Source organism: Pongo abelii, chromosome 12 (assembly GCF_028885655.2).
Source record: "Pongo abelii isolate AG06213 chromosome 12, NHGRI_mPonAbe1-v2.0_pri, whole genome shotgun sequence".
In the NCBI taxonomy this organism is placed as follows: domain Eukaryota; kingdom Metazoa; phylum Chordata; class Mammalia; order Primates; family Hominidae; genus Pongo; species Pongo abelii.
The window spans coordinates 76,877,489-77,119,993 of record NC_071997.2 but is presented as its reverse complement, the minus strand read 5'-3'; the positions used below and the strand labels follow the sequence as shown (position 1 = coordinate 77,119,993).

General features: G+C 38.4%; 2 protein-coding genes, 3 non-coding genes and 1 pseudogene across 26 annotated transcripts; 2 read left to right on the top strand and 4 right to left on the bottom strand.

Annotated features, from left to right (window-relative positions):
- Positions 1-11,607: 11,607 nt before the first annotated feature.
- Positions 11,608-13,776, top strand: LOC100445518 (putative prolyl-tRNA synthetase associated domain-containing protein 1). The gene is made up of 2 exons (XM_002812020.6): positions 11,608-11,757; positions 13,307-13,776. Exons 1-2 carry the CDS (start codon positions 11,674-11,676, stop codon positions 13,739-13,741), a joined length of 519 nt encoding a protein of 172 aa, XP_002812066.2. The 5' UTR covers positions 11,608-11,673; the 3' UTR covers positions 13,742-13,776.
- Positions 13,777-17,360: 3,584 nt separating this feature from the next.
- Positions 17,361-149,192, bottom strand: CCDC88A (coiled-coil domain containing 88A). 22 transcript variants are annotated; one of them, XR_008522132.2, is made up of 35 exons: positions 148,100-149,110; positions 147,903-148,003; positions 118,154-118,262; positions 104,335-104,404; positions 101,966-102,024; positions 93,464-93,547; positions 91,812-91,952; positions 84,999-85,171; positions 78,897-78,978; positions 75,559-75,717; positions 73,755-73,901; positions 73,037-73,181; positions 68,877-69,061; positions 66,086-66,223; positions 63,536-64,606; positions 62,006-62,133; positions 57,739-57,880; positions 51,991-52,155; positions 48,255-48,416; positions 46,986-47,263; positions 46,628-46,771; positions 45,316-45,502; positions 41,824-41,969; positions 38,559-38,651; positions 38,206-38,420; positions 32,460-32,543; positions 31,268-31,468; positions 30,602-30,673; positions 29,235-29,315; positions 25,511-25,776; positions 25,199-25,305; positions 24,846-25,093; positions 20,937-21,036; positions 20,291-20,420; positions 17,361-17,632 (listed from the first exon to the last, which is right to left on the bottom strand). XR_008522132.2 is itself a non-coding variant. In XM_009237297.4 (34 exons), the coding sequence occupies exons 1-33, from the start codon at positions 148,160-148,162 to the stop codon at positions 20,972-20,974; spliced, it is 5,511 nt and encodes a 1,836-aa protein (XP_009235572.1). In that variant the 5' UTR covers positions 148,163-149,110; the 3' UTR covers positions 17,361-20,420; positions 20,937-20,971. The 22 variants fall into 22 exon arrangements, 20 of the variants coding, with proteins under 20 accessions (XP_009235572.1, XP_054403512.1, XP_009235573.1 ...); XR_008522131.2 differs by having other exon boundaries at positions 24,846-25,305; XM_009237297.4 differs by having other exon boundaries at positions 17,361-20,420.
- Positions 149,193-164,013: 14,821 nt separating this feature from the next.
- LOC100444792 (transcription factor BTF3-like) lies at positions 164,014-164,727 on the bottom strand (annotated as a pseudogene).
- A 9,107-nt stretch (positions 164,728-173,834) lies between these two features.
- LOC112132136 (U6 spliceosomal RNA) lies at positions 173,835-173,945 on the bottom strand. The gene has a single exon (XR_002913950.1). It is a non-coding gene; the product is annotated as a U6 spliceosomal RNA (small nuclear RNA).
- A 4,948-nt stretch (positions 173,946-178,893) lies between these two features.
- On the bottom strand, positions 178,894-178,997 carry LOC112132147 (U6 spliceosomal RNA). The gene has a single exon (XR_002913958.1). It is a non-coding gene; the product is annotated as a U6 spliceosomal RNA (small nuclear RNA).
- Positions 178,998-228,455: 49,458 nt separating this feature from the next.
- Positions 228,456-228,562, top strand: LOC112132144 (U6 spliceosomal RNA). The gene has a single exon (XR_002913956.1). It is a non-coding gene; the product is annotated as a U6 spliceosomal RNA (small nuclear RNA).
- Positions 228,563-242,505: the final 13,943 nt, after the last annotated feature.

The window sequence follows — 242,505 nt, the reverse complement described above, 5'->3', positions numbered from 1 at the left end:
CAAAGTGCTGGGATGACAGGCGTGAGCCACCGCTCCCAGACTGTTTTTTGTTTTTTTTGAGACAGTCTCACTCTGTCGCCCAAGCTGGAGCACAATGGCGCGATCTCGGCTCATTGCAACCAACCTCCGCCTCCTGGGTTCAAGTGATTCTCCCGCCTCAGCCTCCCGCCTAGCTGAGATTACAGGGGCACATCACCATGCCTCGCTAATTCACCATGTTGGCCAGGCTGGTCTCGAACTCCTGACCTCAGGTGACTGCCCACCTAAGCCTCCCAAAGTGCTGGGATTACAGGCATGAGCCACCACGCCCGGCTGCAATAAGCTTTTAATGGGTTGATAAACTGCTGATAAATAGTGCCTGGTTCATAGTGTGTGTTTGCTGTTGCGGTTATTACAGGCTGCCCCCAGAGCTTTCCCTCACCTTGCTTGGACATTATGTCTTTCAGCTGGTCGTTTTGACCACAACCATCACCACCTCCCAAATATAAATATTGTTTTATTATCTTGTCTTTTGGTAAAAGGAATTTGAGAAGAAAACAAAATCAATCAATTAATCTTTTGTCTTTAAGATCTACCACTCCCCTGGGTAATTGGTATGGTACAGAAGTTCATTACTCAAAAGCATACTTGCCATTGAGGGAAGACAGAGACCCTCTCAGATTGTTTTATACTCAGTACCTGTTTTAAGAAAAAAAAAAAGGAAGTGAAATCAAAGACAGGCAGTCCCGCGCCAGGCCCAAAACCAGGCCTGGGCCTGCCTGGCCTAAACCCAGTACTTAAAAATCAACTCATAACCTAGAAACCGATGTTATTCATAGATTCCAGACATTGTATAGAAGAACATTGTGAAACTCCCTGCCCTGTTCTGTTTCTGACCACCGGTGCATGCAGCCCGTCACGTACCCCTTGCTTGCTCAAATCAATCACGACCCTTTCATGTGAAATCTTTAGTGTTGTGAACCCTTAAAAGGGACAGAAATTGTGCACTCAGGGAGCTCAGATTTTAAGGCAGTGGCTTGCCAATTCTCCCACCTAAATAAAGCCCTTCCTTCTACAACTTGGTGTCTGAGAGGTTTTGTCTGCGGCTCGTCCTGCTACACCATCATCTTACCTCCTAACTCATGCCCCCATCCCAACCTACCAACCTCTTTTTTTTCACCACTTTCCCAATGCCTACTACAAAGGTGTGCAATCGGTGTTACTGAATGATTTAATACAAACTCCTCTCCTGGAAATTTTTTTTTTTTTTTTTTGAGATGGAGTCTCACTCTGTCACCCAGGCTGGAGTGAATTGGCACGATCTCAGCCCACTGCAACCTCCACCTCCCAGGTTCAAGCGATTCTCCTGCCTCAGCTTCCAGAGTAGCTGGGATTACAGGTGTCTGCCACCATGCCCGGCTAATTTTTTTGTATTTTTAGTACAATTGGCCTGGCCGATTTTGAACTCCTGACCTCAAGTGATCTGCCCGCCTCCGTCTCCCAAAGGGCTATGATTCCAGGTGTGAGCCACCGCGCTAGGCCTGGAAATTTTTTTTAACTGAACCTAACAGGCACAGCACTTGAAAACTATTGAAGTTTATTCCAATTGCTATCATTTTACCTACTACTCACAGATATCTACTGAAGTTTAATTTCTGTGAGAAGTAATTCTTTGCTGTCTTACTTGCCTTGCAAGGCAGTTGAGAAACAAGCAGAAATCAGTTGGTAAACCATCAAAGTAGTTGCCAGATCTTTTTTCCACAATATTAAGTTGAAAATAACCATATATGCATCTATATTCCTCTAATTTTCTAATCATTAAGATTTTCTAATCATGCTAATGTAGAAAAATCAAGCAATATACCAAAATATAGAAAGTAGCAAAAAAAAAAAAAAGGAGAGAATGAAAACAGTTAAAGGAACAGAGAAGCCAACCTGAAAGAGCTCCCAATGGCCAAACCTGGAAATATTTGAGCAGCAAAATAACAGTACTGGATTATAACCACAAGTATCAACTATGTATACATATGTTCATACTGACATAAATAAATAATTGAATAAATACATAGAGAAGGAACAAATCTTCCTTACAGAAGAATTCCAAATTTTATATATAATAAATATATTATTTATATATTTATATATATATAAATATATATTTATATATATTATATATATATTTATATATTATTTATATATAATATATAAATATATTATTTATATATATTATATATATATAAATATATATATATATATAAAACCTTCACTAGGAAGTGAAGATTAATTCCTCTCCACCTTAGTGTGGGCTGGACTTACTAACTTGCTTCCAAAGAATACAATATGGAGGCCGGGCATGGTGGCTCATGCCTGTAATCCCAGCACTTTGGGAGGCCAAGGCAGGTGGATCACGAGGTCAGGAGTTTGAGACCAGCCTGACCAACATGGTGAAACCCCGTCTCTACTAAAAATTAGCTGGGCATGGTGGCATGCACCTGTAAGCCCAGCTACTCGGGAGGCTGAGGCAGGAGAAACGCTTGAACCCGGGAGGCAGAGGTTGTGGTGAGGCAAGTGCCACTGCACTGCAGCCTGGGCGACAAAGCAAGACTCCGTCTCAGAAAAAAAAAAAAAGAACACAGTATGGAAAGGGGAAAATAGTAACTTTACAGCGGAGAAACCTGGCAGACAATGCATTAACCAAGTGATCAAGGTGAACATCACCTGCAATGTCGTGTTAATATCATGGACCCCCCCTGAAATGATGTGATGAGGACACTTTACCCCTGTAATAGCCTTTTCAAAAACCCACAACCCTACTTTAATCATGGGGAAAACATCAGAGAAACCCAAATTAAAGAGCCTTCTACAAAATACCTGACCAGTACTCTTCAAAACTGTCAAGGTTAGGAAAAGCAAGAAAGGACTCAGAAACTGTTACAGATCAGAAGAGACTAAGGAGACAACAACTCAATGCAATATGGTATCCTGGATAGAATCCTGTAACAGAAAAGCACATTAGTGGGAAAACTGGTGAAATCTGAATAATGTCTGTAGTTTAGTTAACAGTAATACCCTAATGTTAATTTTTTAATTTTCACAAGTGTATTATGATTAATGTAAGATGTTAACAAAATTGGGTAAAGGGCACTTGGGAACTCTCCACTATCTCAGCAACTTTTCTGTAATCTAAAATTATTCCAAAATTAAAAGGTTGATTGCTGGGTGCGGTGGCTCATGCCTGTAATCCCAACACTTTGGAAGGCCGAGGTGGGTGGATCACCTGAGGTCAGTTCAAGACCAACCTAACCAGCATGGAGAAACCCCATCTCTACTAAAAATACAAAATTAGCCGAGCATGGTGGCGCGCGCCTGTAATCCCAGCTACTCGGGAGGCTGAGGCAGGAGAATTGCTTGAACCTGGGAGGTGGAGGTTTCGGTCAGCTGAGATCGCGCCACTGCACTCCAGCCTGGGCAACAAGAGCGAAACTCCGTCTCAAACAAACAAACAAAAAAAGTTGACTTAAAAAAGAAAGAAAGGGCCAGGCGCAGTGGTTCACACCTGTAATACCAGCACTTTGGAAGGCTGAGGCCAAAGGATCACTTGAGGCCAGGAGTTTGAGACCTGGGCAACATGGCAAGACCCTTCTCTACAAAAAATAAAAAAATTAACCGGGCATGGTGATGCACACCTGCAGTCCTATGCTACTCTGGAGGCCAAGGTGGGAGGATCACTTGAACTCAGGATTCCGAGCTTACAATGAGCTATGATCATGCCACTGCACTCCAGCCTGAGTGACAGAGTGAGACCCTGACTCTAAAAGGAAGGAAGGAAGGGAGGGAGGGAGGAAGGAAGGAAAAAAAGATGGAGAGAGGGAGGGAGGGAAGGAAGGAAGGAGGGAGGGAGAGATGGAGAGAGGGAGGGAAGGAAGGAAAGAAAGAAAGAAAGATAGATATCCTAAAACACACATAAATATACATACAGATACAATGTATATTGGTGGCTCAAGCCTGTAATCCCAGCACTTTGTAAGGCTAAGGCAGGTGGATCACCTGAGGTCAGGAGTTCAAGACCAGCCTGGCCAACATGGTGAAACCCCCATCTCTACTAAAAATACAAAAATTAGCCAGGCGTGGTGGCGGCTGCCTATAATCCCAGCTACTCAGAAGGCTGAGGCAGGAGAATTGCTTGAACCCGGGAGGCAGAGGTTGCAGTGAACCGAGGTTGTGCCACTGCCCTCCAGCCTGGGCAATAGGAAAAGACTTTGTCTCAAATAATAATAATAATAATAAATATACATATGCATACAATTTTATATAAATGGGATTTATACAATACATGCTGCCTTTTGCCTTTTCAACAATATATAATGGAAATTGGCCAGGTGCAGTGGCTCATGCCTGTAATCCCATCACTCTGGGAGGCCAAGGCGGAAGGATCACTTGAGGCCAGGAGTTCAAGACTAGCCTGGCCAAAATGGCGAAACCCTGTCTCTACTAAAAATACAAAAATTAGCTGGGTGTGGTGGCATGTACCTGTAGTCCTAGCTACTTGGGAGGCTGAGGTGAGAGGATTGCCTGGGAGGCTGAGGTTGCAGTGAGCCGAGATCACGCCACTGCAATCCAGCCTGAGTGACAGAGGAGACCCTGTCTCACAAAACAACCAAAAAAATGTGTAAACTGTGTAACTTTGCAGATTATTGGTATTTATTCTAAGGAATACATGAAACAATTATGCATATATGTGTGTATATATATGTATGTGTGTGTGTGTGTGTATATATATATATATATATATTCACCTAGAGAGAGAAATACACTTATAGCCTTATTTGTAATTATATTGAAAATTTGGAAATAACTAACATTAGGTCATTGGACATTGGATATTTCCAAATTTGGAGTTGGATACGTAAATGGAATATTATACAGCCATTATAAGTAATAAAGTAGATCTGTTGACATGGATTCTTAGATGAAAACAGAAAAGCAGATTATAAAATATATAATTCTGTCTTGATCAGAAAAATTAGAAATAAATAGCATTACCAGCCTGAGCAACATAGGGAGACCCCCATCTCTACAAAAACTAAAAATATACAAAATTAGCTGAGTGCAGTGGTATGTGCCTGGAGTCTCATATACTTGGAAGGCTGAGGTGGGACAATTGCTTGAGGCCAGGAGGTCAAGGCTGCAGTAAGCTGTGATCATGCCACTGCACTCCACCCTGGGCAACACAGAGCAAGACCTTATCCCAAAACAAACAAAACAAAACAAAACAAAACAATCTTTTAGAAATAAACAGCATTAGAGTATATACATTATGTGTGCAATGTGAATATTTTTATATACCTGTGATTTAAATTTTTGTATCTTCATATGTGGTCTAATTTTTTTTAACAATCTATATATATGTTGTTAACTTGTCTTTATTTTTAAAGCGTAGTATTAAAACATTTATTTAAAGAAATAGGGGGCCGGGCGCGGTGACTCATGCCTGTAATCCCAGCACTTTGGGAGGCCGAGGCGGGCGGATCACGAGGTCAGGAGATCAAGACCATCCTGGCTAACACGGTGAAACCCCATCTCTACTAAAAATACAAAAATTAGCCAGGCGCAATGGCAGGCGCCTGTAATCCCAGCTACTCAGGAGGCTGAGGCAAGAGAATCACTTGAACCTGGGCAGCAGAGGTTGCAGTGAGCCGAGATTGCATCACTGCGCTACAGCCTGAGCGACAGAGTGAGACTGCGTCTCAAAAAAAAAAAAAAAAATGCATGCAACTTGTTAGAAAGGACACTATTTTATGTTTGGGAAAAATACTGAATATGAGTTTGTTTTTAATTGAACTAGCCCTTTTTGTTCTTAAAGCCAACACATTCCAAAATATATTTATTGACATTTACTCAAATCAGCATTTACCATCAATAGGTAAATCCATCCAGCAGGGATAGAGGAATAATATGTGATTTCTGATCTCAACTTAATATTTTTATTAAAATTTATGCAAATATATATCACTTGCAAGTTAATTAAGGCATTACAATCATAGGAAATTTCCCTTGGCCAGTAAGACTAAGACAGAAATTCCAAAGTAGTTCCCACAAACCTAATCCAGTTGAACCAATCACTGAAATGCATGACTTAAAATATCCGTAGTCCATACATGCAAAGTAGGAAAAATACCTCTGTTACAGTACTTTTGTATGGAAGTCAGTTTTCTTGGGTTGCTATGAGAACCACCTGCAGACCATGTAATAATATTGAATATATGGCCAAGTGTGGTGGCTCACACCTGTAATCCCAGCACTTTGGGAGGCCGAGGCGGGTGGATCACCTGAGGTCAGGAGTTTGAGACCAGCCTGACCAACATGGTGAAACCCCATCTCTACTAAATACAAAAAATTAGCCAGGCGTGGTGGCGGGCGCCTGTAATTCCAGCTTCCTGGGAGGCTGAGGCAGGAGAATCGCTTGAACCAGGGAGGTGGAGGTTGCAGTGAGCTGAGATTGTGCCACTGCACTCCGGCCTGGGTGACAAGACTCCGTCTCAAAAAAAAAAAAAACAAAAAATGAAAAACAAACAAACAAAAACCCCTAAATATGTAGCTGTATTCATTAATTTAGTAGTCTAGGTAGACCCAGAAAATTAAGTCTGATTTAAAGAATAACTCAGGGCAGGTCTTGCTCACCTGACCTACTTCTGCACGCTTCCTGAATTGCAGTAATTGTGGCTCTCAGGAGTTACACATTGGGAGTTTACCGCACAGCTTGGGCTCGGCTGTGTCTTCTGTAAACAGTGCTTGTCCAAAGTAAAGCTTCCTTATAACCACACAATTTTAAATGGGTGTTTTAAAGTGAACAAAAAAGAAAAAAACACAATCCTTCTCTGCTTAACCCAGTTGTCGTCTACTGTGTAGGTTTTGTTCACATTGCATGAAACCAGTGTTTTCCCAGGCTAGCAAGCAATGTGTTCATCCATTTTACGGTTTAATTAGAAAGAAATTATATTCCATATAACCGGCTAACTGGTTATTACCTTTTTTTTTTGAGACAGGTTTCACTTTTTCCTTTCTTCCTTCCTTCCTTCCTTGTTTCCTTCCCTCCCTCCCTTTTTCATTTCTTTTTTTTTTCTTTCTTTCCTTTTTATTTTTTGACAGAGTCTCCATCTGTCTCCCAGGCTGGAGTGTAGTGGTGTGATCTCAGCTCACTGCAACCTCTGCCTCCTGGCTTCAAGCGATTCTCCTGCCTCAGCCTCCCGAGTAGCTGGGACTACAGGCATGCACCACCACGCCCAGCTAATTTTTGTATTTTTAATGGAGACAGGATTTCACCATGTTGGCCAAGCTGGTCTCGAACTCCTGACCTCAGGTGATTCGCCCTCCTTGGCCTCCCAAAGTGTTGGGATTGCAGCCATGAGCCACCATGCCTGGCCTGCTATTTCTTCAGAGGGTGATCTCTGCTGCTGTTCTAATTTCATTCTTAGAAGGAAACATACTTAAAAAACTGAGCCTACCACACCTTAAAAACCAAAGTAAATTTTAAATAAGGAATTGAATATTGTTAAGAAAAAGAAAAGACTGAATATTCTATTGCTAGAGGTTAACTTTCTAAATTTAGATCAGAATAAAAAGAATGACATTTAGTTATGTAAAATTGGGTAACTTTTGTACATAAAACGGAACTAAAACCAACTATTTGAAGGATATATGACAAAAAGCTCATAATTTCATTATATGAAGAGCTTGTATAGGAAGGTAAAAACCATTGATATTCATTCAGTGGCTAAGTGAGCCAAGAGATGATGAACAAGCTAATTCACAAATGGGGAAATAAAATAATAAACATGGAAAGTGTCCAAGCCCTTCATAATCAGGGAAATGCACATTAAATGAGGTACATTAAATTTGTCTATTAAATTTGCAAATTAAAAAATATATATATTCTGCAAATTTGGGCAAAAATATAGTAAAATAGATTAATTCATACATTGCTAATTATACATTATAATAATTTTTGGAAAGCAACTTAGAATATCATGATTCATTAACAACAAGGATGTCCACCAATATGGAAATGGTTAAGAAAATTATTAGATGGGTGCAAAAGTAATCGCGGTTTTTGCCATTCAAAGTAATGGCTAATATCAGCAGGGCACGGTGGCTCTGGGCACTTTGGGAGGCCGAGGTGGGCAGATCACTTGAGGTAAGGAGTTCAAGACCAGCCTGGTCAACATGGTGAAACCCCATCTCTACTAAAAATACAAAAATTAGCCCGGCCTGGTGGTGTGCACCTGTAATCCCAGCTACTCAGGAGGCTGAGGCAGGAGAATCGCTTGAATCTGGGAGGCAGAGATCACGCCACCGTACTCTAGCCTGGGTGATCGAGAGCTACCCTGTCTCAAAACAAAAACAAAAACAAAACATAATGGCTAATATGATCCAGCAACACAATATATCTTTATTAAAGAAAGACACTGTGGCAACGGAGGAAAATGCTTATAAGTAATAAAAAGGCAGGACATAAAATTTAATATGTAGAAAGTTTCAACTATCTGAAAAATTCATTATGTATAGCCAAAATAACAAGAATAAAGGAAACAAGACTGGAAAGATACACCAAAATGGCAATAACATTGCTGTGGGGAAAAGAGAGATCAGATTGTTAATGTGTCTGTGTAGGAAGAAGTAGACATAGGAGACTCCATTTTGTTCTGTATTAAGAAAAATTCTTCTGCCTTGAGATGCTGTTAACCTATAACCTTACCCCCAACCCCGTGCTCTCTGAAACATGTGCTGTGTCAACTCAGGGTTAAATGGATTAAGGGCTGTGCAAGATGCGCACAGATGCTTGAAGGCAGCATGCTCGTTAAAAGTCATCACCACTCCCTAATCTTGAGTACCCAGGGACACGAACACTGCAGAAGGCCACAGGGACCTCTGCCTAGGAAAGCCAGGTATTGTCCAAGGTTTCTCCCCATGTGATAGTCTGAAGTATGGCCTCGTGGGAAGGGAAAGACCTGACCATCCCCCAGCCCGACACCCGTAAAGGGTCTGTGCTGAGGAGGATTAGTATAAGAGGAAGGAACGCCTCTTTGCAGTTGAGACAAGAGGAAGGCATCTGTCTCCTGCCTGTCCCTGGGCAATGGAATGTCTTGGTATAAAACCCGATTGTATGTTCCATCTACTGAGATAGGAGAAAACCGCCCTAGGGCTGGAGGTGGGACATGCGGGCAACAATACTGTTCTGTAAGGCATTGAGATGTTTATGTGTATGCATATCTAAAGCACAGCACTTAATTCTTTACCTTGTCTAGATGCAGAGACCTTTGTTCACGCGTTTATCTGCTGACCTTCTCTCCACTATTATCTTACGACCCTGACACATCCCCCTCTCCGAGAAACACCCAAGAATGATCAATAAATACTAAGGGAACTCAGAGGCCGGCGGTATCCTTCGTATGCTGAACGCTGGTCCCCTGGGCCCCCTTATTTCTTTCTCTATACTTTGTCACTGTGTCTTTTTCTTTTCCAAGTCTCTCGTTCCACCTAACGAGAAACACCCACAGGTGTGGAGGGGCAACCCACCCCTTCAATGGCATGAGCACCATGAGATTCTGAGTGATCTTTCCCCACTTTCCTGTTTTCCAAATCCTCTGTAATGTGATATGTTGCTTTTGTTGTTGATCTGAATTTAGCAGGCCATGGGAAGTGTGGCCTGTTGATTCTGTAATCAGAGATCAAATAATTAGATGGAGTTTTTGAAGAGAAACCATGATTTAATCATTAAAGAGGTAGGTTAAACTGAGACATTTTAAAATTGTGCTATCCAAGGCCAATTCTGGGTGAAACTGTGAGGTTGAGTTCGAATTCCTCCTCTTTGGTAGCTTCCTCAAGGGCTGCAGGTAAGGACTACGACATTTTACTGTGTCTTAAGAGGCTTCCTTCTCCAGCCGTTCAGTTTGCACCCCAGAAATGACCCATTCACACTAAGGTTAAATGTCCTGAGGTATATCTATGTGCTTGCTGGGATTCGAGCCTTAAACTAAATTCATAAATAAACTCCTAAGGTGGAATTCCAGGCCTCATTCAAGTGGGGAGTGTTTCCCAGGAGAGCTGTGTTTGAAATGCTTGTTCCCCGGTGCTGTAAAGCAATAGCACTTGAACATTAATTTATTTAGTAAGGCCATTTTTACTTCCTGCAGAAAGGGTACACTCGCCAGCAGTTTTGCCAGGAGAGTACACCCAACAAAGGAGACAGGGTCATTTATAACCTGACACGTCCTCCCTACTGCTTTGTCCGGTTTCCATTGGCTGGAATGGGACCTCACATTCTGTATTTGTCTCGATTGGCTAGCAACTTAGAACTTCTTAAAAGAGGCAAAGATAGAGGAGAACAAAGGAAGTAACTTATGGAATGCTGAGAAAGGTAAGAACACTTTTCAATAAGGAAGAGGAACAGGCTATGACCTAATGCTTGCTTGGACCAGTATAAGCATGCCAGGGCAAATATTTAGGCTAAATTGTGGGAGCTAAGAACATAAAGTACACTGATTTATTTATTATGGCTAGCAGATATTTAAAAATGTTAGCATGAGTATTTGAATAAATTTTGCTTTTAAGAGGTTACTATTTATTCCTAATTAGACGGGGAGGAAAGTCTGTGAAGAGGAATAGCTACTTTACTTTTTACAGCTGAAAACACCAAGATAGCTTAAAACTACCTGGAGGTAGTCAAACTACCTTGGAAAAAGGTGAGTCATAGTTGGCACAGTCAATTATTCTTAGATCAATAATAAGAACTGTCAGAAAAGGTAAAATGTAAAATTATAATTTACAATAAAAGTTGAAAAGCCTTAGAACAATATGGATCTGGGCCCCTTCCACACTCCCTAATCTGGGAGTTACTATGTGGGTTTGATTGACCATTGATTATTTGTTTATTTTTAGAGACACGGTCTCATTATGTTGCCCAGGCTGGTCTCAAACTATGGACTCTGAGCGATCCTCCTGACTCAGCCTCCCAAAGTGTTGGAATTACAGACGTGAGCCACCGTGCACCGCCTGCCCATCTGCGGTTTAAACAATACAAGCGGCGGGAAGCGGTGGTTCAGGCCTGTAACCCCAACACTTTGGGAGGCTGGAGGATCGCTTGAATCCAGGAGTTCGAGACCAGCCTGGGCAACAAGGCGAGACCCTGTCTCTACAAAAAGTACAAAAATTGGACGGGTGTGGTTGCTGGCGCCAGTAATCCCAGCTACTCGGGAGGCTGAGGCGGGAGAATCACTAGATCCCAGGAGGCGGAGGTTGCAGTGGGCCGCGATCGCGCCACTGCACTCCAGCCTGGGTGACAGAGCGAGGTTGCGTCTCGAAAAACAAAAAACTCCCAAACCCTCAACAGAAGATACGGTGATCTGGGAAACCTGAAGTGGGATCAGGAAGGGCTGTGAAATCGCAGGCGCCGCCCCGCAGCGAGGCGCCTGTTGAGAGCTCCCGCAGGCCTTCGCAAGCCGGAGCCCTCAGCGGACGACGTTCAGGAACTAGCGGGCAAGACGCTCAGACAGGGCGGACCCGCCTTCAGCAGGCACCAGCACTACGCTGCCGGCGTCGGCCGAGTTCCCTCTGGGCAGTTCCGCCTCAGGCTCCGGTCTGCGCAGTCGCGGGAGGCAGTGCAGTTTTTCCGCCCATCGCCACGACAGCGGCTGCATGGCGGGCGCGGATTTGCGGGCGGCGCTCGAGCGGCGACTCGGTGCCCTGGCCATCCACACTGAGGTCGTGGAGCACCCCGAGGTGAGGCCCCTAGAAGCGACCGCCGAGACAGGCCCAGCGGGGTGGGCTGTGCTTGCACGTCCGTCGGGCGAGGCCGCTGAGATCAGGTGTCCCCGGGTCAATGTACCGTGAGAACGTCGCTCCTGGAATATTTCTCCGGTCTCAAAACACGAAAGTGACCCTGCAGGGGCAGCAGAAGACTTCTGTCTTGGGACCATGAGGTTACTGCAAAGAAATCTTTCCTCTTGGGAGTGATTTGCTTACATTCCGTGTTGAGAACTAGCACAACATACGGAGGACTGTGCATCTTAAATCGGTCTGGGGTGCTGGGTCAGTTTGTCCACTTTTTGTGTAGATAAAATAAGCAAGTGGTTAATAGTGTGTTCACCATACATAGAGCAGGACACTGAGGTTCAGAGTGATATTTTTCTACTGTGGTCAGGGTTGATCACAAAGCATGCAGCATGGCAGAAACCACCACCACCCCTAAAGTGCTTACCAAAATTGACATGCCTGTATTTTCATAAATTGTAACATTTGTTGTGTTTTGATAGAAAGTCTTACATGCATTTATTTTATTTATTTATTTATTTATTTATTTATTTATTTGAGACGGAGTCGTTCTCTGTGGCCCAGGCGGGAGTGCAGTGGTGCGCTCGGCTCAATGCAACCTCTGCCTCCCCGGTTCAAGCGATTCTCCTGCCTTAGCCTCCCGAATATCTGGGACTACAAGCGACCGCCACCACGCCTGGCTAATTTTTGCATTTTTAGTAGAGACGGGATTTCGCCATGTTGGCCTGGCTGGTCTCGAACTCCTGACCTCAGGTGATTCTCCCACCTGGGCTTCCCAAAGTGCTAGGATTACAGGCGTGAGCCACCGCGCCCGGCCACTTGCAAATATTTCACAGAACCAATGTGTAACTTGAGTGGTGCAAGGACATGAAGTTTACCCAAGGCTTAACAGTTGATAATGGCTAAATATAGTGATCTTCAAAGAGTAGAGAAATATAAAGTTAGTATTCCTCACCTTCACAAATACAACATCAAAACCGTAATCATTTTCTGCGACTTTCCTCCCTCCCATATAGTCCTATATTCTCCCCCTTCTTTATGTGTGCGTATGCCAACTTTTCTGATGTTCTGTTAGTCTGGGTTCTTATTGCCTCCCCACTCACCTTCTTTGTGGTTACATATTTGTAGAATGGAGGTTGTCACATGGTCTGGACGTAACGGAATGCTAAAGAATAGGAGTCTAGAACTGCTGTAAACTTTCAGTAACCAAAAGCTTAAATTTAGAAATAAAAAGCTGCTGAGGAGTGAGGTCTTGGCGAGTACATTGGAATACAAAACTGGCCGGAGAAACTCCCTGAGGTCCTGAGATGAGGAAATGAGATGGCATGGGCTTATAAGTAATTATTTGGTAATGGGGTGAAGATGGGTCTTTAACAGTGAAATTCAGGGCGATAAGCACTCCCAAACCTTGCTGTTTTCACCCAGCAGGTAAAATAGGTATAAATGTGTGCATATGTAAGCATGCATATTACTTTAAAACTTATGTGATATTTTATAGGTATTTACAGTTGAAGAAATGATGCCTCATATCCAACATCTGAAAGGAGCACATAGTAAGAACTTATTTCTTAAAGACAAAAAGAAAAAGAATTATTGGCTGGTGACAGTTCTTCATGATAGACAAATTAATTTAAATGAGCTTGCCAAGCAGTTAGGTGTTGGGAGTGGAAATCTGCGATTTGCTGATGAAACAGCCATGCTAGAAAAACTAAAAGTTGGTCAAGGCTGTGCCACACCCTTGGCACTTTTCTGTGATGGTGGAGATGTGAAGTTTGTTCTGGATTCTGCTTTTCTCGAAGGTGGACATGAAAAGGTGTACTTTCATCCAATGACCAATGCTGCAACCATGGGATTGAGCCCTGAAGACTTTCTCACATTTGTGAAGATGACAGGACATGATCCCATAATACTAAATTTTGATAAAAACAACTAACTGGGCCAATGTTTAGAATAAATTTCTTTCTGAAAGCTGTTTTTCTTATTTGTAATTTATAAAAAGCATTGAAAGTGTAAGAATATTTGGTATCCTTAGTTTGGTGACTATCTAAACCACTTTAGGAGGAATATAGTATTTCATCTTAAAAGAGCTGTTTTTTTTTTGAGACGGAGTTTCGCTCTTGTCGCCCAGGCTGGGGTGCAGTGGTGTGATCTTGGCTCCCTGCAACCTCCGCCTCCTGGGTTCAAGCGATTCTCCTGCCCCAGCCTGTGAAGTAGTTGGGATTACAGGCACACACCACCACTCCCAGCTAACTTTGTAATTTTAGTAGAGATGGGGTTTCACCATATTGGCCAGGCTGGTTTCAAACTCCTGACCTCAGGTGATCCACCCGCCTCAGCCTCCCAAAGTGCTGGGATTACAGGCGTGAGCCACTGTGACTGGCCCTATAAAAGAGCTCTTTTTAAAAAGATGTATGGAGGTACTTTTAGTCAGCTCAGGGATTCAGTTTTCCATCTCCCATGACAACTATTTATTACAGGAATGCCTCCAACAATTAAAAATACTTCAAAGATTAACCAGCTTACATCTTTAGGGTGCTTATTGTACTTGAAAAAAGCAAGTTGCAAAACAGTATGTATAAAATTATGATAGTGTACATAATACAAGGAAAAAATCAAAAGGAATATAGGAATATATTGTTGAGGCCAGGTGCAGTGGCTCTCACCTGTAATCTCTGCTTTCGGAGGCTGAGGCAGGAGGATCAGTTGAGGCCAGGAGTTCCAGACCAGGCCGGGCAACAAAGTGAGAGAACCCCCCTCTCTACAAAAAACTGAAAAATAAGCCAAGTGTGGTGGTTCACACGTGTAGTCTTAGCATATTGGGAGGCTGGATCACTTGAGTCCAGGAATTCAAGGCTACAGTGAGCTATGATCACAGCACTGCACTGCAGCCTGGGTGACAGAGTGAGACTTTGTCTTTAAAAAAAAAAAAAAAGTGTTGATAGTGGCTATTTTTGAGAAATGGGGATTAAAGAATAACAACTCCCTAGCAAGATAATTAAAACAAACATGGAGGCAAAGGTAAACACTTTCCATTATTGGGGTTTGTTTACCAGTGATTTTTTTTTTCCCAGTGAAAAATAAGCTAATTAACTTTCTATGAAAATGTATCTTTACAAAATTTTAATCCAGAAAAACAGCTAGGGGGGGAATATGTTATGTCATAATCATTGTACTATTAAATTTACAGGTCAGGTACGGTGGTTCACGCCTGTAATACTAGCACTTTGGGAGGCCGAGGTGGGTGGATCACCTGAGGTCAAGAGTTCGAGACCAGCCTGGCCAACATGGTGAAACCCCGTCTCTACTTAAAATATAAAAATTAGCTGGGCATGGTGGTGTGTGCCTGTAGTCCCAGCTACTTGGGAGGCTGAGGCAGGAGAATCGCTTGAACCCAGGAGGCAGAGGGTGCAGTGAGCCGAGAATGCGCCACTGCACTCCAACCTGGGTGACAGAGTGAGACTCTTTTTCTTTTTTCTTTAAAAGAAAAAAAAAAGAGAGAAAAGTTAAATTTATAGGCTGGCCTGATGGTAGTGAGTTATCTCAACTGATTGTTCAGTCAGTTACAGATGGAACTCCTTGTTCCACTCTTTCCTCCCTTTCCACTACTACACTTGACTAGTCTTAACAAAATATTACATTAAAAAATGTAGTAATGGAATATACATTACGTTATTAAAAAGGATTTGAGGCCAGGTGTGGTGGCTTATGCCTGTAATCCTAGCACTTTGGGAGGCCAAGGGTGGGGGCAGATTGTTTGAGCCCAGGAGACTGGTTTGGGCAACATGGTGAAACCATGTCTCTACAAAACACATAAAAATAGCTGTGCACGATGGCATGCGCCTGTAGTCCCGGCTACTTGGGAGGCTGAAGTGGGAGGATTACCAGGAAGCCCAGGCTGCAGTGAGCAGTAATCCTGCCAGTACACTCCAGCCAGGGTGACAGGGTGAGACCCTGTCCCCCACCCCCCAAAAAAGGATTTGTTTAGTCTTTGTTCAGAGGTTAGAAATGTGAACATACGATTAGCCAGGCGTGGTGGCGCATCCCTGTGATCCCAGCTACTTGGGAGGCTAAGACAGGAGAACTGAAAGAAATGTGAACATACTCGTCCAAGTTTCTTCTGTCCTCCAGGCTATACTGAAGTTTTACTCATCCCCTTTCAGTTTTTTTTTTTTTTGAGTCAGAGTCTCTCTGTGTTGCCAGGCGGGAGTGCAATGGCATGATCTCAGCTCACTGCAACCTCCGCCTCCCGGGTTCAAGCGATTCTCCTGCCTCAGCCTCCTGAGTAGCTGGGACTACAGGCATGCACCGCCACACCCAGCTAATTTTTGTATTTTTAGTAGAGACAGGGTTTCACCATGCTGGCCAGGATAGTCTCGATCTCTTGAACGCGTGAACCGCCTGCCTCAGCCTCCCAAAGTGCTGGGGTTACAGGAGTGAGCCACCATGCCCGGCCTACTCATCCCCTTTCAGTTATGGCATCTGAGACAGTATAAAATTGCAGGAAAATCTGGAGTCATCTGTTATATAAAAGCTAGTTCAAAAACAGAGAAGTTGACATTTTTTAAACCTCACTTAAATGTAAACAAAATCCTTCATTAGTGGAGTGAGGATCTGATGTAGGCTATTCCTCTTCTTGTGGTCATGAAAATTCTAGTATTTCCTTCTAGTACAACCAAATGGGACTGTCTTTTGTTTCTGTTTTTGTTTTTTTCTGAAATGGGATATTCTTAAAGAACCACATTTTCCTAAGTTTGATCATTCAAAAAGCAGTTTCCATCTGGTAGAAATATTGTACTTAATTTGTACCAAGTTGTGTTACTAAAAGGCAATATAAAATAATGACTTTATTCTAAGGTTCCTCTTAGTTTTTACATACTCGGTATTCTATCTCTAACACAAAGCAGCTGTTTTAGGTTGCTTTGCATATGAAATGAAGGTCCTAATGAATACACAGAAATTAAGTACCTTAGGTATCTCGTCTAATTGCCCTCCCCACCTTATAGTGAAAACAGGCCCAGAAAAACTGACTTGCCCAAGGATGATGCCAGTTCCTTTGTCTCCCAAAGTCTAAGTGAAAATGAGAGATTCATTTGTGCAATCTATTAGATTACATTTAAACCTATTTTGGGACTGATAAAATTGACAGACGCTCTTTCTCTCCAAACCCCCAATACTTATCACAAAATGATATGACAGAATCAACTAAACAAGGTCATGGGTTATGTCTGACAATAGTTCTCTAGGGAAAACGGAAAGGAATAAAATAACACTTGGCTAAAATTATATCATTTTTAAATGATTACTAACCAGTTGTTACAAAAATCACCTCTTGGTTTTATTTCTTTTTATATTAGTTTGATACGTGAATGTTAGTCCAACTTAATTTTTGAAGGAGAAACAAAATGAAAAATGTTTTTTGAAAAACAAACAGTGGTGTCTCTTGTCATGAGTTGGATGCCTGTGACTGACATCAGGTATTGCCAAGTAATAAACATTTTGCCATTCAACTCTAAATCCCTTATTAGCATCAGTTTTAAAGGAAATGTTACAGCTTTTATATTATTTGATTTGGTATTTAATAACAGTTATAAGTACAATGGTAGACACTGAAAAAGAAAACCCTTAATAGAAAAGAAAAAGACAATGTAAAATCAGATTTTGTTGAAGGGTGTTATAAGTGCAACTTTATCCATATGCATTCCTTTTAAGGCATTTTCATTGTCCAAATATCTCAACATGTACATCAAGGTTTATATTATAAAATGGGCTCCTTTTGTATTCATTCAAGACTTAAAGCAAAAATACATCTCAGGACTAAGTGAAGCTGAAAAGAAAAACACAAAAATTCACCACTCACAAAAAGTAACTTAAAATACAAAAGTCATTTAGTATACATTATTACTCCCCATTGTAATTCCAGATTTGGTACAGTATCTTTTTCATTTCCTGACATAAACCATTAAGACAGCACAGGCTGTAGTACTTCATTGTGAGGTGGCTACAACTCTATAATATGCACAGTGATTTTAAAATAGGCTTTTTGCATGCCTTGCATGAAAGGTGCTACATACAAACCTGTTTTGTGAACTCTTTGGTAACCACCAATTTAAAAATTTGGATGAAAGCATTTCCACATGGACAGATCTGAAGCACATTATTGGAGCTCTGAGCCAAAGCTATTACCCTGTATATTGATTCTTCAGTTTCCTTGAGGGGTTAGGTGTTGATTTAGAATAGAGCCAGATAATTTAAAGCATGTCAGGCCCCGGTTAGGAAAATGAAAATGGCTCCGATTAGTTTCCAGTTGGCTTTATTATTGTTTGGCAGAAGTTGTTTAGGGGAGAAGAGTGGCTTCCTACAAAGTTTGCTTCTCAAGGTATACTGGAGAAAGTAAAATATTCATGTGGTTACTATTGTCTAGTCGTTTCTTGAAATGGTATGAAAAAAGTGTGATGAATATAATTGAGATTATTCATATTTTTGTAGTCTCAATGTGTTCCCTTGGTTGTCTCTTTAATTGTCCCTTCTCAGGGTCAGCCTACTCAGATTCAGTACTTTACATGTTGTTTTTAGCATTTTCTGCTTGAAGCACTAATGCACTTAACCCAGCATGTTCTGTATTTTAGGATATTAGTGTTCTGTAGAGGTCAAGCTGTGATGTCATTTGCCCTCATTGGGCTACCTCACCACTCATTAAATTTCAGCTTTTCAGTAATTGTTCTGGGATGTGTTCTAGTTGTGCAAATTAGATGCTAGCTAATATAAATCTAAGTTACCCACTAACTGTATTTAGCCATAACATAATTTCTATGTTTACTTTTATCCACCTAAAAATGAATGTACATTTTTTGACATGCAATTGTCTCTAGACTGCTCTGATACCTATTACCAATGTGCTACTTGAATCCAGGGAGTTATGACAGAGAGAGATGTTTCAAAGTCTACGGAAAAGGTTTTAGATATTTCTGTTGTGCATTATTTGTATGTTAGTAAGAATCCTTTATATTTCCATTTACATAGCACCTTTCATCCAAGATTTTCAAAATGATTTAATGTTAACAGCATTTGGTGGTAAAACCTAAGTTACCAGTGGCATTGAAGTACGTAAGTAAGTTCAAGTTTTCTAAGTTCCATTTCAATTTAAACATGCTCTCTTTTTTATTGATGGTCTTTTGGAAATTAGACTGTGAACGCAACATTGCTACTGGCCTACGAAAGAGAGAGAGAGAGAAAGAGAAAGAGAGAGAGAGAGACTTTTCTTATGGTTACTGGGTTAGTGATGAAACCCACAACTCATAAACCACACACTATGGAATACGGAATTATTCCAAAAAGTTCTTTAGAGCTGGTAATGAAAGCCTAAGAAGTACACGGTTAAAATTTTAAAAAGTCAGTATGTTTCTCATTTCAGACCTTGAAGATTACTCTGATATTGATGTTAAATAATGAATTTGCATTAGTGAGTATCAATGCATTTTTTGATTTCATAAGAAAATAAAACTGTGATATAAAATTGGAACTACTAAAAAAATTGATGTTTCCCTGGGTTAACTAAATCTATTTTTTTGTGCTTCTTCCAAATGTTTAAAGGTAACAAATGCATACAAATATTTCAAAAGTACCAATAACAGTTATCAACTTTAATGTAATATCATAAAGGAGAAAAAAATCATTAATAAATGATAGCCTTAATTATAAATGAGTTTCTGGCAAAATGCAGATCATAGTAAGTTATTTACATTATTTTTGCCATAAGAAAACTTCTTAAGCAACAGTCAGCTCTCAAGTTAAAAAAACGCATACGCATACATAACCCAATACCAAAGAAAAGAAATGAGTTAAAGCACAACAGCTTTATCTTGGGAATGCCATTTGCTGAAAAACCATCTTACTAAAAAAAGTTTCAGAAAAACACTCTTTACCATGGGTTAACTTATGAATGCTTAGTGTTGCTTAATGGGAAATATGGAAAGATTAATATCACTATAAATTTTTTATAACTCCTATTTCATTATGGATTTTTCAGATTTATCTTATAAACTGAATTTCTTTTGCATCAAAATAATTGGCTTTAAGAAAAAAAAAGTACCAACACATGCAGTCTGCTAACCAAATAAGGCTCTGACATGCCAAAACAATTTTCTCTGTATCTTGCTATATAGTACATTCCACAAAATACTACAGCATTTAATTTAGGTTTACACAACTAAATATAAATGGCTAGATTTTGGCTAACACTTAGCAGAAGCATTAAGCAAACATGGATAAATTCATAAAACAAATGATGAAAAAAGCAGATTGTTCTTGGAGTACTTCTTTAAACACTTAACCTTAAAACACCTGGTCCTTAGCGAGAGAACGTCCTTTATTCAGTAGATCTTAACAGTACAAGGTATAGTAAGTCCTAAAACCTTTAAAAAATTTTGGCAGTTGAATCCAGTAGTGCTCCTTGATTCAAGGAATGAAGGTTTGTATTTCTTGCCTGCTCTATTCACGAAGGACTGTTAAAAGTCTCCTTAAAGATTTTTAAAAATGATTCCTATAGTTGCTAGGTGTCTTGTTACTTCAGAAATAAAGGCTTCATACTGAGAAACTGAAGGACACTTTTCTCTCTGTATTTAGTTGGAAGGTAGAAAGAAGAAAGAAAATATAAGAAAAGCTTGAAGATAAGAGAGACACAAAATACAGAGCAGCCACTATAAGAACAGCATGCACCAGGTATTTCTATAAGAATGAGAATGACAGACAATCAGAGATAATTTTTGAGTGGCTCATCATAGAATAGGCATTTAGTTTACTCATTAATTTTCAAGAAAATTGTGGGGAAGTTGTATTCCTACCACAAAAGGCTTCAAACTAAAAAAGTAATTCCTAGAACATAATTCACTAGTAAAATTAAATTTAAAGTGAGAAAAAAACTTAAAAAAAAATACTTGTTCCTTGCTCTGACACGTAAAAACCTATGGCAGCCAACTAATCTTGCTTCACTAGTAAGTAGAACAGAAAGTCAATGAATTAAGCAAGCAATATTTACATCTGTTAATGCAATGTGCACTTGTTTCACACTTAATTTGGTTAGTTTGTATAAATGAGACTAATCTCATTTACATTTTAAGCAGGAAACTCACCACTTGGCCCACATGTCATGCAGTGGGTAATAGAATTAGGAGCTTTGTTGCTCCCTAGACCTGCTTTTTGAATTTCTGCTTTCTTGTACTTTGTCCACATCTGCAGGAGAAAAGCATTTCATGTTATTTAGTCAAAGATGAAACAAAATACAATTCAGAAGATAAGAAATACACTCTCACTGAGTAGGGCAAGGAGAAGGAATCTATAACTGTTTGGGAAAATTATTAATCTCATAGGCATCTCAATACTTAAAGATTTACTTTTATATTTTAAAGCTATAAGTAATATTCCTAGGAAAGCTATAATTTTTTAAAAAACTGTAACAATTACATTTCCCCCCCTCTTAGTGCCAGATAGCCTTACTATGTTTATTTACTAAATGGTCACCTACAGTCTTAAACATAATCTTGCATGTAGTAGCAAAATCATCTGGAATGAAGTATTTGTATTATTTACTAAGAAAACCAGGGCTTGATGCATATTTTATAGGCAAATAATGTTCCTCCTTACATTGGTTAAAGCTAAAATTGCTTTGGTCAAAGGGGATGCAGTGCATAAGAATATGTTTTAATTTCTAGAAAGCTAGGCCAGGAATACTGAAAGCTATCCAGCTTCATCATTTATAAAATTAGGGTACTGAATCTTCGAATAGTTTTACAAATAATCCTTTTGAAAACTGGAGGTGTCTTAGAGGAAATAAGTGCAGCTGCTCAATTGAGTCAGAGTTGTTTCACTTTTACTTTAAATGAAATTCGTTTTTTAAAATTTGGGGCATCTATGTAAGATTTCACTTATAGAAAGTATTGTTTTTTTCTTAAATGTTTGGGACACATTGGTTCCATATGATTTCTAAGGTATTTTCACCACTAACAATTTGATTCCAAATGCTATGAAAAAACGTTGATAAGAACTAGTGTTGTGGCCAGTCGCAGTGGCTCACGCCTGTAATCCCAGCACTTTGGGAAGCTGGTCAGGAGTTGGAGACTAGCTTGGCCAACATGGTGAAACACTGTCTCTACTAAAAATACAAAAATTTGCTGGGCGTGGTGGCATGCTCCTGTAATCCCAGCTGCTTGGGAGGCTGAGGCAGGAGAATCGCCTGAATCCAGGAGGCAGAGGTTTCAGTGAGATGATATCATGCCACTGTACTCCAGCCTAGGCCACCGAGTGAGATTCCATCTCAAAAAAAAAAAAAAAAAAAAAAAAAAAAGAACTAGTGGTGTTTTGGGGGAATTTTATGACTCCACAGCAGGTGATGATTTCTGAAGTCCACACTGTATTTTCCAACAGTCCTCAGGACACATGGACATGATACATATTTCTCTTACATGCACAGTGTATTTTTTTTTTGAAAACATGCTGCATATATACATATAGCTTTCTGGGTAGGAAATAGTTCTTTTCTGTAAGCCTAATTTTGTAAAATAATCACGTAATTTTAATATAATAGCATGTGATTTTTCAATGAATTTTGAATGAATAAATACAATATTTTAAAGTGTTATGGTCAGAATTATGATATCTAAAAAGTTGAAATAGCTGTGGAATAATCTTTGACTCAGTGTGGAAAAGAAATAACACTAATTATAACATTTGTGTCATATATTGCCCCTATTTAATCTCAGCTATGTTTACCATTAAGTTTTATTACTGGCCTATGAAAAAACAAAAGGGAAAATATTAGCACCAAATATATTTGAAATGTTAGGACTGACCGGGAAGTAACTGACAATAAAATAGAAGGATGCAAAAAGTATATTAGGTGGTACTAAAATATGACAATCCTCTGATGGTGTTCATTTGATTACCTGTACCAGAACCATTTTTTTTTTGTAATAGCTATCAGAAAAAAAGTGTGATTACAAAGGAGACAAATTTCATTAGGAAATATTCTCTACAGATTTTTTCTTTGGTCCAGTTAATAACAACTTAATACAACAACAACAAGTATAACATAATTTCATCCCCACATGGTCACATCTGAAGGCATTCCTTCCAGGTGCCAGGCTGAGTCATTATCAGTAATATATAGGCTAAATCCAAATGGCAAAAAACATTCCAGAGAGAATGCTAATGTGTATTTCTCTGGAAGTAAACGGATCAGGGTTATGGGTTTTTTTGTTTTTAGCCATCTAGGAGTTAGAGATTCAAATTTAGCTAATTTGCTTTAAAAGTGCTGTGAACACAAAAATAAAAGTTCTTTGCACTGGAGTCAAAGTTAACACATATTTTCTTACTTTTTTTTTTTTTAAGCTAAAGAGTATTCTTAGTTTTAAAATTTGTTCTACTAGAAACATACTTGTTTGTTTAAATGGTTACAAGTTCTAATTTTACATTTTAGTGTGATTATTCATTTAAAAAAATTCTGTTTTAAGGATATACATATATAATTTAATAATAGATTAATTATAGAAGTAACAATTTTTACTACTTTGTAAACTTGCTACCCCTTTTGATTAGAAGTAAAAATACAAATTTCCAACACAATGAGTATAATTTGGTTTATTTCTCTTTGACTCTATATAAAAAAAGAAGTGGAAAAACTATTGTATTAACTGATTTCAAGTATAGAAGCCATCTTGAAGAAAAGACAGTTACTTGAGCTCTTGTATTTATCAGATGATGAAAAGTGCAGAGAAGAAACAATAAATACAAATGTTCCTAGTCACTGTAAATCACATTTAAATTTGATGGGGTTTTCTAAGAATAACACTAAGTTTATAAGTATTAACAATCTTTTAAATCTGAAAAATGTTTTATAAATATGGGTATTAGTTAATATTTGTTATATAAAGTGTTGAATTATTAACTATTTCTTTAAAACAGGACAGATGGCCTAATTAAATGACAAAAGAAAACAACATCTTTTTACATTTTCCCTACTGATACTGTACATGTGCAAATAAAGTACACATTCTGGAAGAAAAAAAGGAGTGAGAGTCAGAGCAAGAGAGGGGTGGGAAGAGGAGGAAGGGAGGGAGGAAATGAACATTTTTTTCCAGAAGCAACAAAGCAAATATGACTTGGAAATGTCTTCTTGGTAAGAGAGCATGCAACTGTTTTCACATACTTCTGGATATCAAAGTAATAATCTTATCAGGCAACAAAAAATGTGAAGGAGGAGCATGTATGGTTAAGGTTTTTAAAAGCATGCAGAAAATGGACAAAGTAATTAATATTTCATGCAGGTTTTGGTGTGGTTACACATTCACATTAATATACATGCCATCATGTACAGCTGAACACTGTGCAACAATTTTAAATAAAAAATAAAAACCTAGCCAAATGATATTTTGTTAACAGCAACTTTTCAAATCATATTAGAGAAGCAGTGTATATCAAATAACATCAATATATTATATTGTGCAGTTTTGATCATATACAACCATATTCATACCAAACAGTTTGATTATCCTCAGAAACCAACAATGCAGCTTCTGTGTCATCAGGATAGAGGCATGCAGAAGTGACAAGATTGTTGCTATTTATAGAAAACTGTAGGTTACTGTTATTAGGGTTCTGATGATCAGAAAACTGTTCATTTTCTTTCTGTGCAGGTTTATCCAAAGAGGCAGAAGCCTGGTCACTTATTCTGATGACTGGCCTAGGAGGTAACCCACTTATGTTACTAACTAATTCTGTATTCAGGGATAAGAATGGCTGAGATGAATGGGCCACAGTAAATGGTCCTATGCTATCTTTTGCCAACATTCCGAATGCATCACTAGGCATCCTAATAGTGGCAAAAGTTTGGTTTAGAAAATGTGACCTTTCTGTTCTTGAGTTTCTAGCCTGGGCATATAGAGGCTCAGGCATGTCTAGAGCTAAATGATTTTGGGCACAAGAACCTATAGTATGTGTTGGGCTGTCAAATATATGAGAGGACCACTGGTGTAAATGGTACTCACTAGATGCTGCAGTGGTGTTGCTGTCAGCAGCAGCTGGTGGTGAATCAACTGATATAGGCAGTCTACTGTCCTTGGTCAAAAAATCATGGATGCTTGTCCTTCGTGTAGTTCCTTCAGCAGTTGAGATCACGCTGCTTGCACGAGGTAAAGTTGCATAAGGGTTACTATCTTTTGATTGTCGTGACAGAGAAGATTCTTTTACTAATTTTATCTTTCCTTGAGTGCCTGGTGTAGGTTTTCCTGCAGAACTAATGAAGTAGGTATCTTCAGTTTTTCGAGGACCAGGTCTCAAAAACTCAGGCTTAGTTGTCCGTCTATCATAGAAGTCCCCTGGGGTTTTTCCACTTACTGACCTGGCCAGACCGCAGCTAACTGGTTTGTCTTTTCCCAAAAAGTCAGAAGAGACAGACAAACTTTTCATTACTTCATCTAAAAGATTCTCTTGACTTGAGGACTTTATCTGTTTAAAAAAAAATTCAAAGCAGATTAGTGAATATAGTGCCATGTTTTTACTTTCCTGATTTAGCAGACTGTGCAATATAAAATTGTGGGTACCTCCTTAATACTCCTTAACTTAAAAAAAAAAAAAAAAGCTCTGAAGTTCAATTACAGAAATTTAACTTGTGGTGTTCATCTAAATTAAGGTCATCATAGATAAAACTAACCTGTATTGAGGTAAGCTTATTGCTTTCTTCCAAAAACTGTTGTAGAGTAACAACTTCACTTCCAGGGGAACCAGTTTTGATCTTGTGATGTCGACTCTCCAGTGTTTCAGATATTTTGTGCTGGAGCACTGGGCTTGATCTGGTCTGTCTTTTCAAGTACTGGATTGGACTGCTACCACTGCTGGACCAAGCCTCATGGTCATGAAGCAGGCTAAATTCTCCACTGCTGTGGCTTTGTGGCCTGCTTTGGTTATTAACTGCACCTGCTTTTGGAGTAAATGGGGTGTTGAGATTTCAATAATAGAATTGAGATTAATACTTTATGAGTAATAACATTTGTTGACTGTGTGCTAATTATATGAACAGCCAAATTTACTTTCAAGCTTTATTTAGAAATGCTTAGTAAACCATGTCAATCTTTTATCAGTCTAACAATTGTCTGCCATAGCCTGCTTCCTTATTTTGTCAAACTGACAACTATTGTAAGCTCCACAAGGGCAAAGACTTGCTTTTACTATCATACTCAGAGCCTAAACAGAGCCTCATACAAAGCATTCAATATATTTTTTGAGTAAATGAATGAATAAATAAATAAGTGAATAATATATTTTTAAAAATTCAGGTTCAAATAGTTATAAAATGCCTTGCAAGCTAGGCGCGGTGGCTCATGCCTATAATCCCAGCACTTTGGGAGGCCGAAGCAGGCGGATCACGAGGTCAGGAGTTGGAGACTAGCCTGGCCAATATGGAGAAACCCCGTCTCTACTAAAAATACAAAAAATTAGCCAGGCGTGGTGGTGCACGCCTGTAGTCCCAGCTACTCAGGAGGCTGAGGCAGAAGAATCGCTTGATCCTGGGGGGTGGAGGCTGCAGTGAGCAGAGATTGCACCACTGCACTCTGGCCTGAGACTCTATCTCAAAAATAAAAATAAATAAAATAAAATGCCTCACAATTTAGGATAAGAACATGATTAGACGAAATATATATATATTTAATATATATAATATATAATATATTTAATATATATAATATATATTATATATTTAATATATAATATATATTTAATATATTATATATATTAAATATATAATATATATTATATATTTAATATATATATTATATAATATATATGAAATATATATTATATATATTTCATATATATAATATATATAATATATATTTCATATATATAATATATATAATATATATATTAAATATATAATATATATTTTATATATGTGTATTTATATATATATATATTTATATACAAAAAAATATATATATGTGTGTGTATTTTTTTTTTTTTGAGATGGGGTCTCGCTGTGTCACCCAGGCTGGAATGCAGTGGCACAATCTCGGCTCACTACAACCTCCACCTCCTGGGTTCAAGTGATTCTCTTGCCACTGCCTCCCAAGTAGCTGGGATTACAGGCATGCGCCCCCATGCCAGGCTAATTTTTGTACTTTTAGTAGAGACGGGGTTTCACCATGTTGGCCAGGTTGGTCTCTAACTCCTGACCTCAGGTGATCTGCCCACCTGGCCTCCCAAAGTGCTGGGATTACAGGCGTGAGCCACCACACCTGGCTCATTAGGTGAATTTTATATTATTTCAGTATGTTAAGACCAAAAACTGTTCTAAATGCAGAAAATTCTATTTTAATTATTTGCTTATCTAAGAAGTCCTCATTACTACTTGAAGTCTTCTCTGTTCATCCTGCATGAATAACTTTAAACATTTAAAAAAATTTAAATAGCATACATTTAAGGAAAGTTAAATAAAGATATGAAACAATTACTTACAACATTTCAGTAAAAGTATAAAATCAAATATGTAGTGCTTTATTCTTTTTTAAATGTCTTGATCATCTTATTGTTCTTGCTGTCCACTGTTGATATGGTGCCTATATAACCTTAAAAGACTCAGTTGACATTAAGCAACTATATAAAATGCAAATTAGCTAGTTCTAGAATTAAACTCCCTCAAATCTATGGTGTTCCTTAAGAGTACTGATTTGTTTTGATCATGAACAAACTGTACATCAAAACAGAAAATGCAACTTTCCATTGTTTCCCAGTCACAGAGAGTAAAGTGGGCCACGAAAGAATTTGGCTCAAGTTATGTAACATTTTACAAAAGTAAGAGTTTCTTAAATTTTCAAATCAGAAAAAGAAAATCATATTTTCAGACTACATTTTTCTACTGGATGTAAAAACATTTTTAATTAAATAATTTATTTCTTTTAAGGCTAGTCAAATGAAGTAGTGGGAATGGGAAAGGAACAAAGAAATCTGAAAAACATGATAAAAATTAAAAAAAAAACCCCACCTCAAAATTAGGTATTTCAGATCACTGTAATAATGTCATAGCATTAATTGATAAAATAAAATTACAACTGAGACAAAATACTTTTATAATCCAAAAAGGAACAAAACAAATGCATTCCTTGTAACCTGACAATTCTGGATAACTATGTATCATAGTTACATGGAGAGTAACTATGATATATTGGTTAAATAATTCAGAGGCTGCATGAGGTGGCTCACTTGAGCTCAGGAGTTCGAGACAAGCCTGGGCAACATGTTAGAAACCCTGTCTCTAACAAAAATACAAAAAAACTAGCTGGGCATGGTGGCATGGGTCTCTGTAGTCCCAGTTACATGGGAGGCTGAGGTGGTAGGATCGCTTGAGTCTGGGAGGCAGAAGTTGCAGTGATTTGAGATAGTACCACTGCACTCTAAGCCTGGGTGACACAGCGAGAACCGGTCTCAAAAACAAAAAAACAAAAAAAAAACCTTCCAGGCCAGGCAAGGTGGCTCACACCTGTAATCCCAGCACTTTGGGAGGCCAAGGCAGGTGGATCACCTGAGGTCAGGAGTTCAAGACCAGCCTGGTTAACATGGTGAAACCCTGTCTCCACTAAAAATACAAAAAATTAGCTGGGTGTGGTGGTGGTTGGCACCTGCAGTTCCAGCTACTTGGGAGGCTAAGACAGGAGAATGGCTTGAACCTGGGAGCTGGAGGTTACAGTGAGCTGAGATCACACCACTGCACTCCAGCCTGGGCGACAGAGTGAGACTCCGTCTCAAAACAAACAAACAACTTCCAGAATCTGAGTAGGCAGTATATCTTTGAGGAAAAAGGTATCAGTCAAGGTTTCCAGACATTTACTTAAATACCTCACCTTGGAATGTACATTTAAAAATTAAGGAAAAAAATCTTGAAATAATTCCTTATATGAGCCAAATGCGTTCATATAGTTCTTGTTCAATATATATATACACAAATAGTTGTTTCTCAAATTAAACACAAAATCCTTCCCCTTATTTTGTGGATAAATTAAGCCAAACATATTTCTAAAATATGAGTAATGTGAGTTCAGTGTCCATGCGTCATAAGAAAATGAAGGACAATCATTTTCACGTCAAAGACAAAATGTCAGTAAAATAAGGACATATAGATAATTTTGAAGTATAAATATTACCATAAGACTTTTATCTGTGAAGATGAAAAACTGAAACTAAATAACTGTTCCTGTTTTTACATTTGTATACATTGAAATACATTTGTATTACAATGTGAAAAGTATAAAATGTTCCAAACAACTATGTTCCAAACATAGATGATTTGGATTTCATGCTTTACCCCAGAAACTTCATCCCATCTCCCACCTTTAAATACTGGAAATGGATAGAGCACATTAATAAATTTACCTACAGCATACCTTTGACTTCATGTAGTGAAGCATTATTATTGCTATTGCTAGTGGATGTTCTGCCACTATCAAGGCTGGCTGGTCTTGAAGCTAAATGAAAAAACCAGGAGACAGTGTGATAAAACTTCTAGCTGATGATGCTGATGAGCTTTTACATTCTGATTACAGAATGCTTTGAGGAAGCAATCATGCATACTTTCACAAGATGAGCATGCCCAGATTAGAAAGCAAATTTCCAGATAGTTCACTGAGACACTTTAGAACAGGACACTTCTGAAACAATAGTTGAGATTCAAAGAGGAGGATAAATTGCATATTTAGATTTGAAAATGAGTTCTAGATGGATATGCCAGGAGTGTTTTAGTTGAATAGAATGACATATCCCCCCCAGATCCCCCAAAATGCTATTGACTGGGTCATCTACAACAGATCAGACAAGGAACTCTGCACATTGCAGAGATGTCAAGAAGAGGAGGAATACAAGCATCTATACAGTTAATGTCCTGTATTCCTATCTGTAACAAGAGTAACAATTGTATAATTAACACTGCCCTATGCTAACTCTTAAAACCCTGTTTACATTAAAATTCCTTTAACATGTTATCCACTTATTGCCAATAGTTTGGTGAGATATGATTTTCCAGACAGAAATGGAAAAATCTGAAATACTCAACATTGCCCAAAAATTGGTTTCTTTTTGAGTCAGAGTCTCGCTCTGTCGCCCAGGCTGGAGTGCAATGGCACAATCTTGGCTCACTGCAACCTCCACCTCCTGGGTTCAAGCGATTCTCCTGCCTCAGCCTCCCAAGTAGCTGGGATTACAAGTGCCTGCCACCACACCCAGCTAACTTTTGTATTTTTAGTAGAGATGGGGTTTCTCCATGTTGGCCAGGCTGGTCTCGAACTCCTGACCTCAGGTGATCCGCACGCCGTGGCCTCCCAAAGTGCTGGGATTACAGGCGAGAGCCACTGTCCCCGGCCCAAAAGTTGGTTTCTTAAAGTTCATCCTTTAAAACAGATATTTTTAATATTTTAAACTAATATTTATTTTAAATTGGCATTTTAAACCAATGGTAAAATGCAACTCTTATAACTTTAATCTTATACAAAAATGGTAAGAAAATTACCTTTGAAGACTGTGCAGGCATACTTTATAAATGACCTTGGCTAAAACAGAGAACATTTAGATGAAGCAATTATCTTAAAAGAGGCAGAAGGGAGTATTAGGTTTGAAGAAATGGTAGAGGTAACTATGAGATGCAGGATAGAGAAAACATGCTTGCTGGCAATGCCGCATTCACCTATTAAATGCAAGAGTCCTAGCATTCCCATTCTGTATTTAATGTGTACTCTCTAAATAAAGTTCATTATCTTACCATGAACTCTTGATCCCGTACTAGAATCATCACTAACACCTTGTGGACTTATGTCTTCAAAGGATGTAGTATCTACATAAAATAGCAAAATGGATATAAAGATATTTTTGCAATAAAAAACCATTATAAAATTTTATTTACATAGAATATGGAAATTGTTTTTCAGTCATATATAATACAGATTGACTTAACATATTTCATAGACTCAACTAGAAACTGGAACTAGGAATAAGAAAAATGCCAACTCTCATTAGAGTTGACTTGCTTAGGGAAAACACCAAAAGCAATGAAACAATCTCCCCTCTGACCCTGCAAAGCCAAACAAGAGCCTGGGTTGTTGTAGGTAGTTCTGCTGGAAGTTGTAGTGCTTTTAGTTTTTAGAAAACTAGCATTGCCTTCTTTTATCACTCTTTACCTGGTTTACTTCTCGTTTTCTTGTTAATTCATTAGCTGTTTATTATGAAAGGAGGCCTGGAAAAGATTTTAGTTATTTGTATAACGTTTTAGATTTTTAAAATGATTTGAAAGTTCCTCCAAATCCAATACAGATCATGTTTTGATAATTATTTCAGGTTGCTGCTTTTTAAAAAGTACACAGGGAAAACTCAAATTAAAATTCTTGTTGCCAACAGTTACACCACAGTGCAAATAGCAGACGGCCTATACCTTTATTATTAACCAACTGCTTGGATCTGAAGCCTGCAGAAGAGTTGACAGTTGAAAAGTTGATGGCTGTAGTAGAGAAGGCCATAGCTCCCAATTCTTTTCTCCTTTTACCCGTTGAAATATCATCAGGAACCTCCAAATTCTCAGTACTACCTGTCCACTGTCCTGCTAGGACCATGGACTGCACCAGGTCATTCATGGCTGGGATGCAAATGAAAGCAAATGAATCAGCATGGTTAATGTACTTGTTCTTATTTCTATTTTGTAGTATAAATACTGTGGTTTTTGTCTATGAATTAATGCAAATGGACATAAAAAATTATAACCACATGGTCATTTAAATTATGACATGCATTCAGCTGAATGAAATGAGTAGGCCAAAGGCTGATAAATTTCAATAAATACTTTTATCCCACCTCCACCCCCTTTAAAAGACAGAGAAAGGAATTTTACTAAGTACGACTGCCATGCTATTGTGCAGCGATGTGCTAAAACTTTAATTAGCAGCCTTCACAACATGGTTTTGTGGTGACAAAAATGGAATGAATAAAGGTAAGATGGAGAGCAGTTCTTATATAGCATCATTATTGAAAATGAAAGTCCTTGGTCAGAGCAGGTTACTGAAGAAATTATTCATTTTATGACTCAATAAGTATACCATTCAATAAAAACCTGAAAGAGATGATATCCAAAGTGACAGACACTTAATGTGATTATGTAACTACCCATGCCACATAAAAAAAGAAAATCCAGAATATTATTATTTAAAGAATGACAAGCATTTTCAAGGGTTTTTGGCCATTTTATTTAATTAATCTGGTTCATTAAAGGAAATTAATTTCTAATGCTAAACATTTTGTTATATTCTTCTTAAGTAAACTTCTTTGGGAAAAATCTCTATGGCATATAAAATAAAGGGTTTTTTTTCTGCCAATTTTTAGAAAGCACTGGAAATTTATGAGTAAGTTACATGTATGACTAGAAATATGCACGTATATGTATCAGTGGACATATACATAATGCAAATTCAGTGCCACTTGAAAAAAAAAATTCTTCTAGCTCCTTATATTAGAGGAAGACTGACCTCTGCAAAATAAGGAAATTGGCACAGTCCAGAGAAAGGTTAGTGAAAAATTAGTAATGAAAGCCAGTGTAGTCAGTTGAAAGAAGCTGAACTGTCATAAAGTCTTACACATGGAACGACGGTAGCAGGCCTTCATTTTGTCTTTATCCTTCGGTCTGTTCCTCAAAAAGGGCAGTCTTTTCAGTGCAACCACTTTAATGTCAGAGCATGAGGAAAAACAGAAACAGGGAAATGAAAGAAAAAAGGGAGAAGAACAGATGGGAGTTAAATGTTGAAATTAAGGACAGAAATGAATGTTTGAGTTTTAGCTATGTATGCTATATTAAGGCTATTATTCTCATGCTGCTGAGTGATAATGAAATATGGAATATGTACTTTGATATTTTAAAATACTTGGAAAAGCACTGAAGACAATGATGAGGAACATATACTTTTTTTTTTTTTTTTTTTTTGAGACGGAGTTTTGCTCTTGTTGCCCAGGCTGGAGTGCAATGGCGCGATCTCGGCTCACCGCAACCTCTGCCTGCGATTCCCCTGCCTCAGCCTCCCTAGTAGCTGGAATTACAGGCATGTGCCAACATGCCTGGCTAATTTTGTATTTTTAGTAGAGACAGGGTTTCTCCATGTTGGTCAGGCTGGTCTTGAACTCCCGACCTCAGGTGATCCACCCACCTGGGCCTCCCAAAGTGCTGGGATTACAGGCGTGAGCCACCACGCCCGGCCTGAGGAACATATACTTTTAAAGCTTGGATTGGTTACAGTCCTATAAAAACAGGAACCGATTAGAATTATTTATGCAGGGATCAATTTTCCTAGTTAAGTTGTAAAGGTAAACCTTTAAAATGAAGGCTATTGGTGGTTCACAGAGTCTACATGATGAAAATGTACAAGGCTTTTGAAGTCTCTATTTTAACTATTTTAACTTTTTAAACATAAGTTAAAATATTTATTTTGGAAAACAAAAATAACTTAGGAAAATGCACATTCTACCACAGTATTTTATTAATATAAAGCAATAAAAATTAGGGTGCCCAGGGGATGTTTAAAACAGTCTTAAAAAACTTTAAGATTTCGAGGCATGGTAGCTTCTGCCTGTAATCCCAGCATTTTGGGAGGCCAAGGCAGGAGGATCGCTTGAGCCCAGGAGTTCAAGACCAGCCTGGGCAACAGAGCGAGAACCCAGCTCTACAAAAAATTAGCCATGTGGTGGTGAGCACCTGTAGTCCTAGCTATTCTGGAGGGTGAGGCAGGAGGATCGCATGAGCCCAGGAGTTCAAGGCTATAGTGAGCTATGATCACGCTACTGCACTCCAGCCTAGGTGACAGAAGGAGACCCTCTCTCAAAAACAAAGCAAAACAAAACAAAACTCAAAAAAACCTTTCATTAGTTTATTACACTTTAATAAAGAAAATAAATTCCTTCTTGGTTTAAACTGGATTCTGGCGCATTATTTAGCAGCACCACTGAAATAAAAATTCTTTTGACCAAAGTATTTCTAAAGATTAAATAAACAATCACATTAAGTTAATTTTACAAAAGATTGGTTGGGGGAAAGAGGGGAAAAAAAAGAGTATTTTGATAGTAGTAATAAGCACTAGCAATAAGCTCCGATAAACCTAAAAAATAAGGAGGTACCCCAAAGCAAGCAAAAATGAGAGAAAAGTATAACATTTTTAGATATTTTGAAGAGCTTTTTGAAGGGATTTGATTTTGTGAATAAAAGTTAGGATTATCACTAAAATACAGGAGTCATTAGGACAAAAAAACGTTCACTAGAGTCACTAACCATTCTTAAGCTACATTTTAGTAAGATTTAACTATAAAAATTATTGTATCTTTTTAGAAATGTAATTTAGGAATTAGGAAAAACAATTTGCATAAAGACCTAAAAACATATTATACACTATCTATTTAATAACTCATTCTTTCTCAGTGTTTGCTGTCATTGTGTAAATAATCACAGCTCTTTTGACAAACTAACAAGTATCATTCATTAGAGACAGTGCAATGGACATATAGCTCTTTAACTTGTTTGCTATTAGAAGCAGTCATGATTCATTTAAGCTTTTAGTTTGACCTATTTCTTTTCAAGCTTAGTAAACAGCTGTTTTCAATGATTAAAAAGAAATGAACTGAAAGCAATATAAAAATGGACACTTAGATAAAACAAAGCTGAGTGGTTGCAGCATGCACATGTTGTCTTGTTTACTTTTCTTTTTCTGTTTTTAATTTTTTTTCCAAGGACTGCTTTACTGACAGATACTCTTCCAAAATGGACAGGATAAAAGGAGTTTTATGTTTGTCAGGAAGAAATGATTCTTCTTATAGCAATGAGTTTGTATATATACAATGTTCATTTCCCAAAACATACTGAAATTAAGAGAACATTAGTATTTGTTGGGTTTGGGGTTTATTTTAAAAATTCTAAAACTGAACAACTGTAGGAAAGGAGAATATCACTTCCTTCTGATTCTTATTCTGGATGTTTCAGCAGAGAATATGAAATGATGACAGATTTATACCTAAACAGACAAGATGACTTCAAAAAAGAGTTTTGTGCCTCTCTTGTGTATGCTTATATCTGAATTGACATTTTTTTCCTTTAAAGCCAGGCACAGTGGTTCATGCCTGTAATCCCAGCACTTTGGGAGACCAAGGCAGGAGAATAGCTTGAGGCCAGGAGTTTGAGACCAGTCTGGGCATAATAAGTGAGACCCTGTCTCTAAAAAACAATTAAATCAAATAACAATTGTCAGTGCAGTGCTTTTTCCCTGTAGTCCCAGCTATTTGGGAGGATGACGCTGAAGCAGGAGGATCCCTTGAGTCCAGAAGTTCAAGACTGCGGTGAGCTATCATTACACCACTGCACTCCAGCTTGGGCAACAGAGTAAGACTCCATCTCTTCAAAAAAAAAAAAAAATCTTCCTTTAAAAAATACCTATTACCATTTCTTTCTTTTTTGTTTTTTTGAGATGGAGTCTCGCTCCTGTCGTGCAGGCTGGAGTGCAGTGGCGTGATCTCGGCTCACTGCAAGCTCTGCCTCCTGGGTTCATGCCATTCTCCTGCCTCAGCCTCCTGAGTAGCTGGGACTACAGGCACCCGCCACCACGCCCAGCTAATTTTTTGTATTTTTAGTAGAGACAGGGTTTCACCATGTTGGCCAGGATGGTCTCAATCTCTTGACCTCGTGATCTGCCCGCCTCAACCTCCCAAAGTGCTGGAATTACAAGCGTGAGCCACCGCGCCCAGCCCCATTTCTTATTTGGTAAGATGTCAGATATTTTATATCCAAAGATAACAGATAAAATTAAGTTATCTGCCATCTTTTAAAGAAAACTTGATGATCTCTCTAAAACAGTAACTACTCGGAGGATTTGTATAGATTTACTTGGTGGACAAAACCAGACAGCAAAAGACCCAGGGTAACAATAATTTTATGTGGGGATACAGAATTATAAAACTGCTTGAGACACACACACACACACACACATATATATATACACACACACATACATATACATATATGTGTGTATATGTACATATATACGTGTGTGTGTATATATAAGTGTGTATGACTTTTTTTGTTGCTTACCTATGGATTCTAGTTTTTAGGCTGCTATACTTGCATTCTGAAATATATCCCATAATTTTATTTTATTTTTTTGAGACGAAGTCTCGCTCTGTCACCTAGGCTGGAGTGCAGTGGTGCAATATTGGCTTACTGCAATCTTCACCTTCCAGGTTCAAGCGATTCTCCTGCCTCAGCCTCCTAAGTAGCTGGTGCATGCCACCACACTGGGCTAATTTTGGATTTTTAGTAGACACGAGGTTTCACCATGTTGGCCAGACTGGTCCTAAACTCCTGACCTCAAGTGATCTGCCCGCCTCAGCCTCCCAAAGTGCTGGGATTACAGGCATGAGCTACCGCGCCTGGCCTATAGCCCATAATTAATGCCTAATATCCTATACCCTAAAATACTATGTTTTCAGAGATAATTCACCTGAGCAAAAACACTGTGAATAGTTTTTTGAGTGCTTTGGGAGTTGCCCATTTGGAGAGTCTACCCCTGGGAGAAGCAGCAGCTGCTTTTACCTGCTATTTCAAAAGAATGGAATGTGTCTGTGTGTGTGTTCAATTAGTGACATTAGTGATAGTGTGAGAGGATTCAAAGTATCCTGTTCACATATTTTGTAAGAACTTTGATAGTAGTCAACTTCTTAGACATCTTTAAAAAAATTTTCTGATTTTCTTGGAATATACTTCCAAAGCTTTTACTTTGCTTTTACTGTTTAAGCATACTAGTAATGAAATTAAAAGGTTATAATTGTATAGAGCATATTGTAATGTGGTACTTCTAAATTTGTAATAAAAATTATATCATAAGTTTATAAACAAATGTGTATCTCTTCACCTACTTTTTTTTTTTTTGAGACAGAGTTTCACTCTTGTTGCCCAGGCTGGAGTGCAATGGCGCAATCTTAGCCTCAGCCTCTGCCTCCCAGGTTCAAATGATTCTCCTGCCTCAGCCTCCCAAGTAGCTGGGATTATAGGCATGCACCACAACGCCTGGCTAATTTTGTATTTTTAGTAGAGAAGGGGTTTCTCCATGTTGGTCAGGCTGGTCTCCAACTCCCAACCTCAGGTGATCTGCCCGCCTCGCCACCCAAAGTGCTGGGATTACAGGCGTGAGCCACAGTTCCCGGCCTAATTTTTTTAAAATAATAGAGACAGTGTGTCACTATGTTGCCCAGGCTGGTCTTGAACTCCTGGCCTCTTGTGATCCTCGTGCTTTGGCCTCCCAAAGTGCAGGGATTACATGCGTGAGCCACTGTAACTGGCCCCCACATCTCTATTTTATTTTGAGACGGAGTCTTGCTCTGTCACCCAGGCTGGAGTGCAGTGTGCAATCTTGACCCACTGAAAACCTTTACCTCCCAGGTTCAAGTGATTCTCCTGCTTCAACCTCCTGAGTAGCTGGGATTATAGGTGCACAACACTACAACGGGCTAATTTTGTATTTTTCTTTCTTTTTTTTTTTGAGACGGAGTTTCACTCTCGTTGCCCAGGCTGAAGTGCAATGGCGCAATCTCGGCCTCAGCCTCCTGAGTAGCTGGGATTACAGGCATAAGCCACCACGCCTGGATAATTTTGTATTTTTAGTAGAGACGGGGTTTCTCCATGTTGGTCAGGCTGGTCTCAAACTCCCAACCTCAGGTGATCCGCCCACCTCGGCCCCCTAAAGTGCTGGGATTACAGGTGTGAGCCACCGTGCCCGCCAGCACCTCTCTATTTTAGATCCTTTACCCAGCAATCTTTCAATAATTTTCTTAACCTTCTGTAATTTCTAAATCATTGAATAACACCCCTTCAAATTCATACCTATTTTTGCTTCCCCAAATGCAACTTTGTTCCAATGTGACACCATCAAAGTATATGAGCAGAAGCCTCATTACAGAATGCCTTATTATTCTCATTAAGTTATATATAATTATGAAAATGACATCTCATATTTCTCACTTGCTCCTTGCAACTGTCCTGTGAAGTATGAAGCAAAGGTAAAAGGCTTGCCCATATTAACAGAAATAGCAAATGGCAGAGGTATTCCAGCTCTTATTTCAACTTTCTTTCTGCAATATTTTACCCCTCTGGCCAAATGATAGTATATCTGTGTATGATTTACCTCAGAAAATTGTGTGGCTGTACACTAATGCAGTACACAATTAATTTTATGATATGAAATTAAAAAGAAATGCCATTCATCAGACTATTCCCCCAAAGGACTACTGAACTTTTAAAAAATCTTTAGAAAGGATTCTAAATCAATACTATGTTTAAAGAGTTTAAGCACTCACTGCTGCTTTTCTTGGTCCCCAAGGTCTGGCCATCTTCTAAAGAGTTTGAACCTACTGAAGAACTATCTTGACTGTCTTGATGAGGGAGCTGAAGAAATCCTTCACTGGAGTCTGAGCGGGTGGGTGTTAATGTTAGAGATTTCTGGCGTTCCCGATTAATATCTTTCTTAGACTTTATCAATTTTCTCATTTTTAGAGTAATCCAGTTGCCTCTCCTAACAGAATTTTAAAAATTGTTATCAGTTTAAAATTCAACATACAAATCCTTCACAAAAGTAGAAGTCATCACAATATTAGAAATAACCTAAGATTTTTTTTCAAAATAAGAATTCATAAAATTTGGTTAATGGTACCTTCTAGGAGGAGATGGGTCATAAAATTTGTATTGATCCATAATTTTCTCTTCTAGTTTCTCCTTCTGACGTCTTAATTCATTTAACTTATCACTATAAAAATAAAAATTACCTTTTAGGACAGGCATCATATTTTGTACAGCTATGAATATTAAATTGTGACTGTGATCTAATGTCTCCCCAAAACATAAAGAAATACAGATACCATGGTTGGCAACTAAGATTTTATCAGGTAGTTAACAATGGGAATTTTTCCTTTTTAAAAAATTTACAACATTTTTTTTTCCTTTTTGGAAGAAAGGTGACCTATTATAATTTATATCAGCAAAAAATAAAACCATTGTATAGTTTGCTTACAATTATAGATATAATGAATAATCCTGCAAACACATGTTCATGCAAATAGATATTTTTCTTTTCGGCAGAATTACTTAGGCTTGATTTACTTGTAGAGAATCATTTCCTGACTCCAGCAATGCATGAGTCATCGCATCCTAGTCTCATTTTTATATTTTCAGTAGTATTTACTATATAGAGAAACATCAAAGATCATCAAAGTATTGTCTCTAAGAAAACCCCACAATGCCAAAGAATACTATTTACTTCAGAAACATTAGTGATCATTTACAATGAGGAAGGCATGAGGCATATATGAAGATGAATAATAAATAGCTTTGTTTACAATATAGGAGAGAAGATACATCCATAAATTAATATAACAACATAATATTGTGTGTGTGTATATATATATAAAATGACTATATAATCCAAGGAAGTAGCAGTACCAAAATAAAATACTGTGCAAGTACAACAGGAAGGTAAATATATCCATCTTAGATCATGAAATAAAGCCCCATGAAGAAAAAGGCCATTATTAGATAGGCTGAAAAGGAAAGATAAGAATGCTAAATTACATGTTGGTGTAGTTGTAGGAAGTTAAAAAATGCTAACTTATGTTTAGCTTGAATGTTATAGGCTGAGAGGAAGTAGTGAGGGGGAGTTTTTGTTTTACATTCTGCTCAGTAGGAAATCAGAAGTATTGAAAGTTTCATTACAAAGTGGTAAGAAATCTTTGTTTAAAGTACTTTAACCAAATGATGGAATAGGATATATCGGAAAGAGTGGAGATAAGGCAGGGCGCGGTGGCTCAGGCCTGTAATTCCAGTGCTTTGGGAGGTGGAGGCAGGTGGATCACTTGAGCTCAGGAGTTTGAGAGCAGCCTGGCCAATGTGGCAAAACCCTGTTTTTACAAAAAATACAAAAATTAGCAGCGTGCCACAGCGTTTGCCTATAGTCCCAGCTACTTGGAAGGCTGAGGCAGGAGAATAGCCTGAACTCAGGAGTGGAGTTTGCAGTGAGCTGAGATTGTGCTACTGCACTCCAGCCTGGCTGACAGAGCAAGACTAAAAAAAAAAAAAAAAAAAAAAAAAAAGATAGGAGGTAAGAAAACATTCAGGAAGCTAATGGGGTAGTCTATTTGAGAGGGAAGGCTGAATTACAGTGGTGGAGACTAGGAAGAACTAACTTGAGAGATTCTGTAGAAGATGCCTTGTGAACAGATGTTGCCAACAGTTATACCACAGCATAAACAGCATACAGCCTACATTTAGTATTCACCCAACTGCTTGGATCTGAGGCCTGCAGAAGAGTTGACATTTGAAAAGTTGTTAACAAGGCCATAGTTCCCAGTTCGTTTTTCCTTTTACTTGTTGAAATATCATTAAGAACCTCCAAAATCTCAATACTACCTGTCCACTGCCATCCTGCTAGGACCATGTGACAGAGGCATTTAGCTAGAAATGTCTAACATGCAAGATGGATATTTGTAATTTAAATTCATTAAGTCAGAATAGATCATAATCTTTGGAAGTCAACTATCTAGACACAAGCACTTTCACCTGGAAATACATTAGTCACCAAGGGTCAGAATAGTAAGACAACAAAGCTTTGGATAATGCCTCTGCTTAAGGGACAGGAGACTCAAATGCCAAAAGTTTTATATATACTCAAAGCTTCTTAACCTAAAACAAGGCTTCTTTTGAAAGCAAGTAAAGGAATACATACCCCAGAAAGGACTAAAAGGACTAAAGGTGGAGCCCAAGCTGTCCAGCCACAAATGTGAAATTTCTTTGAGGTTTTACATTTACTTTGAAAGTTTACACAAATTCTGCCTTTGTTCCATGATACACCTGTGTATTAATAAAGAAATAATGTTCCCTGCCTGAAATTTTTTGGTAAGACTGGTGCTTCATAAAAATGTATGATGTATCCTGGTTTCACATGTGCCCTAGCTGTTTATGTACATCAAGTCTGAGAGGCACAGACATACTACTTCATGCATTCCTTGAATAATCTAGAAAGTATGTGTCATCTCTATTTTAGAGAAGAAGAAACTAATGATCAAAGAAATGACTTGTCTGTGGTCACATTGTGAGTGGATGAATTGGGACATGAATGAGGAGCTGTCTGATTTCAACATCTGTGCTAGTTCTGTTTTACTGTGGTTCTTCTCATTCGTGGGGCAAAGAGAAGAGATGTATTAAGATGAATCATCAGGTAGTAATACAAAGACTACCCACTGGGCTGCACAGGCCCAAATGTGAGTCTTAACAGATTGTTTAACTTTCTGGAGACACAACTTACCAATAATTAAGCCCTGTCAATTCTGTTTCACATGTCTTGATCTCAACTCCTTGGTATGGCATAGAACAACCTTTGTAAACTGGGTCCTGACTGTTTAGCCACTTCTCTATTGCACCCCTCCTTTCCTCAATTTTGCTCCAGAGAGAACAATTAATTTTTAAGTCCTATACCACACCACAACATACTTTCATCACACCTCCATGACTTTGTATTGCAGCTCTCCTGGGCTAGCATGCCTCCTCAAGCAAATTCCTATTGAACCTATAAGTCTCCACTCAAGTCTCATCTTTGGAAAGTTCACCTTGCCTCTCCCAGACTAAGATACTCCTGCCCCTATATGTGCTATATTTCTATGGCCTCCTACATATACTTCCATTATAGAATTAATGTATTTAAATGTTTATTTGTATTTCTCGCTTTATATTACTAATTCTTTAAGAGCAAGATTCATGTGTTTTCATGTTAGTATTTCTGATTATTAGGATAGTGCCTGGAATATAAGCACTCAAAAATATTTGTTGAAAATCAGTAAAAATTAGCATGAATTTTCTCTGCCACTGGGTATGGCAATGATAAAATCATGAGTAACATATTTCAGAGTGCAAAATTATTTGGTACCTACATGTACTGTCTTTGTTCAACATGAAAAAGATCCTTGCTTTCCATATTCTGCTCCAAAAGTGTTCTGTTCTGTAGCATTAATGTCTGAATTTGATCTAGTAGATGCCGATTTTCTTCTTCTAAATTTCCTTTAAGTTGGCTTAGCAACTGTTTAAACACAAACATTTTTAAAAAAAATCAACATTTACATTTAACATAAATCAACTGAAAAACATGAAGTACTACACAAAGATTTAAGTGTTCCACTGTTTGAACAATTAGATGATTGTACTTTTATCAGAGCGTGATTATTTTAGTGATGACACCTACAGCACTGGGTTACATGCTCTCTCTCTCTATATATGTATTTTCTTAATTTTCACAAACACTGGATCTAATATATAATATATTATCTAACTCCCCAAACACTGCTTTCTGTCTTTAAAACTGTTTAACTTATAGTATAGTCCAAAAGCTAGATTCAAATATCTAATATTTTATTTCTATGAAATGTTAGACAAGTTAGTTCTCAGATCTATGAAATGAGGATAGCTCCCACCCAACAAGGCTGTTGCAAGGATTAATTAGTATATGTAAAGTATCTAGTAGCATGTGTATAGCACACACTAAGTACTTAGTATGTCTCATAATTTCCCCATCTACTGTTTTCTTTTTTTTGAGACAGAGTTTCACTCTTGTTGCCCAGGCTGGAGTGCAATAGCACGATTTTGGCTCACTGCAACCTCCGCCTCCCAGTTTCAAGCTATTCTGTCTCAGCTTCCCGAGCAGCTGGGATTACAGGCATGCGCCATCACACCCAGCTAGTTTTGTATTTTTAGTAAAGATGTGGTTTCTCCATGTTGGTCATGCTGGTCTCGAACTCCCAACCTCAGGTGATCCTCCCACCTTGGCCTCCCAAAGTACTGGGATTACAGGCGTGAGCCACCGCGCCCAGCATCCATCCACTGTTTTCAAGAAACCTTAAAAGTCTGTGTGTAGTTTTTGTAGCTTGATCAAGGGAAATCGGGTAATTTAGTCAATAGTTGGTATTAACAGCTGGCATTACTAGTAGGTGGGCTGCCAGCAGCATTAGGCCTTTTCTACACAGTTAGTAGAAACTGGAAATATGCCTTAGCTAGGCCAGAGGTTCAAACAGAAGTTAGCAGAAGGCCCAAAGTAGTCATTCTAAAAATTTGGTATCCCTTGTAGAGTAGATTTGTGGGCCCCAGCATTCAAATTCAGCAGGTCTCGAGTACAGCCCAGAGATCTGTATTAAAAAAGCAAAAGCAAATAACACATACCCGCCCTGCCTACACCACCCCCCCGCCCAAAAAAAAAAATAAACATTTTGAAAAATTTCAAAAGGTAGAGAAAATCAGGGAGAATTATACTATAATCATAAACAACCATCTAGATCTGTAACTGTGAATATCATACTATGTTGGTTTTATTTATCTGTATGTTGTTAAATTGAAACATAACATGTGGTAGATTCATTAAAAAACTGAATGCATTTATTTTCTTCCCTGTACCTATGCCCTCTTTCAATGTGACTTCTCACTTTTCCCGTAAAGAAGTGGAATCTGTTTCCCTTATTCTTGAATTTGGAATGCTTTTGGCCAAGAGAAAGAGGTGGAAGTGATGGTGTAACAGTTCCAAGCCTAGGCCTCAAGTTGCCTGTGGACTTCCACTCAGACTCTCAGAGCCCTGCTGGAAGATGGAGAAACCACATGGAACAGAGAAGGGTTATCCTACCGAGGCCACCATAGACCAGCCAGCCCTCAGCGTACATGCCAGCTAATTACAGATGCAGGAGCAAACCCCTGGCCCATACATCATTGAGTAGATTAGCATAGATGCTCAGCAAACTCAGACTTATTAGGCAAAAAGAAATGTTTACTGTCCATTACCACTAAGGTTCTCTCGTTGTTAAAGAGCATTATCAGTGTCAACAGACAACTGATAAAGCATATATAAAGAAAAGAGAACAATTTTTTTTGTTTGTTTGTTAGATGGAGTTTCGCTCTTTCGCCCAGGCTAGAGGGAAGTGGCATGATCTTGGCTCACTGCAACCTCTGTCCTCCAAGTTCAAGCGATTCTCCTGCCTCAGCCTCCCGAGTAGCTGGGATTACAGGCATGTGCCACCACGCCTGGCTAATTTTTGTATATTTAGTAGAGACGGGTTTTCACCATGTTGGCCAGGTTGGTCTCGAACTCCTGACCTCAGGTGATCCACCCGCCTTGGCCTCCCAAAGTGCTGGGATTACAGGCGTGAGCCACCGTGCCTGGTCCAAGAACAAATTTTAAGTGTATATAGAGCTCAATGAATTATCACAAAGTAAACATATATGTTAAACTAGCACCTGGATCAAGAAACAGAACATTAATTATATTCCAGAAACACCTGTGCTATCTTCCAACAACTATCCCTTCCCACCAAGGTTAACTACTATCTCAACCTTTTATACTATAGATTAGTTTTTTCCACCTCCACTAAATCATGTCATTATGTGACTTAGCCCTCAGCCAATAATTAACATTTGACCCAAGTTGTGAGAATTAGCCAGGGATGCATAGATAGCTAGGGCCCTCTCTGGTCTCTCTTGAACAGTTTTCTGGACCACCAGTGACATGTGGGATCTTACGAAGACCCACTGAGGCTGACTCATTTCTTGAAAATCCTTTAATTTTTGACTGGTTTACTGGTCTGTTACTTGCCCCAACCAATATTTCAACCTCAGGCTATCTAAGAGCTGACCTTTTGACAGCTCTCCCAGGCATGGGGCTTTTCTATGCTCTGTTCCAAATCAAGTCAGTTTTCTCCAGTAGAAAAGTTGCTGGTTTTCACAGCTTGCCCTGTGCTCTGTCAAAACTACCAGGCATAGGAACCAGGGAAGGAGAAGAGGAATGGGAGGAGCCCCAAGATAAAATGCCTCAGACAACCACAGTTCCTTCCCAGGGTTGAATCGTTTTGCTTTAATAAATGCTTCTCAATTTGCTATATGCCCTTGTTGGGTTCTAAAGTCCTAACAAGGTTGTTTTTGACAGTTCTGTCCAATTTTATTGTTTCTTAAGGAGTTGATTTGCCACATTTCTCACTCTACCATTCTGGAGGTATACCATCCTACAATTTATTTAGACTTTTATAAATCATAGGTAGAATGAATTACTTTCTGAGCTTTGTTGGGTAATTAATTGTATGTTGTTTCCAACTAATTTTTCTATTGGTTTATAATTTCATGCCAGGTGTAAACATTTTTTCATTAAATGAATAACTGTACAATTTTCAAAGAATTTGGACACAAGTTTAAGCTAATAATTTTTAAAATATTGTAATTAATGATATGGGAAGTTGTTCTGAATTACATGTAAGTTTCAATGATCCTAGACCAAATTCTTTTAGATATATGCCACTAAATATATACTAGTATTGTCATTGTAATCTAGTCATTTATTCTTAGGCATGTCTTGGTGCCTAAATGAAGGAAACAGTGATTAAACTTTTTAAGCTCACCTCACACTGGTTATTCAGCTTGGTTGATGTAATATCCAATTGTTGGTATTGTTCCTTTAGCTTTGAAAATTCAGCTTCTAATCTTGTTTGTTCCAGTTTGGAATTATTCAGAAGACTTTTCAAATTTTTATGGTCAGTTTGTAAAACTTCAGTCTCTTTTAAAAGTTGACTATAGGTATGATTCAGCCTATAATTAGAAATCATAGAAATATAATTAGATTATCTTAATAGCTTTTGGTGTAATTTATACAATATGAAAGGACATAAATAACATTAAGGCATACTTAGAATAAAAGACTGTTTTACAAATTACTAAACTTATCAAAAATCAGTTTCTATTCTGTAAAAACTAGATTTTTTGAAATTCTGAGTACCTTTCATTTCAGTACATTTCAATAAAAATTATTGAAAATAATTTTTAATTTCCTTTTTTCATCCACCCATCTCCACACTGGGAAAAGAATTTTTCAGTCTTTAAATATGTTGAAGTATAGGTACTCAAAGTTTCAAGTATTAATAAGAAAGTATTGGCTGGTTATTGATGGTCCATGTCTGTAATCCCAGCATTTTGGGAGGTAGAAGCAGGAGGATCACTTGAGGCCAGGAGTTTGTGAGCAACCGTGGGGATCACAGGAGACCCTATTTCTACAAAAACTAAATATTAAAAGAAAAAAATTAAAAATTAGCTAGGCATGGTGGTGTGTGCCAGCAGTCCCAGCTACCTGAGGGGCTAAGGTGGGAGGATTGCTTAAGCATAGGAGTTTGAGGTTGCAGTAAGCTATGATCATGCTACTCTGAACTTCAGCTTGGGCAACAGAGTAAAATCCTCTCTCTCTCTCTCTCTTTTTTTTTTTTGGAGATGGAGTCTTACTCTGTTGCCCAGACTGGAGTGCAGTGGCGTGATCTCGACTCACTGCGACCTTCACCTCTCAGGTTTAAGCAATTCTCCTCTCTCACCTACCCAAGTAGCTGGGACTACAGGTGCACGCCACCAACCTGGCTAATTTTTGTAGTTTTAGTAGAGACAGGGTTTCACCATGTTGGTCAGGCTGGTCTCAAACTCCTGACCTCAGGTGATCTACCTGCCTCGGCCTCCCAAAGTGCTGGAATTACAGGTGTGAGCCACTGCACCCAGCCTATTCTATTTTTTAAAATTCCAAATTCAAACTATGCTTGGTACTACACAAAGGGGCGGTATATAGTTTGGATGTAAGAAATAATACATAATTTAAAAAATATATATATACACATATATATGTATATACTTTCTATATAAAATATATGTTTGTTATATATAATATATATTTATTACCTATCATTTTCACCACAAAGTTTCTTGTATTCTGCAGCTACTGTTTCATGGTTTTTATTTTCAAGCAGCATTTTTTCCTGTTCTACTTTGAGCATTTTTTCCAAATCTTCCAACTGTCCTTTCTGTTTTAATAACTGATTGTAACTAGGGGGAAAAAAGGCATTTGGTTTATAATATTTACAAAAAAGAAATTTTAGAAATGAAGGAAATGAGTAATGAGTATCATTTAAAACACATGTAAATTTATATAAATTTCTTATGTAAACTAACATTAGATGTGTTTAATATATAAAATTTATTATACTACTTGAAGAAAATTCATTTTAAATTCACAGTACAACAAAATACAATAAATTACCGGTCTTCAAGGTCTCTATGTTCCACCTCAAGATTTTTGTGGGCAGACTTCAGAGTTCCATGTTTAGAGATAAGAGATTCATACTCTGAAGCCTGACGTTCATGAAGAAGTTCCAGCTTTTCATGATCTTTGATCAGAGAATCATAGAGAGATTTTAGGTCTTCTCGCTCTTTGATTACAGATTCATTTTCATTTTCTAAGGAAGACTGCTGGATTAGGAGTTGGGCATTCTGGTTCATGAGTGAGGTACTTTGGGAATTAAGGGTGGAATTTTCAACCTATAAGAATACATATTGTTAGCAGACATAAGAAAAATAGTTCATGTTCTTTTTCAAAATACGAGATTACAATGTTAATTAAAGAAAGCTCTAAATGAATCACAGCAGACATATTTACATTATACTGGGAAGACATGGATTTTAGCTTCCCAAAGAATAAGGCTATCATTTAATTTTGATTTTTGGAAGTGTTATATACATATGTATGTGTGTATATATAGACATATATATGTATTGTATGTTTTGGGTTGAATTTATTTTAAATGAAGGTGATTAGCAACCATTTGTATTATAATATTACAAATGAAAATGTATAGAATTTGAAGTGCTAGCTTATCATTTCTAGAATTTGGTGACAGAAGTTGATAGAAGTGAAAAATTACTTTTAGAAATTTTTCAAGAGTCCAAATTAAATAAGTATTTTCTTTATCAAAGTGTTGATGTTAACCAAAATCTGTATCAAAGAAAAGGGTTACAGAAAGAAGAATTCTTTGATTCAGAGAGGGAACTTGTTTCTGCTCTTTAAGAGGTTTCAGAGTTGAACTTTTCCCCACTTGATTGTTCTGTCTGAAAAGACATTGGCGGTGTTAAGTGAAAGATGGATCCTTTGAACTTAGGAGAGGTCTAAAGACAAAATTCTCATGTTGTCCTGCTTTCCAGTAACTAAACTGACAAAAAAAGCTACACAAATGAAATAAGGAATAGTATGCTGCAATCATACTCTAAAGCAAGGGTTTCTACCTAATTTATTACAACCGACTTAATGAAATGGTAGAAAGACCATAAATATAATTTATCTTTATTTAGATGTATTGACTGAATTTATTAATATTTAAAATTAAAAATTGATGTGTGAAAGTTTGGCATGGCACTAAATAAAAATATTTTCATTTAAGTTCATTCACTAAGAAACAATGTTTCCATGTTTACCCTCCCTTAATAGCATAATTCAAGAGTTTGGTTGCATATTCCCAAAATATTATATTACAACCTGAAGCTTGGCATTCTGTGTTTGAAGAGTGGTATTCTGTTCTTGTAATGACACTGTCTGCCTCTGAAGTGCAAGAATCTGAGCCTGCAAATTATTGTTCTGTGTCTCAAGTTGCTTCAGTTGAGTTTTCAACGCTTGCTTCTCTGCTTGCAGTGTAGCATTCTTAAAAAACAAAAACAAAAACCAAACATATTAACAATAATGGCAACATCAAACATATTTCTATAATATACTGAATTTTATACAATGAGTATTTATTAGCATTATAATCCATAAAAACCCCAACAATCTTAAAAGAGAAAAAAAACCAAAACATTTCCCCCATCCCAAATTGTAAACAGACATTTATCAGAAAGAAGGCAATGATACTAAAACCTTAATATTGTGCCTGTGTCTTGTCTGCACTATAATATCCTAAAAATAAAATATCCCATTCTAAATATATTTATTAACACAAAAACTAGAAAGGAATTGTCAGTTGTATGGTTTTAATACTGCTTGAAGGTTCCCAGAATGCCCAGAATAAATGGGGCTGTGTCCAGCCATGGAGGTCTATCTTTTCTAATTTACCTAAAGGCAAATATATACCTAAGTGAGTGGTGGTCCCAGAGATAGTGCAAAACTAAGTATATTCCAAACACAAATATTTCAAAGGGAAGCAGAGAGATAGTGCAAAACTAAGTATATTCCAAACACAAATATTTCAAAGGGAAGCAGGTTTACAGGAACAATCTTAACCATTTGTTTACAATTTGCAGTCCACAACAGACCTAATGCAGATATTTTCTTATTTTTCCCACGATATAAAATACTAATTAAAACTCTATTTCAACTATAAGACTCCTGGAGCATTTTCAAACAAAACATACAATTTTCAGTTTTTCCAGTACATAAGGCCATATTTCAATTTTATAGCTAAACAAATGAGTTACTATGCGAATCAATGATTATTATATTTTAAAATACTTGTCATTAATATTTTCAGGATTATTTCCAAATTAAATTTCATAAAAAATCAGCAACAGCAAAGTATAAACAAAGAACCCTCCAGAAAACAGAAATAAAACTTTAATGTACAAAAGGTCATAATTGGTCTACCCTGCAGTATGCATAAAAAGTTAACAACTGAATCACAATAGATCACTCTTATCATATCTATATGTAAATATAACATTAATTTTATTGGCTTTATGTTATATACACTGCATGTCACTGTGTAAAAGGCAGGTCAGGATTTGACCCACATATTATACCATAAAATTGAAGCTGAGGAAACAAAATGCTTTAAAGATGGGTTATGAGTTTATACTTCTCTTTTGTTCATTTTTTCAAATAGAAAGGATGAAAAAATGTATACTAGAAAAAATAAAAAGGAATACTGACAGTACTGATATATTTATATACCATCTCAGCACAAAGAGGTGAACCATTTTTCACATATATATGTGAAATACTATCGTAGTTTAGCACTTTAGAAACTAAATTGTACAAGCTCTACCGATTATTCCAGGTATCTTTGGGAATAAAAAAAATTCCTATAGTCTATAATGAATAGAAGAGATAGCTGAGAGGGTATCTTAGAGCAGGAAAAAATTTACAATGGAAAAGAAATAAGTTAGCAAATATAATACTGGCAAACACACAAAAATTACCAGCCTATTATATGGATAACCGTCTTTATAACCCCATTATCTAAAATATGATATGAAGTAATTTTTTTCCAATGAGAATTTATAAAGGAAGTCTACAAGAAAAAAAGATTCACCTTACAGAACTTTATATGCCAGCTCCATTTTCTAAAATGTAATTATGAATCCAAGCAATATAGGTATATATCACTGATTAAAAATAGGCATTTATAAATGGCCAATATATGAAAGATGTGTAATACCTAACTCATAATTTTAAATGTGCACATGAAAATATTTTCTCCTATTGCTTTAAGAAAAGTTAAAGCACTAGGTACTATCCAATGTTAATATGGAAAGACAGGTATACTCTCTTAGTGGGACTGAAAATTGATGTGATTTTTAGGTTGGGTGTGGTGACTCACACCTGCAATCCCAGCACTTTGGGAGGCTGAGGAGAGCAGATCACTTGAGGCCAGGAGTTCGAGACCAGTCTGGGCAACATAGTGAGACCCCATCTCTACAAAAAATACAAAAATTCGCTGGGTGTGGTGGTGTGCACCTGTGCCCCCAGCTAGTTGGGAGGCTGAGGCAAGAGGATCACTTGAGCCTGGGAGGATGAGGCTTCAGTGAGCTATGATCTCGCCACTGCATTCCAGCCTGGGAGATGAGTGAGACCCTGTCTCAGAAAAGAAAAAAAAAAAAAAAAAGATAATTGATGGGATTTTTAAAGACTAGTAGAAAAAATCAATTAAATACACACACACACACACGTATATATCCTTTGGCCTTGCAATTTCACTGTCAGGAATTTAGCATTCTATGAACATGTTTAAAAATAACCTAAATGGGTCAGGCGCGGTGGTTCATGCCTGTAATCCCAGCACTTTGGGAGGCCAAGGTGGGCGGATCATGAGGTCAGGAGATCGAGACCATCCTGACTAACACGGTGAAAACTGTCTCTACTAAAAATACAAAAAATTAGCCAGGCATGGTGGCAGGCACCTGTAGTCCCAGCTACTCAGGAGGCTGAGGCAGGAGAATGGCGTGAACCTGGGTGGCGGAGCTGGTAGTGAGCCGAGATCACGCCACCGCACTCTAGCCTGGGCGACAAAGTGAGACTCTGTCTCAAAAAAAAAAAAAACAAAAACCTAAATGTCCAGAAATATGAGATTTATTTAAGTAAATTATGGTAACATTCACACTATGGAATAATAGGTAGTCATTAAACAAAATGAAATACACATACATCTGCTAAAATTGAGAGATCTCCAAGATCATATTAACTGAAAATGCAAATAGGAATTTTGTATAGCATGATCCCACAGGTATAATTTGTAAAAGAAATATACTTCTACATACAGATAAATGACAAAAAAATTTTCTAGGAAGATAAACTGTTTATAGTGATTCTTTTTGAATGAGAAAGTAGAAATCATGGTGTGGGGATTAATTTTTGGTTTTACTGCTTAGTTTTTAATTAAAGGTACTATTTTTGTGTTAAATTAAAAAAAAAACCACCACCACAACTATTTTACTTGTTATTGTGTAAGTTCCTTAAGTTTATTCATCTTTTGAAGGGTAAATATTTGTTGTTCAGTTTGTTTGCCTGTTGTTTACTGTCAAGTATATATTGAACTAATTTAGCAAATATTTGTTAAGTGTCTACTACCTACCAGGCACTGTTCTAGATAGTAAAGGCACGGTGGGAATAAAAAGAAAGACAAATTACCTGCTTTCATAAATGAATACAAAATTTAATTTCACTGTGAAAACTGCTATGAAAAAACTAAAGCAATGGAACAATAGTGAATAGTTTAAGTCAGGGATAACAACTTTACTGGGGGAAGGAGTCAGAGAAGACCTTCTGCAGGACATATGATATGCCACCCAAACACTGAGGGAAGCCAGTCATATGTTCCAGGCAGGAGAAGCAAAAAGAAACACCCCTGAGGTAGGAACAAATAGAAAAAGGACTATATGACTAGAATTTTCTTATTAAGTGCCATCAATTGTTGAAATGTTAGAAAATGTATCTAAGATAAATATATCCAGTGATCCTCTATTTCTTAAAAAAACTATTTCTACTAAAATTAAAAAATACTTACATTTCTTTCTACTTCAATTAATCTGTCTTTAACTTTCAGAAGTTCTCTAGTCGTTTCTTGACTTTCTCGCTCCCATTTGTTGTCTTCACCAGATATTGGAGGAGAGCTCTGTACCATCCTTTCCTCATCTTGTCTCTGTTTAAGAGCTTCATAATTTTTTTTCACCTAAAATTTTATTTAAAATATTTTAATGGGGAGAAAAAAATCACCACAGTTACATTTCTCTCAATTAATTTGACTCTGGGCTGATCTGGTGAATATGAGAGGCAATTTACTTTTAAATGTGATGAGTAATATGTATGATTTATGCTTTTTAAAATGCAAATCCTTTCCTCCTAGAAATATAAAACATACTCTGCTTATGTGCCAGAGTAATAGTAATGTCAAATCCTATCGTTTGTTGTGCAAATGCCCCTGGATTAAGAGTGGATATAGATATGTTGCTAATGACTAACAGTTCTTTTTACAGCCATCTATAACCAAGTTAGAAATTTCACAGAGATGTCTATGTAAAGCACAAAGATTTGACACTTTATTAATTTTAAGGATATATCGTATTCAGGATTTTTTAGTTCTGAGTTGGCTCTCTTAAAGTAGATTATAATCACACTAGAAAATCCTGGATAAGATATATCCGTGGATTGCTATTAACAACTTGCTCATCATAAATGACCAAATTTGCCAGATTTAACTTAATAACTCTTTCTCTTCAACTTAATATTATTCTTATCTTGAATTATTAAACTATCTTGAAGCACTAGTTTACCCTAGGAGATTCTTATAATAAACTTTAAGTTAATCCCAACCTTTGTATTAAGGCAAGGACAGAAATGTTTTATAGTTCAACATCTAATGTACAACTTAAGAAAGCCTATGACTCAACAATTACTATTGCTACCAATGAGTTAGAAAATAATGAGGTGAGACCAAAAAGATGCCAAGATAGAATGTAATGTCAAGTTTCACAAGAAATCTAATGGGTACCCTATGATCCTAGTTTCCGGGTTTTGTTTGTTTTGTTTTTACTTTTAACACACTAATAACAATAGATGAGTGGCATCATTTCTAGTTTCTATTTTACATGAATTTTCCACGAGGTCCTTATTCTAGGCTTAGAAAGGCTATAAACATATGCAGTTATTAAGAAGCGGCGCTGAGAATAAAACTCGAATCCTCTCATTTTATATTACTTTTTTGAGACACAGTCTCACTCTGTCACCCAGGCTGGAGTGCAGTGGTGCGATCTTGGCACCCTGCAACCTCCGCCACCCAGGTTCAAACCATTCTTCTGCCTCAGTCTCCCGAGTAGCTGGGATTACAGGTGTGTGCCACCATGCCTGGCTAAGTTTTGTATTTTTAGTAGAGACGAGGTTTCACCATGTTGCCCAGGCTGGTCTCGAACTCCTGACCTCAAGCTATCCACCCACCTTGGCCTCCCAAAGTGCTGAGATTACAGGCGTGAGCCACTGCGCCCGGCCGAAGGCTTCTAATTTTAAACCCATTGTTCTTTCAAGTAATTATTAAAAATGATTACTTTATGTATCATTAATCAAAATCTTTATATTCAGAGTCTAAAGATAAATCATTACAACAAAGTAATTTAGAGCTAATTAAAAAATTGTCAAAGTTTAATTAAAATTTAAAATATTGTGAATTATGTTATGAATTCAAATTTTCAAGTTCCCAAAGATAATGTCATCTTTAAAAACAGAGTTATAATTTGCATGAAGTTGCTAATGTACAGATTTTAAGTGTAATTCGGTAATTTTGAGAATGGCAAACACCTATATAACCCATATATCAACATGACAGAACACTTCCATCACTCTAGAAAGATCACTGCACCAGGCAACCACTGTTTTCATTTCTTTCACAAAAATTCTGCTTATACTAAAATTTCACACAAATACGATCACAGTATATATAATCTGTGTGTGTGTGTGTTTCTGAGTATATTTCTAAGCTTTATCCATGTGTTGAGTGCATCAGTAATTTTTTTCTTTTGGTCATTATATCCAGTTTTTTATGATGATGAATGAAGTTGTTATAAAAATTCATTTATCTATGTTTTCATTTTCCTCGAGTAAAGAGAAGTAGCATTATCACCTTTTCTTTTCTTTTCTTTTTTTTTTTTTTGAGATAGAGTCTCGCTGTGTCGCCCAGGCTGGAGTGCAGTGGTGCAATTTCAGCTCACCACAACCTCCACCTCCTGGGTTCAAGTGATTCTCATGGCTCAGCCTCCTGAGTAGCTGGGACCACAGGTGTGTGCCACTACGCCCAGCTAATTTTTGTATTTATAGTAGAGACAGCATTTCGCCATGTTGGCCAGGCTCGTCTTGAACTCCTGGCCTCAAGTGATCCACCTGCCTTAGCCTCCCAAAGTGCTGGGATTACAGGCATGAGCTACCATGCCTGGCCATGAGTCAGGACTTTTTGATATACTGCCACACTGCCGGCTAAATTAGTTATAACATCTTATATTTGCATCAGTATGCATGACAGTTCCAGTTGCTCCCAATTTTCACCAATATTTGATCAATATTTCCATATAAATTTTAGAATCATCGTTAATCTGCCTTTTGGGATTTTAATTGGGATTATGTTGAATCAAGAGATCAATCTGGGGAAGTCTGTCATTTTAACAATATTGAGTCTTCTAATTCATGAACATGGTTCTTATCTCCATTTACTGAGGTATTCCTTTGGTGTTTCTAGTAAAGAGTTCTTACACACATTTCCTTAAATTCATCCATAAGTATTTCATAATATTATAAATGGTGTTTTTTTACATTTCATTTTTCAATCTTTCATTGCTAATGTAGAGAAATAAAATAGATTTTTATATATTGACTTTTATCCTGTGACATTGATTAGTTCACCTTAGCTATAGAGATTTTTCTGTGAATTCCTCAGGGTTTTCTGTAAATATAGTCATGTCACAGGTGAAGAAAGACATTTTTACTTCTTCATTTCAAATCTGTATGCCTTTCATTTCTTCTTATCTTAGTATACCGGTTAGGATCACCAGTACAGCATTTAATAGAAACAGTGAGAGCCAAATCTTTGTATTCTTCCTGATTAAAGGGGGAAAGTGATTAGTCTATAGGCTGTTTATAGAAGCCCTTTATCTGGTAGATGAAGTTCTTTCTACTTATTCTCCAATTATTGAGAGATGAGTATTAAACTCTCTTACTGTAATTGTGGATTTTTCTCCATGTAGTTCTACAGATATTTGCTTCATGTATTTTGCAGCTCTGTTACTAGGTGTACCTCTGTTATTAGGTGCATAAACATTTAACCTTGTTATCTTTGTGCTGGAATGACCCCTTTATAATTATGCAATGAAATACTTAGCTCTGATGCTATTTACTGCACTAAAATTTACTTTGTCTAACATTAATATAGCCAATCTAGCAATTTTTTGATTAGTGCTGGAATGATATATCATTTTCCATCAAGATTTCTGATAGGTAGCATATAGATGGGTCTTATCTTTTTGTCTAATTTATTAATCTCTGTCTTTTAACTGGGGTGTTTAGACCTTTTATATCTAATATAGTTATTGCCATACTTTGGTTTAAAACTGCCATCTTACTATTTGTTTTCTATTTGTCCAATCTGTACTTTCTTCCCTGTTTCTTCTTTTTTTTTTGCCTTCTGGATATTTTTAAGAGACAGGATCTCATTATGTTGCCCAGGCTGGTCTCAAACCCCTGCGCTCAAGTGATCTTGCTGACCTCAGCCTTCCAAAGTGCTGGGATTACAGAGATGAGCCACTGTGCCTAGCCTGGATTTATTTTTTATGAGTCCATTTTATCTCCCTTTTTTGGTCATATTACCTATACCTCTTTGTCATACTAATTTAGTGGTTACTTTAACCCTTATACTATTCGTATTTAACTTTCACAGTCTACCTTAAAGTGAATACCTCTTCACATATAGTATTAAAAGTTTATAACAATATAAATTCAGTTCAATACATAGCAGGAAGCTAGTCCATAACAGTGATGTCCAAATAGCTGAAAGTGGAAGTCAATGATAGCTTTTTTTTGAGACAGGGTCTCACTCTGTCACCCAGACTGGAGTGCAGTGGCATGATGTCAGCTCACGGCAACCTCTGCCTCCTGGATTCAAGCGATTCTCCTGCCTTAGCCTCCTGGGTCGCTAGCTGGGATTACAGGTGCCCGCCACCACGCCTGGCTAATTTTTGTATTTTTAGTAGAGACACGGTTTCACCATGTTGACAAGGCTGGTTTTGAACTCCCAACCTAAAAAGATCTCCCTGCCTCGGCCTCCCAAAGTGCTGGGATTACAGGCATGAGCCACCGCACCCAGCCTAATGATGGCATTTTAAATATCTACTTGAAACACACGTATGCAACTCACACCCAAACCCACTAATTTTCTGGTTGAGTAGCTTCATGAAGTTGATTTTATCTGCAACTCAGTGATACTACTAATGGGGTAAAAAATTCAGGACAAAAAGCAGGTTAATGTGTTTTTTTTTGTTTTGTTTTGTTCTTAATAATCCCTTTAGTTAACTAGACAGTTCTAAAATTTATTCTCTGGCTCTGAGAATGTCTGGATGAAAAATAAGTAAAACTTATTCTGTAACAATGTATGTTCGATGGCAATGTCTGTGACAAATAGCAGGAATAATGGTGTCAGCAAATAGTGGAAAAAAATTGGAACATTCTATGTTACTAGATAATATTGCTTATTTAAAAAAATGACTATTTAGGAGAACTTTAAAGACCAATAGACAGCCCTATCTCTGAACTTCTCTGAGTACAGCAACTCTCATAATTGGTATGTGCACTGTGGGGATTGTAAATTCATACCTTTGGAGTTGCTGCAAGAGGTAATGACTGCTATCAGCATACGGATTCAAAGCCAGGAAAGCTCCTGCACGTACCCAATGTGAATCTCATCTTATACCAAAACCATCTGGTGGGAAGATGATTCTCAGACAACTACGTGAAGAGGATGGACTGACACTGCCCTGCTATCTATTTGTATTTCTTATAGTGTTCTGAGTAGAGTGATTCTAAATATAGCCTACAGTAATCTTATCAGTCTAAGTGTTTAGTTAACCTTGAGACCACTCCTGGTGGCACTGAAGAGATGATAAAAGGGTGAATAAACCAGAACATGACTCTACCAATCTACCATCTACTAGCCCTGTAGAATGAGAAAGTCCCTTATATTTTGATTTACTTCCTTAGGGAAAATAAACAGTTGCCTCTGCCTTGCTTACTTACTTCACTGAATACTTTCAAATATCACAACAAAACAGATCTAGAAAAGACCTCAAATTTATGAGATCAGGTGCTGTCTTATATAACACACATATGATTTTCCTCTAACTTGGTATCCTCACACTCATATTTTGCTTAGCAGAATTTCCCCTGGATCCTCGATAGGAAAGAGTGACAGACTGACATGTCAGTATCACAATGAGAGCTTTTCCCAATAAAATAAGCCTGCCTCTTCCTCATTCCACCCACACACTTCTGATATATCCCTAACAGCAGGCAGGATATTACACACATGAAATAGCACTGAATAAGCTATACCATATTCATATGACAGAGATCTGTTTAAGAATACTCTCAAGTTTATGAAAAAGGAAGAAATAGACTAAATATCAATAAAATGTTTATATTTTTATTTTCTACTTTATATTTTTCTGTCCAAATATTTATATAATAAATGATCCTTAAAATTCTTTCCAAGAAAATAACTTACTGTTTTAAGTTCTTGGCGCAATTGCTGGTTATAATTCGTGGATTCTTCTAATCGAGCTTCTAAAGCAGCAATTTTTTCTTCTTTTATTTCAAGAGACTTCTTAAGAGTGGATTCTAATTTTGATTCCAAAAGTTTATACCTACTATCCAAGTACAAAGTAATATAGTTCATCATTGGAGGTCAGAAAATTATTTTTAAAGATAATTTATGACCACAAATATTCATGCCATAAATGGGTCTTATAAAAGCCTTTTTGTTAAAGAGGCAAATGAAATTATCCTCTTCTTACTGCCCCATTCTCCCTTTAAAACTAATCCTGGTAATGAAGCAACGAAATCATTGAGTGAACAGAGCTCCAGATTATGGCTTAGATTATCAAAAGCAATAATTAATTCTCAAGGAATCCGGAAGACCAAAGTCCCAAGATATCCTTTTTATTAATGAAGACTTTTTTTTTTTTTTTTTGAGATGGAGTTTCACTCTTGTAGCCCAGGCTGGAGAGCAATGGCATGATCTTGGCTCACCACAACCTCCGCTTCCCGTGTTCAAGCGATTCTCCTGCCTCAGCCTCCCTAGTAGCTGGGATTACAGGCATGTGCCACCACGCCCAGCTAATTTTGTATTTTTAGTAGAGATGGGGTTTCACCATGTTGATCGGGCTTGTCTCGAACTCCCGACCTCAGGTGATCCGCCTACCTCGGTCTCCCAAAGTGCTGGGATTACAGACATGAGCCACCGCGCCCGGCAATGAAGACTCTTTATCTCAGGGTACAGAGCAGTTACAGTAAAAAAAATGACATACTTATGGCACAGGATACTCGTGACAGAGTGGCGAAAGGGTGATGGATGTGACTGTCAGTATTGCAATTATCTTTCTGAATGGTAGATAAATGAATAATTATTAATAAATACCTTTTTCACAAAAAGGATGGTGTATGAACACAATTCAGAGTGTATCATAAACCAATATTTATGATCCATTTCTTAAACCTGAAGACCCTGAAGACAAAACTAAATAAAAACCTAAAGTATGTATATGAGAGTTTCACCACATTCTTTTACTGGAATTAATTTTTACGTAAATATTTTCTTCTCAATCAGATTTTAATGTCATTGAATACAGAGAACAAATCTCATTCATTTTGGTATCGGCTCGAGTCAACAAACATTGAAAAATCATTTACTGCGTCTGATTTTGGGTATGTTGAATTGGTGACATCTGAGTTGCTTCTGGTCTATCCTGATAGAAACATACAGTAAACAGAGAAAAAAAAGGATCTCAGGTGAGATGATGTATGGGAATGCTCAGCATACAGAATGAATGGATAAGAGGCCTGAAAACATAATCCTGTAAACAACCATATTGAAAGAGAAGACAGAAGACATCAAAGAGGTATTAAAAGAGAAAAGACAAGAGTGATCACCTCTGTTTACAACTCTACCACTTTATTTATTTAGAGACAGAGTCTCACTCTGTTGCCCAGGCTGGAGTACAGTGGTATGATCTCAGCTCACTGCAATCTCTGCCTCTCAGGCTCAAGTGATTCTTGTTTCTTGGCCTCCTGAGTAGCTGGGATTACAGGTGTGCACCACCACGCCTGGCTAATTTTTTGTATTTGTAGTAGAGACAGGGTTTCACCATGATGGCCAGGCTGGTCTTGAACTCCTGACCTCAAGTGATCCGCCCGCCTCAGCCTCCCAAAGTGCTGGGATTACAGGCATGAGCCACCGTGCCCGGCCTACTAAATTTATTTTGTTGCTTTTAAATTTATCTACTTATACATTCAATTCCAAAACTAAACTATATATTCCTTGATGGCAAGAATAAGTATCTTAATAATAATTGTACCTTCAAATAAATTCAGAGAGAATAACATGAATTAGAAAGATGGGACAGTTAGGCCGGGCACGGTGGCTCATGTCTGTAATACTGGCACTTTCAGAGGCCAAGGTGGGTGGATCCTGGGGTCACGAGTTCAAGACCAGCCTGGCCAGTAAAAATACAAAATTAGCCAGGCATGGTGGTGCGTGCCTGTAATCCCAGCTACTTGGGAGGTTCAGGCAGGAGAATCACTTGAACCTCAGAGGCGGAGGTTGCAGTGAGCCGAGATTGTGCCACCGCACTCCAACCTGGGTGACAAGAGCAAAACTCCGACTCAAAAAAAAGAAAGATGGGAAACTTAGATTAATAAAGGAATTAGGGACATCATTTGAGACTGATATATGTAAATCCCAAGGTGGAGGGAATGGCACATTAAAGGAATTTATGTCTGTGAGCTTCTGGGTTTTTTTTGTGACATAAAGACTAACTTCCTGGCTGAGAAAGAAGCTAGTTTAGTAGTTCAAGCCACTTTCTATTTCCAAAAAGCTTTAGTTCAACATATACCCTTATCTACATGCCTAATTCATTATGTAAATAAATATGTGGAAATAATGAATGGCATCACATGTTGCCTAGACTATTATAATCACTTCCTAGCCTGTCTCTGTGCTTCCAAATTCATCCTTTTTGTAATCCATCTTTTATATACTCTAAAAATTGCTCAGCATACTTTTGTGCTTTTATACAAATGCTTTTGTCTACATGGAATGCCCTTCCCTACTGTTCCCACCTCGTAAACCTCTGTCATTTTTTAAGATTCAGTTGAAACATTATTACTACTTTGATGCTAGATGATCAGCAGATAAGAAGAGCTCAGTTAACATTGGCTAACTGTATGAATTAAGGTTTGGGAAGAGAAGCCAAACTGTATGAAGGGTCCACCCAGAGCTGGGTTCATAAATTTATAATAGGGTGAATTAGCACTATAGGGTGTATTCTACTTTTTCTTTTGCAAAGAACATGCAGTACAGTGTCTTACATAGAGTAGGTAATAAATCTGTTTGAATAAAGAGGGGATGCATATTCAGTATCTATATTAAAAGACAGTCAACGAAATCTGCACTTATCTGATTAATTCAAATAAAAATATTTCCTCATGAAATATCTGTACAATTCAATAATCATTGCTTGACTTGAACTGATTGCTAGAATAAATGCCTCAAATTATATCTTTTTGTTATTACACAACTAACTTTTAAAGTATCAATCTATCCTATTTACTCTGAACATTCTGAAAATTACATGAACAAATCCTATATAACCACCATTAATTTTTCCAATATACATTTAATACAGAATATAAATACTGGAACAGTAATAATGAGTAGATAAAATATAAACTATATAATTACAAAAATTGAATGAAAATCTAGTCTACATAAAATAATATTCTTAATATACAACTTCTATTCCAGCTGGATTCATGGAGCTGACTGGATGTTAAATAATAGACTACTTGAAAATCAGATTAACTCTGTTTGATAGATTGTAATTACCATGAGAGAATACATATTTTCTTTAAACCTATATTGATCATTTTTAAAATTAAAAGGCATAGGAGTTAATTTTTTATCCGGCTTTTAAGGCTTTAGTTTTCCACATTATTTTTATACCTCAGTTGCTTTTCTTTTCCTTTGTTTCATACTTTTCTTCCATTTATCTTTAAGTCAACATTTTGGCAAATAAATGAAAGAACAGATATTTAAGCACATGATTCAAATAAAAAATAACTTGCTTATTTTTTTGTTTGTTTGTTGTTAATGTCTTATTCTGTTTTTACAGTCAATTATAGCCTCTGATCTTCTGCTACCTGGGTGACATCCTGTTTTCCTATTTTATAACTGTATTTATATAGGAACATTTTAGTTTTTTGTTTTCTTATATCTATATTAGATTGTCTATGATTCCTCTTTTCTCCTTACAGAACTTTCTTTTTTTTTTTTTTTTTTTTTTTTTGAGATGGAGTTTCGCTCTTGTTGCCCAGGCTGGAGAGCAACGGCACAATCTCAGCTCACCGCAACCTCCGCCTCCCGAGTTCAAGCAATTCTCCTGCCTCAGCCTCCTGAGTAGCTGGAATTACAGGCATGCACCACCATGCCCGGGTAATTTTTTTTGTATTTTTAGTAAAGACGGGGTTTCCCCATGTTGGTCGGGCTGATCTCGAACTCCCGACCTCAGGTGATCCGCCCGCTTCAGCCTCCCAAAGTGCTGGGATTACAGGCGTGAGCCACCGCACCCGGCTACAGAACTTTCTTTAAGGGAAGAAAGGAACCAGAAATAGGGTGAAATATATAAATGTTTTCTATAGCTAGTACAGAAAGAATGAATGAGCAAAAAAAAAAAAAAAAAAATTTCAACTGTTTGCCAAGTAGACTTAGTACTCACCTGTCATCAGTACTTTGCTCATCATGTAAGAGTCGCTCCTTATTTAACCCTATCTTCTCAAGCTCATGAGTTAATTTTTCGAGATCATTGTTCATCTGTTGGGTCTTCAACTTTTCACTCACCAAATCCTTATTTTAAAAGAAATGTAAAACTCACCTAAGTGTCAAGGGTATAAACATCTAAGAAAGTCAGCTAAGATTCTAATTACCACCATCTAGGAAAACATGTAATTTGAACCAGGAAATGTCATTAAACCATTCCTTCATTATTAAAATGTAGTTAAAGTTATAACCTAGTTGAAATAACTTTTTCCTTTTTTTTTTTTTTGCTAATACTTTAAACAAAACCTTAAAAGGGAGTAGTAACTCTTTACTTGTGAATACACATTTAGGTTTGAAAACTGTGGGGAAAAACATATCCATTTACTTTTTAATAATGAGCCTGAACTTTAGTGCACATTTCTTCTTATAAATATATGTTGACTATAATACTTCTCTCCCACAAGATCCCTTCTCCCAGTGAAAGAGGCCCTATGATACTGATCTGAAGAACTAGAGGATGTTCTTAGAAGTTTAGGCACAAGGAACTTGTTGTTCATGTTTATAAGTCTACAGAAGAAAAAAATAAAAGGTCCCTTTCAATGCCTTTTTAGCAGAAATGCAGACTGCCCAATGTGACCTTCTGCCAGAATGCTAATATACTTTTAAATTGAACTTAAAGTGTTATCACATATTATAATGCTTAGAGATGGGAAAAAAGAGCCAAACATACACCTTCTGACTTGCACCAACCATGTTTCACAGGACATACTGCCAATTTACTCCTGTAAGTTTCAGAATTCTTCTTGATACATAGATTCAAGCAAATACTAGTTGCTCAGTGTTGAAAGGTTGAATCTGATTTGCATTCTCTGGCTTTGAGGTCAAAATTCATGGGGCTTTGGAGTCTGAAAAATCTGGATTTGAATCGAGTAATCCAACTCTGCTATTTATTAGCTGTGTGATCCTAATTTATTTAATGTTTCTGAACCTCAGTTTTCTCATCTAAAAAATGGATATAATACTTATAAAGGATTAGTTGTAAAGATTATGTGCATGTATATATGTGTGTATATATATTTGTGTGTGTGTGTATATTATTTATGTATATACAACTTACATGAAGTTTTTAGCCCAGTACTTGGCACACAGCACTCAATAAATAGTAGCTATCATGCTTCTTTATTATACTTAGAATTTAGTGTCTTGATCAAACATTATTATATTGAAATAAAGGTTTAAAATTATAATGTAATAAGTCAGATACCACTAGGAAACTTTATTACTACAAATTCTTCTAAAAATACAATTTATGGGTATTTCTTAGTTTAACAAAGTAGGAAACTTGGAAGCTATTTCTAGTTCTAATTCCAAAATTCTACTGAACCATAAAATAGATGATGCAAATTACTGATAGATTCCAATAAAACTTAGAGAAACCTTGAGTTAAAAATATAAAAAAATTTGCCTTAATTTAGGTAAACATATTTACCTCACGTAGTGTAACCAACGTTTTTATATCAATAGTTGCTCTTTTCACAAGCTCCTTATTTTCTTTTTCTAGTTCTTTTAGACGGATACAAGATTCTTTATATATACCAATTTCTTTGGATAGGGTTTTGTTTTCTTTTTCCAAATTTCCAATCTTCACATTATTTTCTTCTAATGTGGTATCTTTAATTTCTGCTTGTTGTCGGAGTCTCTTATTTTCCTTTTCCAATTGTTTCTTATCCTTTTCCAGTTGAGAAGTCTCTTGCTCTAGTGATTTATTTTCTTTTTCCAGCTGTTCGAGTCTTTTGCTAGATATTTTTAGTTCTTCTAGGTTTTTTTGCAATGTTTGATTTTCCATCTCTAAGTCTTGTAGTTCACTCTCTAATTGCTGGATTTTTTTATTGCTGTTCTCTAAAGTTTTTTGCAGTCTTTGATTTTCTATATCTAAACCCTGGTAGCTAACTTCTAAGCGTTCTGTTTTCTTGAAAGATGCTTTCAGGAGCTCCAAACCTTTCTTAAGTTGCTCTTTTTCACTTTCCAGTTCTTTGTTTTCTAGCTGTAGCTGAGCCATTTTCATGCTTGCACACTTTAAAGATTCTACATTCCTTCGCAGTTCTAAGTTTTCCTCATCAAGCTGGGAATTCTCTTTTTCTAGGGATTCTAACTGAAAGGTCAGATTTTTAAAGCTATCCAATGTTTTTTTTAATTTTCTATTTTCTCTTTCTAGCTCTGAATTTTCTTGTTCTAAGGCCTCAATTTTTTCACAAGTAATTTTTAAGTTAGTTATTTTTTTCTGTAACAATTCATTTTCTTTTTCAAGATGATGCAATTCATTTTCAAGTTCTTCGGCTCGTTCTCCTTTTTCTTTATAATGTTCCAATTCTTTTTTAATTTGTCTTTTTTCAAATTCAATCTTGCTTAGCTTGCTACTTGTTTCTTTGATAGATTCATGGAGAATTTTGTTTTCTTTTTCAATGTCTTTCACTCTTGCTTCTGCACTTATCTGGGACCTCTGCCTTAAGGAAGACACTGTTTGATTCAGATGTTCATTTTCCTGTTCCAATATCTTAATCTAATTTGAAAAAGAAAATAATTAAAAGCTGTAATTGAGGAAAAGCTAACTATGGTTTATCTCTTCCAAAAACTACCAAGAAAAGGGGAACAAAAAAAGGGTACTAGAATGTGTCTTACTTTTAATTCTGACAAGTATTTACTGAAGACCACTGTGTACACGTACTGTCAGGTCATTAAAGTTCATGTCTTTAGGAAGTTCACAGTTTAAAGGAATGGTTGAGAAATGTATTTTCTATTAATCATAATGGTCTTCAGATTATTTATAGTTACATGCTTCAAATTCAAATAGGAATAAAGGTAACACACACACATGCCTCCTTGAGAACATAAGGTTTTACTTTTACTAAGTAACTTTTGCAGTGCCTACAGTGGGTCCTCAGTAAATATGTGCTATATTACATGTGTATATATGGGTTTGTATGTGTGTGTATTCATTCCCAAAAAGAATTCTAAGTAGGAAGCATTAAAATCACAAAAATCACTGGGTACATTTGGGAACTAATTCATCCAATTTATAGTGTGATCTAATACAATGATTCTCAAAATTTAGTGTGTTAAATAATCTCAACAAGCTTGGAAAAGTGAAGATTGAAGCTTAGTCTGGAATTTTGGTTCTGTATCTCTAAAGAAACCTTCATTTTTATGGCTGGTCTGAGGACTGTACCTGGATGATATAAACAAATAATTTAACTACTAAAAGAATTAATGCTCAAGCATGGTGGCTGACACCTATAATCCTAGCACTTCAGGAGGCTGAGGCAGGAATATCACTTGAGCTCAGGGGTTTGAGACCAGCCTGGGGAGCATAGCGATACTTTGTCTCTACCTAAAAATTAAAAAAAAAATTAAAAAATTATCTGGGCATGGTGGTGCATGCCTGTAGTCCCAGCTAAGGTGAAAGGATTGCTTGAGCCTAGGTGTTTGAGGCTGCAGTGAGCTATGACTGTGCCACTGCACTCCAGCATGAGTGACAGAGCTGGACTCTGTCTCAAATAAATAAATATTTCAAAAATAAGTCAATTAATCTATCCAGTTCTCAGTTTCCTCAAACATAAAATGAGAATGAACATTAAACACTTGAAAACAAATTTGGTAATATCCAAGACAGTGTGGTTGCCACCACATTTCTCCCTCTTTGGTAGGTCAGAGGACAGCTGCATTTCCTGGCCAACTCCACTCAGGGACTCTAGAATCTGCAGCCCTATTCCACAGACGCTTGAAAGCACAAGTACTGCAAATGCTTATACTAGATGATTATTAAGCACAATGGTAGTTTAAAAAACTCTAAGCTTTCTCTTCAACTTTCCTAAGATACATACGTTAGAAAATGAGGTAAAATTATAATTACTTTAAAATAAAAAGATTCTAAAATATTTCACTTTAATGTTTATATGAACATTTTGTTTGCATATATTTTAAATAACTTTTGCTAATAAATTTTAAAATACATTGTTTACTTAGTAAAAAATGTATGAACCTGTCTCTCTGAATTTTCTCTCAGTGTTTCTATTGTTTTTTCAAGCTGAGCTTTCTCCTTCATTAGATCCTTGCTTAAATTCTGACAATTCTGAAGACTTTGCTTTTCTTGAACAATCTCATTTTCAAGAATTTCAACCTAGAGAAAATTAAATCACAAAACAATATGTTAAATATTCTGCAACAGTGAAAACATGTCAAAACAAAAGATAATCACTGAATAAAGGATAAAATAGTGTTAATATCCAAATGCTAAAATTTAAGAAATTAGTATAGAAATTCAAGTAGCATTCCATGCTAATTTCTGTAGCTGTATAAAATATGCAGACATGATTTCTTATCCTATGCATCTTTTGGGGCAAATTTCACTTTCTAAACACAAAGATAAATCCAGCTGAATAAATGATAACATGCTATATGAGAACTATACAAACTTTATTTAAAGATTCTCTTGGCTTGAGTGGATTTGTAAAGTAAAATTTTACTTATACTCAGAGAATTTCAGTGAGCAAGAAGGAAGGAGAAGATATAAAAAGCATGAAGGAAAAGATGATAAATAGTACAGTATAAGTTTAATGAGGAAAGAAGAAAGGACTTGCTTTAAGATAAAAAAAGGAGAAAAATACTACTGTAAAAAAGGGCTAATATTTATATTTTAGGTTCAAATTTCTTTTCAATTACACATTTTAGAGATGAAAAATACTGGTAGTTAATATGTACAAAATAGCAAATTAAAATTAAAAATATGCTAAGACTATCGATTTTCCCATTATCATATAACATATTCAAACCAGGCAATTTAAAAAATTAAGAAGACTTTATAAAATATTCTACTGCAAGTTAAATGTTAAATTCTTATGTCAATAATGAAACACTCTAAAGCAATTTTAATTTTTCTATTTTAACATTAATGGAAATAATTACACACGGAAACAATCTTCCAATAATATTTCCAGCCTGAGCAACATGGTGAAACGTTGTCTCTACCAAAAACAAAACAAAAAACAAAAAAACTTAGCCAGGCATGGTGGCCTGTGCCTGTAGTCCTAGCTACTTGAGAGGCTGAGGTGGGAGGACTGCTTAAGCCTGAGAAGCAGAGGTTGCAGTGAGTTGAGATCGCACCACTGCACTCCAGCCTGGGTGATATAGTGAGACCCTAGCTTGAAATACTACTACCAATAATAATGATGATAATAATAATAATAATATGAAAAGCATGGGGTCAAAAAACTTATCCAATAACTCAATTCAACATTAATTTACAGTTCAGGAAGCTTTCAGCTGTGAATAATTAGTCAGGTTCTCACATTACATGGATGGAAATATAAGAATAACAGTTATTGAAACTCATTTGTTGTTTTGTATCAATGGGATTAAAGTGAAACATTCAGTTTATAAAAAAATCATTTTTACAATTAATCAAAAATTGCTTGAATCACTAATAATTTACATATTAAACTTCAAAGCTAATTTCAAAAAGAAACTGTACTCTACAGGCCCAATTTTAATGACAACCAAAATAAAACTGTTCTAAATTCTAAATGGTCATCCTACTTTAACACTATATTGTCAAACGCTTATTAAGATTATTTAGTTAATAGACTGAAGACAATGTAAAAATATTTTAAAACAGTAAAAATCTTACAAGAATACCAAGGAGCCTCTGAATAATCTAAGGCAGTGGTTCTCAAAGCATGATTTCAGGACAGCAGGATGAGCATCACTTAGGAACTTCTTAGAAACAATTCTTAATCATGCATGTTTTTATGATGGGATTCTATTTATGTAGAATTATGTGTGCAGAAAGATATGCAAAAATAAAACACTTGTTCTTGCACAACTGAATATTTCTGTTCAACCAGAGTCTGATTAAGATTCAGGTTTCATAATGCCTAAACTGTGGTCTCTAAATATCATTTCCCACTAAAAGGAATAAGGGCTAATTTTAGAGAAATGGCTGTCTCCAGGTCTGGGACAGAAAATGTTCAAGATGAGCCTAGAATATTTTGTCATGGCAGAAAGCAAGAAAACTCTCAAGGATTGCTAAGGCCATGTCATAATGATTCAGGACCAAAGCAGCTTTTAAAGAGGCTTCCACTAGCCCGAGTTGAGACAGTAAGAAAAACAAATGCAGTGGATTGAAACAATACAAATATTTTTAAATTCATGGGTTCATAATGACACTAAAGATACTCACTCACTAGTTCTCTCAAGAAGATATGAGGGAACCAATTCATTATTTGGAAACTGGTAAATATAACTCCTCTAGCCCTGCTTATTTTATTTTTATTTTTATTTTTTGAGACTTTGAGTCTTGCTCTATGGCCCAGACTGGAGTGCAGTGGCATGATCTCGGCTCACTTCAACCTCCACCTCCAGGGTTCGAGAGAGATTCTCCTGCCTTATCTTCCCAAGTAGCTGGGATCACCAACGCCCACAACCACACCCGGCTAATTTTTGTACTTTTAGTGGAGACAGGGTTTCGCCATGTTGGCTAGGCTGGTCTCAAACTCCCGACCTCAGGTGATCCACCTGCCTTGGCCTCCCAAAGTGCTGGGATTACAGACGTGAGCCCCCGCACCTGGCCAAGATCAGCTAGTAAGTTCTTAATTGTTGAAGCTGAATAATGAGTATAGGGTTCATTCACACCATATTTGTGTATATTTGAAAATTTTCATAAAAATTAAAATAACATTGAGGGTGCACTTAAAAAGTGGAAAGTAAATGTGCTATTTATTTACACTTTTACAAGTATTTTTTAACATTAAAATAAACACTACATTTTAATTTACCTTTTTACTGAGTCTTTGATTTTCTTTTTCAATTTTCAGGATTTTGGAAGCATTGCCTTCTACAGAATCCACAGTAGTCCGAAGTTCTTCTACGGTTTTTGTCAAACTTTGATTTTCCATCTCTAGCTTCAATAATCTACTTGATGTCAACTCATTCACCTCATGGCCCAGGGATTTCTGCGGTGCTATAATATTGAAAAATACACCATTGTATTTACTCTGTACTGTTTTTACTATGTTTACTCTTTACTATTTAAAAAGTTGAGTGTATATGCATTGCATCATCTGATCTTTAACTTTATTAAAAATTCAATGGGGTTATGTAAGATAAACAAGATAAGAGAGGTAAATCTTTTTTTTCCTTTTCTTTTTTTCTTTTTTTAAAGAGACGGGGTGTCTCTCTGTCATCCAGGTTGGAGTGCAGTGATGTGTTCCTAGCTCACTGCAGCCTCAAACTCCTGGTCTGAAGGGATCCTCCCACCTCAGTCTCCCAAGCAGCCGGGACTACAGGTACAGCCAGCTAGTTTTTTTATTTTTTAGTAAAGACTGGGTCTCTGTTACTTAGGCTGGTCTCGAACTCCTGAGCTCAAGCAATCCTCCTGCCTTGGCCTCCCAAAGTGCTGGGATTACCGGCATGAGCCGCTGCACCCAGCCAAGAGATACGTTTAACTTTTAATGCATCCACAGCATTCTAGTTAAAAAAAGCATAAAATTTAGATTGAAGAAATTGGAGTTCAAGCAGACCCATTAAATATTTTGCTGATATAAGAACATTAGGATTTACAAATGAAATATGAGACCTACTATTTCAAGAAAGGAAATGAATAAAGGTACTGGAGGGAATTTCCAGGTCTGCTTTTGTGTATGTTTCAAATTCTTCTTCATAAAAACCAAAGAAATACACGCACATCCAACATATCCCCCACCATGCAAAAAATCTCTTCAAAATTAGATAAGCAAATAACCTCCATATTTAAGTAAAGAAAACCTCAATTTTTATTTCCAGCTTTTCTAGTCATCATGTTGTTAATCTTTTACTGAAAGCTGGTATACTGAATGGTTACTGACTTTTAAAATTCCATTAGTTGCCCAAGTCTTTTTTTAAATTAAAAGATTATTTAAATTTAACTATAAACTTACAGGATACATTATTCTAAGTAGCAACTAATGAAGGATTAAATGAATTTTGAAAATACAATACTACTTATTTTGGCTAAAAGTTCAAAATGAATATTTTGAGCATGCTGAAATTATTTTAAAATCTTTAATCCAGTTCCATTCATTATCCCTTTATAAATCTAATTCTGTTGTATGATATCTACTAAAACACAGTATAGAAACAGTTTAAATACATATTATTCCTTAAGAGTAGCATTATTGTTAATCTACCTGGATTAGGTGTTTTTAAATAGTCACCATGATACACAATAGATCTCTTGAACTTATTCTCATCTAAGTGAAATTTTATGTCCTTTGACCAGCATCTTCCCAATACCTTCAACCCCTCAGCCTCTGGTAACAACCATTTTACTCTCTGTTTCTATGAGTTTGAATTTTTTTGATACCACATATAAATGAGATCATGCACTATTATCTTTCTGTGCCTAGCTTATTTCACTTAACATAATGCCCTTGAAGTTCATCCATATTGTTGCAAATGACAGAATTTCTTTTTTTTTTTTTTTTTGAGACAGAGTCTTGCTCTGTCACCCAGGCTGGAGTGCAGTGGCATGATAGTGGCTCACTGCAACCTCTACCTCTCGGGTTCAAGCGATTTTCCTGCTTCAGCCTCCCAAGTAGCTGGGACTACAGGCACGTGCCACCACGTTCAGCTAATTTTTTTTGTATTTTCAGTAGAGACGGGGTTTCATCATGTTGGCCAGGATGGTCTTGATCTCTTGACCTCGTGATCTGCCTGCCTCGGCCTCCCAAAGTGCTGGGATTACAGGCATAAGCCACCATGCCTGGCACCCCCTACCCCCTTTTTTTTTTTTTCTGGGACAGAGTTTCACTATGTCACCTAGGCTGGAGTGCAATAGGGTGATCTCAGCTCACTGCAACTTCTGCCTTGCAGGTTCAAGAGGTTCTCCTGCCTCAGCCTCCCAAGTAGCTGGGATCACAGGTGTGCGCCACCATGGCTGGCTAATTATTGTATTTTTAGTAGAGATGGGGTTTCACCATATTGGTCAGGCTGGTCTTGAACTCTTGACCTCGTGATCCACCCACCTCGGCCTCCCAAAGTGCTGGGATTACAGGTGTGAGCCACTGCACCTGGCCAGAATTTCATTCTTTTTATGACTGACTAATATTCCATTATGTATACAAACCACGTTTTCTTTACCATCATTTCATTGACAGACACAGGTTGATTCCACATCTTGACATTTGTTAATAATGCTGCAACAAGCATGGAAATGCAGATATCTCTTTGATATACTGATTTAATATCCTTTAGATATATACCCAGGAGCAAAACTGCTGAATGCTATGAGAGTTCTATTTCTAATTTTTTGAGGAACCTCCACACTGTTTTCCAAAATGGCTGAACCAGTTTGCATTCCCACCTATTCCATAGAAACTTGAAAGCACAAGTACTGCAAACTTTTATACTAGATGATTATTAAACACACTGGCAGTTAAAAAACTTCTAAGATACTTTTAACTTTCCTAAGATACATGGGTTAGAAAATGAGATAGAAAGGTTCTGAAGCAAATTTTCTGAAATGAAAAGTGACTTAAAAAATTATTAGTGCCTTTTATTTCTTCCTTTTTTTCCCAAATTCTGTAAATTTTCTGGAAAGTCCCTTGTATAATTTAAAAAATAAAAACTATACCACAGTAAAGCAAATATTCAATTCTACAACACCAGCTAAGATCAATTACAAAACAACAGTGACATAATAATAATGATATTTAATACTTGAACACTTACTATTTACCAGGCACTATTTAAGGGCCTCACAAATATCAACAATTAAATCCTCAGAAGTCTAGATGATACTCACTATTTTGTCCCCACTTAACAAGTAAGGAAATTCTTAACTAACACAGTAATTCTAACTACCTTTAGTAGAAAACATTTAAGTCTGAATTGCTTTCTTTGTAACTCAATTCACAAGGAATACAATTTTTAAAGTTTCACAAATATTTTAAGTAACACAAGTTCAATGATTGAATATCATAACTTACTCTATAGTCAGTACATGGGGCCCCAGAATTTGGAATTAGCTTTTCAAGTGTAAAACAGGAAGAACCTAATTGGTAATCAATAGGATGAATCATCTATAGAGGTAATTATTCTGTAAGCACTGGATTATAAAATCTCAAGAGTTTATGTCTACCTCAACATTATGTCCTCGGTGTCTGGTATAGTATTTTACACGTTAGGTGCTTAGTAAATATTTGCTGAAGAAATGCAAGTAGAACAATCTAATACTGGGCAAAACTGAGGAGTTTTGAAACTAGTCTAATTTGAATAAGTGTGACCTAACTGGTGAATTTTTTTGTAATTTCAAAAATCCATATTAGCATATCCAAAGCTATAATCCAAACAATTGTACATAATCATGCCCAGCTTTAAGAAAGAGGACAAGTCAATGTGAAGCCCAGGAAAAAAGAGCCAAAAGTTAAAAATTTACCTGGGGGATCTTACATTAGGTCCATAGTATAACCAGGCTGGGCTGGTTGGCAGGTATAATCTTATAATGGAGACTATACATATTACAAGTGGTCATGAAGATCCTTAAATTAACTAATTCTAACTACATTTTCATCTGAAAATTTGCCCATTATGCTTTAACTTATAGTCAAAGAACATGCTGACCACTAATACGACTTTTCTGTTCTATTTACCAGATGGCTATATTTCTTAAAATACATTAATAAACTGGTATTGCAGCCTCTTAGGATATTAACATGAAATAGTGGATAAGAAACCAATCAAATCTGTTATTGCATTCATAAAATTCAGTTATAAGACATGTAAAGCTAGGGACCAGACCCAAGAAAATGCAAAGAATATATTACTGTGTGAAATCATATCTATGGACACAGGTAGTCTTCTGAGATATCTCCCACTGCGGAAAATAAAGAACTGCAAGTAAACATAAATACAACTTCATGATTCAATTATCTATTTAAATTAAAAAAATTGGGAATACCTTCGGAAAGTTCACTAGTTCTGGATATCTGTTCCAGCTCCCAGCCAAGATGTAATGATTCATCCATACTTTGTTTCTGTGCCATTTCCAAAGTCATATTTTCTTCCATTAATTCTTCAATCTTTTTTCTATCCATATCTCGTTCCTTTTTTATTGGCAAGGATTAGGGAGAGAAAAAAAGCTAAGAAACAGTACAGTTTTGAGCAAATACTTTATTTCTCACAACTTTTATTTATCAGAAACTCAGTAATAATTATGAGTTCCTTAAATTTTTCAGTTTTGAAGGCAATTATAATTATTACTGGTTATTATACTGATTAAGTGTCTGACATCCTTTTAAGCTGATCTTTGGGGACACAATGAAAATTCTTCATAGTCAACATACTGTTTTAATGATATAACCAAAGAATTATGAACCAATGCTAAATTTTAGCAATCAGATTTCTGTATTTTTAAAGATATGTTTACACAATAGCTTATTTATTGTGGTATTAAACGGTTGAAGACAACATTAGTAAGTAACATGCTTCTGTAACAAAAGCAGAAATTTCTACTACTTTTATATTTATATAAAGTTGGAGGCATCTAATTTATTTAGCTCTCTCTTTTCTGTTAAAGCCTCAAGCACACTAGCCATCCTTGCCAATACAGGGAAATCAGCTGAATCTTAGAAGTTTTCCTTAAAGGCCATGTGACTGATCTACCTCTTAAAACTTACCATTTCCATATCATGAAGTTTAGCTTTTAGTTGTAAGTTCTCTTTTTCTAATTCATGTAATTTATCAGAACGAGCACGAGTTCCTTCTAGTTGGTCTTCCAACATGGTTTTTGTTTCTAATAAAACTTGATTGTCTTCTTTTAATTCCTATAAACATTTATCACAAATGTGTTAATATCTGTTAATTTTTTAAAGTTATGGAACATAAAGATCATAAAACATTAAGCCATCTTTATCAACAGTTCTATGCATGAGTAAACCTACTGAGTAATAGAAATACAATTAATGTTTTCTTGGTTTCCTTTTTACCCCAGAATGCAAACAAAACACTGAATTCTTAAGATATGTAATACTACTATAACTTCACATTAAATTGTCAGGGTATATTTAACTCACAAGGATAAGGAATTAACTAAGTACAAGTAGTCTTCCAGATATTTAAGATACAACTCTCCACGGAATCAAGGCTTAATGTATTGACTAAAATAGATTTAAATATTTCTCTGTACTTGGAGCTATAACTTGGAAGTGAAGGGCTTGAGGTTTTTGCAGTAAAATACCAAGACTTAAACCAGAACTCACATAAATCATAAACCAAGGCTCTATTAATAAATATTTTATATAAATACACCTTGAGGAAATCCTTAAAGGTCCCTGCATATGTTTTGAAGACAAGTGTTCACAATTCTATCTTGCTAAGTCATATACCTATGGTTTCTAAACTAAAGTCTAGAAAAAGTATACTAAGACAGTGGTATTCATGAGAATCCCTTAACAGTGTCATGCATACACACGTCTTTAAATAACTGGCAAATAATTAATATGTACTTTATCTCTACAGTCCTATTGGGTCTACCTACTGGTAACCTTTAAGCTAAAATGTTCTAACTACTTTCTCTTATGTTTTCGTTTCTTGATTTTGTATACTCCCTCCTTATCCTAATACTGAAACTGACCAAAATCTCCTGTTTACAGATAATGAAGAAATTAACTGAGAAAGAAGATATAAGACCTGTCAAATTATTTTTTTTTGTTTTGTTTGAGACAGAGTCTCACTCTGTCACCCAGGCTGGAGTGTAGTGGCGCAATCTCGACTCACTGCAACCTCCACCTCCTGGGTTCAAGCGATTCTCCTGCCTCAGCCTCCTGAATAGCTGGGCTTACAGGCATGCGCCACCATGCCCAGCTAATTTTTGTATAAAGTAGAGATGCAGTTTTGCCACATTGGCCAGGCTGGTCTCGAACCCCTGACCTCAGGTGATCTACCCACCTTGGCCTCCCAAAGTGCTGGGATTACAGACGTGAGCCACCACGCCCAGCCTGACCTGTCAAATTCTTGTCAAACTCAACTTCATGTAACGTTGAACTGTAACTATCAAGTTAGAATATTTTTTCATTTGTTTGCATATATATAGGCTTCATCAGTCTTAATTTAGTGATCTCAGTTAAGAAGCAATCTGAAATATGTTTTGCTTTCACTTTTGGGAAAGAGTCTGAAATTAATAGAAGTAAATATTTTGACTACAAGGGAAGGACTTCAAAGGTCTGCTCTATATATGATGCTAAGAAAAGGAATAAAAGAAGAGCCCCAAAGAGTTCAATAAAATTAGTAATATCCACAGATCCCTTTTGTAAAAGTCTAACTAAAAGCAATATGCTAATCTATCATAAAATAAACATACCCAAATGTATTTACTGTTTGTTCACCATTTCAAGAGTTTCTCATGTTTATTAACTGCATTTTAAATGTGTTAAAATTCTAACACAGAAAAAAAAATCATGAATGGTTAATTATGCAACATACCTCAACTCTTGCCTTATAAAATTCAATATCATGTAGTCTCTCTTTATATCTGCTGACTTCACTTTCAAGCTTATCAACTCTCATTGCTTTCTCTCGAAGTGCATCTAATTCATCTCGGTACATTCTGGCAGAGCGAGCATCCGAAAGCAAATTCATGTTCTAAATAAAAATTAAAAATTATATTTTAATTATTTTCTGTTATCAACTTGTTATTCTTTGTTGCACAATTTAATAAATTTATTTATTTATTTATTTATTTGAGACGGAGTTTCACTCTTGTTGCCCAGGCTGGAGTGCAACGGTGCAATCTCAGCTCACTGCAACCTCTGCCTGCCAGGTTCAAGCGCTTCTCCTGCCTCAGCCTCCCAAGTAGCTGGGATTACAAGCTCCCACCACCATGCCCGGCTAATTTTTGTATTTTTAGTAGAGACGGAGTTTTGTCATGTTGGCCAGGCCGGTCTCAAACTCCTGACCTCAGGTGATCCACCCGCCTCAGCCTCCCAAAGTGCTGGGATTACAGGCGTGAGCCACTGCACTCGGCTGATAAATTTACTTTAAAAATCAAAAAAGTACATACTTCAAAAAGGTGAATTTTATGGTATGTAAATTATATCTAAATTTGTTTTTTAAATGGGGAGATATAAACACTTTTTTTTTCATTATCTTGGATACGTTACTAAAATTTTTTTAAAACCTTTTTAAAAAAATCGAAGTATTTTAAACATATATATACATTTATGCTCATATTTTTTAAATATGCTATCTGTCAGGAATGTAAAAAATATTCAGGATATTTTAAAATAAGTTAACATCTATGTAACACAACCATTTGCAATTTATGGTGAAAAAGTTAATTTTAAAATAAAAGATGGTAAAAATACAGAAAAGGCAAACAATATTACTAAAATAAATCATTAACTACTATATAGAAGTAAAGTTTCTATAGATATGTTGTGACATACCAAAATCTTGCTGACTCTTTTTTTAATGCTTCCAAGTAAAATCATTAGTGCATATGTTAATGTCATGTGAGACAAATATTAAAATCCAACCTTTTAAAAGCCTTATTGTAATCCTTTAGGATAGTAGTTCTTCAAGTGTAATCCAGGGTCTTCTGTGGACCCTGAAACCTTTTCAGGGAGTTCAGGAGGTCAAAACTATTTTCATAATAACCTAAGACATTATTTGTCTTTTTCACGTTTATTCTCTCATGAGGGCACAGTAAAGTTTTCCAGAGGCTACATGGTGTGTGACATCTTAACAAACTAAATGCAGAAACAGCTATGAGAATATAGTAGTAGTCATCTATTAAGCAAGGTATTAAAGAGATCTGCAAAAATGTAAAATAGTACCATTCTTTTAATTATTCTTTGTTTTGGGAAAAAACGGTTATTTCATTAAAATGCCTATGTATCTATTCATCTACCTTTTTTTTTTTTTTTTGAGACAGAGTCTCACTCTGTCACGCAGGCTGGAGTGCAGCAGTGGCACAATCTCAACTCACTGCAACCTCCACCTCCCAGGTTCAAGCGATTCTTGTGCCTCCGCCTCCCAAGTAGCTGGGATTACAGGTGTGCGCCACCACACCCAATTAATTTTTGTATTTTCAATAGAGACAGGGTTTCGCCATGTTGCCCAGGCTGGTCTTGAATTCCTGGCCTCAAGTGATCTGCCTGTCTTGCCCTTTCAATGTGCTGGGATTACAGGTATAAGCCACCACGCCCAACCTATTTATTTATTTTAGAGATGGAGTCTAACATGGAATGGGTTATTTTTTTAATGACTTTTTTTTTTTTCCTTTGAGACAGGGTCTCACTCTGTCACCCAGGCTGATCACTGGCACATTCACAGCTCACTGCAGCCTCGACCTCCCAGGCTCAAGTGATCTTCCCACCTCAGTCTCCCAAGTAGCTGGGACTACAGGCGCATGCCCCATCACGTGCAGCTAATTTTTTCATTTTTTGTAGTGATGAGGTTTTGTCACGTTGCCCAGGCAGGTCTTTAACTCCTGGGCTCAAGCAACCCACCTGCCTTGGCCTCCCAAAGTGCTAGGATTACAGGCATGAGCCACTGCACCCAACCCAAGTGACTTAATTTTTTTTTTTTTTTTTTGAGACAGAGTCTCCCACTGTTGCCCAGGCTGGAGTGCAATGGCGTGATCTCGGCTCGCTGCAACCTCCACCTCCTGGGTTCAAGCGATTTTCCTGCCTCAGCCTACTGAGTAGCTGGGATTACAGGTGCCCACAACCACGTCTGGCTAATTTTTTGTATTTTCAGTAGAGACAGGGTTTCACTATGTTGGCCAGGCTGGTCTCGAACTCCTGACCTCTTGATCCACCTGCCTCAGCCTCCCAAAGTGCTGGGATTACCGGCATAAGCCAACGCACCCGGCCAGACTTAAGTTTTTAAAACTTCATAGTTTTAGTTTCTAATATGGTAAATACCAATAGATATAATCCACATTAAACCAATCCTCATTAATTTTTAACAGTGGTGAGGAGGCTTGAGACCAAAAAGACTGCTTTAGAGAGAACCTTTAGAGAAAACTACTGCTTTAGAGAGAACAAACATACATTAAAAAAACCCTGCTGCCAACAAGTAGAAAAGCAGCCCCAGCATGTCTAGAAATAAAGGCTATGAAGCCCAGTCTCATTTATCTATGAAGGTCCCAGTTTATGATCCCACAATTACAGTATTCCCTGCATCTAAAATGTCAGGTATGGGGAAGTTAAGGGAAGAAACAACCATCCAGCCTTATCCTAATCCTTAGCACTTATGGATTAAAGAGCTCATACACTAACCCCAAATAAAAATGAAACATTAGAGTGATTGTAAATGTGAACTATTAATTACTCTTGGTTTAAGGTGAAAAAAGAAGAAGCTGCTGTAAAAGATACTTTTTAAAAAGTTTTAATCTTATTTAATAGGAAAAGTGAAAAAAATCAAAAAGCATTCTATCACACATATAAGTTAGCATAAAGCACTATAAGGGAGCAGAGACACAGAGAGATACACATAAAGAGCATAGTTTACAGTAGAGGTGTTCTAGCTTCCAAGGCCACAGAAGCCAAACACATCAAAAAGAAAAATGTGGAACTACCCCAGTCCTAAGTAGCTCTTTTGAATCTTAGCAGAGTTTGAACGGCATTAATATGGAAGAAAGTTTGGCTCTGACAGTTTTGAAGACAGAGACTCTGAAAAAGTCATCCAATCTCTTGAAGCCTCAGGAACCTCTTTTATTTACATAAAGCATTGAAGTAAAGGTTATAAATTACAAGGAAGAAAATCAATTTCCAATTACTTGGTGGTCCTAAATAATAGATATTCCAGGTACAAACCTCTTGTTGCAGCCTTTTGAGTTCTATTTCCATTTGCTCAAGTTCTTGTTTACAATCCAACAACTGTTCAGTCTTTTCCTCCCTTAAATGCAAAAATATATTCATTAAGTATACTATTTTTGAAAACTGTGATCATCATCTGCGTTAATATAAATGTATCATCATTACTAAATAACTAGCTGAACGTAGTATTAGCCATAACCCTAATCTAGAAGAGAAAAAAAAAGATAGATATTAGGAATTTATATAATTAGATGCCATTAATAAAACCTCTTCCCTAATGTTTTCCAAAGGCTAGTCTCAAATGGCTAATGTTCTCATAGTATGTAATACAGTTTTTCTCTTTCTCTCTTTTCATCTTTCCTGCCCTTCCATTTCCACTCTTCCTTCTCTCTTCCTCACTCTCTGCAGTCACAGTTAAACTAAGAATTTTTTTTGAGACGGAGTCTCGCTCTGTCACCCAGGCTGGAGTGCAATGGCGCAAACTTGACTCACTGCAACCTCTGCCTCCCAGGTTCAAGCAATTCTCCTGCCTCAGTAGCTGGGATTACAGGCGTCCACCACTATGCGGGCTAATTTTTTTATTTTTAGTAGAGACGGGGTTTCACCATGTTACTCAGGCTGGTCTCAAATTCCTGACCTCAGATGCCACCTGCCTTGGCCTCCCAAAGTGCTGGGATTACAGGCGTGAGCCACCGTGCCCAGCCTAAGCTAAGAATTTTTATGCAAGGCAGTTCTACCTGTGTCTAAGACTTATAAGGGTCTCCAACTATATTCAACATTTACAATGGCTGAAAGGAAATTACATACTTCCAATTGCCATAAGATACTAAAATCTTTACTTCTCTATTGGTTTCTGCCCTGTAGCCTATAAACATCCTCAAATTTCTTCTATTAGTTTTTCTCTTAGAATTGCTTTACTTCTAATCTCCATTTTCTCTCTCTCCTTCACAGTCAAGCTCCTTAAAATAAGCCTCCACTCACTATCTCTACTTTTCTACCTTCTGTTCTTTAATAATAAAGCAAATGTTCACTGTATAAAACAACTTATTGTTCTCATCTCCTCGTGCCCTTACATTTCTCAAAACCATTATATATTAATGTATATTATAAAATATAATGTGTATATTATTTAAAATATATTATTAAAAATATACGTATGTATATATTTTAAGAGACAGGGTTTCACTCTGACGCCCAAGCTGGAGTGCAGTGGCATGATCACAGCTCACTGCAACCCTGAACTCCTGGACTCACGTGATCCTCCTGCCTCAGCGTCTGGAATAGCTGGGACTATAGGCATGCGCCACCACTTCCGGCTAATTTTTTGTAGAGATGGGGTCTCACTCTGTTGTCCAGGGTGGTCTTGAGCTCCTGGCCTAAAGCAATCTTCCTGCCTCAGCCTCCCAAAGCACTGGGATTACAGGTATGAGCCATGGTGCTCAGCCCAAAACCATAATTTTTAATGGCAGAAAAATATTCCCTTTGCTAGAGAAACCATACTTTACTAAGTGGATTCCATTTTTCATTGTACTATATAATCTTTTAGTAAATAAGCTCATTACTATACATAAAATCCTGTGTATTTCAGGACAGTTTTCTTTTTCTTTTCTTTTTTAAGAGATAGGGTGTCACTAAGTTGCCCAGCCTTGCTTTGAACTCTTAGGCCCAAGAATTCCACCTCAGCCTCCTAAGTAACTGGGACTACAAGTGCACACTGCTGTGCCTGGCTTTTAGGACAGATTTCTAAAAGTGCATTACAAGTTAAAAGGCATTTGAAACACGTTAAGTATCCCTTATCTGAGCTGCTTGGGACCCAGAAGTATTTAGAATTTTTTCAGGTTTTTTTTTTCCTCCGTTTGAGACAGTCTCACTCTGTTACCCAGGCTGGAGTGTGGTGGTGCAGTCCCAGCTCACTGCAGCCTTGACCTCCTGGTTCAGGTGATCCTCCTGCCTCAAGCTCCCATGTAGCTGGGACCACAGGCACGTGCCACCACACCCCCAATTTTTAAAAATTATTGGTAGAGACGGGTCTCCCTGTGTTGCCCAGGCTGGTCTCAAACTCCTGAGCTCAAGCAATCCTCTTGCCTCAGCCTCCCAAAGTACTGGAATTATAGGCATAAGCCACCATGCCCCGCCTCATTTTAACCATTTTTAAACATATAATTCAGCAGCATTAATTACATTCACAATGTTGAATGTTGGCCATTCCTTGTATCTGTTAACACGCAGAATTCAAAACAGATGTCTACAGAAAAATATGCACCTGAATGTTCACAGCAGCATTATTCATAATAGCCAAAAACTGGAAAGAATTCAAATGCCCATCAACCAAAAAATGGCTAATCAAAATGCGGTATATCCATTCAGTGGAATATTACTCAACTCTAAAAAGAATAAAGTATTGATACATGCTACAACATGGATGAACCTGGAAAACATTATGCTAAATAAATGAAGCCAGTCACAAAAGGCATGTATTGTATGATTCCATTTATACAATAAAATGTCCAGAATAGGCAAACTCATGGAAACAGAAAGTAGATTAGTGATTGCCAGGAGCTGAGGGCAAAGGGGGACAGACAGTGACTGTTACTAAACATGGGGTTTCTTTTGGCGGTGATGAAAATGTCGTGAAATTGGTGTGTGGGCCGGGCACAGTGGCTCACTCCTGTAATCCCAGCACTTTGGGAGGCTGAGGCAGTGGATCAGAAGGTCAGGAGCTCAAGACCAGCCTAACTAACAAAGTGAAACCCCGTCTCCACTAAAAATACAAAAATTAGCCAGGCGTGGTGGTGCACACCTGTAATCCCAGCTACTCAGGAGGCTGAGGCAGAATTGCTTGAACCCGGGAGGCGGAGGCTGCAGTGAGCCGAGATCACGCCATTGCACTCCAGCCTGGGCAACAGAGTGGGACTCCATCTCAAAAAAAAAAACAAAAAAAACAAAAAAACAAGAAATTGGTGTGTGATGACTGCACAACTCTGAATAAACTCTATGAAAAAAACACTGACTTGTTCACTTTAAAAGGATGAATTTTCTGACCTGCGAATTATATCTCAATAAGTCTTTTATTTTTTTGAAAAATAATGAATAGTTTATATTAGAAAAATTCTTTCAAAACATGGAATTTATGGAGGCAGGGTTAAAGGGAGTCTTTGGTAGTATTAACTACTGCATAAAAGTGAAATTACTATTTTAAATTTAAAAATTACTTTTTTCACTCATATCACAAATTATACTTTTACTCCATATGTTTATAAATCAAAAGCAATTATATCATAATGTACTGCCCCATAAATGAGTATGCTGTTAATTTGCACTTTCTGATTGTAATTACTTATTGTATAGTTTCCATTCGGTATAAGGCAACCTGCTGTTTTTGTCTACCATGATTTCTGCACTTCATTCACTTTAGTAGAGATCTGTCCCAATAAAAAGAACTAATAGGAGATTTACTTCTTTTTAATAATAGAAGAAATCCATAAAGAAACACATTTTCAAAGGGCAACGAAGATATTAGATGGTATTTGTTGAAAAGCTAGTTACTGGGAATACTAGTTACAATACTGGCACATTTATTTACCCATTAAAAATATCCATTTACATTTTCTAATCAGTATTAGAAAACCAAATTTCATCAATCTCCTCAAGTTGTTTGGAATTTTAATATATTCTATGTCCAAGTAAATTTTATTTAAAAATTAAATTTGAACATAGTGCAAAACCTTAAACGAATTCACAGCCATCATTACGGTTCTAATTGCATGCTTTATCTAAAGACTGGAGAAGATTGTGCTAAATTATATGGAGCAAACTAGTGTTCACTATTTAGACTATCCATTAACTGCCAGTCAAACTAATAACAGCAATCTCTTCCCTAATTTTCCTGGTGCAGCTGTTTATAGAATATCCTGGGCGTGTTCATTTCAATAGATACATAATAATGCAGACATCCACAAATGAAAGCTGTTATTTTTTATTTTCAAATTTTCCTATGGACTGTAATATTTTTTCTACCTTGCATATTCAATCACGTTCTTTAACTACTTTAAATAATCAGTAAATAAATTTAATTGCTACATTGTGGTTTTAAATTTAAAATCTATATTCTGAAGCTCAAATTCCAAGAAACCAAACCAAAAAAAAAAAAAAAAAAGCCCCCACAACAAAAATCCTTTGTTCTTTTAAAAGTACAAAATAAAAACAAATCTCCAGCAGAGACTGATCACATCTTTACTTGTGGTTCACCAAGGAATGCCTATGTAACATTTACACTTACTATTCTGTAATGGTCTTAAAATTAAGAAAATACAATTTCATCAGCACTAACCAAATCTGAATGCAGTCATGCATCGTTTAAGTATGGGAATACACTCTAACGAGTTAGGTGATTTCATCACTGGACAAACATCACAGAGCATATAGAACTTACACAAATCTAGACGGTAACAGCCTACTATATACCTAGGCAATATGGTATAGCTTATTGCTTCTCAAACTTATACAGCATGTGACAGTACTGAATACTGTAGGCAACTGTAACACAATGGTTAAGTATTTGTGTTTTTAAACATATCTAAACATAGAAAAGGTACAGTACAAATAAAGTATACAAGATAAAAAATGGTACTTTTTTTTTTTTTTGAGACAGAGTCTCGCTCTGTCGGCTAGGCTGGAGTGCAGTGGTGTGATCTTGACTCACTGCAACTTCCACCTCCTGGGTTCAAGCGAGTCTCCTGCCTCAGCCTCCCAGGTAACTGGGACTACAGGTGCCTACCACCACGCCTGGCTAATTTTTGTATTTTTAATAGACACAGGGTTTCACCATGTTGGCCAGGCTGGTCTTGAACTCCTGACCTCAAGTGATCCACCCGCCTCGGCCTCCCAAAGTGATGGGATTACAGGCATGAGCCACCGCAGCAGCCATGTTTTTAATATAATAAACTTTAAAATTTTTAAACTTAACTCTTTTATAATAATGTTTAGTAACGTTTAGTTTAAAACATAAACACATTGTACAACTGTACAAAAATATTTTCTTTCTTTATATCCTTATGCTTTTTTTTTTTCTTTTTTGAGACAGAGTCTCCCTCTGTCAACCAGGCTGGAGTGCAGTGTCACCATCTCGGCTCACTGCAACCTCCACCTCCCTGATTCAAGCAATTCCCCTGCCTCAGCCTCCCAAGTAGCTGGGATTACAGGTGCACCCCACCATGCCAGGATAATTTTTTTGTATTTTCTAGTAGAGACGGGGTTTCACCATGTTGGCCAGACTGGTCGTGAACTCCTGACCTCAGGCAATCTGCCTGCCTCAGCCACCCAAAGTGCTGGGATTACTGGTGTGAACCACCGCGCCTGGCCTATATCCTTACTCTATAAGCATTTTTCTTTTCTTTTTTTACTTTTAAACTTTTTTGTTAAAAACCAAGACATGCACTAGCCTAGGCCTACACAGGGTCAGGAACATCAAGGCGTTACTAGATGATAGGGATTTTTCAGCATCATTGTAATCTTACAGGACCACCATCATATATGTGGTCCACTGTTAACTGAAATGTCGTTATGTGGCACATGACTGTATTTACCTTTACTAAGTACGTAACTCAGGCATTTCAATGCAAGATACATACACAAAACTATTTTTTGGCAATAGTATAATGTGAAGAACTCAGTCTTTTAAAACATTAAATTTTGGGGGGGAGAACAGGTGCAAAACATTAATTTTAAAAGAGTTAGACTTATTGATCTCCATCAGTAGTTCCTAGTAATTTGGATTTCAAGGAACGTAAAGACAAAAAATTAAGAGCCCCAATTTGCCAAATGAGGACATTATTTTATTTTAAAAAATACATTATTTTATTTAAAAAATACATACCAGAAGGCTAGAAAGTCCATAAATCCAGAATAAAAGGCATCCTTTAAACTGTTAAGATTTAACAATAGGAAAACCTTATGCCAACCTCCTTATTTTTCTCATTTTGACACATACTTGTGAAAACACTGACACAAGCTAGCAATATTTCCATAAGCTTAAAAATATTGTTTAGGTCACCTTTGGGACCATATAAATTCAATGAACCTCAAAAATCAGCGACTTACAATTCCTGCCTAAGCCTTCTTATCTTGGCTTTAGCATCTGCCAGTTCCACCGACAGATGTTGTCGACTTTCTGTTCGCTTCATTCCTGGAGAACCACAGGGTGACTGTGCAGATGAAGAGGCATGGGGTAGAAAATGAAGACCATCCCGCTCTTCAGAGAGTTCTATGATAGTCTAAAAATACACACAGAATCACTTTCAGTATTCTACATATTAGCAAACTAAACACATCAACACGATCCACTAGGTCTAAGAATTGTACTGCAATATCAAAAACAATTCACTGGTCAAAAACATCTTAACTATCATATTTAGTTGTCATTCTTAAAAGTTTCATTCAACAGTTCATGCATGAGCTACTTAGCAAATGACACTAAACAAGATAATAATGTTTTTCCCTTCCTAGTTTTTTTCTCTTTATTTATTTATTTATTTTTAAAGTTCTGGGGTACACGTGCAGGGTATGCATGTTTGTTACATAGGTAAATGTGTGCCATGGTAGTCTGCTGCACCTAAAAACCCATCACCTAGGTATTAAGCCCAGCATGCATTAGCTCTTTTCCCTAATGTTTTCCCGACCTGGCCTCCCCTGACAGGCTCCAGTGAGTCTTGTTCCCCTCCATGTGTCAATGTGTTCTCATTGTTCAGCTTCCACTTATAAGTGAGAACCTGTGGTGTTTGCTTTTCTGTTCCTGCATTAGTTTGCTGAGGATAATGGCTTCCAGCTTCATCCATGTCCCTGCAGAGGACATGATCTCATTCCTTTTCATGGCTGCATAGTATCCCATGGTTTATATGTAACACAGTTTCTTTATCCAATCTATCATTGAGGGCATTTGGGTTCATTCCATGTCTTTACTATTTTTCCCTTCCTAGTTCTTTTAACAAAAGAAATCAATTATGATGAAAATGATTAGATTAGACAGCCAATGTTGGAAAGGCATAAAAGACCTGTTGAAATAGAAAAGAAATAAACCCGAAAATGATTTGGCCAGAACTATGTTGTCCAATATAATAGCCAGTAGCATAGGTGGCTATTTAATTAAAAATTTTTTAAGTTAAAAATTCAGTTCCGGGCCAGGCACAGTGGCTCACACCTGTAATCCCAGCACTTAGGGAGGCCGAGGCGGGCAGATCATTTGAGGTCAGGAGTTCAAGACCAGCCTGACCAACATGGTGAAATCCCACATGTACTAAAAATACAAAACAATTAGCTGGGCATGGTGGTGCGCACCTGTAATCTCAGCTACCTGGGAGGCTGAGGCAGGAGGTTACAATGAGCCAAGATTGCTCCACTGCACTCCAGCCTGGGTGACAGAGTAAGACTTCATCTCAAAAAAATAAAATAAAATAAAATTCAGTTCCTTAGTCACACTAGCCACATTTCAAGCGCACACAGCCATTACTGTATGCACTGGGACAGCCCAGAAATACAATCTTGGACAGCCCAGAAATACAATCTTGCCATCACTGCAGAACTGGACAGCACTGTTCTTGAATTATGAACAGGGTTCTTGGAGGGTCCTAACAATACCTCAAAGGTTTAGCTCAATCTCTTTACTCTGCAGTAAGTAACTGAGGCACAGTGATTGATTTCTCCATAATCACACAACTAGCTAATATGCCATGACTCCAGGCCAGTCTAACTCCACATCTTATGCTCTAATAGTAGTTCCAATCTGCTTACTATCTCAAAGATAGATTCCTTCCTTCCTTCTGCTTCCCATCTCAAAAATTCCTTCCTTTCTTCTTTCCTTCCTTCCTTTCCTTCCTTCCTTCTTTCCTTCCTTCCTCCCTCTCCCTCTCCCTCTCTCTCTCTCTCTCTCCCTCCTCTCTCTCCTCTCTCTTTCTTTCCCCTCCATGGGACACAAACCTCCCTTTCATTTTCCTAAATCTAAACTTTAAGGGCTATATGTAACTATTCTTCCATTCCCCTAATTTTCCTTTTGTTATCTGTAAATTCTCTTACTCTGAACTCTTTCTCAGGTTTTTCTTTCAAATTTCTCAGGCAAATAAACTGTCTTATATAGCAATTTCAGCTGTACTACTATTCTAGAAAGAATGGGTAGGGCTACCATCTTGGGATCATGAAATAAGCATCCTTGCTTTATTTCTCATTGCCAAGTCTTATCTGCCTTCCCTGAATCATTACTTTTTATTTTTTCAACATCTACCAGAATTAATTTCTTTATCCTCACGATACATTTCAGCACCTGTATCAAGGTCTGTCTTAACTTCTTGCCAGTAACTATCGCTTTCCGATTCCAGTATGTCTGTTGATGAACCTCAGAATGTTACTTCTCATTTCTTTTTCTCCCTACTAATTTCATGTCCACTCTTTATTCAATACATACAGTTTTCTCCAGCAAATGAAGCAATTCTTCTATTGTAGCATGCCTCCTTTACTATCATTTTCCTATGTCACCATATCTACTCTTGAACCTTTAATCACTCAACTCCTCCCCGCTTTTACTCAGTCCAAGAGATTATTCCTGGCTACTTTAGAGTTCCTACTCAGCCTGGAATTATAATTAGGCCCTTAAATGTCATCCTTACTGTGCTGTTACTGACTCACTCTTTGCAGAAAAAGAAAAAGGAATTAACATTTATAGAACTTGTGAGGGATTTTCCAACAAGATCTCATCTAATATTATAATTTGCAATAGAGGTATTATGCCAGTTTTAGACATGATAAAACTTAGGCTCATATGGATTAAATAACTTAACCAAAGTCACCCAACCAATGATACGGATAGCAGAGATTCAAATTCAAGTTTGACTCTAACACTGCTATCTTCCTGACCCACTACCAGTTTTCTCTATTTTTGCTCCAAGATGATAAAGCTCTAACAGAAAAACAAGAAGTTACACAGTCCTACTACAGATCTTGCTATCCATTTTCAATCAAACTCTTTCTACTGCCCATCTATCCTTTTATTGAAATCTTGCTGATTTCCTTTCAAATTTCCCTCTGATGACTATGTAAATGTATTACCTTCTCTACTTAAGCCTCCAACTGCAAACTGCTATCATTACTTCCAATAAATGACCTCTCCTCCAATTTGCCAAAGAAACAAAACCACCTGGGATTAACTCCTTTCTTCTTATGCATTTTTTTGCTCCTAATAGATATTCCTTACTTAAACATTTCAATTTCTTTCTTCTTATTGGCTTTTTTCTCTATGTTCTTCAAAGATATACAAGTTTCTTCAACCCAGGGGAAAAAAAAAATCACAGTCCCTTCTTGGCACTTTTTGAAGGATGGTTCCCATGTCCAAGGACACTATTCAGTTCTATCCCTCTATCAGCATGCTCATCCCAACTTCCCTATCTGTGAACAGTGTTATTAATCTCCATAGTAGCCCAGGCTCCACATACTTGGAGTCAACTTTTATTTGTGTATTTTCTTACTGTCTCAATTATCTTTAATCTTGCTTTCTAACATCTCCTGACTCTAACAAAGCTGACAGATAGTAGTATTTAATATTTGTCTCATGCACAAATAAACTACCACTTAATTATATGCTAGCTCATATTTTGTACTTACAAATAATGTAGTTTTCTCAATAAATCAGATACAATCTTTCTTACACCTCCTTTTTAGCTCTCAATCTCTAACTTTATCTAGCATAGTATTTTACACAAAAATAGGTGCTCAAAAATATTCAATTAAGCAATTCACAAAATTAAGAACAGGAGAAAATACAGAAGACAGATACTACATTTGAACTTAGTAGGTGGTGAAATGGAGATATCTATCAAGAGCTTCCAGAAGTCAATGAACTACATATTACAAAATATTAAAAAGAAAGAAAGAAACCTGGTATTTTAAAAGTTAAGAGTTCCCAGAGTATTTTCCATTAAAGATTATTTAGATATTTTGACATTTCTCTAATGGCAGTAACTTCTTGAGTTCAAGGCTTCCTATGCATTTTCAAAATAGTCTGATGCAAAAACAAACAAACAAAGTAATCTGACGAGAAATGTTTTTAAAGCATCACTAATTTCATATGTCCTCCCATTCCTGTAGCATATATATAAGAATATATATAGGAATATATACTATATGCTATAGGAATATATATAAAAAATGATATATATCATTTTTGTACTTAACACTTTCAAAATTTTATTATAGTTAATTATTTTATTAAAATAACTTCCTGATTAGACTATAATAATCTTTGGTTCTTTTTTGAAATAGTTTGTCAGTTTTTTGCTCCCAAGCACAAGACCTTGCAAAAACCAGGTGTTTCTTAATTTATACTGAAGAATGAACATAAAAAGATACATCAATGCTAATGACAAAACAAAAACAAAAACAAAAACAGGTGACCTATTAATTCTACTTGTAGAACTCATCATTAAGGAAAAGAAATTAGGGATGTGCTCAGTACAATCATGGATTTAGGCAAAGGTATTACAGTATTATGTTTCTAACCACGGGCAGTGGAGTTAGATCTGGCAAGTTACTTAACTACTTGGGGCTCAAGTATCTTCATCTATAAAAGATTTCATGCAGATTTAATAATTTCATGCAGATTTTCATGCAGATTTAATAAAACAGTATGTGTTAAACTTATAGCACAAAGTCTGGCATAAAATAAATAGTGATAATAAAGAGATCTTAAATTCATTAAAAATCTCCTATTTGGTTTTTAGTAAAGGGAGAGGACTGAAGACATACTTGTTCTATAGCATTAAGAATACAAAAGAGAAATGTTAAAAAGGGTGACCAAATATATACTTTTTAGACTGAAGTGAAACAATTACAACAAAAGCTAATCAAAACAAAAAAAGTTAAAGAGAAACTCTAAATAACAACTTGTTTCAATCTAATTGAATGACATAGAATTACATTTACATACTACCTTTACATTTGTCTAACATTTTTCACAATTTTTTAAATGACCTTTTCAAGTTAGTCTACTGGTAGCCCAAATTGAGGGAAAAAAATTTCCCAGATAATTGGATATCTCTCCTCCACCCTCTCCCAGCTAGCCAGTTGTTTCCCAAGTATCTGAGACAGAAGAGTATGACCACTTTTCTTTCCTTATTTGAAAAACAAATTCTACAAAAATGCTTAATTGGCAGGATAACACATTTCAAAAGGTTTTTCAAACAATCATTCTATATAGTATTTCATATTCCTTTTAGTTTACCAGAGTCATGTAATGATAAGTATTCTGTTCACCCCATATTAATCAATTCACTTAAATGGGATCAAACTTTTTTTTTTTTGAGACGCCCAGCCTGAGATCAAACATTTTATACATGCCCATCAGTCATATAAAACCAAAGTATAGGCCGGGTGCAGTGGCTCACACCTGTAATCCCAGCACTTTGGAAGACCGAGGAGGGAAGATTACCTGAGGTCAGGAGTTAGAGACCAGCCTGGCCAACATGGCCAAACCCTGTCTCTACTGAAAATACAAAAACTACCCGTGCGTGGTGGCGCATGCCTGTAATCCCAGCTACTTGGGAGGCTGAGGCAGAATTGCTTGAACCTGGGAGGCGGGGGTTGCAGTGAGCCGAGATCATGCCACTGCACTCCAGCCTGCACAACAGAGCCAGACTCCATCTCAAAAAACTTTAAAAAGTAAAATAAAATATAATAAAATAAAACCAAAGTATAGATTTTTAGGAATAATTCCTCAGAAACTGGAGGATACCTTATTGTAATACCTTTAACAACTTGAAATACAAATAAATAAATGTTCTAGAAAATGCATAAATTAGTAAAAAGACACTAAAAAAAGATAGCATATAGTTAAAAAATCTGATTGAAAATTAAATGATCTCAGGATAAATTTATCTCAGGATAAACTTGATGCATAGTAGGAATGTTTTCCAATTTATTCTTTCCTTCCTTTGGTCTCAATGTCCCAGCTTTTTAAAAAATTTAATTGTTGCTCTAAAAATGTTTATTTTGTATATTTTCTTTTTGTTTAATGCCTGAAGAAATATTGAAAATTCACATCAGAACTGACTAACCTCTAGAGAGACAAGAAAGTTTTATTCTGAAAAAAATCTTGAGGAATTTTCTTTATGTAGTCTGTCATTGGTCTCAAGAGTATTGATACAACTTCTCTATAAATAAGCTCAAAACTGTCTCTCGCATATAAATGAAACTGATAAAAGCTATATATTCTGCAGAATGGCAGAGTACTTTGCTCTGCTATTAAGAAAATATTACCCACCACCACATGCACTAAAGTCTAGACTCTTTAAAATTATAAACTGCTTTCAGACAGTGCAGATAGAAAACTTGGTACACTGTTACTCTTTTTAAAAAGCAAAGTTCTGTTTTAACGGACTTAAAATAATTCTCTTTCTAAAATCACACCTCATTTGAGATCTTTTGTGGGACATTTTATTCAGAACACCTGTTATTCTCCTTTTATTAAAACTTACTTTTCCAACCTCAACATGTGGCAATAAAACTACGAAATTAGCCTTAAGCAAATTCTTATGCTTCACGGCAATGATTTTTCCACTTACATCAACTATATTTTCAGTTTCACACTTCTGTATTGTTGCCAAACCTGTGGGGATGACTTGAAAAACACACAGGAACAAAATCAGAATAATACTAATTTAAAAGAAAAGGAGAAGAGAAAACCTAACTGCAATCTGTTTACTAGCAATTTGGGGTTCTTATACATCCTTTCAGGTTCCTGTGTTCCACACAAAAAAAGACACTCCTGTATTACCTGTCTCTAAGAAATAGTATCGTTTCTGAAAACTTCCTAAAGCTACTATTTTCTTTTTTGGAAAGCAAACTTTCACAATACACTGAAAGAAATTTACAAACCTCTGAATGTTCATCTCTCTCATCTATAAGTCTTTTTAGATGCAATGCCATATTTTTCAAGAGTGGTTCTATGTCCTCCTGCGACATATCAGTCACTTCCATCCATTGCAGGTCAAACACATTTTCCTGATTATGAGTTACCTTTAGAAAAGTAACCAAAATAAACAACCAAAAAAGTGGCTAATACTTAAAAATCTATTTCACTATAGTACAATATTAGCTCAAGTATTATATAACCCATATAAAATACGAAAAGCCAATATGATGTTAAAAGGAGAACATTTGAAATTAATGATGAAAACACTACAAATAAAAATTATTTTAACTAAATATAAACCTTAAATGAATTAATATTCATTTTCTAGTTAACAAAAACAAAATATTAATATTTAACTCAAGGCATTCTTAAAGGAAAGTAATGTTGATATATCCTGATGACTTCTTTAACAAAATCAACTGAATTCTGTAGATAAGACTTCTAATTTATTGTACTTGAATTCAAGAGCAAAAGGTTTTTAATCTTGTAGGATATACGTTATTGCATTGTTGTTACTGAATATCTAGGTCTTTATAGATTCTGAAGATGACACTGTCACAGAAGCTTAGGAGAAAGGAATACCAATATAAAGATCTTGAAAAGAATGGAAAAGTTATATAAGTGCCTTCCATTTCTCACTGTAATTCTAATAATTTGCTTTAACTTTCATAACAAACAGCAAAAATAATTACACTTCCAAGGATGGTGGCAAATTCAGTAACTTGCAATACTTAGCATTTATTCAGAATAAAACAAATCCACATAACTAGCATAAATCAAGTATGTCTCTATAATGGGAGACTACCAATAAAACTACATCTTGTAAAGTACTAATATGCTTATTGTTGATAATAATGTTACTGATGAGAAATCTGGGCTTTACGAATGCTAAATGAGAGAAAAGATGTCCTATGGAACACAAAAGTCTTCTAAACAAAGAATATTTTAAATACTACCAATTTTCACTATTAAAAAATTTTCTTTTCCCTTTTCTAATCAACATGTAAAATTTAACACAGTAATTCTAAAGTGTCTTTATAAGATTAAAAGCCCAAGAATAGACAGATACAGAAACAGCAGCTTTTAAAATGAATCTTAAACAAATTTTAATTTCAATTATTTGACACTGCACAATACACCCTAGACTTAAGTTTTTATATGAATGCTACAAATCATTAATGTGTTTATAATCCAAGTAATATCTTTAACAAAAATTATGCTGTCTATTCATTCAAAAGAAAATCACTAGAATCACAATACTAAGCTTGTCATCTTACCTCACTATCGTTTTGAATTACAAGCAGTGTTCCACTTTCTGCTATTTCCATTTACTGCTTTGTAATCCATTCTAACAAAGACATATACCTCATTCCTCAAATAACACTTTCTGCCTATGTCACTATAGAATAAAGGCAAGAGTATATTTGTAGTTAACAGTGTGCCAAGTGTAAGGAACTATCTCTAAAGAGAAGACAATTTGTATAAAAGCAGGGTCCATCTATACTTGTTGATTTGTTCTTGCTTATTCTATGACTTTTAAGTATTTTAGGAGATAGACAAATAAACACACCACAAGCTTCATAAATAGCACATAAAATTGTATATAGGTCATTACCTCTTGAATATGTGCGGCAACCGCTGCTTTTGTATCAAAATCTAAACCTTGAATTCTTTCAATAAATTCTTCTTTTTTCTGACACTGAAATAAATGAATAAAATAGTTATTCATACTTTATAGGGTATGGTCCTTAAAATGTTATATATAACTAAAACTTTATGAGGTTTGCTATATTTTGAAAAGTATAGTAAGAGTTTTGTTTTGCATTTAAATTGTCTAACATACTTACCTAATAAACAACTTAGAAATAATTATTTTAAAAAGCAAGGCACTGAAAATCCATACTATTTTTATGCTGGAAAGTTCTAAAGTAGGAAACCATTACACAACCCATCTGAGGTTAGCACAATATTATTATGCTAACTTTACACACAGAGAAGTAAAGAATCAAGAACTTGTTTCAGTGAGGATAAGTTACTTGCCAAAAAACACAGTGAGTCAGTGGCAGAATTCGGAATACAGCCAAAATGCTCAGTCAGTCCCTGACTATTACCAAACAACACAGCCTTTCTTCTTGGAAAAAAAATTTAAGCAATTTTTACTTCAAGCTTACAATTCATTCTCACATCTTCATCCTATCAAGCTTAATAAAAGAAACCCACTTTTGTGGCCCAGTTCAACATTTATAATGTAATCTAATAAATATTTGATTTGTTTCTAACATAGCAAAGTTACCAGAGGCAAAATTAAAAAATATATACATGAGTACACATGTAACCAAATGGAATAAAGGGGTTAATTCTTTATTGTGTAACTTTTAAAAAGCTTTATATAAATTACAAATAATAAAATGCAAAACAATCTTTTCCTTCCAGTCAGCATTAACAATTTAACATGCATTTTAATCTCCACCTTCACCTACATCTCTAATGCTGCAAACCAACTGCTAGTATCACTGTATTCTTACAGCTAACAAATGCGAAGTGCCTACAAAATAGACAGCACTGCCTTGTCTAACTTCAATGCATCTCCTGGACCAATTACTGAACTACTAGTGAGGACAATATAGTCACAAAATTACAAACTAGCTCTTTGATCATGAAACTTATAAGTCTCTGATTTATGCTTTACATGTTTATTTTATCAAATTGTAATACTGTATTTTCTACTACTATACAACTTAAATATACACTTCTATCAATGCAGAAAGTTCTATATCTTGTAAACACAGAATTATTAGGATAATAAAATGGTTAAAACTAAATTACCAGAAATGTATAATTCCTAGTTGTGATTAGGAAGTCAGAGTTTTGGGGGGATGGAATAAAACTTAGTGGGTTTAAACTCAAGAATTTTTGTCTAGCAAATAATACTTGACAGGCCTTGTAAGAACAATTAAGAATTACATTCTAATCATAAATTTGTAGCTTATATAAAATAATTAACTTTTCAGGTATAGTAACATCAATTTTAAAATTTAACACTACCAAAACTGTTGACCTACGCAGTTTCTGAGCCTATCAGAACACAAAACAGCATAATTATCATCAAAGGTAATGACCATGACTCACCGAAGAGTCCCTTAATTCAACTGCCATATCTTTCTCTGCCTTCAGTTTAGACTAAATAGATATACTTCCATTTTCTAAGCCAGAGCCACTTGTTTTTTACTTGTACTATCTTTAGGAGCTCGTCCTTTAGCACAATCTCAACACAAATCAATGAAAATTTTCCCTTTACTCTTGTAACACACACGATTTCTACTAAATCTCACATCTTAATTTAACTCTTAAAAGTTAAGCATTCTCAAAACGTTTTATAAACAGGTTGGGCTTCCCTAAAGATACAGAATAAATTTCATAGGCTTTTGAAGGATAAAAAAGAGAAAGACTGTCAAGATGGAAAAAAGAATAAAATATTCAAACTTTGAAGCTGAATAATCAGATCAAATTTCTATATCAGAGCTGCCCAATACGGTGATCATTAGCTATATGCAGCTATTGAGTACCTGAAATGTAGCTAGTGCAACTGAGAAACTGAAATTTTAATTTAATTGTAATTAATTTTAATTTAAATAGCCATATGCGGCTAGTGGCTACTGTACTGAATGGGCCAGCTCCAGAGCATGAGAAAGTCTGGTGTTAAAAACAGATATATAGCTTAATACCAGCTGTGAAGACTAAATAATATCAGCAAATTGTTTTTTCCAATTAAAATTAAGCTCTCTTATCTTTATGTAAAGTTCTTAAACTCTCATGGGCACTAAAATTAATTTGTTAACTCTATTGTATTATAGTAACTGATTACTAAGCCAGTAGATTACCATGATATTCTAAGAATATGATATGGAGGCCAGGCACGGTGGCTCACGCCTGTAATCCCAATACTTTGGGAGGCTGAGGCGGCTGGATCACCTGAGGTCAGGAGTTCAAGACCAGCCTGGCCAACATGGTGACACCCTGTCTCTATTAAAAATACAAAAAATTAGCCAGGTGTGGTGGCAGGCACCTGTAATCCCAGCTACTTGGGAGGCTAAGGCAGAAGAATTGCTTGAACTCAGGAGGTGGAGGCTGTAGTGAGCCGAGATTGCGCCACTACACTCCAGCCTAGGCAACAGAGCAAGACTGTGTCACACATACACACACAAGATATGATGTGGAAACCTGGACATAGGAAAAAGGCAAAAAAGTGATTAGGGTGGGAGGTGGGTAGGAGAGAAATGCATAAACCCTAACGTTGTACATCTTCTACCAGAGAGCTTAAGCCCTTAATACTTTATTCCTCAAATTCCTCTTATTTTCAATACCTGCTCTATGTCTTAAAGAAAGAAGACAGGTTTATATGGAAAAGCTATACTAAAATAGAGGAAATGGCACCCAAAACAAGGTATTGAACAAGAAAATAATAAAACAAGGAACACATTATAGTGTTTTAAATAAGAAAACTGATAATATAGGTCTAAATAAATCATAGTTCTACCAAAGAGCAATAAGCAGGGATTCAAACAGACATTTGTACACTCATGTTCATAGCAACATTGTTTACAAGGGCCAAAAAATGGAGGCAACTCAAGTGTTCATCAATGATGAATGGATGAACAAAATTTGGTATATATAAACAATGGAATATTATTCAGCCTTAATAAGGAAGGAAACTGACACATGCTATAGCATGAAAAAACCTTAAAGACATTATGCTAAGTGAAATAAGCCCATCAAAAGGACAAATACTGTATGATTCCATTTATATGAGGTACTTAGAGCAATCGAATTCATAGAGACATAAAGTAAAATGGTGGTTACCAAGGTCTGGTAACAAAGGGAGTCATCATTTAATGGGTACAGAGTTTTAGTTTCAGAAGATGAGAAAAATTCTTCAGATGGATGGTGGTAACGGTTACACAACAATGTGAATGTACAGCAATCAGAATACCACTGAACTATATACTTAAAAAATTGTTAAAATGGTAAATTTCCTATTATGTATTTGAAAACTATACTTGTATCAACAAAAGTCTCCCTCTTTGAGCTATATTTGTATTTTTAAATATTCTCAGAAAAACAAATGCCTTGCTAGAAATTGTTTTATTTCCTTTGTTTTTTTTTTTTTTTAAGAGACTGGGTCTTGCTACGTTACCAGGCTGGAACACAGTGGTTATTCACAGGCATGATCATAGCATACGGCTGCCTTGAACTCCTGGCCTCAAGTGATCCTCCCAAGTAGCTGAGACAAAAGGCGCATCATTGAACCAAGCAGAAACTTGTTTTATTTCTAAAATGCTAACTTTTAAGATGCTTTACAGATCATTGATAAGTAAACAACAGATTGTAGCCATCAAACTGACCAAGTTCAAAACTGGTTTTCAGAATCAAATACTAATGTTAGATTCCTTCTAAGAGTACACAAAAGGGTCAAAATTTTAATTCCAACCACACTTGACACTCAGTTACTTTCAGCACTACCCAACCTGGCCAAAGTCCAAAATAAGTAATATTTCTGGATACTAAGTAGCCTGCACTGATAGGTATTATATAGGTTTTAAGTTCTGCTAAAAAGAGGTGAATTTCACATAGTCTTAGAACAAAGAAATTTCCAAACAAAACACTGCAAAAATTTTTCTTCTGCATAGGAGGGTTTCACCTAGGACTCTCTAACTACTTCAGGGCAAGGATGAAGAGTCACAGATGTGTGAAAATTCTAGGTGATGCTCAGAACTGGTTCAGAAGACTTGGGTTGCCCATTGAAAAAGATTCTGGAGGAACCTGACTGAGTTGGACAGCCAATAACAAAAATACCCAAGCCCTGGCCTTGGACGGTTTTCTTCACATTTAAAGTTAGTTATGTGGCTTTTACTTACATATAATCAAGGATTAAAAGTCATAATTTATTTTGTCAGGTAAGATCTTTGGATAATGGTTAACTTTACTGTTTTTGAATGCTGCTTCCTCTTAAGAATTTCATTTCTTTTTCTTCAAAAGAAGAAAATATTTTTCAATTTCCCAATGCTTGTTTCTCTCTCTCTCTCTCCCCTCCCTCTCTCTCTCTTTCTCCCTCTTTAATTAAAAAAAAATTTTTTTTTTGTTCAGATAGTTTCCTTATGTTGCCCAGGTTGATCTCAAACTCCTGGGCTCAAGCAATCCTCCTGCCTCGACCTCCCATAGTGCTGGGATTACAGGCACGACCCACTGCACCCAGCCCTATTTCTTTTCATGAATATAGTATCTCTTGAAACCTGTGGTCCACTGATTTCCTAAACTCTAGTATCATATCAGCAAATTTTATCTTGCTATTTCTATCTACAAATAACAATTTATAACAGATAAAATTGATTGACCTAGATGTGGGAAAACATGCTATTTACATATTGTACTAATCATTAGAATTTTAATCTGTTCAACTACAAGATGAACAAATTTTCTGAAACAGAGGACATTTTACAAAATATTCCAACAATACTTGTTGGCTGATTGGTTTCCTCAATAGCTTCTTGTCCAGAAACACATTCTGGCTATTAAGTATCAACAAAGACTTCTAATTGTTTATATGGTCACAGCTGAAGGCTGACAGATTTTGGTCACACGTTTTATATTATTAGTTGTAGTGGCTCCAAAACACCTACAGAATAATTTTTTTTTTTTTTTTTTTTTTTTTTTTGAGATGGAGTCTTGCTCTGTCACCCAGGCTGGAGTGCAGTGGCACGATCTTGGCTCACTGCAATCTCCGCCTCCTGGGTTCAAGCAATTCTCCTGCCTCAGCCTCCCGAGTAGCTGGGATTACAGGTGCCCACTACCACACCCGGCTAATTTTTGTATTTTTAGTAAAGACAGGGTTTCGCTATGTCAGCCAGGCTGGTCTGGAACTCCTGACCTCAGGTGATCCACCGTTCCAGCCTCCCAAGTGCTGGGATTACAGGTGTGAGCCACCGCGTCTGGCCTGAAATCTGAACTCTATCTTAAAGTGGCAAATCCAGTCCTTCATAACTCAATCCATGTAAACTCTCCAGTCTAATATCTTGCCATTCATCCCCATGAATCCTACATTTCAACCACACTTTTTTTTTTTTTTTTTTTTGAGATGAAGTCTTGCTCTGTCGCCCAGGCTAGAGTGCAGTGGAGCCATCTCAGCTCACTGCAACCTCCATCTCCCAGGTTCAAACAATTCTCCTGTCTCAGCCTCCTGCGTAGCTGGGACTACAAGCACAAGCCACTATGCCCAGCTACTTTTTTGTATTTTTCTTTTGGCAGAGACAACGTTTCACCAGGTAGCCAGACTGGTCTTGAACGCCTCACCTCAAATGATCCACCCACCACCACCCCTGGCCCAACCACACTTTATGTTCCTTGAATAGGCTGTTTTCTCAACATCTTTGCTCTCATTTCAAATATTACCTTGTCAGAGGGCTTTCCTAATACTACAAGTAAACTTAAGAAAATACTTCTTCAATGTACCAATGTATATTACATTATGGTAATTATCACCTCAAACTCGTACTGTTTACTCTGTCTTCTCTAAAATTCAAACCCCTTGAGCTTTACATCTTTTTTCTAAAATCCCTGTCCCTGTCCTTTACTATAGCACCCATAAACATTAAAACAAAAAAATTAGGTCACTAACATTTTTGAAATGCAGAATGACAACAACATTTTTCAAAATTGGATCTTTCCTCTTTTCTTGGTAGATACATCATTCTGGCACCACAATAGATGCAAGTCTTAAGGGCTCTCAAGTAAAAGCATAATTCTGCTATTACTACATGGACATAAAATATATATAAAGATGGGTCTCTAAGTTTCTTGACAAGCTGATACCATATCAAAAACCAAGGTCTGACACCTTTTCCATCTCCTCATTTCTAAAAAACCTTGAATGATGTTAACATAGGTTAGAATGATGGTCTCCTTGAGCCTTCGCTTTGTTTTGTACAGTTGATAAAACTTATTCTCTCTTCATATGAAAAAAATTAGGCCGGGCACAATGACTCAAGCCTGTAATCCCCCAGCACGTTGGAAGGCCGAGGCGGGCAGATCACCTGAGGTTAGGGGTTCGAGACTAGCCTGGCCAACATGGTGAAACCCTGTCTCAACTAAAAATAAAAAATTAGCCAGGTGTGGTAGCACACACCTATCATCCCAGCTACTTGGGAGGCTGAGGCAGGATAATCACCTGAATCCGGGAGGCGGAGGTTGCAGTGAGCCAAGATAATACCATTGCACTCCAGCCTGGGCAAAAAGAACGAAACTCTGTCTCAAAAGAAAAAAAAAAAAAAAAAAAAAGAGAATTAACTTGCATATAATTAGTCTTTCTTTATTCTCAGATAAATCTACCCTTTGGGACCAGGCAGGGTGGCTCATGCCTGTAATCCCAGTACTTTGGGAGGCCAAGGCAGGAAGATCACTTGAGGTCAAGAGTTTGAAACCAGCCTGGGCAACACAGCGAGGCCCCATTTCTTAAAAAAAAAAAAAAAAAAAAAAAAATTAGTCAGGCATGGCGGCACATACCCGTAGTTCCAGCTGCTCAAAGCCTGAAACGGGAAGATCATTTGAACCCTGGAGGTCAAGGCTGCAGAGAGGTGTGATCATGACACTGCACTCCTGCCTGACAGAGTGAGACCCTGTCTCAAAAAAAGGTCCTTGGTTCTGCTCCATTCCTACTGTGAATTTTACTAATCAGCAATAACCACCAAGCAATAATCAGCAATAAAAACCATATTTATGCTATTGCTATGTAATCTAAATTTACGCAACATTCACCAACACAGGGTATTTTTTAAAGCAAATATAGTACATAAAGGCTGTAAATAAGAGTTGTGTTTCTAACTCAAAATCTGATGACCAAATTAGAAGACCATATTCAACTTAATATTTAATCAATTGTGAAGTAAACACCTGTACATTACACAGCATGAAATTTTAATAACATATATTATCTAAGATTATAGCTCCCAAGCAGTCAGCTCTAAAAGCCCACACTGGGACATATAATTTCTGTTATATGTATGTAAAAAAATTACTAGTAATCATATTATTTGATTATAAATAACCTCATTCCACAAAGAAGTGAGACAGTTTAAAATGACACTGTAATAATTCATCCAAAAAATGGCTGAAATGAAAAACTAACATAGTATAATAGATTTTGAAGTCAGAGCAGAGTTGACTCACAGTTCTTTGGCCTACTAGCAATATGACCTAAATTTAAACTTAGAGTAATCATCCTGGTTTGCCTAGGACAATCCCAGTTTACACATGCCATTCCACTGTAATTATTATATGTATTTAAAACAGAAATGGGGTTTCATTATGTGACCAAACTGGTCTCAAACTCCTGGCCTCAAGTGATCCTCCCATCTTAGCCTCTCAAAGAGGTGGGATTACAGGCATGAGCCACCACGCCTAGCCCACTATAATTATTAACAGTACCTTCTTTGACTTTTGCAAGTGTCCAAATTTGGATAATAACTTAAATATTACCCTACCCAATCTCCTGACCTGAAAGAAGATATTATGAGAAAATCTATGTAAGGGATAATATCTGACACAAAGTAGGTATTCTATAAATCATAGCTATTATTATAGTCATTGATCAAAGAGCAATATAATAATAAACAAGATTCCTAAAACACTTTTCAGAAATTCTGCCTTTTTTACTTTTTTTTTCTTTTAAATAAATTCTGCCTCCTCCCTTCCCTTCTCTTCTCCCATCCCTTCTCCTAAAACATACACGAGTACAACATAAATCACAAGGATGTTTTGGGAGCAGTTTTTAAGGGCACCTCTGAAAAAACCTCAAAAACTTAGGGTCATTATAAGCCTCAGAATAAGGAAAAGAGTAATTAAACATTTTAAATGATATGACTATGATAATGTAACTAAATTCTGAAATAAAATAAGTGTTTTTCTTCAATGTAATCGCCTTAGGAGGTTATACAGTTATTGAAAATATTCTAACACGGCCTTTGAAAACCAATGGTCCATCTTTAAGTCTTTCAGAAACTACAGCCTGATAAAAATATATAAAGAGATTGTTAAAATGAAAATATGAAAAAATATTTTAACTTACCTGAACTGCACAACCCAATAAAAGTAAAAGCAGTTTTTTAACTTCTTCTGTGCCTTGTTCTAAAATAGAAACAATTATTAAGGACAACATTCTGCTATATTTTCAACTCTATTATATTTGGAGAATCACTTCTAGAGGTAATTACGCACAGTAACTTGAGTGAAGGATTCAGTCTAAGCATATGTAGCGGAGAATTCAAAATAGCAGCTCTGTGTATGTACACGGTGGTAACAGCAGAAGAAATGGGGAAGAATATCAATTTTGAAGGGCTAATGGATAAAGAGATTTCAAGGCTCTGTGCAACAAGTATGCTAACTATTAATCTACTCCTTTTCCATAAATGATTGTACTACCCCAGCCTGACAAATCAAGAACCTGCCAAATCAGGTTGATATAGGGACATGCCACAAAGGCAGCCAAAATGGCTCCTAATAGGTTTGGCTCCTCTTAGGCCTATTAGTGTTTGCTTACTTAAAACACAGATCTTATGATTCATCTCCTTATAAAATTTAAATGGTTTTCCACTGTGCATGTTCATGAAGACCAGAATCTTAAATGTCTGTTACAGTGAGGCTGTTAAAATAAATGTATATAACAAGCCAGGTAAAAGTTAACAATCTATAACAGAAATGGAGAGAATATTCCCTGTCCAACAGCATTCAACTAAGATTTTCTTAAAATATTCAACTGGAAAAAAATCACTTCTTTGGGCCAGATTTTCACCACTGGGCCAATCTGTCTATGAAAAAGTCCAAATCTTCTTATCAGACATTTCCTTCTACTCTCCATGAAACAACCTACTTTATAGCTACGCTGAGCCATTAATCACCATTCTTCCCAAATATGCATATATACACACTCCTCTGCCTTAATACTACTCCCTCTGTCTGTCGTCCTTCCCCAACCTCCTCATTCCCCTAGTGAACTACTTGCTAATCACAATCCTAGGCACAGCTCTTATCATCTCTGTGTAGTCCTCCCTGATCCAATCATCAATGGTCCCCCACTCTCACTTATACGTCAACTTTAAGAATAATTAATGGCTCCATATTTTATATGCCAGAACATTTGGTACATATTTCTACTTCATACTAATTATTACATGATTTCCCCATAATCTGTGTATCCTTCACCAAACTATAAGAGCTTCTAGAACATAGACCATTTATTTCCACTCCTGGTCCCTGTAACTTGGTAGGTACTTACCAAATGTATGTAGGATGGGAAACAATTCCATCCTACACGCAATTTTTTTCATTTTTAAATTTATATAATCAAACATCCCATGGTATCTCTAAAAACTATCTAAGCTGCTAATTCACACATCTAATTAATAGTTTCCTCTATAAAAATAGCTACTTGATTTTAGTTTTTATTTTGGTTTTGTTTGTTTTGATTGAGAGGGGGTATGGGCTGAAGAAAATATACTAATTTGGATAACATGTAGACTGTAAGGATAAGCCCATTGTTGAAACTGTTAGGTAGCTGCTAATTTCCTCAACTGTTCAAAAATTACAATTCTAAAATATCACATTTAAAATGTGGTAAAGGGCAGAACATTTTGAAGAAAAAATTTAAATGATCTAAGAAACTGCCTCTCATCTTTCCATTCAGAAGAAGTTTAATATAAATTAAAACATATCAGACCGGGCGTGGTGGCTCATGCCTGTAATCCCAGCACTTTGGGAGGCCAAGGCGGGCAGATCACGTGAGGTCAGGAGTTCGAGACTGGCCTGGCCAACACGGTAAAACCCTGCCTCTACTAAAAATACAGAAATTAGCATGGTAGCTACTCCTATAATTCCAGCTACTTGGGAGGCTGAGGCAGGAGAATCGCTTGAACCCAGGAGGTTGAGGTTGCAGTGAGCCAAGATCGTGCCATTGCACTCTAGCCTGGGCAACAAGAGCGAAACTGCATCTCAAAATAAATAAATAAATAAATAAAACATATCAGTCAGTAAAACTTAAGATTCAAACAATTTTGGCAATGGTAGATAGTAGATATATGAATAGAAACCTGGAAATTATTTCAAAATCATTTCTTTTCTAAGGTAATATTCTTTTAAGTTTGTAACTACATCATCTTCTATACTTCTCTATAATGAGACACTAAAAATCGTCACAGAAAAGTATCTATTTGGTATAGTAGAAAAAAATACTGAATTTAATGTAAAATTTATGTCTGGTCTTACCTATAACTTACAAATAGTCTAAGCTTGTCTCTTTCTATAAAATGGAACATCACCTCCAATGTCTACAGTTGTGAAAAATCTAGTAAGTTAATGTATATAAGCTCTTAGTAAAAAATAAACATCATAGTATTACACAAAGGTTAGACATTACTTTCACAGGTTAATTTTAATACTTACCAGAAAAGGGATTTTTGCCAATGATTAAGACATTTGGCAACGACATCATGATTAATTGCTGCAAAGTCTCCTGTAAAAAAATATCCAACAATTGTTATATGGGTAACGCTAACTAGGTAATTATTCATCAAGCTATAACTTACGATTTGTACATTCTTCTATAGGTGTGCTATATTGCAATTAAACAAATATGGAAAAAGTTATATAAGGTCTTAAATCTTTTGTAACTTTAATGAATTAAATAACTAAAATTATAATACCAGAGAGACTTCAGTTAATTATATATCAGGCTGGGTGCAATGGCTTATGCCTGTAATCCTAGCACTTTGGAAAGCCAGGGTGGGAGGATCACTTGAGACCAGCCTGGGCAACACAGTGAGACCTTCGTCTCTACACGTAAACAAATAATAATAAGAAAGCTTTAAAAATATCAGATGTCCCCAAATTAAAGCATTCAAGTCAAAATGGTTTAATTATTTTTTGGAAATCTGAAGTTTTAGGTGCTAGAAAATTAAGAAACATTCCTCAATAAAAGATCGAGCAAAATTAAGAAACATTCCTCAATAAAAGTTCGAGCATGTGTGCTCTTTTTGTTCTTGTTAGTTCTCACTGAGGAAACTAAAAATACATCATACAAATTTATAAGTACTGTCACTGTACATATATATATATATAAAATATGTTGGTTTTTTTTTTTTTGAGATGGAGTCTCGCTCTGTCGGCCAGGCTGTAGTGCAGTGGTGTGATCTTGACTCACTGCAACCTCTGCCTCCTGGGTTCAAGCGATTCTCCCGCCTCAGCCTCCCAGGTAACTGGGACTACAGGCGCCTACCATGATGCCTGGCTAAATTTTGTATTTTTAGTAGAGACAGGATGTCACCATGTTGGCCAGGCTGGTCTTGAACTCCTGACCTCAAGTGATCCACCCGCCTCGGCCTCCCAAAGTGTTGAGAATACAGGCATAAGACACCGCACCAGGCCATGTTTTTAATATAATAAATAAGAGAGCTATATTTTTAAAATGTCAACTGATATTAAAATTAAGAAACCTAATTGCTTTATTAAAAACGCTGTCTAATGATCATTTCATGAAAGTCAGTTCCTCCTCAGTGAACCATTATTTCTCTCCTCTACAACAGATGTTTAACTTCTGTAAAACTTTAGTTACAAGAATATATGTAGATTCTGAACATACAAGGTGATTCAGAAAGAACTGAACGCTTTCTAATTCTTCAATTTAGGTAATACATCAAGTATGCACCTTCTGTTTATACCACCTCTTCCTTGAAGAAATGAAGAAATACATTGTATCTGCCATTACAACCACTGACACTGATGATATGCAAAGGGTCTGGGATGAATTAGACTACAGGATGGATGGGTGCCATGTGATAATTACTGAATCTTTGCAATATTAAGGAATAACTGTGACAGATTCTTCATAAATAGACTACATGTTCAGATATAACTAGTTACTGAGGAATATGTTTTTGAAGGTATTCAACTCTTTTTGAATCCTTTAACTTAATACTATGCTAAGAAAGCAAATAACCATGAAAAATAACTATAAAAAGTTAACTTGTGCCGCTTTTTAAAAATTTCTAATTTTAGATCCACTAGAGCACTTACCCATGGTCAGTGGGTGGCATGACACCAGATGTTAATTAGAATTCATCTCTTATCTATAATTCTTTATAGATATATACAAGAAAGTTTCAAAAAAATTTTCCTCAGTATTGTATTAGCTCTTTAAAAAACTATTGCCAAAATATGCCTGCATTTAAAGAAAAGTACATACTCGATATATGCATCATGTTAGAATAAGTATCAAAAATTGCTAAAATCACTTATTCCAGGAATGATATAGAGTTTGGATATTTAATGAATTAGTTTTCCAATTAAAAGCAAGTTATCTCAAGAGAGAATATGCTATAGCTATGTGTGTAACAGCTAAATGGGCTTAAAGGAATAAATTTCTGCTTCATTCAATTTTTTTTTTGAGACGGAGTCTCGCTCTGTCGCCCAGGCTGGAGTGCAGCGGCGCGATCTTGGCTTACTGCAACCTCCGCCTCCCTGGTGCAAGCAATTCTCTGCCTCAGCGTCCCGAGTAGCTGGGATTACAGGCGCCCACCAGCATGCCTGGCTAATTTTTTTTTGTATTTTTAGTAGAGACAGGGTTTCACCATCTTGGCCAGGCTGGTCTTGAACTCCTGACCTCATGATCCACCTGCCTCGGCCTCCCAAAGTGCTGGGATTACAGGCATGAGCCACCGTGCCCGGCCACTTCATTCGAATTTTTAGTTTCCTTGCCTTGAAGCAAAATTATGAGGACTGTCATTATAGTTTTTTTTTGAGACAGGGTCTTACTCTTGTCACCCACGTGGGAGTACATCGGTGCAATCACAGCTCATTGCAGCCTCGATCTCCCAGGCTCAAGCGATCCTCCTGCCTCATTTGTTTTTATTTTTTATTTTTTATAGAGACAAGGTCTCGCTATGTTGCCCAAGTTGATCTTGAATTCCTGGACTCAAGCAATCCTCTTGTCTTGGCCTCCCAAAGTGGTGGGATTACAGGCATAGGACACCATGCCCAGCGAGATTTTTTTTTTAAATCATAAATAAGAGAGCTGTATTTTCTTAAATCACTGTTTTGTCTATATCCTACTTTGTGAAGATAACCTAAGTCAGATGAAAGAGCCTTCAAATTCACTTTCGTAAAGAGAAGTTTTAATTTTTTATTTATTTTTATTTTTTTATTTTTATTTATTTATTTAGAGACAGAGTCTTGCTCTGTCGCCTAGGCTGGAGTGCAATGGCGTGATCTCAGTTCACTGCAACCTCCGCCTCCCAGGTTCAAGAGATTCTCCTGCTTAGGCCTCCTGAGTAACTGGGATTACAGGCACATGCCACCATGCCTGGCTAATTTTTGTATTTTTAATAGACAGGGTTTCACCACGTTGGTCAGGCTGGTCTCTAACTCCTAACATCGTGATCCGCCCACCTTGCCCTCCCAAAGTGCTGAGATTACAGGTGTGAGCCACCGCACCAGGCCGGGAAGCTTTAAATTTCAACAGACACTGAATTTTTTTAAAAGCTTTATCTTAAAGATGTTAGAGACAAAACTCATTTACGTCACTTATTTTTGAGTAACGAGTCAAAATTGATAGATCAACTGGAAACAACAACTTACATTCCCAAGGCAACTAGTTTTACTGATTTACTATGTAACATTCTATGTTGGTACACTGTTATAAGCAAAATTGTCCCAATGGATAGTAATCTTCAATGTGGTCCACTACCTCTTTCCTCCACCTTCTTCCTCAGCTGATTCTCCACTTCCTGCCTACTCTGTTCCCCAATGCTCTACTGTTAATTCAGTCCTCCCACAAAGATGAAAGCAATCTCACACACACTTTACACCATATGGTATCACCAAAGACTTTTTGTGTTACCAATAATACAATTTCATCTTTACACTATGAAGTCTATGTTCGGATGATGCAAATTGCTAAATTCAAACTTACCTCCATATCATCTAAAAATGTACTCTAGTATAGTAGAATCTAAATGACCAGTACATTGTATTTGGGTAGAATGAAGTCAAAACACCCAGGCTTAAATTTTAGCTCCATGATGTACAATACGTATGCCTTTTTTTGGGAGAGGGTAGGAAGTGAAACAAAAGTAAAAAGTTTCAAAAATGATGATTATTTAAAAACCTTAGAGTTAATGGGGAAAAACTCTTTTTTCAAGTATTAAGTTATGTCTAAAAGTACTAACATTAGGTTGAAAAAAGGCAGCTAAAATTATACAAATTTTTAAAAAGCAAATTATTCTAAAATGTCTTATTGGTTACCCTATGGGTTCTTCAGAGGATTTTTTATATATATATACTTCTTTTTTTTTTTTTTTTTTGAGACGGAGTCTCGCTCTGTCACCCAGGATGGAGTGCAGTGGTGCACTCTTGGCTCACTGCAACCTCTGCCTCCCAGGTTTCAGCGATCCTCCTGCCTCAGCCTCCCAAATCGCTGGAATTACAGGTGCCCGCCATCACGTCCAGCTAATTTTTGTATTTTTAGTACAGACGGGGTTTCATCATGTTGGCCAGGCTGGTCTCGAACTCCTGACACTGAGTGATCCACTCACCTTGGTCTCCCAAAGTGCAAGGATTACACGCGTGAACCACCGCACCTGGCCTGGATTCTAGCTATATTTTTGTAAGAAGTCTTTTTATTTCCCCATTCCAATTTTATGAGTAATATTAAAAAATATACAAGACATAAAAGAGGGTAGATGCTTAAAAACTGACTATTGTTAAGATTTATTATATCATCATAGACTCCCCAGACTCAACTTAGCTCTAAAGAAATTCATCATTAAAGTATTAAAGAAATGGAAAAAGAATATATAAATGAGCCCAAGATGAGTTTACTAAGACGAGGAACAAATTAACAAACAGGGCAAAGTTGATAATGCATGTATATAAACTAGTGAAGATACTTCAATTTGTTAACTCAAATTATAAGAAACCTCTAAAAATAAACGGAGAAATTAAGTATTTCAGCAATTCAACTGAAAGAGAAAAAGGTTTTGAGAAAATCAGGGCAGTCATTTATTCAACAAATATTTATTGAACATCAATTATCTGCCAGACGTTCTAGACACTGAAAATACAGCAGTGAATAAACAGAAATCCTTGTTCTCATGGAATTTACATTTTAGTAAGAGAAGACAGACAATAAAACAAGTGTTTTTGGTGATAAGTGCTAAGGATAAAAATAAAGCAGAGGGGCCGGGCACAGCGGCTCACGCCTGTAATCCCAGCACTTCGGGAGGCTGAGGTGGGTGGATCACCCGAGACCAGCCTGATCAACATGGAGAAACCTTGTCTCTACTAAAAATAGAAAATTAGCCAGGCATGGTGGTGCATGCCTGTAATCCCAGCTACTCAGGAGGCTGAGGCAGGAGAATTGCTCGAACCCAGGAGGTGGGGGTTGCGGTGAGCCAAGATTGCGCCATCGCACTCCAGCCGAGGCAACAAGAGTGAAACTCCGTCTCTAAATAAATAAATAAATAAAAAAGCAGAGGCCAGGTGCAGTGGCTCATGCCTGTAATCCCAGCACTTAGGGAAGTCAAGGCGGGTGGATCACTTGAGGCCAGGAGTTTGAGACCAGCCTGACCAAGATGGCAAAGCCCTGTCTCTACTAAAAAAAAAAAAAAAATAGCTGCATGTGCTGGCACATGCCTGTCATCCCAGCTACTCGGGAGGCTGAGGCACAAGAAGCACTTGAACTTGGGAGATGGAGGTTGCAGTGAGCCGAGATTGCACCACTGCACTCCAGCCTGGGCAACAGAGCGAGACTCCATCTCAAAAATAAATAAATAAATAAAAATAAAGCAGAGAATGAGAAAGAGTATTGGTGGAGGTGGAGATGAGGAGAATGTTAAAATTTTTAAAGATATTCGAGTATTCAAATATAGAGATATTGAATGTTTTCAGGGCCATTAAAGCAAAGTTTCACTAAATAAGTGGAAATTCTATTCTGGCATGAAGACATTTTGAAAGATTTGGAGAACTACAATCATTAATAAAAGACAGAAAAAAGAAAGAACTGGCAGAGATTATGGTAATAGGAAAATAATAAGCAGACGTTCCTTGAAACATATTACAATTTCATTTCCACCACATGTTAGCTGGCTTTGTATAACTTTTTTCATTTAAAAATGGTATAATAACCATTTTTAAAAATTTTTTCTTTATTTTTTTGACACAGAGTCTTGCTCTGTCACCCAGGCCAGAGTGCAGCAGCATGATCTTGACTCATTGCAACCTCTGCCTCCTGGGTTCAAGTCATTCTCCTGCCTCAGCCTCCCAAGTAGCTGAAACTACAGGTGCATGCCATCATGCCCAGCTAATTTTTTGTATTTTTATTGGAGACAGGGTTTCACCATGTTGGCCAGGCTGGTCTCAAACTCCTGACCTCAAATGATCGCTTGCCTTGGCCTCCCAAAGTGCTGGGATTACAGGCATGAGCCACTGCGCCCAGCCAACCACAGTTTTTAGTTGACCATCTAAAACCCCTTTTTATTGATATATAGGCATGCACCGTGTAATGACATTTTTGGTCAACAATAAACCATATATATGATGGTGGTCATATAAGATTATAAAACCATAGTTTTACTATACCTTCTCTATGTTTAAATGCACAAATACCATTGTGTTACAACTGCCTACAGTATTCAGTACAGTAACATGCTATACAGGTTTGCAGCCTAGGAGCTATAGGCTACACCATATACCGTAGGTGTGTAGTAGATATATCATCTACATTTGTGTAAGTACACTCTATGATGTTCGTACAATGACAAAATTGCCTAATGACACATTTTTCAGAACATATATTCGTTGTTAAGGTACACAAGACTGGCTGAGCATGGTGGGAGGCCGAGGCAGATGGATCGCTTGAGCTCAGGAGTTTGAGCCAGCCCAGGCAACATGGCAAAACCCTGTCTCAACAACAACAACAACAACAAAATTTGCCGGGTGTAGTGGCATGCGCCTGTATTCCCAGCTACTAGGGAGGCTGAGGTGGGAGGATGGCTTGAGCCCAGGAGGCGGAGGTTGCAGTTACCCAAGACTGTGCCACTGCACTCCAGCCTGGGCAACAGAGTGAGACCCTGTCTCAAAAAAAAAAAAAAAGTACACACGACTATACAGACTATACATTACAAATTTTTGTGAATTAAAGCTTATGCTGCTAATGCATTGTAAGAAAGACTACTTCACAAATATGCCAGATATAAACATTATTTAGTTACTATTCAAAGATAATTTAAATTAGCCTTTCCTTCTTCCTAGAAATTATCCATAATTCTTTCTTCACAGTAAGAAGTTAACACTTCTGGCAAAGGTCAGGCCTCACTTCGCTTTCCTGAATCACCACATAGAGTAAAACACTGTTACTAAAACTGCATAATTCTACAGAATTAAAAATATGTTCAAAGAATTCTAAAATACACGGAAATGACAGTCCCTCTTTTGAGACTCTTATAATCTGCTTCTAAAATTCAGTACATGACAACATTTATCATATTATTATGTATCTGTCATTTTATCCATGTTACTAGTGAAGAAAATTAAGGCTATTTTATCATATTTTCGTAGATTATAGGAAAAAATTAAATCAATGGCATTAAAAGGAAAGAATACCTGACCAGTGTCAAAACTATGACGGAATATAAAACATTTGTTTTATAACACACATAGAATCTCATTTTCTTGGCTACTGAATTTTATTAACACTCCAAATGTTGCTTATTATGACAGACGTTAAAGAAAAACCTAAAAAGTATCTATTTTTTTAGACGTTAAAGAAAAACTTGAAAAGTATCTATTTTCTGCAGCAACTGGATTAATGGTACTGGAATTTGTTCTTTGTTTTTGATACTAGTGACATCATACCATACAAACACTTCCTAATAAATTTCCTAATTATAACATGTTCTTTCCTTTGCAGCCTCAAATGGTTCAGATCATTATTTTAGTGGTGTTTGAACAACAATGTTCTTCATTTAATACTTATTCAAACTGCTGCCAATATAGTCACACCAAACACTGGCTATGACAGGGTTCTATAGACAACTAAAATTTTTTTACTTGTAAATGCTGTCTCTGATACTGAAATTCACCATCTCTCCCTTATTAACAGGGCTAAAAATAACTTTAAAGAAAAATAAATTTTTTAAGAGCCTAGCTAATTTTACATAACAGCTATAATTTACTTTATTTTCTGACTTGAAAACTTTTGAATATTCATTTGCAAGACAAAAAGGTGTTTGCTATGGATCAAGTGATTATGTGAAAAGGTCTGAATTGCCATTTAACCATAATGAAGTATATCTTTGATAAACTTTCTGATAATCTAATGTTACCACTTATCTCTCTCATGACCACTCATATTACTACTTCATTAGTCTTATATTATTTATCACAACAGAAATTATTTTGTTTAGTTTTTTACTCATCTATTATTCCTCTACTAGTACCATACATAGTTCCATGAAAATAGGGACATGGTATGTCCTATGCACCACTGTAGCACCAGTACCAGGTAGAATATCTCGCATTCAAGAAATGGGAGAGGGAAAATGTGAATGACATTAGAATTTGTATTGAGCTTTTACAGGTTCTAAATCATAAAAATGAAAAAAAAAACAAAAGAGTACTGACATTTAAATTTACCTATTATTACTGAAAAGATAAATTGAAATAATCCTCCCTCCAACAATCATCTTAGGGTATTCTGTCAATATTCTTTTCTCCCTGGGAGTCATCTTTACAAGATGACCTTGATGCTAACCAACCTATCAAAAAAATTTTTGGGAAACATACACTTTTGAATTTTAACTTATCCAAATTCACTTTCCCCTTTGTGAGTCAGAACAATCAAAATGTACTAAAATGGCCCAGCACGGTGGCTCATGCCTGTAGTCCCAGCATTTTGGGAGGCTGAGGAGGGAGGATCACCTGAGGTCAGGAGTTCAAAACCAGCCTGGCCAACATGGTGAAACCCCGTCTCTATTAAAAATACAAAAAAATTTAGCCAGGTGTGGTGGCAGGTGCCTGTAATCCCAGCTACTCAGGAAGCCGAGGCAGGAGAATCGCTTGAACCCAGGAGGCAGAGGTTGCAGTGAGTCAAGATCGTGCCACTGCACTCCAGCCTGGGCAACATAGCGAGACTCCGTCTTTAAAAAAAAAAAAAAGAAAAGAAATACTAAAATACTAAATACTAAAATACTTCGCCTCAAATACATCTTCTCAGGGGCATATGACGTACACAAAATTTAATAGTTTTCTACAGTCGTTCCCCAAAATCTGATTTTTCTAAGAGAAGGTAATTTAAGAGCTGATGAGAATTCCATTGATTTGGAAAATATTAACTTGCAATGTGTCATATACTAAACCAGACCCTCTCTAATATAACAAGAATAAAAAAATTGTTTCAGTAAGTCTATTAACTGTATATATAAAATGTCTGACCTATTTCTGAAGACAATTTAAAGTATTGGTTGGTGCGAAAGTAACTGCGTTCAAGACTACAGTGAGCTATGAGCTACGACCGTGCCACTGCACTCCAGCATGGGCGACAATACCAGACTCTGTCTCAAAAAATTAAAAAATATAGCATAGTGACACACATGTGTAGTTCCAGCTACTTAGGAGGCTGAGGCGGAAGGATTGCTTGAGCCCAGAAGGTCTTAGCTACAGTGAGCTGTGACTTAGGCAACAAAGTAAGACCTTGTTTCAATCAATCAATAAAAAATGTAAACACATAAATACATAATTTATAAACACATAAAGAAAAAAAAAAATCCAGGTGGCGCAGAGGTTGCAGTGAGCCGAGATTGCACCACTGCACTCCAGCCTGGGTGACACAGCAAAACTCCATCTCAAAAAAGAAAAAAAAATCCAGAAGTGTATACATATTCAGGTGATAATAGTGGTAATTTCCTGGCACTAAAACTATGTCTGTATTATCTATTTTTTTCTAATTTTCTACATTACAACAATATTGCTTCTATATGAACTTGCTTAAATATATATATTTAATTATAAATATATTTAATTATATATTTAATATTATATATATACACATATATACATATATACACACACACACACACACACACACACACACACATATATATATATATTTTTTTTTTTAAGACAGAGTCTCGCTCTGTCGCCCAGGTTGGAGTGCAGTGGTGTGATCTCTGCTCACTGTAACTTCTACCTCTCTGGTTCAAGCAATTCTTGTGCCTCAGCCTCCCAAGTTGCTGGGATTACAGGCACGCACCACCACACCTGGCTAATTTTTGTATTTTTAGTACAGGCAGGGTTTCACCATGTTGGCCAGGCTGATTTGTCCAGTGATCCACCCATCTCGGCCTCCCAAAGTGCTGGGATTACAGGTGTGAGCTACCGCGCCTGGCTAAACTTGCTTAAAATAAAGGTGATTCAGGGTTGGTTGCACAATAAGCAACAAATCTGCTCTGAAGCAATGCATCCTTGACTTGACCACAAAGAATTGGCACAGATAAAGTCCCCCCGAAAAAATGAGTTTACAATTAAAACACACACATATCACTGCCACCCGCGCCACTGCCACTACTACTATCGCCACCACTACCACAAGAAACAGCAAGCAGAAAACAAAGGACACATTCAGATCCGTACATATTTCAGATTTCTGAATAATCAGATATGAAATCTAAAACAGAAAAATTTTAAATATCTGAATAAATAAAGAAAATGATTAATGAACAAAATGAAAAGGTAATGTAAAAAGAACCAAATCTTCCAGAAATGAAAGATATAATCAATGGGTTAAACAGAAGATTTGACACAAATAAGGAGTGAATTAGTAAATTAGAGAGTTCTGAAAACAAGACTCAGAATGCAGCACAAGCTTAATAAATAAAAATTTAATAAGCAAGAAATAGAGTAAGAAAGTCTAACATATATCAATAGAAATATTTGAAAAATACCAGATTAGTAGAATAGAAAAGAGCAAATATTAGAAGAATAAATACTAAAAGTAGCTTTGAAAGAAAAAAGACAGTCTAGCTGGGCGTGGTGGCTCACGCCTGTAATCTCAGCACTTTGGAAGGCTGAGGCGCGTGGATCATCTGAGGTCAGGAGTTCGAGACAAGCCTGGCCAACATGGTGAAACCCCATCTCTCCTAAAAATACAAAAATTAGCCGGGCCTGGTGGCACATGCCTGTAGTCTCAGCTACTCAGGAGCCTGAGGCAGGAGAATCCCTTGAATCCGGGAGGCAGAGGCTGCAGTGAGCCGAAATTGCACCACTGCACTCCAGCCTAGGTAACAGAGTGAAACTCTGTCTCAAAAACAAACAAAAAAAAGACAGCTTAAGTAACAAAATTTAGAGAGCTAACTTCTCTAGAGCAAAAAGAATCCAGAAAGGCCAGGCATGGTGGCTCACACCTGTAATCCCAGCACTTTGGGAGGCCGAGGCAGGCAGATTACCCGAGGTCAGGAGTTCGAGACCAGCCTGACCAATATGATGAAACCTGTCTCTACTAAAAATACAAAAATTAGCCGGGCATGGTGGCATGCGCCTGCAATTCCAGCTACTCAGGAGGCTGAGACAGGAGAATCACTTAAACCCAGGAGCCAGAGGTTGCAGTGAGTCGAGATCATGCCACTGCCCTCCAGCCTGGGCAACAAGAGCAAAACTCCGTCTCAAAAAAAAAAAAAAAAAAAAAAAAAATTCCAGAGACAGAAGAATTAAGTCTGCAAAGTATTGACAGAAAAATAATTGTCAACCTAAAACTGCATACTTAAAAGTATTTCATCCTAGTGCAATCACTCACGCCCACAATCCCAACACTTTGGGAGGTTGAGGCAAGAGGACTGCTTGAGCCCAGAGGTTCAAGACCAGCCTGGGCAACATAGTGAGATTCTGTCTCTTTTTTATTTTATTTTACTTTATTTTTTGTAGATGGTATTTTATTTTATTTTATTTTATTTTTGTAGATGGAGGTTTGCTCTTGCTGCCAAGGCTGGAGTGCAACAGCATGATCTCGGCTCACTGCAAACCCCGCTTCCTGGGTTCAAGAGATTCTCATGCCTCAGCCTCCTGAGTAGCTGAGATTACAGGTGCCCACCACCAAGGCTGGCTAATTTTTCTATTTTTAGTAGAGACAAGGTTTCGCCATGTTGGACAGGCTGGTCTCGAACTCCTGACCTCAAGTGATCTGCCCACCTTGGCCTCCCAAAGTGCTGGGATTACAGGTGTGAGCCACTGTACCCAGCCTTCTGTCTCTATTTAAGAACTAAAACAAACAAAGAACTATCTTCCAAAAACAAGAGTGAAATAAAGGCATTTTCAGACAAATATTCTCAAAGAAAAACATGCAGCTTGAGCTAAAGAAAAAGGGCTGGGTGCATGGCTCATGCCTATAATCCTAGCATTTTGGGAGGCCGAGGCAAGTGGATCACATGAGGTCAGGAGTTCGAGACCAGCCTGGCCAACATGGCGAAACCCAGTCTCTACTACAAATACAAAAAAATTAGCCGGGTGTGGTAGTGGGCACCTGTAATCCCGGCTACTCGGGCAGCTGAGGCAGGAGAATTGCTGGAACCCAGAAGGCGGAAGTTGCAGTGAGCTGAGCTCGTGCCACTGCACTCCAGCCAGGGCAACAGATTGAGATTCCATTTCAAAAAAAAAAAAAAAAGAAACATTGGTTTTATTTATTTAATAGTACTTCTCAATATTTAATTTGTAGGGTAAAGAAAAAAACCCTAAAATACAAGACAAGAAGAGCTTAAAAGTCATAAAAGAGAATGACTAGAATTAAAACATTCTAAAATCATAGCACTATTCCATAAAAGGGTAAAGATACTAATTAATTTTGGCCTTTCCTATGTTTAGGTATAAAATGTATAATTTTGAAAGTCACCTCTGAAAAAACAGGAAGAGTGAAAAAATTTTAAACCAGGAGAAAGGAAAAACATGTAGAAACAATTATTGATAGGCCGGGCATGGGGGCTCATGCCTGTAATCCCAGCAGTTTAGGAGGCTGAGGGGGGCAGATCACTTGTGGTCAGGAGTTTGAGACCAGCCTAGCCAACATGGTGAAACCCTGTCTCTACTGAAAACATAAAAATTAGCTGGACACGGTGGCGTGCACCTGTAGTCCCAGCTACTCAGGAGTCTGAGGCAGGAGAATCGCTTGAACCCAGGAGGCAGAGGTTGCAGTGAGATGAGACTGCGCCACTGCACTCCGGCCTGGGCGACAGTGAGGCTCCATCTCAAAAAAAAAAAGAAAAAAGAAAAAAAAAATTGGAAAGGAAAAGAAACAATTACTGATAAATAATCAAATTCTTCAGGAAGATTTAACAATTTTAAATTTATTTGCACCTAATAACAGCTTCAAAGTCTATAAAAATTCATCATCATATGGGATATTTCAACTCCTCTTTCTCAATAACTAATCACTCAAAAGACAAATCAACAAGGCTGTAAAAGATTGGAACAATACAATTAACAAACAAGGTTGCTCTCACTCTGCACCCAAACAATTGGAGGATACATACTTTTTCAAGCACACATAGAACTTTAAAGAAAACTGACAACAACATACTAGGCCAAGCTAAGCAATTCTTCACAAATATCAAAGAATCAGTATTATACAAACCACATTCTTTGACCAAAAATCAAAAGCAAAAAGGTTACTTGAAAAATACCATGTTCAAAAATTTAAAAGCATACTTCTAAGTAACTCATAAGTGAAATAAATCACAGCAGAAATTAGAAAATGCATAGAAATAATCATCTTTTAAAATACACCATACCAAAATTTATGCAATGCAGATATAGCAATTCTGAGAGGTATATTGAAAGCCTCAACAATGTTCGTATTTAAAAACTAAAATATGCATCCAATTCAGGTTTTTTTTTTTTTAAAAAAATGGAAGTACACTTTTCAAAGGCATAATTCAAGAAGTCTAACAACAAAATGTTACACTATGCAAGTTCTCAGGAAACTGGGACCTGACTTTTAAAACATAAAATACAACAGTCATTTGTAACATTAGAAAATTATTAAGTGCTTGCTTAAGCCTTTAACATTCATAAAAAATAAACTATCTTATTTACTACTCTAACTCTAGCAAATAGATCAGAACCTAGCATATAATAAGCATTTAAATATTTGTGAGATGACTGATACGAAATAATACAAAAATGTAAGTAGTTATTAAAACCCCAGATTTTTAAAAAGAGTACTTACCTGGTAATAAAATTTTATCTGTCTCACCAAAATGGAAAGATTCTGCATTCTAAGTGAGGCATCATTATTGACTTTTTTATTTACTCTCTGACTCTCCAATTTAGGATTACTGTAAGAAATACAAAAATACTTTAAAATTACATAAAATACTACTATCAACCTATATATAATTAAAATTAATCATATAATACTTTATTTAAATAAATTGTGTGCTCATCTGCATTAACAGAGATGGTCCAAAAGGGCAGATTATTACTTTGACATGTATTCTGTGCTTCTAATCAATACAAATGCAACTGATTTCCCAAAGCAAGAACAAAATTAATTTCAAACCTAAGTCAGATGCTGCCTTTCATTGTCATGCTGCCACTCCACATTCCTGGGATGAATAACTTACTATTTCCTTTGAATATATAGTTCTATAACACAAAATAAATCCATTTAAAATATGGGCTAATAATAACCAATAAATGTTATTTCTCCTCACTGGGTAATAGGGATTATATCTGAACAGGCAATGTCCCAGAGAAATTCAAGGTTAAAGTGGATGACACAGGTTAGTACTTTTATCTTGGGTAAAACTGTAGATTCAATGAAAGCAAAGGGCTCAATAATCCTGAGGGAGCAGAAACTGCAGAAGAAAAACAGTCAAGCCAACCATGGTTTAGAATGGGAAATTGTGGCACCTCCACACAAGGATGCAGGAAAGTCAAGAAATTGACACCCATCCAACAGGAAATAGAAACTGAATAGAAACGCCTCATTCTTTAATCTGTTCCCTTTTTACACAGTCCATTGCATTCCTAATGCCTTCAGTTCCTTCCCTAAACAGATTAGACCAATGCCAGTCCAATGCCTTCAGTTCCTTGCCTAAACAGATTAGAATCTATGGTGCTTTATTTCCGTAATTCTCAAACTTTTAGGTCTCGAGACCCCTTTGTAACCTTAATTGATGACTCCAAACAATTTTTGATGTTGTGGGCTATCTTTAATTAATACTTAGTGTGTTAGAAATAAAGACTGAGGTAGGGCACGGTGACTCACGCCTATAATCCCAGCACTTTGGGAGGCCCAGGCTGGTGGATCACCTGAGGTCAGGAGTTCAAGACCAGCCTGGCCAACATGGTGAAACCTCATCTCTATTAAAAATACAAAAATTAGCCGGGTGTGGTGGCATGCAACTGTAGTCCCAGCTACTAGGGAGGCTGAGGCAGAAGAATCACTTGAACCCAGGAGGCAGAGGTTGCAGTGAGCCAGGATCGCACCACTGCACTCCAGCCTGGGCTACAGAGCGAGACTCAAAAAAAAAAAAAAAAAATAGAAATAAAGATAGAACATTTCAAAGTTATTTATGTATCAACTCACTTTAACAAAATAATAAACCCATTACAGGCTAACAAAACCAAACAAAAAGAACTTAGAAAACTGAGTGGTATCGTTTTACTATTTTTGTGTATCTCTTTAACGTGTGGTTTAACTTTTAAAAAACAGATTCTTATCTTTGCTTCTGCATTGAATCCATTGCTTATCATTTTGGTTCAAGTATATTAAGACATTTCACCCTCACATGTACTAAGAAGTGGGAAGACTCTATGGATCCCCAAAAGGATCCTCCATCCACACTCTGAGAACCACTGCTTCAACCATTTGCTTGCCACCACTCCCAATATCTTGATTCTTTTGTCCTTTGACCACATTCTTAATCCCCAACCTTGGATCAATTCAACCACTTATGCTGAGATTACTCAAGGGACTAGTTGAGAAAATAATGCAATCAAACTAAGCTATTAATAAAATATGAAGGGGTAGCTATTACAAAAAGGAGGAAGATGCCCTCTTGCCATAAAAAACTAGAAAACTGGACAAAGCATGAAAAAACTATTTTCAGACTTTGGACAGCAAGTAATGCAAGACTAGGTTCTCTCTAGTAAGGCAGTGAGGTGCTTTCCAGAATGAGGTACAGAAAAATGGGTAGCCCAAGTCTTGTTGAACTTGAGGAGACAAAGCTGGAGTTCATGGATGCTAAACTGACACATTCAGAAAAGAATACCAAAGAAAAGGGAGCTACACCAACAAAGAGCTCCAAAAATCTGCCTTTAAGATTTTGGCTTTGGCTTCACACAGGCATGGATGTAGTGGCTCATGCCTGTAATCCCAAGACTTTGGGAAGCTAAAACGGGAGGAATGCCTGAGGCCAGGTATTCAAGACCAACCTGGGCAATATGGTGGGAGCCTGTCTTGAAAACAAAGCAAAACAAAAAACCAACAAAATTTTGGCTAAATACTAAATTGTGCATGTATAACCTAAAACTCCACAAGGCTAAGCAGACATCAAATACAAGAAAGCTGTAAGCTAAACAATTCTCAGAGCTCACAATGTAAACAGAGAAATTTGAGTTGTGACAAGTAGAGTGGAGTAGCCTTAATAAACATCCAGAACATACAGCAGAGACCGCAGAAGAGTCATGTCTTAGAAGGAGGACTAAATCAGCAGCTGAGTAAAAGCTATTCAAGAACCGCACACCCAACAAAACAAGTCTTGAAAGGATCATGCTGATTGCAAGTAACTTGACAACCTGCCAAAACAAAGTTTGTCACTCTAAAAGGACAAGGTCCAGACACTCCAAAATATAATCATTACAATGTCCAGCATAAAATAAAAAAATTAATAGACACAAAAGATCAGGAAAATGTGATCTATAACCAGGAAAGAAAATGGAAACAGTCAACAGAACAGAAATGAAAAAGATCATGGAAATAACAGACAAGGACTTTAAACAGTTAATATAAACCTACTAAAGGATTCAAAGAAAGACATGAACGTTAAGTAGGAAGAAATGTAAATTATATTTTGAAAAACTCAAATGGGACGTCTAAAGCTGCAAAATACAACTATTTGAAATGAAAAATTCACCGCACAAGCTTAACAATGGATTAGAAACTGTATAGCAAACGATTAGTGAACTTGAAGCCATTATTACAATAAAAACAATCCAAAGAAGCATGGAGAGAGGGGAGAAAAAGCTGAAATGAATGAACAGAGACTAAATGATCTATGGGGCAATATTAAACACACATTACTACACAGTCCCATCTTAAGAATCCATTCATGTTTCCCTTCTTGTCCCAATAATGCATGGATGTTCTTTATAGGAAATAGATTCAGTTCAGAATCACACTTGGCATGTGGTAGTCTGAACTGCAATCTTTAATCTCTTTCAGGCTGGAGGTTTCTCAGCCTTTTGTTGATGTACATGAACTAGACACTTTAGAAGGGTTACAGGCCACATACTGCATAGAATGATTTTCAGTTGGGTTTGTCTGATAAGACTGTGTTGACTCATAATTAAGTTCAGGATATATATCCTTAACAGGAAAAACACAGAACAGATGCTGTGTTCTTCTCAATGCATCCTATTAATATATGGGCCTGGCTTGTTTCTGTGTTCTCCTTTATGTTTCACTGGTCTACCTATATATTCCCATGTCAACAGCACCACCTTAACAACTATAGTTATTTACATCTTGATGTGTAGTAGGGCAAGATGCCCTGACTAAATGGTTTTTTTCAATTTTATCTTAACTATTCATTCATGGTCCTTGATGATTTTTAGGATTAGTTTGTCATATTCTGCATATACAAAAAACAAAACCTATTATAAGATTTTGACTGAAATTGCACTCAATCTACAAATTTATTAAGAATAAACTGACAGCTCTACAGCACTGAGTCTTCCCACTGATAAGCATGGTGTATCTCTCTACATTCATTCAGCTCTTCTTCAAAACCATTTTATAATCTTCTCCCGGAAGGCCTTTTGTTAGATTTATTCCTAGATGCTTACAGTTTTTGCCATTAAAGTTAATGTAATATTTTTAAAATGTATTTGCTGATAGGTTAACGCTGATATGTGAATGCTATCATTTTTTGTTTACTGTTCTTATCTTTAGCAACCATGCTAACCTTTCTTATTCTAATAGGTTGTCTACTGGTGTTCTTGAAGGTCCTCTTGAATTTAATTTGTAGCTTTTCCATACTGATAATCAATTATGCCAACACCATTTACTAACGAGCTTACATTTCTCACTGATCTCAGATTCCCATATTAAGTGTAGGTCTCCTTTTGGAGTCTATTCTGTGCCACTAAGCCATTTGTCTATTTCTGTGTCATTAAAACCTTGTTTTACTATAGCTTATTACTATAGCTTTATTATGATCTCAATTCTACTAAGACAAGCCCCTTTCCTTTGTTGTTGTTTTTTCTATACCGTCTTCATTAATCGAACATAGTGATCTTTTCTATCATTTTAGGATATTTATAAAGTTCTACGAAAAACCTTGTTAGGATTTACTGACATTAGTAATATTAATTTGATTAAAAACTGGCATTTCATTTCCATCGGTAAAATTTTAAAATCTCCCCACAGAACTCTTACATATTTAAGGTTTTTTTTCTTACTTGGGTAAGAAAGTTTTTGTTGCTTTGTGAAATGGATTTTTTTTTCTCTTACATTGTCTATTGGTGCTATTGTATAACAGGAATATAGAGTTTTGATTTTGGTTTTTTGGGTTTTTTTTTTTTTTGCGACAGAGTCCCAGTCTGCCAGGCTGGAGTACAGTGGCACGATCTCAGCTCACTGCAACTTCTGCCTCCAGGGTTCAGGTGATTCTCATGTCTCAGCCTCCTGAGTAGCTGGGACTACAGGCACGTGCCACCACGCCCGGCTAATTTTTTTTGTATTTTTAGTAGTAACGGGGTTTCACGATATTGGCCAGAGTGATCTCGGCCTCTTGACCTCAAGTGATCCACCTACCTCAGCCTCCCGAAGTGCTGGAATTACAGGCATGAGCCACCATGCCCAGCCAAAACTATAGAGTTTTTGAATGGTGAATTTCTAATTAACCACCTTTCAAAACTTAGTTTACTCGGTTCATGTGCTTGGGTTTTCTAGGTTAAAAAAAAATCACACCATCAGTAAAGGCCAGTTTATTTCCACCTTTTCAATCTTGCATTACATTTCTATTTCTTTACTTGCTGCATTAACAAATAGAAATGGAGACAACAGATATCCTTCTCTTGTTCTCTAATAGAACTGCATTTAATGTTTCACCATTAATGCATGATGTTTGCTGTAATTTTCTGATAGATATCATCTATGAGGCATTCCCTTCCATTTCTATTCAATGTCTGAATGGGTGCTGAATTTTATCCAGTATTATTTCTTATTTTTTTAATTTTTTTGAGGACAGTCTCCCTCTGTCACCCAGGCTGAGGTGCAATGCTATGATCATAGCTCACTGCAGCCTTTAACTTGTGAGCTCAAGAAGTCCTTCTCAGTCTCTCAAGTAGTTGGAACTACAGATGTGCACTACCACGCCCAGCTAACTTAAAAAAAAATTTCTCATTGTTCAATTCCCACCTGTGAGTGAGAACATGTGGTGTATGGTTTTTTGTCCCTGGGATAGTTTGCTGAGAATGATGGTTTCCAGCTTCATCCATGTCCCTACAAAGAACATGAACTTATCATCATTTTTTATTGCTGCATAGTATTCCATGGTGTATATGTGCCACATTTTCTTAATCCAGTCTATCATTGTTGGACATTTGGGTTGGTTCCAAGTCTTTGTTATTGTGAATAGTGCCGCAATAAACATACATGTGCATGTGTCTTTATAGCAGCATGATTTATAATCCTTTGGATATATACCCAGTAATGGGATGGCTGGATCAAATGGTATTTCTAGTTCTAGATCCCTGAGGAATCGCCACACTGACTTCCACAATGGTTGAACTCGTTTACAGTCCCACCAACAGTGTAAAAGTGTTCCTATTTCTCCACATCCTCTCCAGCACCTGTTGTTTCTTGACTTTGAGAACACATGGACACAGGAAGGGGAACATCACACACCGGGGACTGTTGCGGGGTGGGGGGAGGTGGGAGGGATAGCATTAGGAGATATACCTAATGCTAAATGACGAGTTAATGGGTGCAGCACACCAACATGGCACATGTATACATATGTAACAAACCTGCACGTTGTGCACATGTACCCTAAAACTTAAAGTATAATAATAATAATAATAATAATAATAATAATAAAGAATCCTAAAAAGGTTTGCCAAAGTGCTGGGATCACAGGCGTGAGCCACCGTGCCCTGCCTAAAAATGTTTTATAGATGAGATCTCTCACTATGTTGCTCAGGCTTGCCTCAAACTCCTGGCCTCAAGTGATCCTCCTGCCTCAGCCTTCTAGCTAGCTAGGATTTCAGGCACAAGCCACAGCACACCTGGCATATCCAATTTTTTCTACATCTACTCATCTGATCCTTCTCCATTAATATGTTAATGTAGTGAGTTACACTGTTACATCATCCTCAAAGTCCTAGACTATATACTCTCTCAGCTCCACTCTATGGTATAACTATTCCCTTTTATTGGTATATAACTCTGTCACAGGTTTTCCAATACTTGGTTTTGACTCCCACTTTCTCACTAGATTCTAAGTTCCATGACAAGAGGGACCATATCTTCTTATTCATGTTTTTATTTCTAAAAATTAGCATATTTGCTAACACAAATATTGTCTGGATAAATAAAAATAAGAATAAACAAAGACTAAGCATAGCGTTTTTTAAACCATTGCTTTCTATCGAAAGTTACGAGCTGACAATCTCCAAGATAACAACTCAGTTAGCAGGCTGGAATAGGTATTCTCATTAAGGTGTGTCTCAAAAATCAGTTGAATAATAGAGTCCTAAACTACAATTTGAGATCTGCAGAACAAGGAAGACTATTAGTAAGGCAAGCTATATCTGACCTGTGACTGATTTACGCTTATTGCAAGAAAATAGTGAAAAACTCAGAACAGCCCAAGGCAAATGAGAGTTTAAATGGAAAAGTGAGTCTCTCAAATAAAAGCATCAACTAGAACTAGTTACTTATAAAAACAAGGAGACTATATTGTAGAAGTCAGATCATGTGTCATGGCAAACAAAGACAAACAGCAGCATGGTCAAGAAGTCATGGTAAAACTGAAGGAAAAACCCTGTTTTATTTAGGCAATCAATTCTGGTATCTTTTTTTTTTTTTTCTTTTTTCTTGTCTGGTATCTTTTTTAGTCAGTAAGTTAAACAAATACTCACTGAGTACCTAATGTACTGGCCACATTACTTAATGCATAAAAGTTTGGGTTAATCAAGCTATCATTGTGGAGAAAAGTATACTTGTAATTGGGAGAACAGAGTAAGAACAACACCAGTAACAAAAATTTTAGGTATGTTTACAGTTACATAAATTTAATTTGCAAACATTTTCAGTAAATATCTTTCCTCTCTACCCTTCTTCTACCTTTTATTTCTATTTTCTTTATTCTACATTTGAATCCCTTACATACCTCTCATCTCTGACTGTCTCCTAGTCACACATTGACCACATTTAGACCTAGAAACACTTTAGAGATACCTGGTTTCACCATAAATCAGAAAGCCAAAGTTCAACTAGTAACCTGCCTAGGATCCTAGAGCTCTTTTACTCTTTTAGTTTTTCCTTTTATAGCATCATTCAAGAAAACAAAGAAAAATCTGACTTAAAAAAAAAGGTTTCAGCTGGGTGCGGTGGCGCACACCTGTAATCCCAGCACTTTGGGAGGCTGAGGTGGGCGGATCACGAGGTCAGGAGATCGAGACCATCCTGGCTAACAAGGTGAAACCCCATCTCTACTAAAAATACAAAAATTTAGCCGGGCGTCGTGGCAGGCGCCTGTAGTCCTAGCTACTCGGGAGGCTGAGGCAGGAGAATGGCATGAACCCGGGAGGCGGAGCTTGCAGTGAGCCAAGATCACACCACTGCACTGCAGCCTGGGCAACAGAGCAAGACTCCATCTCAAAAAAAAAAAAAAAAAAAAAAGGTTTCGGCAATGTTTTTTCTAAAACCCGAGTGTACATCATATATCAATGTTTTACTGTATTGTTTGAGCATATTCCCAATTCTGTTTTCACATGAGTAATCAAACTAAAGATGATTAATTTCCTTCCCTCCTCCAGTTCACTGTGGTGATATTTTATTATAAACCTGGATATTTAAATCTAACAATCGGTACCTAAGAAAAAAAATTTTTTTTTGAGATGGAGTCTCACTCTGTTGCCCGGGCTGGAGCGCTGTGGCATGATCTCAGCTCAATGCAACCACTGCCTCCTGGGTTCATGCAATTCTCCTGCCTCAGCCTCCCAAGTAGCTAGGATTACAGGCACCCACCACCACACCTGACTAATTTTTGTATTTTTAGGAGACAGGGTTTCAACATGTAGACTAGGCTGGTCTCGAACTCCTGGCCTCAAGTGAGGATCCTCCCATTTTGGCCTCCCAAAGTGCTGGGATAACAAGCGTAAGCCACCGTGCCCAACCTAAGAAAAATTTAATATTAGAACTAAAAATATATATAAATTTAAAAACTATTATTTGTAGTGCAAGCTCATTACTACATGACAATATACAATTTGGATTATACTAATTTGGATTATCTAAATACATAATTTGGATTATATTATACTTTGGATGCATAATATTCTAATGAACACATGGTAATATCATTCCTTTAATAAATTTTATAATGTAAATGCTATCTTTGTCCCTGACAGAGTTGTTGTCAAGTTTCTGTTTCCTTTAAAGTGATTTTTTTCAAAAAAAAGTGTTAATGCTTCTTCTTAAATTTTGTGTCCAATATTCCTCGCATGATATCTTGAAATGTATTAAGTTGTCAGGAAATTCTACAGTCTCTGCATACAGCTCTTTCAAGAATTAGCAAGTTTTCAGAATTTAGAATTTTGGTTTAATCAAAATCTTTTAAGAATTTTTTGTAAAAAAAATTAATATTTTACATTAAGTTTTTTTAGACTTTGCAAAAGACTGCTTTTAACAATTAAAATAATTCTGGGTATAAAAGGAATTATATAGTTATATACTAATGATATCAGATGAAATTTTAGAAATCTGAAGAAAAATGAAAAATAAAATTTAAATATTTGAGAGAAAAGTACTTCAACACCTAAAATTAACCTCACAATCAAAAAGGATCTTAAAGATAGGTGAACGAAAATTTTTTATATCCCTTCATAAAACTGTGCTGCTTTGTGTCTACAAATCTATGAAATGAGTATGTGGGCTGTGAAAGGATTTCTACGCTCTGATTTGACTCTAGGAAACCCAATAGAATAGTATAGTTCTTGAACAGGCTAATACCTAAGCACTCCAAGCCTCTATCTGTAACTTCTATTCTACACTGTACCTACTCAAGAGTTATTTTGGTATGAAAACAGACCTGAAAAGTTCCTATTTCTTTATAATCATCAGATATTATATCATAGTCTATTATCATAAACTATCTGTACTTAGGGCCCAGGATAACCATTAAGCACTCTTGGCATGGATCTAGAAAGCAATAAACTTCCCATTATAAGGCTTGAATTTCCCATTTGATGCATGCCCAATTTGAGTAAGGGTCATACTGACATATGTTAGGATCATGGAAAACAGGCCCTTTCACCCTAAGGATGTGATCTCTTTATGTGAGAGGGACTGCCCTCAGGTGAAACTACCAGAAAAGTCCTAAGCTCCTGGGCTGGCAACGATGGCTCACGCCTGTAATCCCAGCACTTTGGAAGGCCAAAGCAAGAGGATTGTGTAAGCCCAGGAGTTCAAGACTACTCTGGGCAACACAGTGAAACCTCATCTCCACAAAAAAATTAAAAAATGAGGGAGGAAGATTGCTTGAGCCCAGGAGTTCGATGCTGCAGTGGACTGTGATTGTATCATCGCACTCCCACCTGGGTGACAGAGCAAGACCCTACCTAACAAAAAAAAAAACAAAGAAAGAAAAGTCCTAAGCTCCACCTTCATGAAAAATGGTTGAATCTTTAAGGGTAATTTATAGAAAATTATGCAAATCAAGAGAATTAGTAGCTTCAGGAAAAGTAATACCTGGCTTTGCAGTAAATATTATATAGTTATAATAATGTAAACACTGATGACTGATTTAACTAAACCTGTGATAACTATATTAGAAAGATAGGTTAAGAAGAAATACAGGAGCATAAAAAAGATAAAATCTTATCTACCACTATCAGGAAGTCAATAGATAACGTCTAAAAGGAATAAATCAAGAAATACCAGAATAGACATATTATCCCTATATATGGGCTAAATAACAGAAGAAATTGCTTTAAAAAAAGTTTAAAAAGTTGTCACTCTGGGCCGGGCACGGCGGCTCATGCCTGGGAGGTCAAGGCGGGTGGATCATGAGGTCAGGAGTTCAAGACCAGTCTGGCCAAGATGGTGAAACCCCGTCTCTACTAAAAATTAAAAAAAAAATTAGCTGGGCGTGGTGGTGGGTGCCTGTAATCCCAGTTATTCAGGAGGCTGAGGCAGAGAATTGCTTGAGCCGGGAGGCGGAGGTTGCAGTGAGCCGAGATCGCGCCACTGTACTCCAGCCTGGAGAATAGAATGAGACTCTGTCTCAAAAAAAAGGTGGCACTCCAGAGAACTGAACTGAGATATGAGGAGAAATACAGCAGAGAATTTTTGTTTGTCACTGTGAATCTTTTGGTATTAATTAATTTTTTAAGCACATAAAACATTTTTTAAAGACTTTTTATTGTTTCATGAAACCTATTTCATTTACTTGAGGGAAAAATATTAATAATTGTGTTGGATTGTTACTTAGCTGAAGCACATTTAATAAAGCTATCTCTGCATATCGATGTCAGGAATTCAGAGTCATAAGACATTTGTGAGACTAAGCATAAACCATAAGAAAAGAAAACAGTATTAAAAATTTCTTCTATAAAAAGAATGCATCCTATATAAAGACAGAAAAAACACTCATTCCTGTGTGTGTGTGTTTTTATCAGCTTCCTCAGGTTGAATCCTGTATTCTATTACTTTTAATATAATAAAAATCACAATACAGTAATTTAAACAAACAGTACGGTATGACTCCAGAATGCTCTAAAAAGAAATGTAGTCTATTAAGTATGACTCACAGAATTCTCTAAAGAGAAAATGTAGTCTATTAAATATTCCAAATATTCTGCCTTTCATTTTAATACTTAAAATGCAAAACAAAAATTAATTCAGAATAAATAATCACAATAAAGTTTTTATCAGACTCTTCTTGAAAGCATACTATACTGTTTTTTTCTAAAGAATGTATCTTTGGAAAGGCCATTTTCTAAAATAAAAGATGAGCTACTGAACAATATACATGTGGCATGTCAAACGTGAGCAAGTATCTTTCCAGTCACACACAGCTATTTCCAAGGCAACACAATTTCAAGTCAACCATCTTCTTTATAAGATGAAAAGTAAAAAAATGCTTTAGTGACAAATAGCCTAGCAATATGGCTCAAATCTGTCCAACCAGGAGTTAAATGCAACATGGCAGTAAAAGAGGGCCTCAAGCAATTTCACATTTATAAATGACCTACTTATGACAAGTTGCGTTAATTTCAATTAAAATAATAAACGGACAGTAGTATTATTAACCACTGTATATAAAAATTTGTAAATCAGGAAAAAAGATAAAGTTAAAGTTAGCAATTTTGCAACACTAATACTCTGAGATTTGGTCCTTGTATGATCAAGGATTATATCTTTACTTATTCATTAACTAATATATATACGAAACAGAAATCTGATCGCTTTAATGGCTCTATGCTCTTCTCCTCCAGAATGTAAACCTGTTATATGTCCTCTTGGACCATCTGTTCTGTGTTGGTGCTTAAGTGATGGTGGTTTTTGATCATGGCACTGTAATTTAAAACTATGGTTGTAGTGTGGTCTTTTAATAAATTTTTGAGATAATTTATAAAATAACATAACTATGTAATATTTGCATGTCACTATGATACATCTGAAATAACTAATTTATGTATCTAACTTTAAATGTGCATAAACCAGAATGTTTGCTTTATGAAAAGTAATTAACTGGGTAAACAGCACCACCATTAAGGGTTATCCAAGTATCCAAGTAGTAAGGTATTTCAGGAGAATTAATGGCTTTTTTTAGTTTGCAGCACTGGTCTGAGGGTACATCACAGAAAATTAGTGGTTTTAAGGGAAAAAATGTATTGGCTAGGGGAGGTGGCTCATACCCATAATCCCAGCACTTTGGGAGGCTGAGGCCAGAGAATCGCTTCAGGCCAGGAGTTTGAGACCAGCCTGTACAACATAGCAAGACTCCTTGTCTACAAAAAAAAAAATTTAATTAGCTGGGGACAGTGGTATGTGCCTGTAGTCCTAGCTATGCAGGAGGCTAAGGCAGGAGGATCACTTGAGGCCAGGAGTCAGAAGCTTCAGTGAACTATGATCTCACCACTGCATTCCAGCCTGGATGACAGAGCAAGACTCTGTCTCCAAAAAAAAAAAAAAAAAAAAAAAACACACACACACATATATATATACGTGTGTGTGTATATATATGTATGTATATATATGTATATATATGTGTGTGTGTATATATATGTGTGTGTATATATATGTGTGTGTGTGTGTGTGTGTATATATATATTCCTTCAACTTAATTTCTCCCCCCCATAAATTCAATTACTTTGCATGACAGCCAACAATAAATCTAATATTAATATAAGCTTTTACCTATCTACAGAATATTTTCACATATATTAACTATCTTGATCTTCACATTGACTGAACAGTCATTCTTGGAGAGGTACATGACATATAATTACCATACAGAGATTACAGACACAGCCTTTCATGTTTTTGTTCTCATAATTTTGGACACATTAAGTTACCTTTTCAAAAGTTGGAAAATCTATGACATTTTCTAGTTAGCCCAAGATTAAGCTAGCAGTAAGGCATGATATTCACTGATTTCACAAACAGAAGTAATGCTTTAATTTAAAAACTGCAAATGGACACAAAAATAATTAAAATCCAGTACTATACATATACTTTACTCTGGTTTCATCTAAACTTAATAAAATGGCTGAACCCACCCTTTATTTCTTAGAATAAGTCAACTTAGCCCTTCAAATATTAAGTTAGCAGTTTTTTAACTTTTGGTCTCAGAACCCCTTTTTACTCTTTAAAATTATTGCAGACTCCCAAAGAGATTTGTTTATGTGGGTTATATCTATCTATACTTACTATATTAAAATTTAAAATGAATAATTTTTAAAAATATTAATTCACCTAAACATAACAGTGTTTGTTAACATAAAGAACATTTTTATAACTTTTCAAAAGGTAACATTTTAGTGGGAAACAACATTCTTTCACTTTGCAAATCTCAGTGTTTGGCTTAATAGAATACAGCTGTTTTCTTAAACCTGCTTCTGCATTCAATGGTTGTGATACATTGTTTTGCTTTAAGTATAAGAAATATGATTGCACACAAGTATGTAATTAGAAAAGGAAAATTATTTGATTGGCATATTCATACAATTATTGATATTCTTCTTTGATATTACCAAAATTCAGTAAGGGTTATTTCTTAAACGTTAAGTGCAATGTGGAATCTGAAACTCTATCAATGAACTTTTCTTTCTCGGTTTTACATTAAAATCCATTGGTCTATCTGGCACGTTCAATGGATCTTTTAACTATGTATGCATAACTTCTTAACATCGTGCATTGGTCATTTAGAAATTATTGGTTCTCTGAATTATACACATCTTCCAAATGTCGGCATTAAAAAAAAAACCGGCCAGGCATGGTGGTTCATGCCTGTAATCCCAGAACTTTGGGAGGCCGAGGCAGGCGGATCATGAGGTCAAGAGATCGAGACCATCCTGGCTAACATGGTGAAACCCCGTCTCTACTAAAAATACAAAAAATTAGCCAGGCATGGTGGCGGGCACCTGTAGTCCCAGTTACTTGGGAGGCTGAGGCAGGAGAATGGCGTGAACCCAGGAGGTGGAGCTTGCAGTGAGCCGAGATCACGCCACTCACTGCACTCCAGCCTGGGCAACTGAGCAAGACTCCGTCTAAAAAAAAAAAACCACATTCATTAATATCACCTCCAATCTCATCAGAAAAGTCTTTAAATATTGAGTAGCTGTCAAGCCCATGTTTTCTATAAATCAAATTTCATCACTGACAACAAATACAATCAGTTGTTTTCCCTGAAGTGACAGGCTCACTTTATTCATTTCTGAGAAATGTCTGCCCAGTACTCAAGTATTAACAACCAGTTTGTCTGTCATTCTTTCAAGTAAAAATGGTGTTCCAAAAAACAGGGACTACTTCAACCTTGGAACTCAAAAATCATGAGTACTTTTTCTTGAGATAATCATTGCACTTTGTTATGCAAGAACATTATGTATGGTTCCCATTTTGCCCACAGAATGTTAAAAAGATTCAAGGGTCAAGATCCAACAAAATAACTTTTATTGCTTCATCAAGGACATTTTTAATTGAAACTGGGTTTATTTATATATATCTTACAAGTGTATAATGAGAAGAATACAATGATTGCCCATACAATTTGGTACAATTCCTTGATTCATACTAAAATGTCAGCAGTTTTACTTACCTTTGCTTTTGCATCATCAGTGCTTTAGCAACACAGGCAAAAAAAGGCAAAGGACATCTTAGTATCATTATGAAAAGAATTCTGACCTGACAGACAACCTTGAAGGAATCTCTGTGCTAGCAGGGGTCTGATCTCATTTGAGAACTACTGTATTAGGCAAATCAATTCCTGTTCTTGGTATAGGGACCTGGGGACTTAATATTATGCTAATCTAGAACATTCACTTACATGGTTGCCAACCTCATGACCAGTAACGGAAACAAAAGAAGATTGTTTAATAGATTCAATGGACAGCACTGATCTGTGATGGAAAATTTTACCCATTGTCACTAAGCCTTAAGATTGGGTCACAGAAGTTGGTTTTAATTTGTTTTAATCAGTATTCTAGAGTAGTAATTGCTCCAGATCTACTTAGGCCTAGAGACTCAAGAAATTCCAAAGTGAGCTGACATACAGTCAGGTATTTCCCTTGACCAGTGACAGACTTACCTACTACGGCTTTCACTCCCATACTATCAATTCAGTATAGTAAGGCTTCTTAATCTGTACTCCCCTCCTAAGGTAATTTAAATAGTTCACTTGATTAATTATGGGTGACAAGTATCACTTTCATTTTTGAGATGAAAGCCCTTTAAAATGAGAAAAAAATCCCAAAGAACAATCTCTTCTAATTAATGAATTAAATTTAGTCATAGAAACTTACCTTAAGTAAGCAGTTTTTAAATTTGGTAAGAAAATCTTTTTTCCAATCATCAATTTCTCTAATTTTTTAAAAAGTCCCCATACAGGACAACTCTAAGTATATGAATTTCTATTAGTGAGAGTAGAATAAGATTACCACAATATTGGTTTAATTTGTCTTTTTCAGTGTACCAGAAAAGTGCTCCAAAAGGCTCAATGCTAACTCCATTATAAACCCACCAATTAAAGGGAAAATAATAGATACCTATTACAAAAGCACTAAGACAAACAAAAATTAAATTAGAAATATAATAAAAAGTAAAATAGAAGACAAAAAATAGCCACACATACATTTGAGATGCAATGAACCAAGTTAGAGGAAAGGTACACATATAGAAAGGTAAGGAATTATTAATAGACAAGTTAACAAAACTTTCAGCCATGGTCTACAAATGGTCCATGAGAAAGAAACTGTTTTGGGGACCTCCAATTTAGCAAAATAGTTGTTTTTTCGAGACACAGTTTCACTCTGTCGGCCAGGCTGGAGTGCAGTGGCATGATCTCGGCTCACTGCAACCTCTGCCTCCCGGGCTCAAGCAATTCTCCTGCCTCAGCCTGCCCCGAGTAGCTGGGGTTACAGGCATGTGCCACCACGCCCAGCTAATTTTTGTATTTTTAGTAGAGATGGGGTTTCACCATGTTGGCAAGTCTGGTCTCAAACTGACCGCAGGTAATCCGCCCGCCTCAGCCTCCCAAAGTTCTGGGATTACAGGCATGAGCCACTGCGCCCAGCCGCAAAATAGTTTTTAAAAGGCAAAGGAATAAATGACCTAAGATTTTAAAATACTGTATTGTACTATTCCTCAACTTGGTTCCTCCACTAAGGCTAGTCTCCTCACCATTTCCCAAATCATACATGCAGTATGCTTTTCCCCTAAAATGCTTCCTTGGCCTAAAATACCCTCCTCTCCTCACGGATAGCTATCCAAGTCCAGTCACCTTTCAAGGTTTAAATCAAATCTAACCTCCTCCACAGATAGGTTTCCCTGACTAACCATACCTTCAAAGGCCAAACCTAACTTCTAGACATCAGGGCTCCCTAATTTATTCCAGTTCACACGCCCACACAACTCACTCTCCCAGCACACTCTCTCTCTCTCAAAAGAAACATGAAACCCACACAGATTAATGAAAGAAAAGAAAAAAAAAAAGCAATCTAATAACCAGAGATTTGTTTTCAAATACCTGCTTGGGATCATTCACTATTAACTACAGGTTTGTCTGAGTCAGTATACACATTCAGTACTATGCTTCAGGGTCCCCAACCCCTGGGCCGAGGACTAGTACAGGTCCGTGGCCTGTTAGGAACCAGTCTGCACGGCAGGTGAGCGGTGGGGAGGTGAGCATTACCACCTGAGCTCCGCCTCTTGTCAGACTGGCGGCAGCATTAGATTTTCTTAGGAGCTCACGAACCCTATTGTGAACTGCCATACGAGGGATCTAAGTTGCCCACTCCTTATGAGAATCTAATGCCCCCCTCCCAACCGCCCTGGTCCGTGGAAAAAACTGTCCTCCATGAAAATGATCCCTACTACCAAAAAGGTTAGGGGCTGCCGCTATACTTAATACTTAAGTTAAAAAAAAAAAAGATACAGGCCAGGTGCGGCGGCTCACGCCTATAATCCCAGCACTTTGTGAGGCTGAGGCGGGTGGATCACGAGGTCAGAAGATCAAGACCATCCTGGCTAATACGGTGATACTAATATGGTCTCTACTAAAAATACAAAAAATTAGCCAGGTGTGGTGGCACGTGCTGTAGTCCCAGCGACTCAGGATGCTGAGGCAGGAGAATTGCTTGAATCCGGGAGGTGGAGGTTGCAGTGAGCCAAGATCGGGCCACTGCACTCCAGTAGCCTGGGCAACAGAGTGAGACTGTCTTGAAAAAAAAAAAAATACAAATTCTGAATCATTACATGTACATTCAATTTACAAAGGTAGAAATATAGTCTAATTCATTTGCAAAGATATGAAATAAGGAGTTGGGAAAAATTAAGTTAACCTTCAAATATGAGAAAACTCACCCCATTTTCCCTAATTATTCAAGTTAACTAGGATATTACTATAGTTCACCCTTTTAAATCAGTCTTGGTAAAAATGGATTGGGGGTTTTGTCTTTCCATTGATATTTCCCTGTAAATTCTCATCCTCCACTACTTTGTAATAGTTCAGGTCTTAATCAAGGACTAGTGTCCGGGCATGGTGGCTTACACGTGTAATCCCAGTACTTGGGAGGTTGAGGCAGGCTGATCACTTGAGGTGAAGAGTCTGAGAGCAGCCTGGCCAACATGGAAAAACCCCGTCTCTACTAAAAATACCAAAAAATAATTAGCCGGGTGTGGTGGTACACAGTTGTGATCCCAGTTACTCGTGAGGCTTAGGCATGAGAATCTCTTGATCCCAGGAGGCAGAGGCTGCAGTGAGCTGTGACCACACCACTGCACTCCAACTTGGGTGACACGGCGAGATCCTGTCTTAAATAAAAAAAAAAAATCAAAGACTAGTATCCAACATCTAAAACTAAACCAACTTCCGTGGTCCTTCACCACCCAGGGAAAGGAGACATTAACAGTTATGTTATCGATGATAATGTGAAGTTCAACTTTTTTTCTAGCCTTCACTAGGAAAATCAGTCACATTAAGAATACAAGCCAGGCACAGTGGCTAATGCCTATAACCCCAGGACTCTGGGAGACCAAGGCAGGAGGACTGCTTGAGCCCAGGAGTTCAAGACCAGCCTGGGAAACAAAGTAAGACCCCATCTCTACAAAAAAAAATTTTAATTAGCCAGGCATGGTGACATACACCTACAGTCTCAGCTATTCAGGAAGCTGAGGTGGGAGGATCATCTGAGACTGGGAGGTCAAGGATGCAGTGAGCTGTGATCATGCCACTGCATTCCAGCCTGGGCAACAGAGCAAGACCCCGTCTCAAGAAAAAAAAAAGAATATACTGTCTAAAAATTTTCCATGAAGGACTACTGAGATACCTCACAAAGTCTGATTTTTAACATAAGGATTACGTTAATATAAAAAGTTATGGGCTGGGCATGGCGCCTCATGCCTGTAATCCCAGCACTTTGGGAGGCCGAGGCAGGTGCATCACTTGATGTCAGGAGTTCGAGACCAGCCTGGCCAACATGGTGAAATCCCATCTCTACTAAAAATACAAAAATTAGCCGGGCATGGTGGTGGGTGCCTATAATCCCAGCTACTTGGGAGGCTGACACAGGAGAATGGCTTGAAACCGGGAGGCAGAGGTTGCAGTGAGCCAAGATCGCATCACTGCACTCCAGCCTGGGTGACAGAGCAAGACTCTGTCTCAAACAATAAGTAAATAAAATAAAATAAAATAAAATGTTATAAACAATTACCTTTTTTTTCCTTCCTATTACTTTGTTTCTTAATTTATTTATTGCCCAGCTTTCTAGTTTAATTTTTTTTTTTTTTTGAGACAGAGTGTTGCTCTGTCTTCCAGGCTGTAGTGCAGTGGCATGATCTCAGCTCACTGCAGCCTCCACCTCCCAGGTTCAAGCAACTCTCCTGCCTCAGCCTCCCATGTAGCTGGGATTACAGGCACCCACCACCATGCCCAGCTAACTTTTGTATTTGTAGTAGAGACAAGGTTTCACCATGTTGGCTTGGCTGGTCTCAAACTCCTGACCTCAAGTGATCCGCCTGCCTCGGCCTCCCAAAGTGCTGGAATTACAGGTGTGAGCCACTGCGCCTGGCCCCACCTTTCTACTTTAATTCAAAATACTAACTTCTACCTCTAGTGTTAAATCAAGAGATCATAGTTTCATTAAAAAAATAAGGAAGAAAGTTCCTTCTCCACTTTACGTATCTTCATTTTATTCTATTTTATCCACCCATTAGTACTGTCTAATCTTGGTCCTAATCACTATTCAGAATTGCAACCTCCAGAATCTCAAATTCTGAAAATCTACTCTGACCTTGACCTCCTATCTTTTCACCCTCTCTCATGCCCTCACTTCTAACCTACTCTTCCTTCATTCTTATTACAACTCTCAGAGGCGTTTGAACCAGAGCAACTCCATCTTGAATAGGGGCTAGGTAAAATAAAGCTACGACTTGCTGGGCTTCATTCCCAGACAGTTAGGCATTCTAAGTCACAGGATGAGATAGGAGGTTGGCACAAGATACAGGTCATAAAGACCCCGCTGACAAAACAGGTTGCAGTAAAGAAACTTGCCAGAACCCACCAAAACCAAGATGCTGACAAGAGTGTCCTCTGGTCGTCCTCACTGCTACACTCCTACCAGTGCCATGACAGTTTACAAATGCCATGGCAATGGCAGGAAGTTAACCTATATGGTCTAAAAAGGGGAGGCATGAATAATCTACCCCTTGTTTGGCATATCATCAAGAAATAACCACAAAAATGGGCAATCAGCAGCCCTCATGGCTGCTCTGCCTGTGGAGTAGTCATACTTATATTCCTCTACTTTCTTAATAAACTTGCTTTCACTTCATAGACTCGCCCTAAATTCTTTCTTGCCCAAGATCCAAGAACCCTCTCTTGGGGTATGGATTGGGACCCCTTTCCAGTAACACAAGCTTTACTCTATAAGTTCCTCCTGATACTTGCTTTCTTCCTCACTTTAATGCTCACACATTATTATTCAGCTATTCAGCTAAGAATCTGTAGTATGTTTTTTCTCTCATCCCACGTCTGTTTATTCAGAATTTCCAATTCTGAATGAATTCTACAGGTATTTTCGTCAGTTTCTCAGCAGCTAAGCATTACTGGTTACTCAACCATGCTCACTGGCTCAACTACAAATGTGTGGTTTCCAAATCTCAAATAAGCCATCAACCCTGCAAGACAATACTTGTATTCATCTTTAACTGACACTCTTTGTGATTTCCTCTTAGCAGCCTTGTAAAATGTTTCCACTTTTCTCAAACCTCCTAATTCCTCCACCGTTATTTACATCTTTATGCCTCTTTTTCATGCTATTTTCTTTGCTTAAAATGTCCTTCCTTCCACTCTCCCACTACTTATGACTCCTGTTCACTCTGATTTCTCCTATGGAGCGCTCATGTCCAGCTCAAACATAATCTCCTCCAAGAAGCCTTTCCTCCATGTAAATCATCACTTCCCTTTCTGTGCGAACACTGTCTCAACAACATAATTCCTTATCATGGCACAGATACCACATTGCAATTTGTTTACATGCACCTCCCCCTTATTGTGGGCAAAGCATCCTAATGCTAGCATCTAGCAGTTTGTTACACAGTAAGCACTTAGAAACTATTCCCATATTAATTGATCTTTGAATGAACTAGCCCTTCATCCCTCTCACTGAGTACTACATTTAGATCCTGACGAGAGAGCTCTGCCCTGAGTCCCACTCCAGCCCTCCTCGGCCCACATGCTTCCACTGGGAGAGGAGTCCATGTAAACAGGGGGATGTGCCTATATACCTCCCTTTTCTTTCTTTCTTTTTTTTTTTTTCAGACAGAGTCTCACTGTCACCCAAGCGGAAGTGCAGTGGCGCAATCTCGGCTCACTGCAACCTCCGCCTCCCAGCTTCAAGCGATTCTCCTGCCTCAGCCTCCCGAGTAGCTGGGATTACAGGGGCCCACCAACATGCCTGGCTAATTTTTGTATTTTTAGTAGAGATGGGGTTTCACCATGTTGGACAGGCTGATCTTGAACTCCTGACCTCAAGTGATCCACCCGCCTCAGCCTCCCAAAGTGCTGGGATTACAGGTGTGAGCCCCCGCGTCTGGCCTACCTCCCTACTTTTAAATGACACTCCAGGTGCCCAGAACTTTGCAATTTCTTGCCCAAACACTTCTAACTCAATTTCAAGGCCCACACAGGCCTCTTTCCTAGGTCTGTCCTTAGAAAAGACTGTGCCACACTTGTGTACACCCTTGGGCCAAGGAGTACTTGTTTGGGGATGGGAGTACAAGAGCTTAGACCTTGTGCATGCATGCAAGGTGTTCACAGCATGTACAGGAGACCTCTGTGGTGCTAGAAAGAGCCAGGGATGGCGGGAGGAGGTTGGGCTTAACAACACTCTGCTGCAAAATTGTGAATTTATGAATTCTACATTCCACAGATTTTAAATTTGAAACTTTCAAGTCATTATGAAGGTATATTTATCAAGAGAAAAGACTAGAATGTAGTTAATGATTTGTTGGCCTGGTTTATAAGCTTTAAATATTTAGGCCTATTGTGGTAAATGAATGCTTATCCTGGATCTTACAAATGTTAGGGGCAGATCTCCTTTCACTCAGAGTGAAGTTGATGGGTTTTATCCACCTATTTTTATTAATTATTAAAGTATGCCAGGCACATTGGCTCACGCCTCTAATCTCTGCACTTTGGGAGGCTGAGGTGGTGGATAGCTTGAACCCAGGAGATTGGGACCAGACTGGGCAACACGGCAAAACTCTGCCTTTACAAAAAAAAAAAAAAAAAGAAAAGAAAAGAAAAATTAGCTGGGCAGGGTAGTAGTCCTAGCTACGCAGGAGGCTGAGGTGAGAGGATGCTTTGAGCCCAGGAGGCAGAGGTTGCAGTGAACCAAGATCTCGCCACTGCATTCCAGTCTGGGCAACAGAGAGAGGCCTTGTCTCAAAAAAAAAAAAAAAAAAAAAAATTTATTAAACTAGCAAAATAGATCTAAGAAGGCATAAAAATAGAATCAGGAATAAAGAGAACATTTAAAGTAATTTTCCAATTTCAATAACTAGCTAAATATTAAATGATTGATTCAGGATTTAAACTTTCAAGCCCATGTTTTTGTTTTTGCCCTCCCACCACTATGACTCTCCAAAAGCAGCCAGTTTACTAATTAATAAATTAAGTATTATACAGATGTCCCAGTACCAAGTATAATCTCAAATACTATTTCTAAATATTGAAAACTTAATGCCTAGAATGGTATCAAACTGTTTCATGGATCCTAAAAGAAAGTCAATTGGTGTCCTTTTGAAACAACTGGTCTTCCTTTCCATTTATCCTGTGAGAACTAGTCTCCCATAATATATATTAAGAGAAAATTTTCAGTTAAAAAATTTAAAAATACTCTCATGTATAACAACTAGTTCGCCTGTTCTTCTCTAGGTTCTCATCATTTCTGTAGTTTAACTAAATATGAATCATATTGAGAATGAGGCAATCACGATGGACTTTTCTTGAAGACAGTCCAATACAAAGCTGTGGACAAAAAAATCTCAACATGGCCCAGGCGCGGTGGCTCACGTCTGTAATCCCAGCATGAGATTTTGGGAGGCTCAGGTGGACAGATCACTTGAGGTCAGGAGTTCGAGACCAGCCTGGCCAAAATGGTGAAATCCCATCTCTACTAAAAATACAAAAGTTAGCCAGGCATGGTGGTGGGCACCTTGTAATCCCAACTACTCAGGAGGTTGAGACAGGAGAATCGGTTGAATCTGGGAGAAGGAGGTTGCAGTGAGCCGAGATCACGCCACTGTACTCCAGCCTAGGCGACAGAGTAAGACTCCGTCTCAAAAAAAAAACTCAACATATTGGACAGGAAAGTTATTGGAAACCAAACTGAAAGCAGTGTATATTCTAATACTATAAAAAACCATGGATCATGAAATCTTGTTCCTATCACCTTGCCTCAAAGGAGATATAACATAGGTGGGAAAAATATCCAATAAAGGTAATTAAAACAAATACGGGGAAAGAGAGAGAACAAACAAAAAGGAGAAACAGAAGACAAACTAAAAAATAAACTAAATTCTACAGTACTAAAACTAGAAGGTATTCTCAAAATTTTGAAAATTAATAAAATTGTAGCTATCTCCACTTATTCCTTCAACATTTACTTACGACTTACGACATGCCAACTTCTACACTAGGTGCTGGTGATACATGCTAAGTACTAGGTTAGGTGCTAGTAATATGTGAGACAAAACATCTAGCCCCTAAACAGTAACACTGCAGAGCAATAGCTACTCAGGTGAAGGTACTTCCGAATCATAAGGAAGAAAACAACTCTGCCTGGGGACTTCACAAGGTATTAAAGGAGGAGCAGGAATTGGTTAGTCAAAGAAAAGGGGAAGGATAGTCTAGAGCAGGAGTCTCTAACCCCTGGGCCATGGATTGGGTCCATGGCTTGTTAGGAAAGCCACACAGCAGATCAGTGGTGGGCGGGCAAGCATTACTGCCTGAGCTCCGCCTCCTGTCAGATCAGCGACGGCATTAGATTCTCACAGGACCACAAACCCTAGTGTGAACTGCAGATGCAAGGGATTTAGGTTGCACTCCCCTCATAAGAATCTAATGGCTGATGATCTGAGGTGGAACAGTTTCATCCTGAAACCATCTCCCCTCAGCCTTGGTCCACGTAAAAATTGTCTTCCATGAAACCAGTCCCTGGTGCCAAAAAGGTTGGGGACCACTGGTCTTGAGGAAAATAATTCTAATGATAATAATATAAATAAAACAATAAAGAGCTAACATTTATTGGACACTTTCCATATGTTAAGCATTGTATATACATTATTCTATTTGATTCTCATAATAATCCTGTGACTTTTTATCCCACTTATAAATTAAGTAACTTACTAAAGATCATACAGCTATAGAGAGATGACAGTAACAGAGATCATACAAAACTAAGCTGTAGGCCAGGCGCGGTAGCTCATGCCTGTATTGCCAGCCACTTTGGGAAGCTGAGGTGGGAGGATCACTTGAACCCAGGAATTCAAGACCAGCCTGGGCAAAAAAGTGAGCCCCGGTCTCTATAAAAAAACTTTTAAAAATTAGCCAGGTGCAGTAGCACATGCCTGCAGTCCCAGCTGCTTGGGAAGCTGAGGTGGGAGGATTGCTTCAGCCTAGGAGTTTGAGGTTGCAGTGGGTTGCGATTGTGCCACTGCAGTCCAGCCTGGGTGACAGAGTGAGATCCTGTCTCAAAAACAAACAAACAAAAAAACTAAGCTGTGAACTATCATGATTTACTTGAGGAGCCATAAGTAGGTAGATATAGTATAGCACAAGATAATAATAATGACAGCAACCAGCACTGGGGATATAGTGGGTCAACAAAACAGAAAATAGACATATCTGTCCCTGCTTTAGTAGATAATCCTTCCCCATCAGGAAGAGAAACATTATCTCCCATCTTATAAATGTAGGAGCTGTAATTTGGAGATGTTAGGCTCACATACCAATAAGTAGCACAGCTAGAACTGAACCCAAGTCTATCTAACATAAGGCCCAAATTCATTCCACTTTACTACACATGGCTCTATTATTCAATCATTCAACAAAAATATATCAAGAATGTACTGTGTGTCAAACACTGTCCTAGGAATACAGAGACAAAAGATAGAGTCCCTGGCTTCAGGAAACTCACAGGCTAGTCAATAGAGTCAAGCAAAGAGTCAGGCTGGTTCGTGCCTGTAATCCCAGCACTTTGGGAGGCTGAGGTGGGTGGATCGCTTGGGACCAGCCTGGGCAACACAGTGAAACTCCATCTCTACAAAAAATACAAAAATTAGTCAAGCATGGTAGCGCGTGCCTGTGGTCCTAGGTACTTGGGAGGCTAAGGTGGGAGCACAGCTTGAGCCCGGGAGGTGAAGGCTGCAGTGAGCGGTGATCACGCCCCTGCACTGCAGCCTGGGTAACAGAACAAGACCGTCTCAAAAAAAACAAACAAACAAGCAAACAAACAAACAAAAAAGAGTAGATGACTTCTGAAGTCCCTTCAAACCCAAAATTCTAAAGGAAAAGAAAGGCCATAACAAGTATATCACAATTACCAAGTGTTCCAAGTACAGCTCTCTATAACTATCTAATAGGGTTGAATCATAAATAATAATTCCAAATATTGTTGATACTATTAACAATTTTCTCAGTACTTAAAATCCTAAGACATTCATATTTTCAACGGTTTGGGTAATATGAATTGGACGTTTTTAAAATTTTAGGAGTATGAAATTAACTACAATGTCACAAATTCCTTAAAAACTCACAGCAAGTAATATTCAAAACTGGCTCCAGAATTAAATGACATCTCAAACAGGAAAATAATTATTTCTACTTCACGTCACCAAGCCCTACAACTGATAACTAACAATAAAGGAAAAAGATTTCAATCCACTGAAGTAGGAAAATGCCCTACAGCGTACAGAAGAGCTGGCCCATCATTCCAGATCTCTAAGTAGCTTTCCTCTTCCTTCCCATTAGTTAAAGACGATTGATTTCATGTTACAAGTTCTTACAGAGATTATTTGCTTCAAAAAGCTACTCAATGAAATTCAGGATTCATCTCTGAATACAGTAAATCTCAAGTCAGTGAACAGACTTCAAAATTGTGAGGCAGAGTCAGTAAACAGTGTCATGAAGAAGTTAGCTCTTCACTTTCAGAGTCTGGGTGCAAAACAGCAACACCAGAGTCATTAAATTAATCAATTTTCTTAGTCTTAATAAACATTTTAGATGAAAAAACTTATATAATAAGGTTCCTGGCCAGGTGCAGTGGCTCATGCCTGTAATCCCAGCACTTTGGGAGGCCGAGGCAAGCGGATCACAAGGTCAGGAGATCGAGACCATCCTGGCTAACACGGTGAAACCCCGTCTCTACTAAAAAGATACAAAAAATTAGCCAGGTGTGGTGGTGGGCGCCTGTAGCCCCAGTTACTCCGGAGCCTGAGGCAGGAGAATGGCTTGAACCCGGGAGGTGGAGCTTGCAGTGAGCTGAGATCACACCACTGCACTCCCACCTGGGCATGGAGCGAGACTCTGTCTCAAAAAAAAAAAAAAAAAAAAGGTTCCTATAAAAAAACTCCATGTCACATCTAAAAGCAATAATATAAGACTAGCAGAGCAAAAATGTAATTAAAAGTATATAAACAGCCAGGCACTGTGGTGCGCGTGCCTGTAGTCCCAGCTACTCAGGTGTCTAGGGTGGGAGGATGGCCTAAGCCCAGGAGTTTGAGGCCACAATGCACTATGATCACATATTCCAGCCTGAGCAACATAGCCAGACCCCATCTTGAAAAAAAAAAAGTATACAAACATATTTCTACTGGTGGCCAGAGACCAAATTTGCCCTCCTCCCTGAAACAACTGGGGGAAAAAAAAGACAAAATACATAAAACATTTTTCAAGACCTTGGACACCAGGCAACAAAAGACAGTGATTCCCAATCGATGGGAAACAAGCATGAATCCAACAACTGCTCCAGCATTATGGCCTTGAAAGAGTTTCCAGGCCACAGAACAGGAAGAGGGGAATCCAGGCAGAGCACAATGGTCTGAGCTGAGGGGACAGAACTGAGTCTGGAGACAGCAAGGTAGCTAAAGTACACAGGGCAGAGTACTTAACAGAGTTGAACAGTGAGAAAGTTCTGCAGAGGGTATCCCTCAAGTCTGAGTACTTATCAGAATACAAGTGTGAGGAAACTACCCAAAGATAGTGAAAGAACCACCAAAAAGATTGAGAGCGAACACCACCAAGTAGGTCCTGTTTCCACCAGCTAGCGTATTCAGAGGGGTTTTGCCTCAACAGCGTGACAAAGTAGTACTGCCTAACAAATCTTAAAAGCATGTCCCCAAAAGATCAAACTGTTTTCAGGTAACTTAATGCATCCCAGAACAAAGCTCAAGATTTTTGTATTTAATGGAATACAAAAATATCCAGCACCAAACAAGCTAAAATTTCAAATGTCGGCATCAAATAAAAAAAAAAAAAAATCACAGGCATACAAAAGCAAGAAAACAGAATCCATAATGGGAAGAAATATCAATCAACCAAAACCAACCCCAAAATGACACAGACAGAATTAGCAGACATAGACATTAAGCCAATGATAACTGTATTCCATATGTTCAAGAAGCTAGAGAAAAGACAGAGCATGAAAAACATAGACATGGAAGATATAAGACAATTTCTAAAGATGAAGCTATAATATCTGGAATGAAAAATATGGTGGGTGGGATTAAGAGCAGACTAAACATTATAGAAGAAAAAATTAATAAATTTGGAGACATCACAACAGACTATCCAAAATGAGACGAAGACTGAAAGAAAATTGAATTAAACATCAGTAAGTTTTAAGACAACATCAAAGCGACTAATATATATGTAACTGGACTTCCAAAAGGGTGAAGAGGTCCAATATATATATATTTTTTTTTTCTAGGAATAATGACTGAAACTTTTCTAAATTTGATAAAAACTATAAACCTACAGATCCAAGACACTCATCGAATTCCAAGCACAAGAAACATGGAAAATACATAAATTAGTTTCATTTACAAAGGATTCTTGCTCACAAATTCTGTAACTAAATGTACTGTAGAAATTAGACTAGGCCTAACTTTTACATTTACTAGATACAGAGTTACAACTGACACTTTATAATAGAGTACATTAAAGCATACATTAATCTAAGTAAAGTGCTTAACAGAAATCCTAATGACTTCAAAATTAGCAAAATATAGCTTTTAAAACAATGTATATTTTGTTGCCCTATCAGTTAAATAATTTATTAAGATAAATTTGATCTTATTTTAGCAAATTATTCAAACAAAGCAAAACTATACTTTTTTTCTTTTCTTTTCCTTTAATTTTATAGGTCATTTACAACAGAATTAGGACACCGAAAAAAAATCTAAAGAAACTGAGAGGTGGAACTGAAAATACAGAAGCAGATTTGTGGTTTGGAAAAGAGCTAGTCCTCATGAAAAACAGCAACCTGGCAACCACTATTTTGGAATACCGTCATTTTCAAAATATACATATATTTTTTAAGCATAAAACTGCATTCGAAGTGGAAACAAACTAATGTATTTGTTTTTAGCACCTCAGCTAAGTATTTAGGATGCAAAAAAAAATCTAAATTTTTCTGGAAAAAGAATCATTCAAATAAAAATCATTAAAGTGGAAAACTAAAGTAATATATTTCCCTATTTTTGTGAACACACATTTTTAGCACACAAATTCAAAATTTTCTGTCTAAAAATAAGCACAATAAAGAGACATAGGGGAACAAGTTCTGAGTATCTACTGTAATGGCTACCCTTTCTGTCATGTAGGTTCCCCAAAATAGAAGTCAGTTTATTATCCTACCATTTTGCTTAGGAAATAGTCAGATATTTTGAGGATAAAAAATAATTCCATTACACAGCTGTCAAAAATATATTTACTAACCCTGGAAATAATTAATGTCTACGCTCTTTTTTCCTTTCTTAAGGAAAAAAATAAATATACATATTTAGATAACATATATATTTCTTTGGGTGCCTATGAAAACAAAACACTGGTTGAAAATGTATAATAGTATAATACTTCCCTGTAGGATCAACACGTACATGAAAAACAGCCCACAAATCTCTTTGAGCACACAGAGAAGTTAACACAAGAGCAATTTTTTATAGATTTGACTTCTACCCTCTTAAACATAAAAATCTAAACCAATAAAATACAAAATTGATAAGGTTATCAGAGCAGAATGGTAGCCTTATTCTCTAGTAACAACTATTTATTGATAACACACAAATTTCCCATACATATAAAAATTCCAAACTACCTCTTCTCATCAGATTCTATTAAAGAGAAATAAGCCTAAGTACACATTACTTTGAGCACAACTGAAAAATTCAGTTTGATAAACTACATTAGCGTACTTAGAATACACGTATGCTACAATAGCTGTAATTAGATAAAAACTGAGTTTTAATTTTACTGATCCAGCTACCAATATACTTTCACTATTCAATTCCCATCTCAAAAGCGTACTTTCCTACTTAGTACAAACCCAATATTATAAACACAAAAGACAAAGATTTGCCCAATAAGTCGTTATCTAATTGTTATCAAGACTTGTTATTTGCATTTCAAACCTGTAAGAATACCTTAAAATGATCCCTAAAATATTAAGCAACCTAATAATTCACACAATAAATCATCTCATCAGGCTTTAGTTATTACAAGCATTTAAATTACTTACTACAGCAAGAGTCCTCACCAATCAGAACTGTTTGAAATTTTCTCTTCTGAAATCTGCTATTACTTAACGAGTTTCAAATTTTGAGCCATTTATTTCCAGATATAAAGGTTAATAAGAAACATTTCTGCATCAAATGCACATAACTTCACAGTAAAGTCTTTTTTCCTCTCTTAGGAAACCAGATTCTCATTCTCTCTCTTATTTTACCAAATTATCAAAGAAGACACAATGTGGCTTGGATTTCAGTACTGAAGACAAGTGAGGATACATGGTTGACTGAATGAAAAACTAAAGTTTCACAATTTTAACAGGTAGAATTTCTAGGTTGTGATAATGGGCTGAGCCCATAACATTAGCATTCCTTTCAAGATCCAATTCTTAAACCACCTGAATATTTCTGGCCAATGAACCAAATTAGGGGCTTAAAACATCGTGTCTCAAAGTTCACCATATGCTATTTCTCAAAGAAAACGTTACCTAGGAAAGAAGGAAGAACTTACATTTGGAGCATGACCTGGTTCAAGAATACCCCATCCACCAAAGCCACATATTCATCAAGGTTGGTCCCATTTCCTGCAGCCAGAGGTCCAAACGTTTTAACCTAGAACAGAAGGATCACCACGACATGAACGCCCACCTCCATCTCTGCAGCCACAAATAACTCAGCAAAATATACAATAAAGGACACCCCACTTACCCAAGTGACCAAGGGGCTGGTCATGAACTGCTCCAGAAGGGGAGTAAAAATTTCGTTCTCCATTTTACAGAGTATGTATTTGAAAAAAGGAACTACCACAAAAATACGCCTAGGGAATTGGTCACTAAAAGTAGAAGTAAGTAGAAATCAATGAAAGTCCATTTCGGCAAGGGAGGAAAATCCCATCGTGGAGGAGGGGGGCACTCTCCCTCCTCAAAAAACACCCCAGAGGGAAACGAGCCGAAATCCCAAGAAGTGGCTTCGACGACGGACACCAAGAGCAGCAGCCTGCGCTGGAAATGTCTGTACCGGGCGAGGAGGGGCAGAGAAAAGGCATCTGGAAGAGGAGGAAGGGAAAGGGGGCTGGAACCCAAGACAAAAAGCCCGTCAAGGTTGTCCAGCTCCTGGAGGATCCAGACCAGCGAAACTGCTCCCAATGAATTAATCCCAACGGGGGCTAAATGAAATACGTTAGACAGAGACCACGTTAAGGATTCCGAGGGGACACCAGACTCGACCTCGGCGTTCCGACCTTTACACGTTCCACCCACCGATGGGCATGGAGCTGCTTTCGACCCGCGGAGCCTCCACTGCCCGCAGCCCCTCAACACCAACAGGCAGGGCTCGCCCCTTCCCCCCGAGCAGACACCATTCCTCCGCCGCCCTCAAGCCTCGCCTCCAGCCCCCTTCCCCTCCCGGGGGTGGGGGCTTGTATGTGTGTCCCTAACCCCCCAGCTTCCTAAGCCCTGCCAGCCTTTTCAGCGCGTCTCTGGGAATCCCTGGCACAAAATCACCACCGCGCTCCAGCCTTCTCCGCCCTCTATGAAGAAGCCGGAGTAACGGCCTCAGAACCGCAGTGCCGCATCACACCCTACCCCTCGCCGCCCGCCAGCGCCGCCCGCCAATGCCGGGGGCCGCCGCCAAAGGGTGCGCGCTGCTCCCTCCGCGCCGATATCCTTCCGCCGACTCCCCGCCCCTCCCGTGCAGCTGCCTCTGGATTGTGGGAGAAGAAAACCGCTGCATGAGCGCGCTCCCGAGCGAGCGCGCCCCCGGGATAGCCTCGCCGCCGCCCAGATCCTGGCGGCGGGCGCGGGCTCGGGCGTGGGCGCGCGCTCGCTGCAGCTGCTGCAGAGACACCCCGCTCCTCGCTTGCGCCCAGGACGGTTGCCGGGGGCGGGGACAGGGAAGACAGAGCAAGGGGTCTGTCTGCTCGCTCGCTCATGCCTAATTATGGTTTATTTCCTCCCCGAGTGCCTTCTTTGATATGTGAAGGAAAGGGAAAGAAATCCTTCTCTTATAAACATGAGGGATGCAGACAGCCTTTTTTCGGACAGTTTGATGTGTTCTGTAAAGCATGCCTTCTCTCCAGCAAAATGGAATAGGAAAACTCACTGCAGCAAATGGCAGAGGGACTTGAGCCACAATTTGGTGGGTTTTTTTTTCCTCCTTCTTTTTTTTTTCTTCCAAGTCCAGTCCACTAACGCATGAATGTTCTTCAAAGTTGCAAGTGACATACAGTAAGATTTTTTTAAAAACCAGAGGTGTCTGTCAGCACGTTGGTATTCCCTGACTGGAGCAAACGTGACTCAGACATTGTTTTTTGGTTTTGTTTTGTTTTTTACTATTTGGGCATGGGTCGGGGGGGAACCCAAGCAAAATCAAGAGTTACAAAGAAGAAACATTTGGAAGTCATCCAAGTTGGGTGACAAATAAACAGATTACATATTTGTCATAAATCTCCATGCCATTCACGACTGGGACCTTGAAATAATTTTAAGTTCCCTGGCAAAATCAAATGTTACTCCTCATTTCAAAGGAAAATAAAGACCTTTTTCCTGGGGTAAAATGGGCATGCAGAACTCAATCTTTTTTTGAGAAAAGATAATATTATAGTTTTATAATGTGTGCTATGTTTACATTACATAAATATTTACACGGAGTATATATTTTAAATTAACAGTAAAAATGTTTTTGTCATAACACAATTAAGAAAGAGCACAATTTCTTAATTGGGTAGTTGAGAACCTGGACTCTGAAGTCTTCCTGCCTGGTTCCAATATGCACCAGCTGTGTGAGCCTAGGCACGTTATTGAGCCTCTTTGTGCTTCGATTCCTTCACGTGTAAAGCAGGGCTAATAATAGGGTTAAGTGAAATGGCAGCTTATAGTAAGTGTTCTATAAATGTCATTAATGTTGTTTTTAACATTATTCCTTCAAAATAAAGAACCTTTATGAAAAACTTGAAATATAACCTCTCCGCTTCAGTTACAGGAGAAAGGATCTTGCTTTGAGGAGTAGGGAACTAAATGCCCTTTGAAAATCATCTTAATTAAAATTAGGATGCATTCATGTGGCACTTTGCTAGGTGATGTACAAGTAGAACCTTGCATTTCCCTAGCCAGTACACAAGCCTTCAGACATCCTTGTTGCAAGCAATCTTTTCCATCTGCTCTTGATGACTTTTTAAAAAGTCTTTTAGAGATGGGAGTCTCACTGTGTTGCCCAGCCTGGCCTCGAACTCCTGGCCTCAAGTGACCCTCTCACCTCAGCCTCCCTAGCAGTTGAGACGAGACGCGTGAGCCACCACGCCTGGCTTGGTGACTCCTTCTTTTTTTTGTTTGTTTTGTTTTTTGAGACGGAGTCTCTCTCTACTACTCAGGCTGGAGTACAGTGGCACGATCTCAGCTCACTGCAACTTCTGCCTCCAGGGTCCAAGCGATTATCCTGCCTCAGCCTCCCAAGTAACTAGGATTACAGGCGCCTGCCACCACCCACCGGCTAATTTTTGTATTTTTAGTAAGGACAGGGTTTCACCATGTTGGCCAGGCTGGTCTCGAACTCCTGACCTCAAGTGACCTGCCGCCTCGGCCCTCCCTAAGAGCTGGAATTACAGGTGAGAGCCACTGTGCTTGGCCTGATAACTCTTTCTTAATAGTAGTCCTTTATTTGGCAAATGAAATACAGACAGAAGGAGAGTGGGCACCAAGAAGACAGCATTGCTTTCAGGAGAAGCCCAGTGCTTGACATACCCACTTTTCTTTGTAATCCCCCAGACGCTTGACAAAACAATATGCAAGTAATTATGCCTATATTGGGTTTATCCTAGGACAAATCAATCTGCTTCATTCATAGGCGAAAACCCAAAATGTATTAACACCAAATACAGCAGGTTAGGGGCATTTTGAAGTGGTGACTGAAGGGTTAGCACAGGAGTCATACATTACGATAGTATTGTTTGATGCAATTTAGTACCCAGCCCGCACAGAAATCTGGATTCTCCTTTAGAGCCAGATGGCCCCAGATGCTTTCTGTTCTATCTTTAGGTTTTGCACACACACACACACACACACACACACACACACACACACACACACACACACACTCAACAAAGAAACATGAGGAGTTAATTGTAAAAACAGGAAACTTTAGACCAGACTGAGGTCTGGAGGAACTTTTTTGAAAACCTACCAATTCACAATTCCCTAGTTTAACAGCAGCCTTAAAAATGCTTTATAATATCTCAAGAGTACAACCAGTAGTCTTCTCTGTCTGGCTAAAGAGGGATTGTACATTATACCCAGTTTAATTGTCTTTGAATTGCAACATCCTATAAGATTAAATCCAAAAGTTTCCTATCCACCTTTCACTTAGGAAGAAATTTCTTAAGATTTCTTCAAAATACTTTTGTTTTGTACTTTGTAGTCATTTATGTGTCCTGAATGCATCCTTTCTTGGAATGTTAAATCCAGCATGAAAGGAGTTTGGAAAAATCATACCCACCTGGTTAGGATGTAAGTTATTTGCTCAGCTGTCTTCTAATCTGAAACTAAATGGTTAGTATGGACCATGGTCCCATTTAGAAATCTCTAGAGAAAGACTCTCTCCCGTGTATCATAATTGAGGCTTTCTCCTTCAGGTTGCATATGAATAACACAACGCATGTACCAAAAGCACCCATATGAACTTCTACCCGTGTCTATCTTGATCTACACTATAGGAAGTGATAGACTCACCCGGAACCACGTTCCTTGGTGACAAATACTTTTAACTACGGATTTGCAAAGGTAATCACATTCGTAAGCTAGGACAAGAAAAATACCACAAATGCAGCAGCAGAATGGCACCATTGTTTATAATAGACAATAAGTGGAAACAACCGACATGTCCACGGATTGATGAATGAATAAATAAAATGCAGTATATCCAAATAATAGGATACTATCTGGCAATAAAAAATAATGAAGTACTAATACATGCTACAACATAGATGAAAGCATTATGCTAAGTGAAAGTCATAAAGAACAACATATTGTATTATTCCATTTATGTGAAATGTCCAGAAAAGACATATCTATAGAGACAGAAAGTAGATTAGCCTAGGGCTGGGGGAAAGTTGGGGGAAAATAGGAGTGATGATTTAGGGATGTGAAGTTTCTTTTTGAGAAAATGAAAATATTCTAAAATGATCATGGTGATGGTTGCACAACTCTGTGAATACACTAAAAGCCATTGAGTTGTGTACCTTAAATGGCTGAATTGTATGCAATGTGAATTATGTCTCAATAAAGCTTTGTAAAAAAGAATGGCACCATTGCCTCATGAAGATTTTTTTTAAGTCATCAAGAAATCTAGTCTCTAATAGACTTTTTAAAAGGGCGCCTTGATCTAATAAATAAGATTTTTAAATCACCTAGGAACACAGAAGGCTTATATTTTAATTACCCAACATAGTTTTAAGAGGAAATATAATACAGAGAAAGAAAGAGAAATTAGGCAGGTTGCTTAACTTTTTTGAGCGTCAGTTTCCCCAGTAGGGAATGAGCACACTGATTTCATTCTCTACTGGACTTCTGCTGAGACCAGTGGACTCGTTGCTCTGTCCTGTACCTCAACTGAGGAGAGGAGAGGAAAGTTGGAAAGATATGACAGGGAAGAGAGAAGGGGTCTTCCTTTCAGGCCAGTATCAATTGCTCTTCTCAAACATCCTACTTCTGTGTTCCGAAGTGAACCTTCTCAAATTCACAGTAATATCCCCTATGCCTGTGCCTCTGCATATGCTACCATCCCTGTCCAGAATACCTTTTTCTGCTTGCTAGCTAGGCCAACTCCCACTCATCGCTCAGGATTCAAGTGTTACCTCTCCATGAAGCATTCCTCTACTTCAGACTCAGGTGACCACTCCTTTTGGTGCCTGCATAGTATCAAATCTTCCCTTCATTTCTGCAACTTGCTCTAAATGGCATGTATTTGCCTACAATTACTTCTCCTTGATTCATCTTTATGTCCCCGGGTCTAGGGCAGTGCCGTGCAATGGAGGGCACTCTCAGTCAGTGGATCAGAGTCTTCCGCGCACAATGACTAGTATAAATTCCTAACAATAGGCAAGAGCTCACAGCAGAGTGACTTCTGAAAACGGTTTCATTAACTAATGACCTTGAGGAGGCATTAGCTAGATTCTTGCTTGCCAGTGAATTTGAAGAACCAAAGGTCTTGCCCAGGACATTGAGGTCATAAAATAGATAGCTTTCAAGAGAGCTTTTTTCCAAGTAAATTTTTTTCAGAGAAAAGCTTAGAGGAATACATAAACGTCATATAATCTTTTATTTCTCAGTCAGCATGTAATGACATATATCCTTCTCAACACTCAAACTATTTTTTATTTTTTATCATGTTGATGGAAATTTTGTAAAAATGTATCTAAGCTTTGTTGAACAGTATATTCTGAACTTAAATTGGCCTTTTAATTGTATCACTACATTTGACCTAATTGATTGTGTGGTGCTTTTAATGTTGTGATAAATTCAGAGGTTCTCAAAAGTGCAAGGGTGTGGCCAGGTGTGGTGGCTCATGCCTGTAATCTCAGCATTTTGGGAGGCCAAGGCGGGCAGATCACGAAGTCAGGAGTTTGAGACCAGCCTGGCCCGTATGGTGAAACCCCATCTCTACTGAAAATACAAATATTAGACGGGCGTGCTGGTGGGTGTCTGTAGTCCCAGCTACTTGGGAGGCTGAGGCAGGAGAATCACTTGAACCCAGGAGGTGGAAGTTTCAGTGAGCCGAGATCATGCCACTGCACTCTAGCCTGGGTGACAGAGTGAGACTCCGTCTCAAAAAAAAAAAAAAAAGTGCAAGGGTGCATTCACAGTCTCCAGATAACTAAGTTTTGAGTTTTATTTTACTTTGAATAGTTTTCCTATCTTCTTTTGTGGCTGTCAGTATCTCCATCTACCTATAGTCCCCAGCCAAATTTGCTGCTTCTAATTTTCTGGATGCTAGGAATACACCGACTGTTAAAACACTCTGAAAGTATTAATAGTCTTCGAGTGCAGTCCTGATAGGCTCTTCAGTGAGTAGAATTGATGGATTTGTGATAGGCCTGAAGTGTCTCTTGGTATAATGTTTTTGCTTACGTTCAGTTTCCTGGTCTTTATTTAGGTAAGTGTGGTGCTACTCAGTTTATTTAACTAGTTTGCTATGGTGTGATGCAAAAGTTCTGAATGTTAATGGTCGCTTACAAAGTATTTTCAGGGTGTGACTGGCCTATCATATAGTCAGTCATTGTGTTGGCATTGTTCCTACTTTAATTCTTCAAATCTAAGCAATAGGCAGTGACTCATTTCCTCTTAAGATGCTGCTTGGGCAATATATATAGTGAGACCTTATCTCTACAAAAAAATTAAAAATTAGCAGAGCGCGTTGGAGCACGGTTGTAGTCCCAGCTAGCAACATGAGAGGATTGCTTGAACCCAGGAGGTGGAGACTGCAGTGAGCCTGAGATGCACCACTGCACTCCAGCCTGGGCAACACAGTGTGTCTCTAACAAAACAAAACAATATGCTGCTACCGGAGAGGTACTAAGCAAATGAAAACCTTATAGAGCAGTGGTCCCCAACCTTTTTAGCACCAGCAACGAGTTTTGTGGAAGACAGTTTTTCCCTGGGCAGGGAGGGGGAATGGTTTCAGGATGAAACTGTTCCAGCTCAGATCGAGGTATCATATTCTCATAAGGAGCACGCAACCTAGGTCCCTTGCATGCACAGTTCATCACAATAGGGTTCCCGCTCCTATGAGAATCTAATGCCGCCACTGATCTGACAGGAGGCAGAGCTCAGGCAGTAATGCTGGCTCGCCACTCAACTCCTGCTATGCGGCACAGTTCCTAACAGGCCATGGACCAGTACTGTTCTATAGCCCAGGGACTGGGGACCCCTGTTATAGAGGAGAAAATAAAAATGCGCAGACAAGGACAAACACTGTAAAATAAACTTCTAGAAGTTGAAAAAAAATTAACTCTCCTATTCTAATCATAAGCCTATTCCCAACCTCTACTATTCAACTATTTACATCTTAGAGACAGACATTAGCAATACCTAGTTGAAAGAGAACCTAGGCAGAACACCTGATGGATCATTAATAAAATACATAAATATTCCATGTAATGGGCACTTTCCTCACGGTGAAGATCACAATTATAACTGATGAATAGCATAACACAAAAGCTTAAGACCTTCTAATAAAAGAAACACAAACTGGGCATTCTTGGGTATAATAATACCATCTTTAGAACATGACTTAAATTTTTCACACAGCATTCCCTTTAAGATAAATGAGCAAAAAGATTTCCACGTAAAGAACCATTGGTAGTTTTAAGGGTACTGAAAATAAGCGTGAGTTAAAACAATTAAATACTTTGAACCATAGGAAAAGCAAAGATCTGCTTCCATATTAAAAAATACAAATTACAGATTATAATAAACATTACAAGTGAGGATATCTGAAGATATTTTATTTCCTTCTGGTGAATGGTAGTAGGAAGATATTTAGAAATGCATACATTCTTAAGCGACTATGTAATTGATGTTCTGCTGTTGAAAAGTTAAAATTCACATGAAACATTTTAAAAATTTACAATTTAAATGTTTTTTCCTAATTTTCAATCAATACATGCTAATTGATTATTTTCTTAAAATATCAGTTTGAGAAGAGTTCTTAGACTCAATTTTATTGCAATAATTTTTTAAACTAAAGATCTGTCTCTGGTTTCTTCAACTAAAATAGCAATATAAAATATTCAGTTACATTAGGTTTACCATTTTGCATATTTTGTAAACTATTTTATTTTCTCATCATAAAAATAATATGTTTCATCGTCATATTTGGAAAAAAAATCCACAACAAATAAAGAAAAAACTTAAAAAAGAATAGACCAGGTGTGGTGGCTCATGCCTGTAATCCCAGCACTTTGGGAGGCTGAAGCAGGTGGATCACCTGAGGTCAGGAGTTCAAGACCAGCCTGGCCAAAGTGGTGAAACTCCTTCTCTACTAAAAATACAAAAAATTAGCTGGTTGTGGTGGCGGGCCCCTGTAGTCCCAGCTACTTGGGAGGCTGAGGCAGGAGAATCGCTTGAACCCAGGAGATGGAGGTTGCAGTGAGCCGAGATCATGCCACTGCACTCCAGCCTGGGCGACAGAGTGCCTATCTCTATAAAATAATTTTAAAATTAGCCAGATGTGGTGGTGCATGTCTATAATGCCAGCTACTCAGGGGGCTGAGTTGGAAGGATAGCTTGAGCCAGAAGGTCAAGGCTGCAGTGAGCCATGATTGTGCCACTGCACTCCAGCCTGAGTGACTTAATGAGACCCTGTCTCTAAACAAAAACAGAAACAAGCCTGAACATGCCTCTCAGTTTGAATTAATCAATAAATAGAATTCAAATGCATTTTTAGTAATGATATTTATCATATACTAAATGCGTAGTACTGCCTGGTCAACAATTTTTTTTTTTTTTAAAGACAGAGTCTCGCTCTGTCGCCCAGGCTGCAGTGCAGTAGCGCGATCTTGGCTCACTGCATCTTCCGCCTCCCAGGCTCAAGTGATTCTCATGCCTCAGCCTCCCAAGTAGCTGGGATTACAGGCATGGGCCACCGTGCCTGGCTAATTTTTGTATTTTTAGTAGGAGATGGGTTTTGCCATGTTGGCCAGGCTGGTCTCAAATTCCTGGCCTCAAGTGATCTTCCTGCCTCCACCTCCCAAAGTGCTGGGATTACAGATGTAAGCCACCACACCCAACCCAGGTTAACAATTTTTACAAAATCAGAGTCCAAATTCCTATAATCATGTATACAATTTGGCTAATAAATCTTACAAACAAATTAAAATATATTCTCCATGTTTATCACAAAACTGAGGGTCATGAGTTCTAAGTTTGTCAGTGCATTCCCAATTTCTTCACTAATCAATATTTATTGAACCGCCATATGTATAAGATAAGCATATTGAGCACGAAAGATTGTGTCTAAATGAGGCCAAAAGAAATAAAACTACAAACTATATATCATTCAATCAATTAGTTCGGAGGTCAGCAAACTTTTTCTGTAAAAGGCCAGATAGTAAATATTTTAGGCTCTGTGAGCCATAAGGTCTCTGTCGCAATGACTCAACTCTGCCATTGTAGCAAGAAGCAGCCATACACTATAGGCAAAGAAATAGGCATGGCTCTATCCTTGTTGAATACATAGGATGCAAATAAAACAAAACAAAAAACAGAAATGACTTTCTTCCCGTGAATTAACTGACTACAAATAATTAAATAAACTATCCAACTATATTGTATATAGTTACCTTCTGGAATTGCAGAAATGGTCTACAAGCTCCTTGGAAGCTGAATTTCATTACTCTATTGATTCAGATATAGTTCAAATTGCTTTCATTCTTTCAGCATGTTACCATTGATAACTTTTCTTCTGGATATAAAACTTTTTGTTTGTTTGTTTCTAGTCTTCTTGAGTTCTAGCAGGAAGCAGAGGGCACACTTAAAGTGCTTAACTTTAGGCTGGTTCAGACAAAAAAAAAGTGTTTAAGTGAAAAGAAAGTAATGAAGGGATGATTTAGAGAGGCATGAGAAGGTAAGTGAACCAACATGGGGGCAGGGAACCACCCAAGGATGAACGATAGCAGGGAGCACTTCTCACCCCTAGGCCTGAAGGGGCAAGAGGAGGAAACTGTGCTGCCAGAACCCTGAAAGACCTGGAGTCTTGGAAGAGGAGTCACTAAATAGGAACTGTGTCCATAGAGTGTGGAGCCACTGCCATAATCATGATGCAGAAGAAAGGCAAATAAATATCGCAATCTCTCTGTCCTCCTCACTTATATTTCAGGCCAGTGCTTCCCTTCTGGCTGAACCCCCTGGAAGCAAAGAATAAGAAACCCCATATGATGGTGTCCATAGAGGTCAACCTTCAGGGCACAGAGGACAGAGTGGGACCAGAAGCCCCAGTAGAAGACTGTGTAGCACAGAGCTGCATGTGAAAGGTGTGGAGAACACCTAGAACCATTTCTGTAGATTTTCTGAAAGTCATATAAGAAGGCAATTATTTTCAATTTAACAGAAGCTTAAGCTTTTGGTAAAATGTCATGAAGAGACAGAGGCAGCTGATAAGAATGTTAAACTGCCATAAAACTTATGGCATATAGGTCAACATTTATGATCTATTGCTGCAAGGTATTAATTTTTTTTTTTGACAGTGTCTTGCTCTGTCACCCAGGTTGGAGTGTAGTGGCATGATCACAGCTCACTGCAGCTTTGATCTCCCAGGCTTAAGCAATCCTCCTACCTCAGCCTCCTGAGTAGCTGGTACTATAGGTGTGTGCCACCATGCCTGGCTAATTTCTTTTTTTAAGAGATGGGGTTTCACTATGTTGCTCATGCTGGTCTTCAACACATAGGGTCAAGTGATCCTCCTGCCCTTGCCTCCCAAAGTGCTGGGATTACAGGTGTGAGTCACTGTGCCTGGCCAACAATTTTATTTTAACTGACAAATATATAGTATCAGAGTCCTGCAGTGTCTTGCATATAGTATGTGCTCTGTATTAGCGGAATATGTAAATTTGTCGAATTAATTAATTTTCAATCATTATGAAATTAACATAGTAGGCTGGGCAGAGTGGCTCACACCTATAATCCTAGCATGTTGGGAGGTGAAGGCGGGAGGATCGCTTGAGCCCAAGAACTTGAGACCAGCCTGGGCAACATGGTGAAACTCCTTCTCTACAAAAAGTACAAAAATTAGCCAGGCATGGTGGCATGCACCATGGGGTGGGATGATCACCTGAGTCCAGGAGGTCGAGGCTGCAGTGAGCCGTGATCACACCACTGCACTCCAGCCTGAGCCACAGAGTGAGACCCTGTCTCAAAACAACAACAACAACAACAACAAAAATAACAAAAAAAAACAAAAAAAAAACAAAGGGCCAAAAAGTCTCCTAACAAACCTTTTTTTCTAATCATCAGCTAGATTGCTTATATTTTGCAATACATTCATCATGTGAGGATTTCGACTCTGAATTAGGAAGAAACTATCTGTGTCATGTATCACAAACTCCTACACACTTTTTATGGAGATTTACTAGTAGACAGACCTCCAAGCTCTGGACTGGATTTATTTTGATCTCAAAAGGCAGCCAGCTCTTAGTTTTAGATCTCAACCTCCTCCTTCTGTTTAGTTTAAGACATGGCAGTAGTATATCAATTTTATTATGGTAGCTACAAACAGTTTTGATTTAGTTACAATTTTGAATTACTCAGCTGTCTCAGTCTTTTTTATTTTCACCTTTATTTACTATAACCCTAACTCATGACTGAATATTTTTTTAACAAGGGTCATAAGGACAATGGCCATATTTTTCCTGCAGTGCAATGTGAAAGCATTTTTCTCTTACTCAATTAGCAAGAGCATATCAAATTACATAGAATTGGCAAAACTCAACATGATTTTGTGAAGAGCAAATCCTGCTGAACTAATTTCTTTTTTTTTTTTTTTAAACCAACTGCAAAACCTGGCGGATGGTATAGCAATGATCACCTCTGCAAAACATCAGCTGTGTCTACTTACTGGTAAATACATCATGTGTTTTTAAATGTATTGCAGTGTACAAGTCTGAGGCAGAATCATGAAAGGAATACCTTCTTCTTCTGTCACTGTGTGAATGCTAATCTCAGCAAACAGACATAAATGAGACTGGAATTGGTTATTGAGTATGCCAAGTACACACAGACTGTAGATCATCCCTTGTCTCCAGAGAAGCAGGAAAGTAGAATTCCATCTGGCTTAGAAATAGGTGACCTCGTGCAACCAGGATTTCTCTAAATTGTAAGTAACATAATATCCCTGTACTTCTGCACCAAAGAACCTCCATCTTAACTATACTACAAAAATAATCTGGCTGCTAAGAGGCAATAGGGAAATTAAAATTCTCCAAAAACATCTGTATATTTCAAAAATAATCTTTTAGTAACATCTGATGCTTCCTGAACTTGTGAGAAGCACCATCCACAAGCCTTAGCTGCAATGTCTGTCTAAAATTTTACACAAGGTGTTTCGTCCAATATGAGAACTCTTTGTTTAGTTCCATTTCTTTGTTCATTCAACAAACGCACATTATGAGTATTTATTGCATATTAGGCATTGGAGACATGAAGATGAATAAGATATTTCCTTTTGACACATGAACCCTCAGATACCTTGTAGTCTGCTAAGGAATACAAACTAATTATTCTAAAACAATTCAATCTGTAATATATGCTATTTGTGGGAGAAACAAAGTTCAATAATGGAAAGTCAAGAAAGTCTCCACAGAAAGATGACTTTTGAGCCAGGCCTTGAATGATAAGTAAGTGTTTAATGGGGAGTGGAAGTACAGGGAATTTCAGGTGGAAGAACCACCAAAGCAAAGCATCATCAAGGTATAGAAGAGTATATTGTGCTCGAGGAGCCATGAGTAGCTTGGCGTGGCTAAAGAAGTTTCCAAATATGGACAATGGTGAGAAATGAAAGTTGAAGTCATATTAAGAAGAAACCCAAATATCACACTAAAGAACTTGGCCTTTTATCCTATTGGTCATAGAGTACAACTGAGCTTTAAAAAAAAAAAAATCAAGGGAATGATATCAGATTTCTCTTGTAGAAGAAATTTCTAGCAGCACTATAGTAGGGGGATTGGAAAGAGCTGAGACTGTAGGCAGAGAAACCAGACAGGAGCTCCTCCTACTAATGTTTTATAGTTTCAACTTGTACTGCTTTTGTTTGTCACAAGTTTAATACTGTCTTTTTTGAACTTTGCTGAGACAGGAGGTTTGAACACTGCCATCAAGTCAGCAACTTGTTCATGTTGCCCTCTATTGGTAGAAAGGAAAAGAAATTACTATCAAGGGCGTTATTTCACATTTCATTTGTTGATGGTATTTCGATTTTCCTGAAATAATGTTTGTTATGTTTTGTAACATAAAAAACATATGCTGGCATTATATTACAATTACAGGAATACCTCTGAAATTACACTTCGAATAGCAAGGGGATAGTATAGACAGTAACAATCACAGGAGTTCAAAGAGAGAAATGAATATGGTCTAGCCTGGAGACCTCTCTCTAAATTTCACTTACCTCTAATAATATGAATAATCATGTCTTGATTTATCTGCTTAGGATACACATGCAGATATATTTTAAGCAAACAAATTAAGACATCATGATTTTAAGTATAGCTAAGCTACACCTTGGAGTAGTTTGGTTCTAGACCACTGCAATAAAGCGAATATTGCAATAAAGCAGGAGATACAAATTTTTTGGTTTCCCAGTGCATAAGAAATTATGTTTATACTATACTGTAGTCTATTAAGTGTGCAGTAGCATTATGTATAAAAAATGTATATACCTGCATTAAAAAATACTCTATTGCTAAAAAATGCTAATGATCATCTGAGCCTTCAATGAGCCAAAATTATTTTGCTGGTGGAGGGTCTTGTCTCAATGTTGCTGTCTCCTAATCAATCAGAATGGTAGTTATTGAAGGTTGGGGTGGCTGTGGCAATTTCTTCAAATAAGACAGTAATGAAGTGTGCTACATTGATTGGCTCTTCCTTTCACGAAAGAGTTCTTTGTAGCATGAGCTGCTGCTTGATAGCATTGTACCCATAGTAGAACTTCTTTAAAAATTGAAGTCGATCCTCTCAAACCCTGCCATTGCTTTATTAACTAATTTTATGCAATATCCTAAGTCCTTGTCATCATTTCAACAATGTTCATAGCATCTTCACTTGAGAGTAGATTCCATCTCAAGAAAACACTTTCTTTGCTCATGTATAAGAAGTAACTACTCATTCATTCAAGTTTTATCATGAGATTGCAGCAGTTCAACTACTTTTTCAGGCTCCACTTCTAGTTCTCTTACCATTTCCATCACAGTTACCTCCTTCCCTGAAGTCTTGAACTCCTCAAAGTCAACCATGAGGGTTGGAATAAACTTCTTCCAAACTTCGGTTAATGTTAATATTTTGACCTTCTCCTATGAATCGTGGATATTTGAAAAGACATCTAGAATGGTGAACCCTTTCCAGAAGGTATTCAAGGTATTTTTTCCAGAACCATCACAGAAATCACTATCGTTGGCAGCTATAGCATTATAAAATGTATTTCTTAATGTCATATCATGAAATACATATTTAGGCTTTTTCCCCATTTCCTGGCACACAACTCCTAAAATCCTGGGAATCTCCAAAGTGCTGTCTTTTTTGTACGGCTAATGTTGAGTAATAGCTTCAAGCTGGGAGCAGTCACTGGAAAGACCAAAGCATGATTAGAGGATAGGGACTTTCAACCCCATCCCCTAATCTCCGGTGAGGGGATAAGGGGACAAAGGTTAATTGAACACCAATGGCCAATGGTTTAATTAATCATGCCTATGTAATGAAACCTCTCTGAAACCCAAAAGAGCAGGATTTGGAGTGCTTCCAGATAGCTGAATATGTGGAGGTTCCTACAGTATGGTGCACTCAGAGAAGACATGGAACCGCCATGCTCCTTCACCTATACCTCATTGTATACTTCTCTTCATGTGTATCCTTTGTAATGTCCTTTATAATAAACCAGTAAATGTATTAATAAATGTTTCCCTGAGTTCTGTGAGCCACTCCAGCAAATCAATTGAACCCAAAGAAGGGGTTGTGGGGACTCTAACTTGAAGACAGTCAGAAGTTCACCAGGCCCAGACTTGTGACTTATGTCTGAAGCTTGGGGATTAGTCTTGAGGACTGAGCCCTCAACCTGTGGGATCTGATCTGTCTCCAGGTAGTATCAGATTGGTGTTCACTGCTTGTTGGTGGGGAAAAATCCCCACGCATTTAGCCACAGAAGCCTTCTATGTTGATTGTTGTGGTGAGAGAGCAGAGGGAAACAACACTTTGAGACTTTTTCTCCAAACAAATAATAAGATGAAAGTTGAATTATTCCTTGATCTGTGGGCTGCAGAATGGATGTTGTGTTAGCAGGCATGAAAACATCAATCTCCTTGTATACCTCCAGCAGGGCTCTTAGATGACCAGGTACATTGTCAGTGAGCAATGTTATTTTTATTTATTTACTTATTTATTTATTTATTTATTTTAGATGGAATCTTGCTCTGTTGCCCAAGCTGGAGTGCAATGGCGCAATCTCAGCTCACTGCAACCTCTGCCTCCCTGGTTCAAGCGATTCTCCTGCCTCAGCCTCCCGAGTAGCTGGGATTACAGGCACACGCCACCACGCCATGCTAATTTTTGTATTTTTAGTAGAGATGGAGGTTTCATCATGTTGGTCAGGCTGGTCTCGAACTCCTGACCTCGTGATCCACCCGCCTCAGCCTCCCAAAGTGCTGTGATTACAGGCGTGAGCCACTGCACTGGGCCCTAGCAATGTTATTTTGAAAGGAATCTTTTTTTTCCTGAGAAGCAGGTCTCAACAGTGGGCTTATAGTATTCGGTAAACCATGCTGTAAACAGATGTGCTGCCAGGTAGACTTGGTGCTCCTTTAATAGAGCACAGGCAGAGTAGATTTAGCATAATTCTTTTTTTTTTAAACTAGGCAAAGAACTTTGTTAACCTTTGTTTCAAACTTGATTCCCAAGCTTCTTTGGCTTAATTAGCTGCAAAGAATGAATTGTGTATAAGCAAAAACTGAAAAGAGCTGCAGTGTCCAAGGGGCTTGGGCTTAAAAATATTAGAGATCTAGATTTAATCAGATCCATAAACAAAAATTTCTTAAAAAGCAGTCATAATATAAAATAGCAGCTCCCAGTAACTTTAAGTTTTATCTTCAGAAGTTGACTCAATTCAGTTTGCCCCATTCTTGGAAGCCTCTTCGAATTTCTCCACAAGATCTGGAACTTCATCATCATCATCCTGTCCAGTAGCAAGTGGTACTTTTCCATCCACAGATTGTTTGGGCAGAGCTTCAGCCAGTCTCCTTATACTAGTCAGACTGCCTGCACCAAGCTGGTTTAAGATGCTGGGTAGCATTTCTGTCAGCTGCTTTATCTCAGCATGGCCTGTAATGGTGAAAAGTGTTCGCTGCCAGAGATGCCTGAACTTTAGGGTTGTTAAAGTGGTTACTGTTCCTTAGTTTGTAAATGTATTCACCTCTTCAATACCAGAGATATTGTTTACCCCTAACTTCTTTAAGGAGAACTGAAGTTTTTTATCATCTGCTGCAGCTGCTCTGTGAACCACCTTCTTTCGGCAAGCAGTTCCTTTCCCACCAATGCGCGCTTGTGCCTGCAATTTGTGAGTTTTCCCTGGTTCATGATTGCTTCTTTCATCTTGTCGGAGTGGATAAGGGGCCACCCGGGGGACTAGGGTTGGTGCTCAGGGGGTCTTGGGCGGACCAGCTGAGATTAGGCGCACACACCAATTTAGCGTAATTCTTAAGGGCCTTAGAATTTTTGGAATGCTAAATGAGCATTGGCTTCAAGTTAAAGTCACCAGCTGCATTACCCCCTACCAAGAAAGTCAGTCTGTTCTTTGAAGCTAGGCATTGACTTCTCTCTACCTTTGAAAGTCCTAGATGGCATTTTCCTCTGATAGAAGGCTGTTTCGTATACATTAAAAATCTGTTATTTAGTGTAGCCACCTTGATCAATAATCTTAGCTAGGTCTTTCGAATAATTTGCTGCAGCTTCTGTATTAACACTTGCTGTTCACCTTGCACTTTTATGTTATGGAGACAGCTTCTTCATGAAATTTCATGAACCAACCTCCCCTAGCTTCCAACTTTTCTTTTGCAGCATCCTTACCTGTCCCAGCTTCACAGAACTGAAGAGAGTTGGGCCTTGCTAACTCTCTTCCCTTAAGTTAAGGGAATGTTGTGGCTGGTTTGATCTATCCAGACCACTAAAACTTTCTCCATATTGGCAACAGCCTTTCTCACTTTCTCACATTCTCACTTTCTTATTTGCATGTTAATTTCTTTCAAGAACATTTCTTAGACTTAGTGCAGTGGCTCACGCCTGTAATCCCTGCACTTTAAGAGGCCAAGGTGGGCACATTGCTTGAGCCCAGGAACTTTTGACCACCCTGAGCAACATGCGGAGACCCAGTATCTACAAAAAATTTAAAAATTAGCCAGGCATGGTGGCTCACGTCTGTGGTCCTAACTGCTTGCGGTAGGCCAAAGTAGGAAGATGGCTTGAGCTCCGGAAGTCAAGGCTACAGTGAGCCATCATCATGCCACTGCATTCCAGCCTGGGTGACGGAGCAATACCCTGTCTCAAAAAAAAAAAAAAAAAAAAAGAACTTTTCCTTTTCATTCACAACTTGACTGTTTGGCATAAGAGGCTAGCTTTTGGCCTATCTTGGCTTTTAACATGCCTTGAGAAAATGACAACTAACATTAATCTTAGTCGTAAAATTAATCATTCCTGGCTTTTCATTTAAAGTGAGAGACATCCAACTCTTTCTTTCAGTTGAATACTCAGAGGCTGTTGTAGGGTTATTAAATAGACTAATTTTAATATTGTTGTCTCACAGGAAGGCCAGAGGAGAGAGAGAGAGACGGGATACTAGCTAGTTGGTGGGACAGTCAGAACACACACAACGTTTATTGACTAAGTTCACCATGTTATATGGATGTGGTTTGTGGCGCCCCAAAACAATTAAAATAGTAACATCAAAGATCAGTGATCAAAGCCAGCCATTGTGACATGTGCCTATAGTCCCACCTACTCAGGAGGCTGAGGCAGAAGGATCACTTGAAGCCAAGAGTTTGAAGCCTTGGCCTCCCAAAGTGCTGGAATTACAGACACAAGTCACCATACCAAGCCTGAAGAGTCTATTATGTATTAAATAACTTAAATGTATTATTACAAACCTTCCCACGAATAAAACCTCAGTCCCACATGGTTTCACTGGTTAAGTTCTTCCAAACATTTAAGGAAGAAATAACACTAAGCTTACATATATTTTGGAGAAAGAATAATAGTACCCCAAAGATGTACACCTCCCAATCCCTGAAAACTGAATATGTTACTTTTCAAGGGGAAAAAGCCTTTGCAGATGTGACTACATTAAAGATCTTGAGATGGAAAAGAGTATCCTGGATTATCCAGGTGGGCTCAGTGCAATCACAGGGGCTCTTATAAAAGGAGATAAATGTGTCAGAGAGTGAGAGAAATTTGAAGATGTTATACTGTCAACTTGGAAGATAGAAGATCTTCAAAGGGATCATGAATCTTGAAATATAGATAGCTTCTAGAAGTAGAAGCTGGAAAAGGCAAGGAAACAGATTTTCCCTCAGAACCTCCAGAAGGAATACAGCCTGCTAACCTATTTTGGACTTCTGACCTCCAGAACTGAAAGATAATATATTTGCAGTGTTTCAGGCTACTAAGTTTGTGGTAATTTGTTACAGCAGCAATAGGAAACTAATGCTGGTGGCGGCAGCAGCCCATCTAGAGTGGCTGCTGCCATGATGGCTGCAGGAGGGAGGTGCTGCCCAAGCCTCCCTGGGTGCCACTGCAGCTACTCTGGTGCAGCTCCAGACCCCAGCTTCTCTGCGGTCTTGGATGCCCAGGAAGACCTCCCTTCCCCCTGCAGGCTCAGAAGTGCTTGCTCTCATTGCCTGGTTTCTCCTGCTGTCAGTGCCTGCTCCCATCTCAGAGGTGTGGCTGGGACTGCACATTCCAGGGAGCTGGCGGGAGCTGGGGACAAACGGGAGCCTCATCCCTTCTGAGTTAGTGAGGCAGGATCTCCCTGGGTGCAGCTGCAGCTGCCCAAGCCTGGCTTTGGAACTGGCTATCTCTGTGCTCTTGGGGGTCCAGGAAGGCCCCCCACAGGATCAAAGTGCCTGCTCCCACTGCCTGGCCTCTCCCTGCTCCCAGTACCCACTGCAATTGTGGAGCAAGGTTGGGGCCAAGCCCAGGCACTGTCACAGCCCAGCCAGGTGGGCACATGATTGGGGCAGCCCTGACATGCCAGCCCCCGCTGCCTCAGTCCCCTCCGGACTTTGGGCACCCACGAGTGCAGGAGGGAAGCTGAGGGGAGGCTGAGGGTAGCTCAGCATTGGCTTGCAGGTGTCCCTTGGCATGAATAGCCTGTGAAACATGAACAGCAGCCGGAGGCAGACAGGCTCCTGGGCAGAAGGGGGCAGGAACCTGGTGAAGCCCCACCTTTAGGCAGGGGAAGTCCTGAAAGCTGGGGGCTGGGCTGCCAGTCCTGTGTACTGGAGGCAGAACTCATGGCGCCTTTTCCTGGGCTCACCCATGGCTGCCCGTGGACCAATCAGCATGCATTTCACCCCTCTGAAAACCCCTAGACTCAACCACAGAAGGGCAGACACTGGGAAAACCAGCTGCAGAGAGGAGCTACCTTCTCCAGGGCCTCCTCTCCACTGAGAGCTGCAGACAATGGAATGACCAGCTACAGAGAGGAGCCACCCTCTCTGCTAAGGGCTGAATGTTTGTCAGGACGACCTGCCTGCAGACAGGAGTCACCTACTACAGGTCTCCTCTGAGCTGTTCTAACACTCAATAAAGCTCCTCTTCATCTTGCTAACCCTCCATTTGTCTGTGTACCTCATTCTTCCTGGACACAGGACAATAACTTGGGCAAAAGTGCCACCGACCACAGAGATTTCTGGCCAGAAAAGCAATACCCCAAAGATCCTGTAACAATACAGTATATATTTTCAAAGAATGAAAAAAGAGAAAACATTTTCTAACTCTTTATATAAAGCTAATATAACCTTGATTTTTCTTTTTTCTTTCTTTCTTTCTCTTTCTTTCTTTCTTTTCTTTCTTTCTTTCTTTCTTTCTTTCTTTCTTTCTTTCTTTCTTTCTTTCTGTCTTTCTTTCTTTCTTCTCTCTCTCTCTCTTTTTTTTTAAGTTTTTTTCAATTGCCCAGGCTGGAATGCAGTGGTGCAATCACTACTCACTGCAGCCTTCACCTCTCGGGCTCAAGCGAGCCTCCCACCTCAGCCTCCTGAGTAGCTGGGACTATAGGTGTGCACCATCATGCCTGGATAATTTGTTTTTAAATTTTTCTTGTTTTAGCGATGGGGTCTTGCTATGTTGCCCAAGCTGCTCTCAAGCTCCTGGGCTCAAGCAATCGTCCCACCTCAGCCTCCCACAGTACTGGGATTACAGGCATGAACGACCACGCCCAGCCAAGAGCTGGATTTTATATAATATAATGCCAAATGGTTCCAATTTGATCTTTTTTTTTAAACGAAATAGTTAAGGGAACTTTTTTTTCTTTTTACTTTTCAGTTTGTAAATTTTCAAACATACGTAAAAATAGAGAAAATAGTATAATAAACCCATGACTTAGGTTTAACAGTGGTCACTATTTTGCTGATTTTGCTTTATTATTTACACCTCCCTCCCCCACTTTTTGTCTCCTTTTGCTGATGTACTTTATTTTTATTTTATTTTTTTTAAGACAGAGTCTCACTCTGTTGCCCAGGCTGAAGTGCAGTGGTGCAATCTTTGCTCACTGCAACCTCTGTCTCTTGGATTCAATCAATTCTTGTGCTTCAGCCTCCCAAGTAGCTGGGATTACAGGCATGGGCCACCACATCCAGCTAATTTTTGTATTTTCAGTAGAGATGGGGTTTTGCCATGTTGGCCAGGCTGGTCTTGAACTCCTGGCTTCAAGCGATCATTCTGCCTTGACCTCCCAAAGTGTTGGGGTTACAGGAGTGAGCCACAGCACCTGGCCTTGCTGATGTACCTCAAAGCAAACCTCAGACATGCCATTTCAGCCATAGATACTTCCAGTATGCATCTCTAATGCATAAGGACTTTTTTCATAGAAACTTTTGAAATCTTCAAAAGTGATGTTTAAATGTGTCTGAATGATTCATCAATAAATGTTTTAAAAAAGAAGAAAATAGGCCAGGTGTAGTGGCTCACACCCGTAATCCCAGCACTTTAGGAGGCCAAGGCAGGTGGATCACCGGAAGTCAGAAGTTCAAAACCAGCCTGGCCAACATGGTAAATTCTCATCTCTACAAAATTACAAAAATTAGCCGGGCGTGGTGGCGGGCACCTGTAATCCCAGCTACTCAGGAGGCTGAGGCTGGAGAATCGCTTGAACCCGGGAGGCAGAGGTTGCAGTGAGCCGAGATTGTGCCACTTCACTCCAGCCTGGGTAAGAGAGCAAGACTCCATCTAAAAAAAAAAAAAGAAAGCAAACATGGAGAAAGTCAATTGGTCAATCCAGCTGAAAGGTATACAGGTGTTCCTTTGTACTGTTCATGTAATTTTTCTATAGAAGTTTTTCAGTGAAAAATTGTTTATTCAATAAGTGTTTTCCTTTAGCACTTTCAGTTCATCAGTACCTAGTTAACAATTTTTTTTTTTTGAGACTGAGTTTCGCTCTTGTTGCCCAGGCTGGAGTGTAATGGCAGGATCTTGGGTCACTGCAATTCTGCCCTCCCAGGTTCAAGCAATTCTCCTGCCTCAGCCTCCCAGTAGCTGGGATTACAAGTGTGCGCCACCATGCCCAGCTAATTTTGTATTTTTAGAAGCGATGGGGTTTCACCATGTTGGCCAGGCTGGCCTTGAGCTCCTGACCTCAAGTGATCCACCCGCCTCAGCCTCCCAAAGTGCTGTGTACAGTGTGAGCCACTGTGCCTGGCCAGCAGTTCTTTACATAAACAATTACAATTTTTGATAATTAGTTTTTTGTTGTTGTTTTTGATGGAGACTTGCTGTCTCACCCAGGCTGGAGTGCAGTGTTGCAATCTTGGCTCACTGCAACCTCTGCCTCCCAGGTTCAAGTGATTCTTCAGCCTCAGCCTCCCGAGTAGCTGGGATTACAGGCATCCACCACCATGCCCAGGTTTTTTGTTTTTTTTTTTAGTAGAGACAAGGTTTCACCAAGTTGGCCAGGCTGGTTTAGAACTCCTTACCTCAAGTGATCCACACGCTTGGTCTCCCAAAGTGCTAGGATTACAGGTGTGAGCCACCGTGCCCCACCTCAAATTAATTTTGAAAATATAACTGATGTGAGCTCTGCCTCTTGAGAGCTGGCATGAGCGTTAAAGGAAATGTATTATAAAGATTGGAATGTGCCTTGTGGAATCCCACAGCAGAAGTCCTCAGAAAGAGCATGAGATAAGAAAATGGTTATCAACTAGGATCCCGGGAAGTGCCTTCTCATATCTTGTCCCTGCTTCTCTGGTCTCATCTCTCTGCCTTGCAATTGTCTCTACTTTTCAATTCCTACATCGGGTTACAGCTGTACCTCAGCTTCGAAGTTTTAAAATTTCCTTCACTCAGGAGAATAGCTCAGTCTGAATAAGAATATTATGGTCCCTGTTTCAAATTCCTGGTAGAAAGAATCTGATGTCCCAGTTTGGGTCAGATGTCCACACGTGGTCTGATTATCTGTGACCAAGGAATGATGTCATATAGTAGAGATATGGTTGTCTGGAGCCTCTTTAAGGAGGAGGAAGCAAACTAGGTCTTTGTGAGATAAGCCAACACCCAAAAAGGAGCTAATAGAATTGTTGAGTGGAAAAAAAAAAGAGTCATGTACAATGCAATTCCATTTCTGTAAAACAAATCAAAACAAAGCTCTATCTATATACAAATATGTCTATTGCTAATACATATATTAGAAGAGTCTGGAAAGACTTGTAAACAGGAATATATATATTAATATATATTTTTAAAGTTTTCATTATGAAATATTTTAGACTTACAAATGAATAGCAAAAATAGTGCAAAGAATTCTTGTACACTCTTCACCCAACTTCTCCAAATGTTTAATCTTACATAATTGAGTAAAATGATCAAAATCAAGAAAATAACACTAGTAAATGCCACAAATTCATCTATGAACTGTATTTAAATTTTGTCAACTGTCCCTATGTGCCCCTTTTCCTGGATCAGGATGCTATCAAAGATCACACAATGCATTTATTTATCTTCTTACTCTTTAATCTGGGATAGTTTCTTAATCTTTCTTTATCTTTTGTGACCTTCACAATTCTGAAGAGTGTGTTCCCATAGTTTTGTAGAGTGTCCCTCACTTTGGATTTGTCTGATGTTTCTTTTTGATAAAATCAGGTTATATATGTTGGCCTCATGACTGCAATATTAACTTGGATCACTTGATTAAGGTGTTGTCTGCCAGATTCTCTACTGTAGCATTATTTTTCCCTTTGCCATTTAATAAATATCTTCTGGGGAGATACTGTGACACTATATAAAAAATCCCATTTCTCCTTTTAGCCCACCAATTTTAGCATTTGTGAATGACTCTTGCCTGAAACAATTTTTACTATAGTATCTGGCAAATGGTAATTTTGTTTCCATCACTTCTTCATCATTTATTACTTGGAATTCTACTGTAAATAAGACTTCCTCCACTCCCCCAGTGATTTATTTATTCAACTTGTAATCACTCTGGACATAGGGATATTTGTTTTATTCCACGAGTTACAACCTATTACTATCATTATTTATTTTGTTGCTTAAATTGTCCCAGATTTGTCTTGGGATCCCCTTCAAGTTGGCTCCTATGTTTTCTCAACATGCCCCATCATTTTTTCAGCATTTACTTTTTGGCATCATGACATGTTCCAGGCGGATCTTGGTTTTTCTCTGTTCTAGTCCTGGAACCAGACATTTCTTCCAAAAGTCCTGGTTTTTCTTTTCTTTTTTTCTTTTTTTTTTTGAGATGGAGTCTTGCTCTGCTGCCCAGGCTGGAGATGACACGACCTGGGCTCACTACAACCTCCACCTCCCGGGATGAAGCGATCCTCGTGCCTCAGCTTCCAAAGTAGCTGGGACTATAGGCTGGGACTAAAGACGTGCGCAACCACAACCGGCTATTGTTTGGTATTTTTAGTAGAGATGAGGTTGTGCCATGTTGCCAAAGCTGGTCTGGAAATCCTGAGCTCAAGTGATCCTCCCACCTTGGCCTTCCAAAGTGCTGGGATTATAGGTGTGAACCAATGCCCCCGGCTACCCTGATTTCTTTCCTTTTCTTTTTTTCTTTCATAAAATTGCACATATAAAACAAGATCTGGCATCAAGTATGTTCATTGCTAGTGATATGCCAATACCTGGAGGTAGGTAATATTTTATCTGCATTTCATAGAAAAGAAAGTGAGGCATGAAGAGGTTAATGAGGCTAATTATTTATTAGGTGCTAGAGCCAATATTTGGAACCAAGCAGTCCGACTCTAGAATTCATGTTTTTGTTTTTTTGAGACAGAGTCTCCCTCTGTCGCCCAGGCTGGAGTGTAATGGCATGACCTCGGCTCACTGCAACCTCCGATTCCCAGGTTCAAGCGATTCTCCCTGCCTCAGCCTCCCAAGTAGCTGGGATTACAGGCATGCACCACCACGCCCAGCTAATTTTTGTATTTTTAGTAGAGACAGGGTTTCGCCATGTTGGCCAGGCTGGTCTTGAACTCCTCACCTCAGGTTATCTGCCCGCCTCGGCCTCCCAAAGTGCTGGGATTACAGGCATGAGCCACCATGTCCGGCTTCTTAAAAGCTTTTTAGTAACTGTGAGAAGTGGAAAAATCACGGTGTCCACATTGCATGTGGTCACTACTTGACCTGGCACTTTATATCTGACAGACACTATGTGGAGTGAGCTATTACCAGCAATCTGTTCATGCTACCCTCCAGTAGGCACAGCACATAGGATATGTTCCAACTAGGCCATAGGTCTCCTCAAGAGCTAAACACTACATATGACATTTGTTGAATCATTTTACTGTCCACAAGACAGAGATATATTTATCAGGGGCCTCATTCACCTGGAAAATCTCTGAGCTTCTTACCTATAGGTGGTGATTAAATGGGTAAACAAGCTGTTTTTCCTAGTCCCAAATCCACTCGATTATAATTAAGGAAATTCATTTTGGTTGCAATATTCACTGCTATAGCATATTGGTGGCTTTTTTTTTTGAATCAATGTTAGCCTACATTTGCTTATAAAAATCTTCAGGTTTCCATTTTAGTGGTATCGCTTGAGGAAAAAAATCCAGAAAATTCTGATGCCAGCTATTCTACATGGTTCCCTCTACTGAAAAATATAAAGTGGATCAAAGTTTATATACTACTAAATCTTAATGCATAGAAAGCTTGAATATTTCTTGTTTTTCATAACATCCAATTTAACACACATAAGCCAAAGATCCCAAGTATAGAAAGGCAGGAAAAAGAGAACAGGAAGGGCAGAGGGGGCTGTGGCAACTATAGTATTGGGTAGTTTGGTAACACCCCTTCTTCTGCTGCTGCTTTAATAAGGTGTAATTGACAAATTTGAATTGTATATATTTAAGGTGTACAACTCGATGTTTTGAAACACGTGTGCATTGTGGAATAATCACCAGAATCAAGCTAATTAACCATCACCTGACATAGTTATGTTTTTGTGTGTGTACGTGATGAGAACACTTCAGATAAAATATGTGGAATGCTTAGCAAATTTCCACGACATCCTTGTGCAAGGGCCTTGCTAATCTTCTCTGCATTGTTCCTATTTCATTTTATTTATTTATTTATTTTTGAGACAAGGTCTCACTTTGTCGTCCAGGCTGGAGTGCAGTGGCGCAATCTCGGCTCACTGCAACCTCTTCCCCCTAGGTTCAAGCGAGTCTCCTGCCTCAGTCTCCTGAGTAGCTGGGATCACATGCACGCACCGTGACGCCCAGCTAATTTTTGTATTTTTAGTAGAGATGGAGTTTCACCTCCATAGTTGGCCAGTCTAGTCTTGAACTCCTGACCTCAGGTGATCCACCCGCCTCGGCCTCCCAAAGTGCTGGGATTACAGGTGTGAGCCACGGCGCCCGGCCTAGAATTCATGTTCTTGACTACCATGCATATCTTACTAATAAAGCTGAGGAAGCTAGCACAGTAGAAACCAATCTTACCCGTATATAAATGCAGTTTTCTGACTAGAGATGTTAAAGAATTAAATGTAGCACATAAGTAGAAAACGCATAAAAAAGAATTAAATGTAAAATCTCAAATAATTAAAAAAAGGAGAAACTATAAGTGAATATTCAGTCAATCTCAGGCTGAGAGAAAACTCTGTGAGAATACAATGGTGTACTCCCCAGCTGCATCACTCACTTTAGGATATGCCCCCGACGTTAGCTGTGGCAGGAACCAGTTAAAAAAGGAAATTGGCACTGTGTGAATTTTTTTCTCAGGAATCACTCCTGGCTTGTCTGACTGAACTCCCTTTGCATTGCCTTCTCTGTCAGAACGATCAATTTGAATTAGAACTTTCTCTTTTTTATTGCCCTGTCTGAATTTGGCATCCTGACCCTGGACTATTGGTCTTTTTTTTCAGTACTGGGCATTACTGACCCAGAAACTCCATAGGAAACTGACCTGGTAATTATTCTCTTGGCTCCATTCACCACAGCCTCAGGCCCACTTCCAGGCCAGGGACTCAGGGCCCCCCATCTGCCTGAGGCAGGAGTATATGGTCAAAAAAAGAATAGAAAACACACATCCAAGCAAACATAGGAAAAGATGGACAGGCTTGATTAAACGGGAAAGTGTAAAATGATTATTCTTCAAGATAACATACAATTCTATGATTCTATACACACATATGTCCATGCATACATATGATAATTGACTTCTCAACTGCTAACATTTCTTGAGTACTATTTGCCCGATACTACTCATTTTTCTATAAATTTATATTTTGAAAAATGTCAAACTTACAGGAAACTTTAAAGAATAGTACAATGAGGCAAGGTGCAGTTGTTCACACCTGTAATCCCAGCACTTTGGGAGGCTGCAGCGGGAGGATCACTTGAGCTCAGGTGTTTGAGACCAGCCTGGACAACACAAGGAGACTGTCTCTACAAAAAATACAAAAATTAGCTGAGTGTGGTGACGTACACGTAGTAGTCCCAGGTACTCGGGAGGCTGAGGTGGGAGGATTGCTTGAGCCCAGGAGGTTGAGGCTGCAGTGAGCCATCATTGTGCCACTGCACTTTAGCCTGGGTGACTGCAAGATCCTGTCTCAAAAAAAAAAAAAAAAAAAAAGAAAAAGAATAGTACAATGGACACCTATATATTCTTTACCAAGATTTAGCAATCAAGAATTGACTTTTACCATCAGATTTTAATATTTATTATTTCTACCCAAAAATTCATTGTGTATTTTGCATCTTGTCACAGGCCATATTGCAGGGGTTCCATAACCACTCCTAGTTTGGTGTTTTTTTTACAAACACTCAAAAGGCTCAATATCAGGTTATATTCATGGCTAAGACTTATTACAGCAAAAAGTAGACAGCAAAAGTTGCAGAAAGAAGATAGGCATTGGGGAAAATCCAGAGAGGTCAGATACATGCCTTCAAGTTTTTTCCAACCAGAGCCACACAAGACAATCTTTCCTTCTAGCAGAATCTCTCTATCCAATGCAAGTCTCAGGGCCCAAGGCTTTTATGGAGGTCTGGTCACATAGGTACATTCTGCTACATGACCATCCTTGGCAACTGAAACTCAGGACCCTAATAATGAAACCTAGCACGAATGATCAGTCTTGATGTTTGTGCAAAGCAATTCTGACAAGCTAGTAGGCCATGGTTCATTGCTCTAGGTGCATACAACAAAATCATCAACATTAGCATAAAGAACCTTCCAAGGGCCACATACCTAGGGTTGACCAACAGTCAATCATGGGTCCAGGTTTCTTTGGAGATATGCAAGGACAGAGCAACCAGAATTGCTGTGTAAACTTCTCATATGATACCTTTGTTTGTTATGTTCCTGCCATTTGAATTGCCTTTTCCAGAAGCCTAGTTCAAGTTCCACATTCTCTTCCGCACCTGCCCAGGGCCCTTCCTGGAGCAGCTACTTCCTAAACATATGCTCAGTGAAGGAAACTTGAGTGATGTCTTCGCAGACCTATGCAATCCAGGGATCTCTTCCTTTTCAGTGAATTTTCCCCTTATTTTATAATTGGTCATGTAATGCCTAGGAATAGCTCTTGTGTTATTATCTGACATTGCCATTTAATTTTTCAAGTTTATATTTTCTCCTTAACCACATGCTAAACAACTATCATCTTTTAGTTCACTTTGTATATATTTTCCTGCTCCTAGAACAAAATATAACCTATACTTAATAAATATTTACTGATGCTAATTGATAACTGGTTCAAAAACTACCCTCCTACAAGTTAGTCTTTAATTAATATACAAATAATAAAGAGCTGGGCATGGTGCCTCACACCTGTAATCCCAGCACTTTGGGAGGCTGAGGCAGGAGGATTGCTTGAGGCCAGGAGTTTGAGACCAGCCTAGGCAACATGGCGAAACCCCATCTCTACGAAAAATACAATAATTAGCTGGGTGTGGTGATGGGCGCCTATAATCCCAGCTACTTGAGGGACTGAGGCAGGAGGATCACTTGAGCCTGAGATCATGCCACTACACTCCAGCCTGGGTAACAAAGTGATACCCTGTCTCAAAAAAAAAAAAAAAAAAAAAAGTGATAAAGAAAATGAGGCTGTTTTAACCCAGCTAACATCTAGGTTTGACAACTGGGTGAAAGGAGTCATTGCAACAGTGGTGGTCTACTAAGTTGGTTTATTGCTGCAAGAGAAGCCTGTACATCATGTACTTCTCCATGCTCAAGTCCCTCGCTTGGGCAGTTCTACAAGCCATCAGGAGAGCGCTTGTAACTAATTAGAATGGTGCCTCTCAAACTGTAGCTTGCACTGGGAGCACCTGGAGGGCTTGTAGGACACAGATTTCTGGCCCAGCTCCCAGAATTTCTGATTCAGTAGGTCTGGGGTGGGACCAAATAACTTGCATTTTTAACAAGCTCCCAGGTGATACTGATTCTGCTGGCCCCATACCATACTTCAAGTCACAAGGTCCTAGTATATCATTCACACACACTCAACAGTATATATTTTCAGTACTCTAAGTGCAATTCTTAGCGATCAGCTAGGCCATAGCAGAATTTTGACTTTATCACACACTGTTCCACCTTTATATGTCTTGTCTACTTACACACGGCCACTATTTTTCATATAAGAATAGTAATTTGTTTTTGCTATAATGACACTCCTCTTCAGAATATATTCAATGATGGAATTTCATGCCAGAAAATTGCTGTGTATCAATTATTACAACAGTTTCTGTTATAAAGACTTAAAATTGCAATGGATACCATCTGTCCATTTTAAAATCCACACTGCTATAAATTAGTCATCATAATATAATGGTCAAGTATCATATCACAATTTACTATTGTCTGATAGTGTTCTTGAAACTTGTTCTCTTTGTTCATCTTTGAAGCTTTTTTTTTTTGAGACAGATCTCGCTCTTTTGCCCAGGCCGAGAGTTAAGTGGCGTGATCTCAGCTCGCCTGCAACCTCTGCCCCCTGGGTTCAAGCGATTCTTCTGCCTGCCACCATGCCTATCTAATTTTTGTATTTTTAATAGAGACAGAGTTTCGCCATGTTGGCCAGGCTGGTCTTGAACTCCTGACTTCAGGTGATCCGCCCACCAAGGCCTCCCAAAGTGCTGGGATTACAGGCTTAAGCCACCATGCCCGCCCTCTTAAAAGCTTTTTAGTAACTGAGAGAAGTGGAAAAATCACGGTGTCCACATTGCATGTGGTCACTACTTGACCTGGCACTTTATATCTGACAGACACTATGTGGAGTGAGCTATTACCAGCAATCTGTTCATGCTACCCTCCAGTAGGCACAGCACATAGGATATGTTCCAACTAGGCCATAGGTCTCCTCAAGAGCTAAACACTGCATATGGCATTTGTTGAATCATTTTACTGTCCACAAGACAGAGATATATTTATCAGGGGCCTCATTCACCTGGAAAATCTCTGAGCTTCTTACCTATAGGTGGTGATTAAATGGGTAAACAAGCTGTTTTTCCTATTCCCAAATCCACTCGATTATAATTAAGGAAATTCATTTTGGTTGTAATATTCACTGCTATAGCATATTGGTGGCTTTTTTTTTGAATCAATGTTAGCCTACATTTGCTTATAAAAATCTTCAGGTTTCCATTTTAGTGGTATCGCTTGAGGAAAAAAATCCAGAAAATTCTGATGCCAGCTATTCTACATGGTTCCCTCTACTGAAAAATATAAAGTGGATCAAAGTTTATATACTACTAAATCTTAATGCATAGAAAGCTTAAATATTTCTTGTTTTTCATAACATCCAATTTAACACACATAAGCCAAAGATCCCAAGTATAGAAAGGCAGGAAAAGGAGAACAGGAAGGGAGGAGGGGGCTGTGGCAACTGCAGTTTTGGGCAGTTTGGTAACACTGCTTCTTCTGCTGCTGCTTTAATAAGGTATAATTGACAAATTTGAATTGTATATATTTAAGGTGTACAACTCGATGTTTTGATACATGTGTGCATTGTGGAATAATCACCAGAATCAAGCTAATTAACCATCACCTGACATAGTTATGTTTTTGTGTGTGTACGTGATGAGAACACTTCAGATAAAATATATGGAATGCTTTGCAAATTTTCATGACATCTTTGTGCAAGGGCCTTGCTAATTGTCTCTGCATTGTTTCTATTTTATTTATTTATTTCAGACAAGGTCTCACTTTGTCACCCAGGCTGGAGTGCAGTAGTGCAATGTTGGCTCACTGCAACCTCTTCCTTCTGGGTTCAAGTGATTCTTCTGCCTCAGTCTCCCGAGTAGCTGGGGTCACAGGCGCACACCACCATGCCCAGCTAATTTTTGTATTTTTAATAGAAACAGGGTTTCGCCATGTTGGCCAGGCTGGTCTCAAACTCCTGGCCTCAGGTGATCTACCTGCCTCAGCCTTCCAAAGTGCTGGGTTTACAGTCGTGAGCCACCACACCTGGCCTGTTCCAATTTTAGTATATGTGCTTCCAAAGTAAGCACCTTATCCTTCTTCTCACAACAGTACCCACCAACCCACAAAACATAAGGCCAGCAACCCATATTTAGACTGAACCTCAACTTCCTAGCCAGAGGAATTATCCAAGGATTATTATTAGGGCAGGTGACACAAGTTGAGAAAATCCAAGTTCTTCCCCAGCAGGTACTCGAGGGGCACTTTGGCTCTGGGGTCACAGAGCTAGACGAAGTGAAGCCAGAGGGACTTGCATACCTCTTGAAAAGGCCTAGCAGAAATAGACGGGAACGAGGCCAAAACCCAGAGAAATAGACCTGTGAAGATATACATACAAAGCAGAGGGACAGAGAAAAAGAGAGAGAATGAGAGGACCTTTCAATGTCCTTGAGTGCCTGGGTTCAGAGTAGCTACGGTCAGGGCCTTCCCTATTCTCCCCAGGAACATGAACCACTAAATGTTCCTCTTTGCTTAAATTATTTTGAGTAGGATTTCTGCTCCTTGACTAATAGTAAGGCATATTACATTTTATCTATTTCTGAGTAATGGCAACTATTTTTAAAATCAATCTTACTCCCACACCTAGGAGGAAAAAAAATACTGTCAGATATAAAATTAGGTTTAAACATTATTAGCTAAAGGTGTCTGAGATTTTGTCTGGAATTCGCTGGTAAAAATGCTATTTTGAGGTGAATGTGTGTAAATTAATCCATACCCTACGGACAATTATTTAACATTTTTAACACCCAGGTCAGGAGTCTACACCTGAGGCAGGGGTGATTAACTAGACATCTAAAGGCCTTAATCAGTTGGCCACCCTCCAAAGGAGACAGGTGTAGAACTTTAGATATCTCACTTTCTGAACCTGCACCATAAGCGATGTTGCATTTTTTCATAGTGAAATGAGCAGTATTCAAGATATACTGCCAGATGCCTAGCAGCTTTTTTTTTTTTTTTTTTTTCTTTCCTTGAGATGGAGTCTTGCTCTGTCACCCAGGCTGGAGTGCAGTGGTGCGATCCCGGCTCACTGCAACCTCCACCTCCTGGGTTCAAGCGATTCCCTGAATGGACAAATTGGCTTAGGTCAAGTCTTAAGGGTGAGAGAAGCTGCTGAATGACCTCTTATGACTTAGATTCTCAAACACTCCCTGGGTTTTCATCCAGTCTAGTTTCCTACTCTTCCTTCTAGATTCACCCTTCTATGAGCTCTTCTTCGTTCTAATCCAGTTTAGTTCCTGGGTATTAGAGGCCATATTTGCTTGCAGCCCACCTCTGGTTTTAGACTTAGGCCAACTCACACCCACATTTGAATGCTGCATAGCTCTATCCCTCCCCTATACTCCTAGGCCTATTTCATTTTGCTTAAAGAAAGTGTTTATTTCTCATTTGTGGAAAGTCTTTATTATTGTACATATTACTTGCAACAATCTGTCCAAAATTAGAGGATCTTGTACTTTTACATAAAGACAGAATGACAGAATTTTTTAAGAAGAGTAAAAGCACATTCCATGTACGTAAATGAATTTTTAAAAAGTGTTTCATTCAAAATAACATTTCACCACATAATTTCTTAAGTTTCAGCCATAGATATGTGTTCTTGAAGTAGAGACCTTTTTTTTTTTTTTTGAGACGGAGTTTTGTTCTTGTTGCACAGGCTGGAGTGCAATGGTGTGATCTCAGCTCACTGTAACTTCTGCCTTCCGGGTTCAAGCGATTCTCCTGCCTCAGCGTCCCAAGTAGCTGGGATTACGGGCATGCCCCACCACGCCCAGCTAATTTTTTGTATTTTTCGTAGAGACAGGGGTTCACCATGTTGGCCAGGCTGGTCTCGAACTCCAGACTTCAGGTGATCCACCCACCTTGGCCTCCCAAAATACTGGGATTACAGGAGTGAGGCATCGTGCCCAGCTGAGACTTTTTTTTTTTAAGAGGCAAGCTAGTTTATTGATACAGTAGTTCCTGTCTAATTCTTAGACACTCACTTTAAGAGATTGAAAAGAATGGAAAGATAGTTCTAGCCCCATCAGGAAAACTGTATTTGGGTTCTTCTCACTATAAGAGGGTATTTTTAGCTTCATTTTTATTATTGGCCTGAAGAAAAACTACACAAGGAACCAAAACGGAATTAAACTAAGCTGCCCCCAAAGGAATGGAGAAGAGGGTTTGATTTTAGCAGAGACCTGTGTCTCACTTACAAACAATGTGTGGATGAAAAAATGCCTACATGGGGTATGTAGCCACCGGTGCAGTGGCTCACACCTGTAATCCCAACACTTTGGGAGGCCGAGGTGGGTGCATCACAAGGTCAGGAGATCGAGACCAGCCTGTCCAACATGGTGAAACACTGTGTCTACTAAAAAATACAAAAATTAGCCAAGCATGGCAGCGGGCACCTATAATCCTAGCTACTTAGGAGGCTGAGACGAGAGAATTGCTTGAACCCGGGAGGCAGAGGTTGTAGTGAGCCGAGATTGCTCCACTGCACTCCAGCCTGAGTGACAGAGCAAGACTCCGTCTCAAAAAAACAAAAAATGAAATGCCTTCATGGGATCCCAAGGTGAGTGGATGCTGGGCGTTGTGGCTTGGGAGCACTGGGAGAGTTGCTCAAACTTAGCATGGAGAGAGTGGAACCACCTGCTTTCAAATGACCGTGAAGTGGCAACAAGGCCTGAAGACCAGGGTCCTTCCCTGGATGTTCTGGAGTGTGCAATCTTCTCTTTCACCATTCCATCATTACTCCAAGATTGTGGTAATATTTATTGCACATCTGCGTTACGGAGTAGGTTCACACCTATCACAAGTAAATATACAATTTTTTAAATCTAGATTAAGCTATTTACAATATATCTAAACCAACAATGACTACTTGAGGATATTCTCTTTAAACAGTATTCATTATAGAAGGCTGAGTCCACATGAAGCAGATGTGTGCTTTGCCTACATCAGTATTTCCTAAGCAGCCTGCTTGGTGCTAGCTCACAGATATTGACTGCCCTGGGTCCTTGGGACAGTTGGTTGTCTTGGGTGATTATCTTAAGCTGTAAGCAGCCTCTTCCTCTTGCCCCATTGAAACCGCCTTTGCAAAATTATGACTGAGACAGTGAAAGAGGTCCAACTTAAACAACTCCATCTTGCCTCTAACCTCCAAGCTGTGCTTGTTCATTCCTGGGTATAGGCTGAATTAACTTTGGGAGGAACTTAGTTTATCGTTTAAAACAAAGATGATAGTAGCCCTTTCCCAGGACAAACTTCCTTCTTGCCCAGGGATTGGACTACTAACATTAGCCACAAAATTAAAAATTATGGTTTAGGAGTCACGTAGCTGGAGGCTACAAGATTGTGACCCTCCCTAAACTGCTCCTAAGATCAGTGCTTGAGGTGTTTTGCAGACTCCACCCTTGATGGATCTACCAGCACTACCCCAGATGGAGAAACTGGCCATTTGATCTTGTGACCCCCACCCTGGAACTGAGTCAGCGCAAGAAGACAGGGACACCCCCATGATTTCACGTTTGACCCAACCAATCAGCACTCCCCAACTCACTGCCCCTCCTCTCCCACCAAATTGTCTTGAAAAACTTTGATCCCCAAATATTCCGGGAGAGTGATTTGAGTGGTAGTAAAACTCCAGTCTCCTGCTCAGCCGGCTCTATGTTAATTATTCTTTCTGTATTATGATTCCCCTGTCTCAAGAAATGGGCTTTGACTAGGCAGCGGAGTAAAGTGAACCCATTGGGTGGTTACAAATTAGGTAAAGTGAACCCACTGGGCGGTTACACCAGTGTGCTGTACAAATACTGTATTGTCATTTCTGTGTGTGCCATTTGTGTTGGAAGCACTGGTTCATATATCTGTAACAGTTTAGTGCAAGAGGCAAAATGTTCCTTTAGCTGCATCTCTTCTACTGACAAAATAAATGTAAAAGGTAACTGTCTGCATTCAAGAAATCCTTTATCAAATGTAAGCACAGGGCCAGAGTTAAAGCAAGATTCAGCCTAGGAGACTCAGAGACTTGGTAGTTTCTGGATAGCTCTTCTATTCAGAAGTAAAGGTGTTAGATACACTTTTGGAAACAGTTTTATTCTAGTTCTACAATCATAGAAAAGTGGAGACTAATGGCTGAATAGAAGTAAAATTCAGAAACAGCAGAAATAAAATGTAAGAATTGGGTTCAACCATTCTTTCCTCCCAGGGAGGTCAAACCTACCATAGAGTATCTGATTCACTCAGGGATTCTATCTGAAGCTCAAGTTCTTTCATCCATTCATCTGAAGTGTCCCGATTCAAGAGGGTCAGGCTTTCTGTACTTTCTGTTTCCCTGCAATTCGTGAGTCAGCAGTACTAGGGCAGTGATTTTTTTTTTTTTTTTTTTTTACTCTGGCTGTACATTGAAAGCACTTAGAGAATTTTTCCCCCTAACAATCTGTGCCTGGGTCTTACCCTAAACCAGTGGTTCTCAAATGTGGTTCCCAGATCAGCAGCTTCAGCATTGCCTGGTAACTTAATAGAAATGTGTATGTTGAGCCCCACCCCTGCTCTACTGAATCAGAAATTCTGACGTTGGTGCCCAGCAACCAGGTGATTTTGCTGCAACCTAAATTTAAGAACACTTGACCTAGACAAATTAAAACAGAATCTCTAAAGTGAAGCCTGAGAAAATGATCATTTCAAGTGATTCTAATGTACAGGCACAGTTGAGACCATTGCCTTGGACAAGAGGAAAGCCCTAGGAACTCAATAGAATTTCTGGTCTGTCAAGTCTCCATTATTCACGTCAGACCACGCTCCCCACTTCCTGATGCAGGTCCCTTTCCGGGTAAGATTATCAGTAACTCTTTCAGCAGAATTTGGAGTTCACTCCTGAGTTTATTTCTGGCCTTGGGTAGATTTCATGCCTTACATCCTTGCCTAAACTCATTACTCACTTGTAAACACCTGTGGAAGTGAACAGCCAGGTCTCACAGCATTTGTTCTCTAAAGCATCTTGTAAGAAATGAGAGATGCATTACAAAAGGAAAGTAGAAGGAATGAGGGCTCTTACGTTTTAGAGCACAAGTTCTCAATCCTGGCTGTATATTAGAATCACCTTTTAAAAACTCCTATTACAGACCATATACCAGACCAATTAAATATAATATTATGGGATAGGGTCCAGAAATCAATATTTTTTGAAGCTCCTGAGGTGACTAAAATTGGCTGAGAATTGCACTCTAGCAGGAGAAACTTGACTAAAAGGTCAGTCTTGAACAAGAGATAGGGAGACTGACAGGAGGAAGAAAAGCTTCTCAGTGCCAACAAGGAATTGGTATTCACAGGCACACATTAGTCCTGTAACCTTTTTAAAAAATAATTTCTTCTCTAACCTTAGCACAGAACTAGATGGGCCCCTTTCATACACTCTTAGGTTGCATGAGAGAGGGAGGGAAAGATAAGGAATAGATGAAGCAAGTCTAATGAACCCTTGAAAATTGTTCATCTTGATGATAAGTATGTAGGAGTGCATCATGCTATTTACTTAACTTTTGTGTATATTTGAAAATTTCTACAGTAAAAAAATTTTCAACTAAATTTTTTCAGAAGTGGGGACATTATTACCAACTTACAGAAATAAAAAGGATTATAAGAATACTATGAAAAATTCTACTCCAACACATTGGATAACTTTAACTTGTAGCTTGAAAGTAGGCTAAATAGGGGTCCATTCTGAGATGGCCAAATAGGAAGAGCTCTGGTCTGCAGCTCCCAGCGTGATCGACACAGAAGATGGGTGATTTCTGCATTTCCAACTGAGGTACGTGGTTCATCTCACTGGGACTGGTTGGACAGTGGGTGCAGCCCACAGAGACTGAGTTGAAGCAGGGCAGGGCATCGCCTCACGTGGGAAGTGCAAGGGATCAGGGGATTTCCCTTTCCTAGCCAAGGAAAGCCATGACAGACTGTACCTGGAAAATCGGGACATTGCCACCCAAATACTGTGCTTTTCCACCAGTCTTAGCAAACGGCACACCAGGAGATTATATCCCGTGCCTGGCTCAGTGGGTCCCATTCCCACGGAGCCTTGCTCACTGCTAGCGCAGCAGTCTGAGATCAAACTGTGAGGCGGCAGCTTGGCTCAGGGAGGGGCGTCCACCATTGCTGAGGTTTGAGTAGGGAAACGAAGTGGACGGAAAGCTTGAACTGGGTGGAGCCCACTGCAGCTCAACAAGGCCTGCCTGCCTTTGTAGACTCCACCTCTGGGGTCAAGGCATAGCTGAACAAAAGGCAGCAGAAACTTCTGCAGACTTAAACATCCCTGTCTGACAGCTCTGAAGAGAGCAGTGGTTCTCCCAGCACAGTATTTGAGCTCTGAGAACAGACAGACTGCCTCCTCAAGTGGGTACCTGACCACCGTGTAGCCTAACTGGGAGACACCTCCCAGTAGCAGCCAACTGACACTTCATACAGCCGGGTGCCCCTCTGAGACGAAGCTTCCAGAGGAAGGATCAGACAGCAATGTATTTGCTGTTCTGCAGCCTCCGCTGGTGATACCCAGGCAAACAGGGTCTGGAGTGGACCTCCAGCAAACTCCAACAGACCTGCAGCTGAGAGACCTGACTGTTAGAAGGAAAACTAACAAACAGAAAGGAATAGCATCAACATCAACCAAAGACATCCACACCAAAACCCCATCTGTAGTCACCATCATCAAAGACCAAAGGTAGATAAAACCACAAAGATGGGGAGAAACCAGAGCAGAAAAGTTGAAAATTCTGAAAACCAGAGCACCTCTTCTCCTCCAAAGGATTGCAGTTCCTTGCCAGCAACGGAATAAAGTGGGACAGAAAATGACTTTGATGAGTTGACAGAAGTAGGCTTCAGAAGGTCAGTAATAACAAACTTCTCTGAGCTAAAAGAGGATGTTCGAACCCATCACAAGGAAGCTAAAAACCTGGAAAAAAGATTAGACGAATGGCTAACTAGAATAAACAGCATGGAGAAGACCTTAAATGACCTGATGGAGCTGAAAACTATGGCACAAGAACTACGTGACACATGCACAACCTTCAGAAGCCAATTCGATCAAGTGGAGGGAAGGTTATCAGTGATTGAAGATCAAATTAATGAAATGAAGCAAGAAGAGAAGTTTAGAGAAAAAAGAGCAAAAAGAAATGAACAAAGCCTCCAAGAAATATGGGACTATGTGAAAAGACCAAATCTACGTTTGATTGGTGTACCTGAAAGTGACGGGGAGAATAGAACTAAGCTGGAAAACACTCTTCAGGATATTATCCAGGAGAACTTCCCCAGCCTACAAGGCAAACCAACATTCAAATTCAGGAAATACAGAGAACACCACAAAGATACTCCTTGAGAACAGCAACCTCAGGACACGTAATTGTCAGATTCGCCAAGGTTGAAATGAAGGAAAAAATGTTAAGGGCAGCCAGAGAGAAAGGTCGGGTTACCCACAAAGGGAAGCCCATCAGACTAACAGCAGACCTCTCGGCAGAATCTCTGCAAGCCAGAAGACAGTGGGGTCCAACGTTCAACATTCTCAAAGAAAAGAATTTTCAACCCAGAATTTCATATCCAGCCAAACTAAGCTTCATAAGTGAAGGAGAAATAAAATCCTTTACAGACAAGCAAATGCTGAGAGATTTTGTCACCACCAGGCCTGCCCTACAAGAGCTCCTGAAGGAAGCACTAAACATGGAAAGGAAAACCGGTACCAGCCACTGCAAAAACATGCCAAATTGGAAAGACCATCAATGCTAGGAAGAAACTGCATCAACTAACGGGCAAAACAACCAGCTAACATCATAATGACTGGATCAAATTCACACATAACAATATTAACCTTAAATGTAAATGGGCTAAATGCCCCAATTAAAAGACACAGACTGGCAAATTGGACAAAGAATCAAGACCCATCACCGTGCTGTATTCAGGAGACCCATCTCATGTGCAGAGACACACATAGGCTCAAAATAAAGGGATGGAGGAAGATCTACCAAGCAAATGGAAAGCAAAGAAAGGCAGGGGTTGCAATCCTAGTCTCTGATAAAACAGACTTTAAACCAACAAAGATCAAAAGAGACAAAGAAGGCCATTACATAATGGTAAAGGGATCAATTCAACAAGAAGAGCTAACTATCCTAAACATATATGCACTCAATACAGGAGCACCCAGATTCATAAAGCAAGTCCTTAGAGACCTACAAAGAGACTTAGACTCCCACACAATAATAATGGGAGACTTTAACACCTCACTATCAATATTAGACAGATCAACAAGACAGAAAGTTAACAAGGATATCGAGGACCTGAACTCAGCTCTGCACCAAGTGGACCTAATAGACATCTACAGAACTCTCCACCCCAAATCAACAGAATATACATTCTTTTCAGCACCACATCTCAAGTATTTTAAAATTGACCACATAATTGGAAGTAAAGCACTCCTCATCAAATGTAAAGGAACAGAAATCACAACAAACTGTTTCTCAGACCACAGTGCAATCAAATTAGAACTCAGGATTAAGAAACTCACTCAAAACCACACAACTACATGGAAACTGAACAACCTGCTCCTGAATGACTACTGGGTGCATAACGAAATGAAGGCAGAAATAAAGATGTTGTTTGAAACCAATAAGAATAAAGACACAATGTACCAGAATCTCTGGGACACATTTAAAGCAGTGTGTAGAGGGAAATTTATAGCACTAAATGCCCATAAGAGAAAGCAGGAAAGATCTAAAATTGACACCCTAACATCACAATTAAAATAACTAGAGAAGCAAGAGCAAACACATTCAAAAGCTAGCAGAAGGCAAGAAATAACTAAGATCAGAGCAGAACCGAAGGAGATAGAGACACAAAAAACCCTTCAAAAAAATCAATGAATCCGGGAGCTGGTTTTTTGAAAAGATCAACAAAATTGATAGACTGCTAGCAAGACTAATAAAGAAGATAAAAGCAAAGAATCAAATGGACACAATAAAAAATGACAAAGGGGATATCACTACCGATCCCACAGAAATACAAACTACCATCAGAGAATACTATAAATATCTCTACACAAATAAACTAGAAAATCTAGAAGAAATGGATAAATTCCTCGACACATACACCCTCCCAAGACTAAACCAGGAAGAAGTTGAATCCCTGAATAGACCAACAACAGGGTCTGAAATTAGGCAATAATTAGTAGCCTACCAACCAAAAAAAGTCCAGGACCAGACGGATTCACAGCCGAATTCTACCAGAGGTACAAAGAGGAGCTGGTACCATTCCCTCCGAAACTATTCTAATCAATAGAAAAAGAGGGAATCCTCCCTAACTCATTTTATGAGGCCAGTATCATCCTGACACTAAAGCCTGGCAAAGACACAACAACAAAAGAGAATTTTAGACCAACATCCCTGATGAACATCGACGCAAAAATCCTCAATAAAATACGGGCAAACCGAATCCAGCAGCACATCAAAAAGCTTATCCACCAAGATCAAGTTGGCTTCATCCCTGGGATGCAAGGCTGGTTCAACATACGAATTTCAATAAATGTAATCCATCACATAAACAGAACCAAAGACAAAAACCACAGGATTATCTCAATAGATGCAGAAAAGGCCTTTGACAAAATTCAACAGCCCTTCATGCTAAAAACTCCAAATAAACTAGGTATTGAAGGAACGTATCTCAAAATAATAAGAGCTATTTATGACAAACCCACAGCCAATATCATACTGAATGGACGAAAACTGGAAGCATTCCCTTTGAAAACTGGCACAAGACAGGGATGCCCTCTCTCACCACTCCTATTCAATATAGTGTTGGAAGTTCTGGCCAGGGCAATCAGGCAAGAGAAGGAAATCAAGGGTATTCAGTTAGGAAAACAGGAAGTCAAATTGTCCCTGTTTGCAGATGACATGATTGTATATTTAGAAAACCCCATCCTCTCAGCCCCAAATCTCCTTAAGCTGATAAGTAACTTCAGCAAAGTCTCAGGATACAAAATCAATGTGCAAAAAATCGCAAGCATTCCTACACACCAATAACAGACAGAGAGCCAAATCATGAGTGAATTCCCATTCACAATTGCTTCAAAGAGAATAAAACATCTAGGAATCCAACTTACAAGGGATGTGAGGGACCTCTTCAAAGAGAACTACAAACCACTGCTCAATGAAATAAAAGAGGACACAAACAAATGGAAGAACATTCCATGCTCATGGATAGGAAAAATCAATGTCGTGAAAATGGCCATACTGCCCAAGGTAATTTATAGATTCAATGCCATCCCCATCAAGCTACCAATGACTTTCTTCACAAAATTGGAAAAAAACTACTTTAAAGTTCATATGGAACCAAAAAAGAGCCCACATTGCCAAGACACACCTAAGTAAAAAGAACAAAGCTGGAGGCATCATGCTACCTGACTTCAAACTATACTACAAGGCTGCAGTAACCAAAACAGCATGGTACTGGTACCAAAACAGAGATATAGATCAATGGAACAGAACAGAGCCCTCAGAAATAACACCACACATCTACAACCATCTGATGTTTGACAAACCTGAGAAAAACAAGAAATGGGGAAAGGATTCCCTATTTAATAAATGGTGCTGGGAAAACTGGCTAGCCATACGTAGAAAGCTGAAACTGGATCCCTTCCTTACACCTTATACAAAAATTAATTCAAGATGGATTAAAGACTAAAATGTTAGAGTAAAACCATAAAAACCCTAGAAGAAAACCTAGGCAATACCATTCAGGACATAGGCATGGGCAAGGACTTCATGACTAAAACACCAAAGGCAATGGCAACAGAAGCCAAAATAGACAAATGGGATCCAGTTAAACTAAAGAGCTTCTGCACAGCAAATAAACTACCATCAGAGTGAACAGGTAACCTACAGAATGGGAGAAAATTTTTGCAATCTACACATCTGACAAAGGGCTAATATCCAGAATCTACAAAGAATATAACCAAATTTACAAGAAATAAATCAAAAAACCCCATCAAAAAGTGGGCAAAGGATACGAACAGACACTTCTCAAAAGAAGACATTTATGCAGCCAACAGACACATGAAAAAATGCTCATCATCACTGATCATCAGAGAAATGCACATCAAAACCACAATGAGATACCACCTCACACCAGTTAGAATGGCGATCATTAAAAAGTCAGGAAACAACAGGTACTGGAGAAGATGTGGAGAAATAGGAACGCTTTTACACTGTTGGTGGGACTGCAAACTAGTTCAAGCATTGTGGAAGACAGTGTGGCGATTCCTCAAGGATCTAGAACTAGAAATACCATCTGACCCAGCCATCCCGTTACTGGGTATATACCCAAAGGATTATAAATCATGTTACTATAAAGACACATGCACACGTATGTTTATTGCGGCACTATTCACAATAGCAAAGACTTGGAACCAACCCAAATGTCCATCAATGATAGACTGGATTAAGAAAGTGTGGCACATATGCACCATGGAATACTATGCGGCCATACATAAAAAAGGATGAGTTCATGTCCTTTGTAGGGATACGGATGAAGCTAGAAACCATCATTCTGAGCAAACTACTGCAAGGACAGAAAACTAAACACCACATGTTCTCACTCATAGGTGGGAATCAAACAATGAGAACACTTGGACACAGGGCAGGGAACATCACACACCAGGGCCTGGCGTGGGGTGGGGGTATGAGGGAGGGATAGCATTAGGAGAAATACCTAATGTAAATTATGAGTTAATGGGTGCAGCAAACCAACCTGGCACAACCTGCATATTGTGCACATGTACCCTAGAACTTAAAGTATAATTAAATAAATAATAAAAAAAAGAAAATAGGGCAAATAGGCCAGACACGGTGGCTCATGCCTGTAATCCCAACACTTTGGGAGGCCAAGGCCAGTGGATCACCTGAGGTCAGGAGTTTGAGACCAGCCTGGCCAACATGGTGAAACCCTGTCTCTACTAAAAATACAGAACATTAGCCAGGCGTGGTGGCGGGATCCTGTAATCCCAAATACTCTGGAAGCTGAGGCAGGAGAATTGCTTGAGCCTGGGAGGCAGAGGTTGCAGTGAGCCGAGATTGCACCATTACACTCCAGCTTGGGCAATAAGAGTGAAATTCCATCTCAAAAAAAAAAAAAAGAAGAAAGAAGGGCGAATAATTTTTTTTAAAAAGCAGATTGGATAACCCACAGGAAATGGACAAATTCCTAGAGACATGCAGACTGCCAAAATTGGCTCAAGAAGGAACAGAAAATCTAAATAGACCTAACAGAAGGAGATTGAATCAGTAATTCTCAAAATCTTCCAAAAAAATAGAAGAAGAGGGGACACCTAACAACTCATTCTATGAGGCAAGCATTACTTGATATAAAAGACAGATAATAACATCACAAGAAAACTACAAATCAATATCCCTTCTGATTCTGGATGCAAAAATCCCCCCATTAAAAAAACAGATGCTCAACTGACAATGGGGTTACATCTGATGAACCCATCATATATTGAAAATATCATAAGTTGAAAATATATACAATACACCTAACCTACTAAACATCATAACTCAGCCTAGCCTACCTTAAACATATTTAGTATACTTACATTAGCCTACAGTTGGGCACAATTACCAGGCAATCCAGTACATTGTAGAGCATCAGTTGTTTACCCTTGTGATTGTGTGGCTGATTAGGAGTTGTAGCTTGCTCCCATTGCCCAGAATCACAAGAGTATCCTAACACATATCGCTAGCCCAGTGATATGGTTTGGCTCTGTGTCCCCACCCAAATCTGTTGAATTGTAATCCCCACATGTTGAAGGAGGGTCCTGGTGGGAAGTGATTGAATCATGGGGGCGGACTTCCCTCTTGCTGTTCCCACAAGATCTGGTTGTTTGAAAGTGTGTAGCACTTCACCCGTTTGTGCTATCTCTCTCCTGCCCTGCCATGGTAAGAAGTGCTTGCTTTCCTTTTGCCTCTTGCCATGATTGTAAGCTTCCTGAGGCCTCCCGGCCATGCTTCCTGTATTGCCTGTGGAACTGTGAGTCAATTAAACCTCTTTTCTTTATAAATTACCCAGTCTCAGGTGGTTCTTTATAGCAGTATAAGAGCAGACTAATACACCCAGGAAAAGATCAAATTTTGAATTTGAAGTATATGGTTTCTACTGAATGCATATCGCTTTGGCACCATTGTAGAGTTGCAAAATTATAAATTGAACCATCATAACTTGGAGACCATCTGTACTAGAAAATCAAATCCAGCACATATTAAAAGGATTACATGCCATGACCAACCAAATGGGATTTAATCCCAGGAAAGCAAGGGTTGTTCAGTATAAGAAAATTAGTCATTGTAATATACTGTATTAGTAGAATGAAAGGGGACAAAACATACAATCATCTCAATTGATGCAGAAAAGGTATCTGACAAAATTCAACACCCTTTTACAATAAAACACTTAAACTACAAATAGAAGGGAACTTTCTCAACATGCAAAAGGGCTTATATGAAAAACCCACAGCTAACATCATACTCAATGGTTAAAGACAGAAAGCTTTCCTCCTTATATCAGGAACAAGACAAAGATGTCTGATCTTGCCACTTCTATTCAATATTGTGCTGAAAGTTCTAGCCAGAGAAATCATATAAGGGGCCGGGTGCGGTGGCTCACAACTGTAATCCCAGCACTTTGGGAGGCTGAGGTGGGTGGATCACCTGAGGTCAGGAGTTCAAGACCAGCCTGGCCAACCTTGTCTCTACTAAAAATACAACAATCAGCTGGGCATGGTGGCGCATGCCTATAGTCCCAGCTACTTGGGAGGCTGAGGCAGGAGAATAGCTTGGACCCAGGAGGTGGAGGTTGCAGTGAGCCAAGATCACTCCATTGCACTCCAGTCTGGGTAAGAAAGTCAGACTCTGTCTCAGAAAAAAAAAAAAAAAAAAAAAAAAAAAGAAATCATGTAAGAAAAAGGAGGGGTAAAACATCCAAACAAGAAAGGAACGAGTAAAGCTATCTCTATTTGCAGGTGATGTGATCGTGTATATAGAAAATGTCATGAAATCCACCAAAAAAACCCTCAGAGCTAATAAACAAATTTAACAAAGTAATAGGATACAAGATCAGCATGCAGAAACCAGTTATATTTCTGTGCACTAGCAATGAACCATCTGTAAAGGAAATTAAGAAAGCAATCCCATTTATAGTAGCATCAAAAGAATAAAATACTTAGGAATACATTTAACCAAAGAGGAGCAGAACTAATATGCTGAAAGCTGTAGAACACTGCTGAAAATAATTAAAGAAAACCAAAATAAATGGAAAGAATTCACATATTTATGGTTTGGAAGACTTGATCTTGTAAAGATGACACTGTTCCCCAAAGTGATCTACAGATTCAGAGCAATTCCTGTCAAAATCCAAAACCTTTGCTGCAGAAATGGAAAAAGTCTATCCTCAAATGCGTATGTGATCTCAAGGCACCCGAAATGTCAAAACAATATTGGGAAAGGAAGACAAAATTAGAGGACCCACACTTCACAATTTCTTTTTTCTTTTTTTTTTTTTGAGACAGAGTCTCGCTCTGTCGCCCAGGCTAAAGTGCAACGGCGCAATCACAGCTCAGTGCACCCTCCGCCTCCAGGGTTCAAGTGATTCTCCTGCCTCAGCCTCTCAAGTAACTGGGATTACAGGCGCCCACGACCACACCCAGCTAGTTTTTGCATTTTTAGTAGATACGGGGTTTCGCCATCTTGGTCAGGCGGGTCTCAAACTCCTGACCTCAGGTGATCCACCCTCCTCGGCCTCCCAAAGTGCTGGGATCACAGTCATGAGCAACTCAATTTCAAAACTCACTACAAAGCTACAGTAATCAGGGCCACGTGAGGTGGCTCATGCCTGTAATCTCAGCACTTTGGGAGGCCAAAGTGGGTGGATCACAAGGTCAGGAGTTCGAGACCAACTTGGCCAACATGGTGAAAGCCCATCTCTACTAAAAATACAAACATTGGTGGCGTGCACCTGTAATCCTAGTTACTCGGGAGGCTGAGGAGGAGAATCGCTTGAACCCAGGAGGCAGAGGTTGCAGTGAGCTGGGATTGTGCCACTGCACTCCAGCCTGAGCGACAGAGCAAGACTCCATTTCAAAAAACAACAACAATGACAACAAAAGCTACAGTAATCAAAACACTGTGGTACTGGCATAAGAGAGACATATGGATCAGTGGAATAGAATTGAGCATCCGGAAATAAACCATACATCTATGGCCAATTGATTTTCATCAAGGGTGCTAAAACAATTCAGTGAGGGAGAAAATAGGCTTTTCAATAAGTAGGGCTGGAAGAATTGGATACTCACATGCAAAAGAATAATCTTGGACTATTACTGCATACCATCTATAAAAATTAACTCAAGATGGACAAAAGACCTAAATGTAAGAACTATGGAAGTAGGAAAGTGTAAAATTTAAAACTCTCAGCCGGACGCGGTGGTTTCACGCCTGTAATCCTAGCACTTTGGGAGGCCAAGGTGGGTGGATCACCTGAGGTCCAGAGTTCCAGACCAGCCTGGCAAACATGGTGAAACCTCATGTCTACTAAAAATACAAAAATTAGCCAGGTGTGGTGGCAGGCACCTGTAATCTCAGCTACTCAGGAGGCTGAGGCAGGAGAATCGCTTGAACCTGGGAGGTGGTGGTTGTGGTGAGCCGAGGCACCATTGCACTCCAGCCTAGGCAACAAGCAGGGTGGCTCAGGCCTGTAATGGGAGGCCATTACAGGAGAGGGAGGCCAAGGCAGGAGAATCACTTGAGCTCAGGAGTTCAAGAACAGCCTGGGCAACATAGTGAGACCTTGTGTCTACTAAAAATAAAAAATAATAAAAAATTAGCAGGCGTGTAACCTGCATCTGTAGTTCCAGCAACTCAAAGGCTAAGGTGGGAGGACCGCTTGAACCCGGAAGATGGAGGCTGCAGTGAGCTATGATCACACAATTGCACTCCAGCCTGGGCAAGAGAGTAAGACCCTGTCTCAAAATAAAATAAAATAGAATAAGAGAGAAAGTAAAAAGAAAACCCACAGAGAGGGAAATACATTTGTAAATTATACCTCTGATAAGTATCTAGTATCCAGAATATGTACAGAACTCCTACAGCTGAATGATTAAAAGACAAAGAGCTCAATTTGAAAATGGGCAAAGCGGGCTGGGAGCAGTGGCTCATGCCCTGCACTTTGGGAGGCTGAAGTGGGAGGATGTCTTGAGGCCAGGGGTTCAAGACCAGCCTGGGCAAAATAGCAAGACCCTGTCTCTACAAAATAAAAATTAAAAATTCAGCTGGCCGTGGTGGTGCATGCCTGTCATCCCAGCTACTTGGGAGCCTGGGGCAAGAAGATCTCTTAAGCTCAGGATGCAGTGAGCCATGATCATGGCACTGCACTTCCTCCTGGACAATAAAGTGAGACCACTCCCCATCTCTTAAAAAAAATGGGCAAAGGACTTGAATGCACATTTCTCCAAAGAAGATATACAAATAGCCAACAAGCACATGAAAGGATGCTCAATATTATCAGTCATTAGGAAATCAGAACCGTGATGAGATACAACTTCACACTCACTAGATTGGCCATAATCTTTTAAGTAGAAAACCAGCATTGATGAGGAGGTAGAGAATTTGGAACCCTCATATGTTGCTGATAAAAATGCAAAATGGCACAGCCACTGTGCAAGACAGTTTTGTGGTTCCTTAAAAAGTTAAACATAAAATTACCACATGACCCAGCCATTCCATTTCTAGGTATATATTTGAAAGGATTGAAAACAGTTATTCAAGCAAATACTTGTACACAAACGTTCATAGCAGAAATCTCCACAATAGCCAAAAGGTGTAAACAACTAAAATGTTCATCAATTGATAAATAGTTAAGCAAAATGTGGTATAATCACACAATGGAATATTATTTGGCCATAAAAAGAATGAAGTACTGAGTCATGCTACAACATGGATGAACCTTGAAAGCATTAAGTTAGGTGAAAGCAACCAGACACAAAAGGTCACATATTGTATGATTTCATTTATATGAAATATCCAGAACAGGTAAATTATCAGAGGCTGTGGGTAGAGGAGGAATGGGGAATGACTACTAATGAGTACGTGATTTTTTTCCCGGGGGAGAGTGGCCGGAGGGTGATGAAAATGTTTTGGAGTTAGATGGAGGTGATGGTTGCACGACGTTGTGCATGTACTAAATGCCACTGAACTGTACACTTAGTTAATGATTAATTTTATGTTATGTGAATTTTATCCCAATTTTTTTTTAAAAAGGAAAGAACATTCAGGCAAAAACAAATCAGTTAAGGAATGTAAAAGTAGTCTGCAAAAATTAAGATTTTGTATGATGACTGTAGCTTAGCAGTTGTTTGTGAGCATATGTTGTCCTCCTTTTGGGGGATTTCCAGACAGAGGACTATGCAAGGAAATATGGCTCCTATTATTCAAGTGAAAGCATGAATAGGAATATTCTGTTTTGTAAAGATAATGTGAAAACATTTGTATAAAAAGACTGATAGAGCCAAGCTATATGAAGTAAATAAAGGCTCTAATGTCATGAGAACCTCAAGAGAGCTATAAGCAAAGTTCTGAAGGAATAAAATGGAAGAAGCAATTATGTCTTCAGGAGAAAGTCCAAACTAACTAGGACAGCAATATGAAGTGAATTTTGGCTATACAGCTTCTTTCTTTTTCTTTTCTTTTTTTTTTTTTTTGAGACAGAGAGTTTCACTGTGTCGCCCAGGCTGGAGAGCAGTGGCATGATCTCAGCTCACTGCAGCCTCTGTCTCCCAGGTTCAAGCGATTTTCCTGCCTCAGCCTCCTGAGTAGCTGGGATTACAGGTGCCTGCCACCATGCCCAGCTAATTTTTGTAGTTTTAGTAGAGATGGGGTTTCAACATCTTGGCCAGGCTGGTCTCAAACTCCTGACCTCAGATGATCTGCCCGCCTTGGCCTTCCAAAGTGTTGGGATTACAGGTACGAGCCACTGTGCCCGGCCCTAAACAGCTTATTTCTTCAATTCTTCATAATAACCCTAAAGGTAGAAATTATTATACCCATCTATGGCAAAGATTACTCGTCCCTTTCTCTACCATATCCATTTTCCCTTTCATAGAGATAAAAAGTTTTAGCTGAGAACATAGCTGCCCAAAATAAAAATATCCCCCAGACTCCCTTGCAGCTAGATGTAGTTTTATACAGTTGGCCATGTGACTGGGTTGGCCAGAATTTAGTCACATGGCCAACTGTATAAAACTAGAAGCGTCATATGGAAACGTCTGGGGAACTTCTGAGAAGAAAACTGATTTATGCCTTGTTCCTTCTTCCCTCTTTTTCCTTCCCTCCTTCTTGAAGGATATAATGTGTCTCCAGAGGCACCAACCTGGACCATAAGATGACTTCTATATTAGGAATGGAAGTCAAGCATGGCAGATCAAAAAGATAGGAGCCAGTGCCCAAAACTATGGAGCCCCATATTTCTCTCAGATGACTTAATTCTGGACTCTTACTTGAAAGAGAAATGCATTCTGTCCTGTTTAAACCAATCCTATCTGGAGTTTTCTTTCTTGTAGGTAAACCAAATCCTAATGGATACATTATTTTGCAGATGACAAAACCAAAAAGACAAGTAAAGTGCACAAGATGACACACCAGAAACTTACAAAGCTGGGATTCAAATCCAGTTCCATAATTCCAGTGGTCATGCTATTCCATCTTTGCTGATTGTTCTTTTAGGATTCTTCAGGGTCTGGTTGTGGCCTACATTTTCAGATTCTTCTTTTGCTACTCATTTATACCCTAGGTTTTGCCTTTTCGAAAGATTTGGGCCAGTGCTTCCTTGGGCTCAGCTACTCACGTTACCTCCAGTAATACAGATCTTTCAGTTGGGTTGTTTTTATTGCAGTCTCCAACATCATAGAAATTACAGGCTGGCATATAATGGTTGGGTTGAGAAATGATCTGAGGGGCATGAACCACGATGCATTTAAAATTGCTTTTCCCTTTGTTCTTTATCCTTGTCCTCAAAACAAAATGGTACAATTCAGTCCTGTCCCCCACGTTAGGCTGCACTGATAAGAGCATTAGTTGGTATTTATTCATTCAATAAATATTTATTAAACATAGTTATAGAATCTGTCAGTCATTATGTGAGAAACCCAGGGTACAACGGTACCTACTTTTAAGGAATTTACATATAAATGTGCAACTTGGAGTCTAGTGGGCATCAGATGTCAGCTTCCACATTGTGTTTTCTAAATTCTTTTTTTTTTTAAAGAGATAATGTCTTGCTATGTTGTCCAGGCTAAAGTGCAGTGGCTATTAACAGGTGTGTTCATGATGCACCAGCCTGGAACTCCTGGGCTCAAGCAATCCTCCTGCCTCAGCCTCTCAAGTAGCTGGGACTACAGACTCATGCCACAACACCTGGCTACATCGTCTTTTTCTTTTCAATGATGTTTCATGAGCCCTTGTGTACATAGACCCTTTCATTTGTCCTCTCATTTGTCTACAAATCACACCTGGATATATTTGAATTTGCATCAGCTATACAGATCTTTGCTTTGCGATTCCAGATACAGATAGGCAGGATTTACATAGAGAAGAGGGGAGAGGACTATTGACCTCATACTCACCTAGTGACTGGTTCCCAGTTGTTCAAGTCAGAAATTTAAGGATCATCTAGACTCAGTCTCCATATCCAATTCATCACTAAATCCTCTCGTTTCTATCTCTTAATCAGTCTCAAATTCATCTTCTCCTCTCCATTTTTATTGTCATTGTTTTAGTTCAGGCAAATATTGTTCCTGTTTTAAATGTGTACAATAATCTCTGTATTGTTAGTATGCTAAGGCTGCCGTAATAAAATACCACAGGCTGAGTGGCTTCAACAACAGAAATTTATTTTCTCACTGTTCTAGCAGTTAGAAGTCCCATATCACAGTTCTGGCAGATTTGGTTTCTGGTGAGGTCTTTTTTATTGGCTTATAGACTGTTGCTTTCTTGTTGTGTATTCACATGTTCTCTTCTCTGTGTATGCAGGAAGAGAGAGATCACTGGTGTCTCTTCTGTCTCTTCCTCTTCTTATAAGGATGCCAATCCTATTGTATTAGGTCCCCACCCTTATGACCTCATATAACCTTAATTACCTTCCTAAAAGCCCTATTTCCAAATATATTGGGGTTAGGGCTTCAACACATGAATTAGGGGCAGGATCGGGGGCAAAGGGACACAATTCAGTCCATAACAACCTCTGCACTACATTCTGAGTGATCTTTCCAAGACACAAAGCTGATCATGTCACTGCTTTGCTTTTAATTCTTTACAGTTCTGGGTCTCTTCGGGTTCTCTGGGAGGGAAAACAACTAATTTGGATCATCTTAAGGGAGTTTCAAGAGCTTATAGAACTGAAGGGGAGGCTGAAGAGACAGGCTTAGAATGAGGTAGTTCCTGAGGTTTCAGTAACAGGGATTCCTGCACTGTCTTGGTTGGGTACTTACACTGCCATGAGTGGACTCTCTCTGGTTCTCTCCTTATGTTACACTGCTCAAGATACAAAGTCTCTGGTTGCACTGAATGTACTTCATGCACTGAACTGTACACTTCAAACTGTTAAAATGGCAATTTTTTGGCCGGGCATTGTGGCTTATGCCTGTAATCTCAGCATTTTGGGAGGCCAAGGTGGGTGGATCACCTGAGGTCAGGAGTTCCAGATCAGCTTGGCATTTTTTTTTTTTTTTTTTTTGAGACAGAGTCTCAGTTTGTCACCCAGGCTGGAGTGTAGTGGCACAATCTCGGCTCACTGGGACCTCCGCCTCCCAAGTTCAAGTGATTCTCCTGCCTCAGCCTCCTGAGTAGCTGGGACTACAGGCGCCTGCCACCACATCCGGCTAATTTTTGTATTTTTAGTAGAGGCAGCATTTCACCATGTTGGCCAGGCTGGTCTCAAACTCCTGACCTTAAATGATCCAGCCACCTGGGCCTCCCAAAGTGCTGGGATTATAGATGTGAGCCACTGCACCGGGTAAAATGGCAAATTTTATGTTACATATTTTTGTACCACAATTTTTAGAAAGTTAACAGTGGCCTTCATGTAGCCAAATGCTTAAAATGTTCTGGAAGGCGATTTTAGAGTGATGAAATATAAATATAGCTTTTTATCACTAGGGATTAGATGACACATGGAATACATGAAGTTAAATAAATGTGATCAAGCTAAATAAAATTGATATAGTTGTGTTTGACTTTGGAGGTAACAAAGAAAGACAAATAAAGAAAGACAGAAGATGATCAGACCTTGACATTTCTTCCTTCTTTCAATAGACACCTCTTTCTTTCAGGCTTTGTCATTTTCAGTACTAAGCACTAAAAGGACTTTGGTAAATCATTATTTCTAGTACATGGCAATATTTTCATCAAACTAAGTCACTTCAATGGCTTATGTTAATAATATTGGAAAAATCTTCCTGGATATTATACCTAAGATTTGCTTCCAAAAACTCTGGGGAGTGGAGGAAATGGAGAAGTTTACAGATAAAGCAGATTGACCATGAATTGATCATTTTTCAGAATGAGTTTGGTTCATGGAGATTCATTAGACTATTTCCTCTACTTTTGTGTATGTGTGAATTCTCCACAATAAAAAGGTTTTTTAAATCCTAGAAAACAAAAATCTCTGAAACAGAGAGTGTAGTGAGTGTAGTTTAGGTCACATGCTTACCCCTTGACTATGTCAGAGGGTGAAGGAAGAAGCCTCTAGGGACTCCTTTGGTTTCTGTAGTAGGAGAGCATTTGTATTTATCATCCTGACAATGAGACACAATGGGGGTGAGGTAATTCTCCCAAAAGACATTGGGGTGCAATTAGGAAGAGGGATGGAGGCTGGGTGTCCATATAATGACAAATATCCACTTCTGTGCATGACAGATGGGGCACTTTATCAACTTTCCTCCCTCATCTCTTATTTCCTCCACTACAGCCTGCACTCCAGCCAGGCCAGCAACCTTGTGCCTTTCTGTACCCTGCTCTTGACTGTGTTGGTGCCCTGATGAAAGTCTACTCATCCTGCAGACTCAATTCAGATGTCATCTCCTTCGACTTTGTAAGCAGAAGGTGGTAGATTTTGGATGGCTCTTGACTCTTCATCTCACAGTGTATTTAGAGTAGTGGTCCTGCATCAAAATCAGCTGACAAACTGGTAAAAAACATATTGCTGGGCCCAACCCTAAGAGTTTCTGTTTCAGTAGGTCTTGGGTGGGGATCTGAAAATTTGCATTTTTAAGTTCCCAGGTGATGCTGATGCTGCTGGTCCAGGGATTGCACTTTATGAACCTTTGCTTTGGAACATTGGTGTCCAAATCTGACTACGTACCAGCCTCAAATGTAGAATGTTAACAGTATATAACTTCCTGGATTGGCTGTAGGCTTGAAGAATCAGATACTCTGGGAGTGGGATCCAGGAATCTGCATTTTGAAATAGATTCCCAGCTGTTATTTCTGCAGTGGTCCTGACAATATTTTGGATAGGTACTGGGGACCACAGCGTCTGAGGGCACTGATTAGTCAGACCACCTCCCGCCACCCTTTAGGCAAAGTGACAGACAGGCTGGTGTATTTCTTCCTAACAGGATGGAAGCAGCCCTGAAGAAAACGATGCCTTCTTACTGGTTAAAGGATTATAGTGGGCCAGGCACGGTGGCTCATGCCTGTAATCCCAGCACTTTGGGAGTCTGAAGTGGGAGGATAACTTGAGCCCAGGGGTTCATGACCAGCCTGGGTAACAAGGTGAGACTCTGTCTCTACAAATAATAAAAAAATTAGGTAGGCGTTGTGGCTCACGCCTATAGCTACTTGGGAGGCTGAGACGGGAGGATCACTTAAGCCAGAGTGGTCAGGCTGCAGTGAACCATAATCGTACCACTGTACTCCAGCCTGGGCAATATAGTAAGACCCTGCCCTGTCTCAAAAAAAATTACAGTGAAGATTAATATAATCTCACACAAATATTCAGAAAGTACCCTTGTTAGTACTTTAAAATTTTTAATTGAAATCAGATGTCAATTTCTACCTCTTAAATGAGCAAAGCATTGAAATAATTTAATAGATTAGAGATAGTGGGTTGAAATGCACACTCTCATTTATTACTATTGGCATTATAAACTGATAACACTGTCTTCGAAAAGCAATTTGGCAACCTACATCAAGATCGAGAAAATGGGCCAAGATCCAGAAAATAGGCCAGGTACAGTAGCTCATGGCTGTAATCCCAGAACTCTGAGAGGCCAAGGTAGGAGAATCACTTGAGGCCAGGAGTTCAAGACCAGCCTGGGTACCATAGCAAGACCCTATCTCTACAAAAAATAAAAAATTAGCCTATGTGGTGGTATGTGCCTGTAGTCCCAACTACATGGGAGGCTGAGGTGGGAAGCTCCCTTCAGCCCAGGAGATTGAAGTTGCAGTTAGCTATAATGGTGTCACTGCACTCCAGACTGGGTGACAGAGCAAGACTCTGTTTTTAAAAAAAAAAAAATATATATATATATATATATATATATATATATATATATATATATATATATATATGGCCTGGCGAGGTGGCTCACGCCTATAATCCCAGCACTTTGGAAGGCTGAGGCGGGAAGATCACGAGGTCAGTAGATCGAGACCATTCTGGCCAACATGGTGAAACCCCGTCTCTACTAAAAAATACAAAAATTAGCTGGGCAAGGTGGCATGGGCCTGTAATCCCAGCTACTTGGGAGGCTGAGGCAGGAGAGTCACTTGAAGCCTGGAGGCAGAGGTTGTGGTGAGCCGAGATTGCGCCACTGCATGCCAACCTCGATGACAGAGCAAGACTCCATCTCAAAACAAAACAAAACAAAAAGTATATATATATATATTTTTTAATTTAAATTTAAAAAACAGAAAATATTTTATTTGATTTTGTAATCTTGATTTAATGACTTTTAAAAAAAATTTTTTTCAGACAGAGTCTCGCTCTGTTGCCCAGGCTGGAGTGCCATGGTATGATTACACTGGTGGCATTACAATGGTGGGATTACAGGCATGTGCTAGCATGCCCAGCTAATTTTTGTGTTTTTAGTAGAGACCAGGTTTCACCATGCTGGCCAGGCTGGTCTCGAACTCCTGACCTCAGGCCATCCGCCTGCCTCAGCCTCCCAAAGGAATTACAGGCGTGAGCCACCATGCCCACCAATTTAATGACCTTTGTTTCAGTAATCTCACTTCTGGGTATTAATCCAAAGAAAATAATCCATAATATATTAAAATACACAAAGGAATACATATTACAGTATTATTGTAATAGTAAAACACTATAAGCAGTTTGAATGTCTAAAAATAGGGTATTGATGAAGTAAATACATATACTTGATGGACTTTTATAAGGGAATTTAAATACTGGTTGTTTATTCATTCATACAAAAAAATAAAATAGTTGCCAAGATGTCCCCAAAGGGTTAATTTGCACTTTTCCCAGCATTATATTTGTATCTTCAATAATAATGGACATTATCGTCTTTTAAAATAGCTGTCAATGGTATTTTGTGCTGTTTCATGTATTACTTTTATAGTGGAAACATGCTATTAATAAAATTATATTTTTTAAAAGATTATGTCAATTAGGGAGAGATGCATATCAAGTGCCAGGGCTGAATATCAGTGTTTTTATTTCTTTTAGTTCCTGTAATTGTATGCAGCTTAAATTTTGAATTGGTCTATTTCAGGATAGCTTTTGCCTCTGAAAAGAACTATTCATTGAAGGCCTGATGGTGTCTTACTTGTTTTCCTCTTACTGAACCCTATATATTTGTTTGATTCATTTAATTTTTATTGCCCATGAAGAACAAATTTCTCATATGTATATACTTGTATTCATCGAAATAAGGAATCATATCTAAAATATATCAGGAGCCTTTAAAATATTCTAATATTTAGGCCTATTAACTGTATTGCTGAAAATAAATAGTAGGGCTCTAAAGCAAAATGGTTTTAATATTTTAAAACTATCCAAATAGTAGAAGAAATATAAGAAAATTATATTTATAAGGTGGTTTAAGAAAATGGGAAGATATAATAATGTTAAATGGAAAAAAATTATGATTGTACTATGTAAAATAAATTCATTATTATAGCTGTGTAAAATAAATGTACTATGATCATAACTATGAAAAAATAAGTATTTAAAATACTACAAAAACTCTAAAATGCTAGCCTGGTTCTACTTGAAGCATGAGAGAATTAAATTATTTTTTTCTTTATACTTAGATGTATTTTCCAAATTTCTTCTATAGTGAGCATGTAGTGCTTTTATATTTAGAAAAATGAAAATACATAAAGACTATTTCAGTTGAAATGGACAGAAATACAACTCTAGTTTAAGCCAAAAAGAGAGAAGAAGGGAGTAGGGAGAGAGAAAGAGAATTATTTCCTGGATGAATTTGGCTTCAGGCCCAGATGGAAATTAATCGTCAGGTCTCTCTCTTTCCCCCTCCCCTAGTATCTCAGCTCAGCTTCCTCTGTGCAGTGACCTCATTTTCTTCCATTTTCCAAGCTGCCAGAGAAGTAGGTTGCCCACAGCTCTAGGCTTACATCATCTGCTTTAGGAATCCCAGTGGAAAGAGACTGCTCTCTCCCAATGTCTCTATATCAATTCCAGAGAAGAATTCTTAGAGGCGCTGCTTGGCCCACATGTCCACCCCTAAACTAATCACAGTCTCTGGGGAATAGAGTATTAAGACTGGGCAGGCTTGTGACATATGCCCACATCTGTCCCAGAGAAGATATGGCACTGGAAGAGAGAAATTTGGAAAATACATCTAAGTATAAAGATGGCCAGACAAATTAAGAAAGATACTGGGGACTGGGAGTAGTGGCTCATACCTGCAATCCCAGCACTTTGGGAGTTCAAGACTTGAGGATTGCTTGAGGCCAGGAGTTCAAGACCAGCCTGATAAATATAGTGAGATCATGTCTCTTAAAAAAAAAAAAAAAAAAAGAGGCCAGGCAAGGTGGCTTACATCTAATAATCCCAGTATTTTGGGAGGCTGAGACAGGCGGATCACCTGAGGTCAGGAGTTCGAGATCAACCTGGCCAACATGGTGAAACCTCATCTCTACTAAAAATACGAAAATTAGCCAGTGTGGCATATGCCTGTAGTAACGGCTACTTGGGAGGTTGAGGCAGGAAAATTGCCTGAACCCAGGAGGCAGAGATTGCAGTGAGCCAAGATCGCGCCACTACCCTACCGCCTGGGTGACAGAGTGAGAAGCCGGCTCAAAAAAAAAAAGAGAGAAAGCAGTGACTGAAAGTCTAGGAACTGTGGGCCATGGTCCTGCAATGCAAATGTCATCTAAATTTGCTTTCCTGGCAGTGAAATAAGTTCTCGCTGCCCTGGGTCTGTACATGTGAGGAACAAGTCTCCCTCACCCATCCTATTCCAGAACTGCACCTCTTTAGCCACCAACTTCTTGTTGGCCTGATTATGGAGACTGGGTATTGTCTTAGGCTTTGAACAATTATAGGCTTATTTCCAAGGTAGGGTTTTCAGGCCATACAAGTCCCTTCGGACCTCAACTTACTTTTTGCCAATTTTATACAAGGGGATTCCATAGCCTAGGCACTAATACCAGAAATCTTACCATGCCTTTGCAGTTTCTGCCTCTTAACACATCTCAGCTTTGCCCATCCTGTAGGCTGTCAAAGTGTCCATCCTATAGTACCCCATAATGACTAACCTGCCTCTGCTGTATCCCAGTGGATAGTGTTTTGCCACAGGTATGAATTTTAATTATGGTTGGCAGGGAATAACAGAGTTGCTTGAGAGAGAGGGATGAGGGAAACGGGATTCCCTAAATTGTAGGCTCTTACCAAGTCCCTAGGGCATTTCCTGCCTCTCTCCTTTGTGTTAGTTTCAGGTTGGAGGACACAGTTCAGCTTTTTCAAGTCATCAAGAATAATCATTGTTTGACCCTCAGTGGTTCTGGATTGCTGGCTGAAGGCAGAACAGACCTTCCCACTTGCTGTTGCATTTCTGCTTTCAGACAAGTGAGCTTGGATTCAAACTTGTCCCTTCCTCCTAGCTTAGCAGGGCTTCCTCTTCGTATCTCCATGTTTGCATCATCCTGTTTGGCAGTGTGTTCAGAGAAATGGGGCTCTGTGTTTGACTGAGCCTGGGTCATGTGCCCATTTCTGAGGGGGTGGAATTTATTGGAGAAAGAGAGAAAGAGTGGGAATACATTTTGAAGTAGACTACAAGCTATAGTCTAACTCTTTCCTTCCTTTCCTTCCTTCTTTCCTTCCTTCCTTCCTTCCTTTCCTTCCTTCCTTCCTTCCTTCCTTCTTTCTACAGGTATGAAAATCTATAATCTTTTTAAATATTTTTATTTATTTAATTTATTTCTTATTATTTTTTTGAGAGGAGTCTTACCCTGTCACCCAGGCTGGAGGGCAATGGCATGATCTTGGCTCACTGCAACCTCCGCCTCCTGGGTTCAAGTGATTGTCCTGCCCAAGCCTCCTGAGTACCTGGGATTACAGGCGCATGCCACCATGCCCAGCTCATTTTTTTGTATCTTTAGTAGAGACAAGGTTTCATCTTGGCCAGGCTAGTCTCGAACTAGCCTTCTATAGTGAGCATGTAGTGCACGTGAGTTACCATGCCCGGCCTGTAATTCTTTTTTTCTTTTGACATGGAGTTTTGTTCTTGTTGCCCAGACTGGAATGCAATGGCACGATCTCGACTCACCGCAACCTCTGCCTCCCGGGTTCAAGCGATTCTCCTGCCTCAGCCTCCCGAGTAGCTGTGATTACAGGCATGTGCCACCATGCCCGGCTAATTTTATATTTTTAGTAGAGATGAGGTTTCTCCATGTTTGTCAGGCTGGTTTCAAACTCCTGACCTCAGGTGATCTGCCTGCCTCGGACTCCCAAAGTCCTGGGATTACAGACGGGAGCCACCAGCCTATAATCTTTAAAGAAAACATAATTAGCGTTTTACATAAAGGTATTTATTTGTTTGTTTATTTATTGAGACAGGGTCTTGCTCTGTCACCCAGGCTGGAGTGCAGTGGCGCAAACTCAGCTCACTGCAACCTCCACCTGCCAGGCTCAAGCCATCCCCCCACCTCAGCCTCACAGTCCTGGCTGCGAGTGGCTGGGACTACATGCACGTGCAGCTAATTTTTGTATTTTTTGTAGAGACGGGGTCTCTCCATCTTGCCCAGGCTGATTTCAAACTTCTGGGCTCAAGAGATCTCCCTGCCTCAGCCTCCCAAAGTGCTGGGGTTACAAACATGAGCCACCGCGCCCGGCCATAAACATCTTTACAGCTAAAACTGTAAATACATGAGTAGAAAAGATTCTTAGGATCACACCTTAATCTTCAAAAATTACAAGGGCCGGGCATGGTGGCTCACGCCTGTAATCCCAGCACTTTGGGAGGCTGAGGCGGGCGGATCACGAGGTCAGGAGATTGAGACCATCCTGGCTAACATGGTGAAACCCTGTCTCTACTAAAAAAAGAAATAGAAAAAAATTAGCCGGGCGTGGTAGCGGGCGTCTGTAGTCCCAGCTACTCAGGAGGCTGAGGCAGGAGAATGGCGTGAACCCGGGAGACAGAGCTTGCAGTGAGCTGAGACTGCGCCACTGCACTCCAGCCTGGGTGACAGAGCGAGACTCCGTCTAAAAAAAAAAAAAAAAAAATACAAGGGGAGGCTGGGCACAGTGGCTCACGGCTGTAATCCCAGCACTTTGGGATGCTGAGGGGGGCAGATCACTTGAGTTCAGGAGTTCAAGACCTGCCTGGCCAACATGGTGAAACTGCATCTCTACAAGAAAATACAAAAATTAGCCAGGTAATGGCAGGTGCCTGTAGTCCCAGCTACTCAGGAGTCTGAGACAGGAGAATCACTTGAACCCAGAGGGCAAAGGTTGCAGTGAGCCAAGATCATGTCACTGCACTCCAGCCTGGGTGACAGAATTGGACCCTGTCTAAAAAAAAAAATTACAAGGTGATGTCAAATAAAATGAGAAAGAGTCAGAGCCAGAGAAAAAGGAAAACAGCAGAAGACTTTGTCACCCTATCTTCACACCATCAGAAATGCAAGAGCCAATCCTGTAAATATTCATCAACTTCCTTAGCTTTTCTTTCAACAACAGCTTCCAAATGTTTAACACATAGAGTCTAAATTTCAAAAGTACTTTTAGAATGTGGCTTGCTCAGTCCTATATCCATCATTTTCATTTACATATATGTTTTGTTTTCATAACAATATGTTTGATGTTTTGTTTTGTTTTGAGACAGAGTCTCGCTCTGTCACTCAGGCTGCAGTGTAATAGCGTGATCTTGGTTCACTGCAACCTCACTGCCTCCCAGGTTCAAGTGATTCTCATGCCTCAGCCTCCCAAGTAGCTGGGATTACAGGCGTACACCACCACGCCCAGCTAATTTTTGTATTTTCAGTACAGATGGAGTTTCACCATGTTGGCCAGGCTGGTCTCCAACTCCCAACCTCAAGTGATCTGCCTGCCTCAGCCTCCCAAAGTGTTGGGATTACAGGCGTGAGTCATGCCCGGCCAATATCTACTTTTAACCTAAAAAAACCTCATTTTTAGGTTTATAGTATCAACAGATTTCCTCCCCAGTCAAGAGCTTTCTGCCAGCTTTGAACTTCCTCACCCAGAGACACTTTTGCATCTTCGTTCTCTGTCTTGTTTTTCCTCATGGCCCCATGTTCAATCCAGATCCCTGTTACAGTGAGCCTAGCCCACTTATTCATGGAGATAGACTGGAAAATATAACTTCAACATGCTGTTAAATTTTTTTGAGTTTTTAAAAATAAACGTCTTACTTCAGAACAATTTTAGATTTACAGAAAGTTGTAAAGACAGTACAGAGCGTCTCTGCATATCCTCCATCCAGTGTCCCCTAATGTTAACATCTTACCTAGCCAGGATATATTTGTGAAAACCAGGAAATTAACATTGGTACATTACTATTAACTAAACTCCAGACTATATGATTTCACCAGTTTTCCACTAATTTTTTTTTTTAATTCCAGGATCCTTTCCAAGATAGCACATTGTATTTAGTGAGCTAAATTTTAAAACAAACTATTTTTTCAAGTTGTTCCCTGTTAAGCTACGACAATTATGAAGAATATGGCATTTTAATATTTAAGATAAACTATTCATTAGCAAAAACAACACAAGTTGTCAAGATGCCACTTGTTCTGTGATTATAAGCTCCTCGGGGAAGAGCCTCTATTATTTGTTTGGCACATTCTAGCTATATATAGTTTCGTACATTCTCTATAGGATGTAGTTTTCACAGCAGTAAGAGTTGAGAGAAGTATAAGAAGTTTAAATTATTTTAACTTTTAGTGGAAAACAAGCTCATTCTTTCTAATGTAATTAGCAGAGTTAGAATTTTGTTCTTATGTCATGCTATAAAAGATAGTGTGAATATATAGCTTATTAATACATTACAAGTCTAATCTAATTATTGCAGTCTGAGCCACAGAAACTGCAAAAGACCACAGAAAGAGATTCTTTTTCAACCAGCTTCTCCAGGGGGAAAAGGACACTTGCCAACAAAACCCCAAATCTCTCTCTAGGAGTAATATTTGGAGCAATTTGGGGGAAAGTAAAAGTTATTATACTTTGCAATTTTAAATAAAGACATTTTCAGACTGGTAGAAGCTATCTTATATTCAAGGCTCTTTTAAAGAATCTACATATAACTTTCATTTTAAGAGACCAGTATTTTAGGCATTAAAACAAAAGAGCTATAAAGAATTCTACTTGAAGTCAATTCAAGGACTTAATTCAATCCAAGAGAAATACAGAGCTTAGCTAAGTATATATTCCAATCTAGTTCCTGCCACAGTTAGGAGGTATCTTCAGGAGCTATCATCAATCATAGGATGACATGCAAAATTCTTGTAGAAAGCATGTGCTCACTCTCTCCCAGAAAAAAAAAAAATGACTTACCTAAGTTATTTTGTAAAACCCAAAGAAGGCAAAGACAGAGGAAGAATGCAACAAGGAGCAACAAAGTATTTTGCCAAGCATTAGAATATAAAGAAGACAAATGAAGATATTATATATTTAACTCTTCATTTAGCAATTTATTTTCTGGAGGAATAAGGAATATAGTAATTTACCTAATTAATAAAAAGAGAAAATAAAATATTTACATAGCACCTTATTACATTCTAATCACTTGCTCATGTATAATATCTTGAATTGGTAACTGGCGACTTTATATTTTAGGCACAGCTACCATGGGTGCTGGCACAAAGTAAGCAAGGTCTCATTGTCCTCTGAAGGCTTTTCAAATATCACTTCCTCTGGGAAGCTCTTTGATTATTCCCAGCTCCAGTATGAGGGTAGTATCTGCTCTCTGTCCTGTGTGTTCCTAACATACTCAACAAATTAATTTTTAACTAATTAATTTCTATGATAGCACTTATCACATTGTCACCTCTTTAGGGACACTATTTTATGCAACTTTTTATCTTCATAAGAAGTAAAGCTGGCCATGGTGGTGTGCACCTGTAGTCCCAGCTATCCCAGAGACTGAGGCAGGAGGATTACTTGAGCCCAGGGGTTTGAGTCCAGCCTGGGCAACATAGCAAGACCCTGTCTCTTAACAAACAAACAAAAAGTAAGTGACAGTGTTATGGGCTGAATTATGTTCCCCTGCCCCACCTATATTTGAAATCATAACCCCCAGTACCTCAGAATATGACTGTATTTGGAGATGGAAGGGTCTTGAAAGAGGTGATTCAGTTAAAATGAGATGGTTAGGGTACATCAGTTAGGATACAACTGATGTCCTTATAAAGAAGAGGAAATTTGGACACAAGAGAGTAACCAGTAGATATGAATACAGAGGAAAGACCATGTGAGGTCACAGTGAGAAGGTGGCCAACTGCAAGCCAAGAAGACTGGGAAGAAACAAACCCTGCTGACACCTTGATCTTGGAATTCTAGCCTCCAGAACTGTGAGAAAATAAATTTCTGTTGTTTAAGGCATCTAGTCTGTGGTGTTTTGTTATGGCAACCCCAGTAAACCAATACAGACAGTCACAGGTAAATGACAAATAGAAAGTGTTTTAAAAATGAGAGCTATTATGTGTAATTGGCAGTTACTATGTGTATACATCTTGTATATAGATTATTTGTGCACATGATTAGCAAGCTTTAGGAATTTATGTCTCCGCATTCATGCTTCCCTTATGATTGTCTTTAAGTTCTATGACTGTCTCTATGTCTGTTAGGCAGTTGAGTGAATTATTGTTTTTCAAGCTTTGCATTCAAGAAATTTTGAGAGAATTCTTAATTCTCTCAAAATTCTCTCAAAAAATTTTGAGAGATAGATACAAAGACTTCTATCATACATAAAATTGATTCCCTGAGGTAAATCATTGTGTCCTACAATTCAGTTGTATGAACATTTTATTCAAGTAAGGGGCATAGAAAATTATCAGGATTCAAATTAATTCAGAAGGAAAATAGCTGTGGATTTTTCATAAATTTGTATTAACTTTTTTCATAATTCATTTAGATTTTTCATAAGATAAAGTGAGAAAATAAGGTAAGAGTTTTGATAATTTTTTATGTAAAATGGGGAAAATTAAAAATGAAAACGTTTAAGTTATTGCTGTTAGGTAAAATAATAAATAAAAAATTTCAGGTCTTACCTGTATGATTCATGGAGTCATAGCCAAAAATGTAACTGATCGCATCATTCTCTGCTCTCAATACTGCAAGGGCTTCCCCTGTTGACCTTGTCTCGAGGGCTCTGAATGATCTGGCTCCAGGCTACCTGCTCTGACTTTATTTTCTACCTTTTCCCACTTTTCTCTCTGGGTGTTAGCCACAAAGTCTCCTTGAGGATCCTGAAATACACTAATTCCATCCAGCTTTTTCTGAGTCACATGACTGTCCTTTCCCTTTATTCCAAGCTCTACTTAATGCACCTGATCAGGTCTTCCCTAATCATCCAGATAAACAGCATCTCTGTCGTTCTCTTTCTCCTTATCTATTGTTTTCTCCTTTTTTCAGAGCATCTCTTAATACCTGGACATTATATCTTTGTTTGTCTGTTTATTGTCTCTCTCTTCCTACTCGATTTTCAGCTCCCCAAGGACAAGAACTTTGTTAATAAATACTATTGGATGAATATCTGTAGCGTCACACACTGAAGTCTGACATAACAGCTTTTCATAGTCCTTAATGATATAATAAATATTGGAATGCAGCAAATAATGATGAAGAGATGTATCCAATTATACACTGATTACATTATGTTGTCCCAGAAATCTCTGTATTTGTCATTGTGTTCTGTGTGTTTGACCCCTTTGAAGGTGTCTTCTGCTCAGAACTTTCACCCAGTCTCTCACAACTGCCCCTGGTCCTCAGAAATAAATCTTTGGTAAAAGCAACACTGTTTAACAGAAATAAAATACGTGCCACATATGTACTTTAAAATTATCTAGTAATAGTAACACTAATAGTAATTAAAATGAAATGTAGTTCTAAGAAAATAATAAAGTTGTGTGTAATGGAAAAAAATTAACGTTGCTTCAGTTTTTAAATTTAAATCAATAAAAATTAAATAAAATAAAAAATTCAGTTCCTCAGTGACATTTCAAGTGCTCTATAGCCATATGTGGCTGGGGGCTTCTGTATGGAGCAGTACGGGATATAAAGCACCTGATGCTGCCTCCAGGGCATACCTGATTGGAGCAACAGCAGCCTGATCCAATCAGATTCCTCTCCCCAGGATTTTGAATTTTGAACTGAGATACAGAGAGACCAGAGAAGTTTGGCGCTGAGTCGTGTTTGTGGCAGAATTCCAAGGGAAGGTTCATGAGCAGCTGTTGCCAGGGTCCCCAGAGCTTCCTTAGCTTCCGCTCTTCATGGTTGGTTGTTCAGTTCTTTGGATTCTGTGAGACAGCCTAATATATTTCCAATAAATTATTTTCTCCCTTGAGCCAGCTCAAGCTGGTTTCTGTTACTTGCAATGATACTAATTTAAATAAATAAATAAATCTTAGCAACAAAATTTTCTTAAAAGGAGATACATAAAATAACGTAATTAGGCAGATGTGTATGCAAAACTGCTTTGACTACTTTAGAAAATCTTAATTGTCCAGAGTGTTATCGACTGTCAACAAAATGGAACACAGTGTAGATAATTCAAGAGTAAACTGATACAAAAAGAGCATTTATTTGGTCTTGAAACGCATTTGTATGAATTGGGGTTGGGGATGGCGGCAGAGCAAAAACAAGATACAGCTTTCTAATTGTTTTACAGAGAATTTAATCAGCACGAATTCTCCAAGAATGACGCTGATCACACAGCAGGTGCTTGATAAATGCATGTTGATTAATTGATTTAGAATACACCAGCTGTCGGTGAAAGAATGTGATCCACAATCAAACCATTTGACAGAAGAAAGCCAGGATGGCTTTTAAAATTAGTAACAACATGGAAATCTACATGCAAATAATCCAGAGATGGTGTTGCTGTCTTTGGTTCCCTTCCTAGATGAGAACAAGATAAATCATACTCTGCTTTGGGAAGAAGGTATTCAGTGTTTAAGGCTGTAAACAGAGGAAAACATTCTCCAGTCATTTGTTTCTAGCAGTATGTGTGTATCCAGAAGGCCTTTTGATTGCAGATACCGAGTTGTGGGAGGGAGAAAGGCAGTGGGAAGCACATGTGATCATAAGTAATCTCCCCTGATCCTGGTGAGCTTTGAATTTTCCTCCTCTTAAATTTCACAAGGTTGAAAAACAGAAGTAAAAAAGAATTTTGGAAAACCAGGCTTAAATGGGTGGAGGGGAATCTAATCAAGCCTCTAGAACTTCTACTGGTTTATAGAAAGTATCACATAAAGAATGCACACAGGGACACAATCAGCCAAATCTAGGAAGGGTGAAATTCTACAGGACAAATGACCTGGTTTTTTCAATAGATAATAAATTCTAGAATTATTTTGTAAATAACATGATTGTATAGGATGACAGTGCCCCCTGGTAGAATACTGTTTTAGGCTGGGATCCCTAGATACAAATCCTGGGTGGAGAGTTGAAAGCAGAAGTTTACTGCAGAGATACCACTGTGAGGAAGTAAGGAAGGTGGGACTGGACACTGAAGAAAGTGACCACAAGGCCAGGCGCAGTGGCTCACACCTGTAATCCCAGCACTTTGGGAGGCTGAGGTGGGAGGATCACCTGAGGTCAGGAGTTCGAGACCATCCTGGCCAACATGGTGAAACCACATCTCTACTAAAAATACAAAATTAGCTGGGCATGGTGGCTCATGCGTGTAATCCCAGCTACTTGGGAGGCTGAGGCAGGAGAATCACTTGAACCCAGGAGGCGGAGGTTACAGTGAGCCGAGATTGCACCATTGCACTCCAGCCTGGGTGACAAAAGCAAAATTCCATCTCAAAAAAAAAAAAGGAAAGTGACCCCAGTGAGGTTTCAGCTATGACCTCAGTTATCCTATGGAGAATTATGGAGTGGAGATGGCCCTTCAGGATTGTCCCAAAGTGAGGCAAGGGGTCCAGGCTATGTATTCCTACCCTCAGCCAGTCATTTGACATAGGCTACCCCTGGTAAGGGTATAACTTTAGGAGAGGCAGTTCATTGCAGCCAAGTGGTGTTCCCCACAGAAAACAATAATATCCACTACAATAATATAAAACAATTAAATCCTGAGAGTAGATCGGGTGTGGTGGCTCATGCCTGTGTAGTCTTAGCACTTAGGGAGGCCGTGGCGGGCTGATCGCTTGAGCACAGGAATTCGAGACCAGACTGGGTAGGCAACATGTCAAAACCCTGTCTGTATTAAAAATACAAAAAAATGAGCTGGCTGTGGTGGCACACAGCTGTGATCCCAGCTACTCGGGAGGCCGAGGTGGGAGGATTGCTTGAGCCTGGGAGGCTGAGGCTACAGTGAGCTATGATCATACCACTGCACTCCAGCCTGGGTGACAGAGGAAGACCCTGTCTCAAAAAGAAAAAAATAATGTATCCTGAGATTAGTGACACTTCGCTATTATTCAAACCATAATTTGCATAATAATGGAATTTTATTTATAGAATTCTAAAATATCATTACTATAAAAGGTCTGGCATTTTATATCAATTATCTTCCATTGTTCTATATTTTGACATAGTGAAATAAAGAATTGTGTTATACTAACTTGTTAACCTTTAATTATACCACCATTTCTGGAACCCTAGGTAGGGGCACTTTCTTTGCTTGGTTCTCAGGCTGCCATACTTGTTTTTTCCTACTTCACTGGCCACTTCTTCCTCATCTTCTCCAATGACTGCTCCCCATGTCTGGCCCTGAATTTTGGAGTGGTTTAGTGGGCTTAGTCCTCTGACCTCTTTTTTTTTTTTTTAATCTACTTTCATTTTTAAAATGTTCTCATCCAGTCTCATGGCTTTATGTATCATGTATACCTTCATGAGTCACAGATATTTATCACATCCATGAAATCCAGGCTGGTGTATCCAAATGCTTACTCAATGTCTCTACCTGAGTATCTATACACATCTTAAACTTAACATGTTCCAACCAAACCCACTATTTTTTCCCAGATTTTTTGAAATCTCCCACAGAGATTTCAAAATCTATGCAAATAATAGTTCCACTCTCTAATTTTTCAAGCCAAAAATCTTGAACTCACTCGAGTAATTTAAAGAAAATTTCAGGCATTATGTCAAGTCACTCATAGATATGGCATTTTGCATCTCTAACTGATAAGAACTTTTATTTTTCACATAAATAGCATACCTACCAAAATTAATGTAATTAGTATCATCTAATACTTGGTTTGTATTCAATTACTAATTCTTTTCTTTTTCTTTTCTTTTTTTTTCTTTTTTATTATTATTATTATTATTATTATTATTATTATTATTATACTTTAGACTCTATGGTACATGTGCGCAATGTGCAGGTAAGTTACATATGTATACATGTGCCATGCTGGTGCGCTGCACCCACCAACTCGTCATCTAGCATTAGGTATATCTCCCAATGCTATCCCTCCCCCCTCCCCCCACCCCACAACAGTCCCCGAAGTGTGATGTTCCCCTTCCTGTGTCCATGTGTTCTCATTGTTCAATTCCCACCTATGAGTGAGAATATGCGGTGTTTGGTTTTTTGTTCTTGCGATAGTTTACTGAGAATGATGATTTCCAATTTCATCCGTGTCCCTACAAAGGACATGAACTCATCATTTTTTATGGCTGCATAGTATTCCATGGTGTATATGTGCCACATTTTCTTAATCCAGTCTATCATTGTTGGACATTTGGGTTGGTTCCAAGTCTTTGCTATTGTGAATAATGCTGCAATAAACATACGTGTGCATGTGTCTTTATAGCAGCATGATTTATAGTCCTTTGGGTATATACCCAGTAATGGGATGGCTGGGTCAAATGGAATTTCTAGTTCTAGATCCCTGAGGAATCGCCACACTGACTTCCACAAGGGTTGAACTAGTTTAAAGTCCCACCAACAGTGTAAAAGTGTTCCTATTTCTCCACATCCTCTCCAGCACCTGTTGTTTCCTGACTTTTTAATGATTGCCATTCTAACTGGTGTGAGATGGTATCTCATTGTGGTTTTGATTTGCATTTCTCTGATGGCCAGTGATGGTGAGCATTTTTTCATGTGTTTTTTGGCTGCATAAATGTCTTCTTTTGAGAAGTGTCTGTTCATGTCCTTCGCCCACTTTTTGATGGGTTTGTTTGTTTTTTTCTTGTAAATTTGTTGGAGTTCATTGTAGATTCTGGATATTAGCCCTTTGTCAGATGAGTAGGTTGCGAAAATTTTCTCCCATTTTGTAGGTTGCCTGTTCACTCTGATGGTAGATTCCTTTGCTGTGCAGAAGCTCTTGAGTTTAATTAGATCCCATTTGTCAATTTTGGCTTTTGTTGCCATTGCTTTTGGTGTTTTAGACATGAAGTCCTTGCCCATGCCTATGTCCTGAATGGTAATGCCTAGGTTTTCTTCTAGGGTTTTTATGGTTTTAGGTCTAACGTTTAAGTCTTTAATCCATCTTGAATTGATTTTTGTATAAGGTGTAAGGAAGGGATCCAGTTTCAGCTTTCTACATATGGCTAGCCAGTTTTCCCAGCACCATTTATTAAATAGGGAATCCTTTCCCCATTTCTTGTTTTTCTCAGGTTTGTCAAAGATCAGATAGTTGTAGATATGTGGCATTATTTCTGACGGCTCTGTTCTGTTCCATTGATCTATATCTCTGTTTTGGTACCAGTACCATGCTGTTTTGGTTACTGTAGCCTTGTAGTATAGTTTGAAGTCAGGTAGTGTGATGCCTCCAGCTTTGTTCTTTTGGCTTAGGATTGACTTGGCGATGCGGGCTCTTTTTTGGTTCCATATGAACTTTAAAGTAGTTTTTTCCAATTCTGTGAAGAAAGTCATTGGTAACTTGATGGGGATGGCATTGAATCTGTAAATTACCTTGGGAAGGATGGCCATTTTCATGATATTGATTCTTCCTACCCATGAGCATGGAATGTTCTTCCATTTGTTTGTATCCTCTTTTATTTCCTTGAGCAGTGGTTTGTAGTTCTCCTTGAAGAGGTCCTTCACATCCCTAGTAAGTTGGATTCCTAGGTATTTTATTCTCTTTGAAGGAATTGTGAATGGGAGTTCACTCATGATTTGGCTCTCTGTTTGTCTGTTATTGATGTATAAGAATGCTTGTGATTTTTGTACATTGATTTTGTATCCTGAGACTTTGCTGAAGTTGCTTATCAGCTGAAGGAGATTTTGGGCTGAGACAATGGGGTTTTCTAGATATACTATCATGTCATCTGCAAACAGGGACAATTTGACTTCCTCTTTTCCTAATTGAATACCCTTGATTTCCTTCTCTTGCCTAATTGCCCTGGCCAGAACTTCCAACACTATGTTGAATAGAAGTGGTGAGAGAGGGCATCCCTGTCTTGTGCCAGTTTTCAAAGGGAATGCTTCCAGTTTTTGCCCATTCAGTATGATATTGGCTGTGGGTTTGTCATAAATAGCTCTTATTATTTTGAGATACGTCCCATCAATACCTAATTTATTGAGAGTTTTTAGCATGAAGAGTTGTTGAATTTTGTCAAAGGCCTTTTCTGCATCTATTGAGATAATCATGTGGTTTTTGTCTTTGGTTCTGTTTATATGCTGGATTACATTTATTGATTTGTGTATATTGAACCAGCCTTGCATCCCAGGGATGAAGCCCACTTGATCATGGTGGATAAGCTTTTTGATGTGCTGCTGGATTCCGTTTGCCAGTATTTTATTGAGGATTTTTGCATCAATGTTCATCAAGGATATTGGTCTAAAATTCTCTTTTTTTGTTGGGTCTCTGCCAGGCTTTGGTATCAGGATGATGCTGGCCTCATAAAATGAGTTAGGGAGGATTCCCTCTTTTTCTATTGATTGGAATAGTTTCAGAAGGAATGGTACCAGCTCCTCCTTGTACCTCTGGTAGAATTCAGCTGTGAACCCATCTGGTCCTGGACTTTTTTTGGTTGGTAAGCTATTGATTATTGCCACAATTTCAGCTCCTGTTATTGGTCTATTCAGAGATTCAACTTCTTCCTGGTTTAGTCTTGGGAGGGTGTATGTGTTGAGGAATTTATCCATTTCTTCTAGATTTTCTAGTTTATTTGCGTAGAGGTGTTTGTAATATTCTCTGATGGTAGTTTGTATTTCTGTGGGATCGGTGGTGATATCCCCTTTATCATTTTTTATTGCATCTATTTGATTCTTCTCTCTTTTTTTCTTTATTAATCTTGCTAGCGGTCTATCAATTTTGTTGATCCTTTCAAAAAACCAGCTCCTGGATTCATTGATTTTTTGAAGGGTTTTTTGTGTCTCTATTTCCTTCAGTTCTCCTCTGATTTTAGTTATTTCTTGCCTTCTGCTAGCTTTTGAATGTGTTTGCTCTTGCTTTTCTAGTTCTTTTAATTGTGATGTTAGGGTGTCAATTTTGGATCTTTCCTGCTTTCTCTTGTGGGCATTTAGTGCTATAAATTTCCCTCTACACACTGCTTTGAATGCATCCCAGAGATTCTGGTATGTTGTGTCTTGGTTCTCGTTGGTTTCAAAGAACATCTTTATTTCTGCCTTCATTTCGTTATGTACCCAGTAGTCATTCAGGAGCAGGTTGTTCAGTTTCCACGTGGTTGAGCGGTTTTGAGTGAGATTCTTAATCCTGAATTCTAGCTTGATTGCACTGTGATCTGAGAGATAGTTTGTTATAATTTCTGTTCTTTTACATTTATTGAGGAGAGCTTTACTTCCAAGGATATGGTCAATTTTGGAATAGGTGTGGTGTGGTGCTGAAAAAAATGTATATTCTGTTGATTTGGGGTGGAGAGTTCTGTAGATGTCTATTAGGTCCGCTTGGTGCAGAGCTGAATTCAATTCCTGGGTATCCTTGTTGACTTTCTGTCTCGTTGATCTGTCTAATGTTGACAGTGGGGTGTTAAAGTCTCCCATTATTAATGTGTGGGAGTCTAAGTCTCTTTGTAGGTCACTCAGGACTTGCTTTATGAATCTGGGTGCTCCTGTATTGGGTGCATATATATTTAGGATAGTTAGCTCTTCTTGTTGAATTAATCCCTTTACCATTATGTAATGGCCTTCTTTGTCTCTTTTGATCTTTGTTGGTTTAAAGTCTGTTTTATCAGAGACTAGGATTGCAACCCCTGCCTTTTTTTGTTTTCCATTTGCTTGGTAGATCTTCCTCCATCCTTTTATTCTGAGCCTATGTGTGTCTCTGCACGTGAGATGGGTTTCCTGAATACAGCACACTGATGGGTCTTGAGTCTTTACCCAATTTGCCAGTCTGTGTCTTTTAATTGGAGCATTTAGTCCATTTACATTTAAAGTTAATATTGTTATGTGTGAATCTGATCCTGTCATTATGATATTAGCTGGTTATTTTGCTCGTTAGTTGATGCAGTCTCTTCCTAGTCTCGATGGTCTTTACATTTCGGTATGATTTTGCAGTGGCTGGTACCGGTTGTGCCTTTCCATGTTTAGTGCTTCCTTCAGGAGCTCTTTTAGGGCAGGCCTGGTGGTGACAAAATCTCTCAGCATTTGCTTGTCTGTAAAGTATTTTATTTCTCCTTCACTTATGAAGCTTAGTTTGGCAAGATATGAAATTCTGGGTTGAAAATTCTTTTCTTTAAGAATGTTGAATATTGGCCCCCACTCTCTTCTGGCTTGTAGGGTTTCTGCCGAGAGATCCGCTGTTAGTCTGATGGGCTTCCCTTTGATGGTAACCCGACCTTTCTCTCTGGCTGCCCTTAACATTTTTTCCTTCATTTCAACTTTGGTGAATCTGACAATTATGTGTCTTGGAGTTGCTCTTCTCGAGGAGTATCTTTGTGGCGTTCTCTGTATTTCCTGAATCTGAATGTTGGCCTGCCTTGCTAGATTGGGGAAGTTCTCCTGGATTATATCCTGCAGAGTGTTTTCCAACTTGTTTCCATTCTCCCCGTCACTTTCAGGTACACCAATCAGACGTAGATTTGGTCTTTTCACATAGTCCCACATTTCTTGGAGGCTTTGCTCGTTTCTTTTTATTCTTTTTTCTCTAAACTTCCCTTCTCGCTTCATTTCATTCATTTCATCTTCCAGGGCTGATACCCTTTCTTCCATTTGATCGCATCGGCTCCTGACGCTTCTGCATTCTTCACGTAATTCTCGAGCCTTGGTTTTCAGCTCCATCAGCTCCTTTAAGCACTTCTCCGTATTGGTTATTCTAGTTATACATTCTTCTAAATTTTTTTCAAAGTTTTCAACTTCTTTGCCTTTGGTTTGAATATCCTCCCGTAGCTCGGAGTAATTTGATCGTCTGAAGCCTTCTTCTCTCAGCTCGTCAAAGTCATTCTCTGTCCAGCTTTGTTCCGTTGCTGCTGAGGAACTGCGTTCCTTTGGAGGAGGAGAGGTACTCTGCTTTTTAGAGTTTCCAGTTTTTCTGCTCTGTTTTTTCCCCATCTTTGTGGTTTTATCTACTTTTGGTCTTTGATGATGGTGATGTACAGATGGGTTTTTGGTGTGGATGTCCTTTCTGTTAGTTTTCCTTCTAACAGACAGGACCCTCAGCTGCAGGTCTGTTGGAGTACCTGGCCGGCCGTGTGAGGTGTCAGTCTGCCCCTGCTGGGGGGTGCCTCCCAGTTAGGCTGCTCGGGGGTCAGGGGTCAGGGACCCACTTGAGGAGGCAGTCAGCCCTTTCTCAGATCTCCAGCTGCGTGCTGGGAGAACCACTGCTCTCCTCAAAGCTGTCAGACAGGGACATTTAAGTCTGCAGAGGTTACTGCTGTCTTTTTGTTTGTCTGTGCCCTGCCCCCAGAGGTGGAGACTACAGAGGCAGGCAGGCCTCCTTGAGCTGTGGTGGGCTCCACCCAGTTCAAGCTTCCAGGCTGCTTTGTTTACCTAAGCGAGCCTGGGCAATGGCGGGCGCCCCTCCCCCAGCCTCGCTGCCATCTTGCTGTTTGATCTCAGACTGCTGTGCTAGCAATCAGCGAGACTCCGTGGGCGTAGGACCCTCTGAGCCAGGTGCGGGCTATACTCTCCTGGGGCACCGTTTCCTAAGCCCGTCGGAAAAGCACAGTATTCGGGTGGGAGTGGCCCGATTTTCCAGGTGCCGTCTGTCACCCCTGGAAAGGGAACTCCCTGACCCCTTGTGCTTCCCGAGTGAGGCAATGCCTCGCCCCTGCTTTGGCTGGCACACGGTGCACTCACCCACTGACCTGCGCCCACTGTCTGGCACTCCCTAGTGAGATGAACATGGTACCTCAGATGGAAATGCAGAAATCACCCGTCTTCTGCGTCACTCGCGCTGGGAGCTGTAGACCACCGGAGCTGTTCCTATTCGGCCATCTTGGCTCCTCCCCCCTTCTTTTTCTTTTCTTTTCTTTTTTGAGACGGAGTCTCCCTCTGTCACCCAGGCTGGAGTGTAGTGGTGCGATCTCGGCTCACTGCAACCTCTGCCTCCAGGTTCAAGTGATTCTTGTGCCTCAGCCTCCCAAGTAGCTGGGATTACAGGCACACACCACCACATCCAGCTAATTTTTGTATTTTTAGTAGAGATTGGGTTTCACTACGTTGGCCACACTGGTCTCAAACTCCTGACCTCAGGTAATCCGCCTATCTTGGCCTCCCAAAGCGCTGGGATTACAGGTGGTAGCCACCACGCCCCAGCCCAAATATTACTAATTCTTTCAAAGATGCCATTTTACAGTTGTTTTGTTCAAATTAAGACTGAATTATAAGGGATAAACTCTATAAACTAATATAAAATATGTCAGGTGGTTATTAATACTGCAGAGTAGAGAGATAAAGTAAAAAGGACTATTTGGTTGGCTATTTAACCCAGAGTGTTCAGGAAAGTCCTCTATGAGAAAGTGACATTTCAACAGAAATGGGAATAAAGTGTTTCAAGGAGAACATAATCAACTGTGTCAAATACTGCAAATGGGTTACATGTAAGAGGATGACTGAGGCTTGATCTTTGGATATGACAACAGGGAGGTCACTGGGTACCTTGACTAAAGCTGCTTTTGTGGAATGCTCGAGGTAAATGCCTGATTGAAATGATGTCAGGAGAGAATAGAAGGAGATGAAGCGGAAACAGTAAATATAGACAAGTTGTTTCACATAAGGGGAGAAATATAGAAGAAACAGTAAATATAGGCAAGTTTTTTCACATAAGGGGAGATGACAAGTGGGACATTGGCTAGAACGGATATGGAACAATGGATAGTTTTTTTTTTCTAAAAGGGAATATTACAGCATGTTTCATACTAGTAGGAATGATTCAGTAGGAAGAAAACATTGATGGTGCAGGAGAGAGAATAATTCCTGGAGAGAGGGCCTTGAGAATGTGAAAGAGGGCCGGGCATGGTGGCTCATGCCTGTAATCCCAGCAGTTTGGGAGGCTGAGGCAGGCGGATCACCTGAGGTCAGGAATTCGAAACCAACCTGGCCAACATGGCAAAACCCCGTCTCTACTAAAAACACAAAAATTAGCTGGGCGTGGTGGCACACGCCTGTGATCCCAGCTACTCACTCGGGAGGCTGGGGCAGGAGAATCGCTTGAACCCAGGAGGCAGAGGTTGCAGTGAGCCAAGATCACACTCCAGCCTGCACTCCAGCCTGGGCAACAGAGCAAGACTCTGTCTCAAAAAAAAAAAAAAAAAAAAAAAAAGAATGTGAAAGAGGATGGAATTCAGTGCACAACTGCAGAGTGTGTCTTTTGATAGGAGGATGGACAGTGTATCTACAGTAACAGGAGAGAAAGCAGAATAGGTGGGCACTGATGCTGGTAGCTATGGAAATTTCCTCAATGAAGTAGGAAGCAAAGTCATCAGCAGAGGGATCAGGAGATGCTGGAGAGTTGAAGAGGGAAAAGGAATGAAATAGCCCTCTAGAAGAGTTGTAGAGTAAATGGGCTAGGGAATGTATGGGAATCTATTAAAACTCATTTGAAGGTGGAGCCATGAATTTGCAGTATTTTCTGCATGGTTGGTTGTTTTTCTCCAGTCACATTTAACTGCTGGGTGTGACATAGGACGAGAGCTGGATTTAACTGGGCCTGGAGTTTGGCCATAAAGCACAGAGAAGGCAAAGAGAGGAAAGATATTTAAGAGTGTATGCAAAAAATAATTATAATGATGGACCATGAAATACAAGCTGGAGAAGTAGAAAAGAGTGAAATTAACAGGGAGTGATGGGCAGTGAAAAGGCGGTAATGGCCTATAGGTTTCAGGAGTGGAGAAATTGTGGGAGTCAAGGAATAGTGAGAGTGAGCTGGAAAAATAGAAGGTGCTGGTAGATTTAAGGCAAAAATATATAGTCTAAAATTAAGAGAATTGAGAAAATATGCAGTCACATGAACTGATAGTGGTAATGTAAATCAGTATCACCTTTTTTGTGTGGTAGCATCATGGCAATATCTAAAATTGCCATGTTACTGAGCATGGTGGCTCACGCCTATAATCCTAGGACTTTGGGAGGCCGAGGTGGGCAGATCACCTGAGGTCAGGAGTTCGAGACCAGCCTGGCCAACATGGTGAAACCCCATCTCTAGTAAAAATACAAAAAATTAGCTCGGTGTGGTGGTGGGTGCCAGTAATGGGATTGCTGGGTCAAATGGTATTTCTGGCTCTAGATCCTTGAGGAATTGCCACACTGTCTTCCACAACGGTTGAACTAATTTACATTCCCACCAACAATGTAAAAGTATTCCCATTTCTCCAAAGCCTTGCCAGCATCTGTTGTTTCTTGACTTTTTAATAATCACCATTCTGGCCAGGTGTGGTGGCTCACGCCTGTAATCCCAGCACTTTGGGAAGCCGAGGTGGGCGGATCACCTGAGGTCAGGAGGCCAAGACCAGCCTCGCCAACATGGTGAAACCCCATCTCTACTAAAAATACAAAAATTAGCCAGGCGTGGTGGCAAGCGCCTATAATCCCAGCTACTTGGGAGGCTGAGGCAGGAGAACGACTTGGGCCCAGGAGGCGGAGTTTGCAGTGAGCCAAGATCGCACCATTGCACTCCAGCCTGGGTGACTAAGCGAGACTCTGTCTCAAAAAAATAAATAGATAAAAATAAAAAAATAATCGCCATTCTGACTGGTGTGAGATGGTATCTCATTGTGGTTTTGATTTGCATTTCTCTAGTGATCAGTGATGTTGAGCTTTTTTTCGTATGTTTCTTGGCCGCATAAATGTCTCCTTTTGAGAAGTGTCTGTTCATATCCTTTGCCCACTTCTTGAAGGGGTGGTTCGTTTTTTTCTTGTAAATTTAAAACTCTGTAATCTTAAACTTGAATAGTGTTTTAGAGTACCTGTAGACTCCCTGTGGAGAGGAGAATAAAATCCTAGTATTTAATTTTTCTGTCAATAATATTTACATAGTTACAACGTGTCAATGATTGTTAGTGGTTTTCCATTTTTTTTTTTTTTTTTTTTTTTTTTTGAGATGGAGTCTTGCCCTGTCGCCCAGGCTGGAGTGCAGTGGCACAATCTCAGCTCGCTGCAAGCTCCGCCTCCTGGGTTCACACCATTCTCCTGCCTCAGCCTCCCAAGTAGCTGGGACTACAGGTGCCCGCCACTATGCCCGGCTAATTTTTTGTAATTTTAGTACAGAAGGGGTTTCACCATATTAGTCAGGATGGTCTCGATCTCCTGACCCTGTGATCCGCCCACCTCAGCCTCCCAAAGTGCTGGGATTACAGGCATGCGCCACCGCGCCCAGCCTCAATTTTTAGCAGTAGCCTAAAAACAAAACAGAAAAAACTTAAATGTGGTTATGTCAACCTTTGTAATGTGAAAATAACAGTATAAGCACAGATAGCAGGAGGAAGAGGGAGAACATGAAAAGATGGGAATTAATCTCATCTACTACAGTGTTTACCAGTAAATCAAGAAATAGCAGTAAAGGCCCATTATTTAGAATTAGAGAAGTAACCATCAGAAAGCCTTGGTAGGAAGGTCTGATGGCAGATACTTGTAGTCCCAACTACTGGGAAGCCTGAGGCAGGAGGATTGCTTCAGTCCAGGAGTTCAAGGCTGCAGTGAGCCATGATGGTGCCCGTGAATGGCCACTGCACTCCAACCTGGGCAATACAGCAAGATTCCGTCTGTTTAAAAAACAAAAAACAAAACAAACAAACAAAAAAATGAGAACAAGAAAGCCATGAAATAGCAACAGTTAAAAGTGGTTTCCTCTGAGAAGTTCAGTTAGGGGTGGGAGAGGGTGGGGCAGTAGAACACCTTTTTTATTTTTCATTACAAGCCCTATTACATTATTGTTTTTTTCATGTATGTAATTATTGTGATAAAATGTTTTAAGATAAGAAAATTTTAATAAAGAAAGGGGAATTACTTACAATTCATTATGCCTGGAGTTTAAATTTTATCAGTTTTCACAGAAGTTCCTGGGTGGGATTGGTTATTAGAAGATCTATGGGCATGAACAGCAGAGGAGGGAGGAAGAGGGAGAGGGTAATGGGTATATTCAAATATAAAATTTGGTTGTCAGAAGTAATTTTCAGTATGGTACAATGTATATTTATCATATTTTTAATCCAACTGTGTCCTAGCAACTAGGGCCTTGGGCCAAATCCCTAAAGAGAAACAGCCATTACTTTAGAAAGAGTGAAATCCCTGGATTCTCTAAAAGTGAGATGTACAAAGCAACACTGTTCTGTAGAGGTCTGGAGGTGACAGGGAACACTGCTGTGGTCCTAACAGACTAGGGCCCCAGTCTGGATATGTACCAAGAAGAATCCTGGGCACCAGGGCACTCTTTGCAGAAGCACATGTAATTAATTTTGAGGGAAAGACGAGGTTTTGCATTGCTGTGGGTATAGGTGAAACTAGAAAAATACTGTCCCCTTAATGTTATTATAACCTATAGTAGCCACAGCCTGGTGTGGCCTATAAAAACATGATAAGCACAGTTGATTTTGTAGCAAAAAAGCATTTAGGAAGATAAGTAGCATTATACCATGATTAAAGATACATTTACAAATGAACACATAAATGCTATAATGGTAGGTAAATCTCAAATATAATCCAACAACAGAGTTTTGATTTGACAGAGATGCAAGGATAAACCTTTCTGGTTGCAGCATTATGGGGGATAACATGGGATAGAGTATGTTATTTTTCCCTATTATTTGCTGTCCTCCGTATAAAAGGATTATGTTTACCCATTTTCATAAACGTTAACCTTATGACTTGCTTTGCCTATGGAATGTATGCAGAAGTGATGTATGCCCCACATCTAAGCAGAAGCTTTAAGAGACATCTGGTGGTTCAGACGTGAGGTCTGCGTGTGCTGCATCAAGGTTGCTCCTGGAATAAAGATCCTAGAACAGAGCTATAACCACTGTGTGTATAGTGAATGAGTAATTAACCTTTGTTATTGTCAAGCCACTGTGATTTTTTGTTGTTGTTGTTGTTCCGCAACATAACCTACTGAAAGCTAACTATTATATAGCATAAGCTTAAAACCCTTTTGCTACCAACTCTCAGAAAAGCTAGTTCCATTATCATTATAGCAAACATAATTATAAATGCATAAACTCCCAAGAAAGTAAGGGAAATATCCAGGACCACTAAACGAAGGGGATACTGAAACAAAGTGTAAGTTCTTGAAATGATGCTGCAGCTATAAATAGTAATAAGAAAGAGAAATGCAATAAATGAAACTTTAAAAATCTACAAATGAAAATGGATAATTTTTTTTTTTTTTTTTTTGAGACGGAGTCTCACTCTGTTGCCCAGGCTGGAGTGCAATGGCATGATCTCAGCTCACTGCAAACTCCACCTCCCAGATTCAAGCGATTCTCCTGCCTCAGCCTCCTGAGTAGCTGGGATTACAGGTGGGTGCCACCACGCCCAGCTAAATTTTGTATTTTTAGTAGAGATGGGGTTTCACCATGTTGGCCAGGCTGGTCTCAAACTCCTGACCTCAAGTGATCCACCCACCTTGGCCTCCCAAATGCTGGGATTACGGGTGTGAGCCACCGCACTTGGCTAGAAAACGGGTAATTTCTTAAAGGCAAGTGAGAAAAAGGGAAATATTAAAAACAAAAGCAGAAATAAACAAATTGGGTAATAGAAAACAGAACATAAAATACATGTAGCCAATGACTATATCTATTTGTTTAAAAATGGTTTCTAGAGCATTCCATCTCCCTGCTGTGGTCCCACTCTCTTACAATTAGGCTTGATTTCCAAACTGCCATGGGTTTGATATTCACTGAGAGAAAGCAAATACATATTTGGCACATTAATAAATAATATTTAACAACAATGAATTATGATTATATATAGAAATAATTTACATTCTGAACAAATGTTTATGCTTCTGTAAAAAATAAAATGGAAAATATTCTGTATCAGACACTGTACATCTTCACCATAGACTTGTCACGATCTAGGTCAGTGTTTTTCATTTCAGGATAGAAACCTACTGGTAAATCATAAAATCAGTTTAACGGGTTATAATTTACATTAAAAAATAGAAAAGGTGCTCCCTTTGGCAGCACATATACTAAAATTGGAATGATACAGCGAAGATTAGCATGGCCCCTGTAAGAAAAAAAATAGAAAAGAGTAGAATTTGAAAATATCATTGTGCAGTACATGTAGGTAAGTACTGTTTCATGAAATATTAGTCTTATTTCTATAATATGTGTGTGTCCTGGGTTGAGATCAAAATGTATATTTTACTGTAGGTGGAGAAGGGAAAAAAAAAAGTTTGAAAGTTGCTGACTTTGCCCCTTGTGATCAAGTGATGCTCAAAATATTTCACAACTGGTAATGCTTAGTCATAGCCCAGTCAGAATGAAAGCTGGCTGCAATACTGGAATCCTGCTATGCCAGGGGTTACTCCTTTTATGCTAGACTGAAGGCCCTAAGGGAAGGGTCAGGATGGCCGAGGACTAGGGGGAGTTGGTGCAGTGACTTTATGGGTGTATCAGTTTTCTATTGCTGCAGTAACAAATTACCACAAACTTAGTGCTTTAAAATAACATTAATTTATTATCTTATGGTTCTTTAAGTCAGAAGTCAGGCACAGGTCTCACTGATCTAAAATGAAGGTGTTGACATGGCTGTATTACTTTTCAGGTGCACTAAAGAAGAATAGGTTTCCTTGCCTTGTTCAGCTTCTAGAAGTTGCCCACATTCTTTGATTCATGGTCCATTCCCTCCGTCTTCAAAGCCAGCAACATTGCATCTCCCTCTGATCCTTTTCCCATAGTCACATCACTCCCTCTGACTGCAGCTGGGAAAGGTCCTCCACTTTGAAGGATCCATGTAATTAGATTGGGCCCACCTGGATAATCCAGAGTACTCTCTCCATTTCAAGATCCTTAATCTTAACCCCATTTGCAAAGTCCCTTTCGCCATGTAAAGGAACATTTTCACAGATTCCAGAGGATTAGGGAATGGGCATTTTTGGAGGCCATGATTCTGCCTGTCACAATGGGTATGGAAAAGTTTCATTATCTGAACAATCAGCACAGCCACACCTGTGCATCCTGCCAGAGTGGAACTGAAAACAGGTCACCTGTGAAATCATCCATTTGGAGTCTCCATTGCAGCATTCCATGAATGTGTCTTGAATGTTTGCCCTATCCCTTCTAAGAGGAGAGAGGGGAAAGTTTACGCTTCACAAATATAACTCAATCCATTGCTTTCACATCTCTGGTATTTTCCTAGAAGGTTTAACTGTGAAATGGGTTGACTACCTCGGACCCAGGAGAACTAAGAGAGAATTGTGCACAAACTTAAGAAAAGTATATAACAGAAATGTTCTTCTTTTTATCACAAGTGAAAAATGTAAATGTATAGACGAGCTCATTTTAATACCTATATCAATATTAATTTCCATTGGTAATATTAGGCGTTTTATGATGACAGCAAATGACAGTTTTTAAAAAATAAAAAGGTTCCAGAAAGCCATCCCAACTTTTATAATTCTAAACTGTTTCATAATTCTGGAAAAAGTCTCTGGAACAGCATTTCAGAATAGCATCTCACAAAATATACTTATAGATATAGGATGTCTGTGCACATACACATATGCCCTGGAAATGAGAAAAGCTTATTTTAAAAACTAGTGTTTTAAGTTCTTTTAAAATTAAATGTGCTCTACTATACAGTAGAATTTTCAAAACAATCTTTGAAACGATCTATGCATGTTTACCATTAGTGCAATCCTTCTGCTCAGCATTGCTCATTGAATGCTTTTGATGCTAACTAACAAAATAGGAATTAACTCATTTTCGAATCATTTAATTCTGGCCACAAAACCTCAGTGAACTCTAACGAAGCACTTTATGAATCAGAGTGAGGGTGGAGGAAATAAAAAGAAGCTTTAAAAAATTCCACATCAGGTATCAAATGATGGTAATGTGAGCCTTTTACAAATGCTTGTGGATCCGCCTGAGTGGTATATGAAAAGGAAGTTAATCTTGGGACATAACTCTATTATGCTGTTTTGCTCAGTTGTCTAAAGACATTGAAGGATGCTAATTTAATCTAGCTTTTGTATTTTTGGTGACTTGCTCTTCTTCCATTATAAAGGAGACTTTACATATAATTAGTAAGCTAGATTTTTTTTTCTTAGGAATCTCATTGGCTTTTGCCACTTAGACAAAAGGAAAGGTTTCAGTTGTTGCTCCTCTATCCCCATCCTCAATTTTGAAGACAAAATGCTTTCTAATTGGAAAAAATGGAGTCTTTTTCAAAATCCAGGCTGCCTTTCATCATTTTTCCTTTTCTCATCCATCCTTAACTACCTATCTTGGTCTTGTGTTACTGCCATCCTTTTTTAAAAAAATTTTTAATTTTTGTGGGCACATAGTAGGTGTATTACTGCCATCCTAATAAACCTCAACAGTAAGATTTCCCAAGAAATGATTGGGAAGTGATTAATGTTTTATATTTGTTCAGTCATTCAGAATTTCCTATCAAATGTAACTGATTAAAAATTATTTAACATTCTTTTAATTAATTTTTTTTTTTGAGATGGAGTCTTGCTCTGTTGCCCAGGCTGGGGTGCAGTGGCACAATCTCAGCTCACTGCAACCTCTGCTTCCTGGGTTTGAGCAATTCTCCTGCCTCGGTCTCCCTAGTAGCTGGAATTACAGGCATGCACTACCACGCCGAGCTAATTTTTTTACTTTTAGTAGAGACTATGTTGGCCAGGCTGGTCTCGATCTCCGGGCCTTAAGTGATCTGCCCGACTCACCCTCCCAAAGTGCCGGAATCACAGGCATAAGCCACCATGCCCAGCCTGATTGATATTATTGTGCCAGTTACATTTCTTGGCTCAATGTCACATTCCCTTTCTGCACTCTGTTTTATAACTGCAGGGCCTGGAAGCCTGTATACTCCATTTCCCAGAATCCTTTACCGACTGGCTTCTAGTCAAGTTTGGCCAATGAGAGTTACTGGTGGGAGGAAAGACGCCATTCTGATCTGGCACCAGTGGTGGAGGTGTCTCAGTGGCCAATTCAGCTCTGGTCACATAGGGCCTCTTCTGTGAAGGTGGAGAATTGGCACTGGCCACACCGTAACCTCCAGCAGCAAATGCAGCTAGAGGGCTCCAGCCTAAGAGTGGTAGCAGCTCTCTTATCTCTGGGCAGCATTCGTTCCTTTCTCCCCCTTTCTCCTTTAGCCTTTCCAATGCCTTTGCAACCATTTCCCAGAATTAAATCCCTTTGTGTTTGAATTATGTACAGTGTTTTTTGTTTTCCTGATTGGGACTGACTGGCTGATTATAGACCAGAGTATTCAGAAAACTACCAAAGCTTTGGGAAACCAAGGTGTTTATAAGTGAAAATAGTGTAATGCTTTTCTGGAAACCAGTCTTCCCTCCAAACTGTTATCAAGCAAATTTTATGCAGTTCTCAGTCCTAAACACTTGAGGCTCCACACAAATGCAATGGATCATGGAGTTTGCCTCCTGCTTCAGGGGTGCACAAGGCATAGCCAGTGTGTGGTTTGGGCACCCTGGAAAGTGGCTATAGGCAACAGTGGACTTCCTTGGCTTTTGGGCAGTACGAATAGCTAGGTTCACTCGCTGTTCAGGGATACCTGACTGAGGTCTCAGGCTCTGCTGGTTCCTTGAAAAGTCGTTGGGAATATTTAGCGACTTGCAAGTGAGGAAGGAAATTGGCCAGGCAATAGAAGGTTTAGGCACCTAACTGAAGGTGGAGTGGTGGTGTAGGCACTCTCCTACCCAGGTCGTCATCTGTTTGACAACTGTGTCCAGTAGGAGTATTTCTGGCTTTTGTTTCACAAACCAGGGACTTGGATGGGAAACCCCAAAGCGAATAGTGTCCATTAGGGTTAGATTTCCTCTGGGTGGTTAAGGCTACATTGGGGAGGGTGCCTGTGGCTGCCAAAATTTCTGGGCTCCTCAAATTCTTTTCTCCAGGACCAGATGATGCATTTACCTTGGTCTTTACTTAACGTCTCTCTCTCTGTCAGATCTGTTTTCGCTTATCATTGTACCCTCTGGGCATAGCAAAGTGCTACATATATTCATTCATTGAATTCTTCATTCATTCAATTAATATTAAATGCCTAATTTATTCCCCAAACATCAACATACCAATAACCTCTTCAAAAGTTTCAGAATTTGGGTGGGGCGCAGTGGCTCACGCCTGTAATCCCAGCACTTTGGAGGACAAGGTAGCAGGACTGCTTGAGCCCTGGAGTTCAAGACCAGCCTGGGCAACATAGTGAGACCCCATCTCTAAAACAATAATTAAAAATATACAAAAATTTTTAAAAGTTTCAGAAGTTTATGTCAATACATATTGAACACTCTTAAGGTAACTTCCTGTAACAAAATCTCTATACACCCTTAAATCTCTGTGCACATACACATACAGAAATTATGTCTTTCTTAATTGATTATGTATTTCTTAATTGATCTGTAAATCAATTAAGAGATTCATAAATTACTATTTCTTAATTGATTTACAGATTTTCTGGAATGTTTTCCTACTGTTCTTCTAACTCTGCAGGCAGGAGCCCTTTGTCTATATGTGATAACCCCAGTGCTCACAACTCCAGTGAGTTTCAAACTTTAATGAACATAGCATAAAAAGTAGGTATAACTCTTTATTTTTTATTTCCATAGGTTTTTGGGGAACAGGTGGTGTTTGGTTACATTAATAAGTTTTTTAGTGGTGATTTCTGAGATTTTGGTGCACCCATCACCTAAGCACTATGCCACTGTACTCAGTTTGCAGTCTTTTCCTCATCGCCTCCAACCGTTTCCCTTGAGTCCCCAAAGTCCAAAAGTCGGTATAACTTTTGATTAAGCAAATGGACAATAAACAAAATTTCCATTTTGTGGGAGACTAAAAAGCTTAGTAAAATGTTTGGAAATAAGATAATAAATATAAATAAGGAAAAAACATAAATAAAATATATAGAGTACCTATAAAATATTAATGTATAAATTAAATGCCATTCACAGGTACCAAAAATACTCAGTTTGAAATAAGTAATTAAAAAGGAATCCTAATTTACAATAGCAGCAGACGTGAATAAGTTAATGAACTTTGAGAGAAAATATATCACCAATATGAAGAAAGCCAGAGATTGTTCTGAAAAGTATAAAGTACAAGAAAAGCAATATCATATTTTTAGAAGACTACTATTTTAATAATGTCGTTCTCCCACCAATGAATTAATATGCATAGAGAAAAATCCCAATAAAAAATAATTTGGGAGAACTTGACAAAATAATTCTGAAATTTATCAAAAAGAATAAACAGGTAAGAATAGCTAATATCCCCAGCTATCATAAAAAATGACTTAACATTACATTAACTTTTTTTTTTTGAGACAGGGTCTCATTTTGTCACCCAGGCTGGAGTGCAGTGGCACATTCACGGCTCACTGCAGCCTTGAACTCCCCAGCTCAGGTGATCCTCCCATCTCAGCCTCCTGAGTAGCTGGGAGTACAGGCATGCACCTACAGGCACGTGCCACCAGGCCAGCTAATGTTTTGTATTTTTTGTAGAGACATGGTATTGCCCTGTTTCCCAGGCTGGTCTCAAATTCCTGGAGTCCAGTGATCCTCCCGCCTTGGTCTCCCAAAGTGCTGAGATTACAGGCATGAGTAACTACTCCTGGCTACGTTAATTTAAAAAATACATACAAAAATAACAAGGATTATCTCATGTTTTATATTATTTTTTGTGTTCACATTATTATTTTAACAAAATATTTTTCTATGAAAAATGCAAGCAGAAATTTTATATCATAAATTATAAATTGGTGAGGTTCAGATGCCATGAGTAGCATAGTAAAAATAAATAAATAAACATATACATAAATAAAAGAGGAGCATTAAGGTAGTAAGATTATATTTTATCAAGAATTGGGACCAGGCACGGTGGCTCATGCTTGTAATCCCAGCACTTTGGGAGGCCGAGGTGGGCGGATCACTTGAGGTCAGGAGTTAGAGACCAGCCTGGCCAACATGGCAAAACCCTGTCTCTACTAAAAATACAAAAAATTGGCTGGGTGTGGTGGTGCATGCCTGTAATCTCAGCTACTCGGGAGGCTGAGGCATGACAATTGCTTGAACCCAGGAGAAGGAGACTGCAGTGGGCTGAGATCACACCACTGCACTCTAGCCTGGACAACAGAGCAAGATCCTATCTCAAAAAAAAAAAATCTAAATAGGCAATTTTCTCCATGATAGAAAAATATATTTTAAAACTTGAGTTCGAACTATTACATATTCAGCCAGTCCAATATTTCAACGTTTTCAATAGCTGGATTGCAGTCACATATAATTTCATTTAAAATTAGCTTAGCTTTTGGTTTTTTATATTTAGGCAGCTACCATTATTCCTAACTACTGAAGATAATGACTTAAAGGATGAATTCATTTATTAAATGATGAAGTTTCAGCATCAAATGAATGGTTGGTCCAGCCTCTCTCCAACCTCTCTAAAAATGGTACTTTGAGATCTGTTAATCAAAAGATAACTCATTGAAATAATTCCTTTATCCTATTAGGTCATTTGAAACCAAAATCCTTTTTTTTTTTTTTTTTTTTTTTTTTTTTTGAGACAGGCTCTTGCTCTGTTGCCTGGAGTGGAAAGCAGTGGCGCCATCATGGATCATGGCTCACTGTGCTCATTGCAGCCTTGAACTTCTGAGCTCAGGCCTTCCTTCCTCCTCAGCCTCCTGTGGAGCTGGGACTACAGGTGTATGCCACCACTCCAAGCACATATTTAAATAATTTTTTTTGTAGAGACGAGCGGTGGTGGGGGCTGAGGGAGGTCTGACTTGCTATGTTACCCAGGCTGGTCTCAAACTCCTGGTCTCAAGCCATCCTCCTGCCCTCCTGCCTCAGCCTCCCAAAGTGTTGGGATTGCATGCATGAGCCACTATGCCTGGCCTGCAAGGCTTTTTAAAATTTGTATTTTTCCCTACTTGCGAGCTAACAAGTAACCACAATGTGTTTTAAATATACATTTATACTCCTATAGAAATACAAGAAGCAACATACACAGGATTCTTACAATAGTATAAACACCAAATCTTAAAGTTTCAGTAATAATGGATATGGTTGTGGATACTACATGGAAAACTGGTGTTTACTGAAGTGCATAGTTTTAGTGAGTTTTTAAAAAAGTGTAATTATGGTAATGGATTAGTACAATGGATTCATCTTTGAAAAGTAGTTCAATGATATGGGTGTAATTTCAGTACTAAAGTGTTGGTTCTATTCTTACAGTTCTCATTAAAATTTTTTTTGTAAACCTTTTTTTTTTTCTTTTTTGAGACAAGTTCTCGCTCTATCGCCCAGGCTGGAGGGCGGTGGCTCAATCTTGGCTCACTGCGCCCTCCACCACCTGGGTTCAAGTGATTCTCCTGCCTCAGCTTCCCAAGTAGCTGGGAGTATAGGTGCATGCCACCACGCTCAGCTAATTTTTGTATTTTTTGTAGAGGCAGGGTTTCCCCGTGTTGCCCGGGAGGGTCCCAAACTCTTGGGCTCAAGTGATCTGCCCACCTCAGCTTCCCAAAGTGCTGGGATTACAGGCTTGATCCACTGCACCCGACCGCCAAAGGCATTTTTAAAAATCACAAGACAGCCAGGACTAAATGATTAACTAATATGTCCCTGGATGCTCAACAAAATAAGAATACAATTTAAAGATTAGACACAAGAACCCATAAATAGTTGTAAACCATTCCTTAGATTCTAGAGTGGAGGAGATAACTAGTCATAAGAATAATATGTTCAGGGAACCCGTGGAGATGGATATAACTGGCACTCTCCCAAAGTGCTGGGATGCCTGGCCTGGTAAACTCTTTTTTTTTCTCTCTTTTGTTTTTTTTTTGAGACTGAGTCTCGCTCTATCGCCATGCTGGAGTGCAGTGGCATGATCTCGGCTCACTGCAACCTCCGCCTCCTGGGTTCAAGCGATTCACCTGCTTACCCAAGATCATTTTTTGATATAATTATCTATAATTTATACATGGCAAAATGTTCATGTCCAGTATTTAAACCAAATCACCTATTAAAAAAATAGCAAAAATTCAGCAGGATTAGATGCAAAAGTACAGACAGAGCTAAAAGCATGTTAACAAAGGGAAACAGCAGCAACAAAATGCCAAAGGTGGGAAAAACAGATCCTTCTCAGAATGGCAAAATAAAGAGGCTCAGATAGGAACTAAGTGTCAAACCAAATTGTTAAAGTGCCAGTATAAATAATTTTGGAGACATGAGCAGAGACTGATACTGATTCTCAATTGTCAAAATATTGGAAATGAAAATTATTTATGCATAGTAAGGACAGGTTTAGTGGTGAAACATTCTGAGTTTTTAATGTACTCATCATACTGAGTAAATTTCATACTTTGAAGCTGCACTGTCCAATATGGTAGCTACTAGCCACGTGTGACTACTTAAATTCAAATTAATTAAAATTAAATAGGCCGGGACGGTGCCTCACACCTATAATCCCAGCAATTTGAGAGGCCGAGGTGGGTGGATTACCTGAGGTCAGGAGTTCGAGACCAGCCTGGACAACATGGTGAAATCCTGTCTCTATTAAAAATACAAAAATTAGCCGGGCGTGGTGGCGCACACCTGTAATCCCAGCTACTCGGGAGGCTGAGGTAGGAGAATCGCTTGAACCCAGAAGGCAGAAGTTGCAGTGAGCTGAGACTGTGCCATTGCACTCCAGCCTGGGCAACAGAGCGAGACCCCATTTCAAAATAAATAAATAAATTAAATTAAATTAAAAGAAAACTCAGTTTCTCAGTTGTACAAGCCATATTTCAAGCTCTCAAGAGCCACACTGGACACAGAGACACATTGGACACACAGAAATAGAACATTTTCATCATGGTACAAAGTTCTGTTGATGCTGTCATGGAGTATGACCAGTTTTGAGTGAAAGGGTCATAATTAAGCTTTATCAATATTACTTACCTGGAAGTTTATCACAACTACTTTTTAATTATCCATGCTATGAGTTACTTCTATTTTTCTTTTCTTTTTCTTTACTTACACACCCTTGCTGCCTTGAAAAGTTACTTTTAGAGGCAAGATATACAACTAGATAAAACAAGGGTCAAATTCTTTACTGCCTTTTTTCTTCCAAGAAAGACTTCCTTGGAATTTTATTATCTATAAGCTAGTAAGAAATGTAATGGCTTATTGTGGCTATTATCTTCCAGCACCTAAGAAATGCAATAGCTTCTTGTGAAAAGTAAATATGCAGCAACTTTTGACTTGGTATAACATTTCAGATAGTGAATCACTAGGCATCATTTTATTCTTTCCATGACTGAGCAGAACAGCTGAGGAAAATAAAGGATTTTGTCTGCTTTCTACAATAGTATAACCCATAGCACACCCAGACAGAAATAATCTTTTATAATGGGTTTGGTAGGCACTTCTTTAACATGTTGGGGTAGAAAAAAAAACCTCCATTAACAGTTAAGGGTTTTGAATTATAAAATGTCTCTACTGTGATATAAACATTTATTTATTTACCACTTTTAAATTTTAAAAACAGCATTCTTTTCAGAAATGCCTTAGGAATATATAAATAATACTGACATGGATAAAAATCATTATATATTTTTCTGGAACAAAAGAGAAAATAATTGTATATTATCTAGTTCTCTTATGAGCTAAACATAGCTCTGACACTATAATTCAATAAAGATGTGATACACCAAAAAATTTTAGTAAGACAAATCCTACTATAAATATTAGATATAAAATAGTTAAAATGCCAGCGAACAGTTCAAAAATACATTAAAACCTTAACCTGGGCTGGGCAAGGTGGCTTATGTCTGTAATCCCAGCACTTCGGGAGGCCAAAGTGGGAGAACTGCTTGAGCACAGGACTTCAAGACCACCCTGGGTAACACAGTGAGACCCCCATCTCTACAAAAACTTTTTTTTTCTTTGTTTTGAGACAAAGAGTCTTGCTCTGTTGCCCAGGCTGAGTGAAAAAAAAAAAATTAAAATAAGCATAATGAAGAGTATTTCTTACAATTTTTTTTTTTTTTTTGAGACGAAGTTTTGCTCTTGTCACCCAGGCTGGAATGCAGTGGCATGATCTCGGCTCACTGCATCCTTCGCCTCCCAGGTTCAAGTGGTCCTCCTGCCTCAGCCTCCTGAGTAGCTGGGATTACAGGCTTGCACCACCACACCTAGCTAATTTTTTTATTTTTAGTAGATACGGGATTTCACCATGTTGGCCAGGCTTGTCTTGAACTCCTGACCTCAGGTGATCCGCCTGCCTCAGCTTCCCAAAGTGCTGGGATTACAGGCGTGAGCCACCATGCCCAGCCTTTCTTACAAATTTTAAAAAGTCAGTTATACCTGGTAAAGATGTATTCTTTTGTCTTTTTTTTTTGAGACAGAGTCTCCCTTTGACACCCAGGCTGGAGTGCCCTGGTGCAATCACAGTTCACTGCAGCCTCTACCTCCTGGGCTCAAGGGATCCACCTACCTCGGCCTCCCCAGTAACTGGGGCCACAGATGCACACCACGCACGGCTGATTTTATTTGTATGTTCTGTAGGGACAGGATCTCAAAATGTTTCCCAGGCTGGTCTGAAACTCCTGGGCTAAAGCAATCCTCCCACCTTGGCCTCCCAAAGTGCTGGGATTATAGGGTGTTAGCCACTGTGCTTGGCCTAAAGATTCATTCTTTATCATCATTATTAAACATTTCACATTGTTTATCATCTTTAGTGACTGTAATAAAATACAAAACAGAAAAAAGAGAAACAGTGGAAAGGCAAAAACAAAAAAAAATATTATTTAGAATATATGATTGCATAGCAAGAAAATTAAGAAGAATCAACTCATAACTACTATAATTAACAAAAGAACACAGATATTGGCCAGGCACGGTGGCTCATGCCTGTAATCCTGGCACTTTGGGAGGCCAAGGCAGGCGGATCACGAGGTCGGGAGATTGAGACCATCCTGGCTAACACGGTGAAAACCATCCTGGCTAACACGGTGAAACCCCGTCTCTACTAAAAAATACAAAAAATTAGCCGGGCGTGGTGGCGGGTGCCTGTAGTCCCAGCTACTCGGGAGGCTGAGGCAGGAGAATGGCATGAACCTGGGAGATGGAGCTTGCAGTGAGCCGAGATATTGCCACTGCTCTCCAGCCTGTGAGACAGAGCGAGATTCTGTCTCAAAAAAAAAAAAAAAAAGATATTAAATGTTAATGCTGCTAAAATCAGTATATTTCTGTAAAATCATCAAAACCCAATTAGAATATATGTAAAATAAACTCACCCAAGCAAAATGAGTGATACGCATGATCTTTATAAGGAAAACTACAATGCTGATTGAGAGATACAAATGAAGACTTAAATAGGGAAAACACCATATTCTTCAACAGGAAAAATAAATATCATAAGGACCTTTTTTTTTTCAAACTGTCTTACAGATTTGATGCAATTCTAATTCAAACATTATTTTTGGAGGCCATAAAAGAATGATTAGAAATTCATGAGAAAACATAGATATTTTATCTGATAATAAAATACATTACTCTCAGATAATTAAATATATTACTATCAGATAATTAAATGCATTACTATGGTTTAAAACAATGCCTCTGATTAATCTCCCCTCCTCTCCAATATTAACGGGAGAGCAAGCTCCCTAAGACCTCTGGGTCACACTGAAGCAGGATCTCGGTTGATGTTGATTTCCTTTCCTTTTTTCCCATGGTCTGCCCTCTGGTGATCTAAATCAGCAACTACGTTTTCACTGCAGCAAGACAGTTCACAACTTGTTATGGAAAGCCAAGGAATTAGGAGTGAGTGCCCAGGTCAAAAGGGCATTAAATGACATCTTCCAATCCTACTTCCTATATAAAATAATATGACATCTTGGTTTGGCAAAAAACACTGACAATTTTTAAAGCATGATGTTTCTTTTGTGTATGCCTGCAAATTTCCATAATGAAAAGTTAAAAATAGAAACAACAAAAAATTATTGCTCCCGTAAATATGTGACCAATATATAAAAGAATCCTCAGTCACATTAACAATTAAACAAAGGCAAATTAAAACAAGTAAAATTTGTTTTTTCATTCCAGACCAAAAAGAACATTGAAACACTAATAGCTTTTAGTGCTAAAGAGGATGTCGGAAAATAAGCAGCCAATCTTTTGGGGAGGATATTACTGCTATCTTTTGGAGGGCAATTAAGTAATATCAATGGAAAATTTTATTGTTCCAAAAACATTTCATATCCTTACACCCAGAATTCCACTTTTATCTTACGAAAACACTCAGGGAAGAATGCAAAAATATACGTACATGAATGTTTATTGTACCATTGTTTATGAGAGTAAAACATTGGGAATGAGTATGAATAAGTACTTATTAAATAAGATACATCATATAATGGAATACATGCATCTTTTATTTATTTATTTATTTATTATTTTTTAGAGACAAGATCTCACTCTGTCACCCAGGCCGGAGTGTACTGGTGCAGTCATGGATCACTGCAGCCTTGATCTCCCAGGCTGAAGCAAACATCCCACCTTAGCCTCCCAAGTAGCTGGGACTACAGGCAGGAGCCAACAATCCCGGCAAATTATTGTATTTTTTGTAGAGATGGTGGTTTCACCATGTTGCCAGGCTGGTCTTGAACTCCTGGGCTTGAAAGATCTGCCTGCCTTGGCCTCACAAAATGCTGGAATTACAGGCATGAGCCACTGCATCTGGTCCATGCATCCTTTTAAAACAACAGTCTCTTTTTATCAACACAGAAGATATCCTTGGAAAATTAAGTAATGAAACAACTTGTATAAATGAGAATGACCACATTTTGGTTAAAGAAGATAATAATATATGTTAATATGTTCATTTAAAAAAATTCATAAAAAAAAAATTTGGAGGCCAATAACCAAACAATTACAATGGTTTTCTTTAGATAGTAGGAAAAATGGGAGACTTTCACTTTCTTCATTGTATAGTTCTGTAATGTTTGATTTTTTCAAGGCACATATATTACTGTTAAGCCCAATGTTCTGGGTTCCAAATATGAATCTCGAAGTTATCGTCATCATTTTCCCAAGAATATTCTAAAAGGGACTAGAGCAAATAGGACACTCAGTAACTTCCTTACTTGTCTGACAAGGGTAAAGCCCAAGCTAGTGGCCTCCACAGTGGGTGCACAAGATGATCCATTGATGCTCAGAGAAAAAGTATTCGAACATCAATATATATATTTTAATCTCATCCTTTGTTAATTTCCATTGTCAACTTTTGTTTTTAAATCATACATTATATAATTATTTATATTCATAAATGTATATTACATGTATATCATTTGTACATAAATATATACTCATATATTAGGGGGAGTGTTCAAACTTTTTTTACTGATGGAGTATCTGATCAAAAGAGTTTAGAGTCCATTAATTTAGGTCAAAGCTGCCTTCAAGAGAACTTGAATTAGAGCTAAGGTAGACATAAACATTTTCCATGAGTTAGTTGTCCTCCCCAAAGTCACTAATACAGTACTTAAAAGGAAAAAAAATCAGGAAAATAGGTGAGAAAACACAATGGAAGACACATGAAACAGTCAACTCAGTAAGTAATAAAAGGTAGAACAGAAGAAAAGAAAGTAAAACGGGTAGAATGATTATTTACCTATACACAAATCAAATAATAAAACAGTGGGGAAAACCTTAATGAATAAAGAAAGGGAAGTTAAAAAGCAGTAATAATCCCACAAAACATTTAGAGATGAAGAAACCAATTCTATGCTAAAAAAAAGCAAATTGTCAAACAGTTGGAATTTAGAACGTAACACATCTGTAGTTCTGTGTTTTTAGCATAATGCTTCAAGCATAGTATGCACTCAATGAGTAAAGAAAGAAAGGATTTTAGGTTATAGCATTTTACACCAAATTAATGTGTTTAGCTGCAATTTTAAAGCTTAATGTGTTTTTGTTATTTCTCTATTTTAAATTGAGCTGCTGAATATTTTATAGATTATGAGAAATAGAAAACAAAAAAATTGAA

What these genes read in the sequence shown, in the direction of transcription:
- LOC100445518 (XM_002812020.6), top strand. Translation starts at nt 11,674, where the DNA reads ATGGCGGGCGCGGATTTGCGGGCGGCGCTCGAGCGGCGACTCGGTGCC. An exon ending in AGGTCGTGGAGCACCCCGAG is followed by an intron (nt 11,758 to 13,306) that starts GTGAGGCCCCTA and finishes GATATTTTATAG; the next exon opens with GTATTTACAGTTGAAGAAAT.
- CCDC88A (XM_009237291.4), bottom strand. Translation starts at nt 148,162, where the DNA reads ATGGAGAACGAAATTTTTACTCCCCTTCTGGAGCAGTTCATGACCAGC. An exon ending in GAGCAAAGTACTGATGACAG is followed by an intron (nt 57,881 to 62,005) that starts GTGAGTACTAAG and finishes GTACTTGGATAG; the next exon opens with TAGGTATAAACTTTTGGAAT. An exon ending in ATAAGCTTACCTCAATACAG is followed by an intron (nt 25,306 to 25,510) that starts GTTAGTTTTATC and finishes TTTTTTAAACAG; the next exon opens with ATAAAGTCCTCAAGTCAAGA.